General features: G+C 42.3%; 1 protein-coding gene and 1 non-coding gene across 2 annotated transcripts; one reads left to right on the top strand and one right to left on the bottom strand.

Moving 5' to 3' along the window:
• Positions 1–27,571: 27,571 nt before the first annotated feature.
• On the bottom strand, positions 27,572–27,678 carry LOC133077476 (U6 spliceosomal RNA). Its single transcript, XR_009697750.1, has one exon. It is a non-coding gene; the product is annotated as a U6 spliceosomal RNA (small nuclear RNA).
• Positions 27,679–47,954: 20,276 nt separating this feature from the next.
• Positions 47,955–278,833, top strand: ADCY8 (adenylate cyclase 8). Its single transcript, XM_061172242.1, has 18 exons — positions 47,955–49,413; positions 97,182–97,331; positions 125,617–125,747; positions 134,233–134,344; positions 143,455–143,582; positions 166,449–166,607; positions 171,016–171,286; positions 190,068–190,265; positions 203,619–203,719; positions 218,324–218,525; positions 220,596–220,685; positions 233,911–234,083; positions 242,288–242,366; positions 251,047–251,205; positions 260,712–260,858; positions 266,764–266,856; positions 275,398–275,512; positions 278,346–278,833. Exons 1-18 carry the CDS (start codon positions 48,466–48,468, stop codon positions 278,831–278,833), a joined length of 3,744 nt encoding a protein of 1,247 aa, XP_061028225.1. The 5' UTR covers positions 47,955–48,465.
• Positions 278,834–288,358: the final 9,525 nt, after the last annotated feature.

Below are 288,358 nucleotides of genomic sequence, written 5' to 3'. Positions count from 1 at the left end.
CTTTATTTTATATTTTAATCTTGTGGAGTATTTTTGTCAATAGAACACTAATAACATGAAAAATTTCTATTTTAAAAACATAAGAAATTATTTTTGCTGAAATGAAGTCAAGAAAAATAAGTTTTATGGAATAAACATATACACATTTATGAATTATGCATCAGAATGTTAGTGGTCCATCAATAGAATAACCAGACATGAACAATAATAATTAAATTCAGTGGCTGACATATTTTGCTGACTTCCTCCCTTTATTCTATTCCTATTCCTTTGGGTAATAGAAAAGACACCTAATCTTTACTGTACCTGACAGGTCCTCTGATATTTGAAGAAAGTGATTGTGAACCCCTGAATCTTCTCTTCCCCAGGTTTAATTCAAGCTAAGTATATGCTCTCCGTTCTTCATCCATTCAGTCACTTCACTGCTATTTAAAGTGAGAAGTCTTTAGAGAGTACCTACTATGTGTCAGGCATTGTGCTTGGTGCTGAGCATATAGACATGAAAACATGTTGCTCCTGCTATAAAGACATCAGATTCCAGCAAAGAAAATCTTTGGGCAAGCTCCTTTGATTTTAGGGAGCTATTCCTTTTAAATGCAGTGCCAACAACTGAACAGAATATGTTGACATAAGAATACCCCTAGAAATGTCCTTTTTATTTATTCTATTATTAAGCAGTGTTTAACAACAACAAAGTATTGTCTACTCATGGTATGTCAGGGGACTGGGGATTCTAAGATGGACAAAACAATGTCGTGTCCTTCCTCAAAAAGGTCAAGGTCAAAGGCTCTAGCGATAGACACAGTTACTATGGGACAAGTTTAATGACAGAGGTCAGTATAGGATGCTATGGGCATTTTCTCCCTACTCACAAATAATTTCATTTTATCCCATATCATCCTCAAGCTACCAACCCATATATAGCCAACTTACTTATATTTACTCTCATCATTTTCTTACCTCACTGAAATTCCTCAATCCACAGAAATCTAGAATCTAGCCCATCCTCCACTTACACTGCCCAACCAAGGTCACCAATGACCTCCTTGCCGTAAATCCAATGGGCACTTTCACTCCTTACTTTAATTTGCATGGACATGTGCCTCCTTCTTGAAGTAACTTTTTCCATTGGCTTCCATGGCACCTCATCCTTCCAGTGGTTTCTCCATGATTTCTGGTTAACCCATCTCAACCTCTTTCATGATATCCTGTTATTCAGTTAGTCTCTTAAAGCTCAGTCTTATATATGTTTCCCACATATGTGAACTATAAATATGCTTGATGATTGCAACCATAAATATACTGGGTGATTGCAACCATAAACACACTAAATACTGACAAATCTGTATCTGACCAAAATCTTTCTTCTGAGTTACAACATGTATATACAACTGCCAATTCAACACTTCTTAAGTGTCATTGAGGCCCATTACATTTAGGCTAAACTAATGTATTGTATCAGAGCCGTAGGAATATATGTAGAGATAATACATGTGAAGGAGGTTACAAGAAAGTAGAGTTTTGTTATCTCAATAGAAATATTCAGATAGCTACGCATATTTGGGACCCATCCAGTACACCTGCAGAGAATGTCTTCTGGTCACTGATTGTCCCTTTGTTGCTAAAATGTTCTTGCAAGGAACAGGCAACAACCAATGCCCTAGTTGTTAGAATAATCGACTCCTTTTTTCTCCATCTTTCTCCACAGGTAGATAAAGAGAGGGAGGGAGATGGAAAAGAGCACAAGAATAAAAGTACATGGTAATCACGGAAGGATAACAAAGGAGATGGTGGGAGAATGCAACCTATCACTAAGGGAAGCCTTGGACTCAATCAACTGCAGATAAATCAAAGGGAAAACAGAGCTAAAGGTAATTTTGCCCATGTGATTTTGAACTCAATAAAAGAAGTGTTTTAAAAATAGAGCCCTTGGGACTTCCCTGGTGGTGCAGTGGTTAAGAATCTGCCTGCCAATGCAGGGGACATGGGTTTGATTCCTGGTCCAGGAGGATCCCACATGCCACGGAGCAACTAAGCCCGTGCACCACAACTACTGAGCCCGTGTGCTGCAACTACTGAAGCCCGCGCTCCTAGAGCCAGTGCTCTGCAGCAGAAGAGAAGCCACCTCAATAAGAAGGCCACGTACCGCAACAAAGAGTAGCCCCCAATCCCGGCAACTAGAGAAAGCCCATGCGCAACAACGAAGACCCAACGCAGCCAAAAAATATATATAGAGAGAGAGAGAGAGAGACAAAGAGAGTCCTTCATTAAACATGCAAATGGATGCAAGATTTAGTGGAGCTTAAAGTGATTTATTGTATGGGAGCAGCCCTGGAAAGTGTGTATTTATGGACAATTATACACATCCCCAACAGGAACAATAATAGCCTGTAAGAAAACATGCCCCACATTAGTTCCGGTGTGATCTTTAGAGCACTGCTTTTCTCCTGGGCTAAGCCTGTGGGCATGATGAATGACAGGTGGACCAGTGGGGTTCCAGGAGCTTCCCTGATGCACCCGCCCCTCCCTCATCTCTGACCTCTTCGATTTGCCACTACCAGCCCCCTGGAACCTAGGAAAGAGTTGCCTTCCTGAAGCATGGCAATATTTTACCCTCCTTTAACCCAAGGGATGTGAAAGCAACTTGGAACTCTGTGAGACAGGGAGCTCAGGAGACATCAAGTAATACTTTTAATAATAGCTAGTTAGCATCTATTGAAGACAGTGCGGCAAACACCCATCATCACCTATTTGGGATTCTAATGTCTTTACCACCATAAGTCTAGGTAGGGTACCCCTTCTTTGACCTGGACTACTTTATCAACCTCATCTCACTGCTTCTGCTCTTCTCTCCCCCTTCCCCCTGATATCTATCTCCAAATAGGCAGAGCTATCATTTCAAAGTATCACTCACATTATATGATACCTTTGCTTAAAATTCTCAATGGCTTCAGACTATCATTGAACCAAAAGAAAAAAAAAAAAATCCTACCACTCCCTGACTCAATAAATTCCAGCCACACTGGACATCTTTTTGTTCTTGAACCTACCACACTCATCTCCAAGAGAGGGTAGTTGTTACTGTTCTCTCTGCGTGGGGGGCACTGCCCCTGGAGCTTTCCATGGGAGCTTCTCCTTGCCATTCAGGTCTTAGTTCAAATGCCACCTCTTCAGGGGGCCTTCTCTGATCACCCATTAGCCACTCCACTCTCACCTCTACTTATGCTCTCTTCCTTCTTTATATCTTGTTCCTTCACAGTTATTTATAACCATTTGAAATTCTCTTATTCATCAGATTGTTTGCTTGTGTATGGTCTGCCTCCTGCCCACCCACCATGAGAATACGAGTTCCATGAAAGCAAGATTATATCTGAATCTCCAAAGACCTAGAATTCTGCTCAAAGCCCAAGTTGGTAGGTGACAGGGCCCACATTGGAACCAGGTCTTCTGTGTCCTGTGCTTTCACTGTGGTCAGTGTCTCCCCACCATCTTCTTTCCACAGAATAGTTTTGAATCCAATCTCAAAGAGTCATCTCAGCAGAGGCCCACTTCTGACAAAGAGACTGCTGCGCAAGTCTGTCTGGGATCTGTGTCTCTGGATGCTGTTAATGAGCTGCAAGTGAAGGGACAGTACTGCCCGGTGGAAGGTCAGAGCTGGGGTTGTCCTTTTCCTCCTTAAAGCTGGCCTGTGTCCCCACTGACACCCCCATGACGATGGGCTGGAAAAGCTAGAGGGAGAATTTTTTTAAATAATAATAAGGCTGATTAGAATGACCTAACAAAGTGAGAAATAAAGACAGAAGACACATCTTCCTGAAACACGGACTGCCTGCTCGAGTCCATCCCCAAACCAGCCACTGAAATATAATAAATAGCCCCCAATCTCACCCTCTGCTGAGACATCTGGAGCAGGGAACCTCATGCACCTCAGGGCCTCGTCTGATACAGAATTCCTTTATAAACATTTCCCTGAGGAGGAGCTGACACAGGACTCGTGAATGATCCATCACTCGGGCAGCTTTGTAGAGACCACTGCTCTTGATGAGAATGGTTCACATTTTCTAAATAATCCACACCAGCACCCTAAGCTCAGCTGTAAATAAAATAAAAATAAAAATCCCCCAAATATGGATTAGGAACCAACGGCTTTTACTCAGGCAGAGTTCTCTAGATAGGCCTCTGGCTGCTCTCTTGAAATAGGTGAGCAGAATTTCAGTGTTTAAGAGAACATTGGAAATTTTCTCAGCCCAGCATTTCCCAATGTGTGTTATACTAAAAATTGGAACTACAGGACATTATTGTTTGGGAAAGGGAGGTTTGGGAATAAAATAAATGCAGAGAATGCTGCTTCATGAAGTTCAACAGGTTTCTTTGTGTAAGAACTTATAAAGTCTCTAAGGTATATTGGGAGACTTTAATTGGGAAAAAATAAGGTTTCACATCTTATCTCATTATCCATGGGACTCTTTGTCATGGGACAGCTTGATGGATCAGTGTTTCATGGGATACTAATTTGGGAAATGCTGGTCTGGTCTTACTTTACATAAGTAAGTCACTTTGATCAGGGAATAGTTGTATGTGTCTGGTATACACATTTTTCTAGACATGCTTTTAATTGAAATTTTATGGAAATCTAAATTAGAAGAGATGAATAGCTGAAAACAAGCTAGTTTAGTGGAATGTATGTGGACTAGAATACTGGCCTGCCCAGCCATGAGATGTGTGGTCTAGGGAAAGCTATGTTATGCCTGTGAGAAGGCTCAGGTCAACCCACTGCAAAAGGGTGAGCAACCAGTATTTCCTTCTGGGGAAGAACAGCAGTGCTTGAGACCACCCATCAAACTTCAGCACCGCAGCACATCCAAAGCTGGTGTCTGCTACCATCCTCCCATGCCTTTTTCAGGTATTTGGTTCTCTTGATCAAAAGTTTATAACTACTTGATTGTTTTCTGGAAAAACCCCATGTTCCTCTTCATGTCAAATAGACTGCAACTGTGGGCACTGATTCAACAACATTTGTTAGGAACCTGCTAATTGCAAGCACTGTGCTTAAAGCTGGCAACGTAAATATAGACAGACTAGGAAGAAGTTAAGGCCACCACTCTGGGCTCTTGACACTTGCTTTTATACAGAGTCTCTCACCCGGATTCTAGCCCACATCCTGAGTCTTTCCTTCTACCTGCCTTCCAGGGAAAAGAAAGAACCTGTCATGGTACCATCCTTTGGAACTTTGCTCTCTAACAATATGTTCATTCATCATTACATCCACGGAACATGTGCATAATGCCAGGTGCTCTGAAAGGTACTGAGAGCCCACAGATGAACAAGACACAGGCCCTGCCTTCAAGGAATTCATCACTGAGCAAGCAGGCATGGCCAACCTCGAGGTGGGTAACAGAACACACTACTGAATGCTGCACAAAAGAAAACATAGACCTCCATTTAAAGCTGAAAGTCAGAGACTTTGCTCTACCTTCACCAGCTGGGTAACTCTGAAAAAGCCCACTAACACCTCTGTTTCTCAGTTGCCACCTGTTCAAGAATGATCTACCTGATCTCTCTTCCCAGGTTTTAATTAAACAATGAACATTCACATAACATCTAACAGTATGTAAGTGCTTTTAACATCTATTTTTCTAATTAATTTTTATTGGAGTAAAGTTGCTTTACAATGTTGTGTTGGGTTCTGCTGTACAGCAAAGTGAATCAGTTATACACATACATATACCAACTCTTTTTTAGATTTCCTTCCCATTTAGGTCACTAACATCTATTTTTAATCTTCACAAAAACCTGGTGAAATAAGTATTTATCATTAGTAATTAATATCAGTAGTAGTTGTTACTGTATTAGTACTAGCATCAGTATCCTAAGCGATAGACGTATTAGCATAGCAGGGTTGATCATATATCTGACAGGCCCAGAGCAGAGCCAGTGTGTGCTTGTATTCTCATACAATTATTAAAAGTACTCACTTTGAAGCTCAAAACTATCCAGGTTTGGATGGTACACTTTATAATTCCTCTGTCATTAGCCCCAATCCAAATATGGTTCAGAGAGGCCACGGGGGACGTTCAAGATCACACAGCTGATTAGTGAACAAGCTCTGATATGAATGGAGGGCCGTCTCATTGTAAATGCCATTTCCTCTCAACCATCACACAGAGGACCAATCGCTTTGTGAGAATGAAGAAGCCCACAAATAGGAAGGGGCTCTGGAAACTGTGAGATGACGGGCGTTGTTTGGACAATGCGCTGTTACTAGTCACCCATCATCTATCAGTCCTTTCCAAGACCTCATATCAAGAGGAGTAAGTCATGGAAGGAACAGCCCAGAGTCGGCTGAGAAGCCACAGCAGAGGTGACCAAGGAGGAAGGCCACTCTTCTCGCACGTCGGTAAAGAAAAATCCCTTCAACGAAGAAAAATGGTGAAACAGGCTGAATGACACAGTGTCTGCCACCGAAAAGAGGAAACAAAGACGCGAACTAGCATTTTATGGAATGAATGGGATGCAGTTCATGGGATGCAGTGGAACGTGGCATCTGGCGTGAGGAAGAGGCAGAAACATGGCATTTGTCCCAGAGAGAGATGGACCCACGCCGAGAGCAATGACCGCCTCTCCAGGTGGAAGTGTCACCTTAGGAGCATTAATCATCTCCCAGGCTGAATGGGGTCCTGTCACAGCAAGGACAGAGAGGAAAGATGGCTGGTGGCCATTTCCTTTTGTAACCCTAACAAACATTCTGTAGCTTTTCATTTTTCTCCAGTTCTATTGAGAAATAATTGACATAACATTACCGTACAAGTCTCAGGTGTACAGCCCCATGGATTGTAAAATGATGACCAAGATAAGTTTAGTTAACGTCCATCATCTCATAGACATACAATGAAAGAAAAGAAAAAAAATTGTCATTGTGATGAGAACTCTTAGGATCTACTCTTTTAGCAACTTTCCTATATAACATACAGCAGTGTTAACCATAGTCATCACGCTGTACATCACATCACTCGTACTTATTTGTCTCATGTAGCTTTTGAAGTCAAGGTAGGAGAAAGAAGACTAATTACAACTGAGTACTTGCTTTAAGCCAGGTGCTCTCAATTGACAAATATTTTCAGAGCTCCTAATATGTTTCCAGACACAGATTTAGGCATGTCAATGTGCAAAACAGATAACGATCCCGGCCCTAAAAAGAGCTTCACGATTAGGCAGCTTCTGTGGCTGGTGGTGACTTCCCATCGCCCTGGCGAAGAGTGGATCTCACTACCTAGCTCCTATCTGACTGTCAAAGGACCCACTCAATTGTAAGCATTTTGCACATCTTTGCAAATCTGATTTACAGTGACTTTGCTTCCCAGGAAGGTGGACAGTTTATCCTTTCGATGACATACTCAGCAGAGGCCAGAGTTTTCCTCCCCAAATCTGTGTACTGCAAAGATGATGTAAGCCTTTGATATGATGCCTGTTTTTTCCTCAATAAATCAACTTTGATCAGAAAAAAAAAAAAAAAGGAGCTTCAATTATGGAGGGGAGAGGTATGCAATTAACAATAAGCACAATAAATCATACATTTTCTAGCATGTTAGCAGGAGGCAGGTGCTACTTACCTAAAAAGAACAAATAAAACAGGGTGAGGAGGAGAGAGAGTACAGGGGAGGGGATTGCAAGGGTAAGTTTGGTAGTCACATTCGGTTTCATTGAGAAGGTAGCATCTGAGCAAGACTTGAAAAAGGTGGAAAAATGAGCCATGAGACTACATGGAAAAGAGGGTACCAGGCAGAGGGAACTGCAAGTGCAAAGGCCCTACAGCGGCTATATGCCTGGGATTCAAGGAACAGTAAGGAGGCCGGCGTGGCTAGATCAGAGAGAGCAGGGGCACGGCAGAGGGTAGAAGGATGGAGTCAGAGAGGAAAGGGGACCATTTCATGCAGAACCTTGTAGGTCATTGTAACGGCTTTGGGTTTTACTCTGAGTGATAGTCTATTGGCTATTGTAAGGTTTTAGAAGTAACATGATCTGACTTAAGATTTTGAAGGATCACATTGTCTTCTCTGCTGTATGGGAGCACACAGGCAGAACTAGGGAGACTTGTACTGAGGCTATTGCAATAACTGAGGTCAGAGACTTTGGTGGCTTGGACCATGATGGTAGCAGTGGAGTTGGTAAGAATGGTTGGATTCTGGTTGTATATTGAAGGTAGATCCAACAAGGTTTTCTCTTATATAAAATATGAGGTGCAAGAGAAAGCAATCTTTCTCTTACAAAGAGATCGAAGGTGACTCCAACTAGAAGAGGTCATCCAACTAGGTCATCAACTGATACAGGTAAGGATATGTGTGGAACAGTTGAGGGGAGAAGATCAGAAGTTTAGTTTTATACATATTTTGAAATTAATCTTAGTTGTTCAAGTAGAGATGTCAAGTAGTCAGTTGTTTTTATGAGCCTGGAGTTGTTTTTTGTTTTTTTAATTATCTTTTTTAAAAATATTTTTTATTATTTATTTATTTATTTTGGCTGCACCGGGTCTTAGTTGCGGCATGCGGGATCTTTTTTATTTGCAGTCATGTGGACTTCTTAGTTGCAGGTTGCAGGATGTAGTTCCCCGACCAGGGATCGAACCCGGGCCCCCCGCATTAGGAGTGCAGAGTCTTACCCACTGGATCACCAGAGAAGTCCCTATGAGCCTGGAGTTTGAGGGAAAGTTCGGGAATGGAAATTATAAATTTGCCCTACTTATTGGTTTCAATCATTCCTCCTCAAAACCCTTCAAGGTAAGTAGGATTCCCTCTGGCTTGTTAAAATGTGGTTGTGACTTACCCAGGATCACATAATTAAGAAGGGACTAAAGGGGATTTTGAATTCATGTCTGGTCCCCCAAAGCCTATGCTTTTGAAATCCTTCAAGAGAAAGCAGATCCCTTTTTCTCTTCTCTTTGTTCTTTTAGTTTTATCCCTGTATCCCAGTTTGTGTTCAGTTCAGTGTAGAATCATAAAGGGATTATGAAACCTAGAAAAAGCTGTGTAGATCTTTCCTCCCTCTTAATAACTTGGTTAGACAATCAGGAGACACTTTGAGATATTTAACCTGAAATGGCGACTTAGAATGGATGGACTAAAGGCAGTAAAGTAAGGAAACTCAAAGAAAAAGTGAGAGTTGACAAAGCAGGGCACTGACAGTCACAAGAACATCAGGGGTATGGGATATATCTATGGAGTAGCTCTCAGCCCTATCAGACCCACCACTCCTATTTTATTGCAAGTGAATTTAATGACACATAGTAGCCCAATGAGTGCCTGTGTACATTGAGTGCGTATATCCCAGGGAGTGGACATGTATCCCCACGGTGCATCATAAGAGTCCATGTACATGTTTTGTGCCCTGTTAGACTCTGAGCTCCCAGAGGACTAGTACCTTCTGTGTCTTATTCACCTTTGTAACTCCAGCACCCTGTATAATGCCTGACTTGGAGTACATGTAAGATGGACACTTGGATGAATGAATGACTAAAATGCTAGATAGGGAAGTATTTGGTCCTACAGTTTCCTGAGAGTACATTCTGGAAAGAAAAAAAAATAATTCGAACAAAAATCAAGCATTTTGTTATTCTACTTCAACATGAAGGGTAGCAGATTTCTGTGGACATACATTTGCATATCTTTTTCTTAAATAGGCAGGCCAATTTACATACATTTGTATGTACCATTCAAAGAAACTTGCTGTCAGTATGTAAATTACTCAGCACATTAAATTCTCCTTTTCTTCTTTCCATTTTTTTCTCATTTTTGCTGTTTCTTTTTCATACTTAAATATGCATATTTTATGCAAATTCCCTCCATATTCTTATTGTGCCTTTCAATAGCATATATTATTTTAAATAAAATTATATGATTATATATGCATTATGTATATATGTATAATATACGTTCCAAACTTTTATGTATTTATTTTTTGGGCCACTCCCCCCAAAAATGGGATCTTAGTTCGCAGACCAGGGATTGAACCCTCACCCTCAGCAGTGAAAACACAGAGTCCTAACCACTGGACAGCCAGGGAATTCCCCTGAACTATTATTAATCAAAGAAGCCACATCCCTACAATTTAGTATTAAAATCTTTTATTTTGTATCCATCTCTCTCTCAAGCACAAAGTTTTATATACTGAGAACCCCAAGTCAAGGCTTCCTGACCCAGCTCTGCCACTAACCAACTATATAACCTAAGAGAAGTCACCACACCTCTGGGGTTCTAAGACCCACAAGCATTCATTGCATATCTTCCAGCTAGTGGGGATTTCTGGGAGACACACAAGCACAGGGCCTCAGTGGGATAGGAGGAACTGTCATAGCAAAAGGGAAACATGGGCTGGTTGGAGGGGACCGAGAGATATGTAGGGAGAGAAATCATTTTCAGAGCGGAACAGAAGAAGCAACTGAAGAAACACACAGGCAAGAGCTCTATGAATCGGGTAAATTAGTGGTCCTGGGAACCACATATTCACAAAGAACACTGGGGACTCTGCTTGTTTCTTTTTCTTTTTTTTTAAATCGATGCTCATTCCCGAGCTCATTAATATCAAGCTGCAGTCCTTTCCTTAGGAAATTTATCCTGAGCGAAGGAGAAACTATTTCATCTCCCAAAAAAGGCCCCCTGCAAGAAGAACCTTCTTGGAGCAGAATTTGCCCTGCCATCGGAACATGATTTTCAAAATGGTCAACAATCCTGGCAACATTCCAAAAAGAAAAAAAAAGTAGTGTGTGAAAAACCACTTTGTGTGTATATGTAAAGTGAAGTTAGATTCTAGGCTGCTATAGGAATGGGCTTTTCACCTACATGAATGGTGAGGTATGAGAACTTTTTTCAGATTAGGGAGAAGTTCTTCGTCAGGTGTGTCCTGACTGTTCAGAAAGTCTCGCATCCCTGGTCTCCATACGCCAAAGGCCAGTAGTGACCCCCAAATACTGTGACAAAGAATTCTCCCATGGGGGAGAATTCCCTGGCAGTTCAGTGGTTTGGGCTCAGCACTTTCACCGTGGGGATCCCTGGTCAGGGAGCTGGGATCCTGCAAGCCACGAGGGGAGGCCAAAAAAAAATTATAAAAAGAGAAAAGAATTCTTCCAGGGGGATCGAATCTAAAACATGGTCCCTATAGTCACTGAATCACAGCGCAATGTGATGTAACAACGGAGAGGTGCAGAGTGGTACAGAAATGGCAGGGAGATGCTACTGAGTAATCAGTCAAGACCAGGATATTTTTCTCCCAGGAGGTTGTATCAGAATCCTGAACAAACAGAGAGCACATTCGAATGGGGTAAAAAGAGAGAGTTCACAGAGGGAGTAGTCTCAGAGGTGTGAGTAGGTTAAGGAAATCTGACTGGGGTGGTGAATCCCCCCAATCCCGGCGGCTAGCAAACCGGAGGGAGCTGTCACCTTCCTCTGTCTGAATGGCAAGAGGGGGTGGCAGTTGCCACGACCCAATGACAGCAGCTGAGCCAAAGAAAACTGGACGAAAAGAATCTGTGATCTTTGCTTAGAAAAAAATCAGCCAACCCAAGGTCTGGCAGGAAGGATCCAATCACACACACTCAACCTCCTCTGTCTCTGCATTTCCTGCAGTATCTCCCACTGGTCAAACCCAACCAGAAGTTGGAAGGCACAGAGCTCAGCTGATGCCCTCCATAGAAATCAGCCTCCTGGGGCACAGTGAGGACAGAAAATGGATCTCTAGGGGCAAATGGGACATTAGCCAGAAGAGGATTGTGGATGGTCTCTGGGAGCTGAGGGCAGCCTCTGACCAGCAGCCAGCAAGAAGTTGAGGTCCTCAGCCTGACAGCCCTGCTTCCACACTTTCCCAAGTCCCTGGCTGAAAGGGAGCAGGGTATGGTCAAGGAAATAATACCATCACAGAGAAAACAAGATTAATGAAAAATGATATCAGAAGTACTAGATTGTACAGCAACTATTCTTCAATTTTAAAAAATCCCAGACACTACTCTGAAACAAAAAGTACTAGATATATTGGTTGCTTCGAATCTAACATTTGCCGTGATCATGTGATTTCTTTTGTGTTATGATGTCTACTCATCTCGTGTGAAACTTACAGGATTTAAGCTATATTAAGACATGTTAAGTAGTTCAAAATAGAGTCACCGTGGCCATTGTGAATGTCCACATTAGCTGTTCTGAAACTTCCACTGTAAGACTGCGAGCGTCATAGACCAATAAACCAGGAATACTACGTCAGATATGAAGTTTGGTGGGTGACGCATGTCACTGGAATAGACAGAACAACTGATGGTCAAGACACCTCCTCTAGGGTAACTGTTGCTCCGTAAAAAAAGACCACTGAGCCGAGTGACTTGAAGGCTCTTTGCTGGAGGACCTGACCCCACGTGGCTGCTGAGAGCTGTTCTAGATGATGCTGTGTCTGAGGCCCTGCTGGGCCAGAAAGCGACTTCCCTCTCACGTTCGTCAAGAGACCCATCACCAGGCAAGCCACAGACCACTGATCTACACCAGCTGAGACACCACCTTCCGGGACTTCCCTGGAGTGGTTTTTTACCCACTCTTCCCTACTTTAACCTGTACTGTGTGCTAATTGTGCGTAATAAACCGAGTGATTCATGAATTGCATATTGGCTATTGTTTCGTTACATCTCCAGTCTCCTGATTCTTGCCTGCCCTTACTGCCGCGCCCTGGGACAATTTGCAACTCAGGAAGTGAGCCGGTCGTTTCCCTGCATCTTGAGAACCTGGTGACATTGCCTCCAGCCCCTCAACCCCAATGCCCTGGCCTCTCCGACGCTGACAATCTCTCAAAGATTGTCTCCTAGGGACTTCCTGGCGGTCCAGTGGTTAGGACTCCACACTTCCCCTGCAGGGGGCACGGGTTCAATCCCTGGTCGGGGAATCCCGCATGCTGCGCAGAGAGGCCAAAAAAAATTTCTTTTAATTAAAAAAAATAGATTGTCTCCTAGTTCCTGGGCGATGGCAGTCTCCTGATCCACGCCACATCTCAGCTCCAGTGTTGCGTCTGCCCCGCTAAATCTACTCAGAACTTTTTAAAATTTCCACCCAATGCTGCTGAGCTATGATAGAGCATACCCATTCCCACCTTCTCCCAGGTCCTCTCTCCCTCCCCCGCCTCTCCTCTTCACCCCCCAACCCGCCAGGGAATTCTCATTTTTCTGGCTCTGGAATCGGACCTACTCCCTCCCCCAGTGCATACTCTCAAGTCCCTTGTAGACCATCAAAGAGAAATCCTAACTAATGAAAGTTTCTTAACCTAGTTACACACTATTTCTTGTTACTATTACTGCTATAATTGCTGCCACTACTCCTTCCACTGCTTGTTTGAGGGCAGAAGAGGTCACAGAGCACAGGAACCAGGTCACCTGGGTTCAAATCCTGGTTCTGCCACATGGTGACCTGGGACAGTGATTTGACCCGTCTGAACGCCTCCATTTTAAAATGGGGACAATAACAGAACCTTCGTCCTAGGGTTGCTGTGAGGATTAAATGAGTCGATCTATGTTGTCATTAAAATAGTTTCTGGAACATTCTGGAGCATTAATTATAAAAGTATCATTCAGAGTCAGAGAGATGAGCATTTTGTGACCTCAGAGAGATCGCATAACATCTCCAACCTCCAATTTTTTCATCTATAAAATAGGAATAATTGATGCCTACCTTTCAAGTTGCAGTAAGAATTAATGTGAAAATACACATAAAGTAGGGTTGGGCGCTTAGAAGGTATTCACCAAACTGTAGTTTTCCCCCTAGTTTTAAAATTTTCTGTTTTGTTAAATCTCTATCTATGAAAAATTTTGCCTGTGTTGCGCCACAGAAAACACTCTGACATCATTTCAATGAATTACATTTTCAGTGGAATAGACAAGCAGTACTACTCGCCTTTGATTCCAGACTAACCTCTGATGTGTGTTCTCTTTTTCTTCACTTTTCTTTTGTAGCTTCTCAAGTGAAAAACAGCAATTTGATATTACTTAGTTCCAGCCTTTCCAAGTGTGCAGGACCCAATGTGGGTGGAGTGATTTTCATTCTCATCTGATATAACGGAGACTATTAGATGCAGGTGAGGTTTCGACTGTGCTTGCAGCCATTTTTCTGTCACTGAAGCTTTCCTCGGAGCTCCCACACATCAGTACTGACATTTAAGGGCATGAGATGAGAGTTAGGACCCAGCTGCACTTCGTCCTGGTGTGACGCACCGCTTATACCCTGAGCCGTAGTGTTCTTATCTGTAAAGTGGGGATAATAGTAGCTGCCTCAGAGTGTATGATGAAGATTAAATTGATAGTGTGCTTAGGATAATGCTTGGCACAATGTTTGGAATTATTTTGACGATGATGATGATGGTGGTGGTGGTGATGACGGTGATGATGGACTTTACCTGGAGTCCATAACCACCAAAGGCGAAGGCTTCTTTTACCTTCTAGGCATCTTCACAAGCACTCTCTACAGTTCTCCCATTTTAAAAACCTGTGTGTTGGGGTGTAAAGTCGGACTCCTACTGAAAAGTGAGAAAAACCCTCATTATAAGCTTCGCAAGCAAAAGTTAAAAATAACCTTGCCAGTCAGGTACAGGAAAGCCTCCACAGAGAATCCCACACCCTCTTTTCCCAAAATATCGATAGAAGCTCCATCCAGGGTGGAGGGCTGGCCCCTGATCAGCAGTCAAGCAGGGTGCATAGCAGCTGTACTGGTTTCCTAGGGCAGGTAAAACACAGAACGACAAGTGGGGTAACTTAAGATAACAGACGTTTAATTTCTCACAGTTCTGGAGGCCAAGTCCAAAACCAAGGTGTTTGCAGGGTTGCACTTCCTCTGAAGGCTGTCGGGAAGGATCCTTCCTAGTGTCTGGTGGTCGACTTGTCGAAGTATCACTCCAATATCTGCCTCCATCTTTAAATGGCCTTCTCCCTGTGTGTGTCTCTGTGTCTCTGTTCTTTTTATCAGACACGTAAGTCATGCTGGATTTAGAGCCCAACCTAATCCACTATGATCCCATCTTAACTAATTACATCTGCAAAGAAAAAACCTATTTCCAAATAAGGTCATATTCTGAGGTTCCGATGGGAATTTCTTTTTAAGTTTTATTTTATTGTAGTAAGAACACTCATGTCTACCCTTTTAATAAGTTTTTAAGTGTGCAATACATTATTGTTGACTGTTGGTGCCATGTTGTACAACAAGTCCCTAGAGCTTATTCATCTTCTTAACTGAAATTTTAAGTCCATTGATTAGTAACTACCCATTTTCTTCTCCCCTCAGTCCCTGGAAGCCACCATTCCACTTTTTAATTCTAGAAATTTGACTATTTTAGATATCTCTTATAATAGGAATCATACAGCGCTTGTCTTTCCACGGCTGACCTACGTCACTTAGCCTAATGTCCTCAAGGTTCACCCATGTTGTCGCATATTGCAGAGGTTTCTTTTTCTTTAAGACTGAAATGTGTTCCATTGAATGTATATACCACATTTTATTTATCCTGCAAAGCTGAGAACTTTGAAAATGTACACCCTAAACAAAAGAGTAGATTTATAAAATCCACCCATTAGCTTAGATAGCTCCACACTGCACACCACACACACACTCTCTCTCTCTATCACACACACACACACACACACACACACACACCACAAATTGTCCTGGAATCCAGATGAATGTTTGATGGACAGGGTAGGTACCTGATGGTGTAGGGAAACTTCTTTCCCTGGGTTTCATGTTTCCATGTGGAGGGGTTTCCTTTAGTGTAACTCTATTGTCCTCTCCTGATCCCTCATCCTTCCATATGAGGAAGAGCATCTTGTCTGAGAGTTTGGGAAATAAATTGGGCATGTGTTGATTGCTTCAGCATTTTCCCTTTTCTTTTTTTTTTCCCTATCTTTTGGGTCTACCATGCCACAGAAAGCATGCATTTCCTTTGGCTTGTTCTTACTGTAAGTTTTATAGAGGCAGGGCCTTCTGTATTTGTGACTGGATGGTAAGCTTTTCTAATATATTTATTATTCCTACTTACAAATTATTGGGTAATTTTATTTCTTTATTTATTTTTGGCTGCACTGCGCGGCATGTGGGATCTTAGTTCCCTGACCAGGGATCAAACCCGTGCCCCTACAGTGGAAGCGTGGAGTCTTAACTACTGGACCACCAGGGAACTCCCACTATTATTAATTACTGGGCCTCCTCAAACCCTAAGATGAGCCTGCCCACCCTCAAGTTTGGGGTTTCAGCAACACAAAGCCCTATAAATTAAAACATGAGTCCAGACAGATCTTCCTGACTTGCCTGATAGAAATAAATAGAAAATCACCACATAGGAATGTCTTACCACACCAGGACTCCAGGATACAGAAAGATAATGCCCCACTGAAGATGAGTTCACAAGCCAAACAGATGATGATGATGGTTATAACAGAACTAACATTTTTGAACAAGTTTTATGTGTCAGCCTCTTTCTAATTATTTTAAATATAACATTAATGCAATTTTACTTTTGAGGAAAGTCAGGTGTAAAGCATTTATGTAACTATTCAAGATCACTCAGCTAACAAAGTTAAGATTCAAACCCATGTATTCTAGCCTCAGAGTATATACATAATCCTTTGCTAAGCTTCTTCTCCATATAACGGGCAGACAAACCATGAGCAATGCCAGAAAACAAGGCATATTGGTTTACAACACCAAGCATTTCAAATAATAGAAACATAAAATTGAGAGTATAAATGTGTGTTGAATGATTATAGACATAAAAGAAGAAATTGGAAACATAAGAAAAGAACACTGTGAAATAAAGAGCAAACACACAGAACTACCATAAATGAGCAAAACAGTCATTGAGATTGAAAACCCAATGGACAAATTAAACAATAAATTAAATACAACTAATTCCTTAGAGAGAACCAGGTAATAAAAAATAGAACTGAGGAAAATACCCACAGTTCAGCAGAAAGAACAAAAGAGATGGAAACTAAATAGATGGTAAGGATCCAACATGTATCTATTATTAACTTCACAAGAAGAGGAAAAGACAAAATGGGGAGAGGCCAGATATGATGATATCTGAGAATTTTCCAGAATTTTAGAAAAACATGAATGCTCATATTAAGAATGAGTTATGTATAGGATAAATAGAAGTAAATCCAAATCTAGACATCTTAGTGCAGAATGAAGGAAACCAAAGAGAAAGAGGAGTTCTTGGAAACAATCAGGAAGAACAAAAAAGATTAGCTAGGAAAGAACATATATCAGACCAGCAATAGCTTCTCCAACAACAGTATTAGAAACCAATAAACAATAAAAGTATACCATCAACGTTTTGAGGGCAAATAACTCTCAGCCTAAACTTCTATACCCACTTAAACTTGCGCTCAAGAATAAGAGTGTACGGGACTTCCCTGGTGGCGCAGTGGTTAAGAATCCGCCTGCCAATGCAGGGGACACGCATTTGAGCCCTGGTCCGGGAGGATCCCACATGCCATGGAGCAGCTAAGCCCGAGTGCCACAACTACTGAAGCCTGTGTGCCTAGAGTCTGTGCTCCACAACAAACAGAAGCTACCGCAATGAGAAGCCCGCGCACCGCAACGAAGAGTAGACCCCACTCACCACAACTAGAGAAAGCCCGCGTGCAGCAACAAAGACCCAATGCAGCCAAAGATAAAAAATAAATTAATTTAATTTAATTTAAAAAAAAGAATAAGAGTGTATCAAGTAGTTGTAAGACAAAATTTGAGAGAGGATACTGAAGAATACTAAAGGATGTACTTCATGAAGAAGGCAACTAAACCCAGAAGGAACATACATGCTGCAAAGGAGAATGGTGAGTTTTAAAAGGGATAAATGTGTGGGTAAACTTAAACAATATGAATCAACTAGAAAACAATGATTTAATCAATTTCAGAGTATTAAAACAAGAGACAACTAACAGTCTAAAAGGAAACATGTAAAATTAAAGATAAATTATTGGAAGAGTTAAAGAAATCTAAGGTTCTTACATGATTCCAAAGGAGGGAATGAGAGCCGTAGATGGTCATAAACTGTGCTAAAGTCTACTCAAAAAAATGAAAACAAATCAAAACTACAATGAGATATCATCTCACACAGGTCAGAATGGCCATCATCAAAAAATCTAGAAACAATAAATGCTGGAGAGGGTGTGGAGAAAAGGGAACACTCTTGCACTGTTGGTGGGAATGTAAACTGATACAGCCACTATGGAGAACAGTATGGAGGTTCCTTAAAAAACTAAAAATAGAACTACCATACGACCCAGCAATCCCACTACTGGGCATATACCCTGAGAAAACCATAATTCAAAAAGAGTCATGTACCAAAATGTTCATTGCAGCTCTATTTACAGTAGCCAGGACATGGAAGCAACCTAAATGTCCATCATCGGATGAATGGATAAAGAAGATGTGGCACATATATACAATGAAATATTACTCAGCCATAAAAAGAAACGAAATTGAGTTATTTGTAGTGAGGTGGATGGAGTTAGAGTCTGTCATACAGAGTGAAGTAACTCAGAAAGAGAAAAACAAATACAGTATGCTAACACATATATATGGAATCTAAGGGGAAAAAAAAGTTCATGAAGAACCTAGGGGCAAGACGGGAATAAAGACACAGACCTACTAGAGAATGGACTTGAGGATATGGGGAGGGGGAAGGGTAAGATGTGACAAAGTGAGAGAGTGGCATGGACATATATACACTACCAAATGTAAGGTGGATAGCTGGTGGGAAGCAACCGCATAGCACAGGGAGATCAGCTCTGTGCTTTGTGACCACCTGGAGGGGTGGGATAGGGAGGGTGGGAGGGAGGGAGATGCAAGAGGGAGGAGATATGGGAACGTATGTATATGTATGGCTGATTCACTTTGTTATAGGGCAGAAACTAGCACACCATTGTAAAGCAATTATACTCCAATAAAGATGTTAAAAAAAATTAAATTAAATTAAATTAAATTTTAAAAAAAATGAAAACATTATACTGGAAAAAAGCAAAGTACCACAATGACTTCACTTAAAGTAAACTTGGTGTTTTTGTAGATTCAAAATAATCTCCATCCAGGAACAGGGCATCTAAACAAAGAAAGCCACATCTGAGAAAACCATCAGGGGTCAAAATGTGTCTAATATTACTAAAGGCTAATATCAGACGTCATGGAACATTGCTTTAGAATTGACTATCAGCCTCTTGTATTCCAGGGCAGTGTCTAGATCGTGCTGCCATAAGAAAAACTCCAAAATTTCAAAGACTTCCCACTTCTCACTCTAGCAATAAAGTAATTTTCCATTTGAAAAGGAAAATTACGTTGATCACGGATGTCTGAATGAGGGAGTTGTGCCATGTGACCACGGGAATCCAGGAACCACATTTGATCTACGGCCGTGGCACAGTGAAGCATCCACTCCAGCCACTCTAACCAGAGCTGTCCAACTTTACAATGTCCAATCTCACGAAGCAAGCACTCTGCCTCCAGTCTGTGTGCAAACAGCACACAGTGGGTTCACGTCTCAAGATTTATACAAGGTCCATTGTGTAGCTGTCAGGCTTGAGGCAGATAAAATCATTTTGATTTTGAACTTCTAGCCAGTTGTGGGCCCAGGGTGCTCCCTGTTGGGGCCTCTGCAAGCACAGAATAAAACCAGGGGATGTGAACAAAGAGGTAACAAGGGAGAAGCAGAATCTTAGATGACAGAATGAAATGGGTATCTGTGGCTTTCTCGGGAACTTCCTTCTCCCTTAAAATTGGAGTCAGAGAACCAAGGATCATAAACGGCCAGCCTTTTTTAAAAGAACAATAAGAACAAAGCACCTGTTAAAACTTGTTTTTCTGCCCACAGTGTTCTGTGGATGATTTCTGGGAAAGGCCAACCGTTTCTTCCAAGGCATTCAGAGCATCTGGTTGGATGTGGTGCAGTAGTTCAGTTTGTCTTCCTAGAAGAGGCCAAATCATCATACGGACATCTGCAGACTGGATGGATCTGGGATAGATCCCAGACTGAGCCTAGAATCCCAATAAGGCTGCACCTTTTGCTTCATTTATCCCCTCCCCTAGAGTCATCTTACAGGTTATATAAGTACTAGTATTCCTCTCCCTTTGGCTGGTTTGACCCTGCCAGAAGTCAGTACTTCTTCATCTTTGGGGAATATAGTTGATGCATCCCAAATTGCCCTTTTCTCTGCCTCCATTCAACAGTTACCTGGCATTTGACTTCCTATCACCCAGGTCTGCACGGTTTTTATTTTTACTAGATAGCAATATTCTCTCTTGTCAATAGCTAGAAGGAACAGAACATTAACGAACATGAACAGGTAATTCCCCTTGCTGTGCCTCGCATCCTAACCTGTAAAGTGGATGGTGAGTCCAGTGAGATGACTGCTAGGATCTCTGCCAGAATCGCCGTTGTGTGCTTCAGATCTTTCAGCAGGACTCCCCATGTAATCAAGACTTCTGTTTTTCCACCAGCTGATTTCTGGAGGTTGGTTCACACTTCGTCATTCCTCTCCACACTCCTTTACTAGATTGAGAAATTCCAAATGATAACAATAACTACTATCGATTTGGACCTGCTCTGTGCTTTGACCTGCACAAAGCACATGACTGTATTAACTCCGATCTTTATAACAACCACGCAATTGGCATATTACTAACTCAGCTCTGCAGATGGGGAAACTGAGGATCGGAGCGGTTCAGTGACACTCCCAAAGCCACCCAGCTACTAAGTGTTGGTGTCAGAATTCAACCACGGCTCCAGTGGCTCCTGGGTCCACAACCCTGTCAACTCTAACTGATGGCCTCTTTCTCAAAGACAGACTATGGCCTCATGCATGTTGGTGTCTCCTGTCCCTAGTATAGTTCCTGGAACAGAGCAAGAACAAAATGAATATTTAACTAATTAATTGAAATCGGAGTTATGTTGTCCCAGAAATTATAGGGGGAAATGAATACCCATGCTTCCTTACCACTGGGCACCTCCCACGCTAGCCCCTCTGCTTCTTGGAGTCCAGCCTCAGTCTGCAGCTTTCAAGACTCAGGCCAAGGGCCATCTTCTCCAAAAACACATCCCTGATGGCTCTTGCCTGCATGTCTTTCTCCCACTTCTGAAATCATTCAGTGTGCACTACCTATACATCATGCATCCAATGTATTTGACATTTGTGGAGTTAATCCCAGCATCCTGGAAAGAGCATCCATGAGAGAAGAAGAGGAAGTCCAGCTCAAGTACAGGTTCTGTCCCTCCCCGGCAACAGGGACTTGAGTATCTGTTAGACTCTCAGGCCTGGATCTTCCTCTGCAGAATGGCGATCATATACGCCCTATCTCCCTCACAAGTCTGCCGGCAGGACAAAATCAAATTGAGGTAAACCGTATCCAACACTTGGCCCAAAATGCCTGCCACGGAGTGTGCTCTTAGTAAATATTTGACTTGATGTTGCAGCTGTTCTTTTAAAGCACTGTGCAAATTTAAAGTACTGTTAATGATAGGATCAGAACGTTTCTGTGCTCCCACAGAATATGCAAATGCCCTGAGAAAGCAGGGAACCTGGCTTCTTTGTTTCATCACAGCCCATGTTCACACATTCATCATCTTTCACCTAGATTACTGAAATAGTTGCTGAACTATTTTTTTTGTTTTTAAATTTTTTTTTTCCAATTTATCCTCCACAATCAACCAAATGAATCTATGTCTATTTCCTGAAGAAAAGCTGCCAGGTTCCCTCATTGCATAAGAGAGGATAGACAAACTCTTTGGCATGTCATATAAGGTTCTCCATGATTTTGAACTTACCTCCCAGCCTGGCCTCTTGCCATTACTGAACCTCACATCCTAGGGTCCATCCACCTTGAGGTTCATCTTATATGATGCCACTTGAACATGGGATTCCATACTAGCTCTCTAGACTGGCCCTGTATTCTGTAGCTCACCATATCATCTTCTACTTCTACCCCAGGGAAGACAGGTACCATATACTCCAACCAAGCCAATCCCCAAACACACAGTATAGCCTGGAGTGCTCTTCCCCTCAACTTCTCTAGCATGAAAAGTCCTATCTCCAAGACCCTGCTCAAATATCACTTTCTTTTTTTTTTTTAATTGGAATATAGTTGATTTACAATAGTATGTTAGTTTCAGGTGTACAGCAAGGTGAACAAGTTATACATATACATATATATCCATTTTTTTTAAGATTCTTTTCCCATAGAGGTCATTACAGCATATTGAGTAGAGTTCCCTGTGCTATACAGTAGGTCCCTATTAGCTATCTATTTTATCTATAGTTGTGTGTATATGTACATCCCAATCTCCCAATTTATCCCTCCCTCCCCTTTCTCCACTGGTAACCATAAGTTTGTTTTCTACCTCTGTGACTCTATTTCTGTTTTGTAAATAAGTTCATTTGTACCATTTTTAAGGTTCCACATAGAAGCTATAGCATATGCTACTTGTTTTTCTCTGTCTGACTTACTTCAATCAGCATGACAATCTCTGGGTCCATCCATGTTGCTGCAAATGGCACCAAATGTCACTTTCTCAGGAATGTATTCCCTGACTCCCCCAGTCGGAATCAATTGAGCGCTGAGTGTTCCATCAGTATTTGGGGCTCACAGTGACTATAGCACTGGTCCCTCATTGTGGGCGTGTAATGCAGTCTTCACCACCCCAGTATCTATACTATGAGTCCCTACAAAGCAGAATTCATCTTTACCATCTCCTAACTCATAGAAAGCATTAAAAAATAATTATAAAGTTCAGAGGTTAAAAAGGCAGGCCGCCATAATCGGAAGTTTCTCCCAGCAACTGCAACACATAGAATTTCTCTGTTTGAATACATTTGGTGCTACCATTAAAAAAAATCAGTAGAGTAAATAAGAGCAGTGAAAAATGAAGAGAGCTGGAATTAGAATGAACATAATATGGGAATGGTGAAAAAAACAGTGGTGACTGTGCAATGGAATTGCCAATAAAAATGAGCATATAGTAATTGAAATGTGGAACTAGTCACAAAAAGAATTGTGAGGGTAATGTGGGAAACGGTTTAAGAGGAGCTTATGTGGGAAGTAGAACTTGTCAGCTTTTATATGTAAGAATAATAGTTTTTAGAAGATGGCCTATGGGGAAAGGTCTCCTGGGGAACACAAGTTCAGCCTGCTGGACACTCAACCTAGGGTTGTTGATTGTCATTAGAAGCAGGCAACCTGTGGGTTGGTTTTTTTTTGTTGTTATACATGTGATTGTGTGCATATTAACTGCTTGACCCATGCCAACATTATAAATATCCCAAGGATTACTCAAAATATCTATTTTTTAAATACGTTAAAAAAAATGAATCAAAAAAAAAAAATAATCATCACAGAGGAAATGCCTAGGTATGGAATAAAAGACAATGGAACGATGGAATTAGCACGGCCTTTGGAAGTTGAAATCCCAGTTCGCTCCGCCCTAGCTGTGTGATGTTGGAAATCCTACTTCACCTACTTTAGGTGTTTCCCCTTTAAAATGGAGGGAGCCACTCCTTTCTCATAAGGCTGTTAAAAAAAAATAAATGAGCTAAAACAGTAGCTTGGTTCTTCTGTTCTTTCTTGTAAAAAATCGATTGTTTTGGTCCAAATAATAAGAGTCAGTAGCTGGTTCTAATTTTTCCTAGTTTTAAATGAACAGTCATGAAAAGCAAATACTATAACACATTGAACTTGAATTTCAAGTTCAATATACATCTCATGCTCTTCTTCATTTCACTGTGCAAGGCAGCAGCTCCATTACAAACTGCTCATGACTTCACTGTGATCTGAATGTTTACTAATTTGGGTCTGAAGTCTAGCATCTTTTAATCTGCTGTTTTTATGTCAAACATATTTAAGGATCAAATAAAACTGATCACTTAGGGAAACCTTGTTCTCCCTTTGCTCTTTTTCCTGTCTCCTCCAATTTCCTAGAAAGTCTTTGTTTGTACTAAAATGCTTATCTCAAAGGTTATCTGCATAATTCAAATGAAGTAAACAGTGGACAGGTTTTTATTATGAATTAGCTGTGTAACTGCAAACTAGTTACCTGAATTTGCTCAACTCTTGGCTTCCTAATCTGTAAAATGGGCATAATTGGATCTACACAATTCCCAGGTCCTGATAAGGGATCAGAAATGTGACACGGTGTACTTTGTGTAATGTAAATGTGTAAGCCAAGGCTCTAAATTGACTTAAGATAAATACCTAGAAGCTATATTTCTGGTCCTAAGCACATGTATATTTTTAAGTTTTTTGATATACATTAGCAAATTATTCTCCAAAAAGCTTGAGATAAGTATATGGCTATATGAGAATGTCAGTTTTTTCTCCCAAACTAATGCCAAATTTTATTAAATAATTTCAGCAATTAGCATTTTGTGTTGTTTCATCAAGCATATTTGATAAAAACCAATATCCATAGTCCAAACTGCCAGTGGAGAGTCATCTCACATGAATAATGGTTCTATTATCAGGAATGGAGGGCCTAGACTCCTTTATAGGATAGATCTATTAGGTCTCGAAGAGTTTGCCCTCAGCAAATAAGACATAAATCTGTATTACTTCAGGTCCAACATACCAACAAATGTCAAGGTTTAAACTGCCTCAGGCAAAATGCCTCTGCCCACCCACCAAGAAGAGTTGATTCTTTGAAAATTAGCTCATCAGAATCTTATTGAAGTGGATGTAGAGGCAGTTCATATGCTATGCAGACCAGTCTAAAGGCCAGATCTGCCATTAACCATGTTGAAGCCTTTAAGAAGGTTGCTTAACTCATCTGGAACTCAAGAGAGCCTGACTAAATAATCTCTCAGCCCTTCCAGGCTCTGAAAATATCTGAATCTATAGTTTGAGGTTTAATTACTCTTATAAGAATAATAAACTCTAAGTCATATCTACCATAGGATTGTAATTCATTCAACCCAATAGTCTGTCTGAAGCAGGTACCAGAAGATGCTTTTTAGGATGTTTTATTCATTTATTCCTTTATATATTATTGATTCTCCTCAAATAATTTTCAGTAAATAATAATAAATAAATAAATATGGAAAAATTAGTTAGGCAAAATTAGGACAAAAAACAAGAGCTGAGGATAGGGCAGGTAGAAAAAAACTTTACCTAAAGATAACCACTACAGTAGAATGCTCAGTTTAGCTCTGAGCTTCCTGGTAGGCAAGGCAGAAAGAGCAATACAGTCAACCTCAATAGATCTATGTCTCACAATCTGACCAGTGGAAGCATAACTATTCATTAGAAAAAAAGTGTGTTTCTGGTTTTGTTCCCTTGCACTGGATATTTACAAAGATCTTTATTTGTTACATCATTGGAAACATACACACACACATCTTTATATTATATCAAATACTTCAAGTTTCCGAATTTCCTTCAAGTATCCCTGATTGCTCAACTACCCAAAATATAAATGTAAATGGCACCATCAAAGCTTTAATAGCTCTTTATATCCTTAATCTATGCCACCTTTTAGAGTAACTATCTATACCTGTACTGTCTAATATAGTAGCCATTAGTCATATGTGCCTATCAAGCATTTGCAATGTGACTATGCAAACTTAGATATGCTTTAGTATACAACACACACTGGACTTCAAAGATTAAGTAAGTACAGGCGAGCCTCAGAGATAGTGCAGGTTCTGTTCCAGACCAACACAATTAAGTGAATATTGCAAGAGAGTTATACAAATTTTTTGGTTTCCCAGTGCTTATAAAAGTTACATTCACACTATACTGTTGTCTATTAAGTGTACAATAGCATTATGTCTAAAAAAACCAATGTACATACCTTAATTAAAAAGAACTTTATTGCTAAAAAATGCTAACCATCATCTGAGCCTTCAGCGAGTTGTAGTAGTCACATCAAAGATCACCGATCACAGGAGTATAATTGCTTTACAATGTTGTGTTAGTTTCTGCTGTACAGCAAAGTAAATCAGCTATATGTATACATATATCTCCATATCCCTTCCCTCTTGGGAGGGTCTCCCTCCCACTCTCCCTATCCCACCCCTCTAGGTCTTCACAAAGCTTTGAGCTGATTTCCCTGTGCTATGCAGCAGCTTCGCACTAGCCATCCATTTTACATTTGATAGTGTATATATGTCAGTGCTACTCTCTCACTTCGTCCCAGCTTCCCCTTCCCCCCGCCACATGTCCTCAAGTCCATTCTCTACGTCTGCATCTTTATTCCTGCCCTGTCACTAGGTTCATCAGTACTGTTTTTTTAGATTCCATATATGTGTGTTAGCATATGGTATTCGTTTTTCTCTTTCTGACTTACCTCACTCTGTATGACAGACTCTAGGTCCATTCACTTCATTACAAATAACTCAATTTTGTTCCTTTTTATGGTTGAGTAATATTCCATTGTATATATGGGCCACATCTTCTTTATCCATTCATCTGTTGATGGACACTTAGGTTGCTTCCATGTCCTGGCTATTGTAAATAGTGTTGCAATGAACATTGTGGTACATGTATTTTTTTTGAATTATGGTTTTCTTGGGGTATATGCCCAGTAGTGGGATTGCTGGGTCATATGGTAGTCTATTTTTAGTCTTTTAAGGAACCTCCATACTGTTCTCCATAGTGGCTGTATCAATTTACATTCCCACCAACAGTGCAAGAGAGTTCCCTTTTCTCCACACCCTCTCCACCATTTATTGTTTCTAGATTTTTTTTTTTTTTTTTTTTTTTAATTTATGGCTGTGTTGGTTCCTCGTTTCTGTGCAAGGGCCCTCCCCAGTTGCGGCGAGCGGGGGCCACTCCCCACCGTGGCGCGTGGGCCCCCCACCGTCGCGGTCTCCCGCTGCGGCGCACGGCTCCAGACGCGCAGGCTCAGCAGCCGTGGCGCACGGGCCCAGCCGCTCCGCGGCACGCGGGATCCCCCCGGACCAGGGCTCGAACCCGCGTCCCCTAGCATCGGCAGGCAGACTCTCAACCACTGTGCCACCAGGGAAGCCCCTAGATTTTTTGATGATGGCCATTCTGATCGGTGTGAGGTGATACCTCATTGTGGTTTTGATTTGCATTTCTGTAATGATTAGTGATGTTGAGCATCCTTTCATGTATTTGTTGGCAATCTGTATGTCTACTTTGGAGAAACGTCCATTTAGGTCTTCCGCCCAGTTTTGGATTGTGTTGTTGTTTTTTTGATATTGAGCTGCATGAGCTGCTTGAGTATTTTGGAGATTAATCCTTTGTCAGTTGCTTCAATTGCAAATATTTTCTCCCATCCTGAGGGTTGTCTTTTTGTCTTGTTTATGGTTTCCTTTGCTGTGCAAAAGCTTTTAAGTTTCAAGAGGTCCCATTTGTTTATTTTTTATTTTATTTCCATTACTCTAGGAGGTGGGTCAAAAAGGATCTTGCTGTAATTTATGTCATAGAGTGTTCTGCCTATGCTTTCCTCTAAGAGTTTTATAGTGTCTGGCCTTACATTTAGGTCTTTAATCCATTTTGAGTTTATTTTTGTGTGTGGTGCTAGGGAGTGTTCTAATTTCATTCTTTTATATGTAGCTGAAAACATAGAACGCTTCACGAATTTGCATGTCATCCTTGCGCAAGGGCCATGCTAATCTTCTCTATATCGTTCCAATTTTAGTATATGTGCTGCGGAAGCCAGCACACACTTTGCTTTTGCAAGTAAGTTTGCAAGGATTTAGAATCGTTTCAGCTTACTTCGGGTGCAGGTATAGTTCATATATCCAACCCCTGTGGATATAGTACATATTCTTATATTTAACCAACAGGTGAGAAATAAACAGTGATGGTAAAGATGAAGAAAAAAAGCTAGAGTCACTTCAATTCTGTCATTATGTGCTCTTAGAGTGTTTATTTCAATTTAAAAGTGAAACAGAATGTGAAATTCAAGCAGTAAAATTTTAATTTGGCAAATACAAATTTTGGTTCATACATGAAATATATTCATCCCATTTCATGATTATTACTGAAAATAATTCTGCTTATAGAAAGAGACCTCAAAAACAAATCTGTTTCGGGGATCAACCAGGCTAGATTTGCCACTTCACTCTCTGAGTTTCAAAGGACAAGCAGCCTCATCTAAAAACCTTCCTTGTGCCCATCTTTACAAAGACAATCGGCTCTATTCACCAGGTTGTTGTATAAGCCAGTGAGAGTTTCCTTTTCTGAGACTAAATCACTTATAACAAGGATCATTATCATTACCACAATAGGAAATTGTAAAAGGACTGTTGAGTGCAGTGCAATGCAGTGTAGTGTAGGATTTTTTTTTCCACTGCAACAGGAAACATGATACTATTTTTTAGCGTAGTAATGCTGGTAGTAGAGGAAAATTCATTAAACATTCTTATAAAATACAATTATGATAAGAAAAGACAAAATACAAAGTATTGTAGATGGTATTAAATACTAAACTTGTGTGAAATCCACGTAAAGTCCCATCAAACTTCTAATAGGCAACTTGAACTTGCTTCTCTGGTGATAACTTTTATTTCATAGTGGATTTTATGCTTGAATTGGCCACACACAATTTCTGATGGATACTTTTTAATGAGACTCTTTTCAAAGTTTTAATAGTTACCACAACTAAAAACTGTCTTTGTACGAGTAGGTGATAATAAAATGTAAAACCATTTCACAACCATTCAAAATTTGCAACAGCTGAAATTAAATTTACAGAATCCAAAAGATCTTTCTCTTCTTTCATTGACAAAAGTATGGAGGAAATTTCCTGCGGTAACGAGAATAGATTTTGAATGCAATCAAACATTTTCATACAGAGTATCTCAAAGCAAAGCACAAATTCTCTTTGAATGATGGTTAGGACAATTATCTTCTACAGCTGGTTTGGTGTAAAAGAGTGTGAAAGAACTATCACTAAAAGAACACATCAACAGCAAATTGAACAGGAGTATCCAATATTTATGAAAACAGAGACTCTGGGCTCGTCCCTGGAGCTGTGGTTTCCAGACTTTGCAGAACCCACCTCTCAGCTTTTCTTTCCTCTTACGTGGGCTGCAAGCTGTGCTTCTAGGGCACCTGGAAAGTAAACTTGACCTTCAACTCTGCCAATGTCTGGTCCACAAAAGGCAGAAAAGTGCTCCCCTGGTTATGTTTCACATTTAACGAACAAGAAGAAGCATGTGTTGCTTATTCTGGTCAGTGTCAGCAGTGACCCCCTTGGCCTCAGTCATCAGCCTCCATTGTCCAAAAGCTCCCACGAGTCTGCGAAGCCAATTATCACAGGACCCTGGCACCCACAGAGATGAGTATGACAAAGGTGTCCCAGGAACCCAGTCCATTCAAACCATGTTCTAGAAAATTCTAGTTAAAGGAGCCTCTTCCACCCTCCATATGAGGAAGACAAGAGTATGTGTGTATGAAAGACTTGTAAACCCAGCATTAGCACATCAGGCATGCTGTCATCCCAAAGGGATAGGAATCAATTCAAATAAACACACCCTGGTGCTTCCCCAAATGGTCCTAGCTGTTATGCAGTGGAATACAGCTTTATCTTCTAAGCCCATCTAAGAAATGTGGGCATTTTAATTAGCGAGGACAAAACCGAGCTTTTAAATCTAAAAGTAAATGTGAGTCACCAGAGCATTATATATGTAGGTTGAAAATAATGATTAAAGGCACAATTGCATCCAAAAACCACCTCAGAAACAGATTAGTAAAAATAAAGCTCCTTCATATTCCATCATTCTCACCAGGTAATAAAGAGTTCAACATAATTCAACTGAGGGTTTTTGTTTGGTTAAGCAATCACCAAGTGGAAATCATGCTTCATTGCAAATCCCATCAGTAATGTCCCTTCAAAGTGACTAAATATTTCTTTGACAGGAAGAAACCTCCTCTATTTCATTTTTTTTTATTTTTAATTTTCTGCACAGGAAAAAACTTTAGAATAGGACTCAGAAGAACTTTAATTCCTAATAACACCTCAGTTATCTTACATGCGACCTTAGAAATGTCACTTAAAATCTGTGACTCAGTTTTCCATCTATAAACCAAATACAGGAGCTGAAATTTTATGTGAGGCCACAAAACGCTAAAATTCTGGAATTTTATCTTTCTTTCCTCACATTGCTTAATCGATTAGGACTATTTTACTCAGGAACTGAGTGTTTTCCCAAACATAAAATGTCATTCAGATTATCAATGAAGGTCAAGAAAATAAAATAATGATGTAAAAAGATGCAAGCTTTAGGTAATAAAAGCAGGGATGTGGTGTTGTTTATCTTTGCATCCCGGGGATGTTTAGCACATATTCAGTGCTCAGTAGATATTTGATGAAGTCAAAGGATCCCTGCTAAATGCCTAACCTTCCTTGATTGTTTTGGGGAGCATTTTTTTCTTTATGCTTATGTTTTTGTTTTTGGAAAAGAACTTCTTTGCTTGAGCTCCTCAGTACTAAAGCTGGGTGGCATATAGGAATCATCAGAAAATTTTTTTTCTTAGTTCATGGCAGCTTCACCCTAACCCTCAGTGCAGTGTACAGGGCTGTCTTCCCAGGCTGTGCCCTTGAAACAGTGATTCAATGGACCATTCATTCCTTTCAGAAACATGAGTTAGGCATCTGCCTTGAGTCAGGTACCTATGTTCAAGGCAAGGGATATGGCGGTAAATAAAATGAACAACAGTCCAGTCTTCACAGAGTTTACAGTCTAAAGGAGAAAGACATTGAGAATACATTTAAGCAGGTGACAAAGAAAATTTTCAGTAATAATAAGTGTTATGAAGAAAAAATATAACTGGAGTAAGAGGGATGGGGAAAGTGGGGTGACTGGGCTCTTCAGGGAGCTTGGCTCTCAAGAGACAACATCTTAGGAGATGTCATATGGCAAAATAAAGGCAGTCAGTGAAAGATCTGGGGGCCCAGAGACCAGCCAGAGGGGGAGCAAGCACAAAAGCCCTAACACATGATGATAATTCGCAGAGTTAAAGGAGAAATGTAGGTGGTCATTGTGGCCACATCGTTCTGGGTAAGAGGGAAAGTGCGATGAAGAGTTGAAAAGTTCAGAGAATACTATTCAAGTCTCAACTGGTCGCTCACTAGTTGTGTGGAATCAAAACATTTCATTTGCTCTCCGGAACTTATTTATCTTCTAACTCTAAGTTTGTAGTGCACAGCATGGCGATTATAGTCAACAAGACTGTATTATATACTTCAAAGTTGCTGGGAGACTAGAACTTAAATGTCCTCACCACAAGAAAGAAATGATAATTATGGGATGTGATAGAGGTGTTAGCTAACCCTTCGGGTGGTAAACATATTGCAATATATAAGTGTATCCAATCAACACATTGTATATCTTCAACTTACACAATGTTCAATGTCAAGTAAATAAAAGAATAAAATAAAAGATTCTGAGAGTGAAAAGATTAATAAATAAATAGAAGATTCTGAGAGTGAAAGATGAAAAAAGAAAAATCTCATTTGACCTCTTTGAACCCAAGTTTATCCCTGTGTATTAGGGGTGATAATAATTGCCTCATGGACTTGCTTATGGGTCGCCAAATGAAAGTCAAAACTCCCTAATGCAGCACTCCAGGTGGTCTTGACCTTAGGTCTAGCTGCCTTGATAGCTCATTTCAGCCTTTTCCCCTTCATTCACCCTTGACCCAAATACAATGTGTCCTTGCAGTTCCCTGAATGTGATTTTCCATTTGTTCACATCTACCTCTATCTAAAATACCCTCCACCTCCTTCTTGTCTTAATTCACTTTTACTTGCTTATCAGCCAGTAAAACTGGCTCAAGCCATTCTTCTTGCCCCTCCAATAACACACAGAGCACCGCTGACCTGTAGTTACTAATTTACTGATTTGTCGCTCCCTCTCTAGTGTACATGCCTTAAGGAGACAAATATATTTGTACACCACATTCCCACATAACCTGGAGCAAATAGGTGCTCAGTGAATGTTTATTGAGTAATCCCCATGTCACCTGGGGTCCACTTGATGCTGAAAATCTGGACCCACCCCGTTCCCACTGTGAAGTTCAAATTCCCAGTTTTAGTCAAGTTAGGCTGGGTTATTCCATAACAACAAACATTCCTAAATCTCAACGGCTTAACACAAATGAGAATTACCTCTTACTCATGTGATATGTTCAACCCAGATCAGCAGGGGAATCTGTTCACTATAGCTCCCAGGACTGAAGAGGACAGAGGCTTCTTCTAAACACCTGATTCCTTGGTCATCGCCACAGAGAGAAGTGAACTCTTCTCTGAAAGGATTTGGCTAGAGGATTCTCAAAGGCCCATTTTCTGATTTCTCATAAAGTGCTTGGTTTCCAGTTTGACCAGAACTGCTATGCGAGCAGCTCCTTTAAATATATTTCCGAAGTTAAGTGGAATGGGGAAAAAAGCCTGCATGTGCACTCACAGACACACACACACATGCACACTTGCGACACACATGTGCACATGGGAGGACACACACAACAATCAACAACTGTTTCTGAAATGTCACAAGAGCTTAAAGTCCTGTAGTCATCACTGTCACCCACCAGGTTTCAGAATAGAAGTGATTTCCATGGTGTTCAGCTATCTGGGTTGTCATATTGCCTTAGAGTTAGGATTCAGGGCCATATCCACGTGGGAGTTTTTTCACCTCCACCTAAAATAAAATCTAATTCCACCAGTAGATAGTGATACCGGGCCAGTCACTTAACTTTTCTGAAACTCAGTTTGAAACTAGTAATCAAAACATCAAGACCATAACAACAATAGCAGCAACAGCTTACATCCACTGAACATCTATTTGCATGTATTATCTTACTCAGTTCCTACTCTTACACACACACACACACACACACACACACACACACAAACACAAATCTATTAACTAGTGCTATTATCCTATTTTGCAGAAAAGGCAGCTAAAGCACAGAGAAAAGAAATTAAGTAATGTGCCTAGGGCCGCAATTAAGCCAAGTTGAACCCAGGTCGAACTCCAGAGCTGGGGCTCTTAATTCTAATTTTATACATCAGTGAAAGAGGACAACAGTGCCAAGAATCAATATGTGTGAGTGCATTAAATGGGAATAAGTTTACAGAAGGTTAGTAAAAGGTAAAGAGGAATTCCCCAAGATCGTTATAAACATTTGAAGACGGGAATCATGTTGCATTCAACTGAGTGTTCCTTGGCATACAGTAGATACTAAATAAATGCTTGATGTATGCAGTAAACACCAATTCAGGTGATTCACTTGCCATAACCCAGTAGCCACATGGGGTACTACGGGACCATGCCTACCTGACCAAAGATGGTATTGTTGAGGTAGAAGAATTTGAGTAGGCTGCCAGTCAATCATTTCTCTTTTCTGGGAATAAGAAAGCTGAAAGGAAGATTCCAGAGACTGAGGGGCCTTGGAGCTGAGTTATACCAATGACTGTAATGTGGAAAGAAGATCAATAAAACCTGTTGCCGAAGCCCTCAGAGACTTCCTGGGTTTTATCCTTTCCAAGTTCCACTGTTCATCTCTTCCTTTTACACAGTGAGCCCCCTCAGTTTCCCACCATGAAATCCCACCCTCCCCACTTTTATTGGCTTAAACTACCTGGAGACGTTTTCTATAGTTTGCAGCCAAAAGAACTGTAACTAATACAATTAATTGATATTTACATGGAAAGGTATTATGGACTAAATGTTTGTGTCCCCCCAAGATTCATATGCTGAAGCCCTAACCCCCAATGTGATGGTATTAGTAGTTGGAAACTTTGGGAGGCAATTAGACCATAAAGGTGAAGCCCTCATGAATGGGATTAGTGCCCTTATAAGAAGAGATAAGAAAGATGATACCTCTCTCTGCCATGTAAAGACACAGCAAGAAGGAGGTGGCCTGTAAGCCAGGATCCAACCATGTTGTCACCCTGATCTCAGACATCCCAGTCTACAGAACTGTGAGAAAAAAAAATGTTTTTAAGCAACCCAGACTATGCTATTTTTTTATAGCAGTCCAAACTCACTAAGACAGAAAGATATGAATAACTATGAGAAACTTAGGGGGTAAAAAGATACTTATTAGAGTGGGATGGGAAGGAGAAGAAGTGAAATAACCAGCCCATAGCAGTGTTCCTTGGTCCTTAAATTTTAGAGCACATAAGAATTCTCTAAAGCTGAGGCCAGTTACTACAGCCAGTGGGTTTTTGTAAATAAAGTTTTATTGAAACACAGCCATACCATTCATTGACAATTTACCTGCTGTCTATGACTACTCTCATGCTACAAATGCAGAGGTGTGTAGGTGTGACAGAGCCCATACGGCCAGCAAACCCTAGAATATTTACCATCTTGGCCTTTATAGAAAAACTGTGCCAACTCCTGATCTAAAGCTTAGTAAAAAATGTGCCTTCCTGCCCCTAAGCCCCACAGATTCGGATTCTGTAGGTCTGAGATGACCCTCTGGATTGCCTTTTAACAAGCACCCCAGGTGGTCTGCAGGGTGCAATTTCAGATATAGTGGTGTAGAAGTTAAAATACAAACGTGCTATGGCATCAAGGTTCTTCCTGACTGTGACCCTGCATCATCTCCCACCTCCTCAGCCTTGAACCCTACCACTGCCTGCAGCTCAGGTTCCACTCACTGTACAGCCTGGTCCCGCTGTGCCTTTGACCATGTTGTTACCTCTGCCCACAAGTCCACCTCCACCTCGTCCACTTGGCTGAGTCTGTCTGACCCTTCCAACTTCGACTCAGGCATCGCCTGCTCTGGGAAGCCTTTTCTGACAGCCCTCAATCCATCCTGGAGTGCCTTGTCACCTTAGTCAGTGCCGGTGGTGACTCCACTCCCTACAAGTCACCTCCTGCCATCTTGTATCTAACTTCTTCTCCAGCTGTTATTTTTCTCCCCAAATATAGACACATACATCTCCCTTAATTTCTCCAAAGAACAATTAAGACTTGTGAGGGTTAACAAAACTCTATTGAAAATCAAGTATGACAGAAGGGAGTTAAAATTGATTAAAAAAAAAGAGAGAAAGCTTTGAATCTAAGTCTTACCCCACAGCCTGGCATAGAACAGGAACCCATGACCTGTTGAACGGATGAATGAGTGTGTCCCAGCGCCCCTTGAATCCATGGCCCCTTCTTTCTCAACTTTGCAGCAGTGTTCCTTGGCCCAAGCTTCCCTTCATCAAGTCTTGGTCTTCAAACCCCTTTTTCCCCAAGGGAAATCATTTCTTTCCCCAGCCAGATCAGAATAATCTACAAATATTTAACCTCACATTATTACACAGAACCACCTGACCCTCCTGAACTCCCCGCTCCAGAATAGACAGGAATTTGCTTTATTTTTCAGACAAACGGTGCTTTTAAAGTATTTTTCTTAATAAGACAGAGAGAAAGAGACAGAGGAAGGAGGGGAAGGAGAGAAGGGAAAGAAGAAAGAAAGAAAAAGAAAGAAAGGAAGGAAGGAAGGAAGAAAGAAAGAAAGAAAGAAAGAGAAAGGAAGGAATGGAGGAAGCAGGGAAGGGAGGAAAGGAGAGAGGGAAGGAAGGAGGAAAGGAGAGAGGGAAGGAAGGAGGAAAGGAAAGAGGGGAGGGAAGGAAAAAGAAAGAAAAAAAGATTTTAAAAAAATAGAGAGAAAGGAAGAAGGAGGAGGAGAAGGAGGGAAGAGGGAGGGGGAGGGGAGAGAGAGATAGAGAGAGATTAGTCTTTCTCCAAAAGACGAAGTCTGGCAAAAAGCTGCTGGCAGCTTCATAAGACCACTCTGACCTGTCGCAGACTGAATGCTTACCTGTGCCAGGATTTCACAGTGTCCCATTTGTACCTTTAAGATATCTTTTTGGATACACGTTACTGTATTATCATTCCTAATTTGCAAATAAGGAGGGAAGACAAGTTACATGGTCAAGGGCACAGAGCTGCCTAGGAGAAGTCAGGATTTGAAATCAGATCTGACTTCCAGACTGCGTGTATCCCTCTCAGATGGATTACAGTCCTGTAATGAGTAAACATGGGCCTCAGTCCTGATGGGAAATTCCTTTAACCTCCCTGCAGCTCACCTATGAAATGAAAGGATGTAACGTGAGTCTCTACCATCCCTTCCCATAAGTCAATGGTTTTATTATCACCAAAACATACTGTATTTCTTAGAACGTAAGACACCATTAATTCTAAGACACTCCATTACTTCATGCATCATTAAAAAAGAAAAAAAATCTGGTAATTAAACTATAAAGCAATGCTTTTTACCACTTAGAATTTTAAATAGGTACTTATTGAAAGAGCATTTAAACAGCTAAGTATAGATTTTAACAGATATCACACTTGAAGATACATATATACACACACACACACATATATATGTGTATATATATATATATATATATGAAAATGTAAGTGACATTAATTGGGAAATATATTCCTAAAACTGGTACCATTCTTAAAGTGGTACCACTCTGAATAACTTTTCAACTCAGAGTCATCAGTGTTCTATGCCATCAAGAGCACTGGTGTTGCATCATTTCATTACTTACAAAGGTCTTCTATTGTCTCCTGGATATTCTTCCAAGCTGCTTACCTTCATTCTTCAAGCTTCAATTCAGGTACTTTCTGGATTTTACCAGATGATGTCAACAGAAGATTTTGTAGACAGCCTCATGGAGCTATAACGTCAAAGGGTAGAATTGTGGTCCTTTGTCAGTTTGAGGGCCCGGGACCAATGGCCCTCCTATGTTGGGACCCCCCACTCAGGACCACCTCTCCACCCCAAGTTACCTCACCATGGGAGACTCTCAGATAAATCTGGGTGCAGTGGGGCCTTAAGCTCTGAGCACATGGAGAACCCATAACCAAATCCTGCCTTCCAGCCATCAGCCTCTCCAGAAGCTGAAGCCAAAGAGAGAAGCTTTATTTGTGATGACTTCCTTCTGGGTTCCATAGCCACAATGTCTAGACACTATTTATTGGCAACCCCCCTGGGGTTTGTAAGGAGTACATTCAAGTCTAATTAATCAATCTAATAGCATGCATGGTCATTAAAGAGTAACCATAGCTTTAATGAAGACAAAGGGGCGCCAGATATCACCTTTGATCGTAATTGGGGCTCTTTGCCTCACCCCTCCCTGTTCTTTCCTTTCCTTACCTGGCTGCTCCCAGACCTCACTCATTTTCTATCACCTCCCTATGTCTTTTCTCCTGTGATTTAGTGGCAAGCACAGGACTTCCAAGCTTCTGCTGATACTCAGTCCCATTCCTGAATCATCTAGATCAGTGGTCTAGCCACCTACCCTGAGAAAAATAACCCACCATCTATATACTTGAGTTAATTATTCATGTATTGTTATGGATAAATTATGTCCCCCTTAAATTCATATGTTGAACCCCCAACACCCAATGTGTTAGTATTTGGAGGTGAGGCCTTTGGGAGGTAATTAGGGTGAGATGGAGTCATGAGGGTGGGGCCTTCATGATGGAGAAGAAGAGAGAGAGCACACACAGCAATAAGACAGCCTTCTGCACACCAGGAAGTGGGCCCGCACCAGGAACCGAATCAGCAGGTACCTTGATCTACAGTGAGGAATAAACATCTGTTGTTTAAGCCACCCCATCTATGGTATTTTGTTATGGTAGCCCTAGCAGACTACTCGTATACTTGTAGCTAAAAAATATAACTAATCAATATCCTCCTGGCCTTTGGAAAGAAGTAGAGTCCCAACTCTTCCACAATCCAGATCTGAGTGGGAGAGTTACTCTGGATGCATGCAAATGCATTCAAAACACCTTCCTGAGAAAATAGCACTAAGCCTGATATATAGTAGGTGCTCTAAACATCTGGCCTCATTTTTCCTGGAAAATGGGAAGAAGGTGCCCCAATTAGAACCCAGTGAAACATTCTCAGTGCACTAGGCTCTCCTTTCCTAATGTTGAGGTTTGTTCTGCTCCAGCTCATGGAAAACATAGATTTTTCTCCTAACCTGGCTATCTCTGCTTCTATTGCTTATGTCAGAATCACTAGTCAGGAAGTTACCAGAAGTGGGTCATTTTTCACTCATTTGTTCAAAAACTGTTTGCTAAGCTTCTGCTACATGCCATGAACTGGGGAGAGAGTGGAGAGTAAGGCAGAGACTGGTCCTTGCCGTCAAAGAGCTTTCATTCTAGTCAGAGAAGGTAAAAAACAAGTACACAGACAACTAAATACGATCATTGCAGATGGTAAGGTATCCTATATGGGAAGTAAACAGATATTTGGGGTTGCAAAATTCTGGGAGCAAGTAGCTTAAGTGGAATGGTCAAGGACCACTCCTCTGAGGAAGTGACTTCTGAGTGAGGCCAGAATGAGGCAGGCAAGCAATGATCCAGAAAACCCTCTTGACACAAGAAAACCCTTGGGAACACCAAGCACTGGTGAAGAGCAGCTTGTCCTCTTTGCCTTTCCTTCTTGGCTAGTAATTGAGTTTCAGCACCTATTTGTCTTTCAAAGCCTGGTGCAAATGTCTTCTCCTGGTATCTCCACAATTTATATCCATTTGTCCATCAAGGAATGAATGAATGAATGAATTGCAAGAAGTGCAAAATATTCCAAGTACAACAGGAACCTAGTGAACAAGTTTAAACTAAGTGTTATTATCTCATTTATATGATGCTCCCTACCCCAAGTCACTCATGACTTTATGAAAATAAAAATGATCACTGGAACCATACAAGACTTCTCCTTCCTGTATCTTATGAATTAAAGATAAAGAAATGCTTTTCTGTCATTCTGAGTAGTGTACAACTGAAGGCTGTATTCTTTGTTTTTATGGTTTTGTTTTGGTTTTAGTTTTAAGAAACGTATAGTTTACTGGGGCCCTCAAATAGTGTATCAATTATCTATTGCTGCATAACAAATAATCCCAAAACTTAGGGACTTAAAACAATAAACATTTATTATCTCACAGTTTATGTGGGTCACAAATGTAAGGGCAACTTAACTGGGTGATTCTGGCTTAGGGTCTCTCGTGAGGTTGCAGCCAAGCTTTCAGATGGAGCAGAGCATCTGAAGGCTTGACTCAGGCTGGAATGTTCACTTCCAAGGTGGTTCTCTCAAATGGCCGCTGGAAGAGGCAACAGTCCCTCGCTCACTGTTGATAGGAGGCCTTAGCTTCTCCCCACATGGGCTTCTTTATCGGGCTCCCTGAGTGTCCTCACAACATGGTGGCTGGCTTCCCCAAGAGCAGACAAGGCAAGAGAGGGCAAGACAGAATGATCTAGCCTTAGGAAAGACATACCACCCTTTCTGCTGCACTCTGTTGGTCACACCAAGTAATTCTAACACAGTAGTGGAGGGGGTTATGCAAGGGCATGAACACCAGGAGGTGGGTGATTATTGGGGGTCATCTTGGAATCTGGTCACCACAGACGGGCAAAGAGGAGGTGACTGGATAGGGGTGAGATGGAGATGTATAGTTTGCTAAGGAAAGAGCTGAAAGGGGCTATACTACCATCTCTGTTACCTATCCGAGATCCATTCCCCACATTCTTCTTTGTTTCAGACCCCTTGATCACTGGGGGACCCCGGGTCCTGGCTTAGAGTTAAGCAAGCAATACAGTTCTGGCCAATGAGATATACGTGGAAGTCTTCTATCAAATTCCGGAAAGACTTTGTTCATCTCTGGTAAAAAGAAGGTACTGAGGAGAAACTCTGAGCAATGCTCCTACTTCTGTTTTACCTTTCTATGTGGTGGAAGAGAATGAATGCTCAGAGATGCTATAACCACCTTGTGAATAGGAGGAAAAGGCACTCTTTGTGCTAGAGTGCCAGCACAAAGCCCCTGATAGAATTAACTTCCTGAACAAAAACAGCAAATCTCTACAGCCACAATTCTTGTTGTGAAAGGAAAACAAACTCCTATTTGCTTAAGCCATCCTGATTTGCATTTTGCCATTATTTGTAGCCAAAAGCATTGCTAATTTGTAGAGGCATCTAACCTAGACCTGGGAGGCCAGGAAAAGCTTCTTGAAGAAAGTGACACCCAGGCCAACAGCAGAAGGATGAGTAGAAAGAGGGCTCCAGGCAAAGCGAATAGTAAGTCCATAGATTCAGAGAGAAGAGAGAGAACCCAGTTCTCTGTATAGAACCCAGTTCTATACATTTGGGGAGCTGACAGACTGACAGCAAGACAAGCGGCAGTAGGAGGGGGCCAGAGAGAGAAGCAATAGCCACTCCTAGAGATGTTTGTCTTCCAGTTTAAGGCATATGAGGGCAAAGCAGAGTCATTGCAATGTTCTAAGAAAGACAGTGACATGCTTGGCTTGGGGGAAGGGGCGGTGGGGAATTGCTGATGTCTGGGGGGTATAACGTTTCAGTCACGTAGGATGGGGAGGGGACTTGGGAGATACCTCATATGAGGATGAGCATAGCGTTGACAATTTGTAAACTAGGAAACTGCGGGGAGGGTAAATTTTATGTGTTTTTTTCATAATAAAAAAGAGTGACATGATCATATTTTTAAATTTAGGATGATCGCAGCAGTTGGAGAAATGAGGCAGACTACCATAAGAGAGACATGTTCGTTCTATTGACATCATCTAGGTGAGAGAGGATGGTAGCCAGAAATAAGAAAACAGCAAAGGAAGAGGAGGAAATAAAAGAAAGTTGTGATCTACTTTGTCAGTAGTGAACCGGTCTTGTTTATGGAGTTGGTGGGGGAGGGTGAACTCTTCTATACTGAGCATTTGCTATGTGTGATGCACCGTACCAGGTGCTTTATGTGAATTACCTTTAACCTTCACAAAACCTGGCGAAGTTGTTATTTCCCCCCATATTATGAAAGTTCAAAAATGCTAAATAACTTGAGCAAGCTCACAGAGCTGGCACCTTGTAAAGTCACAACTCAAGAAGGAGTCTTCCTGACTACAAAAGCAACTCATTTCACGAAACCACGACTTCGGGTAAACATAATATTTAACAATTCCAGTAAGGAGCTGAGGACTAGACCAATCACCTCCAAACATTTTTTTTTTTACTTCAATTCGCATTACAAAATCCACGTTAAATGGTGCCCAGTGCATGTCGTGTGTGTATGTGTGTGTTTGTGTGTAGCTCATGCTATTCAAATCTACTTGATTGCTAATTATATAATAAGAGTTTAAATATCAAGTTGGATAGTGAGAAATGCCATATTAAACTGAACTTTGTTTTGTGAAGTTCAAATAATGTAATTCCAAGAGTTTGATAAGGTATTTTTCTGAAATTTTATCAATTTTTTTTCTGTTCTTAACTTCAGAGAGGAAGAATTTGGATGCAAAAGAAAGCCTTTGTATAGAGTAGCAAGATATAATTATCCTTATGATTCTATTCTACTCTTTTATTAATTTATTCTTTAAATGCTAATCGTGACCCACAAAGGTGATTTCACAACCCACGATTTGGTTGGAACCCACAGTGCAAAAAAACCACTAATCAGGAGGAAGGGTGAGTCTCATCCATTTTATATATGTGGATCATATGCTGAGATATGAATTTATGAGATTTGCTTTTGTGCACTCCCCTTTTCCCTTTCCTTCATGCAAGCCTTCTACAAATCACTTCCAGAAAGGATGAACAGAAAACAAAAGTAGTCTTTCCATCTTTCCATCTTTTGTTTTTATAAAAAAATAATTCCCAAAGAGAACAGGAAAAGTCAGATGGGCTTGGAAGAAACATAAAGCAAGGATTCTCACCAGACTAAAGGAGATACTCCCACACTGGGTCAGAAGGAGAGAAAGGAAGAGACAGAAAGACAGAGAGACAGATAGAAACACACACAGAGAGAGAGAGAGAGAGAGAGCTATTGCGTGCTAAATAACGGCTTCCCAGGGGTGTCCTAGAGAGGATCCAGCACCCTAAAGAGGAGGGGCAACGTGTTATGTCAAGCACATGGGCCCGTAAGCAGACCTGTGAAGGCTCTCCTGTCTTCGTTCAAAGGAAGCAATGCACATGCTGCTGGTCCCATAGGGACCGTGTGATGTGGACAAAAGACTGACTGCCTCAGTGGTGACCTTTATGAATAGACAGCCAAAGACCAGAGGGCATGCATGTTTATGGATGCATACCCTCCTCCCTGCCCCCGCCCCTGCCACACACACACCTGGGTACTACATAAGAGCCTGGAACTATGGCATCTTCCTGGGAGTAGGAGGGTACAGATGAAAGCCTCAAGAAGGATGCAAGTTAAATGTCTCACAGACTGGGTGAAAACAGAAATACATTGATTTTTGAAAGGTGAGGCGATATGTTTCTTTCACACTTAATCAATGGATTGAGATTCATATACACAACTACATAAATGCATATAGATTTACTTATGTTATCTATAAACTTTTAGCCTAAATATTCTACATAGATCCCAAAGATCTCCAGGAGGGTATGAGTAATGGAGTGAAATATTTTAAAAAATAAGAAGTTTGTGGTATTAAAATAAGAATCAGGTAGATTTTTAAAAGAGAGAGAGAGAGAGAATAGGGGAAAACGATCTGCTTTGTTTCCCACTGTCTGATCATTTTGCCCTAAGACTTCTTAAGTGTGTCAAATTAAAAAGCAGGTATTAAACCATGGCCAAAAGAAGGTTTGGTAATGGGGGTGAACTAGCTGGAAACCCTCTTACTCTTTGTTTTGTTACTACTTCTTTTAGGTCACTTCTTAATAGTTTCTCCAATGAGCTGTATGTGTGTGTCTTCTTATTATCATTTCAGTAAGTGAAGGCTTCATAAGTGATATCACAGTAAACTCATACTCTAGTTAAACCAGAGACAAGGGAATCATCTTTTAAGAAGAAAACAGTGTTTAAGTCTGTCTCCCTTGAAGATTTCTTCCTCTGACTTGCCTAACTGATGAATTCCGCATATAAATACGTTGTCTCAGAATTGCTTTCCCACTGATGAGACTCTCTTCTTTCAGGCACCAGAATCCAATTTAAACTAGTTCCCGCGAAGATCCAAAATGTATACAAAATTTTCCGTCTCTTACATTTTACAATGCAAAGAAAATACATGACGGGAGTAAAATAGACATTTCATTTTTTCTACTGTATTTGTGCTGCATTCCAGATGAAGTGTGAGTGCAAAGGTTTTCATTCATAGACCATTTCCATGTATAAGCCTTATTTACTTTAGACATTGACTTTCCCTGGAGTTCCTTCAAAGCAGTCAATGCCTTTGATACTTGGTAAGAGCAGTGCTTCCAGGCAAGACAGGCATATCCTTTTCAACGCCCCCGCTCCCCCCGCAGCTTTGTTGAGGTATAATTGAAAATAAAAATTGTATACATTTAAGATGTACAACTTGATGTTTTGATATACAATATGAGTTTATCACAATCAAGTAATTAACATATGTATCACCACATATAGTTACCATTTTCTTTGTTTTTTTCCTGTGTGTGTGTGTGTGTGTGTGTGTGTGTGTATGAGAGAGAGAGCGGGAGAGAGAGAGAGAGAGAGAGAGGACATTTAAGATCTATCTTCTTAGAAAATTTCATGTACTTTTCCTTTAAGGACTTCCAGCTTTGGAAGCTGCCTTGTCATAAACACCCTCCTTCCCTTTGGAAACAGGAGCTCTCTGGTTTCAAGTCCCCTTCCTGAACTGAGTCCATCTTTTCTTTTACATGTGAATATTTTATATGTCTTCAGTGAGTGTTAGGGTTTCTATGGGTATTTTGCAAAGGCCAGAGCTCTTATAAAATTTAAATTCATGTATTAATACAGTTAGCCTAGAAAGTCAAAGAGGCTTTTGAGAGAAACAAATTCCCCTTCTTAAATATATCTACTATAAGTGTGGCCAATGGTATGCAGCAACATCATAAAACAAATATGTTATTTTCCAATGGGCCAGGAGGATGTTTTGCCACTTCCACCCTCAGCCAAATGAAGTAGAGTGCAACGATTAATTATTTTGGTTAAATCCAATATGTGAAAAATCTGCTTTTCCACAAACTAGAAATAATGTCAATGGCTTGAACTGAGCAAAACCTAACAGACCCTGTAACCAAACAAGAATTGGTTCTGCTACCTCATCCATTTGGAGTCATCCTACTAGACTTCTCAAAGCCCAAACATCTTAGAAGTCTCTTGTTTAATTTGCATTTGGAAAGTCAAAATATATTTCACATGTTCTTGTCTATCAGTCTTATTTAGGTGAAATGTGTTGACTGCCTGTGGTAGCATTTTTATTGAGCACATGGAAGCCAGATTTATACAATCTAAATTTAATTGCTGGAATTTTGCTATCGATGAGATCCTGGGCAAGTTCCTTAACCACATGGTGCCTCAGTGCCCTAGTCAGTAAAATGGGAATAATAAAAGATAGAGAAGGCTCTAACTCAGAGAACTGATGGGATGATTAAATGAAACGGTTGTAAAGATGGTTGTAAAGGGAAAAGTATGCCATCAATTATTGCTAATCTTATTATTATCTCTATGTACACTATAGTTGCTAGAAACTAAGGGATATGGACCCAAGGAAAATCAATTTTCCCCTTCAATGAGCTCACCACTTCATGGGGAGAGGTGAGAGAAAAATGGGTAAGCCAATGGGGTAGAGCCAGTGCCTGTAGTAAGAGCCATACTGGAGGAACCAGAACAGACTTTTGAACAACAGAAAAGGAAACCATTAATTCTCACTGGGAATATCAGGAAAGCCTTCGCTCAGAGACAACATTGCTCAGGCTTTGATGGATCAAGTGAGTCGTGTTTTCAGGGAGGGAAATGGGGAGAATAGAGGGAAATTCCAAGAGGAGGGAACTGTGTACAAAAAGACATTGAGTTGGCAAAATACTGTCCCTGGAACGTAGTCAAGACCCAGCCATAATAAATATGCAAGGAATTAAGTGAACTTAATTCACTTAATTAAGGTCCATGAGAGGACCATGAATGAGAGGTCCATTATAGCCTCAAAGCAGTGTGTTGACTTCTCTTGTTTTAAGTGATAATCATTTGGTGGTTTGCAGATTCCCAAAAGCCTCTTGATATGTGTACTGAGCCAATGCTGTCATTCAAAAACAGAACTTGGGGGGGTCTGAATGGCACTGTGTCATCGCAACAAGAAGAATAACATTTGAATCTAATTGTGTCATCTATGCTCTTATTTTCAAACAACATGCCCTAACACCCCTACAGCAAAGGAACTTTCATAGGAGTCAGTACACCAGATGCAATGTTTTCTCCCTGATATGTTAGTTTCAACCTCTGAGTTCAGGAAATTCTTTGAGCGTCTTTCTGTAGCATGCTATGCTCATTCATCAGCCTGAGTCATTTTATCTGATTGGGTCCAATCTCCCCCTCCTTGGCAAGCCTCCTTTTGCTGCTGAATAAATCATCCTGGGATATGTCCAGGAGGAAGATTTTCATAGGAAAGTTCCATCTGCATTCAACCCCTCATTTATTCAGGCTGAGCTCTCAGGCTCCCAAGGAGAAAGAATTGAGAAAATAAAAAGGTGTCTTCCACTGCCAAGTTTACTAATATGCTCATTAGCACAGATGACTTGGGGCTATGCCTGCAGATCAGGACACAGCTCCCCACACATCCTGGCATAGGGTCTGCAGGAACCAGCCTCCCTCCCCCACCCAGCCCTCTGCCCTATTTGGACTCCCTGCCTCAAGTCAAGACATTGATTACCCACCCTAGAGTTTCAGGAGAGCTGGCCAGGCAGAGTCCAAGGAATTTAGGAAGGGAGAAGCAAGTAGCATTTCTTTCTCAAGGATGTAATGCCTGGGATTATTTCATTAAGGTCTAGATAACTGCAAAACCGAGTTTTGGGGGAAGCGCTTTGCCCTTAAGTTCCAGCCCCATGGAATAGTCCACCTATTCTGGGATACCTTTACTTTGTTAACAAATTAATTCATCTACAAACTGGGTTAAAGATAGAATCGAACTTCTTTCAAAACTGAGCACTTAATTTTGTTTCCTTTCTTGAGTGGTGTAGTTGTAGAGTGCAACTCTAAGGCACTAGGATTAAAGGAGTCTTTTCCAGGGTGTGTATGACATCCCAGAAATCTACTGTTAAGCGAGATCGGGGAAAATGTTGAGTCTTCTTTCTACTTTTGGGGGGATTCTATGTGCAAGGCAGCTGACCAGTTCTGGGTTTAAACTGAAACCCGTGTGTGTGGAAAAGAAAGACTTAAAAAGGAAATAATGCAACTCGTGTTTCTGGGACACGGCGGACACAAATAACCCTGGAGATGGTGTGTGCCTCTGAGGAGGGAGATCGGGAAAGACATTCTTGCCCAGGGCAAGCAAAGGGAGGGGAGTTTCTCCTAGGGAAAACAGGGGAAATCGTCCGCTCAGGGGGGCCTGAGGGAACGGCGAGGCGGTCTTTGGTGCTTTCAAGGGAAGCCATGGGGAGCCGCGAAAGCGCCCAGGGCCTGACGTCATTGGCCATCAGCTGACTGTGCTCAGGGCCAGGGCTCCACCGGCTGAAGCCGCAGTCCCACCGTGGCTCCGCCACATGCAAACGGGCTCGGGACTGCGGCGCGCCCGGCGGACCCGGCGCCCGGAGCCCCTGCTCGGCCCGGCGCGGGCGCACACACCACGTGCCCACCGTGTTGCGCCTGGATCTGCCCCGAGCTCCGCCAGGGGCTTTGTCCGCAACTGCTCGCCGGAGCTCGGCGGGCGGGAAACCGGGCTCGAGAGGGCGGCTGGGAATGCCTTTCCCACTCCCTCCGTCCTCGACCCCTACTGTAAGCGGGGAGAAACTTGGCCCTCCGATGGCCCTCGCATTCTAATGCCTCGCGCTCTCCATCCCTCCGGATTGGTGTAGTAAAGAGACTCCCTCAGGAAGCCGCCGGCCTCTGCAATTGTGGCTTCTTGGGGGTATTTTGCTTTTAGCCCGCAAGTTGGCTTTGCCAAAAGACGCCCCAGTGGGGAGAGCGTAAAGGAGACCCTCTATGCCTTCGCGCTGGGCTCTCGGAGTCCGTGGGCAAAGCGGCCTACGAGTCCTGGCTCCGCACCTGCGGAGGACCAGAGCCAGTGTCTAAAAAAGAACAGCGGAGGAACCGGCCAGCGCGGCCAGCTGGAGCGCTGCATCTCCGCGCCGGGGGCTGGTCGGGGGCGCCCGCCCCGCCTGCCCCAACCCCACCGTCCTCTCCCACGCGGGTCTGCGCGCGCCGCTGCCTTGAAGACCTGGGGCGTCCTGACCAGATCTGGGCGCCAGGTCCACGCCACCACCGCCACTCCGCCCCCGCCCCGTTCCGGGGGCGTGGCTTGGCGTGGGGGCGGGTCTAAGTCTCCTCTGGTGTCCAACCGCTCAGACAGGTCTCCAAATTCTTCCCTGTCGCCCGGCGCCCGCAGCGCGCTTCAGAGCGCCAGGTTGGCACGCGGCGCTCCCCTGGACCCGGCGGCGACTCAGGCGACTTCCCCGCGGCCTCGGGCCTCCCTTCTCGCCCAAACCTCACACCCGCCGCACCCACCAAGCTACGGTTCTTAGCCTCAGCCATCTGCACCAGTGGCTTCTCCTCGTCCTCGGAGCTGTTGGCTTTGGAGCCCTCCCCACTTTTTTCCTGCCCTCGCCTCCTGCTCCTCCCAGCTCCGGGCCAAAGGGATTCCAACGAGCGAAGTGAAGGGGGTGAGAATCTTGTGCTGCGACCCCTCGGAAGCACAGCTGGAAAGGCTGACTTCGTCTTGTAGCCGCGACTGGGACCCTGAGGCCCTCCCCCTTCCCCGAGGGATGCGTCGGGCCAGAACCAGCGCTGCGCTGTCAGTCTTCCCTCAGGAAGTGGAGACAGCCAGAAATGAACGCGGGAGGGAGCCTCAGCACACCCGCACTTCCAAATTAACTGTTTGGTGACTTGTTAGCGCTGAGGCTACCACCTCGCCAATCCTCCCGCTGGGCACCCGCCACCTCACTGTCCCCCACTCCTCCCCCTTCATTACCCCCGCCCCCAGCTCCGCCCCGCCTCCCCATCCCGGCGCAATGGAGTTCTCCGAACGACTCTGTTCCAGCCAGAGCGGCTAACTTCGCACCCATCTGCGCTGCCGGTCACCCCCGACCAACCCCCCCTGCAGCCGCCGAGTCGTGGGCGTCCCGAGCCCAGTGCCGCAGCCAGGACCCGCCCGGCGCGCAGCTGAAGCACGGAGCCCAGGCGCCTGGGCGCCTCTTGGAGAGCAAAGGCAACGCCAAGACGCTGAGCCGAGACCCAGCTAGGAAGCCAGAGGCCGGGAAGGGGGCTGCGTGGCTCAGAGCGCCGCGGCTTCTGCGGACAAATAGCCCCCGCTGCCACGCACCCAAGCTGCGCGGGCTGGCGGGAGGGCGACGCGCGAGGACGCAGGGGTCTGCGGCGGTCTTCCAGGCGCCCTTTGGCCCGGGGCGCACTATGACCTGATGTGCGGGGACCTCCTGCCCAGGGCGGCTGGGGATAGAAGGGCTCGCCGCCAAGCTCCCACCAGGCCGCCTTTGGGTCTTTCGGGACCCCCTCCCGCCGCGGCCTCCCGCAGGTTCTGCGCCTCCCTCCCAGCGGCCCGGCGCCATGGAGCTCTCCGATGTGCGCTGCCTTAGCGGCAGCGAGGAGCTCTACACCATCCACCCGACGCCCCCGGCCGGCGACGGCGGGAGCGGCTCCCGGCCGCAGCGGCTGCTGTGGCAAACGGCGGTGCGGCACATCACCGAGCAGCGCTTCGTTCACGGGCACCGGGGCAGCGGCGGCGGGAGTGGAAGCTCCAGCAAAGCCTCGGACCCTGTGGGCGGCGGCCCCAACCACCACGCGTCGCAGCTGGCCGGCGACTCGGCGCTGCCCCTCTACGCGCTGGGCCCCGGGGAGAGAGCGCACAGCCCCGGCTGCACCAAAGTCTTCCCGGAACGCAGCGGCAGCGGCGGCGGCGGCGGCGCGGGCGACCTGGGCTTCCTGCACCTTGACTGCGCCCCGAGCAACTCGGATTTCTTCCTCAAGGGGGGCTATAGCTACCGAGGGGTCATTTTCCCCACCCTGCGCAACTCCTTCAAGTCCCGGGATCTGGAGCGCCTGTACCAGCGCTATTTCCTGGGCCAGAGGCGCAAATCGGAGGTGGTGATGAACGTGCTGGACGTGCTGACCAAACTCACCCTCTTGGTTCTCCACTTGAGCCTGGCCTCGGCCCCCATGGACCCGCTCAAGGGCATCCTGCTGGGCTTCTTCACGGGCATAGAGGTGGTGATCTGCGCCTTGGTGGTGGTCAGGAAGGACACCACCTCGCACACCTACCTGCAGTACAGCGGCGTGGTCACCTGGGTGGCCATGACCACCCAGATCTTAGCAGCAGGTCTGGGCTATGGGCTCCTGGGAGACGGCATTGGCTACGTGCTCTTCACACTCTTCGCCACCTACAGCATGCTGCCTCTGCCGCTCACCTGGGCCATCCTGGCGGGCCTGGGCACGTCGTTACTGCAGGTGGTCCTCCAGGGGGTCATCCCCAGGCTGGCGGTCATTTCCATCAACCAGGTAACTCCTGCCTTCCTTGCACGTCCCCTGACTCCCCGGGGTTCTTTAGAAATCGCTTTTCTAAGAGGCAGGTTTGCCTCTCTCCCTGTGAGTCCCCTCCCCCAGCCCGGCACAGTGCTTTGCACCTAGGAGGTCCTGGGAGTTCGTGGGATGCTGTTGCTCTAGAGGAACTGGAACTAAATGATCGCTAAAGTTTCTATCATCTCTACCTTTCTACTCTGATTCTGTGAGTAATTCTCTGACATCAGCTAAGAAGTAGTCTTCTTTTTGCTCCTCACACATCCCCCAGGAGCTGCAGTCAGTCTCTGGAGCAGGAGACAGAAAGGGGGGAGGAGCACCCCGATTTAGAAGGTGACCCATTCCTTAACAGCTTTACTCATGAGAGTTACAGCAGGGTGTCCTAAGGGACTCTGGGATTCAGAGTTGGGTTTCTCTGTGTCTTTGCGCCACAAATCCTCAGTTCTCGAAGGAATCAACATTTGTCAAACGCGTACTGATTGCTGGTGCTGGGTACCCTACTTAAGCTATCTCACGCAGTCCTTCAGACAAGCCTGTGACACACGTTTTTTTTCTTTATTGCCTTGGGGATCTAAGGTGCAATCTTCCCTTGCTACAGGATCCAACCCCAATGCTTTGAATAAATCAACCTCAGGACTTTTGGGGCTGGTGGAGAGGGGGAGCATGTCATTGGCAAAGAATGCAAGTTTTGCTTAATTGAAAAGGGGCATTTTGATATAGATGGTTTGAAATATTTAGGTAGAACCTGACTCTTTAGGTCGCTTTCTCCTTTCTCCCCCTTTCTTCCTATCTTTCCCCATTAAAAATGGATGTGTTTCTGTGAACAAGTTCTCATTGTCTGTGAATGAGGAGTTAGATGATGACTCTATTGTTTAAATTCATTGAAATCAATTGATAATTAATGTTCTGGCACTTTCTTGGCCAAATGTCTGGTAGGTAACAAGAGAGTGAATGAGGGTAACAAGAGAGTTTTATGGGAACTTCTCCATAAAAATGAGGGAAATGTATCAGCTGGAGTGTTTTCAAGTAAATAGCTGATGAGAGGTGCTTGGCCATCAGAGGCTTCTCTTGCAGTCTGGTTTGAATAGATGGTTCTTAGGATAAACACGTACAACACCTATGAAAACTGCTCATGACTTTTAGAGCGCTGGTACCGTCAGAGTGCCTTACCCGTCGTTGACCTTCTGGACTCCTAGTTGATTTGGGAATCTCTCTCTTCTCGGATGGTCTATATCCATTTGCTTAGGTTACTTATCTAGTTGGCCACTTTTATGGTGCTTTTTGAAGTCTCCCTGGGTAGAGCAAAGAGCATATAAAGTACGTGGCTATGATCATCAGGCATGAAATGGGGGGATGAGAGCCTCCTTAAGTAAGGTCTGACCCGTTGAATTTTTCTTATTAAAAGCAATAATGAGGGACTTCCCTGGTGGTGTAGTGGTTAAGAATCCGCCTGCCAATGCAGGGGACACGAGTTCGATCCTTGGTCCGGGAAGATCCCACATGCCGCGGAGCAAATAAGCCCGTGCGCCACAACTACTGAGGCTGTGCTGTAGAGCCCGCGAGCCACAACTATTGAAGCCCACACACCTAGAGCCTGTGCTCTGCAACAAGAGAAGCCACCACAGTGAGAAGCCCGGGCATGGCAACAAAGAGTAGCCCCTGCTCGCCGCAACTAGAGAAAGCCCGCATGCAGCAACGAAGACCCAGTGCAGCCAAAAGTAAATAAATAAAATAAATAAATTTATAAAAGAAAAAAGGATTTAAAAAACCATAATGTTTTCTCAGAATCATCATGAACCTTTAATACCCACATATGATGAAGTCTCAATTTGGGATTATATAAAATTATATTTTAACTGTGTTCCTGAATCTTGTTTACACGTGGATTTGAACCCGAGTGTCCTCTGAATCTCTCCCTTTCTTCCAATTTCTCTCCTTCTATTTTGCATTTTCTTTATTATGTACCTAGACATCAGCTGACCCTCTTGCTCCTTTTCCCTTTTTCCCTTTCTCATCTTTTCTGTCTCCTTCTCCTCCTTCCTTCCCCTTCTCTTCTCTCACTATGAGTCGTTTTCATAATATATCATAGCTATCTTGACCATTTGCAGAAAATTCCATTTGTCATAACCCACTGCTTCTCATGCAGTAGCCTTCCTTGGTACACATTATTAAAAGACTTTGTCAAGTAACTTTGGAATAGTATTTAGAATAACATCCTAAGTAGCAAATTATGAATATTTTCAAAGTCCTAAGTATAGAGACGCTTTTCTTGCCAAATGAATCCAGAAAGTAAATTTTGGCTCCATATTTGTTTTATGCTCCACTCAAATACTACCAGATGGTAGAAGATTAAAAATAATCCTCAAATGCCTTCCTACTCCCACCGCATCATAAACAATCCTTTAGCATGAAAACCAGGGTCCTGGTGTATGTATACCAAGCTCATTCAACTTTCTGTTTGGGTAGGAAATGCAGATGAACTATCTTTTCATAAGGTGTCACCTTTTGCCGGACTCTGAAAGAACAAGCAGAGCGCTTTCCTCTGATTTTAGGTGCTGAAAGAACCTTTGTGGCTTTGGCCACAAAACGTTTTCCTTTGGCGCCCTCTAGAGGTTCAAGTGTCTTTCCTAGACCTTGTAGGTGGATAAAGTAGAGAATCGCTTTAAAAAAAAAAGAATCTGTGATTTTTTTAATCAGTATTGTTTGGTTTTCCCTGTTTGGTGATATACAAGGCATACTTAACACCTGCTAACGACCTTGTTTAGAAACTGGAATAAAATCCTAACTCCTTACCGTGGCCTACTGGATCCTCTATAAGTTGGTGTTGCTTCTCTCGCTAATTATATTTCTGTCTCTTCTACTCCTCAGCCTCCAAATATACTCTCTATTTTCCTGTCTTTCAAATATCCCAAGCTCTTTCCCATTTCTTAGGCTTTGTGACTGCTGCCTAGAACAATTTTTGCCAGGTCTTCATATGACTGACGCATTCTCATTATTCCAGACTCAGTTCAAATGCCGCTCCCTAGTACATGACGTGTCTTATTTTCTCCAGAACACATATACCATCTGAAATTATCTGATTGGTTTATATTTATTGGGTTTCTTCCCCCAGCCCCACACCCTCACAAGAATGTAAACACCGTGTAAGAGCAAAGACGTTGTCTATCGTGTTTATCCTTTTATCCTCAGCACCTAGAAAAATGCCAGGCACGTGGCACTTAATCACTGAATGAACAAGAGTACTCATTGCATAAGCAATATTATAAAATAGCCAAGTCCCCTGATGTTGTGTTGGTGAAAGCTTTCTACACACATACACACACACGTTAAATGTGTGTAAAGCAGTCTTTTACACGTAAACACCTTCAGAGAAATCAAAGCACAGTAATAATTCTCTACATTTGTACAATATTTTACTTGTAACCAAGAGCCTTTACATACATGATCACATCTAGTGATGACAAACTGATGGTATCATCCTTCACTTTTATTTCAGAGAAGAAATGGCAGATTCTTAGAAACTTTAAAGGGACCTCCCAAAGATGATGAGCCTGAGAAGTGGTGAGGTCAGGATTCAGAGCCTAGCTCAATGCCAGTCACTCTTCAGAAACCTTTCAGAGGGTATCCTTCTAAAAACATAAGCATTTGAAATGACTCAAGAGCGAGAGGTACCTGTTTCACTACTCAGGAGAGCGATACCCCATATAGCCCACGAATTAACATTTAATGAAAAAGCCAAAGGGCAGTCATAAGGGGAAAGTGATTGAATTGCTGGGAATAGGCTCTTTGTAGCTAGCTCATTGTCTTGCTCAGTGGGATATAAATTTGTCAACTGAAGGCCATCAACACTGGCATATCTTCTTTCTCTACATTAAGCTTGATTGCCATTAAGAGGATGGCTCATGTTTAACTTAACATTTTCAAGAAGCAGGAAGCTAGAATGAGGAGACAGTAAACACACCTCGGCAGCTGTTGCACTTCACTGAAAATGCCATTTTCAAAAGGAACAAATGAGCTGATGATTGCCTTCTCTAACCCAAGCTTGAGAATCGGCTACTCCTCTTTCCCTCTGGAAGAAAATTATATCTGTGGCTTGACAGGGTAACAACCAAGCTGCAGGTCTCTGCAGATACCCTGTACGAAGAGAGAACGCCCTGTATTCATTTATCTATCAATCACGTGCTTTCCACTGTGGATACGAGGTAGAACCTTAAAAGGGCCAACCAGGAGGTTCCTTGCTATCAGCAAAGAAACGGTTTCTGTTTTCTCCACTCAGTGAACAGTTAGACGAAAGTCGTGAACTTCCCACCCAAAGAGGTTCTTGTCCAGGGCAGATGTGATCCCCGTGTATTTTCTAGATCTAAGTGGCACTGGAAATACTGAGGAACCCTCAGAAAGTTCAAAGCCCAATTCAAAGGATTCCTTTTCCTTTCCCCCTGAGAAAGTTCAGCTACAGGTAGTACTAGGGCTGTAGGTATTCCTTCCTTGGGGAGCCTCACCCATTTCAAGTTAAATCAGCTTCATGATGTGATTCAAGCCACAGATAGTAGCGCCTTTGTCCAGATTCTCTCTACGACACAGAATTTTCCACCTCTTAAACAAATTGTTTCTCTTGCCAGTTCAATTTACCCATCTGAAAATTCATTACAAAATGACATTATGTGTATAAATAAAATATTAATGATAAGGTTGTATTTGGTAGGTTCTCTCACCAGGGAGATACATTCTAAGCTCTGTTGCTGTAGTTAGCATTTGATTCTATTTTAATTGCTGGTGACAATAATATGAGCTACCTAACTTTTGAAATTCATCTCATTCTCATTCTTCAGCTCATTAGTGATAAGATGATGAAGATCATTTAGATATTGGAAAACTGAGGCAGCAGTATTTAACTACAAAGATTGCTGCATTATGCTTCCCTCTTGGGGATTCTAAAATGTCACAGCTAGTGGCTAATTAGCTCTCTGTACCTCTTGGTGAGGCATATAAGCAGAAGTGTCAGAATGGAGGTGATTTCTCCAAGATAGCTCTATGAGCAAAGGCAGCCAGGTATGCAAATCCAGGTGAGTTAGTGCTCAAGGTCATGCTGTCAGATTTGAATTTCTCAAGCAGCCTTTTCTTCCTTGTCTTACACACATCCAGCGAAACAGAAAAGGCTAGAGCCAGAAGAATGCTAATTAAATCATGATCATTAAACTTGATTAATAACGAGGGATTTTTAGCTTGCCATTTGGCCTTTAAAAAATCCTTTTGGGGAAAATGCATCGTTTATACCAGGTAAGAGAGTGGTGTATGGTATGAGCAGGTGGGGGTCTGGAGAGAAGTAGGCTTTGCATGTGCTTTAACATGCATTTCTGATCATTTAAATGAAGGGTTGACTTCACAGTAAAGTCAAAGTGAGTATAATGGAATTACCAACATCTCTCTCCCCATGTGTTAAATATAAACATATGCATGTATTATATGTCCTTTGTCTAAGTCTGCTGACTCGAATCAAATAAAAGGAATCTTATGACTATTTAATGTACAGCAAATGACATGTAATTTAAATCATCTCAATTTGGTATTTGATATCAAGGTAGATACTTCAGGAAACACAAATATTCATTAAATGAGTGTAACTGGGGTCCTATTTAACGCACCTCACTAGTTATGATGTGCATTTTTTAAAACCACAAATACCTCCCATTTCTGTACATTTTCCTTTGGCAAATTCATATAGGCTTTAAAAAAAATAATTGCAACATCCCAGCCTGTCTGAGAAAATGACTTTCAAAAGCAGATCTGAGTGTCAACATTCCCAAGGGTTTCCTCTGAATGCCCAGAAATGGAAATACTATTCTCTCTTACTTGTGAAAAATACCGAGAGACTGTCCTTTTTGGTTCTCTTTTCCTTCCTTCCTTTCCTTTCCTTTCCTTTTTTTTTTTTTTTTTTTTTGTGATGGAGAGTAGGCTTTGCAAAGGATATTTTTAATGACATCTGAAATGACAAACTAAATCCCTTCAGCCCTGATCTGTAGACACCTTTGCCCTGGAGTTGCCAATAGGCTTGGCGTCTGTGTATTTAGAGGGAGTTGTAAAATGACGTGTGGTGTGGCCTTTGCGAGACTGAATAATGAATTTGTTTTTCTTCCTACCCGGTAATGTCACCTGACTGGTTTCAGTGGGTCGGAGCATAATTAGGTTGGAACTGGGAAGACTGGGAGGACTTTATTTCTGGAGCAGCTGCTGCGGTGTCATGCTAAGTAGGACAAATGCATTAGTCACATTTACACCTTGATGATTGATGGCATTTTAAGAGCTCATCAAAAATAAGTGAAACCAAGCATTAAAAGGAAAGATTAAAAAAAAAAGTTGATCCCAAATTCAGTGCTGCTGGCAACGTGTAATCAAAGGACACAACTACAGTCACGCTGATGTGACACTTCACTGTTGTCTAAATGTTTCTCAGGATGCTAATTTATTCGTTTCGCAGGTGTGTCTATTTGAGTTGATGCTACATGTGTTTGTTTTCAGAACATAGGAGACACTTGCAACATTCATTTCAAACCTTTCCTCTCACCAACGAATGGGCACAATATTGATGCTCTGAGGGACCAGGAGGTCTAGAATATGCCCTTGGATGGTGTATCAGTTCCCTAGGCATATTGCTTTGTAGCGTGTTCTTTGCTTTCTCTGGAATGCAAGGTACCAAAAGCAGAATGTAGGCAAATTTCTGGGATATTTAGGTCTGACCCTCAGTTAGCAAGAGAATCAGTTCTGTAAATAATTTCTCCTCCAGCATTTTCTTGGGGCTGGAGTAGAAGAACGTTGGTCTACCCAGCCAGATAATCTTCCCCGTGCCTTCCCAGGAAACATAATTGGATTTATACACGCAAATTAGATCATGTGAGTTTGTTTATGAAGGACTATTTTAAGAAGTCAGGTCACTTAAGCAGCACTTCGGAAGCCAGCTTTTCTCACTCCAAGATTTTTCACAGTCAGCTCTGCAGGGTACAGAAGAATGCAGGGTAGATTAATTAACCGTTGAGGTCCCAGACATTCCCAGGGAGGCCTGGCCATCTCCCAAGGGGAATAAAAGCCATTCTACCAGTGAATGCAACTGTGTGACCACCTTCTCAACCAACGAACTGGAATTATAACTCAATGTGTTGTCAGAGAAACCTGCAATTCCTTGTTTCTTTGATATCTCTGCATTGGACTCTGGGCATGTTTGTGATTTAGTATTTGAATTTCATTCTTAGCTAGATCACGTCTTTTAATATGTGTAACACCTTGCACATTCATTAGTCACTGGGGTTTTCTTTCCCTTCCACCCCACTTCCTGACTTATATGCCTAACTCAGGTGTTATGAATTGCAAAATATCTTTGAAACACAAAATTCTCCTAAATCAGAAAATGATAAAAATGTACATGGTGAAGACGTGAGCTAAGTATGAAATTAAATCGTATTAATGTTTGGGGTTTTTTTAATGAGTAAATTTTTTAAACTGTCATCTTTATATAGAGAGCATACCAGTATAAAATTTTCACATGAAGCAAGAATTATTTTGTTGAGCTGTCTTATTCACTACATCTTTGTCCTGTGTCAGCTGGTTTTCCAGTTGACTGGAGTAAACCATTTCAGAATCTTTTCTCCTTTTTTCTGTGTGATTATGTGCTGAATACACGATTGCTTATAAAATAGAGACGACTAAGGATTATTAGGGAATGCGTAGTCAAAATATATGTACTCTAACTCAGAACATGGGAATAAGAAATGCAGCAAAACAGAACAGGACCAAAAAAAAAAAGAAAAAGAAAAACCCTGCAAGGCCTAAGGATAGAAGAGATATGGTCGGTGTCCTCAAATATCAGGGGTACTGCCATGACAAAGAGAAACTGTTTATCTTACGTGTCCTCTAAGACAGAGTAATGATCCATGGGTGGTCGTTATACCATGAGAGATTTGGTTCACCTAAAGCTAAGGCTTTGTAACAGATAGACCTGCCCAGGGAGCTGCTTTTTGAAGTGATGAGCTCCCTGGCATGGAGATTTTTCAAGGGAAAGCTGTACAGAAATCTATCAGGGATGGCCTAAAGGAGAATTCCATACAGGGAGGTCTTTTCCTCAAGGTCCTTTGGAAACCACCGGTTGCATCTCTAAGCCATCACAGCCACTTTGCAGGCAGGAAAAAAAAAAAGAAGAGGACAAAAAGCAAAGGGCAAGAAGCCAAGATGCCTAAAGGGCATTTGTCCACTGAGTCGGCGGCCCTTTCAGGAGCTCCTCTGGGACCCCTGCCCAGTGATGTATGCTTCTATTTTGGGGACCAGAATTCTGATCCAAAGCCCCTCCATCAGCAAGAAAGGATGGCAAAAATAGATTTGATTTTAGTGCTTCTCAAAAAATCAGAATTGCGTTAGGAAGAATGGGAGAATGAGGATTGAGTAGGAAAATTATTCAACAAATACTTGTTGACTGACTGTTGGGTTCTGGATTCTGAGACACGGCTGTGTACTACCCAGTCAAGGTTGTTGCTGTAATGAGGCTGGTACTTGAATGGATTTGGGGAGGGAGTTTGTGACTCTGATGCAGAGGTAGGAAGGTTTGTAGCAGACTCTCAGAACACGTCTGAAACACAGCATTCGGTGAATATTTTACACAAATGCAGGTCTTGGGCTCTTTTTACTACAGACCTCTAAAGCATGAAAAATCGAAGCTGCAGTGGATTTCTTTTAAGAGTTGCGTGAAAGGAAAGGTCAGACTTTAGAAAAAATTGTAAATGGGTGTGGATCTTCCTAGTGAAGAATGTAAAGGGACCCTGGGGAAGAGTCAGGAGGTCAGTTATTTAAGCATCACCTTATCACAGACTGAAGGCATCCCGAGCCTGGTGACCAGAAGACATGGCACAAGAGAGCATCTGCCTCATGTTGAGAAGGTCGGGCTTGTCTGCAGCTCCAGGCTCTCCTAGTTGCTCTGTGTTCACAGTAACCCCAGCTAAAAACTGAGCAGCTGCCTTGGCGCTCCAGGCAGCCCATTCCCATACAAGGTGGGCAGACAAAGAGCTTAAGCAAGGCTCAATTCCCTCTCCTTGGTACATTGCTACACTCTGCATTTTCAACTATCAGAGCAATGTCGTAACATGTCGTGTGCCTACCAGGCTGTGTGCCCCTTGAGGTCAAGGATCGTGCCCTCCTCGTCGTTGTGTTCTTAGCGCCTAGCATAGTACCCGGTACATGGGCAGTTCTAAATATCGTACTTATGAATGAATGGAATGAATGAACATTACATGGCCACCTCCTCCCCCTCCACCCCGCCAACACGCATGGTCAAACAGTCAGTGAAAAGCCAGTGAGAGAAAAGAAATCAGTTTCTCTGGTCAATACAGGCAAAAGCACACCAAATGTCATCCCAGGAAGTGCTTTGGGCAGAAAGCCCCAAGCTGAGTGTTTGCTAGACCTGTGTTAAGGAAGTTATAGTAGATAACATGAAGAAAAATTCAAGTCATTATCCAGATCATTTCAGTCAAAAAAGATAAAAAAGGAAAAAGGAAGTTAAAAAGTCATGGACCTAAATTATCCATACTTATTTGTCCATTCCTGAAAATTTTAAGTAGTCTGGTCCATCCATGCAAAATAGAGTCCAAGTATTAATGAGGGTCTCAGCCCCTCGTTGGCTTCCTTCTTGGTTCTGTAGCACCCTGGCTCTGAATCCCAGCACGGGCACCTCACTCAGGCTGTCTTTGCTTTCTGGTATACTACCCCAAATCATTTCTTTGGCCTGACCTCTCAGTGGTACCCCCTTCTGGTCACCTGTGGATGTTCACCCTCTGGCTTCATACAGGGGCAGTTGTGGGCAAGAGGTGCTCCCACCTTCCTACCTGCCTCCGGCGCTCCTTGCCAGCCAAGCTGGTCTGCCTCACTCCTAAGAGGAGAACCAGTTGCCCTTGCTGAGTGTAGCAACTGGACAATTGCTTAGTCTGCCATTTCCCACAGCTTAAAACCTACCACCTAAAGACCAGTTTGTACCCTCACTGGACCAATTGATCTGTAGACTGCCTAAAGGCAAAAATAAAGCCTGATTTTCCATATTGGAACCCAGTGCAAGTAACTAAAACAGTCTTCATGAAGTCCAAAAAGGTTATGAGTAAGTCGCCTGTTTTCAGTTCTGTGACGCATTATCCCCCTTAGTTCACTTTTCTGCTGTCAATTAGATCAAGAAACAAAATCAAAATCAATCAGAGCCGGCTTATTTTCTTCTAAGTTCAGCATCAAACGTCCCCCATTACTTAAGTGAGTCTTCCTAGCCTACTGGTGATGGTCAGCTCAGTTGTGGGTGGGATCATGGGACCAGACAGTCAGTGCCCAATGAACAGAGGGCCCCCTTCCCTATTTATGAGAGGGATATAGCCTTTGTCTCTTACCAAGTGAATAATGACATCATGTGCTGCTCTTGGGGCCCTGCCCAAGCCATTTTAGCCAGAGAGGAACTGTGAACTGTGCCAATGGGCAGTGAGATATTTTTGAAACTATGTAAGTACATTTCCTTAAAAACATAGAAACCACAAATTGTCATCGTATTTTTGCCATGAATATTTCCCAGTGACATTGGCCGAATGGCTTTGGCTTCTTCAGGCACAAGTATCTTGATACCTAAAAGGGTTTTGTGAATAGGGGGGAAATGCAGAATTATGAAGTTTTTCCTAGTACCCAGACCTAGTTAGATATTCCTTCTTCTCTGACCACATTACCCCTACCTGCCTATCCATCCTGCCACAGGGCCGTACTGCTATTTGTCTCCACGTCTCTCTCTCTCACCAGCCGGGCTGTGAGTTTCACAAAGGCAGGGGTTGTACCTGAGTCACGGGTGTGTCTCTACCACTGAGTCTAGTGCTGGTTACATACACTCTTCCTTCTCAAGAGCTTTCAGGGCTTGCCCGTCAACTCACCTCTTAAATGGTGAGGCTTCTTAAGTTCCCATCCCGTATGTCTCCCCATCACCCTGGGCAATCACGTCCTCCTTTCGTTGACGACCATGCACCTATGTCCTACCTCTGTATCTCCAACCCTGTTCTGTCTGCTGCTATGAAGACCAGGGTATTTCGTGACCTGCTGGACATCTCCAGGCAGCTCAGCCTCAACAAGTCAAAAATCAACTCCCAGTCTCCCAGCATCTATGTGAAATCCTGATGGTTTCATCTCCCATCGCTGGGATCTGTCCAAATCTCTCCATCCTACTCATTTCATTCTAGTGCAGCACGCCCTCCCCAACGATTTCTCAATTTTTTCATCCCTCGTGCTCCTCCAAGCCGTCCCCACCCCGCAAGGGTGAGCTTCTCTCAAATGCTAGTATTCTTACCACCTCACACCACTGGGTAAGTTCTACAGTGGAATCCCATCACCAGTTTTCCTGGGTACCTCATGCTGGCTTATGCCTGAATGTTCTTCTGGAACAATTCTTCTGGCTCCTTCCTTCCTTGTCTACCAGCTCAGGTGTCACCAGCTCCAGGAAACCTCCCCTGTGTCCCTTCTTCAAGACACATGCCAGCTTAGGAACAAATGGCCTGTGTGTAATTGTCTGTGTGTTTGAGAATCTGAACTCAGATTAGGTGTTTAATGGAGGAGGGGCAGGCAGATGTTACCAAATTTGACAAAAAGACAAGCAGTTCTTCTAGCAAGGTGTTTTCAGTGGAAGAGTGTCGGTGTTGAGTATTGCCCTGCTCCAGACCTACACATCTCACGGGAAGAGCCATCAGTGTGTGGAGATCACAGCGCAGGATGTGGATTCAGACCACCTGGGCTAGATCTGCCATTTATTAATTTCAGGACACCCTCAAGGGCCTTAATCTTTCTGTACCTCACTTCCTTTAGCTGTAAAATGGGAAGAATAATAGCAAGCCGGAAGGTCATTGAAGAGATGAAATAATACGCGCAATAGTATTTAGAGTATTTAGTTCCGGGCCTGGTACAAAGAATCACACAATACCTTTTATGCTTTATTATAACTTAATTTTCAAAACAGTCACCCTTTTTCCTGGAGTCCTCTGCCCTGAGTGGTCCTTTCCTGGGCTTCACTTGGCTAAACCCATGTGTTTTTTTGTGTGTTTTTTTTTTTAATGAAAGCTTCTTTCTTTCTTTATTTCTTTATTTCTTTTTGGCTGTGTTGGGTCTTCGTTTCTGTGCGAGGGCTTTCTCTAGTTGCGGCGAGCGGGGACCCCTCTTCATCGCGGTGCGCCGGCCTCTCACTATCGCGGCCTCTCTTGTTGCGGAGCACAGGCTCCAGACGCGCAGGCTCAGTAGCTGTGGCTCACGGGCCTAGTTGCTCCGCGGCATGTGGGATCCTCCCAGACCAGGGCTCGAACCCGTGTGCCCTGCATTGGCAGGCAGATTCTCAACCACTGCGCCACCAGGGAAGCCCCAACCCATGTGTTTTTGAGACCAATGCTCACAAACTTTAATGTGCTTTGGGATCACCTGGAGGTCTTGGTAAAATCTTTGGATTTAGGGGGAACCCAAGATTCTGCATTTCTAACAAGTGCCTGGGTGCTGGATGCTGCCAGCCTGCAAATGATAATTCGAGGAGAAAGGCTCTGGAATTCAGCACAGACCCCACCTTCTCTGCAGTGGGTTTTCTGACGCTTTACCAGGTGGGTTTAAGTCTCTTGGCTTGCCTCATGCCCTTTATATCTCTCCATTATACATTAACTTATTCTTTCATTCAGTCCTTCATGCATAAATATTTATGGAGTACCACTGCGTGCTGGGTGCAAACAGTAAGGATACTGTGGTGAGGAAAAGAATCCAGAATCCTACTATTAAAGGGATTATAATCTGGAGTGAGAGACACCCATCAATCACATAGTGACCAAAGCACGTGAAAAATTTCAAACTGAGTTAAGTGCTTTTAAGTCAGGTGACCTGGTTTAGTGCCAGGCAGTGACCAGGTTGATGCTAGTAAGGCACCCAGGGTGCAAAGCATAAGAGGCACTCACTCTCAGGTGCCGACTCTGCACTTGTACAACCCTGACAGGAAGTGCTTTCTTAAACTGTACACCCTAGGAACCCAGCTGGCCTCACCCTTGTCCTGGTCCTGGTTTCTATTGAAAAGAAAAAAACCTGACTTGAACTGAGAGGAGGAAAGTATTCTTAATTAAGACCTGGAGGAGGAATAGGGGTTGGTAGGTGAGATTGGAATTATAGTTTCCTTATTTGTTCCTATTAGTAAACCATATACACTTTGAGGACAGGCGCTGTCCTTTTGTCTATCCCTGGAATGAACATTGGCACATCATGGGAAAAGCTCGTAGCGGAGGCTTCTTGAGTCAGTGCCTGGAGAATCATCTTAGCATCAGTATTTCTGCTTCCCTTTTTATAGCTGAGGATGCTAAGCTCAGAGTATTACATCATTTCCCTTTGGTCAGACAGCTAATAAAGGATTTTAACCACATCTGTCTCATTTCAAAGCTGCCCCTCGATTTGATGGTTTTTTAAGGCCATTTTATCTCAATTAACTCTGCTAGTTTCAGAGGCAATGAGTTAAAAGTAATAAAGGGAAAGAAAAATGAAATTTGTATTCCAAATCGTAGCAATGCGTATAACGATATTATCGGTCTACGGAGCCAGGGGGCTGGTACATTGTATTGAAAATAGCACCTAATAGTCATCAAAAGATTGACCTCGGACTTTACATCCAAGACAGTGCAACTTTGTACAGACCACTCCACCTGTCTTGGCCTTGAAATGAATTCCTCACAGCTCTAAAATTCTATCACTAGGAAATGACTCTTGAGATGGCTCACTGCTCTACAGTTTGTATTCCTATGAGTTACAATGAATGTGTATGTGAAGATTTGTATGCTTTCCTGGTTTATTTCGCTCCCAAGATCAGATAATGACAACCCATATAGAAAACATAGCTGGCTGAAGTCTGTAACCTCTGAGAAGGAAGAGAAATATGAGTAAGGATATAGCAAATGCTGAGAGAATTACTTATTAGATGGTATTTAATATTTAATTTCTCCTAGTGGTTTAGTTACATTGACACCGTGAGTTGTAAAATTGTATGTGATTTTAGTCATTCGATTTGTTTCCAAGGGAATCGTAACTGAGATATTTAATTGACAGACAATTGTTTCCTTTGAATATTTAATTAGTGATTTTGTGGAGCTTGTCAGAATTGCCTATCTAGCTTTTACAAAATGCGCATGTCAGCTGTGATCAACAAGCCATTTTATGTCAGTGTTACCCAGGAGTGATGGAGCTGGGCATCTGTGCGGCCTGAATACCCACAACTTGGAGTCTGGCTTCTGTGGTTTCCTGTTCTTTGTCTGCAGACCCCAGGAAACAGACCCCAGGACCTCGAGGAACTCACTTCATCCTGCTGTACGTTAGTCGCATCATCTGTAACAAGATGAGGATGTAAGATACCTGCTGTCAAAACTTCACAGTTTATAGATATGAAAGGAGTTGATGAATATGAACGAGTGTTGAGCTGATAAACAGGAGTAACCAAGCACTGGATAGCAGCAGCAGTAGTAGTAGTAGTAGTAATAGTAGTAGTATTTCTGTAATACAGACGGGCCTGATGTGGTTGGTTACACATTGCCGGGCTGCCTAGCTCTGAGATGGGGCTGGAACTGGCCAAACACAGGACAGCAGTCCACAGGCTGAGTGCCTGATTGCTTATATGTGGAATCTTTAAAAAAAAGGATACAGGGACTTCCCTGGAGGTCCAGTGGTTAAGATTCCACGCTTCCACTGCAGGGGACATGGGTTCAGTCCCTGGTCGGGGAACTAAGATCCCACATGTCTCTGAGGTGCAGCCAAAAAGCAAAAAAAAAAAAAGCAAAAAAAAAAAAATGATACAAATGAACTTATTTACAAAACTGAAACAGACTCACAGACTTAGAAAACAAATTTATGGTTACCAAAGGGGAAAGGTGGGGGGAGAGGAATAATTTGGGAGTTTGGGATTGACATATACACACTACTATATTTAATCAACAAGGACCTACTGTATAGCACAGGGAACTCTGCTCAATATTCTATAATAACCTATATGGGAAAAGAATCTGAAAAAGAATAGATATGTGTATATGTATAACTGAATCACTTTGCTGTACACCTGAAACTAACATAACATTGTAAATCAACTATAGTCCAATATAAAATGAAAATTAAAACAAAAACAGTGGGTGAAATGGCAGTTCTGCCCTGGCCATTTCCAGCAATAATAGTCATTCCCCACTAGAAGCAAAAACTGCACCGCAGGATGAGAAGACGTCCACTCAATTTCAAGTTACACATTACTTAAGTGTTTCTTTCATGTACAAAAATATCAGTCATCAGGAATCACCCCTTTGCCATGTACTTAGAACATTCTTACAAGGAAGCAAAACCATTTTTTCACTTAAATGCTGTTATGCCTCCACACAGATTACCACACTGAAGTTTTTCCTCGTGAAAAGTCCTTCCTAATTTTGTGGAAGGTGGAAACAAATTTTCACTTGATATCCTGCCCAAAATACCTTGGTTTGAGGTAATTTGGGTGTAAAAAAGGCTGAAAAGATCATTTTTAAATCTAGTTAATAAACTTAATTTTTTGCAGTTCCATCTCAGGCACGTGCACATAATTCAAACTGCGAACCTATCCCAGTACTAAACAACCATTAAAGGACAGCAAAATGAATCCATTGTCAATAAAATTAGCAGGGAAACTCATAGTGGGGTAAATATCAACTTCCCGCCAACAAAGAGGATAAACAGAAGAGGATTTAGAAGAGCAGCAATGTTTTTTTCAAACTGGACTAAGCACTCAAATATAAAACTAATGAAAATGACACTGCAGGGTGGGAAGAGTGGAGGGAGACCCACTCTGCCTCTCTTTGTGCTGCATTACCGTTCATCCTCTCTTACCGCGTTGCCGTTCTTCTGCCCAACCCGCCGAGGCACCCCCAAGGTTCCACTGAACACTGTTTGAGAACCACTTCTTTAAAAGATTTCCCCCCCACCCTTCCAGACACCTGAGGAGGAATTTTATTGGGCTTGCTTTGCTACCACCTATTCCCCGTTGTCTTACTGGTTTACAATCTTCTAACAGCAGTGGAGACACCTGATAGCACCTAGGCTCTGGGATCAGTCAGTGGAACAATTTCTAATTTCCAGGATGCTCCATGTACAACACATTCTTTGTACTGAAGTGCTTTCTTCAAATATTCCAAAATGCTGTCCTTTCCCTATCATGTACAGTAAAATTCGTGTGACAACCTGATTCTCCAGTAAGTTATAAGGTCCCTAAGAGCAGAGACTATGTCATATATGTTGAATAAATTAACAAATAAACCATAAAAAATAAATAAATAAATACAAGACCCCCTTCCGAATCTTTGGGCTTTGAGACCTTAACTTAGATGTTCCAAGGGGAGAACCAGGTAGGAGAGCTGAGCACACTCACATTTGGCAACACCTCGCTGGTGTGTGTGTTGTGTGGTTCACATACATCGTGTCCACTCTGGATGGTGTATCTGTGCAGTAGAATTGCAACCCTCATTTCAAAATGAAGAAATTGAAGATCAGAGGTGAATTTGGCTGCAGTCGTTCTGATTGGGTGTAGCCAAGTGAGGATTTAAACTCAGGTCTGTTTGGTACCAAACATACGTGAGTTCCTGCTGCCTCCCCCCATGCCCCGGTACATGCCAGACTGACATTTAAGTAAATGTATATTCACACTTAATAATGCATGTTCCTTTCATTTATCAACTGTCTACAGTGTGCTGAACTTGAGGAAGGCAAAGTCAGATAAATATTTCCTGCCCTCAAGGCATTTATATTACCAGAGGCAAGAAAGAAAAGTTTATCTATCGATGCCTGGGCCGCCTCCTATCAAGGCTCTACAGAGAGCTGCAGTGGGTTTCATGCCGTGACGCTCTAAAGATCTGAGAAACAGTCTGCCCTTCTACCTGGCTTTCTGTGTGCGCTGCCCTTGCTCAAAGTAGAATTAACATTTAGAGAAGACACTGAGCCTGAGAAAAGTCTAAAATTCTGATGACTTCTTGGTTCCCCAGGCTTCTTCAAAACCAGATTAATGGATACACCAGAAGGAAAAAGGAAAAGAATCATTACATAATTTACTAAAATATGCACACCAAGCCCTTATTTTAACCCACATACCTACTAGCAAAAATAAATCTCTTTCTTTCCTGCCTATGTTCTTGAGAGTAATCTAAACCTAGTTGCCCACAGGATTCTGAGTTACCCTAAATTGCTTCATATGCGTTAAAACGTTAAGCCATTTGAGGACATGCCTGTTTACCTGGGGCAAGTTTCTGCGTACAGGCTGTGCTTCAGACACTGCTGGGTGGCTGCCGACATGCACTGTTCTTTCTTTCTTGCCTATAGAACCAGCCTTGGGGAGGTAGTGTGACCAGACATGTGTGTGTGTGTGTGTGTGTGTGTATATATCTATTTCAGGGGTGTGTGTGTGTGAGTTTAAATATATCAGGTGTGTGTGAGTGTGTGCGTGTGTGCCTGTGTGCCTTCTTGTAGCTTGGGGTAGCCAATAAGCTATAAGTGGTACTCATCACTGGAAGGTTTTGGAAAGCTTTGAAAAGATGCCTGATTCTTCTGGGAAGTCTGCTTTTTTTACACCCACCCCGCTTTAGTCATCTTTCTGCCCGGTAAGCAGAGGTAATGGCACCTCCACCAGCCACCTCGGGCCATGAAAAGACCTTGAGGATGGAAGCCACACAGTGGGATGGTGGATCACAAAGAAATAAGAATTCTAATAAGAGGGAAGGAAGGAAAGAAAATGATAATTATGTGAGGTGATGGATATGTAAATTAGCTTGATTGTGGTCATCATTTCACCATGCATATGTATATCAAAATACAGAGTTGTAAATCTTAAATATATGCAATTTTTATTTGTCAATTATACCTTAATAAAGCTGAAAAAAAACTTAAAAAAAGAAATAAGAATTTTAGGACACTGATAATACTATTGAGGTCACCGTACCAGCCCTGGATGGCTCATCCCTAGAAATTTTTTTATAACACAAAATAGACTCCAAATTTGTTTAATCCACTATTATTTTACTTCTTCATTACCAACATCCAAATGAAAGTTCTAATCAATACTGGCTGCAAAATATATTCATGGTGTATTGACCGATAAATAAACATTGACTGCTTCTTGAGATAACATTGCAACTCTTATCTTGATGACCTGATCATTTAAGACAAAAAGAGCTGTTTTCATTTTGTGATTTTTTTTTTTTTTTTTTTTTTTTGCTCCATACTTGAGGTTTGGGGAACATAAAGAAAGACCCAGATCAGATGTTGTGTCATCTGATATATTATTTATAGCCCTAGAATAAATTCCAGGCAATAATTATGGCTGGAGAAGACTTGTAGGACTATGTCCCAAGGGAAGAAACTGATGCCTTCCTATTTATAACTCTTTGAAATTGCACTGGCCTTTGTGAGATTAAAAGGCATCCCTGGAGGTGTTTAGCAGAAGCCAGATGCCCATCATCAGGGATTTGGGGCAAAAGGCAAAGGGTTGAACTGAATGATTTTTAAGATCCCTTCTAATTCGAAGCTTATGACTCTGTGACTCTTGGTGTTATAAATAATTGGTTACATGTAGAATAATTGGACTCTAAAAAGAAGTCCAAAAAACCTCTTAAATCTCATAGAGGAAGGGGGGACATTTACATCCTGCAGTTCCCCTAACTTTGTCCTCTTCCCGGATCTTGATCTCAGTGAATCCAGGGTTCTCTGGTCCATCCTTGCAGTCGCCCAAACCAGAAAGCCCGAGGCATGCCTGTCACTTCTCCATCTCTCAGTCCCCATGGCCAATCTATTGCAAGTTCCTGACAAGTTTCCCTCCTGAATATGCTCACATCCATCCACTTTATCTCCGCCCCTTTCACTTCAGTGCAGGAGACCCTGTTCCTCATCTGAATCACAGTCGCCTCCCTACACCCAGTTTAGATCCTTTCTGAGCTACTGCCCACAGTGTCACCAGGGTGGAGTTTTTCTTATGAGGATGATTGCTTAGAATCCTTCCGTAAATGTCAGTAGCTTCCCATTGCTCTTAAGGCAAAGGCAGAACTCTCTCTTGAGACCCACGTTTTAGATCTGGCCTCTGTCTTCCTCAGGTAATTCCATTCTTCATCTCATTCTCACTCCTGAAGTCACGATGACTTTGGTTCAGTTCCTTGAAAGACCCATGTCTCTTTTTGCCTCTGAGCTGTCTGAGTTTCTCTTCCTCCTTTTCCTGAGAAGCTCTTCCCTCATTCTCTGCACAAGGAGTCTATCAGGGAGGCTTCCTCTGCCCTTTCTTAGGTCACAACTTAATCACATTTTACATGCCCCCGTACTTTTCTTAGATAACACATACCACTGTGTGTGTGTGTGTGTGTGTGTGTGTGTGTGTGTGAGGGAGAGTATTTGTTCCATGTCTGTTTTTCCACCAGAGAGTAGGTATGATGAAATAGGGAATGGGTAAGACTTGCTTGCATACCTGAATACTCTCAGCCTCCCATGTTTGATAAATATTTATGTAAGAATGAATAAATGAATGGGAATACCCAGGGCTGATGTTCAGGGCCAGATGGTAGTTCTGGCTTCTCTAGAGGATGTATTATAATAGATTTTAAGGTCCAAGAAGGTGAAATAATTGTGGGTTAGACCAGGGTTCAGATTAGTGCTTCTAGTGGGCTTCTGGTCTCTTTCTTTCTGGTTCAAGTCCTGGGTAAGGCTAAAAATTGCAGATAAAATATTTTTGGTACCAGGAGATGAATAGGAATCATACCAAGGGAAGAGGACCTAATGAATTTGCCAAATTGTAACTCCAGTGATCCTACACAAAATCATCATGCCAGGGTGATGCTTTTCTTTTAAAAGTCCATGTTCTGGTAAAAAATACTCATGGCCTCCACAGTCTTTAAATAGATAGTATCATTAAAGAGGCAAACACCAATTTTATTAAACATAATTATTCTTATCTTATTGCTTATTTCTTATGATGGATCTCGATAATGTTGAGTTATCAAATAAACATATAAGATCTGTTGACCTCATGAAGAGGAAGTTGACACAAATACTGGATTGGATGGCTAATTAGCTAGGTAGATAGATAGATGAATAGGTAGGTAGATGAAAGGAAAACGTACATACTACTGGGGATGATTTTTGAGTAATACAGGCATTTATTTGTCCTCCCAATTTTGGGAATGAGTCTGGGAAGAGTAATGAACATTATAAGAAAGTAGGATATAGATTACTACACTTAATCTACACATTTTCCATTGAATATTTATACCAATTCTGCTGGAATACCCCAATGACAGAGAACTCACTCCATCCCAAAAAAGCTCTTTGCATTGTGTGACAACCTATTTGTAGAAAATACTGTTTGTTGCTGACATGGTATAGGCAGCTGCCATATTTTTTGTGTTGCAAAGAGCCAGGACCACCTAAGATATCTCAGATCATTATTTTCATTAATCCCAACATTACCTTTATCTCCATCACCACCATCATCGTTCCTTTTCTCCTCCCTTTTCATCATCTCCACAAGAGTCCCTGACATTTGTGTTGTATTTTGAGCCAAAAGAAATTGTCACTAATTCTGACTGGGGACACAGGAAAATTTCACCGTGGTGGCAGGTGAACTGGGAATTCAAGGGTAAGATTTAGAGATACCAACAAAATGGCATGGCTATAAGGCAAGACCTCCACTGCTGGAAGATGAGATGCCCATATCCACGTCTTCTGCTACATTCTAGTTTTCAGGAAATGTACACTTCTGTATTTCCTCTCAAACAGAAGAAGGTGTTTTGGCAAAATGAGTGAGAAGAGATGCTCTGGAGCTAGAGTGCTTGGGTTTGAATCCTGACACCACCACTCATCAGCTTGTGACCTGGCAAGTTATTTAACCTCTTTAAGCCTCAGTTCCCTCATCTGTAAAATGGGGATAGTTATAGTATGTATCTTATAAGGGAGGTGTGCGCATTAACAGAGGTGATGTGGGTAAAGTCTTGGGACAGTGCTCAGGCCATACGTGTCACCTGTTACTACGCGGTTTGCAGTGAAAGCCTAGTGAGGGCAGAGACCTTGATTCTTAATTCACCATCATATCTCCAGCCTCTAGAACAGTGCCTAGCACATAACTGATGCTCTGTAAGTAATTATTGAATGAATGAACAGAGCAGCTGGGGAGAGTGACATGGCCAAAATGAAACAGTTGGCAGAAGGCTCAGGCCAAAGCACTAGCGAATAGCCTGGTTAATGAAAATGTATGCCTCTGATATTTTTAACTGTTATTTCCAAACCATTTGATGGAAGGCTGAAAGAATATATTTAATACAAACATCACTTCTCCAAGATGGTGTGTTTTACCAAAAGGAAAAAAAAGAAGAACTACCTCTCTTCCTTGGAGTGTTCTCTGTGACCTTTAAAAAATAATAATAGCTAAAGGATTTAGTACTGGAACTCTTTTGAGTCACTATTTTGATTAAATATTGAAGGAGAACATGTATTTCAAAGCCCACTTCTTTCCCATGAACCAACTACGCCAAACGATCCACTCACTCAGAGCACTCATACCAAAAAAGTACTTGGCATTTGTAATACAATTTATATTTTAAAGTTTTCTGATATTTAATGTACCAGATGGTATAATATCTTGGTTATAGAGGGCAAGTTACTAGCCCTGCTGCTTATCAGGCTTGAAAGCTTGGACTTGAAAGGTTTCTTAATATCCAGACACTGGGCAGGCTACCATCCTGGGCTGTTCATCTCCTAGTGGGATTTTTTTTCCTCTGACTTGGCGTACTTCTCTGTCACCATTTCTAAAATTCTGATGGGCAGAGGAAATTAACTGCTAATAGGCTGTGATTGCTGATTGGCTCCGATGCCTGCTCCCAGTGGACGGTGAGGTCAGAATTGCTGGGGGTCAAAAGTGAGAGCAGTGCCCTCCGGCAGCTGCCTCCAGAGATTCCAGGAGATGGTGTGTCTCTTCTAGCACCTGCTGCTTCCTGGTTTCCCGTCCCAGACCCTGAAGAGCAATTATGCAAACATATGTCCTGTACTTCAATTCAAAAGCCAAGGCAGGGACTCCCCTGGTGGCGCAGTGGTTGGGAATCCTCCTGCCAATGCAGGGGACACAGGTTCAAGCGCTGGTCCGGAAGGATCCCACATGCCGCAGAGCAACTAAGCCCATGCACCACAACTACTGAGCCTGTGCTCTAGACCTGCGAGCCACAACTACTGAAGCTTGAGAGCCACAACTACTGAAGCCTGTGCGCCTAGAGCCTGTGCTCCACAACAAGAGAAGCCACCGCAATGAAAAGCCCGCACACTGCAACAAAGAGTAGCCCCCTTTCTCTGCAACTAGAGAAAGCCCACGCACAGCAACGAAGACCCAACACAGCCAAAAATAAATAAATAAAATAAATACATTTATTAAAAAAAAAAAAAAAAAAGCCAAGGCGATTGTCTACAGAAGGACTTGGAGTGGGAGCAAGGAGTTCCAGTCTGAATTCTTCCAATCATCCAGCTTGGATTTCTACTGGACTTTATAATCACGGGCATTCCAAGTGTGAGGGGATGCTAAGGACACCAAAGGTCCCTTCTAATCAAAGGAGGAGTCCTTTCTCCAATGTCCTGGATGGGTTGGGAGAATGACTCAGAGCTGAAGAAACTTTAGGAGAGCTCAGGAGGCCACTTTGTATTCTGTAGGTTCCAGCAGATGGACCAGTGGCTTTTCAGAGGATAACTCCTGGACCGAATGTGTCATCAACGCAGCCCCTCCTCTGCTGCAAACCTAGCATGACTCCCCTTTTCACGCTGGTCAAGCCGGTGTCCCTCAAGGGGCCCACACCACCCACTCTGACCCTCCCCCTTCGGCCCTGGGTCCTACTACTCTCCCCCTTGTTCACTCCGCTCCAGCCTCAACTCTCTCCTAGAAATTCTTTGAGTATACCCTCCTGGCATTACCACTGGCTCTTCCCTCTGCCTGGGATGTCCTTTGCCCAGAGATCCCCGTGATTCGCTCAGCCTCCTCTTTCAAGTTTTGGCAGGAAAGCCACCTTCTTGGTGAGAGCATCTACCCTGATGCCCTCATTTAAATTTGTAAAACTCTCTCCCACACGGCATCCCCACCCTCACCCCACATTCCTCTCCTTTTTACGATGCTCTATTTTAAAAACACACTTTTTATACCTTCTACCTCTCCAGATAATTTACTTAATTGTATTATTTCCCTCTGCCAGCAAGGCAGGCGTACAGATTTTTAAAAAATGATGTCCATCTTTCACTAATGTATCCCCAAAGTCTAAAACTGTGCCTGGCACGTGGTAGGCCCTCAGGAAATATTTGTTGAACGATGAGGAAGGAATGGATTTCCATTATTAACTGTGTCTTCTTGTTTGCTCTTGTTCTCAGATGGACACAGGCTTCTTAATCTAGGTGTTAGGATTAAAAGCAAAGTCTTCAGGAAAGAGGCCGGACGCTTGAAATCTGCAGACTTGGATCTGCATTTCAGGCCCAGTCCCCACTAGCTTGCCATGTACACGGACAAGGGTTTTCACCTCTCTGAGCCTCATGTCTCTCATTCGAAAAGTAGGTGTCTTAACCCCCATGCTGACCGATTGTGGTAAAGGAGAAAATATTTTTTATAAAGCACCACGCACCTCGGAGATCCTTAATAAATTTAACTATTATGTTTATAACGGTGACAGCTGGATAAAGCTATATGTTATGAATTATTTAAAGATCAAATAACCAAAATTATAGAGAAGGCAATAGGCATATATGAAATGAGTTTTTAAAGTCTCTGTAAAATGGATTAGCTTATATCTTGTCTGGCATCCTGTATTTTTTGCCTTTTGCATTTATCAAGGCAATTGCTATGAATGTTTGTTGATAATAGAATATATACTCCCCATTATTCCTTTGGATATCTGCATGGTTTGCTTACCTTTTGGGTGGGGGTAGGGTGTTCTGCTCCAATACAACTTAATCAGAGAAATCTTTATTTTTCTCCGTAGCGCTTTTCACCGATGCGCAGGAAATGCTATGATTTTGCATTCCTTTGTTTATTGTCTGTGTCCCATAGGTTGAGGAAGGGATTTGGTCTATTTTGTCGACTGATGTATCCCCAGATCCTAGAGCTGTGCCTACACTTACTGAATTGAAGACACTACTCTTTATTAAGCAATTTCCCAGGAATATAGCTCGAAGGTTTATATAATTGGCCTGTGCCACACGTAGAATGACCATACGTCATAGTGTGTCCAGGACACTCCAGATTTGTGGTTACCCCCTTTCACTCTCAAAAATATCCCAGTTTGCAAAATAAATGATGTTGTCCTGATAGCTATGGCATCCAAAAGAATTAAGCATGACAATAATCCTTCATTAAAGGAGCACGCAGTCTAGATGAGAAAAGGAAAGAAATTACTATTGATAGTAACAACTGACATGTAGTGACTGGTCATCATATGCCAAGGGATCCATGTAATCACCTCTCTCCATCACAACAACCTGTGAAGCACGTGCAGTTATTATCCCCATTTAACACAGGAGGATGCCTGAAGCTTAGGGAGATTAAGTCAAAGTCCCATCTCCCCACAGTTAGTAAAAGGCAGAGCTGGGATTCAAATCCCAGAAGCGTATCTTTGCACTACTTGGCTAGAGTAGCAGACGCCATGGTGGGGCTTGTCCATTCATGAGCTCTTTTTCTCTTGAGGCAATCCTGGAAAGTTAGTTGTCCCACTTTTTAAAGCTGGCAAAATAGGCTAAGCTGTGTTCAGTGGCAGAATTAAGAGCCAGACATAGGATAAGCATATTTATGAAAAAAAATCGCGAACAGGATGGTGTTAGGTATGAGTCACCATGGGCTGAAGGCATTTGATGTTCCTGGCTTCCATTGTACTTTTACTACGTAATGTGTCACAAGGTATATAACTCAGCCTTATAGACCAAAACACTTGGCACTCACTCATAACCACCATGGACTTAAATGTCAGAACATTTTTTTTTTTTAAACAACTTTATTGAAGTATAATTGCTTTACAATGGTGTGTTAGTTTCTGCTTTATAACAAAGTGAATCAGTTATACATATACATATGTTCCCATATCTCTTCCCTCTTGCATCTCCCTCCCTCCCACCCTCCCCATCCCACCCCTCTAGGTGGTCACAAAGCACCGAGCTGATCTCCCTGTGCTATGCGGCTGCTTCCCACTAGCTATCTATTGTACATTTGGTAGTGTATATATGTCCATGACACTCTCTCACCCTGTCACATCTCACCCCTCCCCCTCCCCATATCCTCAAGTCCATTCTCTAGTAAGTCTGTGTCTTTATTCCCGTCTTGCCACTAGGTTCTTCATGGCCTTTTTTTTTTTTTCCCTTAGATTCCGTATATATGTGTTAGCATACTGTATTTGTTTTTCTCTTTCTGACTTACTTCACTCTGTATGACAGACTCTAACTCCATCCACCTCATTACAAATACCTCCATTTCATTTCTTTTTATGGCTGAGTAATATTCCATTGTATATATGTGCCATATCTTCTTTATCCATTCATCCGATGATGGACACTTAGGTTGCTTCCATGTCCTGGCTATTGTAAATAGAGCTGCAATGAACATTTTGGTAATGTCAGAACATTTTATTTGATTCAAACATTAAATGAGTAAACTTGAAAAAGTAAGGGTAAACTAAACCCTTGGTAACAGATTAGCCAATGTCTATTCCCTACTACAGAGGTTGACCCATGTTTGTCCTTCAATAGATTGCCATTTTTCAACCGCTCTATTCTCTATACTCATCTGAGAAAAGAAATGCTGGGAGACTGCTTTATCCCCCCACCCTGTAAAAATTGTATAGTTGAGAAACTTTATAAAGTTATTCCCTGTAAAGTTACCTTCTCTTCTCCTCAACTTGGACATAATAAACTTTTTTTCAGCTCTCCAAGTCTATGTGATACTCCTTTGTAACAATAAACACACTTTTTTTGTAAAGTAAAGTAGATGATAATTTGACCTTCTTTGGAGGAGTCAAGATCAAGGTTTAGGTGACTTGAGAAAATACTCCAATTTTTGGTGCATACTGTACTTTATCAGAACAGCAGATACATTTTAAGACAAACAGGCTCTTAGTGAGGTACTATTTTTAGCTCAGTAACTAATGATGAATCAAAATGTTTCTTCAAACCCAATTACCCAATAAAAATTTCCATAGTAACCAGCACATTATACAACACATCCTTCATGCTCACACCAAAAACTTCCTTAGGAACTGCTGCTACCACCTCCTTGACACCGCCATCTGCTATGTAGCAAGAAGAAGGAGGAGATGGTGGGGGAAGCTGGCGAGGAAAAAGTAGTTCTGATCTGTGCACATCGTAGGGAAGAGGGAGTCTCGGGGCAGAGGTATACTGGATAGAAGAACCATCTTCTGTGGAACTCTATACTGGTTTTCACCGTGATCTAGAAGTGGCTCAACCCAAGAGCGCCAGGCTGAAACAAGATTAGAGCTTCAACAAGAAGCCCTCTCCCCTTTCCCTCCTCCTACCCCACATACTGTAGGGTCACCCTCCCTGCTTTTCTTCTGTCTGGAATAATTGTTGCCTGCCTCTTTTATTGGCCAACTCTTCCTCATTCTTGAAGTTTCATTTAAATATTCCATCCCCAGAGGTTTTCCCTGAACTACGTGATGTAAGTTAAGGTCCCCACAGAATGTCCCACAAGGAAGGGACCTTGGTTGTCTTATTTGCCATGGGAATCTAAAACAGACATGGAGGCAACCTAGATGTCCATCAACGGAGGAATGGATGGAGAAGATGTAGTACGTATATACGATGGAATGTTACTCAGCCATAGAAAAGAGCGAAATGACGCCATTTACAGCAACATGGATGGACCTAGAGCTTTTCATACTAGGTGAAGTGGATCAGATAGAGAGGGACAGATATCACGTAATGTCACTTATATGTGGAATCTAATTTAAAAAACGATACAGGTGAACTTGTTTATAGGACGGAAACAGACTCACAAGTCTCGAAATCAAGCTTGTGGTTACCAGAGGGGAAACATGGGGGGAAATGACGGATTGGGATTTTGAGACTGGCATATGCACACTATATAGAGTGGATAACTAATAAGGACCTACTGTATAGCACAGGGAACTCTACTCAGTATTCTGTGGTGGCCTATATGGGGAAAGAATCTGAAAAAACAATGGATATATGTGTGTGTGCGTGTGCGTGTGTGTGTGTGTGTGTGTGTGTGTCTGGTTCCCTTTGCTGTACACCTGAGGCTAACACAGCATTGTGAATCAACTATACTCCAAAAAACTTTTTTTAATAAAATAGAATAAAACAGTGCCTAGGTCATTCTTTTGGGGCTCAATAAATATTTATAAAATGAATGAAAAAAGAAGTGAAGTATCTAAGAGACTGTCATCACCATCCTCCATCTAATGGATGGTACAAATTATATTCATTAATTAAATCATTCATTCAACAAATATTGGAGGCTGACAGCATTAGTGAGGGTTGTGAATGCTTCTTGGTTATTACAGTTTGGGTCCTCTGAGAAGCAGACTCTGAGAGGGAAGTTAGTGTGTCAGAAGTTTCTTAGGGGATGCTTTGGGGATCAGCACCCTTGGTAGGGAAGAGAAGGAAGTAAAAATAGACAAAGGGACAAACTGAGCCGTGATGCAGTTTCAACAACAACCTCAGGGATCCCATGGGGAGTTCTGAAGCTGGGATGATGTTTCTGAGCTGGAGTTGTGAGCATTTATACCTCCATGTTGATTAGTCTTGGAGAATGACCTTGGGTGAGGAGTCCCTCTCAGCTGAGTTGATCCTCAAAGGATGATAACAGCCAAGGGCTGTCTGCCAGCAGTAATCCTAGGAGAATACATCCCTGATTCCTGAAGGGAGACCTAATGGCTCATCCCAAGATCCACCACAGTTCACCCCTGGGCCACTAGGATCTACATCTGCACACAAGTTCTGAGAGTTGTTTTTTCTATGACCCTGGTGAGCCTCTCTTCTTTGGGGGAGTTTAGAAGAGGACAGTGAATGAGATAAACTACAGTCCCCTTTGCTGAAGCTGGTCTTGGGGCCCCAACTGATATACATGGTCTCCCTCCTCTTCTCTTTGTTCTAGATTCCCCTCACCCCCAGCTAACATCTCTGCTGGTTTTGATGGTTTATCTGATGGCACGATCCAGATTCTAACCCCTCAGGCATTTGAGCCTCTGATCACCATGTCTTTCCTAGGCCAGGGTATAACCCCTGCCTGAATGGTGACTCTTCTTGTCTTGGCCCCCTGGCATAAGGAGCCCAACATGCCACATTTTTATAGTTCAGTGGGACTGTTACTGTGTCGCTTGGTGGAAGTATTCAACCTGTGGAAAGCTGGAACTCTAAAGCTATAGCATCCAGGGTTTCAGGCTCCCCAAGTGGGTCACTGGGAGTGATGGTAAGTATGGCCACTCCTGCTTCCCCTCGCCTTGTTTCCCAGACTCATGCATCCCACCTACCAGGGCGTAACATCATACCTTTGATTTGACGTGTCCCCTGCATCCTGGAGGGTGGTGTCCCATCTTTAGAGGGTATAGATTTCAAAATGACACCAGGATACTCCCTCATTCTATCCTGGCCTCAGCTTCTAGGAGTGGGGCAAGTGATGCAACCACTGGATCCTGGAGTCTCGTGCCCATTCCCACACCCCCTCTGCCACAGAGGACTTCCCCAGGTCTGACACGACACTACTGGAGACACCTATAGTATTCTCCCCAAGCCAGACTCCCCCACACACACATTTATCTCCAAAGCTAGAGCAAAACTACCCCTGGCTCATACCGTCACCTCCATTTTCAGATTTTTGAAGCTAACCCTGGAAGAAGAAGCACTCTTAAAGGTAGCTAAAGCAGACTCTCAGCTCTCCCGTGCCCTGGGTGTCAGGAACGGAGAATGTGGCAAAGGTGGAAATTTCATCAGTGACCTGCCAGTGACCCGACCAGGAGGGTCCATCCAGCAGGGGAGCAATTCACATGAGTCTCAGAGGCCCCGACTGGCCCTTTGCCTCCTTCCAGCCACATCCATAACGCACTTTAGATGCAATGCTTGACAGGCCCTCGATGGAGAGGGAAGAGAATTGAATCAGTGTCCACTTTGGTCTTCAAAACATATCTGATTTGCCTGCCTGTGAATATTTATAGACTTCATTTCCAACACTGTGTTGCCAAACGCCTGTGCCTTTTGCATCAAGAGCCTTTTCAGAAAGGACACCTGATTCTTTCCTGACAGCCAGCAGCAGATGGGTCATTAATTCCTTTTTTCATTCAGAAAACATTTATTATTCACCTGCCAGTGTTCCCTACACTGCGAGGGGTTTTGGCCGTCGAGATTGTGGCTTTTCCAACGTCTACTTCTTTTGTTAGCTTCTTTATTTTCTATTATACGTGTCATAATGCAACACTTACGCTACTTGGGTGAAACCTACACTACTTTGGCATCACAACTTATACTGAGGTTAGGTTTTAAAAGCTAACAACTTAGTCAAAAGTCAGGTTGTAAAAAAAATCTCTTAAATGCCAAAAAAAAAGTCGGCAAATGGTTGTTATCATATCTCAATAACCCAACACAGCCAAGTTTTCCCCCGGAATGGTTGAGCTCCAGATGAAGCATTTGGCTTGTGTTTAGAGATCATGATGTGTGACGAAGATGTAACTTTAAACCTAGTGGCACATCCAGGTCGATGGGGATGGGCACCCTGCTGGAGGCCACAGGCTGAAGCAGACTGTAAATTCTCAACTTCTCACGCCACGTGCTCATGAAGCGACAGCATTGATCAAACCATTTAGAGTGCTTTATCTCCCCTTCCTGCCCCTTCTTTATTTGTCTTCCCTTCTCTTCTCTTCCCTTCCCCCCACCTGTCTCCCTGTCTCCGTCTTTCTCTTTCTTCCTCTTTCTCACCCCCAACTTGTAATTGCAATACACATAAACTAAATGCACAAATGCGAAAACTCCACTGTGTTATAATTTGTCACGCTGTCGAACTCAGGGTCAAATAGAGAAGCTTCCTCCAATACTCTGGGCACATTTGACAAAACTCTGAACCTGGACCTGGCTCTTGGTTTTCTTTGCAAAGGAACAGTCGAGTTGACCTATGTGGTCAAGCCTCTAGAAGCATCTCTTCCTAAAACAAAATCCATGAATATTGATGTTAATAAGAATTCCTTGATGATGCTGTCTCTAGCTGGAATGTTTAAGGAAGTGTTTGTGAGTCCTAGAATAAAGAGGGCCAAATATTCTGCAGGTAAGGATTGGACACAGTGACATGGAATGGATTTTGGCATCAGACATACTCCCAGTTCCACTGTCAAATATTGATTTTGGGGGCAAGTTAGAGGAGCTAAGATTCTGTTTTCTTATTCATATAAAATGATGAAAGTCCTACTTTGCAGGATGGGGATGAGGATTTAATGAGATAGTGGTGCTAGTATGGAAAGCATTTAGCATGTAGTAAATGCCTTACTCTCTTGGTCCTCTCCCTGCTTTTACTTCCACGTCTCACCGCTCCAACCTTACCGCCCTGCTTTCCAGCTTTTCTGGGCATATTTCAGTTCCCCAAATGTTCCCTGCTTTTTCTTACCACTTTTTCTTACCACATAACTACTTCTTCAAAACCCTTTCCCCATTCTTTCCTTGTCTAACTTCCAGTCATTATCCAAGGTTTGGCTTAAATGTCACCTCCTCCAGGGAGTCTTCCCAGACCCCCTACCCTCTATTAGACCCTACTGTGATGCACTGTCTTTACTGCACAGTGTCGTCAGTGCTCAAAAGCGTAGGTTCTGAGGACTGACTGGCTGGATTCCAAGAGAGTGTCCTGTCAACTAACATTTACTGAATGACAGCTGTGTGTTAGGTACGGGATACAGCAATGGGTGACAGTAGCCACTGCCTTCAAGGAACACAGGGACAAGTCCCGGGAACTGAGAGGATGTGCAAGGCAGTATACAGCCAGAGTCTGCTGGCAGGTGACATGAATGAGGGACTGCCTGAAAGATAGGGGACTTTCATGGCAGAGTCCCAAAGAGAAGATGCTGCCACTGCATCTTGAAGGATGCCAGGGAGGTAGGGGTGTGTGTGTGTGTGTGTGTGTGTGTGTGGTTTGTGTGGGGGGTGTGTGTGTTGGGAGAGGGGACAGGGAGACATTGTAGGAAATGAGAACCGATTATGCAATGACCTGGAGATGTAAGAGGTTTGGTTCATGTATCATTCAGGTCTCAGCAGGAAACAGATAAACTCTCCTAGGGGTAAGTGAAGTGAGCTCAAGCAAAGGTTTGGGACAGGATTGAGGAAACGAGAAGGCTTGATGAGGCACAGAGGAAGCTGTTTCCACCCCCAGGGGCCTGATGGAGCAAGGAGAGGGACGGTATTACCAGAACCTGGTAAGAGCTGTCTGTTATAGAGGAACACAGCCATTGCCCAGACTACTGCAGGATGAGGGATTGCCCCAATCTCTCTCTCTTCCCATCTTCCTGCCTCCTTCTTGAACTAGCCGTGGCAGAACCCAAATGGAAGTTGAGGACAAGGAGACCTGATGCAGTTCCAGAGATATCAGGCTTTCAGAGCACTGAGCGGGGCACAGGAGGGCAGCTCTCTAGGGGCAAAAAGAGAATAACCAGCAAAATTGATCCGGATAACCCCAAAGTATCCTACGTGACTAGAAGCCAGGGAGCACCTACGGGAGAAATAGTTAGAAGAGCAAGACAGAGAGAGAGAACCAAATCCCAAAGGCTCTTCCTTAGTCTCTGCCCACTGTCTTATTCTGGAGACAGCCTATGTGAAGACCTCAGTAGTAGTGGCTGCCATTTTGGGGCATTTACTGTGTATCGGGTAAATGCTAAGTTCTTTATATGTAGCAGTTATCTCCTTTAATCCTTATAACCACCCATGAAGCATCATCACCTATTGACTGCTAAGTTATAATAACTTCAGTAGTGACTTTTGTGTGTTGCTTTATTTTATTCTTGCAATAACCCTAGGTCATAGGGATTCTTTCCTTTCTTTTGCATGTGAAGAAATAGTTCACTAGAATATAAGCTTCAGGAGGAAGAGACTTGTCCTGTATCCCTGGAACCAGGTATAGTGCCTGGCACATGTATACTAGGCCGTCAATAGTCATTTCTATTAAAAACCAAAATAGACTCAGAGGCTTTCATAGGTAGAGTGCTGGGGTTAAATTCTGACTCCCAAATTCTAAAATCCTAAACCACAGAACCTTCCTAGAATACTTGAGGGGGAACAACCATGGACATACACTTTTCTTCTTCCCTTGGGTGACCATAAGACTCTGCTTTAGGCGGTCCAGTGGTTAGGACGCTGCGCTTCCACCACAGGGGGCACGGGTTCTGCCGAGGGTGCAGCTTCAGTCCCTGGTCGGGGAACTAAGATCCCGCAAGCCACATGGCACAGCCAAAAAAAAAAAGTCCTGAGAATCTGCTTTAGCTGAGGCCTCCCCAAAGGGAAGGCAGCAAGCTGAACAGCTCACATCCCTATCGTCTCTCCATCAGCAAGCTCACTCATTCATTCAACAAATGCATCCCAAAGGCCTGCAGTATTATGGTCTGTACGTTTGATGAGGGCAGGACCTGTGTTTGTTTGGTCCACCTCCACGTAGGCTAGCATGCTGCCTGACCTGTTGGAGGCACTCAGTAAATATCTGTTGACTCTAAGGATGAATGAGGAGCAGGGTAAGTGTAGGCACTGTGCAAGGCCCTGGGGATGTAGAGCTGACAGTGGATGAGATCGATCACCAACATATAAGGGCAATGATAGATGGCTATATGAGATACAGTCCAAGAGAGAAGGAAAAAAAAGGGGGCTTGCTTCTACACGGGGAGGGGACCAAGCTGAGTCTTGAGCTCCGTGAGTCGAGCAGATGATTGCCAGAGAGATGGCGAGGAAGCTTTGGAAAGGTTACACTAGGAAAACTCCTCCTGGTTTTCCTGGGACCATCCAGGCTTTAAAACAAAGTTCTGTGTTCCAGGCAAACCAGGACAGTTGGTCATCCTAGTACCACTTACTAGCTCTGTGGCCTTGGGTAATTTCTTAGGCTCTCTGAGTCTCATTTTTCTTTTCTATGAAATGGAGCCAATAAGACCAAGAAGGGTTGCTATTGGATTGCCATAAAATAGCATATGTAAAGGCCAAAGCCTGGTACACAACTGGAGTGTGTAAACAGAAGCTCTCCTCACATCCCCTTGCAAAGAGGCAGGCGATTCTAAGTGGTAGAGTTACCTCAGCCTGGAAAACAGTCTTGGAGCAATTATTGGCTACTTGGTTTGTCCTGCTCTCTGAATACAGTGGAATAGACATTATAAATGTGTTAATATCTTAAGCCACTTTGCGTTAGCGTAGTTTATCTCTAAATTTTGAGCTACCGCCTGTTATACTTCTCATATTTTTTTTAAATTTAACTTCATCATTTTACCTCATCTATTTTTAAAGGGTTTAATCATTTATTTTTCCTTACCTCCAGTCCTTCCTATTTTTAGTCTTTAACATTTTTACTTTCTTCTTAATGTCAGAGTTTTTTTCAATCCATTTAAAAAAAATCTTACGCTCCTGTTCTCTTATTCTTTTCATTCTATTTTTCAAAATTCTCTCTTCTTGTTTTCTTCTGAAAAGACTGCCTTTTCCCCTCATTACGTTGTCATTTCTCAAGATATTATTCATTGAACCCAGGGTTTTGTTCTTTTTTTTAAAATATTAATTAATTTATTTATTTATTTTGGCTGTGTTGGGTCTTGGTTTCTGTGCGAGGGCTTTCTCTAGTTGCGGCAAGTGGGGGCCGCTCTTCATCGCGGTGCACGGGCCTCTCACTGTCGCGGCCTCTCTTGTTGCGGAGCACAGGCTCCAGACGCGCAGGCTCAGTAATTGTGGCTCACGGGCCCAGCCGCTCCGCGGCATGTGGGATCTTCCGAGACCAGGGCTGGAACCCGTGTCCCCTGCATTGGCAGGCAGATTCTCAACCACTGTGCCACCAGGGAAGCCCCGAACCCAGGGTTTTTTATGTAGGTTTTTCATCATTCAATTTTACTTGTTATCATATGCCCTCTGAGCTCAGCATGCCTGCATCATTTTTTTTCCCTTAGATATGCACTTAAGTTTACTACTTTAATGCTCTGTTACTTTTTTAAACTTCATTACGTACTGTCTATAATTTCTTTTTCTAATTCAGTGTGTACTATTTATAAAGGGCAAGCAGGAAGCATGGTCACAGGCTGACAGCTGTGGGAAGAGCCCACGACCCTGGCAGAGGATGCTGGTGGTACCTTTGTTCCTCCAGTTGCCTCTACTGAGCCTACGGATCCTCCTAATCACTCCCATCCCAGTCTTACCTGAGTCCCTGAAGAGTGAGTTTAACCTGGGTGATAACTCTTCCTCGTGCTGTATTACTAGACATCTTTCTCAAACACCACCCTCACCAGGTTGCTCACTGCTCAGACCCTCCAGAGTCACTCTTCTGACATAAAAGACAACAAAAGCAGTAATAACAATCATAACCATGACCGTAGTCAATACATATTGAGCAATGATTGTCTTACAGGCCTTTTGCTAATTACTTTTGTCAATTACCCAACTGCATTTTTAGGAAGGTATTCCTATTTTACAGGTGAGGAAATTTGAGGGCCAGAAAAATTAACTAACCGGGCCAAGTTCACATAGCATATAAATGGCATTATTGGGTTTAATGGCTCCCCGCCAGCATCCTCTGCCAGGATCGCCCTACCTTCTCTATGGAGTAAACTATGAACATAACCATTCTTTGAAAATTTGCATAAAATACAAAAGGTGTTAATACTTCCTGGTCCTCGAGTTATTTGTCAACCTGGAGGAAGAAAATCTGTAATGCATCATTTATTCCAAAATAAAAAAATATATATTACACCAAAATATATATATTGGAAAAAAAGATGGCCTCATATTTAAATATATATCCAACATTTATTGGATACCTGTTATCTGCTAGGCACATTCATATATATATTGTATATATACATTATATAAATATAGAGATCTAGATATAGAGATATACACACATGTACTTCTATGAGGCAAAGCTTTATTCCCATTGTTCCGATGGGAAAGTTGAGGTTCAAAAAGGCAAAAAGTGACTTGCTTTAAGGTCGTATGCCTAGTAAGTGGAGGAGCCAAGGAATGCAAACCCAGGTCTCTGGTTACCGAAGCTCCAGCACCAAGCAGGTGTGAAGGCCCTTGGTGGGTGTCTGCCCCACTCACTTTGTCAGGACCCCCAGTACCCGAACGCCTCCTGGGGGTTGTGGAGAGTATCACAACCTCCCTATATAATTTTTCTAATTCTCCCCTGGGTTCGTGCTCCCCTCCTTCTGCAGTCCCTCCCCCTGCTCCATGTGCAGCCCTAAGGCCTAAGTCCAAACGCAGAGAGGCCTACACATGGGCACATTTCTGCAATTGTAAGAATGCCTTGTGAAAACACACTGCAGCTTGCCAAGAGCACGGGCTTTGGCGTTAAAGAGCCTGGTGTCAATCAGCCCAGGCTGTTTAGCTTTGGGCAAGTTACTCTCAGGGTCTTGGTTTTACTATTTATAGACAGAGGTGCACGGCCCTCCCAAAGCTCCTTTCCCTTTACCAGGCTCAAGAACTGAGCCATCCAGTGGCCACATCCTGTAGTCTGTCATGCATGTGCTGAATCCACATCTGCTGCTTGAGTGAACTTTCATTGCGCTAGTACATCGGGGTACATCGGGGTACATCGGGGATGAGGTTGGAGAGCACAGTGTTCTAAGTTCAGGCTCTGGCTCCCATGACCAGGGTTCAAACCCAGCTCTATCACTCGCTCCATTAGTTATCTTGAGCAAATGGTCAAACTTTGAGCTTCAGCCCCCTCCTCTAGACAATGCCCAACTTGGTAGTACCTACTTCATTGGGTTATTGTGAGGACTAAATGAATTAACACATGCCAGGCCCTTAGAATGAGTCCTGGCATATATTAAGTGCTCAATAAATGCCAGCTGTCTCCTAGAGGATGACACCAGACCCTCTTCAGCTGGATTCATTCACCTAGAGATACGAGTGCTTTACCCACATCTTTCATATATTTCATATACCCATTACGTGCTGGCAAAATATTCAACCTTCCTAATGCATTGTCCTGTGTTTATTTACACGATATACCCTTGTCTCCTGACTGGGTTCCATTTCCTCTGCATCAAAGGTCTGCTTCAGGTCCTGCCCAGCTTCCGCTTGGATCCTGCAAAGTCACACTTCCTGTGTTCAAATCCTTGCCCTCCCACAGTGAGGGCTGTTTAACCTTAGACAAGTTACTTAACCTCTCTGAACCTCAGCTTCCTCGTATGGACATGATAATTTTTCCTGCCTCATTGAGATTATATGAGAACACCTATGGAAATCACTTAGTAAGACGCCCTGCACTTAACATGAGCTTTAAAAAGTAAGTTATAATTGCTACTGTGTAGTCTCCCAATCTTAGTTTGAGCATCCTTCAAGATTTATGATGGGTCCTAAAGACAAATCAGGGTGCAAATCCTTAAGAAAATAGTTTTCAACATTTTATATAAATTAAGCTTGACGGTATTACCTTTCAAATTCCTGGTTTCCATTAAAATACTGGAAATACCCAAATGCAAAGTGATCGTTATTGGATTGCAACAGATCTTTTCTTTATTTTCTTACTAAATTTAAAAAATAAAACTATCTTCAGGGACAGGTCCAATAGTCACTTTCCCAGAGCTAGTCTTTCCATACACACAATAGCACTTGAGTGGATGTTTCCAGAGACCCAGAAATAAATGGAAGGAGAGTCTTTCCCTGCTCTTAATAAAGCAGGGCTCTTCTAGCCTTCAACAGCTTGGACTGCAGACTGTGGAGATGTTCCCTGTACAAAGCCAGCTGCACAGAAAATGTGCACATCCCTGTGGCATATACTTTGAGTGCAGAGGGGAGGGGAGGTCCCCAGGGAGCCAGTCCTCTCTCCCACCTCCAGTCTGGCCGGTTGGCAATGAACAGCAGAGGATCTTGCTGCAATGACAGAAATGCAAATCCTGTGTCAAATAGGGGAGCTGACTGTGCGAGCCTTTCCCGCTCTGAACTCCCTGGCTTTGAACAGCAGTGCCCACACTGTGGCCACCGTCCTGGGAAAGAAAGGGGCAGCCTGGCCCACATAGAGAACCTTCCATCTCCAGCGCTTGGAGGAAGAGATGGGGGAAGGTGAGGAGGGACTCATCCTGTCCTGGATGACTTTGTGGAGGTCTTCCCACTCAGAGTGACAACTTCCCTCTTCCCAGTCATCACAAAACTGCACCAAAGAGGTGGGTCACTGGAATTCACTCATGTGACTGTCAAGTTAATTAGATTTGACAAGTGTTTGTTGAGTATTACAATGCCAGGCCCTGCGGCTAAGAGATGAGATACAATGGACATGGTGTCTGCCCTGTGCCAGCTCAGAATTTAGTAATGTTAGCGAACGCAAGTTCCTGTGGCCGGCGCACGGAGAGGCTAAACAATACCGAAACGTCCGAGTTTGGAGCAGAGAAAGGTTTACTGCAGGGCCATGCGAGGAGGCGGGTGGCTTCTGCCCCAGAAAAACCCCAAACTCCCTGAAGGGTTTCAGCAAAGCATTTTTAAGGTAGGGAGGGGCAAGGTTGGTTGTTGCAGACTCCTTGGTGCAGGAATCCTTTGTCCACGTAGGTCAGGTCACAATGTTCCTGTAAAACTGCAACCAAACAAATGTTATTTTCTGTTCTGCAACTTTTTATCTCTATATGAATGGAAAAGTGTTACACTCTTAAAGGTCAGAGCCTTGAGAGTGAGTGGGCTGTCCTGTACATTTCAGGCTATAGGCAACATTCTTATCTCCAAGCAAAAGCAACAGAATACAAAGGTTAAAGTAAAAGAAACAGACCTAATATGGAGTCAGCTTTGTTCTTCCCTATTACAGTACCGCTGATGCACACATAAAAAGGAGGTCAAAAGGTAGTGTTATCTGTGATCTTCAGACCATTTTCATGAAGGTGTGATTCCCTATGGCAGCCCATGGACCCACTGCAGTAGATGACTCTGGGAGCTTTCTAAAAATAAAGATTCCCAGGCCTCATCCTTGGATATTTTTATTCAGTAGGTCTGAATAGGGCCCGGGGGAATCTGCATCTTTTTAACTCTCCCAGATGATTGGCGCGTGCAGTCAGAATGATTAATTTTCTGGAGGTCACACTCAACTCCTCTCTTTCTTTTATCATCTACACAAAATTTATCAGTGAATCTTGTCTCTACCTTTGAAATATATTCAGGGTCTGACCGGATCTCACCAGCTGCGCAGTTGACACCCAGGTCCAAGCCCACAATCTCTTTTCAACGATATTTTCCTAAAAACCTTCTAGCTTTTCTCCCTGACTCCATCCTGGCACCCCCTAGAGTCTGTTCCCTTCATAGCAGCCAGTGCATGACCCTTAAAACATGGAAGGTGGGTCATGCCTCCCAGTACTCAGGATTCTCCCATGCCTTAAAAGCCAATATTCTTATCATGTGCAAGACCATACACAGTCTGACTGCTTGTTACCTTTCAGGGCTCATCTCCTAAAAATGCCTACAACCTCCTGTATCCCTCTCTGCTCCAGCCATGGTGGACTTTGAGTGGGCTTCTTGCTTCTCCTGCCTCAGAGCCTGTGCACTTTCTGTTCTCTCTGCCAGAACTGCTCTTCCCAAATATCCCATGACTCACTCCCTCACTTTTTTCAGGTCTTGCTCAAATATCTTATCAGAGAGTCCTTCTCTGAACTCCCTATAAAGGAGCAGCCCCATCCCCACTGTATCACTTTCTATCCTCCTTATGCTGCTGTATTTTTCTTCTTAGCATTTATCACACACACCGCCACCATGTATTAAATATTCCTTCATTTATTTGTGTATTGCCTGTCTCCCACCACTAGAATGAGAGCTGAACTTTATCTGCTTTGCACGTTGCCAGTTCATAAAACCATACCTGACACATAGAACTTGCTCCATAAATCATTTTGAACAGATAAATTATTTAGTAGTGAAGGGTTAGGAAGACTTCTTAATGGCAGTTTACAGATATGTAAGGGTAGAAAAATAAAGCATTGATCAACAAATGTTTCTTAAGCATCTCACATTCAGCATCTCAGCTCTGGGGCAGAGGTGGCTTACAGGTGGGGCTTACAGGGGTCTAGAGAGAGTTGTAGGTTGGAGAGATTACATAATAATAGAACCAATCTGAGGCAATCATAACAATGTCCCCCCACCCCTTTCATGGAACCACAGATCTGCAGCTGCTATAATGGAATAGCATCTCCTTCATAAAATTTACTTTAAAAAAGCAATAATCACAATTTAGGTATTTTTAGGTATTTATTTGATACTAAAATGCAGCAGTAAAGATATTTGTGAAGTCAATTACTAAGGATCAAGTCCCTACATGAGTGGTTGTTTTTGGACTCTCTTCTCCTCCAACATCTCCACTTTGCCTCCCCTCAGCTTTTGTTCCCCTGGTTCCTGAGTCTTGAACACTCTACTCTGCTTCTGAGACTCTCAGTCACCTCCTTTGGATCTGCAGATGACCCTAGGAAGAAAGAGCTCCAGATGCTAGGCTCACCTGTTTGGGTGTAATTCTTCTCGATCTTGACTCCTTATGTTTTGTTGTTTTGTTGTTTTGTTTTGTTTTCTGCCTTGTTAGATCTTCACAAGTAAGTTTGTCTGAATAACCTATTCCTCCTATTTCAATACACACACACACACACACACACACATGCACACTTATGCATGGACATATACATGCAAATATATGTATATATTTATTTCCTTTTATTTTAAGCATTAAGATCACACTGAAATTACAGATTAGTTTTAATAGTTTTAAATATTACAGCTTAATGTATCATAAAGGTTTGCTCATGTCATTAAATATTTTTAATGCAATTTAATATTCCCTTGTATGTGCATGCCTCAATTCTTCAGCCATTTCCCCTGCTGTTAAAAATATGCAGTTTCTATTTATTTTTAAAAACTTTCATTAATAAAGCTGCAATGAACATCCCTTAACAGAAATTTCATATCCTGTATTTGATTGTTTCCTTTAGATAGATAACTAGAAGTTGGGTCACTGGGTCAAAAGAAATGAGTAAATTTTGCAACATGTTGCCAGTTTGTTTTCCAGAAATACTGTAGGAAAGTCCCTCCACATCAGCAATGTATCAGATTGATTTCAGTGTTTTAAAAAACACTACTGGGACTTCCGTGGTGGTCCAGTGGTTAAGAATCCGCCTTCCAATGCAGGGAATGCGCGTTCGATCCCTGGTCCGGGGACTAAGATCCCACATGCTACGGAGCAACTAAGCCTGTGCACCACAATTACTGAGCCTGCGCGCTCTAAAGTCCACGCACCACAACTAGAGAGCCCAACTAGATAGCAGCCCGCGCACTGCAACTACTGAGCCTGTGCGCGCTAGAGCCCCTGCGCTACAACCAGAGACGCCCGCGCACCACAACAAAGAGCCCACGCACTTTAACGAAGACCCAGCGCAGCCAAAAATATAAATAAATAAATAAATAAATAAATACCTTAAAAAAAAAATACTACTTACCTTTAATTTGAGCCTCAGCTCAAGCTTTTCTGCTTAAATTAGAGCAATATTCCCTTTTATTTTCTTTTCCCTTTTTGTTAGTCTCATTTTCCACATTTAAGTCTTTATTCCATTGGCATTTATTTTGACATATACTATGAGGGGACTCTAAGCCATTTTTTCCAGTAAATGACAAATCAGCCTGTTACTGACAATTATTTTTTCCACTGAATCGTTGAGCTGTATGTATCATATACAAACTCGTTATGTTTTCTATTTTATTCCACTAATTCTTCAGTTGAGGTTTTCACTATTGCCACAGAGTTTTAATTATTGTCACATGATGGTATATATTATCTTCTGGCTGTGCAAGGACCCTCTGTAATCGCTTTTGTAAAAATTTCTTTAGTATTCTAATTCATGTATTCTTTCAGATACACTTTTAATTCATCTTCCAAGTTCCAAAGGAAAATTTCACTTGGAATTTTGATTGTTAATCATGTTAAAGCCATAAAGCAATTTGGGTAGTATTTACATAGTTAATAGCTAGCATCCCTTTACCAGAAATGCTTCCCTCCTTTATCTTTTGTAAAGTCGTATGCTTTAGCTCCCACACATTTATTAGTATTGTCAAGGATATTTTTGGTGTTTTACATTATTATTGCTATTTTAAGATCATTAGCCCATCATATCTTGCAAATAATGATGGAAACATAGGAAAGCTATTAACCCATTCCTTTACTCATTCAGCAAATATCCAGCACTTATTAGGTGCTGAACAGTTAACAGGCACTGTGCTGAGCCCTCAGCCACTGTGCTAGGTACTAGGTGTCAATCAATGGCTAAAATAAATGTCATCCTTGCATTATTAGAAGTAATAATCCAATGTGACAGACAGGCACCAGACAACCAAGTGTGCAAATAAATATATAATTACAAGTTGTGATAAGTGCACAGAGTGCCGGGATAAAGAATGGCAGGGAAATCCTACTTTATATAGTGACCAGGGAGTACCTCTCTGAGGAAACTAATAAAGCCAAGAACAGAAGGATGAGAGGAATCAGCAAGGCAAGAAGTGTGAGAAAGAATGTCCCAGGCAGAAGGAACAGCTTTTGCAATGGACCAGAGAGAGGAAAAACTTAGAGGAGGAATAGAAAGTAAACCCGATTGGTTGCAACAAAATAAGGAAGAGGAGAAATGGTATGAAATGAGTTTGAAGAAGATCAAGCAGGCTTTATTGTCATGATGAGGAGTTTGCATTTATCTCTTTTCTAACAGTACATTTATCAATCTATTTATTTAAAAATCAGGGAGATCAGCTCGGTGCTTTGTGACCACCTGGGGGGGGGGATAGGGAGGGGGGAAGGGAGGGAGATGCAAGAGGGAAGAGATATGGGAACATATGTATATGTATAACTGATTCACTTTGTTATAAAGCAGAAACTAACACACCATTGTAAAGCAATTATACTTCAATAAAGATGTTTAAAAAAAAAAATCTATATATTAGAATAGGTACCACACTCGCATGTAAAAATGTGAACGGTAGAGATTATAAATTTAGGCTTCAGTTTCTGTCCCCAGAATTATCCAGTACCTTACGGAAAGAGTCTATGCATAAAAAAATGATAGCAAATATTAGTCCTTTATTTTTTTTCCCCACTTAATAGTATAGATTGGAATGTTCTGTGTTAGTATACAGAAAATTTCCATGTTTTTATCTACATACATATTCAGTTGTATGGCTTTATAATTTAACCAATCCTCTATTTATGGCCATTTAGATTCTTTCCAATTGTGTGCTTTTACAAAGAATGCTGTGATAGCCTTTGATCTTTGCACCTGCAGCTACACCAATATGGAGTTACTGAGCTGATGAGTATGAATTGATGAATGTCAACTTTGATAGATATTGCCAAACTCATGGATTCACCAAATAGGTATAAGAGTGACTATTTCCCCCACAACCTAGCCAGAGTAATGTGTTATCAAATTGTTTATCTTAGACAATTTGACGGGTAAAAAATGGAGTCATGTGCTATCTCATATATTCACAAACAATGTATTATTTTAGTGTACTTGTTTTTGAACTTATTGTCATTAGAATCACACTTTTTTCAATATTGTTTTATCTATTTTGATTCATACAATAATAGATTTATTGTCACCACTGAGTAGTATTTAATTATTTTAATACATCCTAAAATATCCATTCTACTACTGGTGGACATTCAGATTATTTCCAGTTTCAAGCCCTTGTAGAAAACGCTGTTCTTAACATTCTTGGGCATGTCTCCTGGGCCATATTTGCAAAGATGGCTCTGGGCATGGAGGGGAGAGGTGCAGTTTAGCAATGTACAAATTAAACATTGTGCAGAGTCTAAGTAGCAATGTCAATTCACATTGCCAACAGCATCCTTGCTGATTTGATAACACCCTACTATTTTTTTTTTTTTTCTTTCTGGAACCAACCGGGTAGATGTGGAAAGGGTGTGGATTTTAACTTAGAGTTCCTCGATTGTTGCACTTATTTTCATATCGATAGTCTCTTGTCTTGGAAGTACCTGCTTATTTTTCACCCTGTATTCTATCGGATTTTTATTTTTTATAGATTTATACAAGTTCTTCATATGAGCTGAAAATTAATTTTTGCTAGTTATAAATGTTGCAAATATCTCTTCTTATAGTTTTTTCCATTTTATTTATGTTGTCTTTCAATGAATAGAAATGCTTTATTTTAATTTTGTCAAATGTATTAATCTATTTTTTTGGTTTGTATTCTTTGTGTTTTATTTTAAAAATCTATCACAGTAGTAAAAGTATTCTCCTAGATTGTCTTCTAAAATTTCATATTTGTTCCTTTCATATTTAAGACTTTAATCCACCTACAATGTATTTCTATGTATTGGATTAGGCAGGGATTTACTTTTACTTTGTTTCCCAAGTGAATAACAAACTGTTCTAACACCCTTTGTTCAAAAGTCCCTCTTTTCTCCTTATAACTACAAAGGATGATTATCAAGTTTGTGTGTTTATGTTTCTGGGCTCTCTATTCACATCCACTGGTCAATTTGTATAGCCCCATGTAAATACCATGAAGTCTTAATCACTGCAATGTTATAACAAGTCTGTTACCTGGTACTGCAAGTCTCCCATTTTGTTCTCCTTTAAGAATATCTTATGTATTCCTTTTTTTTTTTTAAACATCTTTATTGGAGTATAATTGCTTTACATTGTTGTGTTAGTTTCTGCTGTATAATAAAGTGAGTCAGCTATATGTATACGTATATCCCCATAAGAATATCTTATGTATTCTTGACTCTTTGATCTTCTATACAAATTTTAGAATCATCTTGAATTCCACTGGGGGTAAAAATACCTACCACGTTTTGAAATCTTTACTATAACAATTCTTTCATCTTACAGCATAACATGGTGTACAACCCTCCATCTGGGTCTTATTTGATTATTTTAAATTCAATTTCATTATTTTCTCTGTTAAGTTCATTTTCTATCTGTTTGTCATGGTTGCGTTAGAAATGCAATTAGCATTTTATTTTGACTTTATATCCAACATCTTTGTTAAATTCTTATTAATCCTAGTAATTTTTCTGTAGAGACTTTCAGATATTCCACATAGATAATTATCTTCAAAAATGAAAGTGTATTTCTTCCTTTCCAAGTTTTATCACCTTTATTTTGTTTCTGTTTTTGTCTTACTGAGGTAGCTGGAATTTGAGAATGATGTTGAATACATTTGGAGGTAACTGTTATCCTGGCCTTTAAGCAAATGTTTTTAACCTTTTATCATTGAGTAAGTTGTTCATTTTAGGTGTTCTTGTCTTTGTTTCTGTAGATATTCTGCATAGTGATTAAGAAAGTTTACTTCTAATCTCCACATTTTTTTAAATGAAAGAATATTGAATTTCATCAATGCTGTTTCATCTCAGTGGGATGATTATATGTTTTCTTTGAAGCTGTAAATGTGGTGAATTGCATTAGTTGATTGGACAATGTTAAACTATCCTCAGATTCCTGGGATAAATTTAATGTAGTCAAACTGAATTATTTTTTCTATGTATTGATGGATTTGATTTAGTAATATTATGTGTAGGAATTTTCCTTCATGTTCATGAGTGAGATTTATCTGTTAATTACCTTTATGCACCAACTTTATTGGTTATGGTAGCAGGATGCTGCTAGCCTTATAACCTGAGTTGGAGAATATTCTCTATTTTCCTACTCTCTGGATGAGATTATGAAATATTTAAGTTATTTCTTCAACATGTGTTTGTAGAATGCTTTGATGAAGCCATCTGGGCCTGTTCCTTTCCTTGTGGAAAGATATTTAATTATGACTGCATTTATTTAATTTTTCTCTTGTCTTCTTGAGTCAGTTTTGATAAAGATATATTTTAAGAAATATGTAATTCCATTTATGATTTTCATTAGCATTAAACTTCGTAATATATTTTTATTATCTATTAATTTCTGCCATATATTTAAATTCTCATTTTCTATTCTTAATATTGCTTGTTTGAACCTTTTCTCTTTTTTCTTTATTAAGCTTCTAAGAAGTGCTACTGTTTTATTAGTCCTTTCAGAAAAAAGACTTTTGACTTTATTGAACCTCTGTATTTTATATTTGGTTTTTATTTCATTAATTTCAACTCCTTTCTTATTTTTTTCCTTTTACATACTTTGGATTTATCTGTTTTTTGTTTTTTGCTAAACCTTTAAGTTGAATGGCTGGCACATTCATTTTCAGCCTTTCTTCTTTTTTTTTTTTTTTTAAATTTTTATTAGAGTATAGTTGATTTACAATGTTTTGTTGGTTTCAGGTGTACAGCAAAATGAATCAGTTATATATATACTCTTCTTTTTCTAATGAAGCATTTATTATTATGTATTCCTTGGTGAGGACTACTAAGTTTTTTTCAGTAGTATTTTCATTATTCTTTAGCTATACATATTTTCCATTATGATATATTTTTAGATCCATGAGTTATTTAGAAATATTTTTAATTTCTAAACACATGGTGTTCTTTTAGCTATCTTTTAAATTGCTTTGTAACTTGATATTATTGTAGTCATTGACTGTGGTTACATGATACTAGTTCTTTGAAATTTGCTGAGGCTAACTTCAGGTCCTATCATAAAATCATATTTTACAAATATTTAATATGTGCCTAAAAAAGAATTTGTACTATTTAACTTGCATACTATGTTCCATTTCAAGGTTGCTAATTGTATGAGCTGTTCAAGTTGTTTCTATCTTTGTTGATTTTTTAAAAATCTTTATCTATTAACTGCTGAAAATTGTGTTAAAATAGACCATTATAATGGTAGATTTATAAATAATTCCATAGATTTATATCTTACTTTGTATTGGGTGTTTTGAGGCTATATTGTTAAATGTGTCCAAGTTCATACTTTTTATATCTTCCTGATGAATTAAACCTTTTATACTTACATAGTGACCCTATTTATCTCTAATGATTTTCCTTAAATTCTCTTTAATATGTATTTACACAGCAAAACCAGCTTTATTTTGTTTTGATTTGCAAACTTTTATATCATTATATTTTAGCAATGCATTTCTTTTATCTAACTGAAAATCATTATCATAACTGGAGAGTATGTCCCTTATATATAACATTTTACTCTGCTTTTCATATTGTCTTTGGTTTGTTGATATAGCGTCAAGCTTATTGACTCTTTTTTCTGTCATCTAAATTCTGCTGTTAATATCATTCAGTAAAATTTTAATTTCAGGTATTGTGTTTTTCACTTCTAGAATTTCCATTTTGTGTGTGTGGTTCCTATTTCTCTGCTGATATTTCCTATCTTTGCATTAATTACTAGCATATTTACCCTTATATCATTGAGCAAAGTTGTAAGAGCTACTATGATTTTTGTTTGCTACTTCCAACACCCAGGTCAGATCAGAACAGGTCTATGTCGATTATCTTTTCCCTTGAGAAGGGGTCACATTTTTATGTATATGCCCATGTCACATAATTTCGTGTTATGTTCAGGACATTGTGGATGTTACGTGATTAAGACTCTGGATTGTCTTACATTCTTCTGGAAATTGTGATTTTTGTTTTGTTGTGTTGTGTTTTAGAAAGTGGTTAACTTGGTTGGTATCAAATGACAATCTTTGTCTTTTGAAATGCAGTTCAAATCTCAGTTCAATTCTTTTATCATCAACTCAATCATTTGCTGTTTGCCCTGTGCATATGTGTTTCAGGGAAGAGTTTATATAGGAATTTAAGGTTCCCCCTCACTGGTTCTCTTCTTTGGGGGCTTTTCCTCTCACTTTTCAGCAGCCATAGTTGTTTTGAACTTTGTTCTTTGCTTCTTCAGGCCACTTGGGTTTTCTATTGGAGTTTTTCTCCCCTACACTATACTGAGTGTTACCTGCCCGCAAGCTAAAGCCATAAAAATCAAGAAATCCACACTATGCTGTTTCTTTCTTCCAAGTGTTGACTCCCTTCCAGAATCTGCCTGCTTTTCTTCACTAGAGAGCAGTTTGGAAGGGGGCAAATGTGAAAGTACAAAGTTTAATTTAAGAGTCCAGCCAGGAGATTTTGGCGCCTAGGAGATGGGTAATGCCAATGGAGATGGAAAGCAGTAGACAAATATGACATCTTCTCTTGAGTTAGGAACATCAGGACTTAGATGCTACTCAAGAAAAACTGGGTACCAAAGTCAAAATACAGTAGTACCGTTCAACTAACACCTTTCCTGTTTTTTATTCATCTCTTTCTCTTCTTCTCACCTGGTTCCCCAACCCCTTAAGAAGAGGAAGAGAGAAGAAGCTGCTCTATTTCACTTGAGGTTTCCAATCCGAGTTCAAATTCAAACTTGGGGAGAGAGAAGCTTTAAATTGGATCGAGTGGTTGAGGGAGGTCTGAGGAGATGAGTTGACCCCAAGACCTGAATAAAGGTTCTACTGACCTGCTACTAAATATTTGGATTACTACCTTAAGATTTACATTGGAAATTTTTATTTATTTACTTTTTCTCTTTGCCTGCCAACAGCTCTTGTTTTAACCACCTGACCGGGCTATGTCTGTATTTCTGTTTTAGGTTGTGGCCCAGGCAGTGTTATTCATGTGTATGAACACGGCTGGAATCTTTATCAGTTACCTGTCAGACCGGGCCCAGCGCCAAGCCTTCCTGGAGACGCGGAGGTGTGTGGAAGCCAGGCTGCGCCTAGAGACGGAAAACCAAAGACAGGTACCAACTGGAAGGGCCATATGCCCTGGTTGTCACCTAGCCAGTCTCTGAATTACATGGAGCTTTTCTCTCCCCAAACACATCCTGACTTGCAGGTGTTCTTTCAGAGTTTCTGTCATGGGATTCCAGAGTCTAAAATATTGGGCTGGCCAAAAAGTTCGTTCGGGTTTTTCCATGCACTCTTATGGAAATAGTTATGTTAGACTCACGGGTCCAAGTGAGTTAGTCTGATTCGCCACACTCAATTAATTGTTCCCCACAAGAAATAAAATGATTCTAGACATAAAGCGATTTTCTGACACTTTTCACTGACATCTGTGTTTGTGGACAAGGCCATGGTTTCTGAAAACCATAAGCATTCTCTTCTTTGACTCTCCTTTTTTTCAAACTATTAATTGCTATTTCAAGTAAATTTTTTACTACATAGCAATTCAAATTATAGGAAGCTCAGAGGAAAATCTTTTACATGTGTAGTTCCTAATACCTCATCCTGATGTTCAGAAGACATCATTGAACACAATAAATATTATGGAACGTGATACCAATCCCAGGATAGGGGATGCAGAAAGGAAAGCAAGTTGGTTCAAGGTGGAGACCATGAGTTTTAGTTGGAGAAGGTTAAGATAAAGGAGTTTCTTGGACATCCTGACTGGGTGGATGTTATAAGGTTTTAAAAAATAGCTTTGGCCTCCAATGATATGTTTCCCCAAAATAAAATTAGCTTTCAAAAAAATAAAGATTTGCTGCTATTAAAATTATTCATATATTAAAAATTAATGCATAGCTTTGCCTCTGAAAGTAATGTTCAAGTAGGAATAACAGGAATGTGTTAAAATTGGTTATAGAATGAACATATTTTACGTTCAACATGTTTATATGCTCCTGGGAATCCTATGCTCAAGAGATTTATTAGTTCTACCATGCCAGGCTCTTTTTTAAAGTTATGTCTATGGACACACGCTTGTCATTTTAAGCTTTATGCCATAATGGTTTGAGAAATTATAAAGAAAGTAGCTTCAAATAATGCAACATTTTTTTCATTTTAACCTGATCGAATCATCAGTAAAACATGGATCTTTAAAGTGAGCAAAACCAGGTCTGTGTGATAATGAAGGAGGTAGACAGGTAGGGTGCAACCTGACAAAACTCAACTCTCACTGCCATATGTTATTGCCAGGGGCACAGAGGAAACTACTGAAGTTCCAGAACCTACATGGATTTCATAGGATTCAGAATTGGGACGTTTCTAAGTTGAAGCCTAAAACAACTATGGAACCTCCTAATAGATTTATTGTAGTTGCCCTGAACATCACTATAAAATAATTTAGAAAAATAACTTTAAGAAAGAAACCACCTTGTACAATAAACATCTCCCAGTATCTCCCAGGTTATATATACATATACATTGTGTTCTTCTGCAAAACAGAGCAATTGCCAGACTGGCACATCACTCTTTCCATGGGATCCATGCCAATTCAGACAGTGCTGCTGTATTAATAATTCATCAACTGTTCTTGACGCTCTGTCACAACCAGAACTGCAGTTGTGGATAAGTTGTCTTGGAAGCTCAGTCTTTTATTTAATGTATGTGAAATATTGGAGACACTGAAAATGATTGCCTTATCATACTCATAAGGCTTTTCTTCTTTTCCCATTCTTCAAGTTCGGTGTCTTAGAGTCACTATGATGTAGTAATCTAACACGGTGAAGGGAGCTTCCTCCATCCTCTCTAATCTTTATTTTTTTTTAAGTTGATGGAAGGAAGAAGAAAATAATACGCAGAGGTGAGAACAAGTGACAACTCGAATGTGGTGAAAAGTTCACTAGAATTCATGCCGCAGCCATATTACCTCCTAGTTGGCCACCTAAACCACTTAACTCTCAGTCCTAGGTTCCTCATCCATACTTGGGACAATATCTTTTATTTCAGCATTGTGTTTTCCTCAAATAAGGTGACATATATAAAGCAATACAAAACTATAAGTCAGCCTCATTTTTTTTATAGATGACATACAAGAAGAGGCTCTTTTGGTGGAAGGTTCTTTGCTCTGAGGATTAAGTAAAATATGCTGTTGGTTTGTTGTAGTCCTGTGTGTACAATTCTGATAAAGTATTTGTGGTATATTGGCCACCCTCTTTCCCTCCCGTGCTAGTATGTAAGCTAGCTGGCTCTGTATCATTGAGTGCTAAAGTTACTTTCCATTGATATTGATCTCTGATTCAGGTTTCCATTATCCCTGAGAACTTCCTCAGTGGTAGATGGGCAGAGAAGGCACAGGCTTTCAAATGAGACTGCCCAGGATTTGAAATCTTTCCTTAGTTGCTTACTATCCTAGTGAACTTGAGCAAGCTCTGAGTCTTAGCTATTCCATCTGTAGCATGGGGATAATAATACCCTTCCTGAAGAGGCTCCTTAATGGTTAGAAATATTGTGTGCAGAGCCCTTGCAGCTCAGTGAAGAGTTTTTACTAGCATGATGGTGTACAATGATTTATATGAATCAGCCAGCATAGCTCAATCCCAAGAGGACTCATTTGAGAACATGTTATGGATTGGCTTGTCTCAGGTGAAACCCCGGTTGAAAGTTATTCATACAGAAGGAGAGCAGGATGGTGGTTCTCCTCAGGTATATAGTGATCAGAACTCAGCATTAGGTTCTGGATATTTTAAATGTCGTTCACAAATCCAACCCCATTTACATCTTCAGAGCTAATTATAATACTGCAACTGTTAGAAATTCTATATCACGTGAAGGAAAACATTGCAAGTGCCTAAGTGACAGCAGATCCTTTTTCCTTAGGAAATTATCTCAAGGGTGACTAAACTGCATTTTATTTTTGCACTTGCATACAGAACCAAGAGGTCTTATTCTACAGAAATGTTCAAGTTTTGTAGGATTTTTTTTCAAGAACTGGCTTTCTCTTGTGGTAGAATACAAAGGAAATATTTAAATGACTTAATATGTTCATCAATAAATTAATTTATTTATCGAGGATCTATTATGTGCCATGAGCTTTGCTGGACCCTGGGACTATAATGATGACTAGCAATCAATTCCTGGTCTTACATAGTTTATGGACAGAGATGGACAACTACACAGACACCGATATGGTGTTTGGGTTCTACCTAAACTGAAGATTGATAGAAGGTTAGCTAAAAGAGATGATGCCTGAGTTGACTTGTGAATAGGATTTAAAACTCAATAGAGAAGCAGTAAAGAGTATGGCATGAAGGTCTCAAACAACACATATAAACATCTTGAAGGAAGAGAGAACACTGTTAGGGCACTTATAAGCACTCCCATGATGATTCATTTATTTATTCATCCACCCATTCATGGTGGAATTACAGAGACAAGTAACTCAGTCTCTCCTCCGGATTGGATGAATAGAATTTGAATTATCGGAAGAGAAGGAAGAAAGAATTAACAAAGGTACTGATGACAAGATATATGTGATCTGATGAAGGCTGGCAACATTGGGAAGCAGGGTTCCTCTGATACCTCGCAGCAAAGTTGTGTACTTTCTTGAATACACTGCACTTTTCCACTCAGGGAAAATATCGACTTACTGAGTGTTAACCTTCAATGTGCATTGTTCAATGTGCTCGGTATGTCAAAATGAGCAAAATCTATTACAGATCTCTGTTACAGCATGCCACACTGGATCCGAATCACTGCATGCCTGTTTGTTAGGATAAACTGTCCCTTAAGAGTGACCTATGGCAGCAATTCCTGAAAACCAGTGAGGAATAAATGGTTCTGAAATGACTGAGATTGTCAATATTTAATAATAATGTTTAATAATGGTTACTAATCATTTTTCCAAAGAAAAATTGCCAAGCAATAGCCAAAGGATAAGTGGCACATGAGCCATGCTTCCTCTTGCTTGCTGGGTCCCACACCATGATGAGATACTTGAAGTCCTGAGAATCAGGCTTTTTCCTTGGATAACCTGAAGTTGCAGGCATTGTTCTTAAGGTCGAGAGCAAGCAGACAGGAGGAACCAGCAAATGCTAAAACTCTTTGCTCAAGGTCTCTTCTAAACTAGGTTTTTAACAAAGTTCCTTGAAGGTGACTCTCCACTTTACCATAACCCTGTTCCCTCCCATAGCCCCTGGCACAGTACCAGGAAGAAACTACTGAATGGGCCCAAATGTTGACATTTTTAATTCAGATGATCGGCTTCAAGAAGTTGAGCACATATTGGCTCTTTTTTTCTGGGAGGCAAGGACTTGGTCTTTTTCTTTTTTTTTCTAACAACTTTGCCATCAGTTGTAACTAGCACAGAGCATACTAAGCATCCCTTACCTGTCTGGTCTCTTGGTCTCCATCCCCAAAGCCTGGTCTGGTTCAGAACCAGTACACCGTAGGTGTCAAAAGCAAAATCTTCAATGTCTGGAAGATCTGGATTCCATTCCTCCTTCCTGTGCTTCCTGGCTGTAGGGACTTAGGCAAACTACTCTCCTCTAAAGACCTTGATTTTGTGGGTGTAAGATGATCATAATGATCCTACCTTCCTGCAAGGTTGTGGTGAGATTACTGATGAACAGTTCTCAGCCCAAGGCGGAGGATGCGCTCAAGGCATATTAGAGAGGATGCTGTGATGACAATGACATTGATGCCACTCTTCTCTGCAGGAAAACCCTTCAGTGGTAACATTCCCTCCAAGATGAAATTCAAACCCCCATGCATGACCCAACAGGTTCTCCGGGATCTACCCTTTTTACTCTCTCCTCACATCCCTTTCCACCTCCTTGCCACACACATGAAACCAAATGACCATCAGCTCCCTGAACTGCTATTTCCCTACTCTGTGTCATGTGGTTCTTTCAGCCTAGAAAGCCACCTCCCTCTCATTACTTTCAGAGTAATGTCTCTAGCCTGGATCTACCGTTCCAGCATCCCTTCCTCAGTGAGGCTTGCTTGTTGAGTTGAAATGTTTTTCTTATACTTCCAACATGCCTTAAAGTTAACTGTATCATAGAACCTGTCATACTTTATAATGTTTACTAGTCTGCATTTCTCTTTTTCCATGGCCAATAAGGACTACTTAAAGGCAGCTATTCTACGTGATTCATCTGATTCTCTGGTATTTATCCAGCACAATGGCTGAAATATAAGATCTTCTGATTAACATTTTATTTAACTGAGTTATGTTGAATTCAAATTTTGGCTCCTTTCACTTCCACCTAAACCAGGGTCATGTTGTAATAATTCTTCTGTATAAAAGTAAAGAGACTTGGGACTTCTCTGGTGGTCCAGTGTTTAAGACTCCACACTTTCACTGCAGGGGGTTCCGGTTTGATCCCTGGTCAGGGAACTAAGATCCCACATGCCACGTGGCATGGCCAAAAAAAAAAAAAATAGTAAAGAGACTTGTGCCCACCGTGATCCCCATTAAAAATTTGGAGGGGGGGGGATTCCCTGGTGGCGCAGTGGTTGAGAGTCTGCCTGCTAATGCAGGGGACACGGGTTCGAGCCCTGGTCTGGGAAGATCCCACGTGCCGCGGAGCAACTAGGCCCGTGAGCCACAACTGCTGAGCCTGCGCGTCTGGAGCCTGAGCTCCGTAACAAGGGAGGCCGCGACAGTGAGAGGCCCGCGCACCGCGATGAAGAGTGGCCCCCGCTTGCCACGACTGGAGGGAGCCCTCGCACAGAGACGAAGACCCAACACAGCCAAAAAAAATAAAATAAATTAAAAAAATTTGGAGGAGGACTCATCTAATTCAGGAGAGCCTGGGACAGGCTGAGAATGTGTCTTTTTTTTTTTTTTTAAACATCTTTATTGGAGTATAATTGCTTTACAATGGTGTGTTAGTTTCTGCTTTATAACAAAGTGAATCAGTTATACATATACATATGTTCCCATATCTCTTCCCTCTTGCATCTCCCTCCCTCCCACCCTTCCTATCCCATATCCCACCCCTCTAGGTGGTCACAAAGCACCGAGCTGATCTCTCTGTGCTATGCGGCTGCTTCCCACTATTTGTAGTGAGGTGGATGGAGTTAGAGTCTGTCATACAGAGTGAAGTAAGTCAGAACGAGAAAAACAAATACAGTATGCTAACACATACGTATGGAATCTTAAGGAAAAAGAAAAAAAGGTCATGAAAACCTAGTGGTAAGATGGGAATAAAGACACAGACCTACTAGAGAATGGATTTGAGGATATGGGGAGGGGGAAGGGTAAGCTGTGACAAAGTGAGAGAGTGGCATGGACATATATACGCTACCAAACGTAAAATAGAGAACGTGTCTTATACAGACCTGTGAAAGGAATTTTCCATCTGGAAGCTACGTCTTACAACATCTCTCTTTGGGGAGTTAGATTCTAATTATTGTAGTTTTTGTAATCCCACCTCTCTTGCAAATGATCCAAATGGCCCATATTTGTTTTAAATATTAAAATGAATTAATAGTTTTCTTTCAGCTTTGAGAATTGCCAAAACCTACTTATAGTAATCATGGCATTTTGAGGTATCTCCGAAGCTCTGAGGGCCCTGGAGTAAAGTTTCTGATGATGCCATATGTTGCAACAGCAGGAAGATTATTATTAAATGCAGCAGATGTTTTCGCTGTATTAAAGCAATTTTGTTTAACTTAAACATCTTTGTCAGACAATATTGGTGTAAGCTAATGGTTTGGACTGTAGATTGGGTGAGAAAGTTGGGTTTCTTACAGAGTTTTGAGTTGGTTGTTTGGATGCATGTTGGTGCCCAATAGCATCTAAGGAAGTGTTTTTTCAAGCTGCAGATAACTGTTACCTAGTAAGGCAGAGCCTTGACATTCACTTATTCAAGGAAGAATCAAAGTTGACCTGGAATTTGCAGAACCTCAGAATATTTGTTTTTTCTACTCCAGTTAGATAGGTCTTTTCATTATGCGCCAGAAAAAACTTTTTGTGCTATTCTCCTTCTCTTACATTTAAGACCACCCATGTGCCATGAACAAGCCCATCATGTCCATCCTTATCTGTTATTAATATATTTCGTATTAACTATTCTCTAGTTTATAGTGGAATATTCTCAGTTTCCTGAATATTCTTCTTATCTTATTACACTCGTGCCTTTGCTTATGCTTTTCCCCCTACCTGGTATAAAATTCCTTTCACCCCTAAACCTTATCCACTCTTCAAAACTCAGCTCAAAGTTCACCTCCTCCACCAAGACCCTCCCTCTTCCACCTAGCTGTGACCTCCTTGAGTGTTTCATTTGTCTATTTCTTTGGGGAATTAATCTTCTACATTCTGCTATGCTCTTGCTGTATTTTTCCTTCTACACTATAAACTCTTTGAGGATTGGATACATGTTTCTTTTGTGCTCTTCACAATAACTGTGGATCCAAGAGGGGGAAAACTCAAGCTAGGAAGAAAAGCAGAGACAATCAACATTTAATGAGTGCTATAATTGTGTTTGCTAAATGTCCGTTCACTCAAAAATAGATGTGAATAAATAGATTTGGGAAACACTCCCCTCCGATGATGTGATTTTTGGGTCCTCGTCCTTCAAACCAGGCGTCTGATCTTTCCTTGACAATTAACAACATTAACTTCCTCCATCTACCCGCCCAACTTCACTTTTCTCTTATTCCTTCACATAAATGACTTCAGCCTAGGTAGAGTTCTGACTAAGCAAAATTTGAAAAGCTCTATTTTACCTGGAGGCATCTTCTTGATCATCTTACTCCTTGAAAGCTTCTCTGCCTCTGTGCGCCATTTCTATTGTAGTTTCATTTCTTTTCTTTCAGGTGTGTTGGGGAGAAAAAGTAAAGTGTTATTCCAATCACCATCCTCACCCAATATATAATACTCCACAACTGTACTGTCCAATAGAATTTCCTGTGATGACTGGAAATATTCTGTATCCTTGTTATCCAAATACCACCAACCACCTATAACTATTTAGCAGCACATGAGATATAGTTAGTGTGACTGAGGAATTGATTTTTTAATTTTAATTCTTTTAAATTTAAAGAACCTTTAACTAGCCATTTTATCTCTTGTTTCTCTTTTGGGGATTTATCATGACTTCAACCATCACTTCTGGATGGTTCCATGTCAGTATCTCTAACACCATGTTCTTTTCTGAGCTCCAGATGCCCATCATCAACATCCTGCCGGACAGCTTCAGCTGCATCTCCCACAGGTACCACTGGCTCAGCTTGTCCTTGATTCTCTCATCCCCCCAAAATGCATTTTCTTTCTAATAGCACTTCCTTGTACCTGATTCATCCACATCAGCTGTGGTACCAATTCCTGTTGATGCCATAATCCCATGTATTTACTAACTGTCCCTATATTTCTTTTTCTAACACTATTTAAGTCCTCCCACAGAATCGCTTCCTAACTGGCGCTAACCAGTTTCTAACTAGTGTGAACTGGTCTAACCACCTGGAGTCGCTCCACCCTAAAATTATTCTGGAAAAAGAAGCTGCGTTTCGCTTCTTCCCATTTTCTTTATGATCTGTGAAATGGGAGACTCTACAAATATATGAGACCTCACGGGAAAGTATGGAGCATGAGCTACTGTTTTCTTTGCATCTCTGCTTGTCCCTCTCCATCTCACAGAGAGTAAGAGTCCCGCGTAATGTATTCGTGTCCAAGCCTCATGTGGGGTAAGAATGCGGATCCTCCTCTCTCCGCCGGGAGCCTGCCCGTGCAGGCTGCTTTCCTCCCCATAGGGAACCCACTGATTCAGTGAGCCCCACAGTGGCCCAGATGCTCCGTCTCTGCCTGAGGAGCTGTAGCCAGTACAAAAAGAAGGCCTAGGACCCCCACTGTTCACTCACTTTGCAGCCACAGTCCCCATCTTTTTTGCTAGCAATAAAGTGTCTTGATTCCTATCTGCCTCTTGTATCTGTTTCTCAGCAGGTTCATTTGAGAGGTGAGGGATGAAACGAACTCACATCTCAAAACCCCAACACAGAGTGTAATGCCTGTCAGGATCATCTTCTTGTGCCCAATTTTGATTAGAGAAGATGTCACACTAAAGCCCCCCATGGATGGCTACTGCCTGTAGACTCTAAACCAATCTCATTTGTGCTGTATTACAACCCATCCACTCCCTGGCTCCTGCCCGACTTTTCAATCATGTCACTTGCTACCACTGTCCTTGTACTGTTACCCTCCATCCAAACCAGTACACATGCCCCCACACTTCTGTGCCTTTGATTTCTTGCCCTCCAGGTCCAGGCTGTATCCTTCTCTGCCTTTCTCTGTGCCTCAGGAGGCTAACCTTTGTGGATGCATCAACAGGCTTGCTATCTCTAACTGCTGGTCGGGTTTGGACAATGAGAGGCACTGGCTGGAGACTCGAGGATGGGAAGGCAAAGAGGCCATTGGATTTATCTCCCCACCGTCTCCCTGGCTGGATGGTGGACTAACAGTGGTTCCATTTCTCTACCAAAGGCCACGGTTTCTATCAGGCAGCCATTTCCTAAGGCTACAGGATTTTCCAGGCTCCAGGAGTGTTTGTAGCTCCACTCTTCCTAGTTTTGGGGTGCTTGAGCACCCATTGTTGGGTTCCTTAACTCTTTTTTTTTTTTTAATATTTATTTATTTATTTATTAATTTTTGGCTGCGTTGGGTCTTCGTTGCTGCGCGTGGGCTTTCTCTAGTTGCGGCGAGCAGGGGCTGCTCTTTGTTGCAGTGCACGGGCTTCTCATTGCGGTGGCTTCTGTTGTTGCAGAGCATGGGCTCTAGGTGTGCGGGCTTCAGTAGTTGTGGCACAAGGGCTCAGTAGTTGTGGCTCACGAACTTTGTTGCTCCGCGGCATGTGGGATCTTCCCTGACCAGGGCTCGAACCTTGTCCCCTGCATTGGCAGGCGGATTCTCAACCACTGCGCCACCAGGGAAGTCCCTTCCTTAACTCTTTATTAAACTCTTTCATTACACGTTTTGAGGTACCAATTGCATCCCTCCACGATTACCTGCTCCTACTGTCCCCTTTGCATGAGATGCCCATCTCCCTCCATCTGTATTTGTGAGACAGTTTAGCAGAGCAGAAAGACAAGGAGTCAGAAAAACTCTGCTCTGTCCAATATAGTAGCCACCAGCCACGTGTGGATATTGAGCACCTGAAATGTGCCTAGTCTAAATTGAGATGTGCTGTGAGCGTAAAATACACACCAGATTTTGAAGACAATACCAAGAAAAAAAAAAAGGAATGCAAATTATCTCATTGTTAACTTTTTACATGTTGGTTACATGCTGATTACACATAGAAATGATATATTTGGGGTATACAAGATTAAATAGAATATACCATTGACAGGAATTTCAACTGTTTCTTTTTCCTTTTTTATGTGTGCACTAAGAATTTTTTAATTCCATAGGCGGCTCATATTCTATTTCTACTGGACAGTGCCAGCTTAGATGCTCAGCCCATGTCAATTTCCAACTTGCTCTTGTGACTTTGAGCAACTTGTCGAATCACTTTGTGCATGTTTCCTCATCTCTCAGTTAGAAATGATAATGCATACCCTAACCCACGGGGGCATTCTGAGAGACAAATAACTTATGTTATTTGCCTGAAAAAGTGTTATTTCAACTATAAAGGACTCCACAAATGTTAGGGCTATTTCTGTGAAAATCTCGCCAACACCCCAAACCGATGCTGAGATGTCCTCCCTTTAGAAAGCCTCCTCTGCTGTTTCCAGTCATGAGCTACTTCTTTTTCCTTGGCACTTAGATACTCTTACTTAACACGGGTTCTTGTCACGCTGCCTAGCGTTGCAGTTAGCACCGTGATCCCCTCTGTCAGTAAGATTTTGAGCAGTGAGCAGACACGCAGTGCTAATGGCCTTTGAGCCTCCTGGCAGCTGACTTCACTCAAAGGATTTGTGTTTACCCCCTTGCAACTCTTGCAACCATCTGGCTGCCTAGTTCTTTGCAATCTTTCTAGTACATTATTTGCATCTTCTGGCATGGCAGGAAGAGTGAAAGCTTTGAAGAAGAACAAATCTGGATTTGATTGCTAGTTCCAACTCCATGTCTGGGTGACCTTGGGTGCACCACTTAAACTCTCTGAACGTTGGATCCTTTATCTGTCAAAAATGATAATCCCTGTATCTCAAGGTTGCTGTGAGGAAATCAAGCAATATAGATGAGAGTTGGGCATCATAGTTGGTCCTTGAACTGTTGGACCACCTGGGCCACAGCCTGAGTTTTACAACAGAGCACGCTCCGATTCTAGTAACTATAGTTTTTCTTCTTGCTATTTGTGTTCTTATATCTGGCATCCCTGTGCAGTACTAATTTAAAATACTCTCCTTGATTCCAAGAGAGGCCATCATTCTGCACTCATTTGCATACTATTAACATTTCCAGAGGCAGTTCAGATAGAAGAAATCAATCACCATCATTGCCCTCAACACCTTTGATCCAGCCGGGAGAAGCTGAAGAGCAGCCGAACAGCCATGTGGGGACCTTTTATCTCATAAATCTGTCCCGGGAATTTTGACTAAAGAAATTGGAATTGGAAACTTAACACAACCTAATAACTTTAATGCTGAAGGGAAGGTATGATTTGTAGCCTGGAGATAGTTGAAGGCACATTTCAAAAGTGGTAGTAGAATAAACGAGGAGAAAAATAAAATATGTATTTAAAAAAAATAATCCATGCTTAAAATAGTTTATTTCAGCTGGATGTGAGTATGGGTCCATTGATGGGAATTCTATACTCTCTATTTTGCATAAACCACACTCAAAATGGATTGACCATAAAAGAGGGCAAATAATTTAAAAATACTTTTAGAGCAATCTGAGGACAGAACCATTGTAGAATTTTCTTTGTTTCCTGTCTTTTGCAAATTTCATGCCCGCACCTAATTTAAAAGCATTTTTTAAGAAGGAAACTGAGAATTTCTTTAAAGATGATACAAATAGATGGAGAGATATACCATGTTCTTGGATTGGAAGAATCAACATTGTAAAAATGACTATACTACCCAAAGCAATCTACAGATTCAGTGCAATCCCCATCAAACTACCACAGGCATTTGTCACAGAACTAGAACAAAAAATTTCACAATTTGTGTGGAAACACAAAAGACCCCGAATAGCCGAAGCAATCTTGAGAAAGAAAAACGGAGCTGGAGGAATCAGGCTCCCTGACTTCAGACTATACTACAAAGCTACTGTAATCAAGACAGTATGGTACTGGCACAAAAACAGAAATATAGATCAATGGAACAGGATAGAAAGTCCAGAGACAAACCCACGCACATATGGTCACCTTATCTTTGATAAAGGAGGAAAGAATATACAGTGGAGAAAAGACAGTCTCTTCAATAAGTGGTGCTGGGAAAACTGGACAGCTACATGTAAAAGAATGAAATTAGAACACTCCCTAACACCATATACAAAAATAAACTCAAAATGGATTAAAGACCTAAATGGAAGGCCAGACACCATCAAACTCTTAGAGGAAAACATAGGCAGAACACTCTATGACATAAATCACAGCAAGATCCTTTTTGACCCACCTCCTACAGAAATGGAAATAAAAACAAAAATAAACAAATGGGACTAATGAAACTTAGAAGCTTTTGCACAGTGAAGGAAACCATAAACAAGATGAAAAGACAACCCTCAGAATAGGAGAAAATATTTGCAAAAGAAGCAACTGGCAAAGGATTAATCTCCAAAACATACAAGCAACTCATGCAGCTCAATATCAAAAAAACAAACAACCCAATCCAAAAATGGGCAGAAGACCTAAATAGACATTTCTGCAAAGAAGATATACAGATTGCCAACAAACACATGAAAGAATGCTCAACATCATTAATCATTAGAGAAATGCAAATCAAAACTACAATGAGATATCATCTCACACTGGTCAGAATGGCCATCATCAAAAATCTACAAACAATAAATGCTGGAGAGGGTGTGGAGAAAAGGGAACCCTCTTGCACTGTTGGTGGGAATGTAAATTGATACAGCCACTATGGAGAACAGTATGGAGGTTCCTTACAAAACTAAAAATAGAACTACCATAGGACCCAGCAATCCCACTACTGGGCATATACTCTGAGAAAACCATAATTCAGAAAGAGTCATGTACCAAAATGTTCATTGCAGCTCTATTTACAATAGCCAGGACATGGAAGCAACCTAAGTGTCCATCAACAGAGGAATGGATAAAGAAGATGTGGCATATATATACAATGGAGTATTACTCAGCCATAAAGGAACGAAACTGAGTTATTTGTAGTGAGGTAGATGGACCTACAGACTGTCATACAGAGTGAAGTAAGTCAGAAAGAGAAAAACAAATACCATATGCTAACACATATATATGGAATCTATAAAAAAGAAAAGAACAGGAAAGAAAATGGTCAGAAGAACCTAGGGGCAAGACGGGAATAAATATGCAGACCTACTAGAGAATGGACTTGAGGATATGGGGAGGGGGAAGGGTAAGCTGGGACAAAGTGAGAGAGTGGCATGGACATATATACACTACCAAACGTAAAATAGATAGCTAGTGGGAAGCAGCCATGTAGCACAGAGAGATCAGCTTGGTGCTTTGTGACCACCTAGAGGGGTGGGATAGGGAGGGTGGGAGGGAGGGAGATGCAAGAGGGAAGAGATATGGGGACATAGGTATATGTATAACTGATTCACTTTGTTATAAAGCAGAAACTGACACCATTGTAAAGCAATTATACTCTAATAAAGATGTTAAAAAAAAAAGAAGGAAACTGAATATTTCTGAAGCATTCAACTTTTCATAGAAACAAAAACTTGCTTTCTTTTCACACTCACATTCTGTTGTTTGTACTGTATTTAATTACATTCTGTTTTAACAATTGCAAATACAGCTGACATAAACAAATTTGGAAACACACGCTACTGCCTCTAGGTAAAGATACAATGTAATTGATGATGCAGACATGGGAGGTGGACCAGACAGGGCCAGCTAGCTATGAGTATTTAACATGTTGGGGACGTCCATCAGTAAGATAAGTTATTGGATCAGTTAAGTAGAGGTTTACTATCATGCAATGCCATTCTGTAAATTATCTATGAAAGTAAAAAAATCCAAATTGGCCTTTAAAAATATTGAAACTACTCTTGGTTAGCAGTCGGAGTCTATAAAGTTGAGACTGGTTGAGAACTGGGTTCTCAAAGCAAGTAGAAATTTGGCGTGAAGTGAAATCATCATTTCAACCTCCATTCACTCAAAAAGCATAGATCCTTCCTTCTCCAGAACTTTTGTTTCTTCAGTATTTCCTCTCAGTGAACAGAATCAGTGGTCCACCAGCTCTCCAAGCCACACTAGCTCCTCCTCTCCATCTTCCCTGATATCCGGTCATGGTCATGAGCGGTTGGATCGTCTTCTTGGCCATCACTCATATTTTTCTCCACCTTTCTAACCCTACTTCTTGTTCCATTTCTCTCCCGGATCGTGGTAACAGCCCCTTCACTCCCTACCTGTTGTTCTCCATGCCGCAGCCAGAGTGATCCTTATCAAATCAAAATCTGCTCAGGTCACCTCCATCACTTCTATATTGGATTGAATAGCGCCTGCCACCCAATTCACGTCCACTCGAACCTCAGAATATGACCTTATTTGGAAGGAGGGCCTTTGCAGATGTAATCAAGTTAGGATGAATTTATACTGGATTAGGAGGAGCCTTAATTCAATATGACTGGTGTTCTTATGAGAAGAAGAGAGAACACACAGAAACACAGAGAGAAGAAACATACAGGAGAAAATACCATGTGAAGACAAAGGCAGAGATTGGAGTGATGCATCTCCAAGCCAAGGAACACCAAAGACTGCTGGCAGCCACCAGAAGCAGGGAGAAAGGACAGTTTCTTCTCTAAGAGCCCCCAAGAAGGAACCAACCTGCTTACACCTTGATTTCAGACTCCTGACCTCCAGAACTTTGAGAGAAGAGATTTCTGCTGTTTTAAGTCATCCAGTTTTGGGGTGATTTTTTTACAGCACTCTTGGGAACTTAATACAATTTCCCACCGCCTTTAGAATGAAATCCAATTCATTTCTTACCTCTCCACCTAAAACATTACCTGGATAGAATTAGCAATAACTAGCCCATATGTAGCATTTACTATGTGCTAGATGTTACACTATACACTTTACGTATATTACTTTATTTTATTTAATCCTCAGAGCAACCTTATGAGGTGGGTGGTATTTTAACCTCCATTTTATAGATGAGGAAACCAATAAACAGAGAGGTTATGTAATAGCTAGTAAGTTGCAGAGCTGGTATTCCGACCTAGACAGTCTTGCTCCAGAGCCCATATACCAACTATTATGCCATGTGGGTTAATAAAGTCTCCTGGACATGCCACCCTGTTCACAGTCTGTGCATCATCATATATCCCTCCCTCCTTTGGGAGGGCTCCTGCCCTCTCTTCCTCACTGGAGACTCTCCAACTAGTTTTGGTCTTAGCAGTAGGGAGAATGCATTGCCTCATGTTACTGAATATCTAGGGGTAGGTGCACAGATGCCTCAGCAGGACTATGGTGTAATCAATGGTAATAAACAGAGAGACTTGGGGAAATCAAATCCGTTTTCTTAAGTAGGGAAAAGTTATAGTGATTCTACTCAGAGAAGCGTCTAGTGGAGGTGCCAGCTTCCAATGAAACCTCCATGAAAGTTCCTACTGCCAGTGATGGAGTCCAGGAGGGCCAAGAGTAGTGTAGGGTTTGGGGGCAGTTTCCTTTGCTTTTCTCACATGGGATTTTTATGCTCTCCTTTCTTCTCCCAGCTATTCCAAAGGCCCCAGCTTTGCACCTATCTACTCACCGAGTGCAAGAAACTGATAACCACCGAAGATTATTTTACAAGGGGCACACTCCTCCCAAGCCAGCTTTAGACTCACTGAGTTCCATTCCTAACAGGCTTCAGGCACAGCTTGATCCAGCGGCTATTTAGTACACTTGGCTGATTTCCTTTCACTATTTAGGACTCAACTAAGTCAACAAAATCCAATCAGAATTCCACATTAACCACTTTTTTTCTCAGAGCCCTTTTCAGAGTTTTCATAATAGTAACAAATGTATTGCCAATATCCAATCAAGTTAGTGCATTATGAAATATAGACCAAGCCCTGAGTTAGGTGCCAGAAATAAAAATAAGATTTTTTTAGATACAATTTTTCAGAATAAACTGGAGTTTGGTAAGTTTGGCACTTTGCAACTTGACTTATGTGGCATGTCTTATATCTTGACACTGGATTGCAAGCATCTTGATCCATGGAGGACTCATATTCCCCCCCCCCCCATAATATCTGACTTGGTATTAAACATTCAGAAAGTAACATTGTATGAAATGAATAAAATAATGATTGAATTAAGGAGCAGTTCCCATGAGGCCCCTTCCCGAAATAGGAGAGTATTGTTGACAAATACTGAAGAATGATTTCCCTTCCCCTGTAGTCAGTTGGGTGCTAGCTTCTGCAGAGGTTTTCACATCCCACAGGGGGTGTTCTTGTTGAACTCTCCATGCCATCAACTCTTCATTCTTCATTCCCATTGTCCAGAAGAGTTTGTGGTTTAGCTCTATCGAAGCCACCTCTTTTGTCTGTTAATCACCAGGATGTAAATATTTCATCTTTTCACCTCCTGGCTCTCCAACAGCTCAAAGCATTTCATTTTTCACATCTGTTATCCTGGTATCTCTTTGGAACAGGCAAGAGGCAGGTGGTGCCCTGGGCTGACTTCTATCGTAATGTCATTAATATTTTATTGCAGTCATTTTCGGTCTCTCCGTCAACTAGGCTGCATGCACGGAGAAGGAGAATGCTCCCCTTTTTTTATTTTAAGACACTGTAATATCAAACTGGAATGTCTTATCCTCAATAAAGCCCCTCTGTGGAGCAGGTAGAGCAAGATTTAATGCCTGCTTTTATACCTGAAAACTCAGATTCAGAGATATTTATTATTTATTTTATTTATTTTTGGCTGCGTCGGGTCTTAGTTGCGGCATGCGGGCTTCTCTCTAGTTGTGGCATGTGGGTTTTCTCTGTCTAGTTGTGGCACACGGGTTCCAGGGTACGAGGGCTCTGTAGTTTGCGGCACAGGGTCTCTCTCGTTGAGGCGCCCAAGCTCAGTAGTTGTGGCATGTGGGCTTAACTGCACCATGGCATGTGGGATGTTAGGTCCCCCACCAGGGATCGAACCCGCATCCCCTGCATTGGAAGGCAGATTCTTTACCGCTGGACCACCAGGGAAGTCCCAGATTTAAAGATATTACGTAACTTGCCCAAGATCAGAAAATTAGTAAGCAATTAGTAAGCACACGCGGAAGAAAAAAAGAGTCAAATTCAATTCTTCCGATTGTGATTTCCAACATACTTATCAATGTCTTTTTAGTGAAAATAGCACGATGCTTAGTTGTGTTACCTGTGTCTGAAAAACATAGTGAACCTTATGTGAAAGAGCCTTTTAGCACTCTCTAAAAAGACCTTGAAATCCTCAAGCCTTAAGAAGTGCTGAGATTTTCAAGAGGGGCTGCTTAGCAGCAGATTTTAGTGCCTAATGTCTTTTGGGCTCACAAATGTGTTCTTTATTCCTCACATTTGACTAAATTCCTTTCAGGAGAGCTCAGCATCTTGCCCGAACGTCATATTGCCTTTGGTTTATCATTTCTTTCCCAAAGAAAACAAAAGTGCCTTCCTTTTTATTTCATCATGTTAGAGTTGTTGATACATCAGACTAGACCCTCAACCAAAGGTTACCATGGGTGTGCTGAGCCTTGGTTAGGGTGAGACGGATGACAAAAGTGTGCATTGCTACATCATGGACCACTCTGCATTCAAAGAGCTAATAATTTGCTCTATACTATAGAGTGTACTGTATGCCAGGTTCTCTGCTAAGCAGTCATCTCGGGAGTGGAGAGGAGTATTTTATTGCTGACACTGTTTAAAACTGCTAATGAGTGGTGATAATAAAAGGCAGAACAACCTTAATCCTGTTATAATTTTTTTTTTTGTCTACGTCGTGTGGCTTGTGGGATCTTGGTTCCCCAACCAGGGATTGAACCTGGGCCCTCAGCAGTGAAAGTGGGGAGTCCTAGCCACTGGACCGCCAGGGAATTCCCCTGTTATAATTATTTTAAATTCTCTACAGACAAGAGACCCCCTTCCTGCCTGCACCCAGTACAGACCACCCCTACTTCCTCCTCTCCACTCCCAGGGTTGAAAAGACATGTCTCACTGGGTCCTGACAATAATCCCATAAGGGAGCTACTGTTTTCATCTTACAGATGAAGGAAATGAGGCTTGGAGAGGTTGAGTAACCTGTCTAGGATCACACAGCTAAGTGACAGGATCTGAGTCACAGTCTGTGAAGGAGGCATGGCCTCGGTTGGCCCCGTGCACTGGCATCTCCGGGCACAGAGAAGGAATTCAGCAATGACTGAGCAGATGAAGGAATGAGCCAAGAGCTTTGTCTCAAGGTTCCCAGTTTGATATATCAGGGAACTACTAAATGAAGGGACCTGAGAAACTCTCAACTCCTTGAAGAGATTAAAAAAAAGAAAAAAGTCCCCCAAATCTGAATTTTGTGATTCATCCTTTAAATTGCACTCGTGGACTATAGACTATGGAGCAGTGCAGGCCAGTCTATGACTTGACCACTGGGCTGAATTAAAACACATTTGATGACTACTGCTATTTAATAAGCACCTACTGTATACCAGGATCTATAAAAGAGGCTTTGTCATTGAATATAAAAAACAATTTCTGGAAGACATGTATTATTATTCCCATTTTGTAGATGAAGAAACTGAGGCACAAAGGAGTTGCTCATGTAAGTTATCATAGTTACAGAACAAGTCAGTTGTTGAGCTCAGACAGGTTTCAATTCAAGCTTGCCTGATGCCAAAACCCGTTAGTCTTTGCATTTCTGAACAGAACCAGAGTCCCTGGGGTCTTAGACCACTAACAAGTAGACATGAGTGTTACCCAGACTTTTTTTAACCTCCTTGCTGAATCAGCCAAAAGTGCATGTACAGAGTATTCTTTGTATCCTTTAGGAGACAATTGAACAATAGCTTTTGCATGGCTGTGCTCGCACTTGGCTTTCAGAAACAACAACAGTTCTGGGTGAACATTCCATATAAGCCCTTTAAGATAAAAGTTCAAATGCCAGAGTCGAGGTTTCGATAAAATTTTTAACTTTTTAATTATTGAAAGTGTGACTGGAGGTTTTTCACCATGTAGCACGATTACCTTTTCACATACAGTCAGCCTTCTATATCCATGGGTTCCGCATCCACAGATTCAACCAACCATGGATGGAAAATATTTGGAAGAAAAAAATTCCAGAAAGTTCCAAAAAGCAAAACTTGAATTTGCCCCACACTGACAGCTATTTACATAGCACTGACATTGTGTTAGGTATTATAAGTAATCTAGAGATGATTTAAGGTATACAGGAGGATATTCATAAGTTATGTGCAAATACTACACCATTTTATATAAGGCGCATGAGCATCCATGGATTTTGGTGTCCGCGGGGGGTCCTGGAACCAATTCCCCTTGGATACCGAAGGACAGTTGTATTCTGTCTATTCATTTTCCCCGTTATTTCCTGCGTAATGTCCCCTACTCTAAAAGCTTTATGTTTTAGCGCCACTATACAATTAGAGTTCTAAAACAATGCTTAAAATACAGCATGCTTGCCAGTGAATTTAACAAACATTTGGCCTGTAGTTACAGTGTGCTAGACACTATCAAATTCTTTTACAAATATTAGCTCATTTAAGCCTACACCAACACTATGAAGTGATGCTAAGATTATCATCTCCAATTTACGGAGGGGAAACTGGAGTACAGAGAAGGTAAGTCACAGAGTCAGGAATGGGCGGAGTTAGGATTCAAACCCAGAGCCCAGCTCCAGGGCCATTCACGTAACTGCCTTTTCCCTCATTTACCTTTACTTCAGATTCCCTGCTCTCCATCCCTCCTGTGAGAGCTAGACCCTGTTCAGATGCAGGCATTTTATCTATTATGCACCTCTTTCTTCTACAAACATACATTGGCTACCATATTGTACACATAGTTTTTTTGCCACCACATACCCCACTTTTCTGGGACTTCCTTCTCCTGGCTGCACCCAACCCACCCCTCTTATTGGTCGCCCCATTAATGACCATGATCTTTATCCTGATCCTGCACCCTGACTAGATGTTGACCCAAGCAAAGCCCCTATGCAGACATGTTGAGTCTTGAACCTAGCAAGAATCTTCTCAAAATGGCCAAAGATATAAGGCATAAGGACCAAGAGCTCCCAGTGACTTAGAAGTGAGAGAGAAGGGTGAAGCTGACCTACAGGAGAAGCAGAGACCCAAGTTTAGGGGAAAAAGTCATTATGGGTCCCTGGGTCCTTTTGTTTCCAAAGTCCAGCCTCGGTTCTGCCCTTAGATTCCTTGAGACACCCAGTATAGTTATGATAATGCCTGATTTTTTTTTTTAAGCTATGTTGAGTAGGGTATCTGTCTTGTCACCAAAGGAATCAGATAATATGGCAACTCCTCATGAGGCTCTGGAGGTGGAGTAAACATCCTCTTGGCTCTCAGATACTTCACAGTTTAGGCAGGGTAACAGACACCCAAATAAGAATTGTAAAATCCCTTTAGCTGAGATCATCTGGATGGGAGGTTGGTTGCTCGGTTAATTGAAAAAGTATGTTGAAATTGGGAATTATGAACAATTCAACTTAAATATTTTATTTGTAACTTAAATGTAAAATAATATGTTCATTATCTAGTCTCTTAAAATAAGGCCAAGGCATTTTTTACAGAACTAGAACAAATCATCTTAAAATTTGTATGGAGACACAAAAGACCCCAAATAGCCAAAGCAGTCTTGAGGGAAAAAAACAGAGCTAGAGGAATCAGACTCCCTGACTTCAGACTATACTACAAAGCTACAGTAATCAAGACAATATGGTACTGGCACAAAAACAGAAACATAGATCAATGGAACAAGATAGAAAGCCCAGAGATAAACCCACGCACCTATGGTCAACTAATCTATGACAAAGGAGGCAAAGATATACAATGGAGAAAAGACAGTCTCTTCAATAAGTGGTGCTGGGAAAACTGGACAGCTACATGTAAAAGAATGAAATTAGAACAATGCCTAACACCATACACAAAAATAAACTCAAAATGGATTCGAGACCTAAATGTAAGACCGGACACTATAAAACTGTTAGAGGAAAACATAGGAAGAACACTCTTTGACATAAATCACAGCAAGATCTTTTTTGATCCACCTCCTAGAGTAATGGAAATAAAAACAAAAATAAACAAATGGGACCTAATGAAACTTCAAAGCTTTTGCACAGGAAACCATAAACAAGACGAAAAGACAACCCTCAGAATGGGAGAAAATATTTGCAAACGAATCAACGGACAAAGGATTAATCTCCAAAATATATAAACAGCTCATTCAGCTCAATATTAAAGAAACAAACACCCCAATCCAAAAATGAGCAGAAGACCTAAATAGACATTTCTCCAAAGAAGACATACAGATGGCCAAGAAGCACATGAAAAGCTGCTCAACATCACTAATTATTAGAGAAATGCAAATCAAAACTACGATGAGGTATCACCTCACACCAGTTAGAATGGGCATCATCAGAAAATCTACAAACAACAAATGCAGGAGAGGGTGTGGAGAAAAGGGAACCCTCTTGCACTGTTGGTGGGAATGTAAATTGATAACAGCCACTATGGAGAACAGTATGGAGGTTCCTTAAAAAACTAAAAATAGAATTACCATATGATCCAGTAATCCCACTACTGGGCACACACCCAGAGAAAACCATAATTCAAAAAGACACATGCACCCCAATGTTCATTGTAGCACTATTTACAATAGCCAGGTCATGGAAGCAACCTAAATGCCCGTCAACAGATGAATGGATAAAGAAGATGTGGCACATATATACAATGGAATATTACTCAGCCATAAAAAGGAACGAAATTGAGTCATTTGTTGAGACGTGGATGGACCCAGAGACTGTCATACAGAGTGAAGTAAGTCAGAAAGAGAAAAACAAATATCGTATATTAACGCAGGTATGTGGAACCTAGAAAAATGGTACAGATGAACCGGTTTTCAGGGCAGAAGTTGAGACACAGATGTAGAGAACAAACGTATGGACACCAAGGGGGGAAAACCGCGGTGGGGTGGGGATGGTGGTGTGCTGAACTGGGCGATTGGGATTGACATGTATACACTGATGTGTATAAAATTGATGACTAATAAGAACCTGCAGTATAAAAAAACAAACAAAAAAACAAACAAAAACCTAATAGTAAACTTTCTTTGGGTTATTTGTATGGAAATATATTAATATAAATGTTTCAGACATTACATGAAATTTCTAAAAATCTTATATGTTCTGGTATAATGTTATAAGTCATAATTCTAGTTATTACTTTAAAATGTATATCTCAGAAATAACTAAATTTCCTTATCAATTGCATTATTATGAACTTTCATCAAATCTTTAACAGTGGTCATTTTTAAGTCTTTTGTCATTTACAGACAGTTCTGGGTGTACTCCGATGCTTTTGCAAAAATGTTCCTCCTATAAAAGGGTTTCATCTTCAAGGAATTCATGGAAAAGACTCTGACAAGTCTTTTCCGAGTACAGGTTTCTGGTAACTGACTATACTGCTAAACTGAATGAATAAGCATTTTCAGAACTCTAATGGAAAACTGATGAATTCATAAAAGTGCTAACAAAAGATCAAGATGAAAAAAAATTAATTACATGGGACTGAGTGAACTGATGAGGATGATTATAATTTTTGTGACTTTCTGTTTGAATAAAAAAAAAAAGAAAAAGAATCCCACAAGGACTCAGAGGTAAAAAATATACAAATCAATTTTGACTGCAGAGTAAAGGAGCTGTTACAGTGGAGGATTACTGGACTGAATGTCAATATTATGACATAGTATGAGTGTGTTTCGTGTTTGGTAATTGCAATCATTGTTGCTTTTGTTGTGGTCATCCATTTACAATGCTTGGTGTCGGTCTATTTATCTCTTGTAAAAATAAAATACAGTCTGTGTGTGTGAAAAAAAAAAATAATAATAAGGCCAAGGTATTTTCCTTAGCAGAGATTTACTGCTTCTTACAGAGACCACAGCTAATAGTGCATCAGCCAAGATTTCTAGTTCTTTAAAATGGAGCCAAATATTTAAAAGTACTCACAAAATTATCAGAATGACTTCTGGATTTTTATTATTTTTCCCACTAATTTGTATGGCTGGCTTGCCGACATCTAGGTTGGTTGCAATGTTCTAGCTACTCAGTATTACCAAGTCTTTCCAAAGCATTCGATTCCATTTTCATGTAAACAGCATCTCTTATTCTTACTCAGTATTTTTTTTTTTTTAATTTAGTGGGAGATTTTTGAATGAAATTGATACGGGCTAAAGTCTTTTTTTTTTAATTATTATTTATTATTATTATTATTATTTTTTGGCTGTGTTGGGTCCTCGTTTCTGTGCGAGGGCTTCCTCTGGTTGCGGCAAGTGGGGGCCACTCTTCATCGCGGTGCGCAGCCCTCTCACTATCGTGGCCTCTCGTTGCGGAGCACAGGCTCCAGACGCGCAGGCTCAGTAATTGTGGCTCACGGGCCTAGCCGCTCCGCGGCATGTGGGATCTTCCCAGACCAGGGCTCGAACCCGTGTCCCCTGCATTAGCAGGCAGATTCTCAACCACTACGCCACCCGGGAAGCCCCCCTTACTCAGTATTTTTATTTACCATTCATTACCTCTAGAACGTTAGCTCTACAAAGGTACCGTGTCTGGTTTTGTCTACTGCTGATTCTCCATATCCAGACTGCACCTGTCACGCAGCACCTACTCCTTGACATGGTAAATCAGTGAATAAATGGATGAATTACAATCTAAGTTTAAAATAAAAGAAATGGGTTTGAGTCTTCACTATGCACTTACCGAGTGCATGACTCCAGGCTGCCTCATTTCACTTAAATTCTTTAAATCTCAGTATCTCATATATAATATGCAATGAAAATAGTAACCTACTACAATTAATGTGAGGTTGTGAAGATACTGGACGCAAAGCACTTGACATGCTACATAATGAGCGATCACTTTAAAGTAAGACATTATCTATAAACCCAGGATAAGTCTCTCATCAGTGCCTGGACCTTAACTGCAGTTAACACTGCTTGGCCTGCAGTAGAGAGAGAGAAATGGGAGGTCTCTCGGTTTGCAACAGCCTGAGAGTGGCGAGTTCTTCCCTAAGCCATTCAGAATAACTGCCCAGAAGTGCTGCCTGCATCAGAGGACTGCCTTGCTCTCTTTCTCTTCTCCACGACAAGCATTTGCATAAAGTGAAGATCCTGAATCCCTCCCAGTTTTCACCTTGACTTCCCCCTCAGGGTGCACTGTAGCAATTGGTGCCCATGAAGCCATTTTGATGACATGAATAGAGCAAGTTATAGGAGATGAGAGGAAAATCCAGGCAGGACACTGATGCACTTGATATCAGCCCAGGGTCCCTTTTCATGCAAATGCAAAATACCCAGGGAGAAAAAGATGTGCAGAATGTGAGCACAAAGGCCACCCTGGGCCACAGTCTGGCTTCAGGAGAGATTCTTGTACTTCTGATCTCCAAAGCCAGAAAACGAGATATTATGCCTCAGCAAGAGATGGGAATTGTATTAAGGGGCAAACTTTCCCATTTTCTTTCAGATTGTGACTTCAGGGCATTTGAATGATGTTTCTCAAGCAGTGAACAAATCCGAGGGAAGCAAAAGTGCTGAAAATGCGCTTTTATAAGCAGACTCCAGGCAATATCCCATTGCCTGGCAGAAAATGCTTTACAGAGGCAGGACCTGGGGCAGTTGCCAGTAGCAGGACAAGCCGGAGGCTGGCAAGCCTGGGTGCTGGAGAATTTTGCTATTAAAATTTTATTTTGAAAGTCTCCCATAAAGCATCTATGTCATACTTGAAGATTGAATGTGCATTGCCAAAGAATCTATTTAACAAATAATTATCCTGTACCAGGGACTGTGGTGGCCATTGGAGGCGTTGCAGTCATGAGCTGGACACAGTCTCCACCTTCTCTGTGTTCACTCATTTGTTGAGGAAATATTCATTTAGCACCTACTGTTCTGAGGCTTCAAGTGCTCCTGAAAGCTGTGATGAGCACCGACTCCCACCCCTCGGCGATTGCAGGAACAGGGTCACAATTACCTGGGAAGTTGACAGACAGCATAATGAACATGAAATGGACATGAGGCAGGGGCATTTGCAGGAAGCACGCCTCTCAGCCCCGCGATGGGACAGCTTTCAAGAGAGGAAAAAGCCCCATCGTGTGAAGCTCTGCGAACACTTCATGAATAAAGCCCTTCCCATGAGGGCAGGGTTGAGTAGAGCAGAGAGGAAGCAGGAGGGAACAAACACCAGGCCCCTCACATATTTTATTTCATTGAATTTTCATGACAACCCTGTGAGGTAGATGATATTATAGTTATTTGCCAAATTAGGGAACTAAGTCACAGAGAGATGATGTCGCTCGCCTAATGCTGTGTTACTATTAAATGGGTAGAGGCAGGACCCAAACTCCAGTCAGACTCAAAACCTGGGGCTTTTCCCATCTCACCATGAATCCCATCCAGGAAAAACGTGGTAAAGGACTGCATCCTGCCACTGCCACTTGGTAACTGTTCAGGTCATGCAGGTAATTTGACTTGACTCAGTCTGTCCGTTAAATGAAGATAATTATTTGTGCCTACTTATTTTCAGGGTTTTGCAAGGAACAAATAAAAGAATGGATGCTGAAAATGTTTAGGGTCCATAAATATCTATGAAGATATGAGAAACTATGGTGGTTAAAATGTACCCGTCTTACGGGGAGGGGTTTGGGGGAGGGATGGAGCGGGAGGTTGGGGTGAGCAGATATAAGCTATTGCATAAATATATAGAATGATAAAGAACAAGGTCCTACTGTAGAGCACAGGAAACTATATTCAATATCTTCTGGTAAATCATAATGAAAAAATATTTTAAAAGTGAATGTGTATATATATACACATATGTACACATATATGTGTATATATGTATAACATGTATATATGTATAACTGAATCACTTTGCTGTACAGCAAAAATTAACACAGCATTGTCAATCAACTACACCTAAATTAAAAAATTAATAATAATAATATAATACACCTGTCTTAAACTCCATTCCACACTAGAGCAAATTATAGGAAAAAAAAAAAAGAAGCAGATTCTTGCCTCATTTCCACAGCACAAGATCTTTTTAGGATTTAGTTCATGTTGCTAGTTAAACAGTTGTTTTTCTCTGCTGTGTTGATCACAATGGAAGAATATTATTCTGTCAAGTGTTAGGTCCCTAATTTGTGGAGGTGTGTGTCTCATTTCCACTCCTCTCGGTAAAGAGTTAATGTCTCTGAGCCTGGTTCCTCTCCTGTGCGCCCTGTTTCAGTGAATGGAGCACACGCTCCCCATCAACCAAACTCAAAACTTGGCCATCACCACGGTTACGCCCTCTTTCTCTCCTGCCATCCCTGTTGGTTGCCAGTCCTATAGACCTTATCCCCCCATCACCTCTCCCCTGGACCACTGCAGGAGCTCCCCGAGCTGGTCTCCCTGCCTCTACCCTTGGCCCCCTTCATTCATTCTCCAAACCACAGCCAAGGGTGATCTTTTTTTTCTCAATAAATGTATTTATTTATTTGTTTATTTTTGGCTGCATGGGTCTTCGTTGCTGCGCGCGGGCTTTCTCTAGTTGCGGCGAGCGGGGGCTACTCTTCGTCGCGGTGCACGGGCTTCTCATTGCGGTGGCTTCTCTTGTTGCTGAGCATGGGTTCTAGGCGCACCGGCTGTAGAGCGCAGGCTCAGTAGTTGTGGCACACGGGCTTAGCTGCTCCGCGACATGTGGGATCTTCCTGGACCAGCGCTTGAACCCATGTCCCCTGCACTGGCTGGCGGATTCTTAACCATTGCACCACCAGAGAAGTCCAAGGGTGATCTTTTAAAACATCAATCAGCTTATGTCACTCCTCTGCTTAGTATCAAGCGGTGCCTTCCTGCTTTAGTTGGAATTAAATGCTAACATCTCAGGCAGGCCTGACACATTTATCTACACCTCCAACCTCATTGACTGGTCACCACACCCCTCTATCACCACCCTCCAGGCACACCATTGCTCTCTGTTTGTCTCAGGACATTTGCACCTGCTGTTTCCTCTTCCTGGAGCTCCCTTCTCCTTGTACCACACAGGGCTGGCTCATTCCAAACTTTCATGTATCTGTTTACATATCAGTTGCTCAGAAAGGTCATTCCTAACCCCCTATTTGAATCCTGTTATCAACCATCCTACTCTCTGATCATGACCTGTACTTGCTTGGCACTTGTCACATTTTGTAAATATGTGTGGGCATGTTTGGGTGTGTGTATTTAATGTCTGTATTCCTTATTAGAATGTAAGCTCCACAGTAGTAGGGCTGTCATTCATTTGGTTCACCACTGTATACCCAACACTCAGCACAGTGCCTGGCGAATAACAAGTACTCCGTAGATATTTCTCATGTTCGTAGGATGGTATGAAATTAGCAATTCCTCGAGAAGTTCAGCCAAGAGCCCCATTACTTCTACACGGTCCATCCACCCTTCTGAGACCCAGTGGTCAGCCTAACAAGACTGTCCCTTGTCAACTGAAAAAAAAATTCACAACCTGAAAGTTGAGATTTATGTTTTATTCAGCAGACTTTCTGAGGACATCAAGCCCGGGACACAACATCTCAGATAACGCTGAGAAAGCTGTTCCAAAGAGGCAAGGGGGGTGGGAGGGAGCCAGGATATATAGGAGTTTTTTGCAACAGAAGACCAGGTAGTTGGAACATCAAAGGATTACTGTTCATTAAAGAAAACCAGATATCTCAAGTTAAGCAGTTTAACGCTTTTCTATGTATAGGAAGATACAAGAGTCTGGGCTCATTGAAATCATGCTTTTGATATGCAGCTCAGCTCTCTGGGGCCAGCATCCTATGTTTTCTCATCCTGAGTTTCCTCAGGATGCACCTTTGTGGGGGGCTGCAGCAGCCTGCTGACTGCTAGATGGGCTTGGCAGCGGGCAGGCCATTTGTCTCCATCCTGGGTTCCCTCAGGGCTCACCATCCAGGCGGCTGTAACGTAATGGCTTGATGGCTGCAACATCTTTTGTTTACCGATATGGCAGGCGATACTTTAGTTCTCACGCTTGTATTTGTGTGTCCCAGGAGCGGCTTGTGCTGTCTGTGCTCCCTCGGTTTGTCGTCCTGGAGATGATCAATGACATGACCAACGTGGAAGACGAACACCTGCAGCATCAATTCCACCGGATCTACATCCATCGCTACGAGAATGTCAGGTGAGAAACAGGACACCTCGCCCAGTTCTCTGCGTGGTCCGCGTGCTGCTGGCTGCTCTCACCTCATGGCCGTGACTTCTGTCTGCCCGCATGTCAGCGCCTTTCTTCATTTGGTTGAGTAATTCATTAACTAGTGATTATTCGTCAGAGAGTTCTACATTTCCAAATTGAGGCTCGAGAAGAGTGTCTGCAGTTAAATTTGCTAGTTGACTTACCACCTGGCTCCCCTGCAGTAGGCTTGCCTGCCTTTACATTTTGAGTAGGAAAGGCAAAAGCCTGTTACACTACGATGGGAAAAATAATTCCAGAATGTGATCTGGAGGCCTCAGGGGTGATTACATAGGTCTCGTCTTTATATTCCTTATAAGTGTCTTTGAAACAATACCAAAAAAAGGATTACAGCTTATTTTTCTTCTGCAAACATATTTTTGGTCACTCATTCACCCATCCATCCATTCTGCATCCACTGACCCTTCTACCCATTCACACACCCAACCATCCACCCCTTCATTCATCCATCCATCCATCCATCAATGCCCTCTCTTTGCCCAGCACTGTGCCAGACAATATACCTCTTCAGTGAGACAGACCAGTTTAGAACCCCAATTCTACCTCTTCCTTGTGTATGACCTTGGGCAATTTGCATACCTGACTCTCAGAATCCTTCTCTGTAAAATGGGTGCTTTAATAGCCACCTTACAGGGGTTTATGTAGATTATGTGAGTGAAGATATAGACAAAGCACAGGACTGGCATAAGCATGTAGTAGAGCATTAAGCATATTGTAGATTGTTTCAGACATGTTTCCTGGTTGCAAGCAGAAAAAGAATCCAACCCTGGCTGATGTAAAAGAAATGTATTGGAAGGCTACATGGGGGCTCCCAGAGTCATTGGGGAAGGATGGAGAGGCGGGCTTAGGAAATGGGCCGGAAAGAAGCGGAAAGCACAGTCAAAATCACAGCAGGGCACTAGGCCAGTGAGGACGCTGCTTCCACTGTATCTGAAGAATCCGTTCCCTCTGTTACCAACCCTGTCCCAGACACAGCTGCCTCCTCTGCACACAGAATTCCTCCGCAGCCCCCAGGATCTGGATTTGGCTGCCTTTGTCCTGCCCCACTCTCTGACCCCCCTGCGTCTTTGCATCTCAAGTTAAGCCTGAGGCAGATGTGTCTGATTGGCTGAGCCCAGTCATTCCCCAGAAGTGACTAGGACGCAAATATCTGACATTTTCAGCTTGTACAGGAGAACTGTATCTCCCTCCCACCAAACATCATAGGGTGGGAATTTCCCAAACGTAGGGGAACATCTATAGGTAGAACAGCTCTAAAAATGACCAGTGGCACCCTCTTAGTTCCTTTCCTCCTAACTTTGGTAGGAGGGAAGAACAACTTCTCCTTCTCACCAGCATCTCTGGGTGTTTTTCTGGTGTGCCAGGACACTTATGTGAATGCAAGTCTAGCAGAAATCTTGATTCTAACACAACCTTTTAGCAAATATATCAGTATAGGTCATTCGGGGTCTCATCCAAGAATTGAGCTACAGTGGCTTAGACGCTTGAGTTTGCAAAGAGCCCCTTGTCAAACAGCAACTCTAATACAAGATGCACTCCAGATCTAGGAATTTGTCCCACAGACAGTGGGAACTCGTCAATACCAATTCTAGAACAACGGGCTCAGGGCAGTACTAGTCATTATAATACAGTGTGAGGTTCTATTATTAAGTAAGCAAAGGACAGTAAGAGATCATAAAAAGAGGAAGACCCGGGGTGGGGATGGAGGTACGTAGAGAAACATTCCTAGAAGGGGTGATTCTTATTTGCCTTCTTTGAAATTGAGTCCGCCAAGTGAAAAAAAAAAATCAAAGAAAGGAATCCTAGGCAGAGGAATCAGCACAAGTGAAGGCAGAACAGTGAGATAAAATTAAGAAAAATGCAAAATATATATCATATATTTGACATATATGACATATTATGAAATATGTATTGACATAGTATAATGATTCATATATAATTATAATGGTATGTAATTTAATGAAGTATAATGAAATAAGACATATTATAAAATATATATGACATATTACAAAAGTGTCTGTCACCATGGAGAAAGAGGAGAAAAAAAGAAAACTGCCCTTCATAAAGAAAAAAATAAACAAGCCTGCACACCCACGTCAACATACTTGGGAGCCTTAAGTTCAATAAAAGGCATGTTTGGAGTTCTTCCTGCACTTATCAATTTTCAGTGCTTCCCTTAGTGAAGAACAACTAAAGTTACTTCTGCCCGCTGCACCCTGCCCATTTATCTTAAATCATTGAACTGAGATTTTGTGCTCCAGACTCTTTTCCAGAACTTCGCGCCACACTAAATTAAGATTGCGTTTGCTGCCCTGCATTCTCAGCGGTCTCAGCTCGCAGTGAAGGAGCCACTTCTAATGGGAGAAGAATTTGCGGAGGTCCTGGCAGCTGGAGGGGCCCCTCCCAGCTGTTCACAGAGGCAGTGGTGGCGAGATGCCCACAGCCCCGCTGGTCCTGGGAAGAGGGACTAAACTTGGGGCGGTGGAGCCCCTCCTGCCCACTGCAAGGCTGCTGGGTGCTAAAATAGGACCAGAGATGAAAAATGCAGAAGAGGATGGGCCTTAGCCCGTGTCTGAGAACAAAGTCGGGCCGGCGGCAACACCCCGTTCCCTAGCCCCCAGAGCACACCCACTGCAGGAAAGGGAGCATTTTTGAAATCATTTCCCATCCTGTCACTGTCTTTGAGGAAACCCACCTGGTTCATTCTTTCTTCTCTGTTGCTTTTTTGTTGTTATGGTTTTGTGACCTTTCCCTAAAAACAGTCTGCTATAAATGTCTAACTCAATCATATTTCGTACAGCTCGTTGCATCCTGTCCGGGTAAGGTGCAGTAAGAGGCGCCACGCCTGGTGACATGAGTGGCCCAGAGTGGACTGGGGCGAGTGCATCAGGGTTTTCACCCCAGAACGCTTTCCATGAGCCCCCTGTGAGACTTTGGTTGCATCATTTCATCTTTCCGGATCTCCGTTTCCTAATCCAAAAACCAAGCTGCTTGAAATGGACAAAACATTTGGACTGTCAAGTCGATTTCAGCTACAAACATATGAGCCCTCACCAGATTCATTCTGGAGCTCCACCTGGCCACTCAGCTTTTTATGAGAAGCAATTTGGGCTTCCAACCCCATCTGCCCAATTCTACTTCTCTTTCCTTATTCCCCCTATATTGAAGGCATTTCTTGTGCTAGTTAGGGGAATGCTCTAACAAATAACCTCTCAATTTCAGTGATGTAAACTCAATATAATTCATCCACACAACTCCCCCTGGCTTATATTCCCTGCCAGTGGGTGATTCAGGGATAAAGCCCCCTGCATTTCATAGCTGTATCGCCCCCTTGGGCTTCAAAGTTGTCGGCATTCAGCTCTTGGAGAGAAAAGGGTAGAAAAGGCACACCTGCTTCTTTACCACCTCAGCCCAGAAATGGCATCTGTCACTCTGGTCAGATTCCATTGATGGGACCTGATTACATGGCTCCACCTCGATACAAGAGGCGCACAGAGCCCCTGCCAGTGGTCTTTGCTAGTGACAGGCATGCATGGATTTGGTGAACAGTTAGCTTCTCTACCAGAGCTCCCTGCCCCTGTTCCTTTTGCCCCCAAACCCCATGCCATGTACATTTGCACACATTTGCTGGCGTAACTCAGTCTACTCACTTTCTTGACTGGCTGTTTCTTCCCAGCCAGGCCTGTCAACATGTGCAATCATCACATTGAAGCCCAATCCGGCCTCTGTACCCTGACACCAAATTAAATCTCGGAGACAGAGTTTTGGGTGAAGTAGAAAAGAAGAGCTTTATTGCTTTGCCAGGCAAAGGGGGCCACAACGGGCTCCTGCCCTCAAAACTGTGTGTTCTGACCAACCTGGCGGGGGTAGTGAGGAGTTTTGTAGTAATGGTTCAAAGAGGGCGTGATCAGCTCGTGGACACTCTTCTGATTGGTTGGTAGGGAGGTAAGTGGGAGTCAGCATCATCAACCTTCTGGGTCCACCCGGTCTGGGGTCTACGTGCTTGTGGGCAGCAGACAGTTAACTTCTCCCACCTGGTGAGGGTTTCAGGATCTGCAGAACAGCTCAAAGATGTCGTTATGTGTATCCCTTGAGGGGGAACCAGGACCCTGCCCCAAGGCTGCACTATTGTTTCTTGACTGTTCCTCCCTTGTCTCTGCATCCCCTCCCTTCCCTAACTAGCAACTGTTTGAACCTGCCCTTTGGAACTCAGGGAAGGTCATGGAGGCTGAGTGAAGCCTATTTCCTGTAATCAAGAAAGGGGGGACACAGAATGGCTTTTGCGCCCAGGAGCCACACAGGGTCCTGCTTGGTTTTAACATTGGCCTTGCAGACTACCGTTTCACATACAAGCAAAATGCAGTTGAGTGGAGCTAGAGAACTCGGCTTTGGAGGTCTTTTTGTGTGGCCATCTATTAAACACTCTCCGATTGCCAAAAATTTCCACAAAGAGTTACATGCTCTCCACTTACTGAGGACTATGCTGTGATTTACAAGTGATCTCCTTTCAGTAATCCTGCAGAGTAGCTTTAATGATCTCTGCTTTATTGTAAGAAAATGGAAACTCAGAGTGGTTAAATAACCTGCCCAAGAACACAAGTTAGGAATAAAAGTCTACACAGGACTCATGTTCCTAATGAGTCTAGTGAATTCTCCTTGAGGATTCTGTTTGCAGAGTGACTACTAAGTAACATAGTTTATTTTTAGCCAAATAAACAACTTATATAAGCAAATTAGATTTGACAATTAATATGGCCTCTTCGGTATATTCATCTGGACGATTACAAGTTTATACCTAGAGTCAAAAGAACTGACCGTGAGCCCAGCACCTGGGGGGGAAGCAGAATGAACAAGAGAGAACCAGGGCCCTGGTTTCTGCTTCTTGTCTTTTGCTCAACAAACTCTTATGGCATAACTATGACTTAAACCAGGGCTTCTCCATCTTTAAGGTGCACACAAATCACCTAGGGCTCTTGTTAAATTCTTGTCAGATCCTGATCCAGCGGGTCTGGGGCGGGGCCTGAGATCTGCATTTCTAACCAGCTCCCAAGAGATGCCAGCAGTGGCCATGACCACACTCTGAGGAAGGAAGACTCAATTCTGAAGATTTCTGTTGATTCAATTCAGGAAAAATACCATGAGGCCCACCATGTGCTGGGGCATGGGATACAGAGGTAACTCTCTTCCTGTTCTTTAGCTCGTGGATGGAGCACACTTTGCACACGTGATTGTGTTACCAAGGGATAAATGCCATGACAGAGGGGAGCATAGGCTGGGCAGGAGGCTAGAATAGGGGTGACAGGCTATGCTTAGGGAAATCTCCATAAAAGTAGAATCGTAGCACATGAGTGGGGTCTTAAAGGACAAGTAGGATTTTAATAGGTAGCAACAGGAAAGAAACTATGCCAGGGAGCAGGTACGTCATGTACAAACACCAGTGTCTAAAGCATGGTGTGTTCAGAAGACTGCAAAAAAAAAAAAAAAAAAAAAGTCATGATTTTGGAACACTGAACACATCTGAAACTTTTATGCCCTTTGCTCTCAGGGAATCCATTTCTTCTTTCAATAGACTGCACATTTCATAAGGGCTGTGGTGGTACTTTCTGTTCTCCACTATATCTCCAGTATCTGACATATATAGTAGGCCTTCCATTTATTAGCTGTTGAATGAATGAATTAATGAACCTGCCCTGCCATAGACAGATAGATATTAATAGTTTTGGGCAAATGGATCCATAAAGTAAGTAGTTGGACTAGATGATCTCTGGGCCCTTCCACCTTCCCACCTGCCATGATGATGGCTTACTTCAAAGGTAGCATTACTGTAGTGATAAACAGTGTAGATTCCAGAACCAGGCTGCCTGGTTCAAATCCTAGATTTTCGTGTCTGTGGGAAAGTTACTCAGGCTTCAATTTCCTTATCTGTAAATGGAAATGATCATCCTAGGTCCTACCTCATAGGTTGTTATGAGGAATGAATGAGTTCATACATGTAGAACTCTTAGAACGTATCAAGTCCACAGTTCACACTCTGTAAGTATTGCTGCTACTATTGTTTCAGGTTTGTGTCAACAGGAATCCTTTTAGCCGCAAGTAACAAATAATCCAATTAATGGTCAGACTCTCTTCCTTCTCTGTTACCTCTTTCTCTCCTCCCAAGCATTCAATCATAGTGCACTTCTGTACGATAACGATGGAGAGAGCTAATGCATTTATGGAGCACTTACTATGCCAGGCACTGTGCTAAACACTTGCTACCCACCAGTGAGGTAGGTACTACAATCATCTTCAGTAGATAGAACAAAGGCTTGGAGAAGTTCATAGTATTCATAAGTGGTGATCTGGGGTTTGAACCCCAATCTGTCTAGACTCAAATCCTATGCATGTGACCAGCTGCTATGCCACCAGAAAGCTGTAGAGGACAGTGACAGTGTAGTGACTCTGCCAGAGGAAGCCTTATACATTAAAAATCTAAAGGTATCACTCCCACGCTTAAAACCCTTCACTAGCTTTCCATCATGTTTAGGGAAAAGTCTGTATTCATCAACCTGGCTAATCAAGCCCTTCGGTATTGTTCCTCAGCTCACTTCTCTGACCTCATCTCTCTCTCTCCCTCTCTCTCTCTCTCTCTGTCTCTCTCTTCCTTCCTCCCTCCTTCTTTCTCTCTTTTTTTCTCTCCCTCTTCTCTCTTCTCTTCCCACCCTCCTTGCTCAATACTACCCTTTGACTAGCTGTCCTTGAATACTTGCAGAACCCTGGTACATTTGCTTGTTCTTCCTCCAGGCCCTAGTATGTGCTGATCTCTTGCTAAGAGCAGCCATTCATTTACTCACTTTACCCATCAAGTCCCCTAGGTCCTTCAAGACTCGGCCTGGACTTTGCTTCACTAGAAAACTCCTGATGCCCCAATGGCTGGTCATCCCCAGTGTGTGTCTTTTTATCACAGTAGTCATTGCCTGTGTTGTTTCTGTCTTTCTCTTTGTCAGCCCAACTCCATTCCCCATACTCTGAGCATCTTGAGGACATGCACTGGGGCTTCTTTATCATTTAATACAACTTCCTAGCACAGTGTGTAGCTGGTCACATAGTAGATACATAAATATTTGCTAAAATAATTAAGGCATTATCTAATTAATTAAAGCAATAGTTTTTAAATTGAGGTCTAAAAATTCTTAATGAGAATCTGAATGGGCCTCTGGGAAGGTACAGATCCCTTGAAATGAAGTGCAAAATTTTGAATACTTGTACATGTTTTAGGAGCGAGAATCCATAAAAATGGAGACAACTTTAAGAACCACTGAATACCAGGGGTGACCAAAGTAAGTCAATACACATTCCACAGTGCCTTCTGGCTGATTCACCTATTTCATTAAAACTAAGTCACACCAATGGTAAGACTCACCATCATTTTATGCAACACTAAGAAAAATAATCAAAAAGTTTGACACACTGCAGAATGCCGTCAGTTTCAGAGATGATAAAACGCGAGAATCAAGAAAATATGGTACCCTCTTTGGTGTTCCATCCTTCCTCTCAGAGGTATCCCTGTGATTGCGTCAGTCCCTGAGATGGTGTGTTAAGGTGGGTGAAGCAGTGCCCCACCGTGCAGTTCAGCCACGTGCACAATCCCAGCTCTGCCCCGGGCTACTAGTAAATGTTGAGCAAGTTTCCCTCCTCTCTGAGCCTCACTTTCCTCATCTTCACAATGGAATGAACAGTCCCTTCCCCACAGGGTAACTGGATGGATTAACAAGACAGTGTTCATACAGTGCCTTGCGTTTATAAGGCTTTCAAGGGCTGCCCCTTCCCTTCCACCAAGCCACATGCATAGTAGCAGACCTCACCTAACTGAAATTCTTAGGAAGTGTGCGTTTCAGATAATTAATTATTCTGCCTAAGGTCTCCCAGGCTTGCTACCTATTCCCACAATTTTTGAAAAATGCCTGACTCTATTTGCCTGCAGTTTTGGGTAGAGTATATGTGTGTCATTGGGCTGAAGATAATGAGGTTTTGCATTCTTTTGTCCTTGTGTCCATTTTGCTCTGTGCTCATGACGTCTGCTTTGCTGTTCATTGTGAAAATATAGAGAGAATTCATAATGCTTCATTTTGCTTTCCACAATAAATTGATCTGTTCCTAGTGAAAAATTCCCTTTTTGGGTTGTTTGCAATGCCCACACTCCACAGCCCTGCACAGGAAGAAGGGCTTTCCGTTGCCTGCTTGTCCTTCCTGAACCCCTGGGTGGACTCCCTGCTGAGATGTTTGTTAAACACTGAGGCATTCCTTGAGACTCCCGTGGCAAGGAAAGCTTAAATCTCAGACCACAGTTGGTTTGTTTGAATGGTGATGAGTCTCCCAGGATAGATTAAAATATTAATGTGCTTTCTCCCCACCCCATCCCTCCCCTGTTGTCTAGTATTCTTTTTGCAGATGTTAAAGGATTTACCAACCTCTCCACGACCTTGTCTGCCCAGGAGCTGGTCAGGATGCTCAACGAGCTCTTTGCCAGATTTGATCGACTGGCCCATGTGAGTTGAATTTAATTGCCTCCTAGTCTTCGCAGGAGTGAGGGACTGCATGCGGCACTAGGGAAGAGAGGGACTCAGCCTTCATCACAATGTCATTCCACATCCTGACCCCAGACATGGATCCCTGACCCTCGCGCATTCTGGGGACCGATGATAGTTATTTGCAGGTCTCGGACGGGAGGTTTGTCATATTTTCCTAGCTGAGAGACAGCTGGTTGAGTGACAATTAAACCAAAGTCCTTTTTAATCTGCTTTCCATTTCCCCCCTGCCTGTGGCCGGGCACCATCCAGCTGCAGCCTCAGTGTTGCTTCATGCAGGAATGACTGCCTGCAGTTTCCCAGCCGACCGCGGCCATCTGGAATGAATTAGTCTCTTCTCAAGGACCAGTGAGCTACTGGCCCATCCCGCCACCATTTTGTTTGACTTAAGAGCTTTGTTTTTAGCCAACAAGACACTACCTTTCTTTTTCTGCTGGCTTGACCAGAGCTAAAATAGAGAACAGGTTAAAGGAGATGAACATTTGCCACCAAAACACAAATTCCTAGTCCTCAAGCCACTCAAATTACAGAGGAATGTCATTGTCATGCTATACTTTAGAGTGGGTTTTGAGTTCAAATTGGCGTGACTTAACTTCCTACTTTGTAAAGGGTGTATACTAGTGTCAATTTCACAGACTGTCGTGAGAGTTTAGTGAGACCCCATCAGTGGGAGTTCATTGTTAGGTTATCAAAATGGCCTATTTTAAGGCTGCCTCACTCCAACAGGGATCCATTCACACTTGCATCTGAGCACCTAGAAGGTGTTGTGTTGGGAATATGGGAATAACTAAAACACACCTTCCCCCTTAGAGCCAAGTCTAGTCATGGATACCTAAAAAAGTCATCAGTGTACGATGTGCTATATGCCATGATGAAGGGAAGTCTAGAGTGCTATGGGAACACAGAAACAACGTATAACCCTTGGATCAGAGAAGACTTCCGGGAGAAAGTGATTCTTAGGCTGGGTCTTAAAAAGGAGAAAACAAATAGAATACCATTCAGCAATAAAAAGGAATAAACCATCAGTACAGGTAACAACATCAGTGAATCTGAAATGCAACATGACAAGTGAAAGAAGCCGGACACAAAAGGCTAGACACTTTATGATTCCATTTGTAAGACATTCTAGAAAAGACAAAAATTATAGGGACCGGAAAGAGATAAGTCATTGTCAGGAGGGTTAAGGGGTGGAGGCAGTGGACTGATTGCACAGAAGCATAGGGTGAGGGGATTTGGGGAGTGATCCGGTTGCGCTATATGTGAGTATGGCTGTACACATTTATCAAAAGAGTAAATTTTATTGTATAAAAATTATACACCAATTAGGTGTATAATTGAGATGAAGAAGGCAGGGAAGGTCATTGTATGCAGAGGGGAGAACAAAAATTAAGATGCTATATGAGTAGAGAACCAGAAGAGATTTAGCACTGCTGAAAGGAGAATTCAAGGTAGGGAGTGGTAGAGGTGAGGCTAGAAAAATAAGCAAGGGCCTGCCAAGGACCCTGCATTGTAATCTGTAGCTACTGGACAACTATTGAATAGGAGACTGACATGAGCAGAAGAAGAGGTGGAAACTGAGGTCTCCTCCTGTTAGAAGGGTTGGATTTACCTGAAGGACTTGGAATTTGAAGGTGGGGAAGAATGTACACCATTTCTTTTTATTGTTGCCTCAAGGGCGGTTGGTGCCAGTTACACATCATTATTCTACATTACATTCTGGTTCTAAATATTTCTGCTCAGAGATACTAAGATGAACAAAAATGACCCTCCAAAGAGAACTGAGAGATGTGATCAAGGTCAGTTTCTGGTGTCACAGTAATCCCCATTGACTCAGAGAAAGGGTTGTTATGTAAAATGTAATCCAAGTTGTTAGCCAACACTTATTGTGTACTTACTAGGTGCCAGGAACCGTGCAGGGCTCTGGCGAGACAAAACCAGTCCCTGCCCTCAGAGTTTCCTAAGGGAGAAAGACAAGTCCGTAAAATTCGCAGGACAGTGTGGTGCAAGCAATAGGCACAGAAGTCCTGGTGGACGAAAGAAGGAACAGTCAGTGCTTGGGGTGAGGAGGGCAGTAATGTAGCACCATGAAGAGAAGAGGCTACATGCAAGTGGGTGTGAGGACGAGCAGGAGCTTTCCCGGCATCAAATTAGACAATGAAGAGCCTTCCAGGCTGAGCCATGATGCAAAGGCAGGAAAGTGTGAAAATGTGGAAATGTGCTGCTTATTTGGGGAGCTATAAGGAGCTCAAGACTGCTGGAGCGTAAAGGGCATGGGAGACTGCAGTGAGAAGTGAGCTTGAAGAGGAAAGGAGAAACAAGTCTGGAGGGCACCATGCGACATTTTAAGGAACGTGGACTTGGTCCTGTAGCCCGGGCTCTTTGCCCTGGTTACAGTGTACATGGTGGGGGACAGGGAGTGAGATGGGGGTACACAGCTCATCGAGCCCCAGTGGGTGCAAGAAGCTATAGTCCATCTTCTGGAGAAGGAGTCTTACTGAAAGATTTAAAGAAAAAAATCAAATTAAACACATATAAGTGAGGGAGTAAAATTATTATTAATTTTGATCATATTTAACATTCATAAATTGCCCGGTGTACATTACGCACTAGACTGCGTATTTGCCCTGGATTGCCTAATTTAGTTCTTAAAACAAACCTACAAGAGAGGTTCTTTATTGTTCCCGTTTTACAGAACAAGTGACTGAAACTCAAAGAAGTAAAATAATCTGCTCAGAACCCCTGGTAGGTGGTGCATCTGTGATTCAGACCATCTGCGACCAGGAGCTCACTCCTGACCACTAAGCAGTGCCCCAGGCACTTTAGGGGATGGAGCAAGGTGTCAGAGATGTGTTGCCGTTCATGCCAGCCAACTTGAAGATTTAGATTTCTAGGACTTCAGCTATGGGCTGGACTTCAATTAACTGTACAAATCCCCTCTCTGAGTCTCAGTTTTCCTATGAGAATTATAATGAAGGGTAAATGAAACAATACACAGAGACTGGCTCAAAATAAGTACTCAGCGCCCATAAGTACTCTGTAACTCCCACTCTACCCCCTACCCCATCCCTACCTACCACCCGCCCACCCCAGGTGCATCAGCCTGTTCTACCCTAGGGGGCTTCTGTGGAAAAGCTTGAGAAACTCTGCCAGTGAAAACAATTCTACTCACCTTGGAATGAGAAAACCTACTTTAAATGTTTTTGCCCCCAACCTTAGGCAAATCACTTAACCAAATGGGTCACAGACTTTGCTTCTGTGTAAAAGGGGATTGGACTTGCCTTTCCTGATATTTATTTATTTATTTATTTATTCATTCATTCATTCATTCATTCATGGATGGCTGGCTGGCTGTGTTGGGTCTTCGTTTCTGTGCGAGGGCTTTCTCCAGTTGCGGCGAGCGGGGGCCACGCTTCATCGCGGTGCGCGGGCCTCTCACTATCGCGGCCTCTGTTGTCGCGGAGCACAGGCTCCAGACGCGCAGGCTCAGTAGTTGTGGTGCACGGGCCTAGTTGCTCCGCGGCATGTGGGATCTTCCCAGACCAGGGCTCGAACCCGTGTCCCCTGCATTGGCAGACAGATTCTCAACCACTGCGCCACCAGGGAAGCCCCTGTTATCTTTTAGCGTCAAAATTCTGTGGCTTTATAATGATCTCTCTCTGCCTTGCCATAATTATTTGCTTTAGATTTTCATTATGTTGTACATCTGACAGAACCCACTTCCCATGTAAATATCATCCATTGTACCTTCCCATTTATCCACTGCATTATTATGATGCAGGCAAAAACTTCAAAGCCTTCTATTAAAGATCCTCTTAGTGTGGTTGAATTCCTCAGTGCCCTTGTGGCTGCTCAAAGCAGAGTGTTTTTGACCCTTTCTAGTGCCCTTGGCAAACTCTAGTAACTTTTGATCTTTGATCTTTTTTAAAAAAAATAAAGTAGTCCTGGACTTCCCTGGTGGTGCAGTGGTTAAGAATCCGCCTGCCAATGCAGGGGACACGGGTTCAATCCCTGGTCCGGAAAGATCCCACATGCCCCTGGTCTGGGAAGATCCCACATGCCGCGGAGCAACTAAGCGCACGAGCCACAACTACTGAAGCCTGCGTGCCTAGAGCCCGTGCTCCGCAACAAGAGAAGCCACTGCAATGAGAAGCCCGCACACTGCAACGAAGAGCAGCCCCCACTCACGGCAACTAGATAAAGCCCGCACACAGCAATGAAGACCCAAAAATAAATAAATTAAATAAATAAATTTATTTTAAAAATAAATGAGTAAATAAAGTAGTCCCTACCTACTCCTCTCCCTAACAGATTAGGAATGAAAAATATGTATGCTATTATCAAGGCTTTAAAGTCAACATCATTACATCTTAAGCCTTGTTTCAGATTGCTGACAAAACGGGAAGCAACCTAAATTATTGTTACAAGGAACAATTCCAACACTATGGAAAGCTAATCAACAGATTTTAAAGAATGAGATAGCTATTTCTGTACCGACATAGAAAGAATTTCAAGACATGTTGTTGCATGATAAAGCATGTCTCAGATCTATAAATATAGTATGATCAATTTATGGCTAAAGAGCATGAAAAATGGTGCATATATATATACATAGAAATGTATATATTAATGCATAACAGCCTCTCAAGAGGGGAAAGGAGACCAGGTTTCCAGGGTGTGGTGTGTCTGAGGGGGAGAGGCTACTAAAGGAGACTTATCTACAGTTTCATTTTTACTAGGACAATATATTCATGTGTTAATTTGTATAATTACAATTAGATAAAGTACTATAAAAATTGTCATGATTTCTAATATAACTTTTTAAAGTGCATTCGTAGCACTAATGTTTTTATTCTGAGAGTCTTTTTTCTTTTCATTTTTTTTTTTCTGATTACTAAAGCAATACTCGTCGGTTATGTAAAATTCAAACATCAAAGATAGAGACAATGGAGAAAGTATGTATCCCTGTAATCTTACCCCTCCTCAAAGATATAACCATCTTTGATAATTTGGTGCCTATATCTCCTCAGTATTATGTGCATACATGGTTTCGTAAATTCTCTGGATTTTTTTCCAAGATTTTTATCATATCAAAGCCATCAAGATGGGAGGAAAAGGATTATATTAAGACTAACTCGATAAAATTTACAAGACCCTCACCCTACTTTATTTTTCTTTTCCAGTATCTTTTTTCAAAGCAACCTGGCTTTTTTAATGTGAGTTTTTCAAAGCAGTTTCTGGTAAAAAGAAGTTGCTTGGATATTATTGTCAAATCGTCTGACAGCTCACGGGAATTGATCAGAAAAATGTGTCTGCAAATTGACAGAACTTGACAGATGAGAAGACAGGCCTTTCATATTTATATTTATATTTATATTTATATATACACACATGATTGGTATATATACACATATGCATATATACATACCATTTATATGGGGCCCACAGTTTTTCAAGGAGGCTGCCAGCGTCACCTTTTGTTTAGAAGAAAAATGAACCCTGGGTTACAAACATCTTCACCTTCCAAAGGGTAATGAACTATTTTACAGATCTCCTTCCAAAACACATTTTTGTCAGGAGATCTACCATTCTGGACTCTGCCATAATTTCTGCAGTTTTGTAAAGAAAGAGCATGGAGTCCCAAAGTCAAACAGACATGCTGTGAATTCCACTTCTGTCTCTCACTTGCTGTGTGACCTTCACTTCCTTAAGCCATCTGTGAAGTGGCACATGACTCAGAATGTGGTCGTAAAGACTAAACAAGATCAATATAATGCCTTTAACACATAGCCTGGCACATAGTATGTGCTCAATAAATACAACTGCCTTTCCCTAAAGTTTTCCAAAATGTTTTCACCTCTGTTTGCATGGAAAAATCACTGATTTGGAGCTTCTGAATATCATATATAATCCATATCCATTACTTTTTAGCCAGCTGCTCTGTGGCACAGGAAGTTTTCCATCTCTCTTACGCTGAAATTTTCATACCTAAAAACATGGTCTGCCATGTTCAGGGTTATTGTGAGACTCAAAGGAGAAAAGATAAGGCATAGCATTAAATGTGGAGAAGACTATTTTCAGGTTAGCTGTCACTGGCATTGCTAGTTGATGGCCATGCTTACTTAGTTATGTATTAAGGGCAAGGGGACCATTTTGACATGCGTCACATATGGGGAATTGAAACCCACATATCAGTGGCTTCAGTGACTTATCGAAGGTCAGACAGCTGGTAAATTTGACTAGAATGCGGAGGTCTGATTCTTAGACCAAAGTATTTCCTGCTCTACCCTTTCCCTCCCTCCTCCCCATTGTCAACAGGGAGGCAGATCTCTCTGCTGACCAGGCTACCAACAGCCCGAGTCACAGCAGGCTCTGTCCCAGAGACCATCTGAAGGCAAAATGTGGCTGATTGAAGTCACCAACCCCTACCTCCCAGCCTCAGCGTTCTCCGCTGCAGAATCAGAATAAGGGATTTGTTCCTTTGCAAACAAATGTTAGGAAGTTTTAACTTGTGGCCACATGCGAGATACATATATGTATATGTACATGCATATAAAAACTCACTACATTGCTGTAGTATCTACACATATACACAACATATATATATACAGCAGTATATGTAGTATAAATATGTACAGCAATTGTGTGTGTGTGTATTTATTTATATATATATATATATATATGTATATATATATATATACACTTCAATGTAGTGAGTTTTTATCATTCATTTCATTTAGTGCCAGGAACTTTCCTTTATTCCAAGAATATGTCTTTTTACTTTTTTGGTGTTAAAAACGTCCTTTCTTTTATAAAGTGATGGGGATAGTTGGGTAGTTTGGTTGTTATTTTTGTATGTTGATGGACTTTTCATACTTCCTTGGCAAAACACAAAATTGAACTCTAGAGCAGTGCCTTGGGCCTTCTGGGGTTTTTTTATAACTGTCCCATGGACTCCACAAATCTGGAAACTGCCAGGACCAGTGGGTCAGGTCTCCCTAGTTCCATTCTGGCCATAACAGTCTAGAGCGTCTTAGAAGAAACAAGTGAAGGTTTGAGCTTCCCTTTTTGCTCTCTTACAAAATTAGTTGCATTGAAGCAGCCAATAGATAGGAACCACACACTCCTAAAAATAACCGTGGGATAGCTGTGCCTGCTATCAGCGTTCTGAAGATCGCATCTGTGCCCATTTGGGAAGGTTGGCAAGGCCCTGGAGATCTGATCCAGACAGGGAAACACCAGAGCCAGTTCTGATTCTCTTTTCCCTGTCTGATATTTGTTTTTTATTGAGAAAGTGATTTCACTTGTTACCCAAACATGATGTCCCAACCCCTGATCAGATTAGGGAACCAGCATGGTGCTTTATAACTTGGCAGTACCAGGGCATCCACTGTGCTGCTGGCATCTCAGTAGGCCCCTTTCTGTCTGCAACTCCCCTCCTCCTGCCCTTGGACTCTGGTTTCCCAAGGAGAGCCCCTAACCCACAAAGCCATAGACCCACAGGCACCTAGGGCTTCAAATCTGGAAGACACCTCAGAGTCGTTCTGTCCCAACCATCTACCCAAGGAGACCTAGAGAGAATCTGCCTGTGTCACAGATAGAAATGTGAAAGAACGAGGACAGGAGTCCAAGTCATCATCACAGAGACGGGTGACATTAATTTAGTGCCCCATCTGCTGGACCCTATACTAAGCCTTCACATGCTTCATCTTCCTACATCTTTACAATCACACAGTGAGGTCCTATTCTTATTCCCATTTTATAGATGAGATAGCGGAGGCTCAGAGGTTAAGTAATTTACCTAAAAACACACAGTGAGGATGGGGTGGGGGGTCTAGGATTTGATCTGCAATGGGACTCCTCAGCCAGTGCTCTTAGCCCCTATGCTCTACCGCCCCAAGTTCTCTTTCCTCTATAACCTGCAAAATCCAGCCTATTCCCATCCAATATGAAAGTATGCACCATTTCCTAGGTGCTTGTTGCTCTTTGAAACTTTGTAAGGATCATGTCTTCAAGATTGTGAATCCACCAAACAAACAGGCGTGTCCTGCTTCTCACTGGTGAAGTGGTCAGGATAAAAATTGTACCTACCTCCAGGTTCTTGTGAGGGTGCATTCTGTTTAATATATCATAGGGGTTGTTTTAATCATCTTTGTGTCAGGGACAATGCTTGCTTTATGATAGATGCTCACCTGATGTTTTTATCAATGAGCAAGCGTGTGAATCAGTAAATGAATACAAGTATGTATAAGACCCAGTCAGGGCTTCCCTGGTGGCGCAGTGGTTGAGAATCTGCCTCCCAATGCAGGGGACACGGGTTCGAGCCCTGGTCTGGGAAGATCCCACATGCCGCGGAGCAACTGGGCCCGTGAGCCACAACTACTGAGCCTGCGCACCTAGAGCCTGTGCTCTGCAACAAGAGAGGCCGCGATAGTGAGAGGCCCGCGCACCGCGATGAAGAGTGGCCCCCGCTTGCCGCAACTGGAGAAAGCCCTTGCACAGAATCGACCCAACACAGCCAAAAATAAATAAATAAATAAAATTAAAATTAAAATAAAGGGATTCCTTTAAAAAAAAAAAAAAAAAGACACAGTCAGCCCCTCTTCTTAAGGTGCCAGTACCGTCGTTGGGAAAGGACTTTATATGGAGTTGGAACAGTTGGTATCCCTAAGTGATTTATTTTTTTAAGTGCTTACTGTTGAGCTAGCAACTGATATAAACTGTTAATCCAGAGACATGTCCTGAGAAGAAATGCATTAGTGGGAGCAGGATAGGGGTGTTCAGTGTTCCATAGGGGTTAAGATCAGAAAGCTACTACGTGGCAGAGTTGGGATATGGCCCTGTATCTGTCAAACTCAAAATCCAGTGTTTTTCCACGACTCCATTCCACCACTGAGCCCTTCAACTCCCCCCTCCAGTTTCCTGCGAAGAAAATAGCACATTTCAAAGGTAGAAAGGCACCCTGATCCCAAGGTGCAGACCTTCTGACCCGGCTCCCCTCTTTCCCAAGGCTTTCGGAAGCACTTACCTGCCTGCTGACTCAGTCCTTCCCTCTCCCACCTTGTTCCTTTCAGGAGCATCACTGCCTTCGCATTAAAATTCTTGGAGACTGCTACTACTGCATTTCGGGACTTCCTGAGCCCCGCCAGGACCACGCCCACTGCTGCGTTGAAATGGGCCTCAGCATGATCAAAACCATCAGGTAATTTGGGACCTTCTCCCTGATACCCGAGCCTTCGACGTGCTTGATGGGAAAGACCAAAACCACCCCATCTATCCTTTGCTGTCTATCATGTGTACGTTGAAAGGTGGAGCTCTTTGACTTATTTCATGAAGACTGTATACCCATTAGTTCTCCCATAGGAACCGCTAGCTTCATTATGTTCTAGTTATACCTCCCTTTCAATTATTTGTGCAACAGATTTGTATGACCAATGTCCTTGTGGGGATATAGCAGGGAATATGATGGGCATAGTGCTTGCCTTCAGGGAGATGACAGTGCGGTGGGAAAGATAAATGCATAGACGATTCCAATATGGTACAATACGCTCTGAGGTGAATCAGACCAGGGTGCTCGGGGGCGATAGAGAAGCAACAGTTAGTGCAATCTGGGGTGCTGCAGAAGACTTTCCAGAGTACAGATGTCTAAGCTGTTACCTGAAAAGTAAGACATTAGATCCTGGAGGTGGAATGGAGCGCTTGGAAGATAGGTGGCCGTGTGCAGGATTCGGGATGTGCTGTAGTGGCAGCTGGTGGAGCCTGGGGTGGAAATGGTGCTGACAGGTAGACGGCACCCTGGGAGCATCCAGAACCTGCAGGGCCTTCTCAGCCGTGTTAAGGGGTTGCATTTTATCCTAAGGCCAACAGGAATCACTGAAGGGCAACCTGGGTGTCTTCACGGGTGTGTGGCAAGTGCTTTTGGCTTTGGTGAGTGTAGCTGACAAATAGAGGCTGAATCAAAGGGGGGTGAGTTATTGCGGTCAAGGACTTTGGAGCTAGACTGTTTATGGCTTTGGGACAGAAGCTCAGTATTGCCAAAGCTCCCCTCAAGGTTCCAAAATGTTTGCAGATCCTCCAAGCATCACATCTTCCCACAACCACAGCAAAGGGAGTAAAGAGTGGACACATGGGCAGAAATCTCCATGGATTATGTCTTCATCTTATAAGGGAAGAAGAGCATTGTTGGAAACAGACCAGAAGACTCTCCTCGTGCACTCACACCTTGGTTGTATGGTCTATCAGGCGTCCGTGTGATGCTCGGGAGTGTCAGTCTGGATTCAAGGTCAGCCAGGGCAACAACCCCTGCTCCGCTCCCCCCCAAACACACACCCTCCACTGTAGGCTCCGCTTGCCTGCTGGTTCCCAAGACCAATCCAGGAACAGGCAAGAGGAATATAAGAAGTTGGAGGCTCCCTTTCTAGAACCTGGCCACAGCCAACACAGTGTGCCAGACCCTTCTACTTGCTGACAGATCCCTGACTTTATTCAGGTTTCAGGCAGAGGTCTGTTGACATTGGGAAATGCTGTGAAGTCCCCTAGTTAAGAAGAGGGCACAGAAGCCCTTTTCCTAAATATGATCCTGTTACATTGAAGTGACACTGGTCGTTTCAATACTGAGCCTGAAATCACACTCCGGGTGGGCAGATATGCCCCCCGGGTGGTCCCTCAGGGTCCCACCTATGGAACTTACCCACAACCAGGGCCTGATCAAGGCAGTGAGGTGCTTTGCCATGAGGTATATAATGAAAATCCAACCATAACCATCCCTAAGACCAAGTAGGCAGGTGGAGAGAGACTGGAAATGTCCACTCTGCTGTTGCCCCCTCTTTTACAGAGATGCAGATGTTTCCCCCAGTAGGGACCGTGGAAAAGTAGCCCACCACTCCCACCCAGAGTTCCCTTTTGATCAGCCTTTGGTAGATGGAAAAGGCTGCAGGTGCTTCTTGCTGTTAATTTGGACACTTGAGAGTCTTGCCCTGAAAACTAAGATGAATTGTGATAATATGTTGACTGGTTTCAAGGGAGACAGTGGGACCGACACCCAGAAGACCCAGTGCCTTGTACCAACTCTACAGCCGATGAGGTATGCGAACACTATTCTGTCAGTCAATCAGTGGGTCAGTCAACAAATAATTTGTTGAGTTCTACCATGTGTCAGACACTGTGTTAAGCCCTGGAAATACAGTGATGAACAGGTCACTCGGGGGTCCTTCTCTTGTCTGTAGGTGCCCATTAGAGATATTACTTGGAGGCTTGTCTATGAAATGAGGAAGTTGGACTAGACCTGTTCTGAAGCCTCTGAAAGTCTGTGATTTACCAACCATATCAAAATCAAGTTTAAGCAGCAAAACTTTCCTTTCTTTCTTTCTTTCTTCCTTTCTTTCTCTAAATATTTGTTAAGATATAATTGACAAATAAAATTGTATATATTTAAAGTGCACAATGTGATAACTTGATATACTTACACATTTTTAAGTGATTATGACAATCAAGTTAATGAACACATCCGTCACCTCACGTAGTTATCTTTTTTTTGACGAGAATGCTTAAGACCTACTCTCGGCAAATTTCAAGTATACGATAAGTGTTTTTAACTATAGTCACCATGTTTACATTAGAACCTCAGAACCTATTCATCTTAAAATGAAAGTTTGTACCCCATGGCCAACAGTTCCCCTTTTCCCTACCCCGATCCTAGCCCCTGACGACCACCTTTCTACTCTGTTTCTATCAGTGCAACTTTTTTTTTAGATTCCACATATAAGTGATACCATAGAATATTTGTCTTTCTCTGTCTGGCTTATTCCACTGAGCATAATGTCCTCCACATTCATCCATATTGCCGCCGATAGCAGGATTTCCTCTTTTTTAAGGCTGAATAATATTCCAGTGTGTGGGTCTCTGTGTGTGTGTGTGTGTGTGTGTGTGTAGAGAAAAAGAGAGGGAGAAAGAAAGAAAGGAAGGAAGGAAGGAAGGAAGGGAGGAAGAGAGAATATCTTTTTTATCCATTCATCCACAGACTTTCCATAGGAGTTCCCATCTTGAACTTAAGCAGAAGATATGCTACAGAGATGACGTTGCAGAGGAAGTAAACATTGATTATCAAAATGCTTTAAGATTCTTAGAACATTACCATTTATCTTTGTAGAGAGGATCTTATCCCTCCTGACCATTTTAACCAATTTAAAGTCTCCTTTCTGAAGTTTTGGAGTGGGACAGTGAGATTTGGATGGGTTGAAGTGATTCAAGGGCTTTCTCTTGTTAGTTTATTAAATGCTGCTTTTACTTCTTTAGAATAAAACAATTCAGGAGGGTATTTTTTAACTGCATGAGTCAGAGTCTATTAATACTCAAACAACTCCTTGATTATAATGTAGGTGATTTGAGGTCCAGTGTGAATTCTTCCAGTTACCAACAAAGCATGGTGCAGAGAAATAAACAAGAACTGTGGAATTAGGCAAGCCTTGGTTGCAATTGGCTCAGACTTCTAGAGTTTCTACTCTTACTGTCAAGTAATATTACACTCTGAGGAATTACCAGCAGACAATATTTGCACCTCACTGTGTGTATAAGAGAACCCCAGTTACATTGCTTTACCAAAAAGTCAAAAATCTTAACCAACTATCACTTACACACAATGAAATTTTGTAGTCAGCCCCAAAGGCCCTTGTTCCAACTGGAAAACTCCAAAGAAGCCATAAAGTCTAGAACCATACATAACATCATATTGCGTATGTTGTAATACAATGTCAATAAACCATTTATTGACTGGTGTCCCCAGACTTGATGGAAACTCTGTGTATTTGTCATCAGAGATGCATCCGTATTGAGGTATTGCCTCTACCTTGTCAGGGTTTCTCCTTGTCCCTGACATTTCCTCAAAGAGTATGAAACCCATTACCAGTTCCCAGAGTACAGACCGGCAGTGAGAGACTGGTGCTCTGATGGTGAGATGGCATCGGGATCCAAGCAGATACAGTAGGCTCCTTGTTTGGGTAAGATTTGTAATTCTTGCAAAAATGGCAAACCAATAGTCTAAATGACGCTGGGACCTTATTCACTGATCGCTCCAAATATGTGATAGAGATTCTCCTTCAATCACAGACAAGCGGGGACAGAGTGTGGAATCAGGAAAGGCTGGGATTAGCTGCTGCTGCTTAGACCATTGGAAGGCTTCACAAGGGAGCAAGAGGCAAGACAGAAGTACAAACATAAGGGAACAGTTTTCCCTGTCTAAGTATCTCCACGGTGGTCCTTTTTTTTTTTATAACAACTTTTTTTTAACATCTTTATTGGAGTATAATTGCTTTACAATTGTGTGTTAGTTTCTGCTGTATAACAAAGTGAATCAGCTATACATATACATATATCCCCATATCTCTTCCCTCTTGCGTCTCCCTCCCATTCTCCCTATCCCACCCCTCTAGGTGGTCACAAAGCACTGAGCTGATCTCCCTGTGCTATGCGGCTGCTTCCCACTAGCTATCTGTTTTACACTTGGCAGTATATATATGTCCATCCCACTCTCTCACTTCGTCCCAGCTTACGCTTCCCCCTCCTCGTGTCCTCAGGTCCATTCTCTACGTCTGCGTCTTTATTCCTGTCCTGCCCCTAGGTTTTTCAGAACAATTTTTTTTTTTTAGATTCCGTGTATATATGTTAGCATACGGTATTTGTTTTTCTCCTTCTGACTTACTTCACTTTGTATGACAGATTCTAGGTCCATCCACCTCACTACAAACTCAATTTCGTTTCTTTTTATGGCTGAGTAAGATTCCATTGTATATATGTGCCACATCTTCTTTATCCATTCATCTGTTGATGGACACTTAGGTTGCTTCCATGTCCTGGAAGCATTGTAAATAGAGCTGCAATGAACATTGTGGTACATGACTCTTTTTGAATTATGGTTTTCTCAGGGTATATGCCCAGTAGTGGGATTGCTGGGTCATATGGTAGTTCTATTTTTACTTTTATAAGGAACCTCCATACTGTTCTCCATAGTAGCTGTATCAGTTTACATTCCCACCAACAGTGCAAGAGGGTTCCCTTTTCTCCACACCCTCTCCAGCATTTATTGTTTCTAGATTTTTTGATGATGGCCATTCTGACCGGTGTAAGGTGATACCTCATTGTAGTTTTGATTTGCATTTCTCTAATGATTAGTGATGTTGAGCATCCTTTCATGTGTTTGTTGGCAATCTGTATATGTTCTTTGGAGAAATCTCTGTTTAGGTCTTCTGCCCATTATTAGATTGGGTTCTTTGTTTTTTTGATATTGAGCTGCATGAGCTGCTTGTATATTTTGGAGATTAATCCTTTGTCCGTTGCTTCGTTTGCAAATATTTTCTCCCATTCTGAGGGCTGTCTTTTCATCTTGTTTATGGTTTCCTTTGCTTTGCAAAAGCTTTTAAGTTTCATGAGGTCCCATTTGTTTATTTTTGTTTTTATTTCCATTTCTGTAGGAGGTGGGCCAAAAAGGATCTTGCTGTGATTTATGTCATAGAGTGTTCTGCCTATGTTTCCTATAAGAGTTTTATAGTGTCTGGCCTTCCATTTAGGTCTTTAATCCATTTTGAGTTTATTTTTGTGTATGGTGTTAGGGAGTGTTCTAATTTCATTCTTTTACATGTAGCTGTCCAGTTTTCCCAGCACCACTTACCGAAGAGGCTGTCTTTTCTCCATTGTATACTCTTGCCTCCTTTATCAAAGATAAGGTGACCATATGTGCGTGGGTTTGTCTCTGGGCTTTCTATCCTGTTCCAATGACCTATATTTCTGTCTGTTTTTGTACCAGTACCATACTATGTTGATCATTGTAGCTTTGTAGTATAGTCTGAAGTCAGGGAGCCTGATTCCTCCAGCTCCATTTTTCTTTCTCAAGATTGTTTTGGCTATTCGGGGTCTTTTGTGTTTGCATACAAATTGTGAAATTTTTTGTTCTAGTTCTGTGAAAAATGCCATTGGTAGTTTGATAGGGATTGCATTGAATCTGTAGATTGCTTTGGGTAGTATAGTCATTTTCACAATACGATTCTTCCAATCCAAGAACATGGTATGTCTCTTCATCTGTTTGTATCATCTTAATTTCTTTCGTCAGTGTCTTATAGTTTTCTGCATACAAGTCTTTTGTCTCCTTAAGTAGGTTTATTCCTAGGTATTTTATTCTTTTTGTTGCAATGGTAAATGGGAGTGTTTCCTTAATTTCTCTTTCAGATTTTTCATCATTAGTGTATAGGAATGCAAGAGATTTCTGTACATTAATTTTGTATCCTGCTACTTTACCAAATACATTGATTAGCTCTAGTAGTTTTCTGGTAGCATCTTTAGGATTCTCTATGTATAGTATGTCATCTGCAAACAGTGACAGTTTTACTTCTTCTTTTCTGATTTGGATTCCTTTTATTTCTTTTTCGTCTCTGATTGCTGTGGCTAAAACTTCCAAAACTATGTTGAATAATAGTAGTGAGGAGAGTGGGCAACCTTGTCTTGTTCCTAATCTTAGTGGAAATGCTTTCAGTTTTTCACCGTTGAGAAAGATGCTGGCTGTGGGTTTGTCATATATGGCCTTTATTATGTGGAGGTAAGTTCCCTCTATGCCTACTTTCTGGAGGGTTTTTACCATAAATGGGTGTTGAATTTTGTTGAAGGCTTTTTCTGCATCTATTAAGATTATCATATGGTTTTTATCCTTCAGTTTGTTAATATGGTGTATCACACTTATTGATTTGCATATATTGAAGAATCCTTACATTCCTGGGATAAACGCCACTTGGTCATGGTGTATGATCCTTTTAATGTGCTGTTGGATTCTGTTTGATAGTATTTTGTTGAGGATTTTTGCATCTATGTTCATCAGTGATATTTGCCTGTAGTTTTCTTTTTCTGTGACATCTTTGTCTGGTTTTGGTATCAGGGTGATGGTGGCCTCGTAGAATGAGTTTGGGATTGTTACTCCCTCTGCTATATTTTGGAAGAGTTTGAGAAGGATAGCTGTTAGCTCCTCTCTAGATGTTTGGTAGAATTCGCCTGTGAAGCCATCTGGTCCTGGGCTTTTGTTTGTTGGAAGATTTTTAATCACAGTTTCAATTTCAATGCTTGAGACTGGTCTGTTTATATTTTCTATTTCTTCCTGGTTCAGTCTCGGAAGGTTCTGCTTTTCTAAGAATTTGTCCGTTTCTTCCATGTTGTCCATTTTATTGGCATATAGTTGCTTGTAGTAATCTCTCGTGATCCTTTGTATTTCTGCAGTGTCAGTTTTTACTTCTCCTTTTTCATTTCTAATTCTATTGATTTGAGTCTTCTCCCTTTTTTTCTTGATGAGTCTGGCTAATGGTTTATCAATTTTGTTTATCTTCTCAAAGAACCCGCTTTTAGTTTTATTGATCTTTGCTACTGTTTCCTTCATTTCTTTGTCATTTATTTCTGATCTGATCTTTATGATTTCTTTCCTTCTGCTAACTTTGGGGTTTTTTGTTCTTATTTCTCTAATTGCTTTACTGTAATGTTAGGTTGTTTATCTGAGATGTTTCTTGTTTCTTGAGGTAGGATTGTATTGCTATAAACTTCCCTCTTAGAACTGCTTTTGCTGTATCCCATAGGTTTTGGGTTGTCTTGTTTTCATTGTCATTTGTTTCTAGGTATTTTTTGATTTCCTCTTTGATTTCTTCAGTAATCTCTTGGTTATTTAGTAGTGCATTGTTTAACCTCCATGTGTTTGTATTTTTTACAGATTTTTTCCTGTAATTGATATCTAGTCTCATAGCCTTGTGGTATGATTTCAATTTTCTTAAATTTACCAAGGCTTGATTTCTGACCCAAGATATGATCTATCCTGGAGAATATTCCATGAGCACTTGAGAAGTGTATTCTGTTGTTTTTGGATGCAATGTCCTATGAATATCAATGAAGTCCATCTTGTTTTATGTGTCATTTAAAGCTTGTGTTTCGTTATTTATTTTCATTTTGGTTGATCTGTCCATTGGTGAAAGTGGGGTGTTAAAGTACCCTACTATGATTGTGTTACTGTCGATTTCCCCTTTTATGGCTGATAGCATTCTCCTTATGTATTGAGGTGCTCCTTTGTTAGGTTCATAAATATTTACAATTGTTATATCTTCTTCTTGGATTGATCCCTTGATCACTATGTAGTGTCCTTCTTTGTCTCTTGTAATAGTCTTTATTTTAAACTCTATTTTGTCTGCTATGAGAATTGCTACTCCAGCTTTCTTTTGATTTATATTTGCATGGAATATCTTTTTCCATCCCCTCACTTTCAGTCTATATGTGTCCCTAGGTCTGACGTGGGTCTCTTGTAGACAGCATATATATGGGTCTTGTTTTTGTATTCATTCAGCTAGTCTATGTCTTTTGGTTGGAGCATTTAATCCATTTTTATTTAAGGTAGTTATCGATATGTATGTTCCTATTACCATTTTCTTAATTGTTTTGGGTTTGTTATTGTAGGTCTTTTCCTCCTCTTGTGTTTCCTGCTTAGAGAAGTTCCTTTAGCATTTGTTGTAAAGCTGGTTTGGTGGTGCTGAATTGGCTTAGCTTTTGCTTGTCTGTAAAGGTTTTAATTTCTCCATTGAATCTGAATGAGATCCTTGCTGGGTAGAGTAATCTTGGTTGTAGGTTTTTCCCTTTCATCACTTAAAATATGTCCTGTGACTCCCTTCTGGCTTGCTGAGTTTCTGCCTAAAGATCAGCTGTTGACCTTATGGGGATTCCCTTGTATGTTATTTGTTGCTTTTCCCTTGCTGCTTTTAGTATTGTTTCTTTGTATTTAATTTTTGATAGTTTGATTAATATGTGTCTTGGCATGTTTCTCCTTGGATTTATCCTGTATAGGACTCTCTGTACTTCCTGGGCTTGATTGACTATTTCCTTTCCCATATTAGGGAAGTTTTCAACTATAATCTCTTCCAATATTTCTCAGTCCCTTTTTTTTCCTCTTCTTCTTCTGGGACCCCTATAATTCGAATGTTTATGTGTTTAATATTGTCCCAGAGGTCTCCGAGACTGTCCTCAATTCTTTTCATTCCTTTTTCTCTATTCTGCTCTGCAGTAGTTATTTCCACTATTTTATCTTCCAGGTCACTTAGCTGTTCTTCTGCTCAGTTATTCTGCTATTGATTCCTTCTAGAGAATTTTTAATTTCATTTATTGTGTTGTTCATCATTGTTTGTTTGCTCTTTAGTTCTTCTAGTTCCTTGTTAAACGTTTCTTGTATTTTCTCCATTCTATTTCCAAGATTTTGGATCATCTTTACTATCATTACTCTGAATTCTTTTTCAGGTAGACTGCCTATTTCCTCTTCATTTGTTTGGTCTGGTGGGTTTTTACTTTGCTCCTTCATCTGCTGCATATTTCTCTGTCTTCTCATTTTGCTTAACTTACTGTGTTTGGGGTCTCCTTTTCACAGGCTGCAGGTTCGTAATTCCTTTTGTTTTTGGTGTCTGCCCCCAGTGGCTCAGGTTGGTTCAGTGGCTTGTGTAGGCTTCCTGGTGGAGGGGACTGGTGCCTGTGTTCTGGTGGATGAGGCTGGATCTTGTCTTTCTGGTGGGCAGGACTGCGTCCGGTGGTGTGTTTTAGGGTGTCTGTGACCTTATTATGATTTTAGGCAGCCTCTCTGCTAATGGGTGGGGTTGTGTTCCTGTCTTGCTAGTTGTTTGGCGTAGGGTGTCCAGCACTGTAGCTTGCTGGTTGTTGAGTGGAGCTGGGTCTTAGCGTTGAGATGGAGAGCTCTGGGCGAGCTCTTGCTGTTTGATATTACATGCGGCCAGGAGGTCTCTGGTGGACCAATGTCCTGAACTCAGCTCTCCCACCTCAGAGGCTCAGGCCTGACACCCGGCTGGAGCACCAAGACCCTGTCAGCTGCACAGCTCAGAAGAAAAGGGAGGGGAAAAAAGAAAGAAAGAAAGAAAGAAAACAATAAAATAAAATAGTTATTTAAATTAAAATTTTTTTAATTATTAAAAATTAAAAAGTAGTAAAAAAAAAGAGAAAGAAAGAAGAGAGCAACCAAACCAAAAATCAAATCCACCAATGATAACAAGCACTAAAAACTATACTAAAAAAAAATTTAAAAAACGGACAGACAGAACCCTAGGACAAAAGCAAAGCTATACAGACAAAATCACATAAAGAAGCATACACATACACACTCACAAAAAGAGAAAAAGCAAAATATATATATATTAAAAAAAAGGAAGAGAGCAACCAAATCAATAAACAAATCTACCAATGATAATACGCTCTAAATACTAAACTAAAATAAACATAAAACCAGAAACAAATTAGATGCAGAAAGCAAACCCCAAGTCTACAGTTGCTCCCAAAGTCCACCTCCTCAATTTGGGATGATTCGTTGTCTATTCAGGTATTCCACAGATGCAGGGTACATCAAGTTGACTGTGGAGATTTAATCCGCTGCTCCTGAGGCTGCTGGGAGAGACTTCCCTTTCTCTTCTTTGTTCGCACATCTCCCGGGGTTCAGCTTTGGATTTGGCCCTGCCTCTGTGTGTAGGTCACCCTCAGGCTTTTTTCGTGCCCAGACAGGATGGGGTTAAAGGAGCAGCTGATTCCGGGGCTGAGGCCAGAGGGAGGGAGGGGTACGGAATGCGGGGCGTGCCTGCAGTGGCAGAGGCTGGCGTGATGTTGCACCAGCCTGAGGCGCATCTTGTGTTCTCCCGGGGAAGTTGTCCCTGGATCACGGGACCCTGGCAGTGGCAGGCTGCACAGGCTCCCAGGAGGGGAGGTGTGGAGAGTGACCTGTGCTTGCACACAGGCTTCTTGGTGGCTGCAGCAGCAGCCTTAGCATCTCATATGCTTATGTATATGTATTGTATGTATGTATGTGTGTGCTGTGTATATATATGTGGTGTGTATATGTGTGTACATATGTATATGTGTATGGTGTGTATGTGTGTTTGTGCGTGTGCTTGCGTGCAGATGTGTAGATATGCATCAGTATGTGAGCACCTATGTCTATACTTGTGTGTGCATGTGTATGTTTGTGCATATATATGTGTGTGTGTTAAGGATTTGAAGCAGGCCTTGGTGATCCCTACAATTCTAAATTCAGTCAATGGAGTTAGTGCACAGATAGTTGGTGACCTTGTAAGACACACTGGGGCTTCACCCCTCAGGCAATGGGAAGTCGCTGACACTTGAAGTGGGGAAGTGTCATGTTCTGATCTGGGCTTGAGGAAGGTAACCATGGAGATGGAAAACTCTCTCTCCAGTTGACTCTGGATGAGAGAAATCAGAGGCCAAGGGGAAGGAAACTGGCTGGGAGATATTTTTGTAACAGTCCAGTAAAGAGAACTAAGGACCTGAAATAGAGCAGTAGCTGTGAAATAGGAAAAGGTTATAATCCTCCAAAGCTGAGACCCTGAGTCCCCCAAGACACCATATGTGACATAGAAGTTTAAATTAAATATTTATCATTATAGTAAACCTACCTTATCAATTGGTAATACTCTGAGTATTTTGGACAGGGTTCCACTTTATTAAAGATAGAGTTTGTTGCTGGATGTGATCACAGCAATGGTTCCTTGAAAGAGTGACTATAGCACCATGAGATGACTTAAAGGGAACGTACTGAGTGACCTTGACCTGCAGTCAGCAGACATAACCTGGTTCCTGCTTCTTCCCATTATTAGGTGTGTGGCTGTGGATGAATGTGACTTAACTTCTCAGAGCCTACATGGCCTCTTCTGTGAAATGGGAATCATAAGATCCCAAATTCAGAGTGTTCTTTTGAAAATTTAAGTAGATAGCATGCATGTTATCACCCTAGAAACATTTTTAATAGAATCTTGCAATTAGGGCTGAGACTGGACACTGGAAAATTTGACTCAGTTAAGTTACAGAAAGCTATTCATTTCTTAGGGCTTCTATTCTAGTAAAATAATAATAACAGTAACTAGGGTTTAATGAACACCTACTATATGCCATCAACTGAGATAAGGGTTTTACATACATTAGCTCATTTAGTCCTTATAACAATCCTGGGAGTTAGGCAGGGGTGGAGAGCAAAATATTGAACAACTAGTATGGCTAAAGCATGGACTAATCAGAATAGGCCAGGGAAGCCAATCAGAATGGATATTAACCAAAAACAACCAGTATAGCTATATGGGTACATCCTGACTAAGCTCTGGAATTAGGCTCCTACTTTACCAGTGAGGAAACTGGAGCTTACGGAGTTTGGGTAATTGCCCGAAATCACACAGCTAGTCGGTGGCAGAATAAGGGCACCAATCCAGAACCATCTGACGCCAAAGCCATTGGTCTTAACAATTACGGCATCCTACCTCCTAGCTCCAGATTTCTGCAATTGTTTCTGATGCCTGAAATCTGCCATTGATACCCAAAGGATCAAAGTATAGCCTAGGAGGTCTCACATACATCCTTAATAAGTTAGCAGAACTGACATTGAGAGGGAAGAAAAGTCAGTAAACTTCTGACAGTAACAAGATCATAAGCCTTAATCAAGCCTCTTAGTAAATTTATTCCATCAAAAAAAAAACAACTTGATTTTAGAAACATGATATTAGCTAGATGAATGGCAAAAAAAAAGTGATTGAATATAACTTTATTTCTAATAAAGCATTTAATAGCATCTCATGGATGTCTGTTCATAAAATTTAATTAATTAAAATAGGTTTAGATAATAGTTCCATTACGTAGATTGAAAAGTGGCTCCAGGTAGCTCCTTTTCACACGCCCTGGGTCTATTTTGGAAAGACTTGATAGCTGAGGAGACACTAGAGCGGACGGTGGGCTGTGTTATATGCAGTATCTTTATTAATAATCTCCGAAGGCTCCCTTGATGAATCTTAATGAAAATTACAGAGCCCGGTCTTTTCAGCACAGTTGCTAAAAAGGCATGGAATGACACCAGAATGTCAAGCAGGAACTGGCTTGTCCCTGATGGTTAATTGGAACAAAGGTCTTAATCCTTGTGACGGGGTTGCCCTGCCAAGCAACATGGCAGGACCAGGAATGAAAAGCAGGAGTTATTTTGCTTTCCTCACTGGAGGCAAGAGTGCCCAAGCCCCCTGCATGCCTCGCGGCATCTGTTCCTCCTTCTTTCTCCCTCCTGTAGTTCTTTTTTGCTCTTTGTCTCCCTCTCTCCCTTGCTTCTCTCTCTCTCTCTCCTTCCTCCTCAAACCCCCTTTCTCACCTTGTTCTGAAAAGTCACTGACAACAGCATCCATAAGGCTGCACTTCTCTTTGAAATGCATCAGAGTTGTCTTTAACATGAACAAGTATTCTTTTTGCCAAATTATTTACAATGGTGAAGACTGAAACTATCTGGTAACAATAGCTGATAAAGCTAATGTTGATTGAACGCTCACCATGTGCCAGACACTATACTAAATAACCTTCCTGACTCGCCTCACCTAATACTGAGCACAGCCCTGAGAGGAAAATACTATTACTCTCCCCAGTTTTCAGACGAGGAACTTGAAACTCTGATAGGATAAGTAACTTCCGGCCAATGACCCGCAGCCTAAGCAGCAGGGCAAAGACCCTGAGGCATGCTCATCTGACTCCCTAAATGTCTACAGGCAGGGAAATGGTTAGATAAAGTTTTGCATATTACAAAATAGGGAAATGGGTAACCGTTAAGTACCATGATTTACATTAATATTCAATGGCATGAGAAAATGCTTGTGAGTTTAAAGAAGTACGCATTGCGGAGTACGAACACACACACACACACACACACCATTTAGGGCAACCTTAGTTTTTTAAAAATCTACTTTTACAGAGAGAGAATGACATAGAGCTCAGTGTGGGAAATGGGTGGCTGGATTGCTTCTCTTGCTTTTCTCTCATGCAGTCCACACTGTTTGTGAACAGGAATCCTGCTCCAGGTTTTCCCATTACCTTTCCACCCCCAAAAGCAGGAGGGTGATGCTGAAGGGAGCGCAAGCAGCAGGAAAGTGTCCAAAGAGCTCTCAGCTTGCAGTCTGCCATTGTGAGGGCCGATCAGGACCCATTACTTCCTGACCTTGAGCGAGTGACTTAACCTCTCTCCGCTCCAGCCTCCTTAGCTGTAAAATGGGGGGAAACCATCCTAATGCAATCTCCATAAATACAGGAACTGATTTTCTGATTTGTCTGTTTGGTTCCCTTCTTATATCTGCAGAGGACTTCAAGAGATGCTTGTTGAATAAATGAACAAATGAGATAAATGGACTGTACATGTAGCATAGGGTGAGAATGAAATGAGATCTTTTATGAAGATAAAAGGCCAACACAGAAGAGATAGTAGTTACATCTTAACTCTCTTGGAGCCTCAGTTCCCTCATCTGTAAAATGGAAATTTATAATGCTGATAGGTACCTATCAGATATCTACCTATCAGAACTGTTGTGGGCGTCAGAATCAAGTACTTTGTGAAACTGCAACTTCCATGCTAGGATAAGACACAGTTGCTTTCCAACTTTTTAGAAGCAGATGGGCCGCATGTTTTGTAAGGCAGGCTGACTCTGAAGTCCAGTAAAGGCTATAGGATAGATCATGGTTGAAGGCAAAGTCGGGCTCCATGGCCACCATGCTGGCAGCTCCCACCCCAACAGTGAGTGACCCCTGAGGTACCCTCAGTGAACTCTGGAATCTACAGAAGGGAGCTTGCTATAAGTCTGCTGACTTTTGGAATTAGCTGGCAGAGACTGTGTCATCCATCTATTGGGCAGAGCCAGATCAAACCCCAGTGGTTCATGTACCCCTAAGCATGGCTCCTTTTTCAAAATAAACCATTCAGGGTAAAGGAAATGGACCACTACATTTAGCTCACACACCTGGGGTGAAATTCCAGCTATTCCACCTCTATATGTGTGACCTAAAGAAAGGAACTTCTTGGAACTCAGCTTCCTAATTTGTAAAATGGTACTGGTAATGGTACCCAGGGTTATTGTAAAGACAAGACTTGACACTTGCACAGAACACCCTGCACAGTGACCGTAGTTGACCTCCATAACTAACTCCCCTGTTTTTCCATTTTTCCCAGAGTGTCCAAGGGCACTGTTTCATCTAGGGAGCTGAGGACCAATCACTCAGTTCTTACTACACTGTAAATTAGTTCATCCTTTTTGAACCAATATATGTCTAGGAACTGCCCAGTTGGTATATGAAATGGGTTGGTTGAAGCTATTTAGATGTAAATAGAGCAAATGCAGGCACAACTATAGCAGGAAAGTGTAGTGTGATCAATTCATAATTTTTTTTTGGTCTGATTCAACCTGTATATAGTTGTATAATTACGAATTGTTAATTTTGTTAATTACTAACAAAAATTAGTAGTAGCCACTATTTTTGAGTGTTCAAACTGCACCAGGTTAAGTGCTTTATATACATGATTTTATAAACTATCCTAACAACTCTGCAAAAATCTAGTTCTCTTTCCCATTGCACCTAAGAATACTGGGACTCAGAGACTAATGCAACTAGCGTGAGGCCCACAGGTAGTAAGTTGAGATACCTAACTTCACATCCAGGCCTGCTTTAATGCAGACTCCATGCCCCTTGGTGGTGTTGAGAGTCACTTGCTTTGAGAAGCCCGTATCATTCCCATTTTATAGAGGGGAATTTACTTCCTTTGCTCCAGTTTCCACAGCCAGCAAGGGGTAGATGCAGCATTCGAACTCCAGTCTCTGCTCCCAAAGCTGAGGAGTTGGATGTACTTCACCCACAGTAACAATCTGCTACTCTGCTGAAGTTTGTCTCTCTACTCATCCATTTATTTAACGGTGGAGAAAGTCTAATCTACAGATCAATGATGGCTGTCATTTCTCCAGCACCATCGATGGATTGGTTAATTGGCTAAAAAATGAACCATTTGAAGCATTTCAACTGAAAGAACATTTCTGAGGTTCTTCATCTTTTGTCATATACCAAACACTCATCTTTAATAGTTCAATTAAAGGAAATGACATCTTCGCTCTTATGCTGGTAAACTGTTGCATTATTGGTACCCAGCTTGATCTAGAGCTACAAAAAATAATAATAACTATTAAGTGGAGTCTTTATTTAAAAGAAATCTTAGCTGGAAGCCCTCCGTGAAAACAGATGAGAGCAAAGCTGCTTTAATTGAAAGGGGAAGATGTAGAGGGTCTCCTCACTCCCCAACTGGCAGGGCCAAACACACCTCCGTGGTTCCCCTGGGACTCTTAGAAGCATCTTGGGACAACAAGGGGCTATAGAGCAAGAAAAGTTTTGAGCTTTGTCCATGAATTCAACAAATACTTCTGAGCATTATGTGCTAAGCGCTGTGCTAAGTGTGGGCATGTGGAAATGAAAGATGGTACCCCTGCCCTCCAGAAGCTCAGAGTGTGTGGAGAAAAAGAGCAGGTGCAGATGTTTATAAGGCAAGTGATCTATAGGCATTTTTTTTTCTTTACTTGCGACTGATGAGGCACAGCAAAACATCGGTGGGGGTCTACTTTGGAAAAATTGAAAAGGACCTGTAACTCAGAGCAGAATTCCCTCCATTTTAGCTTCAAGAATGCTCAAAGGCCCCCTCCCCCCTCAAGAACTGATCTTGAAACACATGGAATGTGTTTGTAGTTCCATGCAGCCGCTGGGTAGCCTTTCCAAAGAGGATCGCTGTCTGTAAATTATTCATCACTTCTCCGTAATTTCATTCTTCTCTTTTATTAAGTCAAATCCCAGACACAACAAAAAGAAAAACAGTGCAATGAAAAAGTTTGTCTTATGATTTTTGTTTTGTAGAAGAAAATAAAAAATCTAAATGTCTTTTCATTAAGATGTTCCAGTGCATTCCCTGTATAATGTTAATTGCCTAATGGCATTAGCATGGTGTGCTGTTTAATAGACCCTCACAATTAGTTGGCAAAGCACTTTAACATCCATTATCTCCTTTGGGGCTCACAAAGGCTCTGTAAGTGAAACAATCAGCTAGAGCTTTATTCTACAACCATTGAAACTCTGGATAAGATTAAGCTATTTGCCCAGACTCATACACCACATACAGTGTCTATGTTGCAAGGAGTATGAGGTTTAAAAAACAGCAGCCCCAGTTTAGTCTTAGAATCATGCTTACCAGCTATGTGGCCACAAGAAAATAGGTTAACTTTCCTGCAGTTCCTTCATATGTGATAAGCAACCAAGTAGTCCTTAGTATGTGCCAGAGACTATTCTCAACTCTCTACATATCTTTATTCACTTAACCCTGACAATGCTATTATCGCTCCCATTTTATAGATAGAAGTTAAGTAACGTGCCTAAGGTCATGCAGCTAGTAAGTGGCAGAGCAAGATATAAACTCAGGTAGTCTGGCACTAGAGTCCATATTACACCCTCTACTATAATGATGCTCATATAATGAGAATGATGTAGATTGGGAATGATGATTGTACCAGTCAGGATGGTCCTGGTTATGCTGATGTAACAAACATCCCCCCAAATCTCAGTGGCTTAAAACAGCAAAGATTCACTTTTCACTCACGTTTCCTGTCCATTATGAGATGGTTGAGGGAACGGCAGGGTACCACTCTACATAATCCTCATTCGGGAACCGTGGTTAAGAAGGCCTCATCACCAAGTGTCCTCGACTGAGGCTGGACACAGAAAAAAAAGAAAAATCAAAGGAGTGTGGTTGATCAGGCTTTTAAAACTTCTGCCCAGAAATGACCCATATCACTTCTGCTCACATTTTATTGGCTAAAAATAACATGAAATATATAGGAAAGTATAATCCTAATATGTGTTTGGATATTGTGGTACAAGACATGGTGAACAGCACAGATGACCTGCCTCACAGAAACTCAATGAGAAAGCGTCAGAAACTAAAATGCTCTTCTCAAGTGCTCGATGCCATTTCTCCTCTTGCTTTATTGAATTTTTCAAATGGCCTCTACTGTTGTCATCATCAGTGGATGAAGGTTTGTGTATAAAAACTGTATACACATACAGGGTTTTTTGTTTACTTCTTCCTCCTTCTCCTCCTCCTTTTTTAAAAAAATTCTTATTTTATACTGGATTATAGTTGATTTACAATGTTGTGTTAGTTTCAGGTGTACAGCAAAGTGATTCAGTTATACATATGCATGTATGTATTCTTTTTCAGATTCTTTTCCCATATAGGTTATTACAGAATATTAAGTAGAAGTCCCTGTGCTATACAGTATGTCCTTGTCGGTTATCTATTTTAAATATAGTAGTGTGTATATGTCAATCCCAAACTCCCATACAGTTTTTAACTTAAAAGTTAAAGTTAAAACAATGGCCCAGAAACTAGAATCCTCACCAGGGACAAGAACTGTCTCACCCTTTAGCTACAAGCATTCTTTCTAATGTCCGTGGCTGCCTTCCTAATATCTAATTTATTTCAATATTTCTATATTCACAACCCACTAACACTTTATTGTTTAAATAAATGTATTATCTTATAACTTGTTAAGAACAGGAAATACAAAGATGCAATTTGTACATGGAATCATTCATTTATTCTTTAAAAAAAGCCCAACTATATGTGAGGCATGCCCTAGGCTGTAAGAGATACAAGGATAACTCAGACAGGAATATTGCCTTCCAGGAGTTTATACTCTTTATCAAAATGCTTAGAGATGTGGGAACATGAACAGTGAGTATGGACATCCATCCACTCACCCATCCATTCTTCCATTCAATAAACATTGATTGAGTGTCGCCATGTTCCAAACATGGTACCATGTTAAGAGGGATGGATGGCACTGAGCCATGCAAAGTCTGTACCGTAAATTAGTTTAGAATCTAGTAGAGGAGACAGATGATTACAATACAGTACCCCAGTTATTGTTCACGTGGGATGCAATAGGAACACTGGGAAAGGCACATAATCCAGATTTCAACTGAAGGAGGGAATGGACATTCCAGACTGAGGGAGCATCCTGGGCCCAGGGTTCAGGCAGTGACTTGTAGTTTGGATGGCTGGAGTCCAGTGTGTGCATGAGAAATGAGGCTAATAAGGAAGACACAGGACAGATCATGAAGGATTTTATGTGCTAGGCTAGGAATTTTCCATTTTATCTTTTTTTTTTTTAAACATCTTTATTAGAGTATAATTGCTTTACAATGGTGTGTCAGTTTCTGCTTTATAACAAAGTGAATCAGTCATACATATACATATGTCCCCATATCTCTTCCCTCTTGCATCTCCCTCCCACCCTCCCTATCCCACCCCTCTAGGTGGTCACAAAGCACCAAGCTGATCTCTCTGTGCTATGCGGCTGCTTCCCACTAGCTATCTGTTTTACGTTTAGTAGTGTATATATGTCCATGCCACTCTCTCACTTTGTCCCAGCTTACCCTTCCCCCTCCCCATATCCTCAAGTCCATTCTCTAGTAGGTCGGCATCTTTATTCCCATCTTGCCCCTAGGTTCTTCTGACCATTTTCTTTTTTGTTTTTTCTTTTTTTTTAGATTCCATATATATGTGTTAGCATACGGTATTTGTTTTTCTCTTTCTGACTTACTTCACTCTGTATGACAGTCTCTAAGTCCATCCACCTCACTACAAATAACTCAGTTTTGTTCCTTTTTATGCCTGAGTAATATTCCATTGTATATATGTGCCACATCTTCTTTATCCATTCATCTGTTGATGGACACTTAGGTTGCTTCCATGTCCTGGCTATCATAAACAGAGCTGCAATGAACATTTTGGTACATGACTCTTTTTCAATTATGGTTTTCTCAGGGTATATGCCCAGTAGTGGGATTGCTGGGTCATATGGTAGTTCTATTTTTAGTTTTGTAAGGAACCTCCATACTGTTCTCCATAGTGGCTGTATCAACTTACATTCCCACCAACAGTGCAAGAGGGTTCCCTTTTCTCCACACCCTCTCCAGCGTTTGTTGTTTGTAGATTTTTTGATGATGGCCATTCTGACCGGTGTGAGATGATATCTCACTGTAGTTTTGATTTGCATTTCTCTAATGACTAATGATGTTGAGCATTCTTTCATGTGTCTATTGGCAATCTGTATATCTTCTTTGGAGAAATGTCTATTTAGGTCTTCTGCCCATTTTTGGATTGGGTTGTTTGTTTTTTTGATATTGAGCTGCATGAGTTGCTTGTATGTTTTGGAGATTAATCCTTTGTCAGTTGCTTCATTTGCAACTATTTTCTCCCATTCTGAGGGTTTTCCATTTTATCTTACAGGTCAGTGGTTTCTGAGTATTTTGATCCCCCATCTTTATCAAAAATGCTTATAATAACTTATAAACTGTATTATTATCTATTCTATCATTATATTCACACATTTAAAACATATACTATAAAATATACATGAAATATGGATTATTAAGGATAATGATGAAATAAATATACTTTTAAATATTTTAAATTTAATTATAGTGCAAAAATCTTTCTGCTGTCACCATTTTTTAGTGAGAGCAGTGGGTTTCAACATAACTGATTTTATTTTAATCTTAATAGTTTATGATGCAGAAATGCAAAGGTGAGGTTTTAAATTCAATTTATTTCTATATCTGGCTCTAATGACCATCAGATTTATGGTCATTTATGCCAAAGTTTTATACATCTTGTCATACATTTTCTTCTTCTCTGATGTCTGTGAGTTGTTCATACAGGCTCATTAGAGGGCAGTAGATTTTTTATATCTTTTAACAAATGGGTTCAAACTCTACCAAAACTCTTCATCTGGAAAATTTTTAAATAGATTACTGCAAGGGAGCAACATTTGCCACCCCAAAATGTGTCTCTTTGGCATGAGGATTATTTTAGGCTGGTGGTTTTTAAGAAACAAAAGGCTCAGGAAGAATGTTTACCTGCTCCCCCTTAACTGCCTAAAAGAATTTAGATTGGCTCTATCCCAGGAAGAGAGCTATCCTCAGAGCCACGACAAGGAATATGAGCTAAACTTAGCAAGGGGGGGGGGGGAACTTAGCAAGGAGGCCTGTTTGATCAGACCCCTCTCTGTATCCCGTTGTCTCTGCAAAGCATGGCAAACATTTGTTTACCAAACTTTTCTTTCCCATCTTCCTGTAAATTGCTTTCCTCCCCTTTGAAGTCCGAAACCCTTGTCCCCTTCTCCTTCTCTCAGCATAGAAGCCTCCATTCCCTAACTTGTCCTGGGGTCTCGTTTTTCTTAGGAGGTCCTGTATGCATGTAATTAAATTCAATTTTCTCCTGTTAATCTGTCTCATGTCAATTCAATTCTTAGACCAGTCAGAGGAAAATTGTTTTCCTCCCTGACATTAGTCAATATGCACCTCTGAGAATTTTGATAGTTGACATAACTTAAGTTTGACAACCAAGTTCCCGAAGAGATAGAGACATTTCCAAACTTCCATTTTCAAAATTCTCTCTTCAGACCATGAATTTCTTATGAAAAGCAGTTACTTTCTCACTCCTTCTTAAACCATCCTCTTCAGTTTGGATAAACAAATTATGCAAGTTTGGTTTCTTCCAAATATTTGGATATTAATAGCAACTTATTATCACAGAAAAGTTAGAGAGTTTGAAACACTTGCTTTCATGTCAAAGAAAAAGGGATAAATCATCTTTATTTTTTATATTAATTTAATTTTTATTGAGGTATAGATGATTTACAATATTATATTTCAGGTGTACAGCATAGTTATTCAGTATTTTCGCAGATTATACTCCATTAAAAGTTATTACAAGATAATGGCTATGGGACTTCCCTGGTGGCACAGTGGTTAAGACTCCACGCTCCCAATGCAGGGGGCCGGGGTTCAATCCCTGGTCAAGGAGCTAGTTCTCACACGCATGCCGCAACTAAGAGTTCGCATGCCACAACTAAGAGTTCGCATGCCACAACTAAGGAGTCCATGTGCCTCAACTAAGGAGCCAGTGAGCCGCAACAAAGGAGCCCGCCTGTCGCAACTAAGGCCCAGCACAACCAAATAAATAAATAAATAAATATAATGGCTATAATTCCCTGTGCTATAAAACATATCTTTGTTGCTTATCTATTTTGTACATAGTAGTTAAATTAAAAAGCTATGTTGATCATACAAGCTGCCTTAAAGATAAATCATCTTTAAATTTGACAACTCCTTTAACTATTTTGAAGTAAAATAACCACTGGGTTGCTATGTGGCAATGAAGATTTTTCTAGTTCTTCTATTTCAAAGTGTTATAGTCTACCATTTGAATTTCTTTCTACATAAATGACATCCTTTAACTCTTAAACTAAAATTGTTTGAAATATTTTGAAAATGAAGAAGGAATGCGTGTGCCCAGAGGAAACTCCTGATGGTAGAAATCTTCCTCTTTTCTCAAGATGCCTCCCCCATGCTTACAGTCAGAGGTCAGTCTGATACAGACCCTGTAAGGTGGCTAAAGTCAACCCATATATCAAATTTTGGTAAAGATAAAACACAAAAGCTATGGATGGAAGTTGTATCATTGTCTTCCTGCTTCCCAACCGTTGACCCAGCTCAGCCCTGGGATGTGAGCACACTACTCCAGAGACCACTGCTCTAAGGAGTCAGGAGGTCAGGAAAGAGTTTTAGACAAGGCAGTGATGGAGTGACGAGGTCACTTTTGTGTTTGTGATAGCCATGTAGAACATGGTAGAACATGAGCTGGAAGGTGGTCAGGCTGAGGCAGGGACCCCAGACTGAAGCCTGATGGTGGCCTGAACTAGAGTGGTGGTATGAGGAATGGAGAAAAGGAAATGGAATAAAAATTAAAATATTTAGGTTGGAAATGGAGTGTGCAATGAAGTGCAGAATCTATAATCTATCCCAGGTTTGTACAGTAGTGAGTAGAGAGAGAGGTTGATGCCATTCCCTGAGACAGAAGTATATAGGATGAACAGGTTTGGGGAGAAGGGTGATAAGGGCCCTTAAACGTTCAGACAAAAGACTAGTAGAGTTTGGAGGAGGAAAGGTATCTTTCTGTTATCAGGAAATCCAAGAAGGCTTCATGGAAGAGGTGGCATATGACTGGACAGGAGTTGAACTTGTGGAGTAGGCAAGACCCAGGCTGCCACCCAGGCCAAGGGTGCCTACACTGGCCTTTTACATGTGTCTCTGCATTCACCTATGTCAACAGGTATGTGCGGTCAAGGACGAAGCATGATGTTGACATGCGGATTGGAATCCACTCGGGCTCAGTGCTATGTGGCGTGTTGGGTCTACGGAAGTGGCAGTTTGATGTCTGGTCTTGGGATGTGGATATTGCAAACAAACTTGAATCTGGAGGAATCCCTGGGTAAGCCAAAGCAAAACCCTCTTCTTGCTTAACACTTACCATTTGCTCACTTTGTGACAGTGGGTTCCCATGTGCAGAATTCAGAAATATATGTCCAAGAAGCAATTATTTTGGAGGTGACAGAACATTAAAACATCATGCAAATATTGGCCCCAAAACTTTAGTGACATTTGTCGTAGGCAATGAGGACGGTGAGATGACACTCTGGTGTTCAGGACCTAGCCCTGCAAAGCGTTGGTTTTCAGATTTGATTTTACATTGGAACCAGAAGAGGAGCATTTTAAAAATCCTGGTGTTCCAGACCCCAGACCAGTTCATGTAAAGCAAAATCTGTGCAGAATCTATTTTAAGTTCTTAAAGCAATTCTCATGGGCAGCCAGGGTTAAGACTTACTAAGACCTGCTATATGACCTTACCCTTCCATTGAAAACTCAGACATATCTCTGAACTTTCCATGATTTGAAATTGTTTGGCTTTTTATTTTTCTTCTTTTTTAATGTCTGTTATTTCCCCTTCCTATCAATCACTATTTGTAGGAAACAAACTCAGCTTACTTTTCCTTTCAATGAGCGAGATAGCCTCCAATTCTAAACACGTCTTGAGTAGTGCTAAATACCATGAATACATCATATCATTTGATCTCACAACACCCCACGTAGTAAATCGTGGCTTCCTTGTTTTAATGGGGAGACTGAGGCTCAAAGAAATTAAATCTGTCACATAAACGCAGCTATTAAGTGCCTCACTACCCATCACTGTCTTCCATTGTTAATTTATCAATCCAGTTTGTTCAAGATTGTCCTTTTATTATGAATCTCCAGTCCCTCTGTGTCCCCAGTGCCTAGCGTGATGTATAGAACCTAGGAAAGAAGGAAGGGAGGCGTCCAACGCCACGGCATAATGATTGATAGTCTGTAACCCGCAGTCATGCGGAATCCATACGTAGTTTGTTAAACCATCAGTAGCTACGCCCTACCCTCAGAGTTTCTGATCGCTGTGTCTGGGATGAGAAGCGAGAATATGCCGCCCTAACAAGTTCCCAGGTGATGCTGACGCTGCTGGCCTTGGTACCTCATTTTGAGGACCACTGTTCTCAACCTTCAGTTAAATGAAACAATGTATATAAAGTCCCTTCACTCAGGAAATAGCTGTGGTTGTAGTAATGACCCTATGATGTAGCTGTAGGGTGTTGGAAAGACTCTGAAAGTGAATGTTTTTGTCTCAATCCAGCACTGCCATCTACCACTGATGGGACTTCGGTCTAGTCACTTACTCACTGCCTCTGAGCCAGTTTCACTGTCAGAAAAGTGAGGGGGAAAAAAACGCTTTATCACCTATAGTTGTTGGAAGAATGGAAATTATATGAGATGATCCATGGAACAAAGCACATAGAATACATTTGGCTACAAAGTAACATTTACACAAAACAAGTGTTGCCCAACTGTTAGATCTTATTTACTGTCATGACTATTATTAGCATATCCTGGCATTTAAATTTATCAGAAAGTGTCAGATTTACCTGGCATTCAATATATGAGAATATTGTCTGAGAACTGACTCATTTCCTTAGAGGGAAATGTAATCCCCAGACTCTCAGCTGCAAATGCATTACTCCAAAGCTCAAGGTAGGAGCAAGGATGAAAATGAACACCTAAAATCCAGTTTCTATGAAAGCATTTAAATATTGATTAGAACTTCAGCAGTAGGGTCAGGAATAAGTAACGGCAAGGATGTCCTTCACTATGGAAAACACAATATTGATTTAGGATATGCACATATTAGTCCCCCGAGCGTTGACAGCAGAATAATAAAATGTAGAATCTAGAGAAAATACCAAATGGGGTGGTATTTAACTTGATTGTTTTAAAAGAAAATCAGCCATTAGACTTTACGAAACACGTCCAGGAGTTTCATTTTGCCTGGGAGAAAAAGACAGCTTTCAAGCACCCAGCTCTGAGCTTGATCTGAGAAAGACTGGGACATCTATTTGTTTCATGGAAGGTCAAACATCTTTTCTATTCTCCTAGGTCAACACTACTGAGTTCCTATGTATTAACAAAATTTATCATGAGAATATCTTGTACTTAGCACTTTTCTCAAGAGAGCTCAAAACATCTTTCACGTGCTTTTATTTTTGATACAGGCGTACCTTGGAGATATTGCAGATTGGGTTCCAGACCACCACAATAGAGCAAATATTGCAATAAAGCGAGTCACACGAATTTTTGGTTTCCCAGTGTATATAAGTTATGTTAACATTATACCATAGTCTATTACGTGTGCAATAACATTATGTCTAAAGAAACCAATGTACATACCTCAATTAAAAAATACTTTATTGCTAAAAAATGCTAACCATCATCTGAGCCTTCAGCGAGTTGTAATCTTTTTGCAACAGTAACATCAAAAATCACTGATCACAGATCATCATAGCAAATATAATGAAAAAGTCTGAAATATTTTGAGAATTACCAAAATGTGACACAGGGACATGAAGTGAACAAACGCTCTTGGAAAGACAGACTTGCTCAACTCAGGGTTGCCACAGACCTTCAATTTGGAAAAAATGAAGTATCTGTGCAGTACAAAAAAGGGAAGCACAATAAAACGAGGTATGCCTGTATCTTACCTCACGTTTGAAATCAATGTCTATATACAAGGATACTTATTTGGAAAGCATGCAGAATGTGCCTTAAATGAGCAGAAATGCATTGTTTGTAGTTTCTGTTTCTTTACATGTCCTTTGCAGTGGATTATTCTCTCTGTAAGCAAGAACTTAGCAGGATGGGTAAGGGGGGTAACGAGGGGAAGTAGAGGCAGCACTGAAGAAAATGCATTTGGAAACATCACCTTAAAAAAAATTGTTTCCTTGGATATATTGTTTCTAGAATCCAGAAGCCAAGCAAAGTCTTAAGCATCTACCTTATTCATTCATTCATTCATTTAAAAGAGCACTGAAGTCAGCCTAGGGAAGTGAATTTGTGCTGAATCAGGGAGTAGGAAATTGTTTGGAAAACACGGCGTGAGCATTCTAGGCAGGAAGAATGGCTTGTTCTGAGTTTAGTAGGTGTGAAGTAGCACCTTGAATTTGATGACATGCCAATTACTTGATTAGCTGGAGAGAGTGTCAGAAAATGAGCCTTGACGTCGCAGGGCCCAGAGAGTGGAGGTCTTAGAGACCTTGTTCAGAATTTAGAGTGTACCCTATAAGCCTTGAGGAGGCATGGAATAAACAACAGAAATAAGATAATGGCATTTTTGAAAATAATCCTAATAATTTAAGGGTTTGTTCTTGTAGCATGTGCAGTGTACCATGCACTGTTTTAACTACTTTACACGAATCAACTCTTAAAATACTCACGAAGACCCTAAAAAATGGGTACTATTATTTTTCCCATTGTTATGGGTGAGATGACAGACTCGTAGAAAGCTTAAATAACTTGCACAAGATCTCTCAGCTAGCAAGTGGCAGAGCTAGGGTTTCAATCCAGGGAATCTGGCCAAAGCATCCATGCTTGTAACCACCAAGCTAGTCTACCCAGACCACAATGCAGCACGATAAGTAGTCTGATTGAGTTAGGCAGTTATGAGGACAGAAGAACTCTTGCCCAGAAGGATTTACCATGTGACATTCCCACAATTCACGTCTGATCTTTAAGGCTCTTGATGTCATCTGTTGTTTTGCTAAAAAAGAAATGTGAATCTTGAACTATGATGGCTGATATGAGTCTCTTACCTTGTGAGTGAGCCTAGCCAGCTGCCAGCCTGCACGTATCCACAGCTGTGTTCTCTTCTGCTTTCCATATACACATTACAGGGGAAATTGCATCTTACGGTGGTTTTCCTAAAGGACCCTCCATGTAGCCCTGTGGACTTGTAAGACCTGCCTTTGTTCTTAAGAAGATTATAGACAAGTTGAAGAAATAAGGCACAAATATGTGAAAATTGAAAAGATAGGAAAAGTTCCAAAACACTAAGCACTACATTTGCATGGTGATAGGACAAGAATTGCCGTTGAGTTCAGAAACGTTTATGGAACTTGTTTTTCCAAAATAATCAACATGACTGAAAAAATCACTGATTCTTAAAAGTTGCTGGGATCAGGCTGACAGTCAGAAGAAAAGCCAAAGGAAGTGCTTAAATGTGGCTCAATGGGGCTGCAATTTATCAGAGGCTATAGCGACCCTTGGGGTGAAGTTGGTGATAGATACCTGCTCATTGACTTATGCTTATACTTTTGTTTTCTTTTATTCTTTCTACTTTTTCAGGGGAACAGATACTGTCCTTGAGGACGCGTCCTCACAGCACCCATGCACAGCCCTGATGTTGGGTTTGCACAGGACCGAAAACAGAGATGGCCTTTGCAAGCCACGTCAGGTGTATAACAACCTATGCTTTGTCCACACAGGAGGATTCACATTTCCAAAGCCACGCTGGACTGCCTCAATGGTGACTATAATGTGGAAGAGGGTCATGGTAAAGAGAGGAACGAATTCTTGAGGAAGCATAACATAGAGACCTATTTAATTAAGCAGCCTGAGGAGAGTCTGCTGTCTTTGCCTGAAGACATCGTCAAGGAGTCTGTGAGCTCCTCAGACAGGAGAAACAGTGGGGCGACATTCACAGAAGGATCCTGGAGCCCCGAACTGCCCTTTGATAACATAGTGGGGAAACAGAACGTAAGTCCTGGCTTCCTTCTTCTGGTTTGCTGTGAATGCATGTGCACCTCCAACCCAGTTGTTGCCTCAGAGAAGACCAGTTCTTCTTTAACCCTTTCTCTGCTGAGTGCCTTAATCATAATTGATCAAATGTATCACCTCAGGACAGAATTAACCTATGTATGCCATTTCAGGAAATGCCAGAAATACCGGAGGGTTCCCACCACCCTCTCCTTTTTTTTTTTTTTTTTTTGACCTAGCTAAAAATAAATGTCATGTGAAGCTGAATTATAATTTTACCAAAATTAATTACTCATGTTGGAAAAGATAAACCTCATGTTATTAAACTAACAACAAAGGGGGAAGGTCAAGTCCATGCGAATGCAATTTTTTTAGGTAGTTGGCTAGCTAGGAGTACCGAGGTGCCCTCTGAAATTTAAGATCAGGAGGGCATTGTTGATTTGGAAATATAAAAGCTGCAAGTGAGGTAAGGATGAGGGCATTCAAGAGTAGTAAGCAATTTCAAAGCCACCCACATAATGCTATGCTTATGTAGTGTGAATTTGCATCTTCCATGAGGGATGAAGCAACAAAGTCAGTACATCAGGTGTAAGTTATCAATCATCAAATTATTTTTAAAAGTATATCTTCAAATACCAGAATCGCACTAAACCCAGTGAGCTGCTCTGACACTGAGAGACACCAGAGAACTGAAGTTGATCAAGGGAGAACCAAAGTGGATTCAGAGATGCTCCCCTCTCCAGAATGCTTGTTCAGAGCACGGGCAAAATCATCTGCTCTAATAGGTTTTCCCTTCCCTTCCCTTAGGCCAGGCACATATAGTTGCACTCATGTAAGTTGTGTGACTTCATTGTACTTTTTTAAAGAAACTAACCCAAAAAAAGCCACTATATAAGACTTGTAAACAGCTTCTGACATTCTCCCGAGCCAAGGAAAAGCTGAGAGTACTATGAAATAAATAGACCAAATTGATAGTGTCTGGAGCTTTATGAAGACATATATGTGTTCATTGTTCTAATCCACAGACCTGAACATTTCTCATTAACTTGTCATTAAGAAAAATCTGTCTGCTTAAAGACATTTAAAATGGAAAAGGTTAAAATGCTGAAAGTCTTGCCTCTTTATTCTGCATTTGAAAGATTGATGGGGCGCTCTGAGGCCAGGTTAACCTCGGTTTCCTTCCAGCTCTATGTGAAGGAGCTAAGGATCAGTGCATGGACCCCATTCACTGGACAAACATGCATGTTGAACCCTTGAACCCAGCCCGCATGCCTTGTAAGAGTCTACCCTTAGGTCTTTAATATTCTTTTGTGAGTGTTTACTTCCCCCCCCAAATTATTATGCCTACACGAGTCATCACTGATTTCAACGCCTACCTCTTTCCATCCCTGAATTGGTATGCATGGTACAATTTGCTATTATAGAATATTACAGTCTTAAATACTTCCTGGAGTTGGTGCATGCCCAGCTGAAAGTACCGTACCTCTGTTTCCTCTGCCTATTGTTAGCTTGAGCCTGAATGCTGCTTATTTTAAAAAGATGCATGCCTCACCCTGAACACTTCAAGAATTCTGCATAAAGTTTTCTCTCTTGGTTTTTTGTTTTTCTTTTTCTTTTTGGTCTTTCCTTTTGAAAAAATCTGTCCATTTAAGCTGATTGTGGAAATGGGGATAATTCCTAATTGTTCTAATCTCAGTGTGTACCTATCCTTGCTACTAAGAATTGAGAACCCAGAAGAGAGGTAGAGATGCTTGGTTTTAATTCATGATTGATTGATCTGGTAGAATTATATAGGAATACTGGAAATATTTATCTGCTGATTTCCTAAAGATATTTACTTATGTCATCAAATAGTTTTTATAAAAGATGTCATTATTAGTCAAAGATTATTATTCTTGGTGTTTAACCATACCATATATTTCTTATGATGCCTGAGTTTTGCCTGTATTTGCCATCTTCAACATGAATAATCTCAATTTTTTTTGATGTCTTCAGACTTAAGAGCCAATGAATGTATGCTGATATTCATAAATAACCAAGTGGCACTAATAACATTTTGGAAATGATTGAGTCAATTAAAATGGTCACAAGCATCAGAGTTGCACTTATGCTTAGCTCTGGAAGTCAGTGAGCCATATGTGCAATTCAGAGACATCATGTGTGCCTGGAAGAGATCAAAACTGGTCTGGCGGAGCCTGTGCTCTGCCAAGACACCCAGTCAATACCACAGGAAGCCCAGACCATCTGAGTGTTTGCATAACACAGATAAAACATACTAATGCTTCATTGGGGATTTGCTAGCTAAATTGGCCAGATGTTTTAGTTTCTATTGATTCACAAAGTATGCTTTGAAATATTTTTAATGACATTGGTATGTCATGTCATCATCTGTGCTATATAGACAGCAGATGTTCGGATAGTTGCATTCTCATGTATTCATTCATTCAATAAAGATTAATTGAGCATCTGTTACATGCCAACTACTGCTAGTAGTAAAAGAGAAGGAGGGACACAGGAAAGAAACACTTTAGAGATAAAGTCAGCCGGTAGTGTATATGCTTCATGAAGACAGGAATCGTATCTGTTTCCCTTATCACTATTTAGTCCATAATTAGAACAATACCTGGTAAGTAACAGGACTTGCTTGCAGTTTGCTGAATGAATTAATTAAGTGATAGATGTGGGTGGTACAGGAGAAGACCCAGTCAAGTTTGACTTCCAGGTTTTTTGCTTGGATGTGACTGTTTAGATGGTAGAACTGCCCACTGAAATAAAAAATTGTGGAATGGAAGGAGATTGGGTGAGAAACACTAAGAATTTAGTTTAGGACGTGTTAAACTTGAAATGCCTAGGAGAGGTCCAGGGAGAGATATCCAAAAGGCTATTGAACACACACTTCTGAAGCTCAGGCATGAAAAAACTATGCAAGGGATGTGAGTCTGGCAGCATTTGAGTGCTAGATGAAGCCATGAGAATGAAAGAGATAACTGCAAGGAATATGTAAAATAAAACACTAAGAAGGTACAAGACAGACCTATAGGAACACCAGATGGGGGTGAAAGAGAGTCAGGATCCCACGACAGAGTCAGATAGGAAGCAAAGGGACCCGAAGAGGATTAGGCCGTGTGGTATCACGGGAGCCCACAGAGCAGAGCATTTTGAGAAGAGCGGGGTGATCAACACTGCCAAATGTAGCCAAGAGGCGCAGTAAGATGAAGACTGGAAACTGCCAGTGGGAATTGGATGGGAAAACATCATTGGCAAGAGACAGCTTTGACGCAGTGGTGAAGTCAGAAGCCAAACTGTCCCAGCTGATGAGCGAGAGCTCTGGATTTCCAAGGACCCCAACTCTACCCCGGTCCCCTCTCTGCTGCCTATTTCAGGAGTCCGTCAGTGGTTTGCAGGAGCAAGAGAAGTCACTTAGCATTATTTCTGGCCCCTATGTGAGTCTGATTCCAGTCCCTGTCTATGCCTGAAGATAATCTCTTGTTTTTGATGTTGTGCGTCTTCCCAGCCCTTATAATCTGTGTCCAGTTAAGCTAAAATTGTTGGTTCAACCCACTCTTGGACACCCTGAGCACTTATGCTTCGCATCCCTGACTCCTGACATGGGCCAGTGTTCTGCCCACTGATTTGGTATCCTGGATCCCTGAATCCTGGCTCAGATACCCGTGAGGCTTCCTATGCTCTGAGCCTCTGAGTGGAATGAAATTAAGAAAACTAGAAGGCAAGAGGTTTATGATCACAGGTGGACTATTGAAATGTAAGGTTACAAAAAGTAGAAGTAGGTAGTTGAAGTACACCAAAAGTGAACATTTTTGACATGGGGGGAGGATGTCCAAGGCTAAGTTGTTGGAATGAGTCATCAAAATGGTCACTGAATCTCTCAGAATAAAGACAAAATTTGAGATGAAAAGGAAGACTTAAGAAAAGGGTCCTCAGATGAAAGATTGTATTTTCCCCTTCTGGTTGCATGCTACAACTAAAATCTATTTGTAGGCTTGAGCTCTGGTTCATTCAATTATTTAACAGATGTTAGTATTCTAGATGCTGAGGATCGAGTAATGAGAGGACAGACTTGGTCCCTGTCCTCCACGAGTTACATTTTAAGGGAGTGGAGAATGCAGACAATTAACCAAAACACAAAAGTTCTGAGAAGGAAATATAGATGAATATATGACTAGGGGGCAGATAGAATTACTGCAGATAGGGTCATCAAGAGACCTCTGAAAATGTGACTTGAGTGCCGAAAGGACCCTGCATTTGAATAATCAGGAAAAGAGCATTATAGATAGAGGAAACGGCTAGTGCAAAGGCCCTGGGGTGGGAAAAATTTGGTATGTTAGAGCAAAAAGGCCCAAGTGGCTAGAGCATAGTGAGTAGGGAAAGAAGGAATACAAGATGAAGTTGAAGGAGACAGACATTGATCTTGAAAACCTACTCGACTTTGGATTTTATTCTAAGGGAAGTGATAGAAATATTTTAAGCTGGCCAGTGACATGATCGGATTTAGATGTTTAAAAGATCACTTTAGCTGCCTGTGGAGAATGGATTGTAGGGACCAAGAATGGACTCCTTAGACAAACAGCATCTTTACTTATGATTTACAAGAGGATACCAAAGGGTGAAGCTTTTATGTCGCTATAAAGGCTATTGTGTAAGGATATGAATCATTTTAACTTGATTTTTATGACAAGTGATAATGTCAAGAGAGGTGGAGCCACTCTTTTAGAAGCAAACCCCCTTTTAGAGCCTGGGTGCTGTCCCTCATATACTGAGAAATCATCACCATTGTCCCATCCATCCCTTTCACATTGATCACGGCATCAGAACCCAGGCATTTTTCTATTACTCCTCCAGACCTTTTAAAAGAATCACCTGGGGAAAAGTACACATTTGGTACTTCCGTTTTCTATATTAGTTGTTCCTGCAGAGTAGAAGGCATTTGGTCATTATTGTTATCATGAAGTTCATATGTGCACTGTAAAGACTGAAAACACAAAAGAAATTTCTGTACAGGCAAACCTCAGAGATATTGCAGGTCTGGTGCAGACCACCACCATAAAGCAAATATCACAGTAAAGCAAGTCACACCGATTTTTTGGTTTCCCAGTGCATATAAGTTATATTAACACTACACTGTAGTCTATTAAGTGTGCAATAGCATTATATCTAAAAAAACAATGTACGCAAGTGTAATTAAAAAACACTTTATTGCTAAAAAATGCTAACCATCATCTGAGCCTTCAGCAAGTCATAATAGTAACATCACAGATCACTGATCACAGATCACCATAACATATATAACTATTATGAAAAAGTTTGAAATATTGTGAGAATTACCAAAATCTGACACAGACATACCAAGTAAGCAAATACTGCTTTTAAAAATGGCACCAATAGACTTGCTTGATGCAGGGTTGCCACAAATCTTCAATTTGTAAAGCTCACAGTATCTGCAAAGCGCAATAAAGTGAAGCGTGATAAAACAAGTTATGCCTGTGTTCTGCACAACAAGACAGAAAGCAAATGTGTTTCATGTGTTGCCAGGAATATAGATAAATATCCACAGCATCATTAATGCTAATAGAAGTAGAGAGCTTGGGGCCAGGTACCATGTTGGGAGCATTGCTCATATTCTTTGCATTTCATTCTCACATCAACCTTACTGGGTAAGTGTGACACGCCTGTTTTACAAGTGACAAAATTGTGATTTGAGAGATCAGTTAATTCCCTGAAGGATATACAGTGAATGAACAACAGAACTGGAATTAGAACCCAGTTATGTCTGACTCCAAAAAACCACATACTCTCCATCAGGCTGCATTGCCTCCCCTTTTGGTCCTGAAGATATATGCCGGGTTTCTACCTACTACCTTGTTTCCTGGTCAGTTGGTATTAAAAGGTTGTGTGCGTGTGTGTGCATGTGTGTATTCACCCTCTGAAGCTAGGTCACTCTCTCAACAGGGATATTTAGAAATTTTCTGTGAAAGCTCCAGGAAAGGACCAGCTTCTCCTCCAGGTAGCGTTAGCATACCCCTAACATCTCATACCCTGAGTGTCCTGATGTGATCATTGTTTGCATGGAAAGGGCTAAGCAGGGCAGTCGCTCATGTTTACCTAGGAATAAAACAATCATTTGATTGAGTCACACTTAAGACTGGAGAATGTTGACACCAGAAGAAAAGGAAATGTGTAGGGAGTGGGGCTGGCCATGGTGGAAAGCAGGCTGTAAGAACATATTTATGTTACTATGTTTTTATCAGTCCCAGCTGGGACTTTTCTTAGATCCTGTTTTCTGTATCCACTGGAAGAAAAAATTCTCATCTGATTGCCTTGCTGATCAAAACCATGTTGACCTGATGCTGAGAGCTGTTTCCTCAGAGTAAAGCAGTTAGTGCTGTAAGCTGTGAGTCTCATGATCTTGGGGCAAATCTCTGCAGGACCCAAAATTTGCCCATATGATAGTAGGAAGGGCCAGAATGGAAACCCAAGAGAACTGAGTTATGGCCCTGATTTTTCCACTTACTATTGCAAGGCCTTAGGGAACCACGTCTCCCCTCCAAACCTCAGTGTTCCTATCCGTACAATGGCAGAACTGGACTGGATGATTCCATCACTTCCTTTCAGCTCCAACATTGCCCATTCAGTTTCTCAGCCTCAGACACATGCTGGGAGTCTGTGGCTACCCTGGTGAGTTACCTACACTTCGGAATCCTGCCACCCAAAGCCCAGAGACCCAAATAATTCCCTGGAAAGTAATGGGGATATCCAGTTTACAATTTTCCTAGTATAACAATTTAGCATAACTGTCATCCTAATGAACTGTCTTAAAATATTAATACCAAATCAGAAGCAAGAGTTAAAGCAAAAAAAAATTCTTGAGGTAAAAATCTCACCTTCCTAGGGGATGAAATTTGCCCCTTCTCTCAGCATTCTGGATAATTGCATTTTGCACCAAACCAAACATCATTATAAAATAAACATCATCACATTTTGCCGTCTTTCAGAGTCCTGTTTTCAACATGATCATTATGTTCTCCTGTTGAGAAATATTGATCACTAGGGTTTGATTTCTTTCCTCCTGTTTCTGTCCCTAAAGGTGGGGTACAAACTAAGGGGCTGACCCCTTCCTTTTTGCATATAAAAGCCCAGAAGACAAAGAACCCTCTTAATTCAAACTCATTTTACTTTTATCATTTGACTTGGGCAAGTCAGTCCCCCCAAGATGTTCGTTTGTTTCCTCATTCATTCAGCCACTGATTATTCAACTACTTAGTGAACTACAATTTGCCAAGCATTGTGCTGGGTGCTGAGGATGATGGGAAGATGCAGAAGGAGGTCCAAGCTGTCAAGGAGTTCACAGTCCGGTGGTATTAATAACAGGGCACCAGGCTCCGTGGACATCGCGGTCTTTCTAGCAGGACCGAATATTGATCCCAGGTAATCAGGGAAGACCTTCCCAAGGAAATGACTGTTAAGCTGAGATCTACAGACAAGCAGGAGTGAGGTCAACGATGAGGGAACACGACCCCAGGAGGAGGGAAACATTAAGGCCACCATCTCAGCCTGGGTTTCTGCTCCTCAAGACCAAACCACATGCTTCTCTTTCCCCTCAGAGAACTCTGACCTGAAATTTCTACCCCTAAAGATGCCTGAAATGCTGGCTATTGGTCTTGAAGAGGAAGCTGTGTTTTCAGAGTTTGCTGCTTCAGTGTTATCACTGCTGCTGCTGAGTATCTAATTGTCCGTGTTCAGTCTTGATATACAGGAAATCACAGGCAGATTTTTCTCCATGGGTAATTTCTTTTGAACCATTTTAACATCAGACGAAGTTCTGATGTTCATTGGGTGGGACATCTGTAGGCTTTGGGGGTAGAGACCATGAAGGACTCAGGACATTTCCCTGAAGTCCATCTGCACTCTTCCGGTAACGTGGCTTTTACAGACAACAGAACTCCCCAGGCTGCTTTTAGCCCTGACTCTGAAGATAGCAGCTGAGTTCAGCCAGGAAGAGTCATTAGAGGGACCTGGTTTTTCACTCTCTTCAGAAAGGCAAATGGATTTGAAGCCTTCCAGAGAGCGTTGAGTGGATTAAGTAGGCAATGTGATCCATTAACTTTGACGCATCATCCCCCCTTTCTCTGAAGTTCCAGAGGTAGACTAAGGTGGAAAAGATAAAGGTAGAGAGAAGTTTGTGGTTCGCGTGGAATTGCAGCTCTGGAAACGAGCATTTAAGTTGGCACAAGACACAGCCTGTGGTTACCCCATGGCCAACAACTGGCTGAAACTTTGCTAAACTAGTTGGACTCTTCTTTCAGCAGGGATTGACTAGTGGTTTGGGGAGCCATAAACATCTGAGGAACTGGAATCAATGAATGCAACAGTATTTTAAATATGTGAAGATAAGTGTATAATATTCTAAATGTGTGAAGATAGGTAGGAAGAGAAGAGCAAAAATCTGGATTTTTTTTCTGACGTATTTCCTCGCTTTGAAAAAATAGAACTGGGATTTAAGTTTTATTAAACTTAATGCCAGTTTTGCTATGAGTGGGCTGAGAGGTGTCATTGTAAAAGTTCTTCATCGAGCTGTGTCAGGATTTTCCCATCTTTTCTCCACCAAGAAGACTTTTCATTTTTCTGACCCGGTGCAATTCATATGTATTAAGGTTTTTCTTTCCAAAGAAAATTGCATTTGTATTCCCCTTTTTTTCATATTAGTTGGCACGTGTGTCATGACCCACCATTGCTACTGCTCTGCACAAGGAAACGAATGGTACCGCTGTAAGGTGATTCAGTTCCAGCCCAGAGCAGAGACACTTGATATTTTTGTTGGCATGACCAGCCTCATCTTGGCTCTTGGTGTATGTACTTATTTTTGCTTCGCCTAGGGTCTAAAAGGAGTTACAGTCTTAATTCCTCGGGTATTGATGGAACTTGAAAGACCCTCACGTCTCAAGGATCTCCAAACTACTACTGTGAATTCCAGGTTATGACCCACTAGATTCCATTGTGTCTTTCCCACTTGATGGCTTTTATATCACCTTTAGTCCCTTAAAGGATCTCTTCACACCTTGAGATGATAAGGGCTCTGTATACGTCATACGTGGTAGCACCCACTCAGGAGTCCATGTCTTCAGAGTACTTAGATACAGGACTGTTCTTAAGTGATCAACTCAGAAACAAATATTTAGGAATAATGATAGCCAGGAAGAGCTACACTAATTAGATGAATCCAATAGAAAAGTGTGTGGTGGAAAAGTTAGGATAAGAGGACATAGAAGCCACTGAGCAGTTTCTTCTTTTCCCAGTTTTGTCCTACCACCGTTACCCACCAGGATTCTTGGCCTCCTTAATCAATAGAAATTGATCAGAGGCCAGACAAGAAATTCAGGCAAGGCTTTATTGGGGCCGCTGCTGCAGCAGCGGGGGGCGAGAACAAGGAATAGCTTCCCTTGCTTGCTCACTCCCGGGGGCGGGGGGGAGTGGGGGCCGTGAGCTGGTTCCTTATATGCGGTGAGGGTAGGAGTGTGTTCAGAGGTCGGGGCCGGGGGGTAGCTTAGGTGGTTTGCCCACTCCTTAGGTGGTGTTGAGTGCAGGGGGCACGCTCGGTACCCCGCTTTTGCTCCTGACCCCCTATCTTTGCTCCCGACCCCCTATCTTTGCTCCCTGCTCTTCAGAAGTGGCATGGGCTTTTTTTTTGGTCTTTTTGTATCTTTTGTCCAGAACTTGCCTCAACTGCGCATGCACGCAGCTATTTTTAGTCCCATATAGTTTCTTTGTATTTTGTTGCTGGAGGAGAGGTTTGTCCAGGTGCAAGCATCGCAGCAGTGCAGCAAAGGGTCCCAAGTCCCAGGCGGTCTCACCATCCCTGGGGAAAGGTTAAGAGAGGCTGCATTCTTGAAGGTCACTAACGTGAGCTCCGTTGAAGCCAAATCCAGGAAAGCAGAAATCACTAAACTTTTAATTAGTAAATTGTATGGTAAGACCTATAGCCTTAAAGCACCAAATATGAGCAATTTATCAGCAACTCTTGAGGTAATACTTATGTCATAGTCCTAAATGAAAAGAGTCACTTCAGAACCTAAAAAAAGATAAAAGTTAGGTAATTCTTATATTTCAGTTTTCTCCAAATTTCTGTTAAGTAAACAAAGACACACATATAAACACGCACACACACGCGCGTGCACACACACCCACACCCACACCCACACGCTCATTTTCCCCATGGCATTGACATTTCTGAAAAATCTACATCTTTTTTTAAATTAATTTTTATTGGAGTATAGTTGCTTTACAATGTTGTGTTAGTTTCTACTGTATAGCAAAATGAATCAGTTATACATATACATATATCCCCTCTTTTTTGGATTTCCTTCAAAAAATCTACATCTTTGATGTTCACAAGGAAACTGAGTAACCTAAGTGCTGATATATGTCCATTTATTTATTCCCTGAGCTGAAATGATCTGATTGCCAAGCCAATCCATTGCCAGCTCAGGGGGTCACTTGGTCAAGTGGGTTAGTAGCCACCCCTCCAGACACAGCCTGTGACATTTTGGCCCAGTCATTTCAGTGCTGTGAGTACTTTGATTCTCACCTGTCCCGTGGCCCTGTAAACAAGTCATTGATGTGTCAGCCTCTCAACCCTGCCCCCCTGCCTAGGCCCACCCTGTCCCTCTCACCCACTCCCCCCAACCCTGAGATGAGATCAGTGCTGGCGTTTGCACATCTGTTCCACACATTACTATGGATGTGATATTTTAAAAGCTAAAAATTCAATTTTGGCAACTTGCCTCAAACCATGCAACTTCAAAGTGGCCACATCTAAATGGATGGGCCAACTTCTGTTTCAGCCAGCTCTGCAGCAGTTTAGCGACGATTTTTGATTAAAAATGGCTCTAGCGTGTAATGACTAAAGTACAATCACATTCCCAAGCTGAGATAAGCATCTTTCTGAGGAATTCAAAGGATAAAGTCAGAGTTAAGGGATCCTGAATTAGCTAATAGAGGACTGGTCAAACAGAGCCAGACAAGCTTCTTGCAGGACAGAATCAGTGTCAGACGCCACTTGTCCTGGGCTAACCTGGCTCTGAGGTCCTTGGACCAGACCTTGGGGACAAAATCTGGAATGCTAGAAATTCCCTCTGTGGGCTCTGAGTCCCCTTAGTTTGAGAGCTCGGCCCAGTCACCTGGAATTGTGGTTAGCCCGGAAGTTCAGCCACAGCTGACCATTTGCCCACCCCTCATCCAAAGAGAACCGAAGCAGTGTGTCTGCGTCCAAAGCCAGTAGCCACTAGTAGGATGAACTGAAGCAAAGAGCAAGGCATTTAATGTCAGGGAAAGTACACTGGGAAAGGAGCCGAGCCTATCTGGGACCTAAACCCCCAAATAAATAAACTGCTTTCATGATCCACCTTATCAATATTAGTCAAAAGGTCAAGAGTAAAGTTGTGGGATTCAAATCAATAGCAAACTAGTAAATGCTTATTGTGGGATCTGCCAGAACTCGGGGTACCTCCCCTGTCATTGTTTTGTTCTCTTAATCATAAACAGTTTGAAATTTCGGACCGCAAAGTGACAAAGGCCAATCAAAGGAGTTTACACATCCTTTATTCCCTACCCAGTGCAGCACCCAGACAATATTTGCAAACTTCCAGTTCTGCCCCAAAGTGGGAAGCAGTGATTGTCCAAATAGCCTGGGCCCCAGACATATTGTTTGCTCACAGCTGAGCGTCGGGAAGCAGGCTACAGAGGGGTGCTGGAATCCTGCAGCAGGCTGGCTGGAAATGTCTGGACTATTATTTCAGCTAACGGAGTGGACATTCTGACCCTTGTTATTTCATTTCCTAGAGCAGAAGCTATGAGCTTATTATGAAAATTACTTAAACCTCTTCCTGTAGTTGTATTCCCAAGACCTCCTCCCACAGTGAGATCTCAAAAAATATTCTTTTGCTTTGTTGGGAAGATAGATTATGATGGCATAAATATCTAAAAAAGAAAAGAGAAAGTAAGGAGTATCCCTAACTAAAAAAACCATCAGGCATATAATTTGAATGTGATATCTCGTTTTCTCTCAGTACAGACAGGAAAAGTTGTGACAATCTTGGCTAACACCTCTTGCTTATGAAGAATGGTCTAATTCACTAGCACCTCCATTTTTATAAGAAGGAAACATTGTGTGTGATGGGTTCTGGGAAGACCCGTGTGGATATTTTCCCGGGGCCCACCCCCAACTCGGTGTTTGCCCAAAGACCACTTAAAACCTTTTACCAGAAAAACATTACATGCACATCCAAGGAGATCTCTGCTCCCCCATCCCTAGATTTGAGGGAAAAAAATAATTGTGCCACTTTCAAACACAACAAGCATCCTTTCTGAGACCCTGAATGCCAGTCACTGTGGACTAGATCACCTCGAATCTTTCCCAAGTGAGCTTTCATAAAAAGAACAGAAAAATAATTTTTTTAAAAAAGGAGGCGCCTTCTCTTCTGGGGGTTGGTTGGGGGTTTAATAAACAGTAGAGAAAATACAGCTCTAATGTGTGCACTTGGGGGCCCTTATTCAGGCTTAGCTTTTGTTCCTGGAGATTTTTTCTCAAGTCGGCCTATAGTTGTAGGACACAGGAAATGGGTTAGGGACTGAAAGATAAAATCCACAACCTTTTTCCACAACCCAAACCCTGCAGGCGACATGTTTGAAATGGAGTCACAGAGGCCTCCAAAGGAGGCATGGGGAGATGCTTCCATAGAGACAATGGAAGGATGCTCCAGGAGTGAGTTGAGGAAGCCGATGGCCCTACCTGCTTCTGAGTGTAGACTTCAGCCTGAGATTGGAAGCAGGCAGAGTCTTGGAAGAGGATAAGCATCTCGGCCTGAAAGATGGAGGCCGCTATGAGGCTCTGAGCCTGTTGGACTGGGCATCTTCTCTGGGTCTTTCCCAAGCAGCAACAAGCTGGCCTACAATGCAGGATCTCAATCACAACTACCTATAGCTAAATCTCAAAACTGCCATGTCCATCTCCCAGAGGAACTAAAAGATGAGACCCTTTCACTGATGACTTCAACCTTACGCTTTATGCTGGTTCATGGGAAACACTCAAGCTGATGTTAACACAGGCACTGGTCCCAGAAAAGGCTGTAAGTTAGTGCTTTCCCATCTGTGACCTCTGGTACCCTAGCAGCCAGCACCAAGAGGTAGTAGTAGGGAGGCATTTTCCGGATTCCAAAAACCTGAGTTAAACCTCATATTGACACGCATCATAAGGCTGCCTTTCCAGGCTCTTGCTCTTGGCTGGAATTCTCTTTTGGAGTTGTGGTAATGCCTTTTATCCCCTGCTGGTCAAAAACTAGGCATTTGATTGAATAATAGGAAAACAAACTACTCTTATTTAATACATACAATTTGGTAAGCAGAGTCTTTCCAAATTTGAAGTCCATTTGGGGGAGAACAGGAAAAACGTAACAGGACTTTTGGTAGCAAGAGATGGAAAACAATGCCTGAGGAAGAGTCTTACATAGCCATTCAACGTTTCATTCATGCATTCATTCATTCATTCATTCCAAAATTACTTGTTAAGAACCTACCAAATTTGCCAGATGCTGGAGATTTAGTTATGGGTAAAACACAGTGCCTGACCCTCCAGGAGATCAGAGCCTAGAGGAACAGACAAATACACCAGAAGGCAATTACAACACATCACAGTAACTGCTGTGCTAAGGATACGTGCAGACTCAGCATAGGCTTCCTGGAGAAAGAGATGTCTGAGTTGGTTTTTAAAGAAGCAGTAGGACATGCAGGCTAGCTGCCACACGTTCAAATGCATAAAATGTAATAGACTAACTGTTTAATAGGTCATACTGTGGTAGGTGCCTTGGCTCCAACACAAGGTCAGATGTCGTTTGCATTGGGTCTGATTCTGTACAGTAGTATACTCAGGGTATGGACAAACTGGAAAGGATTGTGCCATATGTGGAAACCATGTCACCTGTGAAGTGACTGGGAAAATTGAAGGCATTCGCGCATGGAAGAAAACTCTGGAGGGGGGTAAATAGATCTTATTCAGAGATCAGAAACAGATCCACTGGGTGAGAGTTGTGAACAAAATCAGGGAAGAACTTTAGAGTACTGTTTCCCAAATGGTATTCCATGGAATGTGTAGAGGAGATTTGAGCAAAAACTGTTTTATGGTTATAAAAGTTTGGAAGATGCAGAGTTTAAAAGTCTTACTTATGTAGAACTTTTCAGTGCTTTTATTTCAGTAACGTGTACCGTGAGACTCCAATAGGAGGATATAAGAATTTTTTCATTCAACAAACGGGTACTGAGTGCTTACTTAGTGCCAGGCACTGGCATAAGCACTCCAAACAAAAAGAGACAAAATCCCTTCTCTCTCAGAGAGTAGTGAGAACGGGTGGCAGTAAACAAACAGTGGATCCACATTTCCTAAATCGATTGGTCCACAGAACCATTTTGTAAAGAGACATCCCTTCCTTCTCGTGTTCCTTGGAACAAAATTTTTGGAAAAGAGTTAATTAAGAGGATCTAGTGATGAAAGAGCGTGATGATTTCCCCAGATTCCAGCACTGAAACTATGTAAGCTGATTTACAATGTCTACAGGGATGCTTTAGAGGGTGTTTTGATATTGGAATATGTGATCCAAAAGAGATAAAGTGTTTTTGACTCAACAAAACTGGATGTTTCTAGAGAGTACACTTTCAGCCTGAAATCTTACTAGGAATAATTTATTTGCTGACCCAAACTGATTAAGGAATACAAAGGGTATTGCTATCCATGAAGCAGTAGGACCTGTAAAAAAAAAAAAAAAAAAAAAAGTAGGTTGTTAGTGTGTACATAAATTAGAAAAAAAAAAGATTCCCAAAGGAAAGTCTTCTGGTCATAAACCAAATGATGAGCTTTAGAGGATTTATGATTTCCCCCACCCCATTCAAATGCAGTTTACAAAAGGATACGTGGATGATAATTTTCACCAGAACCCCCAGACTTGCAGGCAAGACCTTATGATCAGAAACTTGGGTTCAGAAGGGACTCTGGTTTTCATTTGGGCTTTGATCTGTGTTAAGCACCTGTGAGTAAGGAAGTAATTGAAATGCCTGAGGGGGGCATGGATCTCAGTTAGGATAAATCACCAGGCTGCAGTGTCTTTTTGTGAAGAGACTCAGACATGAGAGGCCCCCTCAGCTGCAAACTTTGATTTTTCCCAACATTGCTGCTCTAATCTGACCTCCTAAATGTCTGAAAATGCCAGCTAAAGTAAAGAAATGAATATACACATTTAGTATTGTATATTAAGTATTGTATTTAAATTGTTCATAAATTATATATGATACATATTTGAATACATGTTTCAATTTGTAATTGAATTGAATTATAATTACATTCATAATCATTGATATTCAGTTATTCTCAGTCATTTCCCATTTCCTTCCATTTCATCCATTATTTCCCCCTATTCTCTTGCCAGTTGCTTAAGCTGTTTATGTGAAAGAACAATCTCAACATTTTGGGAGGTCAATTTAAGACTGGAATCATATTTGAAAGCTTATGCTATTTTTTAACATGATTCTGATCTCCCTCACACTAGTCCTGTAAGTCTTAAAGGGAGAAAACCATATTCTATTGAAAATAGCCTGTTCCATCATAGACTCTAAACAGGCAGATAAGATGTGTTACACATTTCCCCAATACTGCTTACAAGTGAATCACTGTGAAGATATCAGCTTATGGATCTTCAGTGTTGGCCGCATTATCTTACTGGAGGCCAACACATGGTGAAATCATCTTAGTGGCCATTACTAGTGGAGAAGTAGTATCACAGATAATCTCAAACTATAGTATCCCCCAAAGCCATTCATACTTTTCAGTGGTGCACTGGGGGTAAATGAAAGCAGATGGTTTCTCTTCCTAATTCCAACCTGCTTGACTTACTGAGTTGACGCTGGTCTTCCCTTGAGCGTATATGTCCTGAAGGTGTGAGGTAGGTTGAGAGAGATTGCTTGTCAAACAGCAGGTATAATTGTCATATGTAATTGACAAAACAAATGATCAGAAAAGGAATGGCTGAGCATAGACTACCTGCATTAAAATACTAGGGATATAATTGCAAGGAGTAAAAATAACTGCCTGGGCAAGAAAAGCATTCTCCATCTCAGCATCATTGACATTTTGATGCAAGGACTCCTTCCCAGCTCTTAATTGTAACCTGGTGGCAATGAGGAAAGAAAGGGAGGTGCTTCCAAGTTTATCTCTCACTTGAAGCAGCCACACAGACCGTCAATAAGGGGCAGGGGAGCTCTGAAAGTAGGAAGTTTTACTGGTCTCTGCCTTACACGAGTGGTCAATGGCACAGGCACTCAAGAAGCAACATCTATTCCTGGTTTTCCAAAGGTCTCCCTACAGACTGCAGTCAATCCCTGATAACATTTTCACCAGTCCCCATCAATATGAGAAAAATGGGGACATTCATTAAGTTAAGTGCATTCAGTGTAAAGAACAATCCTTTGTTTTGAGCTTATGTCATTCTTGTTGTAAAAAAAAATGCCCTATCTTTTATGAAATGGTGGTCATATAGAGGGTTGTAGCTGTGGCAATCACTGCTGCTACTGCTATAATTTACATGAATCAGTCCAAAAATATTTTTGAAACTCCCCTTCTCTGTGAAATCCAGAGGTCTAAGGGCCATTGAAGGCATGAGGGACTGATAGAGTGGAAGGCTCAATTTACTTCAAAGAAGGAAAACTGTAGGAAAATAAAAATTACAAAGAGAGAGAGAAATGCCTAACTGTGGATCTATGTAGATAGTGAGCTGATTTCCTCTCCTTTCCTGTCAGATCCCAGCACCAAGCATTTGCCAGGGGAGCATTTTCGCATCTCTGAGCCAGAATGTATGTCCAGACGAGGGCAGCTTGAGTGTCTTTTCCACCTCCTCTCCAAGGTAGAAGACTAAATTTTGTCGTTTTCCAAACTATGTGGAGAGAATTTCTGCCCAAGAAACCAATAGGAGATCCACAGAGGGTGGGCTGCAGTCTCTTTCACCTTCTGAGTTGCTGTTCTAACATCATTTAATCCCAGGGCTCAAGCCCTCTTGCCCTACATGGACCCTGCTGTTCAGTTTGCTGGAACATTGGTCCCTGCTTCCCTCTCTCTGCTCCAGCTCTCCTCCTCACCTCTCATCCTGCCATACCTCCCCCTAACATCTATCTTTTTCTCTGTGGTAGCCTACTTCATACACAGAGCTGAAATTAACTTCAGTGCCCTAAGAGCATATACTTTACTTTTGCGTGTTGGCACATGCAACTCCATCCTTTATCCTGGGGCTGGAGAAGAAGGTTTCCGTAAATTCTACCAGTGATGAAGCCCTGCTCAAGAATTCTTTAGAGACTTTGAATTCAGGTTATGTTGAATATCTCCATGAAGCTTAAAAGGAAGAGTCCAACAGTACCATAGGAGGAATACTTATGGAATGGGCTAGAAGGCTCCATGAGATCAAAGCCCCCGACTCTGGCTCTGGCTCTGGGGTCAGAGGATCTGACCTGGCTGCAGATAAGCTGATGGCTCGTGAGCGTGATCCTCTGAGGCTCACAGGTACATGAAGGGTTCAGGCAGAAGGACCTCCAAGATGTTCTGTCAGCTCTCACAGGCTGCCATTTGATGACTACACCATCTTATCTCAGTCTAGCCTATGGTCTAACATTGGCCAAGGTGAGAGGCTGGCAGAGAAATGAAGATGCAGTGAGTGTGTACAGAAGCAGAGTTTTCTCTTCCCCTTTACAGATGTACAGCATCCTATACCTCTCCCCAAGGAAATCTTTTGAGGGAGGAGATGAACATCCTTGTCCTTATATCTCTCCAGCTCCAACTCCCATGTTTTTGATCAAAGAAGTTGTCTTAAACTGGAGCTGTGAGTGAGCATTGCATTTGGCTAGATCCAACCAGTTGATCTTGGCACCTGCAGCTAAATTGCCAGGACACAGAGTCCTCCCTGCCAAATCTGGTGTGTCTTCAAACGCCAGAGCTGTTTCTGCATCCATGTGGCTGCACCCAATGACCAACCACGGTGGTTGTGCCTTTCCCCACCTCCTGCTGTTTAACCTGTGAAATGGTGAGAGGCTGAAACTGCTTGCATTTTATTTGCCTAAAGGAAATTAAACACATATATCTATGTGAAGATATAGATATATAATGGTCTGTGGGGAAAAAACATTCGTTTAGTGTAAAAATCTAACAATCTTTATCAAGTTTAAGGAGCAGATCCTGGCTCCTTTGGCTGTTCATGAGGAATGCTAAAAAAAAAAAATGCAAGCCATTGGTCCCCAAGTCTCTCCACCACAATTAAAGGAAAGACCACATGAAAATGTGGAATCTACTTGGTTGGAGAGGATCATTTCCACGGACTTTTTAGATGTTTTCCTTTCTGCTATTTGTATTGGTTTTCTTTCTCTCATGCCAGGGATGTGCCTGGTTAGAGAAAGGGTCTTGATTAACACTTCCAAGCTGACAACTCTCCAAATAACCTGAACCAAGGGAATTCAGTGCACCTACACAGAGGAAAGAGAAATATCCCTCTTGATGTGCTATTTTTGCCAGGTTGTGTTTCTCTGAACCAAATGCTAACTTATCAGCTTTTGTAGGTTTCACTGAATACAACTGCACGGAATGCTATTACTGTTTGCAATGCAACCTAATCTGAACACATTGCATTTCTTTTTAATCCAAAGGGGACTAGCAGGTTTATTGTGTTTGCATGTGCTTTCCCCCTAGACTCTGGCTGCCCTAACAAGAAATTCAATAAATCTACTTCCAAACCATCTCGCACAAGCTTTGCATGTCCAGTCGGGGCCTGAGGAAATTAACAAGAGAATAGAACATACCATCGACTTGCGGAGTGGCGATAAATTGAGAAGAGAGCATATCAAGCCATTCTCACTGATGTTTAAAGACTCCAGCCTGGAGCACAAGGTAGACCTGGGTCTCCATAATGGCTCTTTTTCTGGAATAAATTGTCGTAAATGTTCACGGGACTAGAGAGAGCCCAGGGGCTGTGGTTTTGGTTGGTGTGTTTGTTGTTTGTTTGGTTGGTTTGGTACTGTCTTTTCTTTTTCTCTTTGAAAATCATGAGTAGACTGAAGGCCATGAAAGGAGATGCTGGTTAGATAAAGAGAGCCTCAGCTTTGCTTTTTAAGGAAAAGATGACGGAAAGAACAAAGGAGTTCCTTCCACTTTGAGATTATTAACACAAATGTCATTAGCACCCACTTGCCTTTGTTTGTAGGTGAATCTGCCACCCTTGTAACATAATATATGAGGGCACCCGATAACCTAATGCAAGCATTAATGATAAACACTGTCTTTCTTAGATTGGAGACACCTGTTCTCCCATTTTTCCAGTCATCCACTGCTCAGACCCCCTGATGTAAGGCATAGTAGGTGGGTTGTGGATTCAGAGTTGGGTTCGAATTCCACCTCTGCCACTTCCTTGCTAGGTGACCGTCAGTAAGTAAAGGATTCTGTGAGCATGAAGTCCTCTCTGTACAATGAGGATGATGGACGTGCCTCCCTCTTAGGTTATGACGAAAGGCTCCAGGCAATGCCTTGATCAGATCAACTGCTCAAAAGTAGCCGGCATTACCGTACTGCTGATGACTTTTTTCCATGCCCCTTCTCCCAGCCCAGCTCCAAACTGCAGAGTGTAGTGGGGAGGTGGTGCTGTCCCTGCTTAACTGGGCTGCTCTTTTGCACTGATGGAGGCTGACAGACCTTCTTTGACTGAGCACAGGAGGTGCCTGGCATCTGCAGGAGCTTCCGGCAGGAACAGCAGGGAATTTGCAAGCAAATTTCAGGCGGTTGATTCTATACTGTGCAAAGCTCCAGTGAACAATTTTTTGTGAGTCTGCTCAGCTGCCTGGGAGATTCTACTTTCCTAGGCTTGGAGAATTCACACTTCTGTGCACATGCATTATTCCCAGCGAGTCTCTTTGATAAACTCCCTGAAGGTTGCAAACTCCAAAGTACTATCTTCACCTGTGATTGACAATTTGAAATGTATCGTGTCTATGTACTAACAAAACAAAAGGAAAAGAAACATTTTGCCTGTTCAACAACCCCCCTCAAATAGCAGGTGGACTTTTCTTGTTAGTAATGTAACTAAGGGCTTATGGTCCAAATTAAATGCATTTTCTTTCCTGCTTGCTACATGGAAGGAGCTAGGAAGAGCAGGGTGGTCTTGCAAAGAATCTTCTCAATTAGCCTGTGTAAATACCTGTGTCCAGAGCTATACAAAACCCTTTTTATTCATTCCTGCTAAAGAGGTACTTGCTTCACTAATGACCTGACCCTTGCAGACTAGAGATAATTTCTAATGTGTTTTATTCAGTAGTGTCTGGCCCGCACCTGCAGGCACCTGGTGTTGGAGGGGGGATGGATCTAGAGGAGGCACAGTGTATCTGAGGTTGATTTCTGTGACCAGCTTCTAGGAGAAGCAGAGGGCAGCATCCTGGATGGACATGCAGGGATGTGGCCACTGGCAGTCCAGCTTTGCATCACCTAGCGTGTGCTCTGCGTCGTGTAGGTTACGGGAGCGAAGGCAAGTGGGCACATCAGCTAACGTTCACTCCCTTCGTGTCACAGAGATGGCCCTTGTGACTCCTGCTCTGAGACCCTCTCCAGGGGCTGCATTACTGCTGAGCAGAGGATATATCAAAAGTCATAGTCAGTGGGTATTTACCAAATACCAGGCACTATTCTAAACTGTTTGCACAAATTGACTAACAACAGTGACAGTATGAAGTAGATGTTATTAGGAGCCTCATTTTATACTTGCTGAAATGGAGACATGGAGAAATGATTAGGTAGCCTACCCAAACTCGAACTGTCAGTAGAAGGGCTGCGATCTGAGCCCACTGTGACCCCAAAGCCAGTGCCCTTGTCTGTTCACGACACCGCCCCTCTGAGGAGCCCTGGGGACTTGCTCTCCCAGGCCCTTGTCCGAAGAAGACAATCCTATGCTAGCTTCATCCTCTTCTCTTTGAACTTTGGATGAGGTGGGAGGCACAGGACAGGGGTTTGGGAGAGAGATCAAGTAAGAAAGGGTCCTAGAAACCTTACCAAAATAACAGGGTCTTCTAATCCATAGGACTCCAGAGTCAGAGAACAGCATCAGTGTGAATCTACTCTGTGCCTGGTGTTTCTGTATATTGGTCTACTGCATCCTCAGGGAAACAGTACTATCTTGCTTCCAGAAGAGAAAACTGAGCCTCCTAGAGGTTAGGGAGAGGTCATAGGTCTTAGAATCTGGATGCCTATTTCATTGACTCTAAGGGACCATCAACTGTGAGGTGCTTGATTTTTCTATGCAGCGCTAAGAAAAACCACCCAATGAGCTGTGCTTACACCCTCAAGGTAAAAATGAACAGAAAAAAACCCACCCAGCAGACAGAGTCAGTGAGGAAATTCACATGCCTCTATCTGGGTATTGGTTAGATTAAAAAAAAAAAAAAAAAAGAACTCTCCAAGAAGTTGAATCCAAAATGAAATCCCTGAGTTCACACACTGAATGTGATCTAAAAAAAAAAAAAAAAAAAAAGTCAGGCAGAGAATTTAAAATGGTTCTGGATTCATATTGCCCCCTGGTGACCAGCAGAAGCAATCACAAACCTCTCTGGAAGTACTCATGTTTCAAGACTCCTTTGATCGTTAAGATACTTTCCGATTTCAGAGATGTTAAAAGGTGGGGTAAAAATTGTGCATCTTAGATTTGTTGAAATATTTACAGTATTTGTGACTCCAGTCTTTTCTCTTCCCACTGCCCTACCCTGCTTCTTGGGAGCAAGTTTGGACCATAAAAGTATGTTTTCTGAAAGGAAAAATGGAAATGGAAAGAATGATTTTACCTTGGAAATTCTGTAGGGAAGAAATTTTTGAAAATTTCTTTTCAAACAGAAAAGAAATTCTGTTTGAACAATATACGGATATAGGAACAAGGGAAACTGTTCTCCACTCCACCTTTATTCGTGAATTGGAGAACACAAAAAACTCTTTTGAAATGTCATCCAGACACTTCCTGGTTACATTAGTTTATAAAAATTAGCATATCTAGCGAGTGTTATGAGAAATGGGACTTTTATATGTCTCCTGGTGTTGCATAAATACTTGTTGACTGAATGAAGACTCAGGTTAAGGAGAATCTTTGAGGAGATTACCTCGCAGCTGGTCTCAGGATATTTTTTGTGAATTCTAAGAACCAAAAGACATGGGTTGGTTTTGATCTGACTCTCGGCAGTGGAGTTTCAGGAGAGACGATTGTCAGGTTCCGCTCACTCCCTGCCGTGTCGTTTCATGGTGGTTCACACACGTACACACAGAGGAATCCTTAGAGTTAAGCTTCAGGAAAGTGTGCTCATGACTCATTTGTCTTAGCCAAGTTTGAGCAGGACATTTTCCTTCTGTGTTCCAGGGTTTTCTCTTCTGTGAAATGAGATAGTTGGACAGCTCCTAATAGCTTTCAGCAGTCAGTGCTATGAGGTTGTGAATTCCCTAGGGTCATGATGAACACATGTGCTAGTTTGCCTGGTTTACATCCATTTTCTCAGTGTAATTATAAATAGCACCTCCGTTCACTCCGAAATCACGTGGGTGACAAGTCATGTGACCCAAGGCTTAGCCCTTGGCCAGGTTAGAATTAGTGTTTCTCAACATCTTCACTTCCCTGCAACCACATGAGGTCTCTGGGAAGACCCCAGGATGGGGGAGGGGCCCTAATCCTGTCCTTAAAGGTCCCCTCCAGTTCCTCCCAGATTTCACAGAAGAATCCTCTGCCCTTCTTTAGTTTCCAGCTAAAATTTCCTAAGGGAGCTGACAGATCTCAGGGGCAAACAAAAATTAGAACTATGGTAAAGAGATGTAGGAAACATGACATGTTTGTCAAATACTGTCAATCATATTGGAATTTTTTCTTTTACTATATATGATTCTTTTTCTTCCTAAAAAAAATTAATTCATTTTCACTAGCAAGAGCTTATACCAAGCATATAAGGCAAGAAGAAGAAAATGACATCTTTTGTAATCTTACAACCCTGGATAACCATTGTTAACATTTTGGCATCTGTCATGCTAGTCTTTCATGAGTATGATCCTTTATACTTACCTATGCAATTTTTCTATTAAAACAGGACCATTTTGTACATCGTGCCTTGTAACATAGTGTTAAGCATTTTTGCTTGGGCTTTTCCCCACATTATTAAATGTTCAGTTACAAAATAATTTTTGTAACTGCATACTAATCCAGTGCATGTTTTAACCATTTTGGGCTTTTTTTTTCCTCTCAGTTTTTCACTATTATAAATTATAAATTGCGTTGCAATGACCATTGTCATAGTTAAATCATACATCCATGTTTAATTATTTTCTTAGGATAAAATCGTAAGAATGGGTATGAGAATGCACATTTTAAAATACTTGATGTGCATTCTGAAATCATGCTCAAAAATTATGCCTGTACTTTTTAAAACTTGCCAACTTGATAAGATACAAGCAGCATCTTCCTGCCATGTAAAAAAAAAATTATTATGGAGGTTGAATGTGTTTCTGTGTGTTTTTTATGTTTTGGTCTTTATATTTCTTCTTTTGTGATTTGCACACTTGTCTTAATTGTGCAATCTGTCCATTTATCTTAATTGTGTGACTTAAACTTTTGTCTTAATTGCCATCTTTTATGGCGCTGCTCACCTCTGTCTTATTGATTTGTGTGTATTCTTTATACAGTGAAGAACTTAACCCCAGAACACTTAACAAGAAGGTGATATTTCTCAGCCTCTGGCCCTTATTTCTCTTCTAGGACAAGACTCTGAATGAAGCTTAGGATGGGGAAGGCAATTAATTATAATTATTTATGAATGTTTCCAGGCCAGAGAAACCAACCCAAAACTTTCAGTGCCTTAAGAGAGCTTAATAACATAAAAACACTTATTTGGAATGACCTCACTCAGCTTAGTGTTACAAAAACAGCGTGACCATCTCAGAATGAGGCAACTTCCTCATCTTGACTGAAGATTAAGATGTTTAATAAATGCTTCAAAATTGATTGAAAATTTATGTTTTGATGTGGGTATTCTAGTGGGATAAGTGTTAAAATCAAACCATATCAATGACGATTAGATTTCCTTCCTTCTTTCAATGCTGATATCTTTCTGTTAAATTCTGAATTTTTTTTCTTTGAGAAATCAAGGCCTCCTTTGTCAATATTACAAATTTAGCAATAAAAAGCCTCTTTGTCCTAGGATAATAGTTTTCAAACTTGAGGATCACCTAGGGCTCTTGTTTAAAATGCAGGTACCTGCCCATCACTCTGCCCCCAAGATTCTGATTTTGCAAGGGGATCTACATTTTGAGAAAACCCTTCTGGGATTCCGTTGTCCTGAGTTGTCAGCCACCTTTCTCTGTCCTTGACGGCACATTAGGACTTGGGCTAGTCACTTGCTTCATGCCTTCAGAGACCAGGTCACATCAGAAGTTTCCAAGTCCATACTCAAGGCCAACATGGCCTCAGACAGGCCTAGAAGGAATGTCTCCATAAGCCTCCCAATGCTCCCAGGAGGTCAGGCTCGGGGGTCAAAGAGACCTTGGTTCAAATCCCACTTTGGAAATAGAAGTGGGCGCAATGGATTAATTTACCGATCATTATTGGATACTGACAAGTTGGTAGCTTTCCATCACTCAGATGGACACCCCGGCACACATGAAAAAGCTTCATTTATTTCACAAGTGTTTGGTCTTTGCTAAAAGACAGAGGAAGGAACATATACTTGATTACTGAGTAGACATGACTTGAACCCAATTCCTGCTAGATACTCGCTGGGTGATGCAGGACAAGGTGTTTGATCTCAGTGAGATGACAATGATCATACTACCTGCCCCTCATTGGATTGTTCTGAAAATTAGATACATAATACTCATATAATAGATGTTTGAATAAATGCAATAGTTATTGTTTTCCCTTTCCTCCTGATGAATTCTGTGCCAATCCAATTCTGGGTGAGGCTACACCCTCACTTAAAATAAATCTTACACTTCTAGAGCTTCTTTAGAGAAACTACTTCATTAAAATGGGTGGTGGGGAGAGCAGTCTTAACGTGTTTGTATCCCAGTGTACCAGGGTCGTGACTTTCATAAATACAGATTTATATAAGTACATAAAGGTGTGTCCTAAGCAAGTACACACCTATAGGCCATTGATAGTGCTTGCTATGAACCAAGTTCGGTGCTGAAAATTTTCAAAACATTCATTTAATATTACTTTTGTTCCATCAGTAACCACATAAAAACAAGGATTTGTCACACAAGGAAACCTTTAGATAATCCTTTGGCTGAGTATAAGTGGTTCTTATCTCTGTTCAGAATTTCACTCAGTTTTCTCTATCTTTAATAAAGAAAGTCAAAGCTAAGTGGAGGCTTAAGAGATTTCAGGAAAAATGTATCACAGACTTTGAAATGTTTCTTCTTCCCATAAACTCCTATTGGAGTTACAGTGAGTAGACTAAAATAATTAAGGAGGAATTTCAGCAAAGCAAAGAAGGCTAGGCAAATGAATGAATAATCTGATGGATTAAGATGTTGGATTCTGGAATTAGGTAATGAGAAAAATACTTTTGTCTGTTTTCGGAGACGTTCAGAATTTGTTGAAACACACCATTTCTTATTTAGATGCAGAGGAGAGGAACGTGGAACATCGAACCAAGTGGTCTTTGGTGTTCGCTCTCATTTATCTGAATTAGACTCTTCCTGATCATTTTCATGACCTTATTTTTAAAAATTCTTTTGAAGGAATTATTCTGTTGTAGGCTCAGGTTACTCTTGAGTTTTACTTCTCTAATAAGGCTCAGAATATTAAGAATATTTAGGCCACCTCCTTCAGGTAAGAAGGACAGACTTCAAAGAGACTTAGGGGGAAAAAATAATCCATCCCTATTCAAACAGTAGCTAAGTGAGACTCCTTTACATTCTTGATATTACCTTGTAAAATTCCTGCTATTTCTATACCCTCTAGGTAGTCAAATGATATCAAGGGCCATTTCACTTGTATCTTTTCATCAGACCAATTAGCTAGCTCCAGTCCCACAAAGCCAGCATTTTCAGAGTCAGGAGTACCAATTTCACCTATAATAATGTAGTGTAGAATGATAGAATTATGATGATTTCAACCTAAAGGTCATCAGCTCAGCCCTTAAAGTAATCCTAGTGTTTCATGTGTGGATATCACCATCACCTATAACCAGGGGCTTCTAGGCAAGGAGTAAAGGAACAGTTATCACTCTCACTGTTGGGGGACTGGGCCAGTCAAGAAAGGAAGAGTCTTTTCTCCCAAGGATGGGAGATTTGGAGGAGGGTGAGCTGGGAGAATGGTGGGTTGGAAACTTTATGAAGTTCTGCTTGGGAATTCTCCTATGACAATCCATCCCCCTACCAAGGAAGACCATATATTGTCATTATCAAAAATATTTATATAACTTATTATCATTGAGTCTTATGTCATCTCTGGGATGGCATCCTTCCAGCCTCATTCTTCTGAAGCTGTCCATCTTAAATACATGCTAGCATGACCTTGTGAGTTTACTAAATATGAGGAAATCTACTTTGTTCAAAGGTCAAGTTACTTGGGAAGACGTATACCAGTGAGACATTCCTCAGATACACCTGTCACTCGTAGAATTGTTCTTGAAAATGATTTGGTTAGACGCTAGACACCAGGATAGGGAATTTATTCTATTTCAAAATATGAAATTATTGAAAATTAGTTCCTAGCTTTTTTATTGCAATTGCTTTTCACCCAAATGGTCTAATTTAAGGGAGCTCTAGCCAGTGCCATTCTCCATAATGCATGAATTCAACAGAACAGACGTTACATTCCTTCGTTCACTCATGCAAAATGAGCAGATTGTCCCAGTTGAGATTCTTCTTTAACAAACATATTAATTTATATTAATGAGAGATGTGCTAGAAAATTATCTTTTTTCAAATTAGATTTATCCAAAGGTGGAATGGGCTCTCAAGTGAGGGGCTGATTTCCCCCATCACACTCAGGCAGGAGTTAATGGCTCATTTCTGCGAGGTTTTACTGAGTGAAATCAGCATTACTAAGAGCTGGACCAAGGTGACAGATAAAATCCATTCCACCTATAAAATTTTTCAATCCACATACACACTTGAAACAAAGACCAGAATCATTGTAGTTTGGACAATTAACTAGATTATTGCTATGGTTAGAAGCATCCTCTACATCTGGTAAGGATGTTAGAATTTAGTCAGTACCTTTTAGCTCATAGTTGAAGAGGAGGATCTAACAGAGCGGGGTGATTTCCCTCCAACCCACCTAGGAAGATTTTCCGGGCATGTCTCAGGCAAAGAAACATAGCAAATTAGAAGCTCTGTCCATCACCTCTGCAAGCTAGCTTCCCTGGTCACACCTCTGTGGATGAACAATCTAGAATGGGCTTTACCTTGTGTGATCACACTTGGGGTTCCAGGCTTCCTTTTGACAGATCTAGGAACCCACAGATCCTCATGGCTCTGAGTTCATTTATGAATATGCCTTTCAAGAGCATGCAGGGCCGACCTCCACAGACATGAACAAAATGGAACACAAGTTCTTCCTGCTCCACTTCCTTAGAAGGGAACCCAAGTCTCAACCTGATCAAATCAAGTAGGAATATTCATTTTAAAAACAATTTTTTAATTATTTGAAGACGGTGGTCCCTCTTATTCTGTTGCATTTAATAAAATCCACTGTATCTTTTATTTTCTTCCCTGTTATTTGTTCACTCCTCTAGGCCTTAAGAAAAGGGTTCTTTACATTGCATTGCTTTGTGCTGAGGAGCCATTCATTAGTCATGAAAATGCAGCAGTGCCAATTTATTAAACTAATTCATGGGCTGGTTATGAGGTCCATTCTTTGCCCAGATCATGTTTCACCTTCATTCTAATGAAGATTTACATAGACTCAAATTTTTAACCCATTTTCTTTCTTTGTATTGTAAACCACATCACTGAAATATAACAGGACACATGATCATGCACCTTGTGAAGATGATTTTACCTCGAAAATAGCAAAGTGGCAGCAGTTAGTGCAGCCAAGGAGACCTTGCACTCTCTGGATTCCCTCCTTACAATCTGTGAGGTCCTACTTGAGTTACTCAATTATTCTAATCTTCAGAGTCATTATCTGCAAAATGGCGATATGATAAATGGGATCTTCTTTAAAGTGCTGTTATGATAATTAAATGAGATCATCCACATAAAGCATGTAGCATATTGCTTACCTTGCACTAGATATTACTCATTATTACTCAATTTGTTACACTAGATTTTGACCATTTCCTGAATCAACCAAAGCCTTACAGATTGAAAAGTAATAATACAGTTGTTCCTCTGTATCAGCAGGGCCTTGATTCCAGGACCCCCCTCGTAGATACCAAAATCCACAGACACTCAAATCCCTTATATACAATGACATAGTATTTGTATATAATCTATACACATCCTCGCATATACTTCAAATAATCTCTAATTTACTTGTAATACCTAGTACAATATAAATGCTATGTTAATAGTTGCAAATGCAGTGTAAGTACTATGCAAATAGGTGCCGGTGAGTGGCAAGTTCAAGTTTTGATTTGGGGAACTTTCTGGAGTTTTTTTTCACGAATATTTTTGATTTGTGGTTGGTTGAATCTGATGTGGAACCCCTGGATACAGAGGGCTGACTATAATCAAAATTCGAATCTAAGCTCTCAAAGGAAGCATTTGTAATTTGTTCCAAGTGGCACGGTCTTTTTAATTGGTATTAATCCCATTTATAGTTGGCTCAGTTACTGTCTTTAGGCATTTCCTGCCCAAAGACACTGATCTAGGAGCCAGGAGATGTGGCTTATTGTCTGAACTTTGCCACCAACCACCTAATTGACTTTGACCAGCTCTTTCCCCTATCTGATTCTCAAGTTCCTTATTTGTAACATATACAGTTGCCAAGTCCTCTTACAGACCAAGGACTCAATGAATTATAAGGGCCCAGAGGTCATTTCCAAGGACAGCTTTCCTAAAGATCCCTGGAGAAGGAAGAATTCCACCCACTGATGGAAGATCTTTTAGGAAGAAAGGGAAGGAATAAGGGCAAAGTCTTTTCCTAAAACAGAAGACTGCATACGAGATTATAATTCCCCTTTGAAGAATCTTTTCTAACTTGATGGACCAATCAGTCAGCAATACTTTGGGGGACGCTACTGAGTACAAGGTATAATTTTGTACAGAGAAATAGAAGACAGCATTCTAGAAAGCAACACTGTGGTTGAAAATCAGGCTTCAAAAAGGTAACAAGTATAGTAATAAAATATGTATAATTAATTGATTATAGTAAACACTTATGTAAGGTTACCATGTGCTGTAAGGATTGCTCTAAGCACTTTGCATATATTAACTCATTTCATCCTCCCAGCAACCCATATGAGATAGTTTTTATTATTATCCCCTTTTTCTGGATGAGGCAACTGTGGCACAGAAAACTTAGTAAATTTGTCCAAGGTACATAGCTAGTAAGTGTTGGAGCTGGTATTCACATCCAGGTAGTCTAGCCCTAGATTAGTCCATGCTCACCACTAAGGTAGAAAAGAATATGTGGCACCAAGTGAGGACAGAACAGAGACCAGATAAAGAGTCTGCCTATGGCAGGAAGGAGAACACGTGTAACTTAATATAGCTGTGAACCAGAGTGATCAGATCGTCACAAGTCAAGAGGAAGTGAAATGAATCATCACTCAATCTCATCCTGAGCCAGTTAGGAATATTCTTTCCATAGTTCTGTCTCCTTACATTTCCAAAGTACACTCCATTATGAAACCCAGTATTTTGTATTTGATTGGTTTCATCTTCACAAATATTCCTTTCTGTGACTGTGCTAGGCACTGGAGTGCAAACCTGAAAATAACAGAATTTATTATTAAATTCTAGCATAATAAAATACAGTAAAATGGAAGAGCACTGCAAAACCTATGAATTGTATTCATTCCCCCATTTGATAGATAAGAAAAGTGAGGTTAAAAGGAATTGGCTTTGCTCACAGTGAAACACTGACAGAGTGGAAGATCTGGAGGTACAGCAGATACTTTGTCACCAACCAGCTTGACTTCCGAAGGAAGTGAACAACATGAAACCAGTTGCAACTTTAGTCTGGACAAATGATGATTATGTGACATTTTTTTTAAGTCATCAGTTAAAACATTCAGGAAAGGAGTCAAGACTCAGGCTTGGGATCGATAGGAAAAAAACCTTCCCACAGTGAGAATGAGCCCAAAATGGAAAGGAATCCTTTTGCAAAGGAATGAGCTCTTAGGCACTAGGGGTATTCAAGTTGAGGGTGTTTGAAACCCTAGGGTGCCCTGCCCCAGCTCGGAGAAAAGAACCCCACTGCCACCAACAAAGCAGAAAAGGTCATCTGATGATAATCAGCAGGCATTTGAGTAGTTCTCAGGGATGTTATGGAAAGGACAGGCAATGGTCCATCATGACTCCAAGATGCTGTGATGATGGTAGTGATGAGGAGTTGATGAGGAGGGTGATAAAGATGAAGATGATGAAAAGGAGCAAGAGAGAGATTAGGTACATGAAAAATTATTATTGTTGTTCTTAAAATCTCATTATTAAATCTATATAACCAAGCTGGTTTGAAAGCAGACAGCCAACAAAGAATAATTAGATCTTGTGCAATTGGTTGTTAGAAGGAATTCAGACATTTATCTTTCTTTGAATTAACTGCTTTGTGGCTCCTTCATTTATCTTCAAGCTGGTATGTGTGGGTCTCTCTGATGGTGCCCTGTTCTTAGGTAGGGCTCTTGAAAACTATCAGTAACATGGATTTTCTGTAGCTTTATCAGGAGTGAAGATGGCTACAGTGATTTTTCAGGGGCATGTTCCCCTCTAGATATGGAGCAGGTTGTCAGCAAACCGGCAGAGGCCTCAACACCAGGGAGTAGACAAAGCATTGCCCTAAGACAGCAATGAATGTGCCATTTCTGAGTAGCATTGTGCTTCCCCCATGGATCTCACCGGCTACCTGTCATTGCCACTGTCCAAATCACAGCCATGACATTGATCAGTGAGCTCAGTCTAAAACCCAGACCACACCAAGAAGTAGGCAAGAGAATAAAAATCATGTAACCATTGACTATGACTCCCATATCAACAAGTTGGACTAATTTTGTTTCATTGACCTGACCAAAGCCTTCTCTTGGTATTAGGGACATAGACCCTGAGATGTTGGGATAGCTCTGTTTACTGGCTTCCTTTATAAAATAACCGTGAAATTCAAATCAGGGATCATATAGTTCCAAAGCCGTTGCTTAGCTTTCTGTTCTCACCCCCAAAAATGCTCTGTGCTGTGTGATCTATGGCAAGTTACTAGACCTCTCTGGCATTAAAGTAAAAAGAAGGACTTGGTTTAGGTTCATTTTAAGATCTTTTTCAGCTTTAAAAATCCTTTCTTCTTCTGAAGGAATTGAATTATTCCTCAGTGACTAGAAGATGGTTCAGAAAACTAGGCAGGACTAAGGCAAGTATATACACATTCAGTGCTGACCTTCCAGAAGCTTTTAAGGCTGGACAACGAAATTACTGAGTACTCTGGATAATCAAAATAAAGTTACCACCATTCCCCGGGGCCACCTCGAGCAGACAACAGAAGGGCAATCAAGCCTATTGGTCGATCAGTTTTGGTTTCTCTTGTGCGAAATGAAACAGCTGCCCTTGCTGGAGATTTCCTTGGCTGTTTTCTATTCTAAGATTCCATGAATTTGTTTTTTATGAAAAAAGAGGCAGAATCTCTGGTCAAAAATTTCCCTGTGTCCACAAGAGCAAGATCCTTAAATGACTTAAAGTTTACTCATGAAGAATATCAATGTGAATTTGATTTGCTGTGTATATGGATGTGTGCTCTTCTGTTTTGTTAAAGTGATGTTAGTTGGGAGGGAGGAGGAGAACTGGTTTATAAGCTTATGCAAAGTCCCTCTCACGTTCCCCTTTACTATGAAGGGAATCGTATTCACCCCTGGGGTCTCACTGGAAGGCTGGTGGGAGGGATGGAGATAATGCTCCGTGAAGGTTTTATTAAGATATGGATGCCTCTTAATTTTAAAAATATATACATTTAAATGCCTTGTCTCTTCTTGATGTTTATCCCCAACTCCAAACACTAGTAAAACTTAACTCTTCCAAGTGCCCAACTCTGCTGCAAAGTAATTCATTCTCCTTTTTTTTTTTTTTTTTTGATTACAGTATTCTCAAATGAGGGACGAAGTATTCAAATCAAACTTGGTCTGTGCGTTTATCGTTCTTCTATTTATCACGGCAATACAAAGTTTGCTTCCTTCCTCAAGGTAAATATGAAGGGACTAAGTTATCGGATGAAATGTCTTTGTGAGCTGATGGGCCCTCACCTGGAGCTAGCCGCTGACCTTTTCAAGGGATCAGAATTTACAATAACGGGATCCAGGATTCATAGCAAAATATTTGACAGTATCAGGGTCTGTTCTGGTTGTCTTACGCTGCATAATAATCTCATGACTCTACCAAGGCAAGAGCTTTTTCCCAATCTTAATAAAAACAACAGCCGAAATCAACATAGGCCTCCCTTTTATTTGACATTGCACCCATGAATGCAGAAAGTAAGTGTAAGTCCCTCCATCACCATTAACTTGTCCCTTTGTTAATTACCTCTTTGTTGTTCATAGATACAGGATCATAGCTTCCAGGGTCAGCAAAATTGGCACTCTAATAATACTACAAACAAATATATGTGGCCAGTCCCTGATCCAAATTCTTTATATACAGTGACACACCTAATTCTCATGGCAACCCTATGAGGTAGGTACTGTCATTATCCCCACTTGAAAGAGGAGAGAACTGAGGCCCAGAGTAATGAAATAAGTTGCCCAAAGTCTCACAGCTGAAAAATGTTACAGCCTGGATTCAAACCCAGGAAGTCTAGCTCTACAGCCTGGACCCTTAAGACTCTATTAGACACAGACTTTTATTATACAGGTTACAGGTGCCAGAGCCAGCATTTAAATCTAGTTCTGGATTAGTCCAATGACCGTGTGTTTTCCTCTCTTCTGCACTGTAAAGTAACCCTTGCCTCTTTTCTCAGATAAATTCCCTTCTCCCTAAACTAACCAGGAATTTCCCCCTTTCGTGTGGTTAAAAATAACATCAACAAATATTAGTTAAATGTCTAATACCAGCAAAGCAACTTGCTAGCCCTTGAGGATGGTATAATTTTGCAAGAGGAAGTCTGCATCTTCTAAGATATAATTTAGTGGGAGAGAGAGAGATGTTAATAATGGCTTCCAGTTACTGAGCATTTACTATATGCCAGGAGAGTGCTAAATCCTTTGCACAGATGGTCTCAATAAAGCCTCAAAAATAACCAATAAGTAAGGCAGCACTCTAATCCACATCTATATAATGACTGAGCTGGGATTTGAACACAGAGACAGTCTGTGCTTTTAATTACTTAACTGCTTTGTGCCAACATCAGTGATTCATTCTGCCTGGGTGGTTTAAAGAAAGTTGGCAGAAGGGGTGATGCTTTGAGCTGAGTAGAATGAGGGAGAAAGAGTGGAAGAGTGTTCCCAGCTTAGGAAACAGTGCAGGCAAAAGCACAGAGATGTGAACGACCTCGTGTTTGTAGCATGGTGAGTAAATGGAAGACTCAAGGGTCAAGCCTTTGTGCAAGGATGTGGTGGGTGCCATGGCTGAAAAGGGAGATGACCAGCAGGAGTGCAACGTCCACATGCTCTGGTAAGGAATTTAGAATTGAATCTGGGAGCAGGAAGGAGACCCTGAAGGTTTTTGAGGAAGGTTGTAACATGAGTCTGTGAAGGAAAGACGTTCAGGTTAACTGACAGTCAGGGAATGGCAATGCTTGACCTTTTCCAGATTGGCAGGGATGTAAGGAGAAAAGGGATTCAGGGAAGATGGTGGTAGAAGTAGTACATTTCTGAATTTCTCAGAATTCCCACATATCTGAGCAACTGCATAAAACCAAAAACCTCAAGGACCATACTTACAACAAAAATAGGTGATGTGGTAAACCCATAAATTTAAAAATGGGAATGACAATCTCCCAAGAGCCCCAAGACTGGATGTGATATCAGCATCTGTGTGGGAGGAATTGGAAAGAAACAAGTAGGCATCTGTCATATCTGGGAAGAAAAGAGCCCCAGTATCGCCAACAGATATTCACTGGGAAGTGCCATGGGCCAAATTGCAAAAGCAATTGGAAGTGGGAGGGGGTTTGCCCAATCCAACGTCAGGTGAGCGCAAAGGTCTGCAGTTAAGGTCCAAAGAGCTAGAATTGTCAGATACTATGAACTCCCAAAACTGACCAGTCAAACCTCCCTCCCAGGATAGGGCCCTGGAAGGAACTGTATGAATAGGATCAAAATTACTCACAATAGGGTTATAATGAAGAAGGGAGGGTCCAAGTAAAAGTGGAAAGGGAATCTAGCCATCATGTTTTGAATACTATGTGAAAACAACTAAAGAAGTCTCTGTGGAGTTAAAAAATAAACTATCCCGAACAGCACCTCTTTATAAATGTTCAACCAAGTTAATTTTACACAAAAATTAGCAACAAAATGTATTGATGACAATCCCATAATAAGCTATTATAAGAAAAACAAGAATTAAAAGTAGATTAATATCCTGATAGGCAATGAAAGCACTCCAAAAAGACATGCCTACAACATATAACAAAACATTAACCTACTATTTCAAAAAGAACTGAAACCCTTAATGTGATTTAAGAGATGACAAATGACAGCCTAAATCAGAATTAGAAAAAACTTAGCGATTTGGGAAGAGTGTTCAAAAAGGAAATAAAAATAAAAGAAAGATACATTTCAGAAATGAAGACTTAATACGAGGGAACATAGGGCACATAAACATAGCACATAATGCCTTAAGAGAAATAGAAGGTGGAAAGGAAGAATATTTTAAAGTCGAAAAGGAGATTTAAAGGATTGACAAAGCCCCATGCCCCACTCCTGCTCCCCACACCAACAATCCAGTATATTATTTGCGGGCTGCGGCTGAAAGAATTGCAAGACCCAGATTCTCTCTCAGTATTTAGGGGAGTTCGGTTCAAACACAAGGAAACAAGAAGAATCTGGAGTCACTGGTACATACAGGTACTGCAAACACCAAGCATAGCCCAACCTCTAGCCAGATTAATATATTTATAAATCCTCACAGTAAAGGTGTATTCACCTCAGTTTCTATTACCTGATACAATATAACCAGTTTTCAACAGAAAATTACAAGTCGTGTCAAAAGGGAAGAAGAGACAAAGCAATCATCAGAACTAGACTCAAGTTATGACACAGCTGTTGAAATTATCAGAAAGAGAATTTGAAATAACTATTATTACCACATCAAGTGTTCCAACGGGGAAAGTAGACACCATGCAAGGAAAGATGGGCAATATATTCCAACCCAATAGTTGGAAACTCTAAGAAAAAGTCAAAAAGAAATGCTAGAACTCAAAAACACCATAATAGAAATAACGAATGCCTTTGATGGGCACATCAGTAGATTCAACAAGGCCAAGGAAAGAATCAGTGAGCTTGCATATACGTCAATAGAAACTTCCCAAATTGAAATGCAAAGAGAAAAATGAAATTAAAAAAGTAAAGATCAAAGCATTCAAGAACTCTGGGACAATTCCAAAAGGTATAACTTACGCATAATTGGAATACCAGAAGGAGATAAAAGGAGAGCTGAGCAGAAAACATCTTTGAAGTAATAATGTCTGAAGATTTTCTAAAATTAATGACAGACACCAAACCACAGAACCAGGAACCTCAGGGAACACTAGGCAGGATAAACACAATAAATAAATAACCAAACAAATAAATAACACACTTAAGTATGTCATAATCAAATTGTAGAAAACCAAAGACAAAGTCTTAACGGAAGACACAGTGCGGGGCCGTATGGGGAGGGGGTTACTACTTACCTATAGAGGAACAGGAAGAATTACACGGTGCTTCTCATCAGAAACTGTGCAAGCAAGAAGAGAACGGAGCTGGAGCCACCAACCTAGAAGTCTGTATGCTTCAAAAGCGAAAGAGAAATGAAGACTTTATCAGACAAATAAAAATGGCATTTCCAGATGACCTTCCCTGCAAGAAATGTTTAAAAAAAAATAGTTCTTCAAACAGAAGGAAAATGATGTAGGTCAGAAACTTGCTCTACGCAGAGAAAGGAAGAGCCTCAGAGAAGGAATAATGAAGTTAAATAAAATGTTTTCTTCATATTCTTAATTGATCTAAAAGATAACTGTTTAAAGTAACAATAACGATGTATTTAGTGGTTATACATATGGATGAGTGAAATGAATGACAGCAGCATCAATAAGGCATGTGAGGGAGGAATTGGGGATGCTTTGTTTTCAGGTACCCCCATTACACATGAAGTGCTACAGTATAATTTGAAGGTAGACCTAGATTAATTTCAAAAGCGTAAACTCTAGGGCAAACACTAAAGAAATTTTAAAACAAATAAAATTGATATGCTAAGAAAGGAAACAAAATGGAATCATATGAAATGCTCAATTAAAATCAGAGAGCATGCAAAGGGAAGGGGGATATTATTTGGGGAGTGAGGAAGAAGAGTATTATTGCATAGATGAAGCCCAGGAGATGTTTTTAGGGTGGTGAAACTATTCAGGATGACACTGTAATGGTGTATACGTGATACTATGCATTTGTAAAATCCCATAGAACTTTACAGCGCAAAGAATGAAAACCTTAATGCATACAAATGTTTTTAAATTGTTTACGAGTTCAGGGAAACCCATGATGAAATCAGACTGCGATAAAAGAACATAACTGTATTAAAAGTGTGAAACAACCTCCCCAAAGGGGGTGGGGAGAAAAGGTGGTTCCTGAGTAGCTTTGGACATGCGTGGACTCTTGAGGACTAAACGCAAAAAGAGCTGCACAGTAGCACTGTGCGTTAGCTGATAAAGGTGTTTCTCATGGAGCTATGTGTGAACAACCTGAACCACAGTATGTGTGCACTGTAATTGAACAGTTAAGTAAATGGATGGAAGACTGTCGGAGTCAAGTTTCTCACTGTTGACGGAGAAGGCTACAGATAAGCAAGGAGAAAACGCTAGAATGATCCATATGACAAAGGATTAGAGTTGGAGACATTAGTATGAATTTGTTTAGCTCACTATAGATATAGTTAGATATAGGCTGTCTGTATAAACACAGATATGTTTATCGACACAGATTAGAATACACATATGTGTGTCCTTGCTCTGTCAGCAGAGAACGCCCAGGAGCAATGATGCCTCAGTAGTAACGCCACATCAAGCAATGAGCACAGCCCTGATCTTGATTTCTAATATCCATGTCCAATATAAGGAACCAGGGCTCCTTGGAGAGCTGGCTGATTCTAAGTCTGGGGTAGTAAATATACAAGAGGAGCCTGGAACATCATTTAGGGCCAGAAAAGAAGGAAATATTAAAACATACACACACATGGAAGTATGTCAAAGGGACATAGGGAAAGCTCCCTTTGACATACTTCCATGTGTTCTAGGGAAAGCTCCCTAGAACCAGAGCTGGAACAACTTGAGCAAGAAAATAAAAAAAATAGTATTGGATTATAACCCAAAATATAAAATAAATATCCATAGGTTCACTGATGTAAATAAATGGTTGAATGAATAAATAAAAGGTGAAGAACAGACAGATTTCCCATGGGGAAAAATCCAAGTAATTTATGTAGATACTCTGTGCTCAGTGAGGTGGAACTTAAGCCCCTCTCCTCAAGTATGGCTATGCTGAAGGTGACTTCCACAGCGTGGATGGCGGGGTATATGGAGAAGCCTGGTACACACTACCCCAGCCAGCTGGTAAAGGTTCACGTCAGCAGCGATGTCATGTTGATGAGCTCTGTGGTCTTCCTCCCCAAAACCCATAACCTAATCACGAGGAAACATCAGACACATCCCAACTGAAAGACATTCTACAACATATCTGACCAGTACTCCTCAAAACGGTCAAGGTCATTTAAAACAAAGGAAGTCAGAAAGAGAAAAACAAATACCGTATGCTAACACACATATATGGAATCTAAAAAAAATGGTTCTGAAGAACCTAGGGGCAGGACAGGAATAAAGACGCAGACGTAGAGAATGGACTTGAGGACACGAGGAGAGGGAAGGGTAAGCTGGGATGAAGTGAGAGAGTGGCATGGACATATATACACTATCAAATGTAAAATAGATAGCTGGTGGGAAGCAGCTGCATAGCACAGGGAGATCAGCTCCGTGCTTTGTGTCCACCTAGAGGGCTGGGATAGGGAGGGTGGGAGGGAAACGCAGAGGGAGGAGATATGGGGATATATGTATATGTATAGCTGATTCACTTTGTTATACAGCAGAAACAAACACACCATTGTAAAGCAATTATACTCCAATAAAGATGTTAAAAAATAAAAAATAAAGTAAAACAAAGGAAGTCTGAGAAACTTTCACAGCAAGAAGAGCTTAAGAAGACATGAGAACTAGAAGGAAGATGGTATACTGGATTGGAGATATAAATATGGGAAATCCTAGAAAGAATTTCCAACCCAGTATAAGTATATGTGAGCATAACTAGGGGCCAGATTGTGGTCTGGAAGTAACATATCACAGTTGGGTTTTTTGTTTTTTTAATTTTGGAGATATGTTTGATTCTACGGCTGGGACAGGAAATGTGCAAGATAAGCCTGGAACCTCTTGTCCTACAATGCGAAGAAGCCATCATGCTTCTTAGTACCTCTAAAGGACTCAGAAACTGCATTGAAGAAGCTTCCACTGTCCAAAGATGGAATAATTTTAGCCCTAGTGTGGATCATTGTTAAAACAGTCGATCAAAAACCAGCAAATATTTTAAACTTTATGAGTTTATAATGACATTTTTAAGGGTTGATAACCTTTGGTGGATGATAGGGAACTGATCTGTTGTATTGCAAACTAGTGAAAAAAGGGAAAGAAACAATTTTTTTTTTCTGTCTTTCCTGCATGAACTGCAAGATCAGGTGAGTGGAAACATCATAAAATTATTCAAGCTAATACAATTTAAAGAAATTATAGAATTAAAATATCACCGTTTTCCAACTCTCAATGAATTAATGGATCTAGGAGTTGACAGCACAAAAAGGAAAGACAAATGTATCTCCTGATGGAAGAACACAAGTCTGTAGTCTTATCAAAGGGGCCAAACCTGTGTGACCAGGAATCCAGTTCCCAATTTGCAAGAATCACAGGGGACAGAAGATATTGAATGAGTATACAAAAGTAAAATCCAGGATAAACAACAAGGTCCTACTATATATAGCACATGGAACTATATTCAATACCCTGTGATAAACCAAAATGGAAAAGAATATGAAAAAGTATATATATATATATATATATATATATATATATATATATATATAACTGAATTACTTTGCTGTACAGCAGAAATTAACACAACATTGTAAATCAACTATACTTCAATAAAATAAATTAAAAGAAAAAAAAGTAAAATCCAGACAGTGGGAAAGACTACAGGTCAAGGGCACATACTCTTCAATACGTAAATTGTAAGGAATGAGATAAAGAGAGAACCTGTAGATTTTTTCTAAAGACTTAGAAGACAAATCAAACTTAGCAAAAAATGGGCAAGACTAAACTGTAGTGTCTAAAGTGGATGATAAAACTATAAAGAAATGGGAAGTGATTAACGAGATGGGAGAGACGATTATGACTGGAGCAGGGGACGTGGATGGACCTTCGGAATGCCCCGCAAAGTTCTGTTTCGTGAACTGAGTGACCTTTATTAAGGCAGACACTTTAAAATAACTAACTAAGTGATACTTATGTGCTTTTCTGTATTTATGGTTCATTTAAAAAAAATTTTTTTAAAGTTTTAAATGAGAGAGAGAAGGAAGGACCAGGTACCTCTTCCAAATGGGGCTGGGGAAACCTTGCCTATTGTGAGCCAGATCTGTTCTAGATGCTGGGGTTATGTCACTGAACAAAAAATACAAAAAACGAGACAAAGACAAAACAAAACAACAACAACAAGAAAAAAAAAAAACCCTTCCCTTCTGAGCCTTATAATCTAGTGGAAGGAGACAAAGAAATACTTAAAATATATGCATATGTCTAGATGTATATATATGCTATAAATGTAGCTACTTACATGCTATGTATGTAGATACATATGTAGATACGTCTATGGTATGCATGTAGATATGTCTATGCTATGCATGTAGATATGTATATGCTATGCATGTAGATTTGTATATGCTATGGCAATGAATAAATCAGGACAGGGTACCAGGGAATGCCACAGGAGAATGGGTTTCCTGACAACCCAAGAGCCATGTGCGGACTAGGGTCCTGGGAAAAAGGATGGTCTCAGGGTGGTAAGCTGTGAGTGTTTGTAGGGTCTTGCCAGATCTACCGAAACTTCCTTGACTCCCCTCTTCACTCCTGCCAGTGAGGATGTGGATGTGGTCATGGCTGGTGCACGCTTCCCTCTGGACTCGGGGAGCACAGGGCGTTGACACTCCCAGCAAACATGCTGTGAGCACTTACCATGCGCCTTTCTGTGCTGGACACTGGGGCCACACAGCCACAGTCCCTGGCGCCATACAGCTTCCAGTCTACTCGGGGGAAAGAAATGAGTTGAACAACTAGGATGTAGTGCTTCCATTCAGGATGGGGAAAGGGTGGCACGGGCTGTGTAGGAGTGCGGTGAGGTGGAGGGGTCAGGGCAGCTTTCCCAGAGGAGGTGACACTGACACCTAAGCCACCTCCTGAAGGACCCTCCCGGTTATGGGAGAGGACTGAGAAGGAGGGGAGTGGGAAGGGCTGGAAACTGGGTGTTTTGGAGGTGAGGGGTTTGTAAGCCTTGTGGAGGATTTGTGACCGGCTGGCAGAGAAGACTTCATTGAAGCATTTTAATCCAAGAAGTGACATGATGATTGGATTTGTGTTTAGAAGGGTCTCACTGGACGATGATAGGAGGGGATCAGGTCTGGATCTGGGAAGACCATCTGGGAGGGAATTGCAAAACTCCAGGCGACAAATAATAGGGACAAGATAGTGGCAGTGGAGTGAACCAGAGAGGACGAATTTGCTCGGTATTTAGGATGGAGGGTTGACAGTTCCCAGGACTGACCAGGTGCGGGGGATGAGACAGGAGGAGGAGCCCAGGATGGACCTGAGGATCTGGACTTGGCACGGGGGCAGAAGAAGGGGTCCCAGCCCCCTTCCCAGGAGGGGTGACCAAGGAAGGTGAGCCACCTTGATGCCCAATTCCTGGGTTCGGGGGAAGAGATCTGGAACCTCGCCTAGCAGCTGGCTTGATGGAGTCCCTCTGACTATGGGGTACAAGCTGAAGCCAGGAGCTAAAATACCAGCCAGCACCCCAACCTCACTTGCTCAGTGAAGAGAAAAAACTGATAGTGAAGACAACTTCAAAGCTGAGCTCTGACCAGACAGCCCACATGTAGCGGGACTTGAGCAGCCTGTGGGCCCCAGACACAGCCCAGGCTTTCTTCACTGTGAGCTCATTTCCCCTCCAACTCACTTTGTTTCTGATTGATTCTCTGCGACTGAACAGATGGTAGGTGCCTTTCACTCGCATTTCTTCTGTCATGGACTTCTTAGCAGACGAGGCAATCTCTGCTCATATGACCACAGCTAATTCCCAGCCCCCAAAGTGAAAATTAATGGACCTTGGCAAAGAAAGACAGTGCTTGCCTGGCGCTTTCCTTTAATTTCCACATGCGTGCAGCTGTTCCTCTCCCAGAAGGGGAAACTGAGGAAAGACCAGACAATACCGTTTGTAATTATAGAACAGTGTATCTAAGTCTGCATGCATGGTAATGAAAGAGGGATGGAGGGAGGGAAGAGGTAGGAGGGAAAGGGAAAAAGAGAGAGGAAGCAAGCAAGAGAGGACAGAGAGAGAGGAAAGAAAGAGGCACTGGATCTTAATAGATCTACTTACTATGCATCTTACTGGCTATGTGTCTGTACTTGACCTCTCTGAAGCCTCAGTTTTCTCATCTGTAAAATGGGAATAACAATGTCAGCTTCCCAGGGTTGGGGTAAGAATTAAATGAACCATACCTATTTTGAGAAATCCTGGTTCCCTTTCCCTTCCTGAGTCACCGTATTTTCACCTAATGAAGAGGCTACAAATACTGACCTCTCAGGGTTGCTACGAGGATCAAATGTACTATTGGACTCGCAGGCTCTTTGCAGATTCTCGAGGGTAGTCCAGGGTCATCTTTCAGTCTGCATTTCTGTTTCCGAACGCACCACAAGCTGCTATAGGCTATTCGCTCATCCCCACCCCACCCCCACCCCGATCCCTGCCTCCCCAGCAAACCTCCAGTCATGGTACCAACCCAGACCCTGCTTTAAAGACACACTGCAGAGGGTAAATTAGAACTTAACGTCTAGAAATGATTTGGATAGAGCTGTTTGCAAATCCCTTGCCATTCTTTTTCTGATTCGATTTCAGAAATGAAAGGTTTCCTTGCCTCTTATGTACACCAACAATGCAAAAGCAAATTCAGAATCCCTGGATGCCTGAGTAGCTCTATAATTAGATAAAAATTACAGTCCGATGCTATAATGTTTATGTGTGCAGAAATAAACGAACGCTGAAGAGCTGCTGCAGAGATTTCCAGAGGAATTTTATACATAGCGCCAGTACCTTGCTTAGAAAGTGTCTTGCAGTTAATACTCTTCGCAGAGATCTTTAAGATGCCTTTAGTTTCCTGATTTTCACCATGAATAGAGAAAGAAAATGAATGTTTCCTTGAGTTCTTATTATGTGCTAAGCATTACATTGCTTTATTACTTTAACCTCAGAGCCTCCTTTAAGAGGTGGACTTAAAAATCCCAGGTTTGCAGACTAAAATAAGATGCACGAAAAACTTTAAAAACTAAGGTGCTCAGAAGAATGTTACCTTGCCCAAGGTGCGTTACTGGTTATGTCTCAGAGCTACAGGTTCAAACCCACAAGGCTTTGCTCTTGCCTGCCTTTCACTTCCTGCCCATCAGGACTTCCTGGGGCAACCTGAGCTTCCTTGCTTAAAGGAAGAGGTGGCCTGGCCAAGGGGAAGAGATGACCAAGCCTCCTCCCACAGGGAAGGTCAAGGAGGAAGAGAGGACAAGCGTCTGAACTTCCCATAAACACTGCCCTTTAACAGCGACACTGCCCTCCAGTGAGAACCAGGTCCACTGAACACTCCGGATGGATTCCAAGCAGTAGGGTTGGCCCTTCTTCCTACTTGGAAAGGATGCAGCCCGAGGGCAGGCAGAGGGGCTGGGAGTGCAGATGGGAATACAGGCTAAGAAGGCTGGTGAGAAGAGAAACAGTCTTCTCTCCCCACAAAAAGGAAAAGTCAGTGAGTATTTATTGAGCACTTTCTATGTACTCAGCCTTATGCCAGGTGTCTTGGAAGAATCCAAAGAAAGACCGAGCCTTGAAGGATGACCAGGATGTTCCCCACCCCCTCGGAGAGTGAGAAAATACAGAGGTAGGAGTAGCACAGCATTTAGGGCATGTGCTTGAGGATTTGCCCATGGGGTACAGAGAGGTGGAGAAAGAGAAAAGGCAGCAGTGAGAACCAAGGGCACCCTTCTAGGCCGGTGCACCATGTGGAGGTCTGTAGGTTACCTGGATGGCGGCCGTGACCATGAGAGAGTTTGAGTCTCCTGCTGGGCAGCTTTCAGACTCACCTTTGCCTGATTTGCTTCTTCCTTCGCTTTGGAACAAGATGTTTGTATTCTCAATGGCTGCTTCACAGTATTGAGACACATCAGCCTTGGAATTGGCCCCTTCTCTCCTGGGAGTGCCTGACAAAGCAATCCACCTGGATTCTCTGTCATTTGCTTCCCCTGGGTGCCCAGGAATAATGGTGTGTTGTCAGGGAGTGTTTTTCCAGCTTGTGCGGGGGGAAGTTACCCATCTGCATAGGGCCCTCTGGGAACCCACTGCTACACAGACCTTCTGTTCTTATCTAAAACACCTGCAGAGATCTCCTATCAAGGTGATCCATAAAATCAAAACTGTGCAAGCATTAAAAACAACAACAACAACAAAAACCTCCAACAATGATAGCTGGGCTGTAGGAGAAGTCACTTTCCAGCCTTCATGATGCTTGACCATGCAGAGGAAATGGACAGTCTTGGTTGCTCCCTCCTTTAAATGTCTTACCCTCCAGCTGTCACGATGCCATGCACTGCTGCGCTCCTGTGCATTGACTACATTTCCTAAATTCCCTTTGATGCCATCTCTTCTTCTGGCCCATTGGCTTCTCCCACAGCTTCACCTTTGCTCCTCTTATTTTTTACCCTGCACACCCTCTTTGGGCAGTTTCCTCCAATCTCAGATTTTTCAACCACCGCCTACATGCTGCGAACCCAGAGTGCTACAACCATCCCTCTAGCTGCCTAGACATCTAGATGTCTCCAGCTGGAGGATGCACAAGCACCCAAAATTCAACTTGCTCAAAATCAAACGCATCACCCTTTACCTCTGTAGACTAGCTTTTCTTCCTGCACTTAACTCAGGTAAGATGGTGAAAACATTCATGTTGCTCATAATGACTTACCTCTCCCAAAAGCCCCATTACACACACATACAAAACACTTATTAAGATTACCTCCACAGGGACTTCCCTGGTGGCGCAGTGGTTAAGAATCCATCTACCAATGCAGGGGACACGGGTTCGAGCCCTGGTCCCAGAAGATCCCACATGCCGCGGAGGAATGAAGCCCGTGCGCCACAACTACTGAGCCTGCGCTCTAGAGCCCACAAGCCACAACTACTGAAGCCCGCACGCCTAGAGCCTGTGCTCTGCAACAAGAGAAGCCACCGCAATGAGAAGCCCGTGCACTGCAATGAAGAGTAGCCCCTGCTCACGGCAACTTGAGAAAGGCTTTGCGCAGCAACGAAGACCCAATGCAGCCAAAAATAAATAAATAAATAAATAAATAAATAAAGATTACCTCCGCATAGTTCCTTGAACTTCCCAATTTTCAGTCCTGTTACCCTGTGTCCCTTCCTCGTTAATTCAGGCCTCAACTATTTAAACCTTCTAAATACTTTCTCTCCTCTTCAGTCCCACCACCTTCCACCACAGTTGTCTTTCACACTCACAGATATGATCATGTCCTTCCCTGATTAGACATCTTAAATATCAGTGCATTGCCTACAGGCAGAACTCTCTCGCACAGCATTTATTGGACCACTTGTTCTCCAGTCCCAAAGCCTCACCACCTGGCTCACTGAAAAACTCTAAACCCACTGGTCACTCCCATTCTTCTGTTACTTTGTTCACATTCCCCAGTCTTTCCTCCCAAAAATCCTTCTCTTCAACCTCCAAGACCTAACCCCAATGTCACCTCTTCTGTGAAGCCTTCCTTGATTTCCTTTCTTATTTTCTAAAAGATGTTTGTTTATAACCTTTTCTATATCATAACATAGTATGTAATAGTTCATCATTTGTATATCCATATTCCCCTCTAGATTATGATCTCCTAGAAGATGGGCAAGATGTGTCTCTCGTCCTGGTACCCCTGATGCCTACCTAGAAAGAAAGCTTGTTGAACGAATAAATGTCACAGTGAAACCACAGAAGCAAAAGAGATTACTGCAAATATGGGACATACTTTACTCACCAAAATGATTAGAATAGCAGAGTGGACTTTAAATCCTAGCTCTAACACTTACCAACTCAGTAACCCCTGGGAAGTTACTCCTCTCTGAGCCTTAAATCTTCATGTGAAAAAAGAGATCAAAAGACCTCTTAGGTTTGTTCTGAGGAATGGAAATGAGGTATTATATATAAAGTGTTTAGCATAGCGCCTAGCACATAATCATAGCTCAATACAGTACTTAGCTAGTGTTATTGATAATAAATAAAATTCAGGCAAGAGGATAAGAAGAGGTAGCCTTAGAAGAAGGTGGGTTCAACTTCATTCACTAAATGTACATTTATTGAGCTCCAGTCAACATATTAAAGCCAAATGAATGAACTTCACTTTTTAGAGGAAGGAATGGATATAAAATCTCCTACCGTGTCCATTAAGGCACCATTTAACATGCAGCAGTTTACTGGCTAAAATAGAGGTAGAGAAATGACAGGTGCCAGCCAAGGACAGAAGTGGCTGGACAGAGAATAGAGAACAAGGGATAAATTCCCAGGGAGAATCCTGGTGGTAAGTTGGCTGATAAGGAGAGGAAGTAGATGCCTCCAGAGATGGGGTTTTAGATCACCGCCTGACACCCAACAGAGGTGCCCAATAGGCAGGAGCTACCACAGGACAGAGCTTTGAAGCCTGAGATGTATCATTGGCTGTGATGTTGAAGCCTTGGGCAAGTATGAGCTCTACATACCCATGTCCCACACAGCACATAGTATAGTCTTTGCAAACCATGATGATCACTAACTGAGCAACGTGCAGAGGTGCCAAGTTCAGTTCTTGGCATCAGAGCGGCCAAGAGGGAAAATGTTTCCTAAAACCCACCTTGAAGGGGAAAGTGCGTGTGGGTCTCTCCCACAGCCAGAGTACTGAGAGAGAATTCCAGTGGTGTGTTGCCTTGGCAGCAGTTGCCTAGTGACAGGAATGAGAAAAGAAGTGGGAAAAAATGGGCAGAAGCAATAGATCAAGCCAAATATTTGATGTTCATTGCAAAGTTTCTCAATAGAATATTCTAGGGATGGATTTAATTGGTTTAAAAATTCTTCTGTTAATAGCCCTTTTCTTGAACAAACAGAGCTTTAGAGGAATTATTGGGTGCAAGGAGTGGGAAAGGGCGATCATGAATGTGATTGCCAGAGTTGCTCATCGAGAGGGGATCACACGATTAATGCCACGTGACCCAACGTTCTGTGTTTCCCTGCAGGGTGATGCCAATGGCCGTCCAGTTTTCCATCCTGATTATGCTGCACTCGGCTCTGGTCCTCATCACCACAGCAGAGGATTATAAGTGTTTGCCCCTGGTCCTCCGGAAAACTTGCTGTTGGATTAACGAGACCTATTTGGCCAGGAATGTCATCATCTTTGCGTCCATCTTGATTAATTTCCTGGGCGCCATCCTAAATATCGTAAGCATTCCAAGCCCTTTGGTATCTAGTGTGTAGTCAGGAATTAAGAGTTTATGGAACCTGCAACTTCTTACATTGCCTTCCTTGGTACTAGTTATCTTCATGTGCCTGGTCCAGCCCCAAGCTCAGGGTTAGAGAAGGAAGATGTGGCTAAACTGTCAGAACTGTGCATTTTACTGGTGGAAAATTGTCTCTTTCCCAGTGGCGGAGGTTATTTGCTCTAAAGGAGCTCCGATCGCCCTTAAGTTTCTGTACTTTCAGTGGCCAGTGAATTATAATCGTAAATAAAGAGTTACTGCTTATGAAGTTCCCACCTGCTATGTGCCATGCACTGAAGGAGGAGCTTTATGTGTTTTTCATGTTTAATCCTCACATAAACCCCGTGAGGTAAGTCTCATTATCCCCACTTTATGGCTGAGGAAACTGAGGCTCAGAGACATGAAATAACTTGCTAATAAGGTCTGTCTGACTCCATGACTCACGCTCATTCTCATATGCCAAATTGTATCTCTGGGAGTGGGAGTGGGAGCGGGGGAGTGGAAATAAATAGCTGTCATTTATTTATTGAGCACCTACTGTGTGCCACAGGTAGGTATTATTGTTCCCATGTAACGGATGAGGAAACTGCATTTCAGGAAGGTTGAGCGTCTTACCTATGACGTTCTAAGAGCTCATATTGGATGTGACCCATCGAACTCGGATGAATCTCCAACTGCCGTATTTATCATTGTTTTAATTTGGTGATCCATGCTTTAATGATTTCATTTTCTCTCTAGAATGGTAACATAGTCGCTCTAGGCATTTTCTGTGTCTATCCAAATAGTCCGTGTTGTCCATGATTTAGGGATCCAGATTTTAGGAGGATTTATCTGATCCCATGTTTTGAACATTGAGGGAGGCTAGTTGAGGCATCGTCTTGTGGCTGAAACCATCATTGTGCCCTTTGGGCCTAAGGGAGGCTCTCCAAGTGTTCAGGGACCCAAACGGTGAACCCCACAATTGTCAGCCCCTGTGTTGGAGGTTTATACTGCCTGAAATCCATTGTCCAAATTAGCCCAATAATTACTTAGAGTATATGTTGCTCAAGCTCTGCGGCTGGCCTCGTAGTAAAGGAGTCTATGAAGAAAGAGGGACATCCCCAAAGAAAAGGGAAACCATAATCTAATTAAATTCATCATCTATTGAACATTTTATAGATTATGGCAATTGAAAATGGAAGTACTTAGGATCATTCATCACAGACTGCCAAGTCGTAGCCAGGATCTTAAGTCTTGATGAATCAGATGTTTCTGGGGTGCAGGATTTGCAAATAAACCCAATGACTCTAGGTCAGGGTTACCTCTGGGGCCAACCGTACCACAGTGGAGTGGAAGTTCAGAGGCTTTGGAGTCAGATAGACCTGCGTTCAAATCTCAGCTCCACCACTTAGCAGCTCGGCAACCCTGGACAAGTTACTTTACTTCTCAGAGTTTCATATTTTTCAGTTGTAAAGTGGGGATAAAAGTAGTAGCTACATCACAAGGTGGTTGTGAGGCCTTTTTGTACAAAGTATCTGGCACAGCACAGGCACTCGGCCACCGGTAGCTATGCTTTTCTGAGTGCCACAGAATCTCCTACAGCAATTTCTGGCCTGGGAAATGCCCACCTCCCCAACGCTAAGCGGCTTTCTGGAAAGCGTGCCCCCTTGGATCCCTCGAATCTGCCCAGCTGTTGACGTGGAGACAGGCTGTGAGTGTTCCCAGACCTTTTCTCCTGCCACCTGGCTCTCTCTTCAAAGCCCCACTCCAGTGACCCTCCGGGAGGGGGTCAACAGAGCAGTCTTACCCAGGTTTCGTGACTGGCTTGCAAATGTTTTTTCTGAGCCAGTACTTCCTTTAAAATGAAAGGAAAAATCCCAGCTGGCACTGAATTCTGAAATCAAGCCCCTCTAGGGCCTGGCCTGCTCCAGGCATTTGCCGAAGCCCAACAGCGGTAGCAGAGGACTCCGTCTCCAGCCTACACTGACTTTGTTGTTCCTGTGTTTTTTTTTTTTGTTTGTTTCTTGTTGTTCTTTTTTTTCTTAATCCGCAGCTGTGGTGTGATTTTGACAAGTCGATACCTTTGAAGAACCTGACTTTCAATTCCTCAGCTGTGTTTACAGATATCTGCTCCTACCCAGAGGTATTTATTCACGAGCTCCCCTTGGCAAGACTGGGGCTTAGGTATCTCCACAGCTCCCGATAAGCAGGACTGGCTGAGGGCCTTAGACATGCTAGCACTCCAGAGGCCCGTCTTCCCTCCTCTGCCTCTCCCTCCTTCTTTTCTTCTTCTTCCCTTTTTCTGCCCTCCCTTCTCTCCTTGTATCTTCTGCTTTTCCCTCTGCCTCTTTCCTGCTCGCTCCTCTGCCTCTCTTTCCCGTTTCTCTCTTCCTTATTCTTCCTCCTTTTCTTTCTTCTTCACTTTCCCCTCTATCCACTTTCCTCTTTCCCTTTGCCTCCTCTTCCCTTCTCATTTCCTGTAACTCATCTTAAAGCCCTAGAGCAGAATGTGCTGTTATCTCCAATATAGGGCAGGGCACAGAGTTATCACTCAAAGTTTGCTGCACTGGAAAAGGAAGGATGGAAGGAAGAAAGAAAGGAAGGAAGGAAGGGAGGAAGGAGGGAAAAAGGAAGGAAGAAAGAGGAAATAGAAGGAAGGAAGGAAGCTAGTAAATCACAAACGCAGAAAACAACAGCTAAACATAAATCAAAGTGGTATAGAAAATGACCAGAGCATCACAAACTCAGGAGGTAGCCCAACAGGACACTCACCGTCATATTGTAAGTCTGACCCTCTCTTGGCCGCACAGCTACTAGTCTGGCCCTGGGCCTTGGGGTCAGCTTAGGGGGTCAGGCGAAGGACAGTTTTTGGCTCTGTTAAGCCATGACCCAGACCTTCACATATTGGGATATAAGTTCTGGGTCAGGAGGGAAGACAGTTGGGATGTCCCAGTAGGCCCCAGCCAACCGTATACCTTGAAGACCTTGGGTAGATTTTTATTCTCTGAGACCCCCTCCAATGTGTGGTGGAGGAAAGGCTCTCTCTTATCTCACCTTGGCTCCAGAATTGGTCTGAGAAATGTTCTGAAGAGGACAGAAAGCCTCACCTCTGACCCCAGATATAGAGCATCTACTTGATATGCATAACATCATTAAATCTTCAAGATATGTGGAGGATGCTATTACCATCTCCTTGTTATAGGTAATGAAACTAAGGCTCAGAAAGTAGCTTGCTCAGTGCTACTCATGCCTGACTTCCATTCTTTCTCATTTCTCTTCATTCTTCCTCCCTTTCTGTCCTTCCCTTATTAATTCAGTTATTAAGACTTAGTACTGCAATTCAAACCATATCTGGCTTATTCTTGAGCTCATACTTATGAATCCAGGCTCCGTCCCTAGGGAAGAACTAGGCTGTTCCTAAGGAAGTCCTGAGCAGGATGGGACTAGCTCTGGTTTCAGGGCTGTGTGGGGCAGACCATGTGCTCTGGGACTTCCTCCCACCAAGTAATGAGTGAGCTCCGATTTTGTAGACTTTGTGGGACACCAGCTCCCTGAGAACTTCTCAGTTTGGAGGGCATGAGGAGTGTCCCAAGAGGCAGTAAGTTGGCCAGGAATCAGACATTTAGAGTTAGGCAAATGCTGGATTTCACTCCCAGTTGAGCCCCTTTACTTGGTAGCAGTAGAATCTTGAATCAGTTCATACTCTTTCTGAACCTCAGCTTCCTCATCTGTAAAGTGGGAAAAATAATACCTTCTTCACACAGTGATTGTGGAATTAAAGAATATCATGTTCTCACAGTGCCTACCTAGATGAGGTGGCAAACGTTGAGTTTCTAACATGTGGTCTGACATGAAGTTGGTGTTTGTGAAGTACTAATCTGGACCTCTGAATCAACACTTGATATATACCCTTGGCCCCAAACTTGAACTCCCAAACTCAGGACCACAGCACGCATGGATTTCCCAGTCCTAAGAAAGGGGTGGGTAAGTTTCTGGATCACATAGCTTCATCTCTGTGCCTCCGCAAAATAAGGATGAAAGTAATACCTTCTTGATGGGTTGTTGTGAGGATTAAGTGAATTAATCCATGTAAAGTGTTTAGAGCAACACCTACCACAAAGTATCTGCTGATTAAATGTCAGCTGTGATTTATTTACTAAGTAAAAAGGTTTAGAGCTTGCACCATCAATATATCTTTATCTCTAAGTTACATACCTATACCACTGTACTAACATACCATGTACATTATGAAACATGCTCATAAAATAGAAATGTTAAAAAGTGAGAAAAAGTAAATGAGTCCAAGTTTTAATATTTTCCTCCCACAGACAAAGGATCATCTTGCTCAGGGGTCAGCAAACTATGGCCACAGGCCAATTTCCACCTGCCACCTGTTTTGTAAATAAAGTTTGATTGGGGCACAGACACACTCATGTGTTAGCAATGTCTACAGCTGCTTGTATAATAATACAACGGTAGAGTTGAGTAGTTACAACAGAGGTGGTGTGGCCCACTAAGCCAAAAATGTTTGCTATCTGGCCTATTGACAGACAAAGTTCACCAACTCCCAACATCCCATCAGGTGCAGGAATCCCACTGGCCTAAAATGTGGGCATCTGGACTCTCTCCATCACCAGCTACTACAGCAACCTGATTTGACCCACCATTTGCCATCCTGACATATATGGCCGTGCTTCTCTCCCTAAGGATTTGTCTACCAAACTAGAAGGAATCAAACATTCAAACCTTCTAAAAGGCTTAATCTGCACAACCATCTCCCATCACTCACAAGTGTGTTTCCCCAAGCAAATCACTTCATCTCTCTGAGCCTTGGTTTCCTCATCTGTATACCGGACCTTTCCACCTCACCCGTGAGAAACGATTCTCAGGCCGGAAGCAGTTGATTAAGCTGGATGATGTGACATAAACATGAGAGGCTGTCGTCATATATGGTATAAAGTATAGTTTATTTCTGAACTCGAGCTTGCCAGTTACTAAAAAAGAGTGAAGATACAGGAAACAACCGTGAAGAAAGCCGTGTCCCAGCTACGATCTGAGAAGTAGTCTAAGAGGGGAACGAAGAGACATAGGTTTGTAAAGCGAATGGCAGGCACATGCACAAACCATTTCCATCATCTCAAACACCAGAATGCGGTTCTCGGGAGGCTCAATGGGAAGATCTTCATTTTACAATCAAGCCCCTTTATTCTATGCTCTGGTACATTTGAATGACTAGTCAACTATACTTGCAAGAGCAATCAGAGTATGCTATGGTTTTAAAGGGTCCCTGAGAACCAATTTTCCCTAGAAGTATAATCATCTGTGTCTTTGTATCCTGGCACTTTCTCCCATTTCTCCCCCATGAATTCAGGTCCTACCCAGCCTTCAAGCCTCTCTTTTTCAAGTAGACCCAATCCCTTCAGATCTTACTTCCTGCCAGCTCACATATCCTTAAGGCATCATCTTAGTACCCTCACTCCATCCTTTCTATAATTTATTTATCTAACTAGAACATTTTTTCCAACCTTTCAAATTTATAAATTGCTTTAAGGAGAAAAGACAATATTGTATAGTTTTCAACATTACTTTAAGGGCCCAGCACAGGACAGAGCCCACAGTCTATTTAATAGTTTTCCTTTAAAAAAGATGTATTTCCAGTGGAGTAGCAGAGACAAGATTTGCCTTGCCACCTGAAACAGCTTAAAAATAAATAAATACATGAAACAATAGTTTTCAAGACACTGGGCATCAGGTATTGAAGGACAGCAATCCCTGAAAAACAAGAAGCAAATTAAGTGAGCCCTGTGATTGCCTGAGCTGTATCTTGCTCTTTTTTTTTTTTTTTAATTTTGTGGCCACACCACGTGGCATGTGGGATCTTAGTTCCCTGACCAGGGATCGAACCCACACCCCTGCAGTGGAAGTGCTGAGTCTTAACCACTGGACAGCCAGGAAAGTCCCATGTATCTTGCTTTAAGAGATCTTGTTTTCAGACTGGCTCAGGTTGGAAGAACACACATGGAACCCTGTGCAACTCCCGGAATTGAGGAGACAGAGCCGAGAATCTGGGGGGACCAAGGTGGCTAGAGTTTGTAGGACTCACTACCAGAGAGAAGAGAGTTGCAGAGACAGAGACAGACTCAGAGATCTGCAGAGGGTCCAATCAGTGCATGCATGTGAGGAAGCTAAGCAATGCTTGGGAAAGAACCATCTGAAAGGATTCGTGCCCAGCGCTCACACAGGGCTGGGAATAGTGTCTTTTCCCACCAGCCAGACTGAAAAACATCATAATTCATGGGACATTAAGTAGAGCAATCAGATGAGTCTTGCTTCAGTAGTATACAATAATTAACCCTAGATTATATGCTGCTCTAGTTCTTCCTAAAAAATCTTAAAAGACTGAAAGTCTAAAAAGACTTTTTTTCTTTCTTTTTAAGATCAAACTGTTTATTGTGTGTGTGTGTGTGTGTGTGTGTGTATTACAAAAATGAAAATAAATCCAATGAGATAATGAAATAAACATATAGGGCAATCAGTCTTTAAGTAGGGATAAATTTACTGTAAAAGAAATGAGTCCTAGATAGTTTTCCCTTCAAGTCAAGCATTTTGTTGCTTAATAAACTTCGTATTTAAAGAAATAATGAGAAATATCTTATATTAGAAAATATGAAGTTATATTTCTATATTGGAAAAGAATGTTCATACCAGCTTTCTTTGTAATAGCCAAAAACTGGAAACAACCCAAATGTCTATAAACAGGTGAAAGGATAAACTGTAGACCAAACATCCAGTGAACTACTGCTCATCAGTAGTAAGAAATGATCTATGGATATATGTGCAATAACATGGATGAATCCTAAGATCATTATGCTGAAGGAAATAAGCAAAAAAAACAAAAGTATGCATTTTCATGGTCCCACTGGTCTAAAACTCTAGAAAATGCAAATTGATACGTAATAGCAGAAAGAAATCAGTGTTTTCCTGGCTTGGGATATGGGAGGGAGGAATTATAAAGGGATACAATGAAACTCATGCAAGTGTTCATTTTCTTGATTGTGATGGTTTCACCGACTTATGCAAATACTAAAGCTCATCAAATTGTGTACCTTAGATATATGCAGTTCATTGTAGGTCAATCATAACTCAATAAAGCCATTTAAAAAATTAAGTACAAAAGAGGAATCAGAAAGACAGAGAAAGACAAGAGGGAAGCAGAATTACAGAGAGTCTGTTAGAAACCTGTAGTCAGAACATTTTGGCTTAAATTGCAGCTCTGATGCTTATAACTGTGGTCTTGAGCAACTTACTGAAGCTCTTTGAGTCTCACTTCCACACTGGGGATAACAGCTGTGCCTACCTCACAGGGTTGTCATGAGACTTAGATGGATAGAATATATGTATACACTTACTATAGTTCCTGGTACATAATAAATGCTCATTAAACATCAGTCATCTTGATGATGATGATGAAGATGAGAGAAGAAAGGGGGGGGGGAGTTAAAAGAGGAAGATAAAAGGGAGAAAAAGCAAAAAGGAGCAAAAAAGCAGGAAGAGAAACAATGAAAAGAGAAAAGAGATTCAGTGATAATAAAGGAAGTAAGCAGATTTTTTTTAATTCCAAAAGTGACTGTACAAATTGGTGCTCCCCTAAACTCTTGCCTTCATTTCTCTGGTTAACTCCTCAGGTAGGAATCAGAACCTTAAGTGATTTTGAAGGAAAATTTATTCATTGTGGTCTAAAATCCCCAGCAAGTATTCAGGATAAAATTAGATTTTCCCAGGCTTCTACAGTGGCAGTCCCACCAAATAATTCAAACAAAGAATAAGTGTCAAATAGCTCCACTGTAATTTCAGAACTTTTCCTAGTTGAACAGAGGGATCTTATATAAGCTCATTTTGCTTCTACACTGAGCCAATTTTAGGTTATGGCTAAATACACAGAGGAGATCATTTTGTTTTTTCCCAAATGATAATTAATTTTTGGAATTGCCTTTCCCCACAAAGTGCCAAAAGCCGTAATAACACAATATGATCCAAAAAACCATTCCCATCTCACTGAAGCTTAGATTCCAAGGCTTTAAGGACATTAATTGTGCCTGGGAAACAGAATAGGCTTGAATGACAGAGGCTATGTGGTGACATAGAATGAGCAAGCACTCTTCTTTTGCCATTTACTAGCTGTGTAGCCTTGGGTAAGTCACCTAACCTCTCTGAGCCTCAGTTTCCTCATCTGTATAATGGGATTATTAACAATACTACCTATCTTATAAGATTGGTTGGGTGACAAATAGAGATAATATACATAAAACATTCATTAAATGTTAGCTTCTTCTCTCCCTCTCTTTCTTGAAGACTTTGGTAACTAAGAGTGAATAAGAAGAGAGAAGAGATTTGAAGAGATTTGCCCAAGAAGAGATTTGAATTTAAGGAAGAAGATAGGGATGTAACAAATTTTTTAAAAAATGCGCAAGACTTTATGCTCTAAACATGAGATTATCTACATAATCATGTGTACACCGTGTGACTAAAAATCCGAACAGGCCACAGTTTCATAGCAATATCAGTCTCCTATCAATTATTTACAAAATGGTGACCACCATGAGTTGGATCATTCTCAGGGAGCCAGACCCTTCCAGACCCTCACTTGTTGCCCAGGCCAAGGGAGTGGCCTTGGAGAGCACGCACATACTCAAACAATGCCACCATGGTCCTCTTTGCTAATTGTTCTTAGCTGACAGCATATGCTTCCTAGGTATGTTCAACAATGTCAAGTCGTTATCCTCTGGGAACAAATTTAATTTTTGAAAGTCACCAAGATGAGTGATCTGGCTGGACATCACTGTTTAGGAATCAAATACAGAGAGACTGCATTTTTGGTGTTTTTCAAAAATGGACTCCGAAGATAATTTACAGAGATCTGAGCTCAGTCATCAAAGATGCATGATCAGGATAAGCACATAGTCCCCCAAGGTGACTACGTTGAATTGACCAATAACAGGAGAAGCATCATTCTTATATTTAAAAATATTAGGTAGTGATGTCTTTCCATAAGAAATAGCTATTTGTCTGCTCATTGATTCAGTTTTGCTTCATAGTTATACTGAGTCATCATTTGTGGACATCATTAACATAGCTGTGTCTTTCTGTGCATTATTATGAGGTAAAAATAGTGACTGGAGCTGCAATCCCTTCTAGGAAATAACCAGAAGAGTCACCCTCAACCCAAGTCAGACGCAAACAGCACACCTGCTTGTGGAATTTAAATGCAGTTTCAACAGATCTAAGTTAGTAACGATAAGGAGCTAGAGAACATTCATCATTCCTCTTCTCGTATTGGGGAGGAAAGGGGAGGTCAACCATGGAAACCAGGGTCTAGAACAAGCCAAAGCAGAGTAAGATTGCACCAGAGCACCACACACACACAAAATTCCCTTTCCCCTGCCTAATACAACCAGGAAACAGCTTGGAGGGTCAGATCAGTTATCTCCACCCAGCACCCGAGGTGGCCCCAGGTTCATGCCAGCCTCATTCCTGGGCCATGAGAGGGGTCAGAGCTCAGGGAGAGGCAGAGAAGCCCTGTCGCTGGCCCACGTGCCCTTCACTGTTCTGCTTGTACCCAGACTTGCAATTGCAAAGAGTTAGATTTTGTGTGACTCAGGAAGTTGGAATCTTTTCTTTGAATGACAGTGACTCCCAAAAATTATCTGCTCCCTTTCCTTCTTGTTCTGTGAGTTTATAATGCCACGGGATTTTGGCGGCAACCAAATGGGTACAGACACTCCAGTATATAGTACACGTGTGGGCAGATGCTCAAGCCCTTCTTTGAGATATTGTGTAAAATTCTTCTTCCTCCTTCTCCTCTAAGAGGAAAATGTGCACATAGAGCTAAGGTAATTTACGATGCATTATGACAATGTCCTGACATTAGGATGGTGCCTTCCAGCCTGGAACAATGCTTGCTGCCCGGCAGGTCCTCAATCCACCGAATGTAGAAAATCGAATGCGTGATTTAGTTTGTTAAATGCTCACTTCAAGCAAACAGATTATTGCTCCCCTTAGCATTTTGTCAAGACATGGGACTCCAATTTTCTTCAGTACAGACTTAGAAGAAATTCTTAATTTGTAATTTCCCAACTCAATATATCATCTGAGAGAAGAAAACCTTGGGTATTAAGAAGCAGAGAAGTGTTACAGTACTTCCGTCTTCTGTAAAATGGGCATAAGAATAGCACCTGTCCTTGGGTCATTTTAAGAATTAAATAAGGTGAAGCATAATAAAGTCATTCATAGAGTATCTTGCACAGAACACATGCCCCACAAAATGCTTAGTTATTATTGCATCTGTCTTCCAGTAACTTACCCCTGATGCCTAGGCATCCTCACTGCCAGTTGATCCCCCATCTTACCTAGAGTTCATCTAATATAAGAACCTCTAACCACATAACATCTGCATTGAAGATGTTAGTCCATCTTCCCCTACCTACATTTCAACCTAGTTACCAAAATGCCTGTGACCTCTTTTTGTTATTGAGGTACAGTTGATTTACAATATTATATTAGTTTCAGGTATACAACATAGTGATTCAAAATCTAATCCAATTAACATTATTATAAAATATTGGCTATATTCTCTGTGCTGTACAATATACCCTTGTAGCTTATTTAGTTTATACATAGGAGTTTGTACCTCTTAATCCCCTACCCCTATCTTTTTTTTAAATTACTTTTTGTTGGAGTACAGTTTCTTTACAATGTTGTGTTAGCTTCTACTGCACAGCAAAATAAATCAGCCATACATGTACATATATCCCCTCCCTTTTGGATTTCCCTCCCATTTAGGACACCACAGAGCATTAAGTAGAGTTCCCTGTGCTATACAGTTATGTTCCGGTCAGTTGTCTATTTATACATAGTATCTTTTTCCTAATTTGGGCACCTTTTTTTCCTAACTAGGGCACCAAAGTGCTGACACCCATTACAGCATCCAATCTTTTTATTTTTCTGATCAAAAAAAAAAGTGTCAATATTGGGTCTCTTCTTCCCTCAGAATACATAGCTTATCTGTTCCTTTTCTTAAAAGATTGCTGGAAACTTTGCCCAGTATCTAACATTTCTCATATAAATCCTGGCATTATTATTTTTCATCCTTAAAAGATCTAGGAAGAAGCAGAGAACCCCATTACTAAATGGGATACAGAGTCCTTGGGAATACAGGGAATACATTTGAATATATTTGATACGGCGTGTTACAATCAAGTTAAAGGACATTACAGAGAGCAGTGATTCACTTGAATGCTGTGTCATATCTGTGTACATATTTTGCATTGTTGTAATAATAGTATATATAAAATTCTGTGTCCTTCTTTCCAGTTGTAAATTATTTTGAAAATATTTTCTCTGTTACCGTTTAAATGCTCCTCTCAAAACCTTTGTCTGTGGAGATTTTTATTCTTTGGACTATATGTTTTTTCACTACTATCTCCTAATTCCCCTCCTCACGCCCCCAACGATCCCTAATCGATGTCCTTACTTCTCTTCTTCCACAGCCCCTCAAACATGATAGTCTCTAAATTTTAGTCTCTCTTCTGTCTTTATTCTTTATGTTCTTCTTGGGTGGTGTCTTCCACACCTGTGACTTCAGCTGAACAATGTGTGTCTCGAGACCTCAAATGTCTTCTGAACCGCAACCTCGTGTTTGTAGATGCTCACAAGAGTCCTTACTGAATCATCCCTTTGGTACCTGAAGCTTGAGAGGCCTAAAACTGAACCTGTTCCCTTTCCCCCATCCTTTTTCTGTTGTTTTTTTCTTAGTAGGTTAATCCAAGCTGGGAATCTTAGCACCACTTCTGATTCTTCTCTTTTCCTCACCTCCACATCACCTTTTATCTCTTAGGTCTAAGCCAAGACCTCTAAGTCTACTGGGTAGATCTCCTACCTTGTCCTTAAATCTTCAGCTTTTCTCCTTTAATTACAATGCATCTTGTACTCTTCCCTTCCACAACCTATTTCTAAAGCACTGAGCTAATGAATCCACTACACACATGAAACCCATTCATGGCTCCTTGTGGAATAAAGTACACATTTCTCAGTGAAACATGCAAGAGTTTTTGCAATGTGGCTTTGCCTCCTATTCCTGCCTTATCACACCTATGAACCCCTATACCTAGGGTCCATTCAAGGGACACTCTAGGAGCTGTGGACCTTCTACGTTCCTGGGGTAACTTAAAAGAACACAGAAACTATTTGTTGTTTAACAGAAACTTGGGAATTGCATTGAATCCAGCACCCTCCCAAATTATAGGAAGCATGAAATTGATGGGTCCAGACTCAGCTGAAAGAGAAGGGTTTTCACAAAGCTTTCACAAAGTCATAACACTTCTGTTCTTCTCCCATTTCCTGGTCCCACCCTCACTATTCATTCAAGGCACAAAAGAAACAGATGAGAAGCTCCTAATGTTATTTTTCTAGAGGCCTCATTCCTTTGATGTCTTGTGGTTTACAGCATCACCGGAAGGTTCAGCTTTATACTTTAAAGTAGAAAGTTGCCTAAACCATGCAAGGCAGTGAGTGGGGTGATTCCTTTCAATGGATTGGCAAGAGCACACTAACACAATTGGTTGAGACCACAAAAAGAGAAAGATCCGCTCAACCATTGTGCAAACGTGTGACTGTATTTAGCTATTACACTTTCAGAAGTCTTGGTAGAGAAAGGAGGGCAGCACATTTGAAACCTGCCTGCCTATGTTACTAGTTCTACTTATGATCAATTTTATGATTCTCTAATGTACCCAAGGAATTCATTCTCCTATAGCTTTGTTCCTTTATATCTTTTAGTTCCCTCCATTCTGTCCTTCCGGAATGTTCTTCCTGTTCCATTTTCTGTCATGTAAAATCCAATCCATCCTTGAGATCCTGTTCAAACTCAGCTCTCCTATAAAGCCTTCTCCAAACTTGCTTCCTCCAGACAGAATGTACTCCTTCTGCCTCTGTATTCCCATCACATTGGATCACATTCCTGAAAGATCATTTTCCACGGGATGCTACCGTTGGCATTTTTGTCTATTTCACATTTTAGACCATGAATTCCTTTAGACCTGGGCCATCTCTTTGAATTCCCAGTGCCTAGCACCATGCCGTGATTATGACATGCACGCAATAAATGCTGGTTACAGTTTTTAAATTTCACTGTTGTGCCCTCATAAGTTTTTGCTCAAGAGCACAATCATTTCAATGACTTTTGACCTAATAAGTGATTCATAATTTGCATTGACAAAGCCATGCATGACCATTTGTTGTGATGCAGGTAACAATGAAACAGGACCCCTCAGATCTATTCCTCTTTCCTCCATTTGTTAAAATGGAAGATCTTGGGAGTTTCTATGGATGGAGAAAATAAACTCTGAGCAATGAACTTACTATTGCCTGCTCACTTCACTCACAGCTTCCTTCACAGAGGCACCAAGATGAGTTAACCTAAAAATCTTGCCAAGGGAAGATCTTAAAGGAGAGTTGAAGAAAGCTTATCATCCTATTGGATACAAGGACATAATTGGATTTATTAGGAAAGGAAGAGACAAAAGTAAATGACTCCCCAAACACTGGGCCCCTTAAGGGCAGGGCAGTGCCTTATTCATTTCTGAGTCCACCCTGTGCACCATAAAGGCACTGGTCCTTTGCCCTCAGGGGGAAACTTATTCAGGGTGTTGTCCACATTTGTTGATATCACTGTTTGTTGAAAGTAGACCTGAGTGAGTCAGCTTGACTTAAAAAGTCAGCAATCATGCCTTAAGTAGTTGCTCTGGGATTTCCAGAAATTCTTATACCTCTGCCCATACAGAAATTGTCTCTTAGTGTAATAGGAGAGGGAAGACAACCAGTTGTTGGAAAGAACCATGCATAACAAGGCTGGAATGGGTTTTAGAAATTATTAAGCCCAGTATGCCCACTAGAGTTACATTTACATGCACAGGTTGTATCCAGATATCCTAGGTGCCACTTTCTAGTTATGAGAACTTGAACAATTTACTTAAGCTGTATGAGCCTCAGTTTCTTCACCTGTAAAATGGAAATTATGATTCCCATCTTGACCAGTTACTTTGAAAATTAGAAGAGAAGACAGTGTGTATAAAAATCAAAGTACCGCCACCAAGTGGGCCTTGGATAATGCAAGTTTTATTCTTTTTTCCTACTGGATACTAAGAATCCAAACCTACCATCCAGAATGATACGTGGGATACTTCTATAAGGGAAATGGGTCGAGACACTTCCTACAGAAGGCTGAAATCTAGCTGAGCAGATTGACGCCTGGGGGCCACTCCAATATTATAGCCCTTGAGTGGTTCCCAACTGGCCTATTGAGCAGCTACTTCTAATAAGGAGTGGCAGGACTTCCCCCGTGGTCCAGTGGTTGCCTCTGCACTTCCACTGCACGAGGGACGGGTTCGATCCCTGGTCGGGCAAGTTCCACATGCCGTGCAGGGTGGCCCCCCCAAAAAAATATGGAGTGGCAGATATTATGCTGGGCTGTGAAGGATGCTATGGAGGAATGAGGCTGTATCCAGAAGCACCTGGAGACATGCATGAAGGCTTCTCAGAGGAGAGGACACCTGAGCTAATGCTTGTGAGAGAAGTAAGGCTTAGTCACATGGATGAAACTTGAGAAACAGGGCACTGGAGATGCAAAGCACTGAGGCACGGGAGAGCAGGGAAAGACCTATGGGGGAGAGCCAATAGATAGTGAGGCTGGAGCATATGTTGGGATTTGGAAAGTGAAAGGAAATCTGATATATGATGGTCTTGAGAGTTTTGCCATGCAGGAAGGAGAATATAATTTGTGGGAATGGAGAGCAATGAAAAGACTTCAAGTTAAGGAGTGACGTGATCAGATCTGTGTTGTGGAAATATTGGATGGAGAATAATAGTGTGTATTCAGTAGGGATTGGGAGCTAGAAGCTGACAGAGCTGCCAGAAAACTGTTGCAAACCGTAGGTGAGAGCTGAAACAGAAACAGGGTAGAAGGAGCAAAGTGGATGGATGTGCAACCTATTAAGGAAGTAGAATCTACAGACTTAGGATGACCTGGCTGTGGAAGGTGGGGGAAAAGAAAGGCAACAAAGATGAGAGACCAAGGTTTCTGGCTTGAGGAATGGTGCAAATGGTTCCCCCAAGAATAGGGAACAGAGGTTTGGGCGGTGGTAAGGAAGTGATGAGCTCAACTTGGGACCTATTGAATTTGAGGATGGCCTGAGACCTCCAAATGGAGATGCTCAGCAAACATCTGTATAAAGAGACCCACTGGAATCCATGACTAGGAGAATGAGCCTCCCACATTCCCGTTGAATCTGACCACCTACCTTCTCTGTTTTCAGTACTTCGTCTTCACGGGGGTGTTGGCCATGGTGACCTGTGCGGTTTTCCTCCGACTTAACTCTGTCCTGAAGCTGGCTGTGCTGCTGATTATGATTGCCGTCTATGCCCTGCTGACCGAGACCATCTATGCAGGACTCTTTCTGCGCTATGACAACCTGAATCACAGTGGAGAGTAAGTGCCCATCACTGTGTTCAAAAAGTGCTCAACTTTCAGTGGAAAGTGGAACCATTGGGAAAACGATCGAGGTAAAGTTATCAAAATTTGGGGACCTAAGGAATATCAACGTATTTCTTGTTGTGTACACTCTCTGGATTACCAGTTTAGGCAAAGTTCCTAGTTTTCCATTTTATCATGTATATTCATTACAGATTAATTAATGAACTAAAGTTTGGACTAAACCATAGCTCAGGTCTCCCCAAATCTAATAGTTGATGACTCCTTCAACTTTAAAAGCTCTAAGATTTGTAGGGTCTGATTATAATTTTGCTGTAGCACTATTAGTAATAGCAGACATTGTGCATTGAGCATTTACTATACTCCTTGCATTTTGTTATTTTTGAAATATAGAAAAATACCAAAGAAAAACTTAGCCTAGATTCCTTAGAGAACAGAGCCTGAGGCAAGCATGAAGTGCTAATGCAAACCCAGGGCAGCAAAAGTGAGGGAAAAGAGATGTGAAGAAGAAAAGGATGGGAAGCAAATGCCATGTTGTGCTGGCCCCAAGAATTGTGAAGCTGGTGCCTTGGAAGATGCATTCATTTGGCCAATTGAAGTATCTCTGGGTAGGTGATGAGGTAGGGAAGTGTCACAAACAGAGGAGGGGAGAGGAATCTACTGGCTCCTGCCCTCCTCTTTCTCCCATCTCTGGATGTACTTGCTGGTGACATCACTTGGCCATTTCCACAGCCCTTGGGGAAACCAGATCCCACAACTGCCTTATGGAGCTTCATGGGAGCCAGAAGTGATGGAAAGAGCCAGACACTGAGCATGTTGCTGATTGGCCTCGAGGGTGGGAAGCACATTGGTCTCACTGAGACCAGAACAAGTGGCCAACAGGCTGAGAGAAAGATGAGGTCAAGTTAGTTCAAGAAGGGACTTCCCTGGAGGTCCAGTGGTTAAGACTCTGTGCTTCCACTGCAGGGGGTGCGGGTACCATCTCTGGTCAGGGAACTAAGATCCCGCGTGCCATGCAGTGCAGCCAAAAGTTTTCTAAAAATTAAAAAATGAAAATGAAAATGAAAAAAAAAAAACTAAGATAGTTCAAGAAGCCTCAGAAAATGTGCCTGATGCTAATAATGTGAACATCTATGAACCAACCACTGGAAATAAACAATGCTAGCAATTAGTCATGTTTCTTTCTGCATTTTTAAAAGGATAAGGTTATTTCAGATATTGTTGAAGTTCCCTTTCCCAGCATTGTTCTTTTATCCTCCTCCCAAGAGTCAACTTCTAATGCACTTAATATATATGCTTCCCATCCATGTGTTTTATATATTTTATATATTATATATATTTAGTTTTGTCTGTATTATAAATTATTTACAAAATTCTTGTGTTGCCATGCAATATTATATTTTTTAGATCCATCCAGCTTCATATCTACAGATCTGATTCATTTGTTTTTTGAATTTTATTTTATTTTATTGTTTTATACAGCAGGTCCTTATTAGTTATCTATTTTGTACACATCAGTGTATACATGTCAATCCCAATCTCCCAATTCATCTCACCACCACCACCCACCCCCCACTTTCCCCCAAAATATGTTTATCCTTTGACCTATTAAAAGGTTATCAGGACTTCAGTGATCATCATTGAAAATGTCTCCTGGGGTTTAGATCTAAAAGCACACTAGCTGGAGTATAGGGTATCTGCATTTTCCACGTTTTAAAATATTGCCAAATGGCTCTCCAACAAGATTGGAACAACTTCTCTCTTACAGGCAGCAGTCCTTGTAATTCTTATTGAATTCCTGAGTGAGAATTTTATCTCATTATTTTCGATAGTAGTTCCTTGATCATGAGTAAATTTGTGCATCTTTTTTGTTGTTGTTTATTGACCATTTTCGGTAAACTTCCAGGTCATGTCTTTTGCCTGGTTTTTTATTAGGTGGTTTGCCTTTTTCTTACTAGATTTGTAAAGGTTCTTTATAAATTCCAGGTACTAATTTGTGTCTGTTACGCATCTGCATCCACTTTGTATCCGCTACCCTATTTAACTCTCACGGCAACCATCTGAGGAACACAGGCTCAGAGAGGTTCAACAATTACCCGGTTGCACATGGCCAGTAGGTAACAGATCCGGATTCAAACTCAGGTCTTTCTGGCTTCAAAGTCCATGTTTGTAAATAATGCGTACATCTCTCTTAAATCAAGATGAAGAATCTCTCACCATATGCCCAGGGTTCAAAGAAAGTCAAAACAGTTTAAAATTAGGTAAAATAGTTAGTGCCAAGAGATGTCGCATGGCCAAACAGAAGCCAGCACAAAAGACGGCCAAGAGATGTATGAACCAAATAGGCCACGTTTGTAGTAGAAATAAAAATTAAACCATCGGGCTTCCCTGGTGGCACAGTGGTTGAGAATCTGCCTGCCAATGCAGGGGACACGGGTTCGAGCCCTGGTCTGGGAAGATCCCACATGCCACGGAGCAACTAGGCCCGTGAGCCACAACTACTGAGCCTGCGCGTCTGGAGCTTGTGCTCCGCAACAAGAGAGGCCGTGATAGTGAGAGGCCCGCACACCGTGATGAAGAGTGGCCCCCACTTGCCGCAACTAGAGAAAGCCCTTGCACAGAAACGAAGACCCAACACAGCCAAAAATAAATAAATAAATAAATAAATAATAAAAATAAAGGAATTCCTTTAAAAAAAAAATCATTAAAAAAAAAAAAAGTAAACCATCTAAAATCTATTCATTCAGAGGAAAACACAGCATTAATGGAAGAAGCCAGGGCTTTGGCTTCAGATCCAGACTCTGTTGCATTGGAAAGTCTCTTCCCAACTCTGGACCTCACTTTACCCATCAGTGAAGTGGAGTAACTACACTCTGGTACGGGACTGCATGAGGCTCTGATGTGCCTGGCACATAGTACGTGATCAGTATCTGTTCATTCCTATCCCCTCCTTCATTTTTAGGAGAAAGGTTTAGTTCTGAATTCTGTTTTGAGGTCTTAAGGAAAAACTGGTAGTTAAATTGTTAAGTAGGATTGTAAGAGTAAAGCATAATCCCAAATTCATTGCTGCTGACATTCAAGTGCTTTTCTCAGCTTCTTCCTGACTCAAGGTCAATTATCGGTTAGTCTTGTATTCACTCAAACTCTGCTATCAACAGAATTAAATGAATAAGGAACGGAAGAGCTCGTTCAGCCTTCCCTCTCAGCTGCGTTATAAGTCAACGGGTCAGAAGTCAAACTGTGGGTCCATTTAGCAGTCACGGTCTGCTCATGCTGTTGGAATTTAACCAACCCTGTAGGAGCTCACGTGGGTTCAGGGCATTTCTGCTGCTTGTTCCTGAGGGCCAGGTACCTGGGAAAGTACAGAGAACCTTGCACAGGGCAGCCTGGCTGCATCCACACGGAGATGATCCCAAATATTCAGACTCTCTATCGTCTCATGAGGCCCCTCCCTGACAACCCCCTGTCTCCGTGGATGACACTGAGCCCAGAACAGGGGAGGCACCCGATATCTTATCAGTCCCTAAAGATTCATCCTCCTCAGCATCCCTTACAGGGAAGACTACATCATGACATTTGTGAGTACAAGTGTAGGAGCTAAACCACCTGTACTCAAATGCCATCCCCACCATCAACCAGCTGTGTGATCTTGAGCCAATTAATTAAAAGTGACGACCTCTCTAAGCCCTGTTTTTCTCATCTGTAAAGTGGGGATGATAATAGTTCCTGTGTTGTAGGAATATATGAGACGTCAAATGTGATCATGGAAACTTAGCACAAGGTCCGGCATAGCATAAGCACTTGATGAATACTAACGATTATTATCAGACATGACCCCTTCTATACCACAAATACTGCTGTTCTAGAAATATCCCTACTACCATCTCTGGACTGCTGTACCCTACCTGATCCCCCAGCCTGCACTCTCAATCCACCCTCCTCAAAGCCGTCAAAGCCACATGGTCAACACATTATCCTTCTTAAAATCCTGAAGGGTCTCCCTATTGCCTCTAAGGAACAAAAAGTTCAACCTGCTTGTCAAGAACGTCCAGGCTCTCCCTGGAGCCCCACCGACTCCTCCAACCTTATCTCCTGAAGCTCCGCAGGTCACCATTTATAGCCCGTATTCTAGCCACAGGAAACCACGTGCCGGTTACCAGATTCTGCACACACCTCCCCCGCCAACCCATCATACTCAAGGCCCTTCCCCCTCAGGGAAGCCCACTCTGATCATTCCTCATTTTCTAATCTGTGCACATAATTTTTTATCATTGCACTTATCTCTGTCTGTTCCAATCATTAATTGCCATGTCTTCCTCTTCCATTAGAATAGGAGTTTTGAGGGCAATGGCCATTACTCATGTTCATATTTTTGGCACTTAGTGGAGTATCTGGCAGCAGGTGTCCAATTCAATGTTTGTTGAATGAAATATGAGATGAATGAGTGACTGATAGAAATATTATTTCATTTAGAATCGTATTACACCATTAGTTCACAGTAAGCTAAGTGTCATCTATCTACAACCCTATGATTTTTGCTCACCACTACCCGTAAACTTTGTGCTCCCCATCCTGTAAGCACAATTTGCTTTCGGACTTAAGTGTCATACCTTTGTTGTGGGCTTTGGTAGGCCCTGCAGATTCACAGATGAATAAGACACTATAAGGAGCTTAGAGGCAAGTATTTATAAGTAAGTGCATGTGGGAGGGCATGATAGCTACAGAAAAAGCATCGTTGAGATCTGGATTGATAGCCAGCCTTCACCATTCACTAGATCTGTGAGGTGGAGTGTATCGTTTAACATCTGAGTCTCAGTTTCTGCTTTACTAGAATAGGGATAATACTATTTTAAGTGTTGCTATGACAATTAAAGCAGGCAATGTATGCAAATTGTTATTAGAGGTAGACAAAATCAGCGCTAAGCAAATGCAGTCATTAGTATGGCAACAGAATAAAAGATAACTTCAAACTGGCTGGTTTATTTTGGGTTTCATGAGGGGAAGTGGGAGCTAATAGCTACATTAAAATTTGGCTTCAGATGCTCAATGGCTAACGCTCCGAACTTGGTGCCTGAGATGTGAATTCTCATCCTGGCTGGGACACAAATCAGCTGTGTGACCTTAAGCAAGTGCCTTCTTCTCTCTGGGCTTCGGTTTTCAACCAATAAATTAAAAGGCTTGCAAGGACTGTTACATTATGTATGGTACACATAATATGGAATTGGATGAATCCATTAAATTCACATTGTAAAGTATTTACTTACACAGAATTATTTCATAATACATACTAAGTGCAAAAGTAGGTTACAAAACAGTATGAACGATACAGTTCTAAATTTGTAAACATAAATATATTTTTGCATAAAGGAAAAGGAAATGACACTGAGGTGATTCCAAAATATTAACCATTGTTTTCTCTGGGTGGTAGGCTGAAGGATAATTTTTATTTTTATTGTTTTATTTGTGAATTTGTATTAGCTTCCAAATTCACTACAACTAGAATAAGTACTTCTCTAATGATGAACACTCAAATTAAATATGAATTTTTATAAGACATCAGATAAGATCATCTCTAAAGATTGTGGTATCCTTGAGAATCACATTATTCTACATGTGTTTTCACTTAATATGTCCTTTTCTATGAGCATAGGGAGAGGATAGTATTAATTTAGTAATTTTGTTAATACAAATAAATTAGTTCAAAATGTCCTGGGTTTTATGTCTCTGCCACCCAATATCTAGCAGATATTGTACAGATTTCAGCCATTTGGCTCTCTTTGGAATTTCTTCAAATAGTCATAGAAGCTACAAAAAGAAAAAAAGAAAAAATCCCTTCTAAATTCAAATCACAGTTCTTTCTGGATGTTCTTTGGCCAGGCTGACTTACTGTGCATATTTTGTAGCCTCTACTCAGGTCATATTTTTTTCCATCTGAAATACATCCTGAAGCCTCAAAGACCAGTCATAATTTTCCTTTACTTCTCTTCCGAATTTGATCTAGCCATCTCTCTATTTTTAGTCAACCACTGCTTTCAAAATGATTCAAGAGGTGTTTATGTTTTCTCTTGAAAGTGTGTTTTAAGTGATAAATTGCTGAGCTTTAAAAAGTCTTCTGCATCACAAAGAAAAGGATATCAGAAGTGTGGGTCAGAGCAGTTCATTCATTCACGAGGAGCTAAGCATAGGACATCTCCCATTCAAACTAAGCTGTGTGAACAAGTGATTTTGTAAAATGCCACCACCAGGGGCAAGATGATGTGCTGGGAGCTTTAGGGGGTAAAGAGAGGGAGACATGGGCCACACACCATGCCAAACACGTTACCAAGATTTGGTCAATTAGTTCTCACAATTAGGGAGGTAAAGGCAGTTAGAGTCTTTCACAGGGCAACGAACTGAGGCTCAGCGATATTAAGTGGCTTGTCCAAGGTCAAACCACTGGTCAGTAGCAGACCTGAGATTGGAAGCTGGGTCTGCATGACTACAAAACTCATGACTTTTATTATTTTTTCAGAAGTCCACAAACTTCAGGGGCCAGAGAATTAATTGACATGAAGGAAAGGGTGGTACTGGAATGTGCCTATTCCCCAAAACAAGCACTGTGGTGACTGTGACTGACTGAATGAATGAATGAATGAATGGGTCCTAGTCCCTAAAATTCTGGATTGACAATATATGGCTCACTCTTCACTTCAGCACTGGTGGTGGACAGCCCTAATAGATCTGAGTCTGCGTGTGGCCTCACTTGGTATATGATATTTACTTATCCTCCCTACACTAGAGGCTTGTTAACCAGCTAGCTAAGCAAGATATATGTCTCATACCTATAGAATGCATCCCACCTTTTCCTCCCAAAGTCTTATCGACCTTTAATATTCAGCTCTTGAGTCTTCCGTGAATATCCAGCCTGGGTTACTTTCTCTTCCCATATATTCCCATGGTAACAAGAGTGTATCCTTACTAGGCAGTGTATCATGTTATGAAATTATCTGTCTGTTTGGTTCTTTCCTTTTCTGAACTGTTTTGAGGGCAAAGGCAATGTGCCTTCTTCAGTTCTGTGTCCTAGCATGTGCCTGGTACACAATAGATGCTCAATAATTATATGCTTCGCTGGTGCTACAGAAAAGAAATATAATAGTGAGTTTTATCTTTTATTAGCATCTGATCTCCAAGGAAAAGCAGATGGAGCTAGGAATTCACAAATCTGAGTCTTGTTTCAGCCCACAGAGTTCCTTGGTCCCCTGGGTCCCCATGTGCACAATACCTCCCCAAGAGAAAGCACATTTCCATTCCTAAGTCCCTGTTCTACCTGGAGAGCTGGACTGGGGCTGGCCCTGTGTAAGCTGGGAGGGTCTTTTAGCATAAAGCTAGGTGAGAAGCTGGCCTTGGCAGCTGGGATCATGTTCCCATTTCCCTAAGCCCCATGCTACAAATGCTAGTCTCCAGTGAGAATAGAAAAGGGAAAGCTGGAGATTGCCTGGGTGCAGCCATATTAATGCCCATTCTACTCTCTCTGAGCACTGCATCTCATCCGTGATGGCCCCATTGTGTCCTTAACCACATCAGAGTTAAGTCACCTCTGAGTTCTGAGTATATGTATGCTTGTGGTTGGGAAGCTATAAAACAAAAGAGTAATGTGATCTGGCTTTAGTGATAAAAAATATTCTAGCAGCCATGTAGAAAAGAGATCAAAGAGGGTAACAACAGTGCCCAAAATTGAAATAGGAATTTATATAAAACCTAAGTGTGATTCTTATGGCACTTAGAACAGGGGCTGCCACATAGCAAGTACCTTGCCAGCCTCTTAAATAGGATAACATCTAAAGAAAAAGAGGGGATGTTTGTCTTCACATGGATTTTTGTGACAAGAAAGTATAAGAGCTCTTTGAAATCTAGAAGAAGTGTTTTGCAAATAGAAGACATCATTATTAATGTAAGTTCATTGTCTAGATGCTGGATTCTAGAGTCTCCCAGCAGGTATGACCTATGTGACCTCATACCCTTGGGGATCAACTGAGTTCTGAATTAGCCTGTATGAAAGCCTTATAGAGAAGCCCCTATCATATAGTGGGAGCTCAAAAAAACAACTGCTTCTTTCTTTTTTTCCCACTCCAGTCTGAACCTCAGTTTCCTAATGGGCCTCCTTGAAGTCCCTCCATGGTTGTCAATAACCATGCCACCATTTGCATTTCTTCTTCCAACAGAGATTTCCTGGGGACCAAGGAGGCGTCACTGCTGCTGATGGCCATGTTCCTCCTCGCTGTCTTCTACCATGGACAGCAGGTAATCTGACATTTTCCTCTAACTGCCTTTGATTACCTGGCATTTCCCATTGCCGTAAAATTCACCTGAGAGGCAGCCACTCATCTCTGCAATAAATGACTTCTAGTTGCTTGCAGCAAGTGGTGATTCTTTTTTTTCCTTCTTCTTTTTTTTTGTTTTTTTTTCCTTTGGCCTCACTGCGTGGCTTGCAGGATCTTAGTGTCCTGACCAGGGGTTGAACCCGGGCCCCGGCAGTGAAGGCGCCAAGTCCTAACCACTGAACCTCCAGGGAATTCCCAGCAAGCTGTGATTCTTAAAGAATCAATTCCTAGTACGCACCACTTAATAAAAAACTAAGATGGAGATGATTTGGAGAGCAATATGGTTTTCATTCCCTTTAGGTACATCTCTTTCAATAAAACTATTGTTAAAAAAAAAAAGAGCTTTCAATTTCTGCCTGAGGCAAACTGGGACCCCTCCCAGTTCTATTACTATAGGAGTTGTGTAAACTAGGTAAACATTCAGGTTTGGGGTTTTTTTGTTTTAATTTTTATTTTATACTGAAGTATAGTTGATTAACAATGTTGTGTTAGTTTCAGGTGTACAGCAAAGTGACTCAGTTACACATATACATGTATCTATTCTTTTTCGAATTCTTTTCCCATTTAGGTTATTCCAGAGTACTGAGCAGAGTTCCCTGTGCTATACTGTAGGTCCTTGTTGGTTATCTGTTTTAAATATAGCAGTGTGTACATGTCAATCCCAAACTCCCCATCAGGTTGGAGGATCATCCAGGCCAAGGTTCCAAATCCTGCCCTGCCTCCCAGAAATTTGTGGCCTTGGGCAAGTAACTTATCTCCCTGAGCCTCTGTTTCCTTCTCTCTAAAATAAGATAGTAATACCTGACTAGGGCTGTTTTGAAGCATCATTTGAGATGACTGTATGCAGCATTTTGAGCACTGCCTTACAGAAATAGAGGAAGCGCTTCATCACTGATTTGTCCTGAGTAGATAAAGTGCCTACCGTATTGATGCCACTTCCCCATCTGCCAGGATCTAGGGTGGGCAACATGGATAGCACTGTGCAAAATCCCATCCCTGGCCCCAAGGGCTCCTGTCTCCTGGAGGAGAGCGGACCCTAAATAATGCAATGGGGGATGTGCTATGTGTGGACCAGACTTGTTCAAGGACTTCAAGAGTCAAAGAAGCAGGAAATTATTCTGCATGGGAGCATCATAACAGGCTTCACCCAAGAGGTGTCACCTGCTCTCCACGGCCGGTACGATTTCTCCATGCAGACTCAGACCATGAATTCAGTAACATTCCTCACCGGGGGAGATTCTCACTTTCTGGTAGAGCCAGGCCCTGTCTGCTTCACTGCTGTGCTCTGGATCCCAGCCCATCTCTCTTTGTGTGTGCTTCGAAAAAGTAACCAGGAAAGGAAAAAAACAAAACAGGAAGACTATCAGCCAGAGCAGAAATAGAAACATACCACTGAGAAATCACCATGGAGACAGGGAGGTAACGCATCCTGAGAAACCAGGGATGAAACAGCTAAAACCCTGGAAGCTAGAGATACATACATAAGTTATTTGTAATAAAGCGGGGTGGTAAAATGTAGTCAAGAGGAGAAAAGAGTAAATAAAACTTGGCAATCGAAGAAAAGGGGGCAAGAGTTAATATGTATCAAGCTCCTACTATGTGCCTGGCACTTCACCTGTGTTATCTCGTTGGATCATCTCAACAACCCTAATGGTCGTTATTATGGATCCTGTGTTACAGATGAAGAAAGTCAGGCTACTCAGGTAGTAAGTGAGAGAACTAGAATTCAAACCCAGATCTGTCTCCAAAGCCCACCTTTCTACTTTCTAGATTGGGGAAAGAAAGCACAGAAAGAATTGTCTGCATATCTTCCCAGTGCCAAGGGCATTCAATCCTGCAATATGACCTTATCTTGCTTTTCAATTTTAGCTGAATTTATGGTGAAACACTAAGCCAAATGTCAAAGTCTGGCCATTTGCAGAATTCCTATATTTAGGTCTTTCTGGTTTTCTATGAGAGCTGGGGTCATGTCCTCCACATCTTGATGGCTTCTAGTTACAGGAGAGGACTCCTTAGTCTGACATGCAAATGACAACCCATTTGAGGGCCGTGAAGACAGAATCAGACAAGGCAATCCTATAGAAAAACATACGTACACTCCATCACACAGGTTTTAAACTGACAAGTGAGAAATTCTCAGAGATAGCTAAGAGAGAGCAAGTTCAGAGTAGGGGTCTTCGTTCCATAATAAGAAGGATGTTTCCATCTTCTCTGTCACCTTAAGGAATTACTTTGTCCCCTCTCAGTGCTCCCTTCCTCAAAACCTTTCCACCATTCTGATTCAGTTTATTCTATTCTCCATTTGTCCTGGGAAAGCAGATAACCTCATCACATGAAGATGTGTATAAAGTAAGAATATATAAGTGAATAGTGAGGGCCTGAGTGCTCAAGTGATATCTGATTTCTTTTTTCTTCTTAACTTTCAAAAGGTTTTGAAATTATGTAACTACATCCCATAACTGTAGCAGTTACAGATGTAAGCTTTGGAGGGGGGTAGGTAAGATTCAAACCCCAACTCCGCCACTCAGTAAATACGTGACCTTCAGTAATTTACTTAATTTTCTGTCTCAGTTTTCTCACCTATAAAATGGATATGATAATAACAGGTTTTATAAGTTTGTTATATAGTATTACATGAGAATATGATTATAATATACCTCTCCCAGTGGTCTGCACGTAGAATAAGTGCTCAAAAATTGTAAGCTATTAATATTTTACTCTGAAAGCAAGAGTCTGAGACAAACAGGGAATTCCCTGGGGGTCCAGTGGTTAGGACTCTGTGTTTTCACTGCTGAGGGCCCAGGTTCGATTCCTAGTGGGGGAACTAAAATCCCACAAGCCGTGCAGCACAGCCAAAAAAAAAACCAAACAAACAAACAATGACAACAACAACACAACAAAGAAGAGAACACAACACACAGAGAAAGTATTATTATCCATTTGGTCCCAAGGCAGGAGCAGAGACTCAAGTCACTTGAGGTCACAAAGACAATAAGGAGGACCAGACAGAAACAGGAATCCAAATGCTTGAACTTCTAGGTCCGTTCACTTTCCACCGTGTGCCGCTGCCTGTCTGTTAGAGGATGCTTTCTGCAGGAGTGCATCACTTCGAGTGTCATTTCATAACATCCATCAGAGTCCTGTTCATCCGCATCAAGTCTGTCTGCTCCTGGGTTTGCTACCAGCTTCCACCGTTTTCCCTTGTGACTCAGAGGCCCTCTATTTTTGTTAAAGGCTGAATAATCCCCATTGATGCCTGGTACGCAGCAGCAGCCCAGTGGGAACATGTGTAATTTTACATCTCCAGAGTGACAGAGGCGGTTATGTAACTGAATAACTGGGAAAGCTCATCCTGCACATATGGGGAGCGATATGCCAAACACCTCTTCCTCCGAGGCAGGTGAACATCCCGAACGTTGGACAGAAGAGAGCAGACAGTCAGGTGCCTCCTACCTCGTGCCTGCTTCACGTGCAGCCCTGAGATTTGGGCTTTGCCTCAGCATCTCCATTTAGAGCAGAGGAAGTCACACCTGTGCACGGAGACAGAGATTAATGTGGTCAGGTCTCCAGTCACTTACTTCTAGGTCTGATAAAGACAGGCACTGGAATTGTGCAGCTTAGAAAGAAAGACCCAAGCCTTGGAACGAAATTCTTAAGTTTGCATCCCAGCAATGGTGCTGGGAGAATAGGTGACCTTGAGATGCTCAACAGCCCAGACCTGCCATTTCTTTACCTGCAAAGTGAAAAGTCTAATAGTTATCTATTGAGAGTTGGAGAACAGCTGAATGAGGTCATAGACATAGATTATAGGGGTTAAGAGCCACAGCTTGGAGTCAAAATGCCCTGAGTTCAAATCCCAGCCTCTATTTGTGAGTCCTTGGGCACCTGACTTCACCTTACTATGCCTCCATTTCCTCAGCTGTGAAATGGGTATAATAAAGTACCTACCTTGTTGAGCTGTCGTGTGAGTAAATGACCTTCAGTGCTTACGAAGTGCTCAGAACAGTGCCTGGTCCAAGGCAAGAACTCGGCCAGTGTTAGTTATCTTTCTGTGACAAGAGCCTGGCACAAAACATATGAACAATGTGTATCAGTTCCCTTGGTACTCTTTTCATGTAGCCAGTTCCTAAATGGTTTGGTAAAAATTAGGAGAGTGCACTTCCAAATCAATTGACATTTCTTGAGCAAATGCTGAAGAATGTTCGCTTTTAAAAACTCAGTGTCCATGCCTTCATTTTGCTTTGCTTTTCTCTTCATGTCTGCTCTGACCACACGGTGTTGAAATGATCTCTTTCTTTTTTGTGCTCTCCTATCACCACTCAGCTGACAAAGAGACTGTTTTGCTTATCTCCATATGCCCAGCCCCTAGCACATAGTAGGTACTTAGTAAACTGAAACGGAATACTTTCCTTCCATGGACGTCTGAAAAATATGTGACGCATGCCTTCACGAGACTGGCTTTGTGAAGAGATAGGACTGTACTTGGACTAAAATATCTCTTTATGAACATGCCTTAGATGCAGTGACCTGCAGTCAAAATGTAAAGTATGTTCTTGTCTTGCAACTGGAAAATTCTTGCTTAAGTCAACTTCTGAACTCCAGATTTCCCTACTCATAGTTCTGATTTAAATTCAATCGGATGAGAGTATTTCAAAAGGAAAGAAATTTTAAAAATTATCTCTTGCTTTAACCAATACTGCATTTTTTAAGGGTGGAAACGAAACATTTCATATGGAAAAAATTGTGGATAAAATCCTGTCCTGCAACTTGACAAATCAAAACTCGATGGTCTTGAGTCTGGAGGGGAAAAAAAATGAAAGCATAGTTTCGATCGGATTTCATCCACAGACACCTTAAAGTCATAGTAATACTCGATAAATCTACATTTTAGACATTTCCGAATTCTTTTACATCCATCATGTCATTTGGTGCATACGATAGATCGTATGATAATCCATGTCTCGTATTAAACGAGATGAAGGCAATTATCCTCATTTTTTAGAAGGGGAATCAAAATACAAGAAGGTGAATGAATTTCCCACAGTCTCACAGCAACATGGTAAAACAGGACTAGCGTTCTTTTATACAACCTGCAGCCACCACTTACGTTTTTAAAAGTTTATTCTTCTGCAAAATTTTAAACATATACGAAAGTATGTAAAATAGTATAATGAACTCACAGCTTCGACAGTCACCAACTCATGTGCAGTCTTTTTTCATCTACATCCCTATTTATTTTGCTCACTGCTCCTTCCCAATTATTTTGCAGCAAATTCCAAATGTCCTATCATTTCATCTGTAAATAATTCAACATGCATCTAAAAGAGAATTTCAGCCTAATCACAATACTATTAACACACTTTAAAAAATAAAACAGTAATTCTTTCATATGTTCAAGACTTTAAGCAATGTTTCAATTTCCTAATTAGTTTATATTTTTTTAAGTTTGTTTCAGTTGGGATCCAACTTAAGTCCATATATCGCCATTGGTTGATATGTCTCTTATTTCTTTTTTAATCTATAGGACCACCCTCCCATTTTTTTTTTTTTTTTTTTTGGCAATATTTTGTGAGAGCCACTGACCTCTAGAATGTCTCTCAGTCTAGAGTTTGTTGATTGCACCCTTTATAGGGGTATTTAACACATTTCTCTGTCCTTTGTTTTTCCTATATTGGTAGTTATATCTAGAAACTTGGTGAGATTCAAGTTCAATTTTTTTCTGCAAAAAGATTTAATTGGTTAATTTCGTGAACTACTATTAAGAGGCATATAATGTCTGCTTATCTCCCTTTTGTGATATTAGCAGCTATTGACGATAATAACCTACATTCATTTATATTCTAGGTAGTGATATTCCAATTCTATCAATATTTCATAATTTGCTAGCTGGAATACATTTTTAAAGAGAACCTTTAAGTACAGTTCATAAAGCAAAGGCAGGGTAAATGCTTAATTTACCTATAAATTTTTTCCAAGTTTACCAATAAGCTAGTTCCTGAGCATCATCAAGATGCAGTCAATGGGGTTTTGTTTTTTAAGTGTCACTATGAGCTTTTGCATTTTAACATATTTCTTTCATTTCCATCCATTGCAATTATTATTCTTATTAAAGTTCAACTTGTCATATCTTTTTTTTTTTAATTTAAATTTATTTATTTATTTGGCTGTGTTGGGTCTTCGTTTCTGTGCGAGGACTTTCTCCAGTTGCGGCAAGCGGGGGCCACTCTTCATCGCAGTGCGCGGGCCTCTCACTATCGCGGCCTCTCTTGTTGCGGGGCACAGGCTCCAGACGCGCAGGCTCAGTAGTTGTGATGCACGGGCTTAGTTGCTCCGCGGCATGTGGGACCTTCCCAGATCAGGGCTCGAACCCGTGTCCCCTGCATTGGCAGGCAGACTCTCAACCACTGCGCCACCAGGGAAGCCCAACTTGTCATATCTTTGACAGTGGGGTGGTCTACTCCTTTCAACATAACCCCAGTCTCTGGTAGTCTACTTGCTTTCTGGTACCAAAAAATGTTCCAGGCTTGTACATTTTCCTCCCTAAATTTCAGCCTTTTCTGCAAAGACTACAAGGTCCCTTTTGTAGGAATTGATATTTTGAAACCACAGTCTGGACACTGAGATTGTTCATTGCTACTAGGTTTTCATTGTTTCTAGACCTTGATTTCAGTAGGCAGAGCTAGGAAATACATATAGATCATAAGTTCATAGTGATACTTTCCAATTTTCGTAGGACAATAGACTTTGGACTTAACCTCATCAATCTTATATCTGCATCTCCTTTTTCCCTTCCCAAAAATTCGAGTTCTCAGTGACACCAACACAGTTATTCATTTGCTTTATCCTACAATTCAGATACCATAATCTAACAATAATACTACAAACACCACCACCTACAAGGTGATTGTTATAAACGCTTTTAAGATTCTTGTTGCACTCTTTCTAGCCTCAGAGTATTTCTCTCTACGAATGTGCCATCAAATTATTGTGTTAGAAGGCATTTGTAATAGTTCCCCTCTGTGTGGTTGTACCTGTAGCTTCATTTGTTTGTTTGTTTTCACAGAGCTTTTAAAAAATCCATTTAGTTTTATAATTAAGTAAAATATTTCCATGATTCAAAAGTCAGGTTTATAAAACAAGATATCATTTAAAAAGTTTAAATTCTATCCCTATTTCCCCTCCCCAAGCTTCCCTTCCTCATCTCATCAGTAATGATTTTTTATGGGTTTTTTACACCTCAATTTTTTAATAAATAAATTACGAAATATATATGGAGAGAGAGAGATGTAGATATATCCTTTCCTTAGATCAATAATGGCAAACTCTACATGCATTTCTCCACCTCAGAGGCCAGCCCATCAAAGTACGTACAGAGAAATATTCTTTGTTTCTTTTTATAGCTGTATATAATAGTTTATTCAACCAACAGAATGTACACTTGGATTGTTTCCAGCTTTTGCTATTACAAATTCTGCTGAATGAATAACCTTGCACCTCTGTTTTCTCATACTTTTGCCATCCACTGAGATTTGCACGTAAGAGAAAGAAAAGAACTAGCTGAATTTTTTTAAGCCCTTGAATTCAGGGCATCTAACCATGTGTTTAATGGTGCAGCATATTGTTCATTTTAATAGTTAAAGTCTTTGAAATAATGACATTTCCCAAAGCTGTGGTAAATACAGTTTGTGAAATTCTTCAGAAAGGAAGCTCTCCACTTTCCAATGAAAAGGGATGCTAGGACAAGAGGGAACTAATGGGTATTAAATACCTACTACGAGTCACATGCTCTACCTATAACTTCCTAAATAATTCCTATTCCAGGCTTGCCTGGTCATGAGTGTTCATCCCAATCTTAGAGATGAGGAAACAGAGATGTAGGTACTAGGCCAGGTTACAGTGCTTGAATGTGGGACCAGGACTCTAGGCCATATTGGTCTCACAACTAGATCCACTATCCTTCCATTATTAGCTCATGCATTTCTTCCTTATTGCCTCGACTGAGCTCAGACTCTAGAATTGGACTCTGGGGTTAAACTCAAATCCTGGCTTCCCCACTAATGAGTGTGTGACTTTGGTCAAGGGACTTAACCAGTTTGCTTCAGTTTTCTCATCTGTAAAATAAGGATCTATAGTAATACCTTCCTATGAGGTTTGCTGTATGGATGAAAGGAGTTCATATATGTATATTCCTTAGAATAGTGCCTGGTACCATCCAATGAGTGTTAGCTGGCTTTATTATTGTAACTTATTTGTTGAGTCAACAAATAGTGACTGAACACCTTCCCTGTGTGCCAGGCACACTGCTGCATGGTAAGGATGTGACGCTGAGCTGGTGAGAGGACCCCTGACCTCATGGCACTTACAGTACAGTGGAGGGCACAAACAATTACAAAATCATAGGTGCCATAATCCTGGGAAGGGGAGGGACACAGCCCTATAAAATCTATCACATTCTGACCTCTTCATGTCAGGCAAAAGGCCTCCCAGAATGTTCAGCTCAGGCTCTGTTTCGTCTGTGAGGGGCTCTGGAGAAGCCTTGTCCGCCTCCCACGTGTGTGTGCCTGAAACCTTTCCTTCCCCTTCTGTCCCCTGACCCGCAGCTGGAGTACACAGCACGCCTGGACTTCCTCTGGCGAGTTCAGGCCAAAGAGGAGATCAACGAGATGAAGGAGCTGCGGGAACACAATGAGAACATGCTCCGGAACATCCTGCCCAGTCACGTGGCCCGCCACTTCCTGGAGAAGGACCGGGACAACGAGGTGAGCCCAGGCTGGCCTGGCCCCGGAGGACGGGTCGCCGCGGGAGGGCTGCGATTGGATGCACTGGTCACTGATCCCAAGCGCGGGGAGGATTTCCCTGTCCTCCTGTGAGCCCACGAGCGTGGAGACCAGGCCAGCCACGTGGTGCCAGGCCGCCCAAACTGTCCAGCCCTGTGAGATACACACATGGCCTCCCCAGCATCCGGTACCTCATGTGTAAGATGGATGTAGTAAGATCTCTAGGGCAAGACTGAATTGGAATTTTAAAGTTTTATGCGTGTGTGTGTGTGTGTGTGTGTGTATAAAACAATTCCAGTTCGGGGTTATATAACCAAAAGGATTGAAAGTAGGGTCGCAAGGAGATATTTGCACATTCATCTTCATAGCAACATTATTTAAAACAGCCAAAAGTTGAAAGCGCCCAAGAGACAAATGGATAAGCAAAATGTGGTCTATACATAGAGTGGAATGTTATTCAGTCTTTAAAAAGAAGTAGAGACTTCCCTGGTGGCACAGTGGTTAAGAATCCGCCTGCCAATGCAGGGGGACACGGGTTTGAGCCCTGGTCTGGGAAGATCCCACCTGCCGCGGAGCAACTAAGCCCGTGCGCCACAACTACTGAGCCTGCGCTCTAGACCCCGTGAGCCACAACTACTGAGCCCACGAGCCACAACTACTGAAGCCCACGCGCCTAGAGCCCATGCTTTGCAACAAGAGAAGCCACTGCAATGAGAAGCCCGCGCACCGCAACAAATAGTCGCCCCCGCTCGCCACAACTAGAGAAAGCTGGCGTGCAGCAACGAAGACCCAACGCAGCCAAAAAAATAAATAATTAATTAATTAAAAAAAAAGAAAGAAGTAAATTCTGACACATGCTACAACATGGATGAAGCTTGAGGACACTAAAATAAGTGATATAAGGCTTAGCCTTTGACCACAAAAGGGCAGCTTTCTCTGAGCAAAGCAAACTATAAACCTTCCAGGAAACTGAGTCACAACAAACATTCAAAAAGTATTTATAAGGCACAGGCTGTGGGAGAGGCACCATGCTAGCCCCCTAAAAGGCTCTGGGACTCTTGTGGTGAATTAAATACACAAGGACTTGCCGTCATGTAGCTTATATTCAAGCGGGGGCAGACAGATAACAACCTAGTCCAGAAACACATTGTGAGGGCACTTCACATTATGACGGGTGCTCTGATGGGTGAACAAAGATCACCTGCTGGTAGCAACTGGCCAGGGCAGGTGTGGTCAGGGGAACCGCTCAGAGAAGGCCACATCTGATCTGTGGCTGAATGATAGGAAGGACCAGGTCACACCAAGAGAGTGGGGAAGAGGCAGGACTATCCAGGAAAGAGAGAACAGCGCAAGCAGAGGCACAGGGCGAGGATGAGCTTGGGGAGAACAGGAAGGCCAGGGTAAGAAACTGTACCAGTTTCCCAAGGCTGTTATAGCAAACACCACAAACTGCATGGCTGAAAACAACAGATATGTATTCTCTCACGGTTCTGGGGGCCAGAAGTCTGAAATCAAGGTGCCAACACCAAGCTGCCTCTGAAGTCTCTCGAGAGGAATCCTTCCTCCTCTTCCAGCTGCTGGTGGTCCCCAAGTGCTCCTTGGCTTGTGGCCACATCACTCTAATCTCGGCGTGGGTCACATGGCCTTCTCCCTCCTTATAAGGACATGTGTCCTCTTGTCTTATGAGGGCTCTTAGATTTAGGGCTCTCTCTATAATTACATTTGCAAAGACCCTGTTTCCAAATAAGGGCACATTCTGAGGTTCTGGGTGGACATGAATTTGAGGGGTACACTATTCGACCCATCCCAAGGATGAAGGGTAGTGAGTGATATGAGGAAAGCCTGGGCCAGGGCCTGGCAGTCAGGTCTTATGGACTATAGTAGGGTTTGAGACACCCTTTTAAGTGCTACGGGAGCCTTTGGAAAATTTAAGTGTTCCCTAATCTGATTGGCTGCTGATAGAGTATGGATAAAAGGGTCACAAGCCCAGAAGCCAGTTAGGAGACTCTAAAGGAGCCCAGGAAAGGGCCTGATGAGGAGGCCTAGGATTTGGCAGTAAAATGGAGAGAAGTGGATGAATTCCGGGTACCTTTACAAGTTGGAATCAATAGGGCTCCATAATGGAGTGGATGTGGGAGGTGAGAAATGAAAAAAAAAAAAAAAAAACCATTTGGCTTACACTTCAACCACCTAGCAAAAGGTAACTCAAGAGGGAAGTGAAAGATGCCTTTAAATGCCTGAACAGTTATCCCATGAGAGGGACTGGCCTTACTCAATGAGACTCCAGAGGGCAAACCTAGGGCCATGGACAGTCCACAGGGGATATCTCTGTACTCTGCATTATGAGGAACCTTGTGATGATGGAGACCCGCGAGGGCAGGGACCACATCAGCCTTGGTCACCACTGATCCTCGTGGCACAGTGTACCTCCCCTGTGGCCCTGCACATTAAAGGTTTGTGGAAGAACTGGAATGGTGAGTTCCCTTGCTGAAACTTTCAAGTGGTGAGCGGAGAGCCCTTGCCGAGGATGCTACAAAGGCAAAGTCGGTTATGTGGGAGACTGCACTAGGACCACCCTTCCAATATGGATTTTCAAACTAAGCTGAACAGGGGATGCAAAACCCATAGGACAAAGGTCACAAACTGGCTGCCTCTGAGACAGATCTGATCAGCAAGCCAGCAGCTGGGTGATTGGTTGGCTTGCGTATTTGTTTTAACGGGTAGATTTGTTGCCTTTAAGCATGGAATGGGCTCTCCAACTCATCCATCCTTATCCTGACACTTATGTGACCCACTGATCCCCTGAAGACATCTGGGTTTGTGACCTTTGCCTTAGGGTAGAACTGGGGGAGACCTACAGCATTCATTTCCCGTCCAAGCATCCGCAGAAAGACCAGTGGGAGAGAAGCCAAGGGCATGAGTCATGTGCTGCTTGAACAATCAGCTCTTGATGCACTCAGGCCCTTGAGAGTCTCTTGGATGCAGATTAAGGCACCAAACGCCCTCAGCAGATGAAGTTTTCTGGAACTGGGTTCAGGCCTGGTTTCCTTAAGGCTACCTAAGGTCAGGGGATTTGTTACAAGAGCTTCTTAGCAAAGCCAGGAAAGCAGAGAGAATGTCGTCGTACATCAACCGTGACCACCAGACAGAGCAGATGAAACACTGGAGCCCTCAGAGGGAAGATCCAAAAAGATACGAAAGGAAAGCTGCTTTCAATCAAGACACCAACACAAAGAGATATTTGGAACCAGTGGGGAAGAGCAAGAGGGCACTGGCTTCATCCTGAAAGGAAGGAAACCAACCAGAGATGCCAAGACCCCAGGTCATCAGCTGTTATTCGGGCCAAACCCCCACTGAGCAAAATAAATGTCAGGTTCAGCCTTAATCCCATGTATAAGACATTTTCAGTAGAAAGTCTTGCCAAGCTTATTTGTGGTTTTATAAATATTTAAACAGTTCATACTCGACTAGGCTTAAACAGAGACAATTTTCACATTGCCTGGAGAATCTACACATTATGATGTAATACCATTTTCTGAACACCTACTGTGTGCCAGGTACTAAGACAGGCAATGGATGAAAATGATCTTTCATTCTATTCACAACCTTAAGAGGAGAGTTCTGTCATCCCCACGTTAATGATGAAGAAACGGGGGTTCAGAGAGGTCCGTGATGTTCCTCTATTTAAGCTATGGCTCTAATCCAGTCCCTCAGATTTCTTCCATCTGTGCCACGTTACCCCCTTACTGTGCTGCTACCCATGCTGCCCCTGGGAGTTTGTCCAGATGAGGCAGTGTGTACGTGTGTGTATGATGGTTATGGGAGGTGTCTGTGTGGCAGGACTTGTACTGTGTAGGTGTTCGGAAGGATTGGGATGTGTGTAAATAGGAATGTATGTGTGGAAAACTTCAGTGTTTGTGTGTCTGTGTGTGTGTGTGTGTGTGTGTAGGAGACACAGGCAGAGTACTGTAAGATGTGAAGGGGTGACAGGCAGAGGCAGGACAGCTGTAGCCTGCAAGAACTCCCAATTTCGTGCTCTGTTTCCATAAGAGGCATTTTTAGCTTCTCCTCTTGCTACAAACCTGAACTGTGATACAAACCTCTGAATATCTGATTGGGGGACGTCTGTGAGTTTGGGTTCCAGCTTTCATGGGGCAACAGCAGTGCTCATGGATGTAGGCAATAAGGAGATAAGAATGATTATCCCTATTTCATCGATGAAGAAGCTGAGGCTCAAAGAAGTAAAGGAACTTGCCCAAGGTCACAAAGCTAGTGCGTAGTGAGCTGGAATTCAAGTCCAGGTATGTGTAACTTCAAAGCCGAATTTTGGGTTTTTTTCCCTCCACCTTGCTGTTAGGGCGTGAGTGGCAGAGAAGGGGGAGCGGTGACAAGAGATGACTCAAACCATCCAAGCATAGGGCAGTGGACAGAGCCTTGCCCTCCGGAGCATCCTGTCTGAGTCTGTTCCAGCTGTGTCACCCACACAGAGGTTCTGGCAGCTTCTGCTATACCCCTGGACTTGTGGCTTAGAATAGCACTCACCACCCCAGGCAGGGGCTTTCTTGCTGATAAGGCCAGCTGGGCTGGGTCATCAGTGTCAGGCAGGCTCTCGCTGAGTCCCAGGAAACCTGCTCACTCATCCTGGCTTATTAGACCTGCTGAAAGGACACTGACAAGGGCAGCTGTCTCAGGTGCTGGACAGTCCGCACAGCACAAATTCCATCTCTGCCACTAACTAGCTGTGTGACTTGGGGCAGCTTACCCAACCTCTCTGAGTCCATTTTGTCATCCAGCTGATGAGGAAATAATACCAACCTTGCTGAGTTGGTGTGAGAAGTCAGCTGGGTAAGAGCACGTGAAGTGTCCAATGCAGCCGGCTGTAAGGGGGGCTCAGTAGAGAAAAGTCATTTGGTGCACTTGAAAGTCTCGTGCCTTGCATTCAGTCCTGGCTCTTCCTCTCATGATTTTGTGACCATGAATAAGCGGTGAACCTCTCCGGACCTCATTTTCCTCATCTCCAAAGTAACAGCACGTCCCAACTGTACGTTACAACCTTTACATGTGTTATTGTGCATAAAGGGCTTAAGTGGGGTTTGGCACATTTTACGAGCATTCCGGTGGTTGCTATTATTATTTCTGACAAATATGAGCCATCATTACTTTTTCTACTTTTTCCCACTCCCAGCCCCACCTCTCACCCACTCATTCAGTCATTCGTCCAGCAAGGATTTCTTGAGGGCCAACCACATGCCAGGTGTTAATTCTAGATCCTGGGGTTCAAACAGCGAACAAAGAAGGCAAAGTCCTTTCTGTTATGAGGCACATGTTTTCCTGGAAAAACAGACTTTAAAACGAATAAATATGTAACATAGAGCCTGGTAGTGCTAAGTTCTGTGATGGTAGAAGAAGCTAAATAAGGCAACAGCATGTGTGAAAAGGGGGTTTTACACTGGGGGGTCATGGAAGGTCTCTCTGAGGACATGACGTTTGAGTGGAGACCTGAGGATGCTAATAAGGACAACAGTCTCAGAGATTGTTTCTCCCCTGCAGAGAGGTGGCTTAACTTAGTATAAGACACACAGGGCTTGGAATCAGACAGGCCTGGGCCGGTGAAGGACTGGACTCTGGTTCCCTGCGCAAAGAGGAGACCAAAGTCTTCATCTTGGCTTCTGAGTGGGGGGCGGAGGGGGAAGCGTTCATACACTCAGAATCCTCTGCGAAGCCCAAACCTGTACATCCAGCAGAGGCGGATGACGATAAAACAATAATAGCCTTCTATACTCATCCATCCCTCCCCAGTTTACAGTGTTTTTATCTTCTTTGAACCCAAAATAGAAAGAAACAGATGGCACACTCAGAGTGGTTGATTGGAGCAAGTCAATTGATGGGGACATCTTTAAAGGTGTGGGCAGGTGGCTGGAGCTCTCCCATGTGCCCCTCCAAGTCCCCCCACCCCCTTCTCCCTGCTGGCTTGGAGGGGGAGGGGGCCGACCTGCATGGGCCACGTCAACGACCCTGCAAGCCCTCTGACACCCAGCTGGAGGTCATCAATGCGGGACACTGGGTAGAAGATCCGAGGGAGGGGGAAGGAGAATGAGGTCATGTAATGTGCCTGGTGTCCTTATAAGAAGAGGAAATTAGGACACAGACACACATCGAAGAGACACCATATGAAGACACAGGGAGAAGAAGGCCATGTGTAAGCCATGGGGCGCACCCTCAGGAGGAACCAACCCTGCCAACACCTTGATCTTAGACTTCCAAGACTCTAGAACTGTGAGAAGATAAACTTCTGATATTTAAGCCACCCAGTCTGTGGCACTTTGTTACGGCAGCTTGAGCAAACTAATACAATAGGAAGCTGAGTAAGCAGAGATTTTCTTCCCACCGTATCACAGCCATTTGGAGGGTGCGGTCCTGTAGGTTTGCTTGTGCAGGTTCTTGGACCCACACAGCAGACAGTCAGACTCCTTCTGCAGTATCACGCCATTGTTCAAGGCCAAGGTGAATGGCCCAGCCTCAGAAAGCCATGTACCACTGCTCTGCTCCTTGGCTGCAATCCGCACTGCCCCCCAACCCAACCCAATCCAGCTGGTCACCAGCCACCTCTGCGCTTTTGAACAAGGACTAATGAAAGCATCCATTCAGATCCATCTACACTTAAGCTCAAGTCAACTGATCATGAATCAGGGACACCATCTTTCACCCAGCTATGCAGAGTGACGAAGACCCTGGACGTCTTTACCTCCCTCTCTTCTGCTCCCAACAGCATGATCCCAATGTCTTAACTCCTCCCTGTTCATTTTCCTTATCTGTAGAGTGGGTATAATAATCGTACCTACTTCACAGGGTACTTGCAAGGGCTAAAGCATTGAATTCATATGAAAGTGCTTCATAAGCTTTAATGTTTCCTACACAGGCTAAGGAGTCATTAACTCAACAAAATGTTGAGTGTTTACCTCGTACCAGACCCTGTATAAGGCATGCATTACATTGCGGGCGTCCAAAGCATACTAATTGGATGATTTGAATGCACTAAGATATAAATGGCATGGAGTCTTTGCCCTCGCAGACTCCACACATAAAGGAAGAGATGGACATTTTAAAGGCAATAATGCAGGTGGCGAGGGCTCTGTATAGAGTTACCCAAGTGCTGCCACAGCCCGAGTCAGTCTCCTGCCCCTATCGGTGAGTCTGGGAAGGTTTGCAGGAAGACAGGGTACCTAGGTGGCTAGTGAAGGCAGAAAACAAGAGTTAGCCTGGTTAGGGATGCTAATTCCAAGGAAGGAAGGACATATCCCATCCAGGGACAGATAGTAAAAATGAAAGCATTGAAGCGTGTGCGTCTTCATTTCGCTTCTTCCAGAAGCATACCTTCAGACAAAGATTCGAGTGCAAGTAATTTGCTTGGAAGTGGTCCCAGGAAACCCACCCAGGTAGACAGGAGAGTAAGAAGAAAGGTAGGGAAAGGAAAGTAACCCATTAATGAGGGATTATCAGACTAGTTACCTCTGTGGGCGACTGGAGCTGAATCCCAGTGGAGAATTCGGACAATGGTGTAGAAAGCATCCCTCAGAGTTATCTGGCCCAAGGCGTGAAGTTGCTGAGAACTCTACACCTGTTCCCATCAATCATTTGTTAAGAGCAGCTCCTGATGGGGCATTAATTTCCTGGAGCTTTCAACCTGCAGCTCACATGGGCAGAGTGCCCTCTAGTGGCCACAGAAAAACTCCATGCAAAGAAACGCAAGGGCTGGCTGACTGCTGGACCTTGGAAGAGAGAAAGCAGGCAGGGCACCTACAGCATCCGCTACAGTGGGCACAAAAAGTACAAATGCTTCGGTGTTTCTGGGACACAAGGTCCAACACAGGGAATTGAAGGCAATGAAGCTGAAGAGACAGGAGGAGGGGAGTGCAGGAATATGTGAATATATGTCATGCTGATGTGTCTCAGCTTTGTCCTGAGGGCAGTTGGAGGGCTTTAAGAATAGGAGAGCCATGGTCAATATTGTATCATTGAAATATCACTCTGGCTGCCATATGGAGCATGCCTTTGGATGAGATAAGACCAGTCCTGAACCCAGGACAAGGTTCTCATATTAATAGCCAAGGAGGAAAACAGAAAGGGCCTGATAGAAATGATGGGAGGGTTAGAAAAAAATATTTAGGAGACACAAAGAAACCCAGGCAGCCTTGATAATTTATTGAATCTGAATATGATGGGGAAGAAAGAGTCAAGGTTGACTCTGAGGGTTTCTAACTTTGATGACTTGTCAATGCTGGTGCCACCAACTGAGTCAGAGAATGAAGGATTAGGAACAGGTTTAGGTGGAGAGGAAAAGCATTCAGGTGCAGCATTTATGATTTGAGGAGTGCAAGGGCAACCCAGCATGAGACACAGGAGCTTGAAGCCCAAGGAGAACCGACTTGGAAATAGGATTTTAGAGGCTCACACATGAAAGGCTGAGAGTGAACGAGATAGCCCAGGGAAGTATGTAAACTTTGAACCACGCAGTGAGTCAAGGACAGAACCATAGCAATCACCAACATTTAAGACAGTAGATAAGCAAAAAATAAATCCTTGAAGGGGCCAGGCACAAGGAAAACAGATGCGGTATAACTAGAGCATAGACAGTCAGGAGATTTATGAACTTGGGTGTGATCACCACACCAATTTGCAGGGATGTCCAGGAAGACTTGGACAGGGATTCGTGTAGAGGTTTTCCCATTTTGGCTGGCAGTCTGACCTGCTCCAGTTTCATTTCATTTCAGCCTGAGATGTGAATGGACATGGAGAGAAGTAGGAATAGGCAGTGGAGAAAACTAGTTTGAGAAGTTTGGATGAGAAAGAAGAGAGAGAGGTTGGTAGTCACAAGTGTCTGCAGGCTCCAGGGCACCTTGTACTTTTTCTTATAGGAGACACTTACAGGAAGTGGAGGAGGAGAGGAGAAAGAAAGAAGAAAGAAAAGGATCACTGTAGGAGGACGTTGCTGAAGAAGTTAGAGGGGGATCGAGAGATGAGGAAGAAGCATTGATCTTCATCAGGAGAAGGGAAAATGCATTGTCCGGAGTTGAAGCAGAAGAGATGAAAATACAATGAACTACCTGATTGTATGAGTATGGAACGTGAGAGCCTCAGAGACAAGATCGTCTACTGAGGGGAATCAAGTGCACAGGGAAATTAAGGAGAGTGGTGTGTGTTGGGACTAGCCACTGGGGAGAACAGAAAAGGAAGCTGACCAAGGACAGAATGATGGGCAGGCAGAACTCTGGGCCCAGCTGAGGCTGGAGACCATGAATTATCGATGGTCGCGGTCCGCATGGTGATGACGCTAAGGTGTCGATGAGATGGTGTCAGAGTCCCCATTCTCTGTCCTCTCTGTGGGTACCTGGGCATGGCTGCAGGTGCAGATACACACAGAGAGCATCACTGCAGACCCTCACCTCTGATGACTGTTTCTGGCTCCCTCTGTGTGTCTCTCTGTCCAGGAGCTGTATTCTCAATCCTATGATGCCGTTGGGGTGATGTTTGCCTCCATCCCAGGGTTTGCAGACTTCTACTCTCAGACTGAAATGAACAACCAAGGAGTGGAATGCCTACGCCTGCTGAATGAGATCATTGCCGACTTCGATGAGGTAAACAGAAGCCTGAGAAATTTACAATCACAAATAAGCATCCGTGTTGTCATAGCATTGTGTTGTTCATTGTAACCGATTTCTGCACTTAAAGAATTCCAGACTGCATTGTAAACACAAACATGTATCATCTAATTTAGTTAACACAATTATCACACAAGATAAACCCTGTCTTCACTCCTGGAGGATCAGGAATGTAAGCTTCAGAGAGGCTAGAAACTTAACCCAAGGTCACATAACTCGCAAATGGCAAAAGCAGGACTTGATCGGAGGCCAGTGCTACGCAGGCAGTGGCATCACAGAGACTGGGCACTGATGGGGACATTTCTCCATCTGCCCAAATTACCAAAGATAAAAGCATCAGTTAGCATTTGGTCAGAGACCTAATCAAAATATAAACATACCCCAGATGGTACTTTCTTCTTCCAGTTTCCAGGAACAAGGGGGATGCTCATGCTGAACTTTATTTACATTAATAGACTTAGCAGGAGTGGGTCTTCCCCTCCTCACCCCCCAGCTTGAAGTAGGACACCTGTGTCCATCCACATGCCTAAACCTGAGATGGGAAGTTAGTGAGTAATTGGGGAAATGCCAGGGAAGAAGCCAAGCAAAAAGGTGGGTTCAGCTAACGTCTAGCCTCCTCAGCCTGATCCCCCAGGGAGCTCAGGAGTATCAGTGGTACCACAGAGTGGTCGCCATTGAGGCAAGGCTTTTGTACACCTGTATTGGTCAGCCATTGGCCATGGGCTGCCCTGGTGGGTATGTGTGATCTCCCAGGCGTTGCCAGCCAGGGGGCTTCCAGGGCTCTTCCCAAAAAATGGGTACAGCAATACATTGTCAGCAGCCAGCCCTGATGGCACCCTGGAGGATGACCCCATAAAGGAGAGCTGAGTTGGGTACCAACGGCATCTACTCCATCACCCTAAACAAAGTTCTCTCCCTTCATCCCCACCTTCCATCTAGAGAGTCCTGTGGAGTCCTTCTGAAAAGCCCTCAGATCTGCCCCTCACCATCTCACAGTCAAAGCTGCCCTTGTCTTGCTTTAGGCCATATTGTTTCTCACCTGGATGACCACAGTCATCTTACCATTCACCCTCCTGCATCTGACCATCACCAACCACCAAAAGCTGGAGTATTTTGTCACATTCCTTTGAAACCCGAAACCCACTGGTGTCTCCCTTTGCCAGTTCCTCAGAAGGCCACCGAGGCTTTGCACGTACTGCTCCTGTATCCTCTCCAGCCTTACCTCCCACCATATACCACCTGGTCCACCATCCAGCACCATCTCACTACTTAGAAGCCATCACAAGCCCACCTGGCAGTTTCACATACTGCTCTTTCTGCCTAGAAATCATGCCACCTTCACTGTACCCCGTCCTCTCTCCCTTGGCTCCACAGCCAGCAGAAAACCTAGTACTCATGTAACAGTCAATTCAAGCATCATCTCTACTTGTGAAGCCTCTTCTAATCCCCCCTCTACCCAGGTAAATGTTGTCACCCTTTTTTCAATGAAAAACTTACACTCTGAAAAATCTTCCATCATAGAGCATGAAACCCTTCAGTTTACAAATCTGCCTCTTAGTTCTGGGGCAGAGACCCCTCTTACCAATCTCCACAGGTGTCTACCACATGTTGACTTTTTCCATAGATGACATTTAGTTGTTGTTTTTCCCTCACACCAAATCCACAGGGTAGGAATTATTAGCCTTCATTTTATAAATAAGCAAAGCTGAGATTCAGAGACACCAAGAGGGCCCACTGTCACACACCACTAAGTGGCAAAGCCAAGTTTTCAACCCAGGTCCGCCATCCTGTTTTGATTTTTAATCACCATGTGCATTGATCTTCACTTAACTGGCATTTCATGGTGCTGGTTTTGAAGTCATAAACTCAACAATGGCCGTTTTAGTTGTCCTAGGAATGAGGATGGGAGTCAAGATAAATAAGACACAGTCACTTCTTGCCTTTCATGGATTCAGTCCAGTGAGAGACAGAGTGACTATGAGTTCCCTTTACACAAGGAGTCCGTGGTAAGTACACGTGTATAGAGGGCCTTTCAATGTGGAGAATGGAGGGTGATTCTGTGGTAATGGTACCTTTATCCCATTCTCTGTGCTAAGCCATTAACTCGTGAAGATAGAAATTATACTCTTATGTCTTCTGTTAAGTCCCCAGGCCCTCCTACTGTGCCTAGAACACAAGAGATGCTTATAACAGATGCTTACTAAAGTGACTAGTCAACTAATTAACTCATAGGAGACAGAAACCACCTGGCAAATAGTAAGGTGATGATGGACTAGTCCCATCCAAAACATACTTCCAATTTTTTTTTTAAATAGTAGCTCTGTTAAAAAGCTCAATCTGACTGAAGGTTGAGATACCAAGCTTTGTGTTATTTTAAAATCTATAACACCGCATATCCCAAAAGTTCTCACTTGCATGTTTTTAAACTGAAATAAATAAATTTGAAGTAAGTCTGTATCTTGGTGGCCCAAATTGTATCGATAGATGCCCTGGAGTCTTCCCAATAAAGAGATGGGGGACAGCGCCCCTAGTGGTAGAGATGGGTGTTTGCAGAGGGAAGTTGGAGGGGCTTAGAGAAGGAATTGGTCCAGGAGGCTGAGCTCTAGACCAGGAGGAGGAAAAAGGAGAGATGGGGAAGAGTTGAAAGAGGAGAGAGAGGAGAAGCAGAGACGAGAAGGAGGAAGAAAAAGAAGAGGGGCAAAGGGGAGGAAGAAGAAGACAGGAAGCAGAAGAGAAGGAAGAAAGAAGAGAATGTAGTCAACAGGAAGGGGGGGGAAAAAGGCTTTCCCTGGCTTGCCAACTCCAAGCACTGTCAGCCTTTCTCACGTGGGTCCTTGGGTCACCCGGACCTGCCTTCTTTCTTTGGGTCAAAAGAGACCCTCTAGACTCTGCCCTCACTAAGCTCCAGCCAGACGCCCTTCAGTAACCATACTGCTCTTCTTGCTGATGCCGTTGCCACAGGAACTTGGCTCCGAGGAAGGCTGAACATTGCACGGAGCACATGCTCAGGACTGGGTTTGCAATAGACCAGCACCAGGGCTCCTCAACCCCCGCCCCCGCCCCGGCCTCATCGAAGGCTGAAGAGCCCTCTCACATCTCGGGGCTCCACGCAGACTAGAGGATGAACAAGGGGCTGATTAGGAACCCCACTCTGACTCCAGAGGCTTTTAGCTAGAGAGTGGATAGAGTTGCCGTGTGGTTAGTAAATGAAATAGCGAAGCCTCTTGCTGCCTCCTGATCAACTTCTGAAGAGGAGGTAGCTTTGCCTGGACCTGAAACTGGCCCTCAGCCAAGTAGTTCCGAAGAGAGGAGAGGCAGGAAGAGTTCCACCTTCCCCCAGGAACCTGGGGAAGTGCAGCTGTAAGCAGGCAGAGGGAGGGGGGTGGGCAGCCAAAGGCGTGTCTGGACGCTCCTGCCAACCCTTTCCGTGCTCCCCACCTCCTACTACACAAGCTCTACGGCTAGAAAAACCCCCCTCACTCTTTACAACTGAAATTGGAAATCACTTATTCAGGAAAGCCGTCCCAGATCCTCCAGATTTTATCAAAATCATCCATCCTCTTTATTCCTACTCCCGGTATGTTTCCACCATAAACTTTACTAAAATTGAGCTAGGACACACTTTAGTGTGATGATTTATCTAACATCTGACACCCCTGCCTGGGCTTTTGGTTCGGTGATGGCTAGGACTCATGTGTCTTGTTCATCAGACATTGTAGAAGCTCAGCGAAGAGTTGCTGAATTAGCTTCCCATGGCTGCTGTAACCAATGACCACAAAGTTAGTGGCTTGAAATAACAGCAATTCATCCTCTTATAGATTAGAGGTCAGAATCCAGAATGGATCTCACGGGGCTAATCAAGGTGTCAGCAGGGCAGTGTTGCTTCTGGAAGCTCCAGGGGAGAATTCTTTCTGTGTTTTTTCCAGCTTCTAAAGCCCCCTGTCTTGCTTGGCTTGTGGCCCTTTTCTCTGTCTTTAAAGCCAGCAATCATATCACTCTGACTTCTGCTTCCTCCGTCACATCTTCTCTGCCTCCTGCCTTCCTCTTTCACTTACAGGAACGCTTGTGATTACATTGAGCCCGTTACTGAGTCCAAGCTCATACTGCTTTCCACATGACAGGCCAATAAATCGAGAGACGAGTTGCTGGGACAAGGAATAGCGACTTTATTCAGAAAGCCAGCAGACAGAGAAGATGGTGAACTAGTGTCCTAAAGAACCATCTTGCCTGGGTTTGGATGCTAGTTTCTTTTATAGAAGAAAGAGGGGGAAGTGAGGAGGCGGAGTAAAAAGAAAAGAAAGCAGTACGTTGTTGTATATGTCCTGGTTCCCACCAGACTCCGGAGGGAATGTGTTAATTTCCTCTTTCCTGCAGCCATTCATAGGTGGGCCTGGTCAGGATGATTCCTGTGAGCTTAAAGTAAGGTATTGTAGCTTAACCCTCAGGCATGAGAGGCAGGGTTCCTGGAGATGGGCCATTATGTATACTTTAAGCCTATAGGCAGCATCCCTTTAGTGATTAACTTACAGCAAAAACAATAGAATACAAAGGTTAAAGTAAAAGAAACGGATCTGCTATGGAGTCAGATCTGTTCTTCCCTATTACAAGCCCACACAGATAACCCAGGAAATTGCCCCATCACAAAATCATTCACTTAATCACATCTGCAAAGTCCTTTTTACTACGTCAGGTAACATATCCACAGGTTCCAGGGACTAAGACATGGACTTTTGGGGTGGGGGGACAAGCAGAGAGAGCATTATTCTCTTAGCACAGTTGCTAAACAAGAGACCAAGGTTTCCCTTCCTTAGCATTAAAATCCAAACTGCAGGTGAGGATGGAGGAAATGGCAAGGATGGTACCCATTCTTCCATACAGGTATTCATTCACCCCTACTGTGTGCTAGGCTCTGTCTAGGTGCTGAGTAGTAAATACGACAGGCAAAAATACCTGCCTCCAGGAGTTTTACATTTTAGTAGGAAAATTGACAATAAATAAGCACAGTCAGGGATAAGTGCTAAGGAGAGAAGATAAAGCAGGAAGAAGATGAGAATATGTATGTGGGGACAGGATATTGTGTTCAGTTTTGCATGGGGTGATCAGCAAGACCCCACTGGGATGACATTTGAGGAAAGACCTGGAAGACGTGAGGGATGAGCCATGTAGCTGTCTGAAGGAAGAGCGTCCCAACAGGGGAACAGCAAATGCAAAGGTCCTGAGGCAGAAACAGGCCTGGCTTGTTAGGATCAGCAAGGAAGTCAGTGTGGCTGGAACAGAGTGAGCGAAGGGGACAGGGCATGGCAGGTCTTGCAGGGCATGGTGAAGACTCTGGCTTTGACCCTGAGTAGAACGGGAAGCCACAGAGCAGGGACATGGTCTGACTTACATTTAAACAGGATCACTCTGGCTGCCATGCTGGGAGTGTGGAGGTAAGGACTGGGATTAGGTACGTTATTGCAGTACAATAACCAGGTGTAAACTAATGGCGGCTTAGACCAGGGTACTGGCAGGAAATGCTAAGATTTTTAAATACATGCTGAGAGTAAAGCCAAAAGGATGTGTTGATGGATTTGGGAATATTGGCAATTTCTTCTTTAAACTAATAAGATAGCTTTGTTTATTTCAAAGATTCTTAGAAACAGACCTACTCCTTAAAGAGTATCTGGTCACACCCATCTCGGCACTTGGCACTTAGCAGGTGCTCAATAAATATCTGTTGAGAGCCTGAATGTTTGATTCTCAGAGAGAAAAGTGGCTACCTCAAGGATGCTCAATCAGTCCGAGGTGGTCCTCACTGTGAGCCAGGGGCCTGTTTCCGGGAGCCCCAGGCTGCTGGAAGCACAAATACCAGGGCTGACACTGTCGCCTGGATCTGTTTCAGCTGCTTGGTGAAGACCGGTTTCAAGACATTGAAAAGATTAAGACCATCGGCAGCACCTACATGGCCGTGTCAGGCCTGTCACCTGAAAAACAGGTAAAGGAATGCTTTGGACTCAGCCACAGCCTATGGCAGGGACCTCACTCTGGTCAGGTCGCTGACGGTGGTGGGGCTCTCATCACCAGGAAACCTGGGGACAGGTAGGGAAAAAATCCGATGAAGTGGATATTCTAGGTGTGTGAGGTACCTTTGCTCCCGAGGTAAGCAGGCTCTACTGGGTGTACTGATGCTTCTTTATGATTGAGAAGCCTCTAGGCTTCATTCTGAACCTCGCTGTTCACTTGATGAACAAAATCAGGACCAAGAAATACCCTGGTTATGATTTAGTTGCGGGTGTTACTAAATCCCTGATCCCAACCTGTTTTATTCTTACTTTTGTTTTCTCCTCCAAAAGTAATATTAATAGCTCTGCTATTATTAATTAAATAATAATAATAGCTCTGCTTTTTTGAGAGGTGACTGTGGCAGGCACTAGTGTTAAGTGGGAAACTAACATCCACCTGCCAGGGGCCGTGGATGAATTACCTGAGATAGAGTCATGCTAGCCACACAAAGCCTTGCACCTGGCAGGTCCTCCATAAATGCTCTATGGAAATGGGCATAAGCTGCCAGGGAGAGGAATCCTCATTCCCTCTCATCCTTCTTTGCTCGCTTTCCAACTAAAAACCTAGAACTATTCCAAGACTATCTGAGAAGAAACCCTTGATAGTCATTAAGTACATGTGCACATCACTCTGTCACAGGGGTCCAGAAAGACATCCCCCAGGCCAAATCCAGTCCACCATCTGTTTTTTTTGTTTGTTTGTTTATTTCTGTTTTTTGTTGTTGTCAACATGCAGTTTTATTTTCTGAGGCAAATCACTTAACCTCTTTAAATTTAAACATTCTTATAAAATGCAAGGGTTGTCTAGTTGAACTCTATAGGTGTGCCAGTAACTCAGGACCCAAAGATGAATAAATCATATTTTGCCCTTATGTTATTCACAAACCAGGGACTGGCAGAGATGTAAATTAACAGTTGCAGGCCAGTGTGCAGTCTAAGCTAAAAAATGTAAGCAAAGAGTTGGGAGAGCAAAGAAGTATAATAATATATAGAGAGTGACCTAAGTGCTTCCAAATTACAAAAAGGATTGGTGATATTTTTGCCTTTAATGACAAATTTCATTGCAAATTGCTACACATTTTAAATCCTATACCAAGAAAATGTGAAATATCTCTTTTCAGCAATGGTCCTCTCAAATAGACACACTAATATTCTAGATATTACCATTATGCCATATCTTTATAGGCACAGCATATATGTAATAGTACTGTCTCTTGAAGACTTGGTTAGTCCTGCTTAGTAAATGTTTAACAATTAGGGAGAGTTAAATCATTACACAACAAGTTCATTAAAATGACTTTATTACTGTGGTAAAGAATCTGAGCTTTGTCAAATATTTCCAGTGTTAAAAATATACAAATAGGTTTATATTTTACAATAAAAATACTATCAAAAAGTAATGACAGTTAAATCAGTTCTTAAATGGTGGGCATGGTTAGAACTTGTAGAAAGGAAGTGAAATGTGATCAAAAAGGGAATTGTGAAGGACATTCAAGATGGCGGAGGAGTAAGACTTAGAGATCACCTTCCTCCCCACAAATACATCAAAAATACATCTACATGTGGAACAACTCCTGCAGAACACCTACTGAACGCTGGCAGAGGACCTCAGACCTCCCAAAAGGCAAGAAACTCCCCACATACCTAGCCATGTGGCTGACAGGGTCTTGGTGCTCCGGCCAGGTGTCAGGCCTGAGCCTCTGAGGTGGGAGAGCTGAGATCAGTACATTGGACCATCAGACACCTCCCTGCTCCACGTAATATCAATTGGCGAGAGCTCGCCCAGAGATCTCTGTCTCAATGCTAAGACCCAGCTCCGCTCAACGAACAGCAAGCCACAGTGCTGGACAACCCTATGCCAAGCAACTAGCAAGACAGGAACACAACCCCACCCATTAGCAGAGAGGCTGCCTAAAATCATAATAAGGTCCCAGACACCCTAAAATACACCACTGGACGCAGTCCTGCCCACCAGAAAGACAAGATCCAGCCTCATCCACCAGAACACAGGCACCAGTCCCCTCCACCAGGAAGCCTACACAACCCCCTGATCCAACCTTACCCACTGGGGGCAGACAGCAAAAACAACGGGAACTACGAACCTGCAGCCTGTGAAAAAGAGATCCCAAACACAGTAAGTAAAGCAAAATGAGAAGACAGAGAAATACACAGCAGATGAAGGAGCAAGGTAAAAACCCACCAGACCAAACAAGTGAAGAGGAAATTGGCAGTCTACCTGAAAAAGAATTCAGAGTAATGATAGTAAAGATGATCCAAAATCTTCAAAATAGAATGGGGAAAATACAAGAAACGTTTAACAAGGACCTAGAAGAACTAAAGAGCAAACAAACAATGATGAACAGCACAATAAATGAAATTAAAAATTCTCTAGAAGGAATCAATAGCAGAATAACTGAGGCAGAAGAACGGATAAGTGACCTGGAAGATAAAATAGTGGGAATAACTACAGCAGAGCAGAATAAAGAAAAAAGAACGAAAAGAATTGAGGACAGTCTCAGAGACCTCTGGGACAACATTAAACACACCAACATTCGAATTACAGGAGTCCCAGAAGAAGAAGAGAAAAAGAAAGGGACTGAGAAAATATTGGAAGAAATTATAGTTGAAAACTTCCCTAATATGGGAAAGGAAATAGTCAAGTCCAGGAAATGCAGTGAGTCCCATACAGGATAAATCCAAGGAGAAACACGCCAAGACACATATTGATCAAACTATCAAAAATTAAATACAAACAAAAAATATTAAAAGCAGCAAGGGAAAAGCAACAAATAACATACAAGGGAATCCGCATAAGGTTAACAGCTGATCTTTCAGCAGAAACTCAGCAAGCCAGAAGGGAGGGGCAGGACATATTTGAAGTGATGAAAGGGAAAAACCTACAACCAAGATTACTCTACCCAGCAAGGATCTTGTTCAGATTCGATGGAGAAATTAAAACCTTTACAGACAAGCAAAAGCTAAGCCAATTCAGCACCACCAAACCAGCTTTACAACAAATGCTAAAGGAACTTTTCTAGGCAGGAAACACAAGAGAAGGAAAAGACCTACAATAACAAACCCAAAACAATTAAGGAAATGGTAATAGGAACATACATAACGATAATTACCTTAAATGTAAATGGATTAAATGCTCCAACCCAAAGACATAGACTGGCTGAATGGATACAAAGACAAGACCTGTATATATGCTGTCTACAAGAGACCCACTTCAGACCTAGGGACACAAACAGACTGAAAGTGAGGGGATGGAAAAAGATATTCCATGCAAATGGAAATCAAAAGAAAGCTGGCGTAGCAATTCTCATATCAGACAAAATAGACTTTAAAATAAAGACTATTACAAGAGACAAAGAAGGACACTACATAATGATCAAGGGATCAATCCAAGAAGATATAACAAGTGTAAATATTTATGCATCCAACATAGGAGCACCTCAATACATAAGGCAAATGTTAACAGCCATAAAAGGGGAAATCGACAGTAGCACAATAGTAGTAGGGGACTTTAACACCCCACTTTCACCAATGGACAGATCATCCAAAATGAATACAAATAAGGAAACACAAGCTTTAAATGATACATTAAACAAGATGGACTTAATTGATATTTATCGGACATTTCATCCAAACACAACAGAATACACTTTCTTCTCAAGTGCTCATGGAACATTCTCCAGGATAGATCATATCTTCAGTCACAAATCAAGCCTTGGTAAATCTAAGAAAATTGAAATCGTATCAAGTATCTTTTCCGACCACAATGCTATGAGACTAGATATCAATTACAGGAAAAAATCTGTAAAAAATACAAACACATGGAGGATAAACAATACACTACTAAATAACCAAGATCACTGAAGAAATCAAAGAGGAAATTAAAAAATACCTAGAAACAAATGACATTGAAAACACGACAACCCAAAACCTATGGGATGCAGCAAAGCAGTTCTAAGAGGGAAGTTTGTAGCAACACAATCCTGCCTCAGAAAACAAGAAAAATCTCAAACAACCTAACCTTACACCTAAAGCAATTAGAGAAAGGAGAACAAGAAAACCCCAAAGTTAACAGAAGGAAAGAAATCATAAAGATCAGATCAGAAATAAATGAAAAAGAAATGAAGGAAACGATCGCAAAGATCAATAAAACTAAAAGCGGGTTCTTTGAGGAGATAAGCAAAATTGATAAACCATTAGCCAGACTCATCAAGAAAAAAAGGGAGAAGACTCAAATCAACAGAATTAGAAATGAAAAAGGAGAAGGAACAACTGACACTGCAGAAATACAAAGGATCATGAGAGGTTACTACAAGCAACTATATGCCAATAAAATGGACAACCTGGAAGAAATGGACAAATTCTTAGAAAAGCACAACCTTCCGAGACTGAACCAGGAAGAAATGGAAAATATCAACAGACCAATCACAAGCACTGAAATTGAAACTGTGATTAAAAATTTCCAACAAACAAAAGCCCAGGACCAGATGGCTTCACAGGCAAATTCTATCGAACATTTAGAGAAGAGCTAACACCTATCCTTCTCAAACTCTTGAGAAGGAGTATATTTCTCAAAATATAGCAGAGGAAGGAACACTCCAAAACTCATTCTATGAGGCCACCATCACCCTGATACCAAAACCAGACAAAGATGTCACAAAAAAAGAAAACTACAGGCCAATATCACTGATGAACATAGATGCAAAAATCCTCAAGAAAATACTATCAAACAGAATCCAACAGCACATTAAAAGGATCATACACCATGATCAAGTGGGGTTTATCCCAGGAATGCAAGGATTCTTCAATATATGCAAATCAATCAATGTGATACACCATACTAACAAACTGAGGGATAAAAACCATATGATAATCTCAGTAGATGCAGAAAAAGCTTTTGACAAAATTCAACACCTATTTATGATAAAAACTCTCCAGAAAGAAGGCATAGAGGGAACTTATCTCAACATAATAAAGACCATATATGACAAACCCACAGCCAACATCGTTCTCAATGGTGAAAAACTGAAACCATTTCCACTAAGATCAGGAGTAAGACAAGGTTGTCCACTCTCACCACTATTATTCAACTTAGTTTTGGAAGTTTTAGCCACAGCAATCAGAGACGAAAAAGAAATAAAAGGAATCCAAATCAGAAAAGGTGAAGTAAAACTGTCACTGTTTGCAGATGACATGATACTATACATAGAGAATCCTAAAGATGCTACCAGAAAACTACTAGAGCTAATCAACGAATTTGGTAAAGTTGCAGGCTACAAAATTAATGCACAGAAATCTCTTGCATTCCTATATACTAATGATGAAAAATCTGAAAGAGAAATTAAGGAAATACTCCCATTTACCATTGCAACTAAAAGAATAAAACACCTAGGAATAAACCTACCTAAGGACCTGTATGCAGAAAACTATAAGACACTGATGAAAGAAATTAAAGATGATACAAACAGATGGAGAGATATACCATGTTCTTGGATTGGAAGAATCAACATTGTGAAAATGACTATACTACCCAAAGGAACCTACAGATTCAATGCAATCCCTATCAAATTACCACCGGCATTTTTCACAGAACTAGAACAAAAAATTTCACAATTTGTATGGAAACACAAAAGACCCTGAATAACCAAAGCAATCTTGAGAAAGAAAAATGGAGCTGGAGGAATCAGGCTCCCTGACTTCACACTATACTACAAAGCTACAGTCATCAAGACAGTATGGTACTGGCACAAAAACAGAAATATAGGTCAATGGAACAAGAGAGAAATCCCAGAGATAAACCCACGCACATATGGTCACCTTATCTTTGATAAAGGAGGCAAGAATATACAATGGAGAAAAGACAGCCTCTTCAATAAGTGGTGCTAGGAAAACTCGACAGCTACGTGTAAAAGAATGAAATTAGAACACTCCCTAACACCATACACAAAAATAAACTCAAAATGGATTAAAGACCTAAATGGAAGGCCAGACACTATCAAACTCTTAGAGGAAAACATAGGCAGAACACTCTATGACATAAATCACAGCAAGATCCTTTTTGACCCACCTCCCTCCTAGAGAAATGGAAGTAAAAACAAAAATAAACAAATGGACCTCATGAAACTTAAAAGCTTTTGCACAGCAAAGGAAACTGTAAACAAGATGAAAAGACAACCCTCAGAATGGGAGAAAATATTTGCAAACAAAGCAACTGACAAAGGATTAATCTCCAAATATACAAGCAGCTCATGCAGCTCAATATCAAAAAACAGCCCAATCCCCAAATGGGCAGAAGACCTAAATAGACATTTCTCTGAAGAAGATATACAGATTGCCAACAAACACATGAAAGGATGCTCAACATCACTAATCATTAGAGAAATGCAAATCAAAACTACAATGAGGTATCACCTCACACCAGTCAGAATGGCCATCATCAAAAAATCTACAAACAATAAATGCTGGAGAGGGTGTGGAGAAAAGGGAACCCCCTTGCACTGTTGGTGGGAATGTAAATTGATACAGCCACTATGGAGAACAGTATGGAGGTTCCTTACAAAACTAAAAATAGAACTACCATACGACCCAGCAATCCCACTACTGGGCATATACCCTGAGAAAACCACAATTCAAAAAGAGTCATGTACCACAATGTTCATTGCAGCTCTGTTTACAATAGCCAGGACATGGAAGCAACCTAAGTGTCCATCGACAGAGGAATGGATAAAGAAGATGTGGCACATATATACAATGGAATATTACTCAGCCAGAAAAAGAAACAAAATTGAGTTATTTGTAGTGAGGTGGGTGGACCTAGAATCTGTCAAACAGAGTGAAGTAAGTCAGAAAGAGAAAAACAAATACCGTATGCTAACACATATACATGGAATCTAAAAAAAAAATGGTTCTGAAGAACCTAGAAGCAGGATAGGAATAAAGACACAGACGCAGAGAATGGACTTGAGGACATGGGGAGGGGGAAGGGGAAGCTGGGACAAAGTGAGAGAGTGGCATGGACATATATACACTACCAAATGTAAAATAGATAGCTAGTGGGAAGCAGCCGCATAGCACAGGGAGATCAGCTCAGTGCTTTGTGACCACCTAGAGGGGTGGGATAGGGAGGGTGGGAGGGAGGCGCAAGAGGGAGGAGATATGGGGATATATGTATACGTACAGCTGATTCACTTTGTTGTGCGGCAGAAACTAACAACAATGTAAAGCAATTATACTCCAATAAAGATGTTAAAAAATTCTTTTTTAATAAAATAAATTTTTTGAAAAAAGGGAATTGTTAGGTACAGCTGGCAACAGTGTGGGTGAATATAGAAAACATGGGTTTTGTACTGGGCCAGTAGCTGTCAAGGAATATATAAGTGAATCTTTGAAACCTAGATATGATTCTTTCATATAAATAATTTAATGAAGTATAATTAAACCAGAGTATCTATTGTAGTTATAATTTAAAATTATACCCCCAAAGCACAAATACACAAACATATATCAAATATTGTATTTCAAGGCCTCATTGACTTAGGAGCTTCTAATGAAAATTTTAAGTATTTTCTCCCCAGCATCACCACCTCCAAAAACAAATATAAATGTGAATAATTAACATTGTATAGGTTTTAGTTTGATGTGGTGGCGATGGTAGAACGTGTAAACACTGGATGCTAGCATTAGAAGTATTGATTAAAAAATAACTTCAGTTTGGAAATACTGATAGACCATCATCCCAACTGCTGGTGATCTGATGTATCCACCATCTGTTTTCGTAAATAAAGTTTTATTGGAACACAGCCACATGCATTCATTTATATTTTGCCTATGGCTCCTTTCTGGCTAAAATGGCAGTGTTGGGTAGTCATGACAAAGACCACACGGCCCACAAAGCCTAAAATACTTGCTATCTGGCCCTTTACTGACTGCCAACCTCTGCTCTAGAGGGGCACAGAATTCTTTCACATACACAACCTCATTCAGTCCCCATGAGGTAGGCAGGGCAACTATGCTTATCCCCATTATATAGATGAGGAAACTGAAGTTCAGAGAGCAAATGTCTATGTGAAACATCTCTTAAACAGACACTGTGAGTACTTCAAAGGAAATAGACATGGTTCCTAGATTGGAAACCTCACATATATGAACATAAGAGTATGTACACACACACACACACACACACACACACACACACACACACACGTGAACAGCATCAACTTGAACAGACAAGGGTAGGGGTGGGGAATGGAATCTGAGAGTCACACATATTACTCTCTCTGAAGCAAATTTCCTGGTGCCCTGTGTTTCTGGACTCTGATGACTTAGGTGTACAGGGCTCACACACCTGCTTATTTCCCTTGAAGGCATGTGTGGGTGAGGTAGGACACAGACCAAACCCCTGCTGCAGAAATGTTCCTGTTTGCCCCATCGAATGACCTCTTCTCTCATGTTTGCTGCAGCAATGTGAAGATAAGTGGGAACATCTGTGCGCCCTGGCCGACTTCTCTCTCGCCCTGACTGAAAGCATACAGGAGATCAACAAGCATTCTTTCAACAATTTTGAGCTCAGGATTGGTGAGTAGCAGCTGGAAGTGTGGCACCTCAGGGACCCATCGAGCTGGCTGGCCTTGCTCTATCGAGCCCTCCCGTGCTCTGGGCATCAAGCCAGGGGAGCTTTTTCCCGCAAAATGCAGCAGATTTAGTGTGACCTGGCCAAGGACAGACCTGTCTGGGCTTCCTCTCACTCAAGATGCTGGAAGCAGTGGGAGGATTTTGGCCTGTGTGCAGAAATACCAAGCAACTGATAGACCACGGCTACCTCTCCTCCAACTTGTCCAGAATCCCACCCACACAAGGCCCTGATTAGAGAGGTAGCTGTCTAATCAATCGTTTCCTCCTGTCTTCTATGTCACCAGATACTGGAGGTCAATGCGTTACTCTCCCGTTCTCCTGGATAACACCCTGAGCCGAAAGCAGGATTCTGTTCCTGAGGATGTCACATGCTGACTTGAGCCAGGGACAGGCAGTTAGCTTTATAGCTCTTCACTCGGCCACGCAGCTCACCCTCCTTTGGGCTTAGGGACACCCTTGTGCAAAATGACAACAGTCACGGCTATGTGATAATAGTCATTTGCAATTTGTATAACTTGTTAATTTCTTCAGCATCTCTGCGGAGTCTGGAGGGGGCCTCCTCAAGCATAGTCTGAAAGCCCCTGCTCTAGTCCACATTCACGTTTTACAGATGGGCAAACTCAGGCCCAGAGAAGGGGAGTAACTAGCCTACGATCACACAACCAAATGGTCATCCTGGCAGCGACTCCAGGATTTCCTGACTGAGACCAGTGACATTCTGGCGGCCAGCGTGCAGCCTAAAACAAATGTTACGGCAGTCCTCATGCCTTAGATATCCTCTGGCTGGCATGCCATTTTACTTTTTTGGTTCTCCCTTAGCAGCTTTCAAGTATAAAGGGTCAAGTAATACCCATACCTGACTTGTTAGATCTAAGGAATGCCACATGCCTTTGTTCACTGGAATAAATAAGTGATATTTTTATATTTTGATCTATGGATGGGGTGCTCAGGGTTTGTTTCCAGATCTTCCAACAACCCTACGTGTCCTTTCTGAAATCATTGAGTACATGATTGAACTGGGAATAAAAAAGAAGAACTATAACCTTGAACAAAGTCTGTGTAATTTCAGGAGATGTTGCTGGAATTAAGGCCAGCCCTTGGTGTGATACATTATTCTCCTGGCATGGTTCAGAGGTTAGAAAATCATGTTCCCAATGGGATCGGGCCTTTCACTTTGTGTTTTGGGTCTGCTGTAACCAGCTCTATGACTTTGGGCAAGTCGTTTAAACCCTCTGAGTGTCAGTTTCCTCATGTGTGAACTGGGAGTTATATTATTACCTCCCCTGCCTACCTCATAGTAGTAAGAAGAGATGTGAATGGGATAGTGGTTATGGAAGGGCTCTGCAAATTTTAGGGCGATGTCCATCCTTGTGATTCCCATGCATTCTGCAAGAGCTGTTTCTCGAAGTTCACAGTCAGTTCTATCTTATACGTGTGTGTGTGTGTGTATGTGTGTGTGTCTTGCTTTTCCCTCTGCCTAGAATGATCTAACCCAGATATCTGCATGGCTTATACTATCACTTTCTCTAGATCTCTGCTCAGAAAGGCCTTTCCTACCCACCCTACTCCAAAATACACCCTCCTGTATTTTTCTATCCCTTTAACCTGATTGGTTTTTCTCTATCACCTTTATCATTCACTGATACTATATTGCACTTTTAAAATTATTTTCTATCTCTCCCCAGTAGAAGGTAAGCTCCATGAGGGCTGGGGCTATGTCTTTTTACTTTCCCACCATATCCCCAATACCTAGAACAGTGTCTGCTTTATAGTAGATGCCTAGTCAATGTTTGCAGAATGAATGAGAAATCCTTAGTCTATTAAAAGGAGACATATATGCCCATGAATGTGTTTAGTGGAATACTGTCATTCCTTTTAAAAAGTCTGCATTTCCTAAAGGAGGAAGTATTGAAATTGTGATCTACCAAATAACCTGTGGGATTGGGAGTAAATGACAGTCCAAGCAGAGAGAAAGCCAGGGACAAAGGCACAGAGGTGGAAGTGCCAGCAGGTTAGGGGAACTCGAGCAGTGCAGTATGGATACGGTGCAAAGGTGAGGGAGAGGGTGGTGACAAAAATGAGGCTGGCAAGTTAGGCAAGAGCCAGCTCTGAGGAACCCTAGATTGTGATCCTAAGGAGCCGGGGCTTTACCCCATAGGCAAAAGGAGCTGTGGCAGGTGTTGAAGTGGGTGGTAACTTGATCAGATGTGCATCAGAAAGTCCCTCTGGTTCTGGCAGCAGCGTGGAGGATGGTCTGCAGGAGGACAAGCAGGGATCCAGGGAGGCGTGTTAGGAGGCTGTTGCCACGGACCCAGGGAATGATGCTGAGTACGTGGACTAAGGCAGAGAAGGAAAAGGTGTGCCCAAGCTCTCAGGGCACTGTGACCACAGAGGCAAGAGGTGATCCCAGCATCCCGACATCAGTGCCCTGTCTATCCCGCAGGCTAAGACAAGTCAGCTTCCATGTGAGAGTAACAATTATTGTCTCTCGAGCACTCACTGGTTGTCTGGTAATATACCAGCGGCTTTACCTATAGCATCTCATCTCATCCTCCTTTAATTATTTCCACTTGACAGATGAGAAAAGTGAGGTCCAAATCTGTTAAGTACCCAACCCAGATCACACATCTAATAAGTGACTGACGCTGGATCTGGACCCTGCAGTTTATCCGTAGAGATCACATCCTTCATTTAAGGGTCACTATCCCAGGCAGGGCGCGGCCCCTTCCTTGACGTCCCTCTTCTCTCACCTCTTGTTTCTCTGGTTCACCCACAGGCATCAGCCACGGCTCAGTGGTAGCTGGCGTTATCGGCGCTAAGAAACCACAGTATGACATTTGGGGCAAAACCGTGAACCTGGCAAGTCGGATGGACAGCACGGGAGTCAGTGGCAGAATCCAGGTCCCCGAGGAGACCTATCTCATCCTGAAGGACCAGGGCTTTGCCTTTGACTACCGAGGGGAGATCTATGTGAAGGGCATCAGTGAACAGGAAGGAAAAATCAAAACGTACTTTCTCCTGGGAAGAGTCCAACCCAACCCATTCATCCTGCCGCCGAGAAGACTGCCCGGGCAGTACTCCTTGGCCGCCGTCGTCCTGGGCCTCGTCCAGTCCCTCAACAGGCAAAGGCAGAAGCAGCTGCTGAACAAGAACAACACCACGGGCATCATCACGGGCCACTACAACCGGCGGACTTTGCTGACACCCAGCGGGCCTGAGCCGGGAGCCCAAGCCGAAGGCACCGACAAGTCCGAGTTGCCATAAAAGCGTTTTCTTTGTGTTTCTTTTTTTGTATTTCTTTTATATATAAAATAAATATACTAATAAAAAGGTTTAATTTTTTTTAGAACAAGGATGGTTTCGTTGGTCTTTGGATGCACTAGATCGAAGACACGATTTGAGTTTCTCTCCCGTCGCAGACATTTCTTGGTCATCTCTTCCATACAAGGTTTAGTGGGAAGCAAAGATAAGTAAGACCTAGTCCTTGACCTTGGGAAAGAGGGACCTGTAGACAGAGACTCAATACAGTGGGCTCATCGTTAAGAACTGCCGTTTATTGAGCGCTTGTCAGGTACCTGGCGCACAATAATATTAATGGATAATGTTAGTAGATAATATTCCTATAAACCAATACATAAATACTCTGCGTTCAGAGAGGGGTAGATGCAATGAGAAATTGTGATAGGACAATTGTGATAAAGAACTGGAGGTCAAGGACGCTGCCTGAGCTGGAGGCACCATGTCTTTGAGGACATGATGCAAAGGATTAGCCCTAAATGATGAGAAAGAGGCAACCCATGGAACCTGGGAGAAAAGTGACCCAAGCAGAAGGACTAACAAGTGCAAACGCCCTGAGGTGGGATCAAGGCCACCTGATCTGCTGGAGCCACAGTTAGAAAGTCAGCAGGTGGGTAAATTGGGTCAGGCAGGTACACTGTTTCCTGGGAAGACTGCATCCTAAGCTCTTCTCGTATGACCGCAAAGCCTGCCAGGAAAGTTTCATACAGATGAGAAAGCTCAAAAAAATGAAAGGAATTGCCCAAGACCTTATAGGTAGTTTTAGAAGTAGGCTCAGCACTGTACTGGTCAATAAAAGTGCTGTAACAAATAACTCCCATTCTTAGTGGTTAAAACAAAGTAAGAGATTTAGCTGTCATTTATGTCCTATTGCATGTGGGGCAGAGGCCTTCCAGGCAATGATCTCGGGACTTAGTCTTCTTCCACTAAGGACTTGGATGCCTCTGCTTGATCCTCTCTATCCAGCCAGCTGAAGAGAAGAGAGGGAAAGGAAGAGGGATCACTCAGAAGGTCTTGGGTACCAGGCCTGAAAGTCGCCTACCTTATTGCTCTGTCACCAGCCAGAAGGCAGTCATTGGCCTCACTTTACCGTAAGGGAAGTTAGGGGATGGATTCTTCCTGTGTTCACTACTGAGAGGAAAGCACTGTCTCTTCCATAAGAATCTACACCTGTCTAAGCCCATGTGTGCAAACACGAAGCTATTCTGGTAAGTTCTGTGTTGGAAGGACAGACGAGATTGAAGTGATGGAAGAAGTATGAAATCCTAATCATTATCTAAATTCTTGACTCTTAACAACAGCTCATTTAAAAGAAACTGAGCTCCAGGTAATGCATCCACAGTAGATACGCTCTGGAGGAAATACCCACCTGAGGTATCTCGGGTGAGACCCCCGTGATAGAAGGGAAACTACCCTCTCCTGAGAAGCACAAAGTACAGAAAGGGAGTTGACTTTTGAGTGACCATGTTTGCAATGCTTTTTGTTCTCATATCAAAGAAATACAGGCGGTCCCAGTGGAACATGTAGAGGGTGTCAGGTGAAAGCCTCTGTAAACAAAGCCCTCAACCAATGTCAGGGGTAATTATTATCTTCGAAGACTCGGAGAAAGCCTCGAGGTTTACTCAGCCCAACCTGCAGAGGACATTTAAACAAGGTAAAGCTCAGGGCATGCCGAGAGCTGGAGCCACAGGATAGAGGGGGAAGCTGAGTTCAGGTGGGTCAGGGACTCAGTAAACATCACGGCAAAGAGGCCAGCCTCCGTAGAGGCAGTCGGGCTGCAAAAGCACAGTATCCAACAGAGAAAACTTGATGTGTGGCGTCAGGCTTTGGTTTAATCCAGAGCATGGGGCCCTTCTGGAACCTGGGCACAGTTCAGCAGAGGCTCCAGTAAGCAGACAAGCCCTGGTGAGCTGGATCCTACCCCAGGGAGAGGGCTACCAGGGACAGAGGTTGCCCCTAAACTCCGAGCTAGCACTCAGGACAAATTTCCTGGGCTAGAAACAGAGTGTGGTCCTATCTGCCTAGGCTGGGCGGACCTTCAAGGAGGAAGCATCCGGCCAAACTCAGGGCTGTGGGTGCTGCCAGTTTGGGGGTGATGCTGAGGCCGTTGCCGTGAAGCTTCACCCAGAACCCACCCCTGATTCAGTGATGCTGAGCCTTGGGGTGGGAGAGACGGAGGTGATGGAGACCCCATCCCGAGTCTGGGAGGTGTGGCTTCACTCAGGGCTCCGTCAAGCAGAGGAGCAAGGGGGCAAGGCAGTGCCGAGAATCTCCCTCAGATCATCGAGAGCCCCACCAAGTGGGCATCCTCCCTCTGCTCCAATACGCCCAGCCCCAGAGCATTCACTGCCTGCCCCCCAGGCCAGCCCGTTTCATGGCCCCAGTGGACGTGCAGAGTTTGCATACAAAGGGTAAAGGGCAAGAGACGGGAGCAGGCAACTGGCCCGTGGTTGAATAGTCGAGAAGCACACCTCTTCTTGGGCCTTGGATAAGGCTGGAGGGGGCAGGAAAGGGAGACAGTCTTCCTGAAATTAGAGAGATATTTTCTGTGTACCTACTTTTGAGTTGACTCCGCTCATTTGTTCAAAGAACTCCAAATGTCAGGTGATTTCCAGGAACCCGGTATAACTCAGAAACAAACCTGGCATAATATTCCAGCCAGGGGCTCCAACCTCACCTTTTCCCCTCTGAACTCTGCTTGTGACATTTTAGGTTTGATCTTAGAAACGTCAAGTATAAACTCTGGCAGAAGGTAGAGTGCCCCAAATGGTGAAATGCAAAGAGAAACACAGAATAGGAGGCTGGCTTAGTCTACGTATGTTCAGGCCTAAGAGAGAGGCTTTCTCAGCAGCTCTGTATTCTGGCCTAATGTTGACGTCTTCTGAGTGCTGATCCAGGTTGCCCCTACCTTCTGTTTATCAGCCTGCACGGGTAATGCAGTTTCCCATGAGATAAGCACAGCCCCTCTTAGAGAACAGGAAAGGGTGTCTACCTACTCATCCAGGGCTGGATTTGAGGACCTGCTACCTCCCAATCCGCCATCCCATAAAGTCAGGAGGATCATTTTTTATTTTTTGGCCGTGCCGCATGGCTGACGGGGTCTTAGTTCCCCGACCAGGGATTGAACACCGAGTCCTAACCACAGGACCGCCAGGAAATTCCCAGGAGGATCATCTTGAGCTCAGAGTCGCCCCCCCTCACCAGCTCCACTGCTTCCCTCCTGCTTTAGGGACCATGTGAGTGTAGCTGCTCTTAGCTGGAAGTAAGTACAATGTTATCATTCCCATTTTACAGATGAGGAGACTGAGGCACAGAGAGCTTGAGCAACTTGCCCTGGAAAGTTCTTACAACCAGAAAATGGTGGCACTGGGATTGAAACCCAGGTATTCTGGTTCTAGGCTCCTGCCCTGAAGCATCACTGCCCAGCCCTGTGATGGGTGAATCCTTTTCTTCAACTGAAAGTTGAAAGTCTGGGCAGACTCCCCACCAGCGGGCTGCAGGCTGTGTAAACGGGTGAGGACTGCAGGACTCAGGTGCAGCAGCCGTCGAGACAGCCTGGACCACTTGCCCTGGTCCCAAGCAGCCTCATCTTCTCCCCCCAGTGGGTCAAACAACTGTTATCCTTCTCTGTGTATGTTGGGATATGGGAAAGGCTGGGAAGTACTGGGCTGAGAGTTACGAGGGCAGTTTCTTGAGATGCGTGGACCTGGGTTTGAATCCTGTCTCTACTACTCCTCAGCTGTTTGATGTCAGACAAGTGGCATAAACTCTGGCCCTCAGATTCTTCACCAGCTACAGGGAAGCAATTGTGATTTGGAATTCTGAAGTTTTCAGATTTGAGAAATATGGTAAACATGCCAAATACTAGAAAACATCCCAGAGGGGTCCGAGGCAGCGCTCAACAATTAAACTCATTAATAATGTTGTAACAATACATGAATATTCACACCAAGTAGCATAACTAAAGGCTAAAAATAGGACTCATTTCAGGTCATGTTTAGCCCCCAAATTAGTTATAAAACAAACTTCAGCTTCTACACCATTTTGGGTTTTGGAGTGTAGTTGCAAGATTGTCATCCATGCCACCAGGTAAGGCGGCCGTGAAGATAACAGATGCCGTGAAGATGCATCTAAAACACTCAGCATCTTGGCCCTCTGCTGCACTCCAACGCTGCTGGTTGTTATTATTAAACACGCAGTGATTTTATTGAAATAGTGGACATTTGCCATTTTACCTTGTCTTGACATCATCTTGCTTGTCTATATTTGCAAAATTTTCTTTAATGAGTAGGTGTTCCTTTTAGAATGAAAAATGATAATTAAGAAAAAGTAAAGCATGTGGGTTTACTTAAAGGGCTGCAAAAGTTCTCACCGGATCCTTGGAGATTCAACCCTGAGTCAGAGGGTCTGGACCACTCCTGGGATGGAGGTGGCCATCTTGCAGGGCGGTGGCGGGGTTGGCAGGGGGCCAGCCAGACAGCAGGCAGGAGCTCCCCCCATGGGTGGAATTTTTCCGGGGCCACAATAACTGCTGCTGACCTGATTTCAGGGCTGTCCTTTGGGATGCAGTAAGACAAGGGGTATTGGAAACTCATTTCTTTCCATGGCATTTTTATTCCAAACCCACAGGCTTTTCTGACACTCTGGCTCCCATGCCAACCAGCTTTTCCAAGTGAGAATGTTGCTCTCAGATTAGCTATGGGCTCCACACAACTGAACCCAATATTTTATTGATGAGTTACCAGGGGGCAGGGTGCCCTGCAGAATGACACCCTGTGCCTACTTCAATTATTAATTGCACGTCAGCCACCCTCCTGGCCCCTCCCACCCCGGGAAGATAACATCGCCGTTCTCTGAGCGAGCGTCCTAACTGTTCTGAGTCGACTCTGTGCATTTGTCTTTACCTTTTATAAAACAGACAGCGTGACTGAAATGCAATTAGTTTCTGTTTGGAAATAATAATTTCAGACATAGTCTTTTTGTAATACACTAATCCCCTATCTTGACATTATCATAACCATAATGGTTATGAAAACTAATGTTTTCAGAGTACTTTACAGTTTGCAAAGTCCATTTCCAAATATGATTTGATTTGATCTTCATAAAAATGCTCAGGGAGAGATATTATTTTCCCAATTCCTCAGGAAACTGAGGCTCATAAAAATTAATAAAAATACATTTTTGAAAAACTCTATCTAAAAATTGAGTGTTAAAGCTGAAAAGAGGTTGAAGAGCATGGTCCAAAGTCTTGATTTTACAAATAAAAAACTAAAGCCAAAGAGGGGGACACATTTGGCCAAGATTCACCAACCGGATGCAGAATTAGAGCTGGAATGCTGAGAAGATGATTCCTTGTCTCATGCCCTTTTGACTCCCTCTGGGTGCTCTGACCTCTTTTCCTTTGCTCACTGTAAATAAGACCGCCCTATAACCGGAGGTCACTTAGGTCCTCCCTGCCCCATGGGCCTGAATGTGATTGGCTCAAATCCCCGTGGAAACCCCATGATGCCTGCCAACCACCAGGTCCCTCACTGTAACTCTGCTTCTGGCTCCCACTCTTCACATCCCATCTCTTCTCCATTCTGCTGGGACCCAACACAAAACACAGCCCCTTCTGAATTCTCAACACACACACACATACGGAATCTGCCACTCCAAAGGACTGTGAGGGCACATTCATGCTTCCTTTTTAACCAAAAATGTGGTCCTGGTTCCCAATCCAAAGAAACATTTCAACAACAGAAGAAAAATAAAGAAATGTTGTTCCTTGAAAAACCTTTCTTGTTGGTTGTCTTTATTCCTTCCCTCCTACACTCATAGATAAAACTGATGGTTACTACAAATGGCAGCAGCAAACCACAGACTTTCCCTAACACCTGAAGCCCCATCATTAGCCCCCTTTGCCATCCCAGGGGATAGAGATCGTTAGCAACTAGAGGGGCGGTGTGTTACACGCGTAGGCAACCAGAGATCAACTGATCAAAGGTCCTTCTGAGTGACAGCTTTCTCTCCTGCAAAAATGACCATACTAACCCAAAGAAAGAAACCATTGAAGTTGCCCAAGTTATCGACCCTTGAGATACCTTCCCTTGGACACCAGCCTCTGAGGGAAGTGCCCTCTCTTGGGGGCTGCAGGAAGGCTTCTGATGAGTGCACGGACACAGCAAAGGAGACCCCGACTGTCCACAGAAGATGCCGCAAGCTGGGACTTGTCTCCCAGGACACTTATCAAGTTCCAGATGAAATAAGGTCTTCTTGGTTCAAAGGAATAAATCCCATTTTGTTCAGATGACCTGTACTTGGGGTTGAGAAATTGTTTTAACAAAGGCATGGATGGGGAGAAGAGGCATCTAGGCATATACAGAGATTGAAACAAATCCCTTAGCAACCAGACCTCAGAGAGACTGGCTCCCCTCACCACGTCCTCTAGCCCCTGGCTGAACCCTCAGCGCCAAGGGTTTTCCTCTGAATGAGATGGACAACCACTGAAGGGTTTGGGGCAGAAGAGCCACATGTTCAGACTTATATTTTTGCAGTCATGTCTGCCATGTTGTGATACAGCGATGGGGAGGCAAGGGCAGAAGCTCACCATGTTTGATGATGGATTGGATGCAAGGTATGGAAGAGAAGGGGCCAGGATGATTCCAGGTTTGGAGGCCTGAAGACCTGGATGGATTACTGAGATGTTGATGACACTGGGAGAAGCGAGACTGGGGGAAGATCCCGTGTTTGCTTTGGGACAGGTCAAGTTGAGATGCCTGTGGCACCCCTGGATGTGTGAGTTGGAGGGCAGGGGAAAGATCCAAAGTGAAGATGCAGTCATAATGCTGGACCTTTCTGGAGTATGTGACCCAGCCCACCACTCCCTCCCTCATGGGACGCTCACCTCCCTTGCTCTTTGTAGCTGCTTCCCTGCTGGGTAAGACTTCAGTCAAGCTGCTCAGTGCAGTTTTCTGATGTCTCCTTCCTAAGCTGCCTTCTTCCTGTACACAATCCGTTAGACTTCTTCCCATGACATCAGCCACCATCTCTGCTGATGATTCTAAAGGTAAGCCCAGACCTCTCTCCTGAACTGGGAAACCAAATATCTAAGAGGTTCCAAGTCAACCCCACCTGGCTGTCCCATGAGCTAAAAGTCCAGTGCTCTGTAAAGAAGCTCATCTTCTCTTCCTCTACCTTCCTGTGGCCCCAGCCAGGGTGAGAGCAACTCCTTAAATCCCAGTTTGGCCCAGACACATCTAGCTCGTTCTCCAACCACCCTGCCCCCTTCTCCTTCTTCCTCCTGATCTCTAGCTCTTATCACCACAAGTCCACACACAGACATACACACAGGCACACAGGAACTACACAGTTATCCTTGATTAAGATCCTGCAGTGAATAGGCTGGTTTCTCCATCCGTAATAGCTCTCTGACCTTAAGCCCACTTGCCCAGAGTCCAACAACACTACGTCATCAAGTGGTTAAGTGTGTGGCCTTTGGACCAGGTGAACTGCATTGCAAATCTAGCAACATGTTGCCCAAACAAAACTTGTGCACATGTTACAGCCACTTCGAGTCCTGTATCTTTCCTTGAGTAGATGTAAAATCCCTCCAACCCCCTGCACCTTGGAAAACTATAGCCCAGAACTACATGGGGAAGGGGATTCTAGGATGCAGTTCTTGGCTTCTCTGTGATGCAGAGGGGACCTAAATTAGGAGAGGGTGACAGTGATGCCAAGTTGACGATCGACAACCAGCATGCCAGTGCTGTCACCCCCAGTTCCCCCACTGCACACTGTGTCTTGGTGCCCTGCCTCTCCCGCACCCCCCCCAAGAGTGTGCTCTCACACTTTACCACACTTTATAATAAACTACTAATTATCTGTGACTTCCTCATATGCTAATTACAGATGAGATCACAGTTCCCATTAATAGTTTAAAATGCAATGCTCTGAGCCCCTCTTGTTTAAATAGAAGGGATCTGTATCTCTTCCAGAGAATCCAACCTCCTAAAATATTGTTATTGGCCAACTTCAAGGCCAGTAGCATCCAGGCCTTATAGAGGAACAGATTCAGTGAAGGAAAGAGATGCAGAGCCCAAATAATCAATTGATGGCATCTCAGGCTTCCGGGTCAGATGTGAACTCTTTGCGATCAGGACCATGTCTCATTCTGGCTTCTAACACTGTGGCTGATGTCATGACAAGCCATAGAAGGTCTTCAAAATCATTTGTTGAATGAATGAATGAATGAATGAAGCCATAAACGAACACAGGAAGGAGGATGTACATGAGCAGGATCCAGGTCTGCCTGCTCAGAGGATACAGCCCAAACTCCCCAGAAAGTCCTTCCACACTTGGCCCCTGACCCCTCTTTACCCACCTCTTTATTCATCCCCTCCTCCTCCTCTGGAAGTGTGTTCCACGCCATCCACCACAGTCTTCCATTGGCACAGATAACAAATAGACCCAAAAAGTCTTCCAAGAGGGCATCCTGGGCAAGAGGGCGGGAGGGCTCTGCAAAGAGTGTAGATACCATCCCCACCCCAGGCTTAGAGTCCTCCATGAGGGTCCTCCTGAAGCTGAATCCAGCCTCTGTACCCCGACACCGAATTAAATCTTGGAGACAGTTTTGGGTGAAGTAGGAAAGAATAGCTTTATTGCTTTGTTGCAGGCAGGGGAAGCCCCTTCCACGGCCCAAGAGTGGGCTCCTGTCTAACACTCGGAAATGAACTGTCCGAGGAGACACACGTGCTGACAAAGCAAGAGACTATTGGGAAGGGGCGCCCGGGTGGAGAGCAGGAGGGTAAGGGATCCTAGGAGGACGGCTCTGCCACGTGGCTCGCAGTCTCGGGTTTTATGGTGATCGGGTGAGTTTCCGGGTTGTCTCTGGCCAATCATTCTGATTCAGGGTCCTTTCTGGTGGCACTTGCATTGCTCAGCCAAGATGGATTCCAGCGAGGAGGATTCTGGGAGGTTGATAGGACATGTGGATTGGTGTCTTCTTTTAACCTTTCCCGAATTCTTCCGGTTGGTGGTGGCTTGTTAGTTCCATGTTCCTTACCAGGACCTCCTGTTTAAGATAACTCATGCAAGTGGTTACTGTGGTGCCTGGCCAGGGCGGGCGGTTTCAGTCAGTGTTCTTCCCCTAACAGCTTTGCCAGGCAAAGGGGGCCACAGCAGGCTAATGCCCTCAAAACTGTGTGTCGGGACCTGGAGGGGGAAGTGAGAAGTTTTATGGTAACGGTTCAAAGAGGGCGTGATCAGCTCCCGGACATTCTTCTGATTGGTTGGTGGGGAGGTAACTGGGAGTCGGCATCATCAACCTTCTGGTTCCACCCGGTCTGGGGTCTGCGTGCTTGTGGGCAGCACACAGTTAACTTCTCCCACCTGGTGGAGGTTTCAGTATCTGCAAAACAGCTCAAAGATGTTGTTATGTGTATCCTTGAGGGGGAACCAGGACCCTGCCCCAAGGCTGCACTACGGTTTCTTGATTGTTCCTCCCTTGTCTCT

Source organism: Eubalaena glacialis, chromosome 17 (genome assembly GCF_028564815.1).
Source record: "Eubalaena glacialis isolate mEubGla1 chromosome 17, mEubGla1.1.hap2.+ XY, whole genome shotgun sequence".
Taxonomy (NCBI): Eukaryota; Metazoa; Chordata; class Mammalia; order Artiodactyla; family Balaenidae; genus Eubalaena; species Eubalaena glacialis.
This window is presented reverse-complemented; position numbering and strand designations above follow the sequence as displayed.

Excerpts from the sequence above, each read along its gene's own strand:
- ADCY8 (XM_061172242.1), top strand. The coding sequence starts at position 48,466 with ATGGAGCTCTCCGATGTGCGCTGCCTTAGCGGCAGCGAGGAGCTCTAC. Across the intron at positions 220,686-233,910 it reads ATATCTGCTCCTACCCAGAG|TACTTCGTCTTCACGGGGGT; the intron begins GTATTTATTCAC and ends CTCTGTTTTCAG. Across the intron at positions 242,367-251,046 it reads TCTTCTACCATGGACAGCAG|CTGGAGTACACAGCACGCCT; the intron begins GTAATCTGACAT and ends CCTGACCCGCAG.